This window comes from Microcaecilia unicolor, chromosome 1 (assembly GCF_901765095.1).
Source record: "Microcaecilia unicolor chromosome 1, aMicUni1.1, whole genome shotgun sequence".
NCBI classification, from domain to species: domain Eukaryota; kingdom Metazoa; phylum Chordata; class Amphibia; order Gymnophiona; family Siphonopidae; genus Microcaecilia; species Microcaecilia unicolor.
In genome coordinates, this window is record NC_044031.1 from 211,637,818 (window position 1) to 211,926,175 (window position 288,358).

The 288,358-nt window shown below is 43.7% G+C and overlaps 2 protein-coding genes across 4 annotated transcripts; one reads left to right on the top strand and one right to left on the bottom strand.

The window, feature by feature from the left end:
* Window positions 1-1,202: 1,202 nt before the first annotated feature.
* LOC115473020 (TCR gamma alternate reading frame protein) lies at window positions 1,203-80,778 on the top strand. Its single transcript, XM_030207651.1, has 10 exons — window positions 1,203-1,281; window positions 1,396-1,683; window positions 7,325-7,492; window positions 25,200-25,461; window positions 28,336-28,437; window positions 33,975-34,134; window positions 36,927-37,029; window positions 64,613-64,957; window positions 74,453-74,521; window positions 80,605-80,778. Exons 1-10 carry the CDS (start codon window positions 1,203-1,205, stop codon window positions 80,754-80,756), a joined length of 1,728 nt encoding a protein of 575 aa, XP_030063511.1. The 3' UTR covers window positions 80,757-80,778.
* A 47-nt stretch (window positions 80,779-80,825) lies between these two features.
* On the bottom strand, window positions 80,826-203,834 carry STARD3NL (STARD3 N-terminal like). 3 transcript variants are annotated; one of them, XM_030204002.1, is made up of 9 exons: window positions 203,477-203,555; window positions 154,710-155,006; window positions 140,767-140,844; window positions 137,467-137,544; window positions 130,660-130,713; window positions 129,094-129,211; window positions 124,464-124,562; window positions 102,148-102,219; window positions 80,826-81,357 (listed from the first exon to the last, which is right to left on the bottom strand). In XM_030204002.1, the coding sequence occupies exons 2-8, from the start codon at window positions 154,932-154,934 to the stop codon at window positions 102,167-102,169; spliced, it is 705 nt and encodes a 234-aa protein (XP_030059862.1). In that variant the 5' UTR covers window positions 154,935-155,006; window positions 203,477-203,555; the 3' UTR covers window positions 80,826-81,357; window positions 102,148-102,166. The 3 variants fall into 3 exon arrangements, with proteins under 3 accessions (XP_030059862.1, XP_030059854.1, XP_030059847.1); XM_030203994.1 differs by lacking the exons at window positions 80,826-81,357; window positions 203,477-203,555 and adding exons at window positions 91,529-92,368; window positions 203,757-203,834; XM_030203987.1 differs by lacking the exon at window positions 80,826-81,357 and adding an exon at window positions 91,529-92,368.
* Between the last annotated feature and the right edge of the window lie 84,524 nt (window positions 203,835-288,358).

Genomic DNA, 288,358 nt, shown 5'->3' on the forward strand with positions numbered 1-288,358 from the left:
CGGTCATTTTCAGCAGCACTAACCAGTTAGGTGCCACTTAAAATTATCAGTTAGCCCCAAACAAGCGATTTAACCAGCCAGGAGCCATTTCTAGTCCAATAAATTGCTTTGAAGATCAACCTCTAAGCTTCTAGTGTCCCATAGTATAAGATTCTAATGTTAGTGTTCAAGATCCACTACTCTGGCATCCTCTTGCACTGTCTTTCTATCCTATTCCAAACTCATCTACGAGAACATTGTGCTCCGCCCAACAAAATTTATTAGTGGTATCATCTTTTTACTGGATACATTTAGACACAGTCCAGAATTCAATGATTCCAGTAGTCATAAGGGAGCCAGAGAGGGTGCACATGTTCCAATGTTCAAGGACAGCAGAAAGGCACTGCAGCTGTCCAGAGCTCCAGAGAGTAGGCCAGTGACAGCCATTAGCTGTGGTCTGAAGTCTATGAGTGCTTTCTGGGATCCGTGGGACCACTGAGAGTGTGGCCCCAGTAACCTAGAAATCACTGGGGATACTTTTGAGAGCAGAAGACTCACCCAGAAACAGTTGGGACCCGGTGGGAGGAGGGTGCTAGAGTAGAGCACAAGCGGCAGGCGAAGGACCTGAGCTGGGCTGGGAATAGACTCTCTAAGTGGCCGCGGGGTAACCCGAGGCGGGTGGCTAGGCGTTTTGTAACAGATGGGTATGAGAGAGGTGGGTCCATCCCCCCCCCCCCCCCCCCCCCCCCCCCCCCATTTGGGGCAATTCCATAATTGAGCACAACAAATTTGGCGCTTAGGTGCAATTGAGCATGAATTCTATAAAGACATCTGGGTGCACAGATTCCATTATAAAATTCTAGCATAAATCAGCATTATGCACCTACATTTAGACACTTCCACTGGTATGAAGTTATAGAATTCACTTTTAAGTGATTTCTCCAAGGTCACAAGGAGCCACAGTGGGATTTTAACCAAGCTTCTTGGTTCCCAGCTTGATATTCTACCATTAGGCTACTCTTCCACAGTGAATGTGAGTAGGTGTGAGCAAATCCAAATACATGAAAGAAAGCAGTGAAAGGGCTGCAATATTTATCACAAAAAACTGTAAGTGCACACTGTTTATGATGCTGTACATTAGGAGGCAAGGTGTGTGGAAATGTTATTGGAGCTCAAAACATTCATGTATTTCCCCTCCCCTTGTACACTGCCTCATATACAGGATGACAGTATCTCCCTATGTCAGTCACAGCTTCAGCATGCAGCCACACTCCCTATTTCTGCTGGCTTCAGTTTGGACTTGTAAGTTTGGGGATCGGGAGATAGTTTGGAGGATCCTCATAATAACTTTAAAATGATGAGCTCAAATTCCTCCATGTTTTTTCTCAGAGGGTGGTGTTTCTTTCTTTTCTTCAGGTGTCTGTGAATCAGTAACCTTAAATCAGTCTCCGCTCTCTATCACCAAGGCGGATGCTTCTGGAAAAACTGCTTACCTGGACTGCCTAGTACAGGGTTGCTCGTATGTTCACTGGTACGAACAGAAAGAAGGCAAAGGCCTGAAGAGGATTCTGTATGTGGCGACAGGTACCAGCAATCCTCAGTATGATGAAGGCTTCATCAAAAACAAATTTCAGGTTGACAAGAAAAATTCCCTAATAATGTCCTCTGTAAATAGCAACGATGAGGCCACATATTATTGTGCCTGTTGGGATGATCACAGTGACAAAATGTCAATAAGCCATATGCAGAAAATCTCTCCCACACTTAGAAACCTATTTTTTCAAGTGTTCACTATGTGATGAAACCACTGATGAAACCACCAGCAGTTATTCCACTCCCCTAAACCCAGCTGGGGAAATCCTCAATTGTTTGTTTCATTTAAAAATTAGCAGAAGATCCAGCGATTTCGGGGCGGAGGGAGGAGGATGAAGCCACTACGGAAGGCGTGTTGGACCAAACCTCAGAAGGCGCTAACTCCCCCCCGAACGCTGAGGATATTTCTTTGGAGGGGAATCCTCCGGCGGAGATTGATCTACAGATGATATGGAAGATATTACAAGGTTTAACCCAGACAGTAACAAAATCTGCTCGAGAGACTTCTCTTTTAGTAAGTAAAATTGATTCTTTAACTAATTCCTTTGAAAAAACTAAGCAAGAATCGTTCTTACAAACTGAAGCACTTCAGCAGGAAGTTAAATCTTTAAAATCTGTGACTGAATCTTTAGTAGCAGACAAAATGGTAACCCACAAGAAAATTGAACACTTTGAGAACTTTAACAGAAGATTGAATCTTAGAATATTGAATTTTCCCTGGATTAAGGAAATGAGCCCTACTGAAATGTTTAAGAAATATTTAAAAGAAATTTTGTTATATCCAGATTCAGCTATTCCTCCTTTAAATAGGATATATTACCTTTTAATTCCTCAACAAGCTGAACCTGGTGACAAGAGTAAATCAACTGAAATGGGGAATATAATCTCGGATCCTCATGCACAATTGGATATTTCAGCAATATTAGATTCATCTTTATCCGAAATTGAACAGCGAAGGACTCTTTTGATATCTTTTGTTTTTGAACAGGATTTGAATGCTGTGTTGAAGTTATATTTTAAAAATGCTTTAAAAACTTTTTGTGGTCAAAGACTGTGGATATACCCGGATGTTTGTAAGACAACACAAGATAGGAGAAAATTGTTTCTTTCATATAGAGAAGAGACCCGAGCTCTGGGTGCAACATATTTGCTTGCTTACCCATGTAAATGTTTGGTGAAATATATGGGAGTAAAATATATATTTTTTGAACCGGAACATCTTAAAGCATTTTTGGCGATGAAAAAATTAACCATAGCACCTGTAGAGTAATTGATGTTATCAGATTATCAATAGTAGTAAGTTCAAGATAGGCCGGCCAGGCTATAAACGATATTCTTTTTATTTCCTCTTGAGATCTCCTATAATTTAATTCACGTTCCCCTGGAAGTCATAGTTGTGGTTTAATTAATTGTATAGCCTGCTCTTATTTGGCGAATTTGTGTATCTGCAAATTATTATTAATGTTTTGTTTAGATTAAGGATCAGGTATACAATGTATTTCCAATTACATGTTAATATGTAAAAAATTTTGAAACTTAAATAAATAAATAAATAAAAAATTAGCAGAAGATATAAAAAGATGCATTAGGTTTCAAACACAAAGAATTTATGTTCGGTATATCAGACAGTAGAAGGAAATACCATGTTAGGCTGCCAACAAATTATATATACTAGCCGTTAAGCCCATTAAAACGGGCGAGTATTGGTATGTTCTATTTTGATGTCTAACTCCCTCCCTCCCAGCTCCAAGGCCCCATTCTCTCCCCTCTCCCCTCCCACCTGCAAGGCCCCCTGCCCTCCCTCCTTCCCTGCCAGCTCCAAGGCCCTCTGTCCCTCCCTCCCAGCCAACGTAATGGACATAACACAACTCTTCCGTTGTATGATTCCCTAGTGTGGCTGTACCACATGAACTTTATCTTACCACAACATCACTTTGTATTTGTTTACACCGGAGTCTGTAATGCCTCTCTGGTACTATGTAAGCAACATTAGGCCTACAAATAGGTGGGAAAATGTGGGATATAAATGTAACAAATAAATAAATAAATAGATTTCACACATTTTTACGCTGTTTGCAACTTTGGCTATTTTAAAAAATGTGTTTTCAATACACAATGACTTGTTAACTGCAGAGTCAGCTCACTCACTACCCCACCTCTCAGCTTTTCAGGAAACAAGCAGTAAAATTTAGAATCAAAAACTGTTTATCATGCACGACCCTTTGAATTTTTTAAGTACAGTACATGAGATTCGATGAGCCACCAGACCTTGTGTCTATCTCCTTTTTTGCTGGATAGATATTTTAGTTTGTTCATTCGATCGCACCCTTGGATTGTAATTCATAACTACCTCTTTTAAACTGCAAAAAAAATTTTCACTATTGCATAAAATTATATACACTGTATTATACTCTAAAAGAAAGCTTGATTCCTTTTACACAAGTGTGTAGTTCTCAATATGTTTGTATCTGTTTCAGACTTTGAGACATGTTTATAACCATTTGTATTATACTCGAAAGAAAACATTATTCCTTTTACAAAAAGTGTGTAGTTATCAATATGTTCAGGGGTTTTCAACCCAGTCCTTGGGGCACACCCAGCCAGGGGGAAACCCGTATTATCGAAACAAGATGGGCGTCCATCTTTCGTTTCAATAATACGGTTGGGGACGCCCAAATCTTGACATTTAGCTCATCCCTAGAGATGATTGTCCTTAGCCATGGTCGTTTCTGATTTTCGGCGATAATGGAAACTAAGGACGCCCATCTCAGAAACGACCAAATGCAAGCCCTTTGGTCATGGGAGGAGCCAGCTTTCGTAGTGTACTGGTCCCCCTGACATGCCAGGACACCAACCGGGCACCCTAGGGGGCACTGCAGTGGACTTCAGAAATTGCTCCCAGGTACATAGCTCCCATACCTTGTGTGCTGAGCCCCCCAAACCCTCCCCCAATCCCACTACCCACCACTGTACACCACTACCATAGCCTTAGAGGTGAAGGGGGGCACCTAGATGTGGGTACAGTGGGTTTGTGGTGGGTTTTGGAGGGCTCACATTTACCACCACAAGTGTAACAGGTAGGGGGGATGGGCCTGGGTCCACCTGCCTGAAGTACACTGCACCCACTAAAACTGCTCGAGAGACCTGCATACTGCTGTCATGGAGCAAGGTATGATATTTGAGGTTGGCATAGAGGCTGACAACAAATATTTCAAAAACATTTTTTGAGGGTGGGAGGGGGTTAGTGACCACTGGGGGAGTAAGGGGAGGTCATCCCCAATTCCCTCTGGCAGTCATCTGGTCAGTTCGGGCACCTTTTTGTGGCTTTGTCATAAGAAAAAGAGGACCAAGTAAAGTCGTCCAAGTGCTCATCCAAGTGCTCGTCAGGGAAGCCCTTTTTTTCGATTATGGGTCGAGGACGCCCATGTGTTAGGCACGCCCAAGACCTGCCTTCGCTACACCTCCAACACGCCCCCGGGAACTTTGGTCGTCCCCATGACGGAAAGCAGTTGAGGACACCCAAAATCGGCTTTCGATTATGCCAATTTGGGCGACCCAGGGAGAAGGACGCCCATCTCCCGATTTGTGTTGAATGATGGGCGTCCTTCTCTTTCAAAAATAAGCCTGAATGTGTACAAAAGTGTAGATCATGGTCTGTGCAGGCTACAGTCGTTGAACAGAAGAACATATAAAAAGGCAGTATTAATCGATGTACTATTGCTATTTTTAAAATCAAAACTATGAGTGGGAAAAGCCTGTAAGCTGTATAGAGAGAAAATTATGAAAATAACAGAGAGGGTTGTGGAATTAGACGTAGAAGAAATACCAAGGGGTGGGGTGGTGACTCAAAGGAATTATATAGACTCATTCCAATACATTACACTCATTTTCGTGTGTATGGCCATGTTCAGATTCATGTGTTTAAAACTGAGAAGCATAGTTTTGCCATCAGCTCACGATTATCATCAGCAGACCAAAAGACATTCAACTATTAGTATCCATCGGCTGATGTACATCAGGTACGAAGAACACATACAAATCAGACACACTCTAAGGGGTGGGAAAATGCAGATGGGTGACTACTTTCACTTAACCAGCCAAGCCAATATTTAGAGCTGGCGGTTAAGTTCAAACAGGCCAAAGATATACCAGCTATTCACATGGCCACATTTGGCCACTTAACAGGCACTGAATATTCCCGGCTAGCTGGTTATATAGTGCGTTATTCCCAGCTAGCCGCTATCTGCTGACTGAGGATATTCAGTAGGAGATAGCCTGCTGTCTTCTGCTGAGTATCAGTGGATACCTGGCTAAGTGCCATTTAACCAGCCAGGTGCCATTCCTGGCCGGTCATTTTCAGCAGCACTAACCAGTTAGGTGCCACTTTAAATTATCAGTTAGCCCCAAACAAGCGATTTAACCAGCCAGGAGCCATTTCTAGTCCAATAAATTGCTTTGAAGATCGACCTCTAAGCTTCTAGTGTCCCATAGTATAAGATTCTAATGTTAGTGTTCAAGATCCACTACTCTGGCATCCTCTTGCACTGTCTTTCTATCCTATTCCACTCATCTACGAGAACATTGTGCTCCGCCCAACAAAATTTATTAGTGGTATCATCTTTTTACTGGATACATTTAGACACAGTCCAGCGTTCAATGATTCCAGTAGTCATAAGGGAGCCAGAGAGGGTGCACATGTTCCAATGTTCAAGGACAGCAGAAAGGCACTGCAGCTGTCCAGAGCTCCAGAGAGTAGGCCAGTGACAGCCATTAGCTGTGGTCTGAAGTCTATGAGTGCTTTCTGGGATCCGTGGGACCACTGAGAGTGTGGCCCCAGTAACCTAGAAATCACTGGGGATACTTTTGAGAGCAGGAGACTCACCCAGAAACGGTTGGGACCCAGTCAGTGGGAGGAGGGTGCTAGAGTAGAGCACAAGTGGCAGGCGAAGGACCTGAGCTGTGCTGGGGATAGACTCTCTAAGTGGCCGCGGCGTAACCCCAGGCGGGTGGCTAGGCGTTTTGTAACAGACGTGTATGAGAGAGGTGGGTCCACCCGTCCACCCCCCCCCCCCCCCCCCCCATTTGGGGCAATTCCATAATTGAGCACAACAAATTTGGCGCTTAGTTGCAGAGTATTGAGCATGAATTCTATAAAGACATCTGGGTGCACAGATTCCATTATCAAATTCTAGCAAAAATCAGCATTATGCACCAAATTTAGACACTTCCACTTGTATGAAGTTATAGAATTCACTTTTAAGTAATTTGTCCAAGGTCACAAGGAGCCACAGTGGGATATTAACCAAGCTTCCTGGTCCCCAGCCTGATATTCTACCATTAGGCTACTCTTCCACAGTGACTGGAGGCTAATGTGAGAAGGTGTGAGCAAATCCAAATACATGAAAAAAAGCAGTGAAAGGGCTGCAATATTTATCACAAAAAAATGTAAGTGCACACTGTTTATGATGCTGTACATTAGGAGGCAAGTTGTGTGGAAATGTTATTGGAGCTCAAAACATTCATATATTTCCCCTCCCCTTGTGCACTGCCTCATATACAGGATGACAGTATCTCCCTATGTCAGTCACAGCTTCAGCATGCAGCCACACTCCCTATTTCTGCTGGCTTCAGTTTGGACTTGTAAGTTTGGGGATCGGGAGATAGTTTGGAGGATCCTCATAATAACTTTAAAAAGATGAGCTCAAATTCCTCCATGTTTTCTCAGAGGGTGGTGTTTCTTTCTTTTCTTCAGGTGTCTGTGAATCAGTAACCTTAAATCAGTCTCCGCTCTCTATCACCAAGGCGGATGCTTCTGGAAAAACTGCTTACATGGACTGCATAGTGCAGGGTTGCCAGCATGTTCACTGGTACCAACAGAAAGAAGGCAAAGGCCTGAAGTGGATTCTGTATGTGGCGACAGGTACCAGCAATCCTCAGTATGATGAAGGCTTCAACAAAAACAAATTTCAGGTTGACAAGAAAAATTCCCTAATAATGTACTCTGTAACTAGCAACGATGAGGCCACATATTATTGTGCCTGTTGGGATGATCACAGTGACAAAATGTCAATAAGCTATCTGCAGAAAATCTCTCCCACACTTAGAAACCTATTTTTTCAAGTGTTCACTATGTGATGAAACCACTGATGAAACCACCAGCAGTTATTCCTCTCCCCTAAACCCAGCTGGGGAAATCCTCAATTGTTTGTTTCATTTAAAAATTAGCAGAAGATATAAAAAGATGCATTAGGTTTCAAACACAAAGAATTTATGTTCGGTATATCAGACAGTAGAAGGAAATACCATGTTAGGCTGCCAACAAATTGTATATATTTTTCAACAAAACCTTTATGTGACTAGCAAATGCAAAAATTTGGGGCTTGTAGGAAGTAATTTTATAACGGATTTTATGCATTTGTATGTCAGTATTTGTGTGTTAAATGTCTCATGGTGAAATTTGGTGTTCTTGTAGATGTGTTCAGGGAAGAAGTCTGAGTGGAGCACAGGTGGTGTCATAATGTACTTGTGTAATTTATCAATTATGTGCATGGAAGCATACTCTACACACACATTTATGACCTCTCCTGAGCCATAAATGTAAACGAAATTTTATTTAAATCAGTTTGTATGGTTTTTCAGTCTATTTATGGCCTCTTTTTTTCCCTAGTAATTATTATTTATTATTTATTGCATTTGTACCCCACATTATCCCACCTTTTTGAAGGCTCAATGTGGCTTACAGAATGTTGTTATGATGCAGTCATTACATGATCTTAAATACATAAGCTGAAAGTAGATGAATTAGATGCAAGGTGCTAGAAAGGTGTTGTGAGAGGCGTTTTTGATGCACCTGAGTGATTTGAGGAGTGATTTATTAAGAATGTCTTTCATAGGCTTTGTTGGAGTGGTGTGTCTTCAAAGATTTGCGAAAGCTGGTTAGATTGTCCATATTTTTCAGGGCCATGGGTAATGCGTTCCAGATCTGTGTGCTTTTATACGCAAAAGTAGTGACGTATGATTGTTTACTAATTTAGGGTCCTATTTCCTAAGCAGCGTTATAGGAGCATTAACGTTTTTAACGCACGTTAACCATGTACGTGCCTGCAATATCCCTATAGCCGCTTAAATGGTTAGCATGCGTGCTAAGTGTAGACAAGGTAAAAACACTAACGCACCTTAGTAAATGTCACGGTTGTGGCCGTGCCCTTATGTTCAGACCTACTGTTTCTCTGTATCTAGCTCTGTGACCTCTTCAGTCTGCCTTTTTCATGTTGTTGTTCTTCCTCTCAGTGGCGTACCAAGGGGGGGGCAGTGGGGGCGGTCCGCCCCGGGTGCACGCTGCTGGGGGGGTGCCACGCGCTGGTCAGCGTCGTTCGTTTCCATGCTCCCTCTGCCTCGGAACAGGAAGTAATCTATTCCGGGGCAGAGGGAGCATGGAAACGAACGAAGCTGACCGGCGCGTGGCACCCCCCCAGCGGTGTGCACCCGGGGGTGAGGGGGTTCTTTCGCCGGGGTGGGGGGGTGTCCTTTTGCCAGGGTGGGGGTTGCGCTGCACGGGGGGAGGCGCTGCACCCGGAGGGCGGGGCGCATCGGCGATCCGCCCCTGGTGTCAGCGCCCCTAGGAACACCACTGCTTCCTCTAAGCCAAGCCTCGCTTTGGTCTCCCTGCTTCTGTTTCATTTCCTACTAGTGACATCATCAGCCTACTCCTTTATAAGGACCCAGGGAGCTTTCCTACGTTGCCTTTGCAACAAGTCTATTTTCCTTTTTCTTGTTGTACTGTTGTTTGATTCTGAGGGAACTGTTCTTCTTGTTAGTCTGTGTCTCTGGGCACAGCGTGAGCCCTGTGTGTGTGGTTTTGGTTTGAATCTGTACGGATAACTTCCTTTAGGTTTGCTCTCAAGCAAAGCCCTCTTCTGTTTCTCAGTGTGGGCTGTTCTGCTTAAAGCCCTCTTCTGTTTCTCTGTGTGTGTTGTTCTGCTTTAAACCTGTATGGATTACTAGCCTGTTAACTTTGCTTCCAAGCAAAGTCCTGTTTTCTTTCCTTGTGTGTGGTTTCCCTTGTTACCTTTCACTGTTCAGAGAGCCGGTTGTTGCCAGCCCAGCAACAACTTTGATTACTTTGATTACTTTGCTTCCACAGCTTAGCTGCTTTCCTTGATTACCTTGCTCCCATGCCGCTGGGTTGCACTCTCTCTGCCTGCCTTTCCTTTCCTGGCTGTGTTCTGGTAAGAATATTGTTTGTTTTTCTCTCTGTTTGCTTTAAACCTTTGACTTCAGTGTAAGCCCTGCTTCTTTCTGATGTGTTTTAGAAGCAGCCCTTCCCTTTAGCCTGCTTTAACTCTTTGCTGTGTTTGTCTCCTGATTCATGTGAGCATTGCTCCTTATCTGATCTATGTATGTAAAGGCAGCTTTCCTTGTTTGCTTACTTTTCCCTTTGTCTCTAGTGTCTGCTTTTTGACTCTATGGCACAGCCTTGTGTATTCTTATGAGTGGATTCCCCTTACCCTTGAGTGCTGTATGTTACAGCCTAGAGTGTTCCTATGGGTGGATTCCCTTTACCCTTGAGTGTTGTATGGTACAGCCTAGAGTGTTCCTATGAGTGGATTCCCTTTAAACCTGGGTGCTGTATGGTACAGCCTAGAGTGTATTCCTATAGTTGGCTCCCCTTAACCCTTGAGTGCTGTGTGGTCAGCCTTGAGTATTTTTTAGAGTGGCTTCCCTTTTCCCTTGAATGCTATGTGGCACAGCCTAGTGTATTCCTATGAGTGGCTTCCCTTTTTTCCTTGAGTACCTAGTGGCACACCCTTGAGTATTCCTTTGAGTGGCTTCCCTTTTTCCTGAGTGCTGTATAGTACAGCTTAGTGTTCTCATGAGTGGCTTCCATTATCCTTGAGTTCTGTTTGGCATAGTTATGAGTGTTCCTCTGTGTGGTCTTGTCTTGAGTTTTCCCTATGTGCTTTCTGTTTGAGTTCTCTCTGTGAGGTTTCTGGTTGTGTTTGAGTGGGTTGCTTTTTCATTTAGCTATGACTACTAGCACTGCCTTGAGCGGTCTCTCTGTATGGCACAAGTGGGCCATTCTTCTGTTTAGGTGTGTCTACTAGCACAGTCCTGTGCATCCTCTCTGTTTGTTTCTGTTTGAATGGGTGGTTCTTCTATTTGCTGTGACTACTAGCTCAGCCTTGAGCGCCTCTCTGTGTGGCATGAGTGGACAGCTCTTCCATTTAGCTGGGACTACTAGCTCAGCCTTGAGCTACCTCTCTGTGTGATTTCTATTTGACTTGGTTAAGATTATTCGTTTATAGCTGTGGATCTAGCACAGCCCTGAGTGTCCTCTCTGTTTGGTTCTGTTTGTGCTTGAGTGGGTGGTTCTTCTGTTTAGCTGGGACTACTAGCCCAGCCCTGTGCTGCCTCTCTGTGCGATGTTTGTTTGACTTGGGTAGGACTTTTGATTTATAACTGTGGTTCTAAGCCCAGTCCTGTGCTGCCTTCCTGTGTGGTTTTCTTATCTTTTAATTGTGGTTACTACCATGTGAGTCTAAGTGGGGTTGTCTTTTCACCTTCAGTTTCTTTGTGCCTGTGTGTAGGGTCTTTTGACCTCTTGTTTGTGGCTCTGTTTAGTGCAGTGTGTGCACTGCTTGAGTAGTACTTGCTCAAGAGATTCCGTTCTGTTTCTTTTCCCTTCCCTCTGGTATGATTTGGTTCCAATTCGGCCGTGAGGCCCATACGCTTGGACTCTGTACAAGTGGGTTCCAGTTCGGCTGTGAGGCCCATCTGAGTGGTCTATCTCCCTTTTCTGGTGGTGCTTATTGCTTCTCTGGAGTGTGCTGTCTATTTGCCATGTCTGGTATCCTGTGTGTATTCAGTGCCTGGTTCGCCTCTGGTCTGCGCCTTCCCAGAGGACTTGTCTGCTGCAGCCTGGCTGCAACCCAAGTGCTCACCATCCCGGGTTCCGTGACAGTTAACAGGGCCCATAGGGGTCCTTTTACTAAGCTGTGTAAGCGTCTATGTGTGCCCAATGCACGCCAAAATGAGTTACTGCCTGACTACTGCGTGGTGGGAAGGAGGAACTCGAATTACAGCTATGTTATGCAAGGTTCCGCTTTAGGAGTTACGGACCAAGAAAGGGATCTGGGAGTCATCGTGGATAGGACGTTGAAATCTTCAGCTCAATGTGCTGCGGCGGCTAAGAAGGCGAACAGAATGTTGAGTATTATTAGAAAAGGGATGGAAAACAAACATGAGGATGTTATAATGCCATTATATCGCTCCATGGTGCGACCGTACCTGGAGTATTGTGCTCAGTTCTGGTCGCCTCATCTCAAAAAAGATATAAAGGAATTGGAGAAGATGTAGAGAAGGGCAACAAAAATGATAAAACGAATGGGACGACTACCCTATGAGGAGAGGTTAAGACGGTTAGGACTCTTTAGCCTGGAGAAAAGGCGGCTGAGGGGTGATATGATAGAGGTGTACAAAATAATGAGTGGGGTAGAGAGGACTGATATGAAGCGTTTGTTTACACTTTCTAACAATAATAGAACCAGGGGACACAAGATTAAATTAGAATGTGGTAGGTTTAAAACAAATCGGAGAAAGTTTTTCTTTACTCAGCGGGTAGTTAGACTCTGGAACTCATTGCTGGAGAAGGTAGTGACAGCAGCTGGCCTTGCTGAGTTTAAAGGGGGTTTGGATAGATTCCTGAAGGAAAAGTCCATTGATTGTTATTAAATTTTGGGGTTTTGCCAGGTTCTTGGGGCCTGGATTGGCTGCTGTCGGAGACAGAGTGCTAGGCTTGATGGACCTTTGGTCTTTTCCCAGCGTGGCAGTGGCAGTGCGTATGTGCTTATGTGCTAATTTCATGTTTGGCGTGCCTCCGATACGCGCATCTGAAAAATACTTTTTATTTTCGGGCACATGTAACAGAAGCATGCCAAGTGGCATTTGGTGCACATAGGTCATTACCACCTGGTTACCACATGAGTCTTTACCGCTAGGTCAATAGCTGGCGGTAAGGTCTCAGACTCAAAATGGGTGAGCGGCAATTTTGATTTTGCCACACATCCATTTTCAGCAGAAAAAAGGGCATTTTTTACAGGTGCGCTGAAAAACGATTCTGCGCATAACCAAAACCCACGCCTACACTACCGCAGGCCATTTTTCAACGCACCTTTGTAAAAGGACCCCTTAGTTTGTTATCCAATGGGTAGGTTTTCATCACGGTTATATTGCGGTCTGTGGCTCTGAAGGGATTTCAGTTTCTTAAAATATCTTTGATCAGCTTCTCTGGTTTTATGATTCTTTATTGGAAGTCTCTTCCCACTAACATTAGAACTTATACTAATTACTTATTTTTTTGTTTGTTTAATGTTGACTATTTTGATTATTTTTATTGGATTAATGGGTTATATCTGATTGTATATTTATATGTTGCAAACCGTACTGGACTCTTATTGGAGGAGTGTTGCGATATATAAAAAATGTAATAGATTAGATTAGCGATCTCAGTCTAGGTGCTCTTTCTGCAGGATTTCTGCTAGTATTTCCTAGACTCATAAGTGTCTATACATCTTTATAAACTAAGCTGCAAGTGGTTACTTCACTTCATACCTAGAAGACTTTTTTTTTTATAAAATGTTTCTCCACATGTTCCTTCTCTAGCTGAAACAAATATTCTATACAATTAGATTGGATTTTTTTTGAATTACTGTATCCTCAAGCTTCATGATATTAGTATTTGCAAATATTCATGGTCATAGTCCTGCAGTCTAGTTTTTGCATTGCCCTTAGTACTGTGATTGTCACCATCAGAGGGTTCTGTTTTTTTAGAATCAAAAGGCAGTGTGCTCGCCATTAACGACAGCATAACCGTCGTGAAAGTAGTCACCCACCTGCATTTCTCCACCCCTTAGAGCGTGCCTGATTTGAATGTGTTCTTTGTCCTCAGTGTACATCAGCCGATGGATACTAATAGTTGAATATCTTTTGGTCTGCTGATGATAATCGTGAGCTGATGGCAAAACTATGCTTCTCGGTTTTAAACACATGAATCTGAATATGGCCATACACACGGAAGTGAGTGTAATGTATTGGAATGACTCTATACAATTCCTTTGAGTCACCACCCCACCCCTTGGTATTTCTTCTACGTCTACCTCCAGAACCCTCTCTGTTATTTTCATAATTTTCTCTCTATACAACATACAGGCTTTTCCACCTCATAGTTTTGATTTTTTTTAAATAGCAATGGTACATCGATTAATACTGCCTTTTTATATGTTTTTATTCAATGACTGTAGCCTGCACAGACTGTGATCTACACTTTTGTACGCGTTGTCTCTGTACAACATGCCCTAAAGTCTGAAACAGATACAAACATATTGAGAAATACACACTTTTGTAAAAGGAATCAAGTTTTCTTTTTGAGTATAATACAGTGTATCTAATTTTATGAAACAATCAAAAATAAATTTTTGTAGTCTAAAGGAGATAGCTATGGATTACGATCCAAGGGTGCCACCGAATGAACAAACTAAAATATCCATCCAGCTAAAAAGGTGATAGAAACAAGGCTTGGTGGCTCATTGAATCTCATGTACTTAAAAAAATTCAAAGGGTCATGTATGATAAACGCTTTTTGATTCAAATTTTACAGCTTGCTTGCTGAAAAGCTGAGAGGAGGAGGAGTGAGTGAGCTGGCTCTGCAGTTTACAAGTCAGCATGTATTGAAAAGACTTTTTTTAGAACAGCCAGTTGCAAACAGGGTATAAATGTGTGAAATCTATCTACTACAAGCATCATGAGAGACCCTAACAAGTTGTATATGTACCTGTTTTCCCCCAAATACACCATGTTGTCTTGCGATCTTATAAACTATGAAGCAGCTTGCATAACCTGGAAGCGCACAAAGGAAATTTGTGCACTGCAGGGTAACACTAACATCTTCATAGCCTCTATTACAACAACGCATGCCCGGATAGAGCTGTACAAGGTTCTTGACGCTTTATAAGAATGCTGTCTTTATCAAGACACAGACTCAGTGATTTTTGTAAGGAAGGTGAATGGGATCCTCCTTTGGGTGACTATTTAGGTAAATTAACAAGTGAGATCCCTAAGGGTGAGCATATCACAGAATTTGTCCTTATGGCTATTGATTACGTCCATACTCTTTGCATATGCTTAACTGTTTTTAAACATTGTATGCTTCCTAAATGAAAATATCTTCAGTTCAAAAAAGAACTGAAGACCTACCTTTTCAAGAAATGGTTAATTATACAAATCAGGAGTGCTCTATACTGCTTTGCAACTGTAATGAATCACTGTAATTCTGCCTGTTAACTAGAAGACACTTTGAACCGAAACCTGTTTTTGGCTAATAATGGGATACAAGATCAAATAAATAAATACTGTTAGGGGCTAAGCAATCCCCTGTATAAAGCATTTTCCATAGTTTTGTCACGTGTGCTGTACTTAACTTTTAAAAAAAAACTTGTATGATTCTTAGGGTAACACTGCTATAGCAAAATGAAGCATTTTTAAAAAGGGGGGGAAATGTGTATTCTAGAAGCCACAGTCAGGGATAAAGCTCTGTATGGGGTTTTCTCATTCACTGTCATATCTCATAGGACTGGCTGCAGAAACCAGCTCTACAAAGAGCTTTCCCTGGGAAAAAAGGGAGGGGGTGTCGAGGTAGTGCTTGTGGATTATCTCACATAAAACAGGACATCGCTAAAAAAAAAAAAAAAGATGGCTTTCCTAAATACTACATTGTAGGTTTGTTTTAAATATTCAACATATCTTTTTCTTTTTTCTTTTCAAACTGGGCTACAGAAAACCAACTCTTGCAGACACAGCTCATGGTCTTCTGCCTTTTTTTTCTTTTCAGTCTGGCTGAAGAAAAACCAGCTCTTGCAGACTCAGCTCACAGGCTTCTGCTTGTGTGAAAGGATCTGAAAACCTAATGAGCAGACCCCCTATGGTTTCTTGTGTATGTCAATCTTAAAACAGCTTAGCTTTTGTCTATATGTGTCCTTTAAAGCATAGAGGAGAAGGAGGATGATGGGTCAATCCTTTTGTTTTAAAACCCAAAATGACTGTCAATCAGCAGTCAGTCTGTCTTTCTTAAATACTGATGGACCTGATTCATTCCAGCTTAAAAAATAAGCACAAGAAAAATAAAAAAGAAAATAAATGCTTATTTTCTTTCCTGTAAGAAAAAAGGTTAAGCTGAGCACATTGCTCCACAGCTGTAGGGGGTGGTGTCCAGGTTTTTTGACGTCACTTCCCATCACCTCACCCCATCTAAGATGGCAACCAGTGCTAGAAAAAAGAAGTGATGTAGTGCATCCAATGTTGGCCAGTATCTTGGAAAAGGGGAGTGGCTATGACAGGATGTCCTGTGATATCACCAAAATGGGTGGGGTTTAGGGCATGGTTAAGAAAACATGGGTGGGGTTTGGGGTGGGGCTATGTAAATAAGATGGGGTTAGGGGTGGAGTTATGCAAAAGGAGCAGGGTTATGATGTCACATCTGAAGATGTCATCAAAGGGGGTGCAGTGCAGGCAGGTATTGGTTGGGTGTGGGTGGGGCTTAGAATATAAGTGGGTGGGGCTTATGCATATCCTCACCTGATTGGCTGTCAAGACCAGAAGTGGGTATGGCCACCTGTAAAATATTCAAATAAGCTAAGACAAATGCTGGTGAGATACACTACTCCCATGGATAGGAGAGAAAGGAAAGGGGGACATGCTGCTCATGGATGTTTGCTATTTCAGGTACATTAGCAGACAGCTTGTGAGGGAATCCATGGGATCATTAGATCACAAAGAACAAAAGGGGTGCTCAGGAAAGCAAGGCCATTGCAGAGAGATTGAATGAATACTTTGCTTCTGTCTTTACAGAAAAAGATGTAAGAGATCTACCTGTACCAGAAATGGTTTTCAAGGGTGATGATGCAGAGGAACTGAAAGAAATCTCACTGAACCTGGAAGATGTACTGAGCCAAATCAACAAATTAAAGAGTAGTGAATCATCTGGCTGGATGACATGCACCTAAGGGTACTGAAAGAACTCAAACATGAAATTGCTAATCTGCTAATGATCTGTAACCTGTCGTTCAAATCGTCCATAGTACCTGAAGATTGGAGGGTGGCCAATGTAATACCGTTTTTCAGAAAGAGCTCCAGGGGCGATATGGGAAATTACAAACCAGTAAGCCTGACATCAGTGCTGGGCAAAATAGTGGAAACTATTATAAAGAATAAAATTAAGGAACACATAGAGAAAGTCAGTTTAATGGGACAGATAGAGTCAGCATGGGTTCACCCAAGGGAAGCCACCAATTTGCTTCATTTTTTTGAAGGTGTGAATAAACATGTTGATAAAGGTGAGCCAGTTTTAGTAGTGTATCTAGAATTTAAGAAAGCTTTTGACAAAGTTCCTCATGAGAGACTTCTGAGAAAATTAAAGAGTCATGGGATAGGAGGCAATGTTCTGTTGTGGATCAGGAATTGGTTATTGGACAGAAAACAAAAGGTAGGTTTAAATGGCCGTTGTTCTCAGTGGAGGAGGGTGAATAGTGGAGTGCCACAGGGATCTGTACTGGGACAGGTGCTATTTAACATATTTATAAATGATCTGGAATTCGGTTTGACAAATGAGATGATTAAATTTGCAAATGACACAAAACTATTCAAAGTTGTTAAAACACATGCAGATTATGAAAAATTGCAGGAAGACCTTAGGAAATTAGAAGACTGGGCATCCAAATGGCAGATGAAATTTAATGTGGACAAATGCAAAGTGATTGGGAGAATAATCCGAATCATAATTACATGATGCTAGGGTCCACCATGGGGGGGGGGTCAGCACCCAAGAAATTCATCTAGATTTCATTGTAGACAATACGCTGCAATTTTCTGCCCAGTGTGCTGCAGCAGACAATAAAGGAAACAGGATGCTAGGAAGTATTAGGAAACGGATGGTAAATAAAACCAAGAATACTATAATGTCTTTGTATTGCTCCATGGTGCAACCTCACCTTGAGTATTGCATTCAGTTCTGGTGCTGTATCTCAAAACTGATATAGCAGAATTAGAAAAGGTTCAAAGAACAGCAACCAAAATGACAAAAAGGGATGAAACTCCTCTCATATGAGGAAAGGCTAAGGATGTTAGGGCTCTTCAGGTTGGAAAAGAGAGGGATGAGGAGAGGAATGATTGAGGTCTACAAAATCCTGAATGGTGTAGAATGAGTAGAAATGAATCAGTTTTTTACTCTTCAGTGAGTACAAAGACTAGGGGATACTCAAGGAAGTTACATAGAAATACTTTCAAAATAAACAGGAGGAAATATTTTTCACTCAATGAATAGTTAAGTTCTGGAACTCATTGCTGAAGAATGTGGTAACAGCAGTTAGCATATCTGGTTTAACAAAAGGTTTGGACAAGTTTCTGAAGGAAAAGTCCATAGTCTGCTTTTGAGATAGACATGGGGAAGCCACTGCTTGCTCCAGGATTGGTAGCATGGAATGTTGCTACTAACTGGGTTTCTGCCAGGTACTTGTGACTTGAATTGGCCACTGTTGAAATGACCAATTCAAGATGCTGGGCTAGATGGACCATTAGTCTAACCCAATATGGGAAGAGGGGTTGGTGGTTCGGAGGTGAGAATAGGGGAGGGCAGACTTGTATGGTCTGTGCCAGAGCCGGTGATGGGAGGCGAGACAGGTGGTTCGGAGGCGGGAAAAACTGCTGGGAGAGACAGGTGCAAATCAAGGTAAGGTATACACATGAGTTTGTCTTGGGCAGACTGGATGGACCATGCAGGTCTTTTTCTGCCGTCATCTACTATGTTACTATGTTACTATTATGGAAATCCAATGAGGCAGTGCCAGGAATAAAGGCTTGTATTTTCTGTTTATTATAACTACAATAAAAGATTGTTTTTTGGAAAATGCTGAGAACTGTGGTTATTTTTGGGAAATATGAGGAAAAGTCCATAAACTGCTATTAAAGTAGACATGGGAACATGATTACTTATTCAATGCAGAGATTGCCAAAACCATACTACTTGTGCACTATAAAAATTCTAAATGAATTTACTGCTAAGAGTTCACACTATTGCTACTATGTAAAAGGAAGAAAAAGACCTAAGAAACCATACAAGTAGACTCTGAAAAGTCAGTGCTTAATCAGTTTCACTGTCATTCATTGACCTAGCAATCACAAAGGATCACAAAAGGGAAACACAGAAAAGAATATCAGGTAAGGTTGAGAGAAACAGAGAGAGAGAAATCAGGAAGGCAAAAACACGGGCAGAAGGAAAGATGACCAAAGATGTAAAATGAGATAAAAAGACTTTTCCTCAGGTATGTCTAATCTAATCTAATCTGCTGTTTGTATACCACACAAATCTCAGCTGGAGGTTCAAGGCAGTTTACATAAGAGGGTCAGTTCAAGACTGGGAAAAATGGGGAAAGGAAGAAGTAGAGGGAGGGGAGAGGTAGTTCTAGGTAGTCAGTTCCGTGGGTAGGGGGGAAAAAGGCAGAAGAACTTAATTGAATAGTAGGATCTTCATCTTTTTGTGTAGCCCCAAATAGTTTGATTCTAATCAGATTGTGGTTGGTAAAGAGTTCCATTCCGCAGTGGCTCGGTAGGAGAATATAGAGTTAATCTGCCATTTGTATTTAGAGTTCTTGACAGCCGAGTTCTTCAGGAAAGTGTTGTCTCAAAGTTTGGCAGTTATACAAACAGTGAGAAAATAGTTGAGTCAGTAGTTCTGGGGTATGCCCATACAGTACTTGGAACATTATGCAGATGGCTTTAAAGGTAATGTGGGCACAGATGCGGAGCCAGTGTAGTTCTTTCAGGTGGCCAGAGTCACTTTCAAATTTCCTTGCTCTGAAAATTAATCGCGCTGCTGTGTTTTGTATGAGTTGGAGTTTAGGTAGTTGTTTGTTGTTTAGTCCAATGTACAAGGAGTTGCATTAGTCCAGGTTGGATATGACTAGTGCTTGAACCAGCACGGAAAAATGCGATCTTTGAAAATATGGTCTTATCAGCCTCAGTTGTCGCATGTGAAAGGATTTTTTCCAGACTAGATTTAGCTGGGCATCGAAGGATAGTGAAGAGTCTAGGATGATTCCTAGGACTTTTGATTCTTTGTCTACTGTAGGGTTTATGACATTGCATAGGGTAATCTTGGAAGAAATGCCTATCTGGGAGAGAGAGAACCATAGTACTTTTGTCTTGGTCTGATTCAGTTGGAGCATATGTTCCATGGCCCAGTTGTGGATTTTGCGCATAGTGTTGTGGATTCTGTCAACAGTTTCCTTTAGTGTGGATCCTACAGGGATCAGCATTAGAATGTCATCCGCATAAGAGAGGATGTGCTCGTCTTCGTTTAGGTGGATGCTGGAAAGGGAGGCCATGAATAAGTTAAATAGCAGTGGAGACAGGGGGGAACCCTGAGGCACCCCACTTGTAGTTTCCCAGCTTTTGGATAGCATTCCATTTTTCCAAACTGTGGAAGAGCAATTTAGCAGAAAGTTTCAGAACTTATTCAGTACTGAACTAGTAATTCCCAGGTCACTAAGTTTGGATAGCAACCACCCATGGTCTATGGAGTCGAATGCTGCTGAGATGTCATATTGAAGTAGGATGGTCTGTTCTCATTTGGCAAGATGATCTCTAACTGTGCCAGTAAGGATTTGGTGCTGAGTTGAGGTCTGAATCCGAATTGTGTGGGGTGATAGCAGGAATGCTTTGTGATGTGTTTGCAAAGTTTTTGGTAGATGAGTCTCCATAGCTTAGTTAGCAGGGGGATCCTAGCTATGGGTCTAAAGTTGGATGCAAGGGTTAAGTCTGAGTTGGGAGCTTTGGGAATGGGAGTAAGGGCAATGCGGACCATCTCCTTTTGGAATATACCAATAGCTAGTAGGTTGTTTAGAAATATCATGAGCCACGAGAGTATTGGTGTAAGTGGGTTGGCAAATAAGGTAAATGGACAGGTATCTAGGATGCAGCATTGGGATGAAAGTTTGGGGAGTAGAGCTTGAAGGTCGGTGGCAGCATTGGGTTTGAAGGAGTCCCATAACAGGTCTACTGGAATACTAGCAGTCAGCTGTAGCTCATAAGGAGGAGTATTGTCTATTTCTTGTGTTTTTTTGGTAGTAAAGTTTTGCCGGATCTTCTGGATTTTTGTGTAGAAGTAGTCCGCCAGTTCTTGCGCATTTGGTTGGGCCTTGATTGAAGGTTTGTCTGGATTCAGAGAAGAGACAAGATTGTTTACCAATGAGAAGAGCTTCTTTGGAGCCGGTGGTTCTGAGCCGATTAGTGAGGAATAGTATTTTTTTTTTGCCTCGGCGCAGTGAAATTTGTAGGATCGATAAGATTCTTTCCATCTGGATTTAGTGGAAGAGTTGCGTGTTTTCCTCCATGCTCTTTCTAAGTTTCTGCAGGATCATTTTAGGTCTTTTAGGAGGTCGGTGTACGGGGCTTGGGTTTAGTAGTTCTAACCCTTTGGAGTTTCTCAGCAGCAACAGTGTTCAGGCATTCTTCGGTGACTGAGTCCCATTCTGCTTTCATTGCTTGGAAGTGGTTCAGTTGTATGTGGATTTTCTCTTTGACTAGGTCCCAGAACTTGGTGTTGTCAATTTTTCCTCTCGTTTTTATGAAGGGTCTGTCATGTTTAGTATTGTTTGGAGTCATATAGATGTGAAGAGTGAAGTACATAAGTACATAAGTAATGCCACACTGGGAAAAGACCAAGGGTCCATCGAGCCCAGCATCCCATCCACGACAGCGGCCAATCCAAGCCAAGGGCACCTGCAAAGCTTACCAAACGTACAAACATTCTATACATGTTATTCCCAGAATTGTGGATTTTTCCCAAGTCCATTTAGTAGCAGTTTATGGACTTGTCCTTTAGGAAACCGTCTAACCCCTTTTTAAACTCTGCCAAGCTAACCCCCTTCACCACGTTCTCCGGCTACGAATTCCAGAGTTTAATTACGCGTTGGGGGAAGAAAACTTTTCTCCGATTTGTTTTAAATTTACTACACTATAGTTTCATCGCATGCCCCCTAGTCCTAGTATTTTTGGAAAGCGTGAACAGACGCTTCACATCCACCTGTTCCACTCCACTCATTATTTTATATACCTCTATCATGTCTCCCCTCAGCCATCTCTTCTCCAAGCTGAAAAGCCCTAGCCTCCTTAGTCTTTCTTCATAGGGAAGTTGTCCCATCCCCGCTATCATTTTAGTCGCCCTTCGCTGCACCTTTTCCAATTCCACCATATCTTTCTTGAGATGTGGCGAGCAGAATTGAATACAATACTCAAGGTGCATGTATGACCGGGATAGGTTGGTTAAAGGTATTCTCTAATCCTACCGTCAAACCGACTAAACTCACCAGAAGTAGCAGGAGACCAAGGGGCTTATTTTCGAACGCTAGAAGCGCACAAAAAGTGACACAAACGGCACATGAACGTTCCCATGGACGAAAGACACCCAAAGCCAATAATCGAAAGGGGGCCATAAGGACACGCCTAATGGAAAAACACCCATCTACGGCCGGCGACATAGGGGGCGTGTCATGGGCATGTTATGGGCGGTGTTACGCGTTGGGCGTCCGTACCGTATTACGGCTTGCGAAATGGTTTCGTATGTGCCAGAACATGGGCGTTCCTCGGTAGACCTCATATAAAAGCGACCAGCGGAAGGGGGAAATTGTCTATAGACCAAGTAGCGAGTTTGTGTAGTTGGAGAGTGGTGAGATATTTGTTGAGAGAGAAAGCTGAATCGTTGTTTGGAGAGAAAGCGGAGAACCTGTTACCTTTGCGTGTGTGCCCTAGTCCGAACCTCTTTACCCTCACCTGCCTCTTTTGTGTTTTACCCTATCATCCTTCCCTACCCCTTCTAGCCCCCAAACTCCTTCCCCTCACCCTATCCCTCTCCATTCACTGTTCCCACGTGCATACGTCATTCCCTTACCTGTTTGGAGTCTCTGTATGTCCAGTGTACTGCTGCAGCGTGTGTTTGGCAGTGAGTGGCTAGAGGGTGTGGTCGGAGAGTGCTTGCAAGTGCAATGTGGTTGTGGTGGTGGGAGTGAGCTTATAGGCAATGGACGCACTAAATGCACTGGCGATGCACATGGTGGAGGAAGAGATGCCCCCCCCCCCCCCCCGTAGGAGATACTCACGCCCCAGGGTGTTCAGACCTCGCACCACTTTCCTTGACCTCACTGACCTCCAGTGTATCACTAGGTACAGGTTTGATAAGGCAGCCATTCAGCACCTGTGTGACCAGCTCCAACCACTCCTGCAGGCCCGGACCCATAGGAACAACCCCATCCCTGTGCACCTAAAAGTCACTGTCGCTCTCTCTGTTCTGGCCACTGGGAGTTTCCAGTCTGTGCTTGCTGTCAACACGGGGCTCACCCAGGCTTCCATTTCCAACTGCCTTACCCACTTCCTTGATGCCTTCCTTACCCACACCTCTGACTACATCACCTTCCCCACCACCCCCCAAGGCCCTGCACAACAACATGGCTGCCTTCTATGCTGTAGCTAGATTCCCCTCGGTCATAGGTGTGATTGATTGCACACGTCGCACTCAGACCTCCAGTGCATGGCATGTACACCTGAACAACCTTTCATGGGCCAAGTTTCTACAACGTATATGGATACAGATAAATACATCTCACTTCACAACTTGAATAAAACACCAACAAATTCAATCTGAAAGATCTCACTTTGATTGTTCAGCTGAGCAGTTAAACAGAATCCACAGCAGGCCTCATGACTATATACAGATGAAATACTTCCCTTAGGGGTCCTTTTACTAAGCTGCAGTAAAAGGACCCCTGTGGTGGTGTCAGTGCACGGCAAACCCACATGCTGAGGCACCCTTTTACCGCAGCGGATAAAAGGATGGGTGTTTTTTTTTAATGGAAATGGCCGTGCAGTAAGTTAAGCACTTGCCGCATGGTCATTTACTGGGGGAGCCCTTACTGCCTCCTATTTAGGGGGCAGTAAGAGCTCTCGCACTAACCTGGCAATAACCAGGTTAGTAACATTTTTTTAAGTACTGGGAATGGCATGCAGCACACACCAGTGCTACCGATGGGCTCCTGTGGTAGGACCAATTTGCCATGCACCATTGCCATAGTAACCCTATCATGCCTTAGTAAAAGGGCCTCTTAATAATTTGTCCGTTAGCTATTTTTTCTGCAAACAGTATGTTACCACATTACAGAGATATCTTTGGAGATAAAAATGTTGTCAGCACAGTCTTAATACTTCCACGTAGTAGTACAGTGGTGTGTTTGGTCATATGCAAACTGGTACTATCCTGATTGAATCAGGGGACCATCTCTTCTAGTCTGGGCAGGTTAATTTATTTTGTTTTTTAAGCATTAAACAGCATCACAGAGAAAGTCACTGTTTTTTTAAGAGCTTTGGTCTTGATAGAACTTTTGCCCAGCAATACAAAGAAAACTGATACAGTTCTGAGTTTGCTCCTTGAAGATATTTGGTAACAAAGACCAAAGAACTAAGTGGCCCTTTTACTAAGCTGTATTAAGCATTAATGATCGCCCAGTGCAATTTAAATGGTGTACCGTGGGACACGAGCAGGCATCCTGCATTAAGTGACAAATGTATATGCTAACTGTGCGCTAAAAAGGTTTAAAAACTTTGTTTGAGGGGGTGTATCTGGGGGCAGAGAGTGGGCGTTCCTGTGCTAATCAATTAAAGCAGCTACATTACAGGGCACTAACTGGTTTGTGCAGGAATACAAACGTGAGACCATATCACCTACAAAATAGGTGTTGGTAAGTGCTTGTGCAGTAATTTTTTTAATAACAGTGCACTAAAGTCAACATTAACGCATAGTCAATAATACAAAAGTATGGAAAAATTGTCCATTTTACTGTTGCGGAGAAAATGGCTTTAGCACGTGGAAACAACCCATGTAAGGGCACACTAAGGCCAATTTTTGCTGCAGCTTAGTAAACAGACCCCTAAGTAATTAACAATTTCCCTCTGTCAGAGGAGCTCTTTATATGTAGATCACTTGGGTTTAGGGATCAGCAAATTTTCCAGACTTTCTGAAAAACCATCAACATTGAAAACAAAATTCTTCAGAACTTTCTGTAAGCTGTGTGTTCTCTCATGGACTTGGAAGTTCTTCTCTCTCAGGGCTGTTCAGTGTCAGGCTTAACATTACAATGATCAGAAGCTGCAGTTGAAAGAAAGCCATGAAAGAGCCACAATATTTATCCAAAGAGCTAAGGGCACATTACTTATAATGCTATAGGTTACTATCTAGAGACCTAGCATGTGGAAATGTTATTGGAGCTCAAAACATTCACGTATTTCCCCTCCCCTTGTACACTGCCTCTTATACGGTCTGACAGTATCTCCCTATGTTGGTCGTAGCTTCAGACAGCAGTCAGCATGCAGCCACACTCCCTCGTTCTGCTGGCTTCACTTTGGACTTGTAAGGTTTTATTTGGTTGAGGGGAGGAGAATGCTTAGGGATCCTCAAATATCTTTAAAATGATGAGATCAAATTCTTCTGTGTTTTTTCATAAATGTAATGTTTCATTCTTTCATTCCTTCAGGTGGCTATGGAGCATTAACCTTAATACAGCCTCAAATCTCTATCACCACGCGTGAAAAAGCTGGAACTACAACCACTTACATTGACTGCATAGTGCAGGATTGCACACATGTTCATTGGTATCAGCAGAAAGCAGGTGAAGGTCCAAAGAGGATTCTGTATGTGCAGACAGGATCACAGTCCAGTCCACCTATGCATGATGAAGGCTTTAACAAGGTCAAGTTTCAGATTTACAAGAAAGATAACTCCTATTCCCTAACAGTGTACTCCACAAGCAGCAAGGACAAGGCCACATATTATTGTGCCTGTTGGCATTCTCACAGTGACAGAAAATCAATAAGCCAACTGCACAAATTCTCTCCCATTCTTAGAAATGTAATTTTTGAAGCTGTGCTGTGAAACCACACAGATGAGACCAAGCTGTTATTCCTCTACCCCAGGGGTTCTCAGACCACTCGTCAAGACACACTCAACAGTCTGATTTCAGGATATCCACAATAAATATGCATGAGGTAGATCTGGCAGTGCATACAAATCTCTCACATGTGTATTGATTGTGGATATCTTGAAAACCCAGCTAGCTGGGGATGTCTTGAAGACTAGGTTCAGAAAGCCTCCACTACCCAAACCTCAACCATGGAACTTCCTGATTATTATTATTATTTATTTTTTTAATTTGGTTATTTCAATAATTATCTGAAGACACACAAAGATTATCAATCTTTCAAAATAGAAAAAGAATACTAAGTTAGGATACAAATACATTTAAACAAAACCTTTATAAAGCCAACAAATGCTTCATTGTGCAAGAATTTGGGACTTATAGGGGTACTTCTATTAAGGCGCGCAAACAGATTTAGTGTGCAATAATGATTAGCGTGTGCAAAATGATAAGACGCCCATTATATTTCTATAAGCATCTTATCATTTAACATGCACTAATTGTTAGCATGCGCTAAATCTGTTAGTACACCTTAATAAAAGGACCCCTTAATGTCCCTTCTATAACCTGAGCAAGTATTCACAAAAGTTTGTATTCTGCAGTGTTCATTAACCTTATAAAAATACCCTCTCTATCTAATGATCAGATTAACTTTTTTTAATAATTTTATTTTCAAGCTTTGTGATATTATTATTTGAATATATTCACTGTCATGTTTATTAGCATCATAATTATAAAAAATATATTATCTTAATAAAAAGCCTTGAGAAACCCGTTTAGGAACCATGAGGTGAAGGAATGGTTTGCAGGATGCTTCATGTAGGTCAAGAGCTAATGCAAAAAGCTGAACATCCCTATAAAGGTTTCATTTTATTTACTATAATGCCAGTATGGCTAAAAGTCGATCACAGTGGTTAACAACATATAAAAGTAAAATTATGAAATTCTCAACACATCTATGTACTATAAACCCTCTTACACACATGAAAATTAAAACAGATTGAGCCATGATGAGTACCAACATTAGACCCTCTGAACTTGCTTAAGGAAAAAACATGTTGAAGTGAGACATGAGCAACAGCAGAGTTTCAGGCAAGGATCTTAGGACTGAAATTCATAGTGTGGAAGCCGCGCGTTATTTGAAAAACAGGGAGAGAGGAGGTGAGCCATATTTGAGCCTTCTAGAAGGTTTCCCACAATATCAGTGACATAAATGTGTTATCAAACTCTTGACCCCACAGCTGACTACATTCATGGTTCTACCATTAAAAAAAAAAATCACTGATCTGCCTGAGACAAAAGACCTCGCATTCATCCCAGCCATTAATTTCTGGGGAGACCAATAACTGGGGGGGGGGGGGGAAACAATTGATGATATAAGAATGAAATAAGCAGTTGGAACATTTCACCTACGTAAAGCAAACAATAATAATATGACCATTTCCAGGCATTTTTAGGATTGGCACTCGCAACCTCTCATTCCTCCATATCAAGTGAGGGCTGGACACATCATAGTGAAGGCCCAAAGCCCTGAGTCAGGCCAATTTAATTGATGCAGTGCAGCTACCGGCAGCAAAGGAGAAAAGTCAGAGGGACTGCAAGAGGGAGGGAGAGGGACATTCTCTGGAACCAGGAAGGCACAGGGGCTGGGAGGGAAGGAAAGGGGAGAGATGCTAGAACCAGGATGAAGGATGAAAGAAAGGTGCTGGACCCAGGGAGAGTGATGCAAGCAGGCGGGAGAAGCGGGGATAAGTGGGCAATGAAAAACAGGTGCCGGCACAAAATAAGCCCTTATACAATATGCAAAGCACAGTTTTAAGTTTTGAAAAATCAGCTTCCAATTCAGAGACTTACAGAAATGAGTTCATAGATATTAACTATTTGTACTTGATCAATGTCTTATATTTTTATGGTCTTTCACCTGGCTTGGAATGCAGTTCCAGCATCAAGTCCTAACTGAAAATAATGGGCCACAGAGCAACAATTTATGGTTTGTATTCTGAGAAGTCCTCAGCAGCCATTTTCCAGGAAAGAGAAGATTTCTTTTTACAAGCTGTACTTTTTGCTTTCAACACACCAACTACTTATAGTTTTCTGCTTAACAGTGAGTAAATTTCAGGCGTTCAGCTTGTTCATTTAGGCTGTTTTTGAAACCAGTTTTCAGCAGTGGCATAGAAAGATAGGGAAGAAAATGAGTAAATTAAATTAAAATGATAGCTTCTGTAAAGGGATTGAAAGTGGTTTAAAAAAAAAAAAAAGACCCATGGTCTGGGAGGCTTACCTGAACCCTGGGAGGATGGCTGTGGTCCCAAGTCTCTTTGGGCCATTGTTGGCCCAGTATTCTGTTTCATTGGTGGTCCAGTTTTGAGGGATAGGGAGTCCCTGATGCTGGGCTGGTCTAGCTCAGTCCAGGGGCTGGCCCGGGCCACTTCTTGCTTTGATGGGATCCATCATGGATCCGGGAAGGCTCCAGAGGGGGTCCAGTGCTGAAAGCAGCAAAAATGCTGCAGGTGTGACAAAGCACGCTGCTGTGAATGAGAAAGAACTAAGACAGACCGGCAGAAAAATGGCCAATTTAGGGCCTAGTCTGCCAGAGCTCCTGCGCATCCATGGTGGATCACACATGCAAATTTGTGCAGTAAACAGCTCTGGTAGGTTTAAAAGACGCTGGGCCCTAAAATTTTAATGCTCCCAGCGAGCTGCCACTGGAGATTATGGACAGTCACCGGCAGCAAGTGGAGCTGGTCCGGAGGTTATCTGGAGGTGGGGGCAGCCTAGAAGACCCCAGGAGAGGCAGGTAAGAGGTCACCTGGCCTTGGATTATATTTAAATTTTTATGAACCATTTTTAAAGGTTTATTTTTTGGGCTCCAGGGAACTGTTTTTAAAAATTATTTTTCATGATCTAGGGGTCTAAAGTCCCTTAGAGGTTAAGTGTTAAAAATTCTTGAAAAACAGTTTAAGTGGTTATGATTGCCACTTAGGTGTGGAGGGTCTAGTATTGCTTAGAACATGGATTTTTAAAATCTGGCAGTTGCGTCTGCAAGTGTAAAATTATTTTAACCCTATCTGAAAGTTTAGAGAGGTTCTGTTGAATTTTAGGGTTAGTTTTTAAAGTGAAAATTTGTAACATGATAATGGAAAGTGGTTTTTAAATTTTGAAAAAACATGGTCTGAATTGAAATGGTCTGACACAGACGTCTGGGTTATTTCTTTTGAAATTTTGTGTAATTTTCACTATGTTTTACAAAGAAATGTATTTTTCCCATTGAAGTCAATAGGAAAAAATGGTTTTAAAGATGGAGATTTCCATAAGGTTCCATGAGTGGATAAAAAGAAAAACATTCTATGCGCTAGCGCCTGATTGGCTCAGGAGGGTCAGGTGGTCCCAGCCGAGTTTCCATCACCTAGGCAGCACCAGTTGAAACTGATGCCAGAGGAGCCCTGGACTTGAGTGAGTGTGGAAGCACATTTGTGGAGCTCTGAGGTCTGAGAGCATTGGAAAAATGTAAAAGTGCTGGAGAGAAAGACAAATATGTATTTAAAAGTTTGAATGGCTGGGTCTAAGTGAATAGGCTAAACTTGGAAGGAAAACAGTTCCTTTAAAAAGAACTGCTAGCTGATTTAAATTTATTAAGGCTCTGCTTTAAGCTGGGCTCAGGTCTAGTATGACAGGCAGGAAAAGAAAATGTTCTAAACTGAAGGTAACCTGCCAGAGTGAGATTGCTCTGTGTGTCGGTGACCTAAGATGGCTCTCCTATCCTAGGGAGCCTGTTTAGAAAAAAATAATCTGACTGAACTGTTGGATGAAAGTTTGGAAGAGTCTGTGTTGAGAGAAAAGTGCTTGCTTGGAGCAGAAAGTGAGGGTTTTATACAGTGCTTTTTTGTAGCTAAAAAGGTACCACTACTCATTATGGGCGGGGTCACCATCTATGGCTCCGCCCATATTGTAGCCACATCCCTTATACCAGCCATGGCACATATAAACAGGTATCATTGAAAATACTATACCAGTATAGGAGAAAAAATAACGTGATTTTTTTTCATGATAAATAATTTCTGTAAGCTGTTACAGCTCCAGTATACCCAGTGCAAAATAAGACAGCAGGTATAAATTCTCAAATTGGACATCTTCCAAACACTAAAATGAAAATAAAATTATTTTTTCTACCTTTGTTGTATGGTGACTGTTTTTCTGATGATGTTGGTGCCAGTCTCTGATTCTGCTGCTCTCGATCCGTTTCCAGGGCTTCCTTTCCATTTATTTCTTTACTTTCCTCCTTTCTTCTTCACTTCTTGCCCTACATCCATAGGTAAAAACTGGGTCCTCCTCGGACTTGACTGGAGGAACTATAGAGTGGATCCAGCTTTTGCCTATTTTATCCATCCATGTGCAGTTTTTCTCCTCTTTTCCCTTTCCCTCATCTCGTCAGTGTGCATCTCCTTCCTCTTTCCATCCATGTCCAGCCTTTCTCCTGTCTCCTCCCCACCATCCATGTTCATCTCACTTTCTCTCTCTTCCCTCCCCTTCATCCATGTCCAGCATTTCAACTCTCCCCTAAATCCATGTGCATCTCCTCCTTTGTCTTCCCTCCCCTCCATCCATGTCCAGCATTTCTCCTCTCCCCCTCCACTCTATCCATGTGCATCTACTTCCTCTGTCTTCCCTCCCCTCCACAGGGCTCCCCACTATCACCTACCCTCTTCAACATGATGTTGATCCCTCTGGCAACGGCTCTTTCTAAACTGGGACTTAACCCGTTTATCTATACAGATGATATCACTGTCTTCATCCCTTTTGAGAAAGACCTAACTGAAATTACCTGTAGGATTCAGCAATGCTTTAACACCATGCTCAACTGGGCCAATTCTTTTCGATTTAAACTCAACGCAGAGAAAACACACTGTTTGATCCTCAACTCTCCCTATAACAAACTCAGGCCTCCTACATTAATTACTCCTGCGCTCGTTCTGCCTATCTCGGCATCCCTAAAAATCTTGGAAGTCCTGGTTAACAGATCTTTGACATTGGAGCAGCATGTGAACTCTACAGTCAAGCAAATGTTATACTCTCTTTGGAGGCTTCAGCGTATCAAACCTTACTTCCCTTGAAACGTATTCCACAATCTAGTCCAGTCCCTGGTAATTAGCCGTCTTGATTACTGCAACAGTATCTACGGGGGATGCACAAACATGCTCCTAAAAAAATTGCAAACTGCTCAGAATACAGCAGCTCGACTCATCTTTGGCAAGTCGAGATTTGAAAGTTCGAGACCACTACGTGAGCGGATGCATTGGCTTCCTGTGAAGGACCGCATCGCGTTCAAGATCTGTTCATTGGTGCACAAAATCATCTATGGAGAAGCCCCTTCCTATATGGACACTCTCATTAACCTGCCGCCCAGGAATTCCCGAAGGTCGGCCCGCTCGTACCTCAATCTCCACTACCCGGCTCCTTGTGGCCTCAAATATAAGACCATCTATGGTTCCTCTTTCCCTTATCTCAGCACTCAATTGTGGAACGAGTTGCCTCAAGAGGTCAAATTCACTCCAGATCACCCGACCTGCAACTCAAGACCTTCCTTTTTGGCAGAGCATACGCTGCGAGCCCTTCTGGTGCCACGCTCTTTTAACCCACTGCTTTCTCTGTGACAACTTATCACCTCCCATCTCTTCCTTTTCCTCCTCAGTTATTTCTTTCTCCCTCTTGTGACCTTGCATTTTGTACTATTGTTTGCTTGTTAACTATTGTACGCCACATTGAGCCTGCCCTTGGGCGGGAATACTGTGGGATATAAATGTCATGAATAAATAAATAATGCACTTTTCATGTTTTTAATATGCAGCTATAATTTGTAATCTCACAGCATAGACTGGGTTTTTAAGATATGTTTTTAATTGACTTATTTATTGAAACATCTTTGTGCAATAAAATGTTTTAAGTATCTTACATTATTATCTTTTTCTTGTGAATTCCCTATGTGGTGTTGATTCAAAGGGAAACCCAGAAATGGTGACACAAATTCATTTAAAAGTTGCAATACCATCTCACACCATTAGGGTGTCCAAAAGTGGTGTCAGAGACAGGATTTCTTGCCAGTCCGCCATCTAAAGCAAGAATCCTACTTTGTTAAAACTCTCTGTGTGTAAATTGTGCATTGAATAAGATTCCGAGCTGGAGAGAATAGTGCAAGAATCTTATTTGCAAGAGAAATTTAAGAGGTGGGAAAATGTGGGATACAAATGCAACAAATAAAAATTTGGAATCAAACTTAATAAAAAAAAAAGTCCTGCCTCGAGCTTCTTTGTAACAATCTGTAAGTCTCTGGTCTTGGTAACTCATCATCGTGTCAAAGATGGAACAGCTAGAGTAAAGAAAAGAGATCAACACTCTGAGAAATCTGTATCTCGGATTTTTATGAGGTCTGGGGAGAATCCAAGATGGTGGCGTGACAGACTGGCTGTTAGGAGTGCTCGTGTGTTGTTCTCTTTACTGCCAAATAATATTCTTTTACTTGGTTCTGAGAATGCCGAAGAGGAAGGGAAAGCTAAAGGAACTTCCCCTCTTGAAGGCAGAAACTCCTCTTACTCAGCAGAGCTCCATAACAGCCTTTGTTACATCTTCCCCAATATCGGGCGTTTCTGCTTCCGGAACTGGGAAGAGTCTGGAATTGGAGAGCGTTTTGTCGCTCAGTCAAGCAGGGCCAGCAACCCCTCCTGTCCCGCAACCTTACTGCAGTCTCTCTGCCGATTCTTCACCCAGGCTGAAATGAGGTGTAAGAATTGAAGGGGAAGCATACTGCAGATTCAGAAGAGCTGGGGAAGATTGCTGCTGTTGGTTCAACTTCACAGCCTTTTGCGGAGGGGACCCAGTGTCTCTTGGATATGGCATCAGTGTGCTACAGATGGAATTGCCCTCTGTGCTTCTGCACTTCAGCCATTAGTGAGACCACAAGAGATATCACTGGAATCAATATGGACAGCCCTTGAAACCTTGCATAAGGTTTGTACTTCTTTTGTTTCAGTTTCCTTAAACAATGCTGTGCAAATTAGAGAAGCGAAAAATTGTGTTGAAACTATTGCCAATAGTCTAGCTTGGAGGCTGAGGTGACTAAATTACAGGAGACTCAAGCTCAGTTTGCAGGAGATAGACTTTTGCTTCATCGAAAGGTGGTAAATTTGGAAAATTCAATGAGAAATTTATTTTCCTTATTCAAGATTTATGTTTCAACACTTTTATTAAGATCCAACTGACACAGTGCAAACATTACACCATTCACAAGAAATATAAACATAGGCTTGCAGTAAGTTCACACCCTCCAATACTATTCCATATTCTATGGGATTTTTTTACATGTATAGAACACTCAAGAGTAATTCAATGTAAATTTATGTTTTAGGTGTCATCCCCTTTTTCCCTATCCCCCTCCCCCCACCCCCTCCCAAGAATCCATCCCCCACCCACATAGGGATCTGTTCCACAGATTTTTAAAGGAGAACTTTAAGTATTCGGAGAATTCTCTTCCACCTGTTCAAAAACTTTATTATATATTGACTACTCCATCAAAGTTAGAGAAATAACAGGAAAAGCAACCTTTACAAGATGTATCATTGGACAGTCTGGATGTTTCTACATTGATTGAACCGACGGTGGAGGAAATTAAAACTAGAGCTACACTCCTAGTTTCTTTTGTATTCTTACAAGATATAGAAGCTTTACTGAGGTTATACTTTCAAAAAACTCAACCTACCTTTCTAGGAGGAAAAGTTCAGATTTTCACCGATGTTCCTAAATGGACTCAAGAAAGGAGGAAGACGTTTATAGGAATGAGACAAGAAGTGCTATCATTAAAAGCTCGCTTTCAGCTCCATTTTCCCTGTAAATGTATTCTTACAGATAAGAAATATGTTTTCTTTGAACCTCTCCAATTACGTAGCTTTTTGAATTTACAGGGTAACTTGGGCTACATTCCAGTTGTTCAGCTGACCAAGATTTATTTAAGGGAAAACCATCTGTCTTTCTTTATTTTTTTAAATCCAACTTCCCTTGGAATACTATCATGGATCCCCATATTTGTGGGACTACTTAGCCAAGTTTTTCTTTTGTGCTTTTGTAAACTAGTTCTTTCTGATATTTTTCTTTTATATCTTGGTATTTTTTCTTTCAAAGATGTATTTTGTCTTTGTAAACTTAATTGTATAAATAAAAAATAAAAAAATAAAAGAAATCTGTATCTTGAGCAAGCCACAGTGATAGAGAGAGAGAAAGAAAGAGAGAAAGAGAATGACAGCAAGAATCCTGCAGACTTGCTCATGCTATTATTGAAACATTCAGTGAAATGCCTCAACAGCAGCTTTCCCAACAGACGTTACAGCAAGTCCCAGCCTTGTATATTCCGAAAGACAAGCGTATCCCTGACTTCACTGGACATCAGTTAAAGCCTGGGGATCTGTCCACTGAAGAGTGGCTGGAAAAGGTGAAGTCAGCACTGAAGGTATTAAGTGTCCCACTGGAGGACATTGGGATGTGGTAATAGATCATATGAAGGGATCCACCTATTTGATAGTGAAGTTGTATCAACCACAGGTCAAGAGTGAGGTGGAAGAGTTGTTCTACTGACTAAAAAAAAGAATTTGGGGACATGGTCTGGCTGAACGTATAAAAGAATGAATTTTACGCTAGGAAACAGCTGCCAGATGAGACAGTGCGAACCTTTGTTGCTGTCTGTGTGCAAACATGACGAAGAGGTAACCAATGTTAAGGAGGTTTTACGGGAACAGTTAATAATCGGGCTGAAGGACAATAACCTTTTACATAGGGATGTGTTTTATGAAACTTTCTCTGTTTCCAAAGGGGCCGTGGCTGCTGCTGGATTTGAGGCTGAGGGTGGACCAGATAAGTACAGAATGCTGGACAATGGACCTTTGGTCTGCCCAGTGTGGCAATACTTATGTACTTATCTGGTCCACCCTCAGCCTCAAATCCAGCAGCAACCACATCCCTATGTAAAAGGGTAAATGCCCTTTTTTCATAAGACTAGTAATAGGGAAGAGGTGGAAAATCATAGGCTAAGTGGTAAAGTAATGGGGACTCTTCTAAAGGAAGGTATATCAAGTATCTGGAATCCAAGGGGATACAGAATCCGAGGTGCCATGGTTTAACAAGAGAAAAATCACATCAAACAAACTAGATTAGTTTCTTTGACTTGGGTGACCAGCAAATTAGATCAGGAGCATGCACTGGATGTGGTGAACTTGGCTTTCAACAACATTTTGATACTCTTCTGTATAGTAGGTTTCTATATAAAGTGATCAGGCTGTGGTTAGATCCCAAAGTAGTGGACTGGATTAGAAACTGATCCACATTTGCAGATTGTGAAACATCAAATTGCTAATGTGATTACTATCTTTTGATGCATCAAATTTTTCCACTAGCATTGATGCTACAGTTTCAAGACATCAGAGCTCACACCATGTTAAAGAAGGCTGCAAGGAAGCAGGCATACCTTTCATGAATTTTGGGCAGCTGGCCAGAAGTTATACCTAGGGCAGGGCTTCTTAACACAGTCCTTAGGAGTTAGGACACAACTGGGCAGGTTTTCAGGATATCCACAATGAATGTGCATGAGATAAATTTGCATGTACAGCCTTCATTCTATGCAAATCTTTCTCATGTATATTCATTGTGGGTATCCTAAAAACCTGACTGTCTAGGTGTTTCCTGAAGACTGGTTTGAGAACCCCTATTCTCAGATGTAATGTTAGCGGAATCCAATGTGGAGAGGTAATTAGGAAACTGAAAACTTAGTGCAGAAAGGCAGACAGCTAGCAGAGAGAAGCAGGGGCTAAGATACCACAAGAGAGAAAAGCACCATCAGCCTCTGAGCTAGATAGCCTGAATTCAGATATGTTTCAGATTTATTACAATGTTAATATACCACCCAAGAGTGGAGGCCTTTGGGGCTGTTTACATAGGATAATATAAAAATATTAAAATCAATAGAGATAGGGATGGGAAGAGAAAGGGGAAAGAGTAGTGTTAAGAAGGGCAGTTTCCATTTACAAAGCCAATCAGCATTTAAGGATTTTAAAAAATGTTCCAGTACACAGAAGTAGTGCTTGCAATATGACTGCATGTCTTAATATGGACTGAAGCTTAAACCCTCATGTATTTGCCTAGAATGCCTTGATGACATAATAAAAAAATGGAAAATCATTTGTGTGTAAATACAAATACAACCCATATCTATGGTTTCACACCTAATCTTTAGAAAGGGGGAGCACGGCCTGCTCACCAAACCAAAAAGCTTACTGAGAGACACAGCCCATTACAGAGGCCTTACAAACATGCTCCACTGAGTAGTGGACAGCTAGCCATTGTTCTAAAAATATGGTATGTTTTTTGGACTGGCCTATTCAAAGTAACTAAGAAAGAATTGTAGCCAGGCAGGTGGTTGGATGTCATGTTAATGCAAAGTTTTTATGTATGAGTGTAAGTGAGGTTACAGTTGCACATTTCCCCAAGAAGCATATATCTGTGTTAATTTATGAAAGTTGCATTTCTTCTTTAATCATCTCTAATATCAAGTTAAACCATCAAACCAGAAAGAAGCATTTGTCCAGCTTTCCAAGTCAATATTAGCAGTAACTACAGCTTTCCAGGTGATTGGAGTGTTTCCTCATTTGGACAACTAGAAAAAAAAAGGAAGAAACATTAGAAACTGTGTATTAAAATTTTCTTATGTTTTAAATGTAGCATTCATGAATGTACCATGATATACACTTACAAATCATGCAGTCTCAGAATGTGCCCTGAAATAACAGCCAGAGAGGATGTGAACTGTTGCTTGAAGTTCCCATCGTGCCCCTTGGTTTGCAGAACAGCCATTGAACTTTTTTTCTGAACTGACAGGGTTAGACTTTGATGTTACTATGATATATATTGCAGAGAGACAAACTTTGAGCACAAATGAATTGCATTTACCTATGGAGAAAGGTGAATAAACAAACTGTAGGTGACATCTATTGAAAAAAACAACACATTTGTGACCAGCGTAGGAGGGCCATGCCTCTTTCATCGGTTCTTTCTCTACTAAACAGGTTCTACTACAAGCTTAGGAATTATGGTAGGAATTATGTTGTCCTGGGAACTGGAACAGGCTTGGAAAAAAAAATCAACAAGAAATCTGCATGCAATGATTAGCAGTGAAAGCATCTTGGGGACAACTACAGCTGGCCGTGAATTAAGATGTGTATGGCACAATGAATTATGTTGACACTGATATAGGAATTCAACTCGCACCTAACTTCTTGTATGAGGAAAACTCATTGTGATACTTCAGACTACTGGATCAAGCATTTTGGAGAAGGAACAAAACTATTAGTGTCTAGTAAGTAACTTTCTTCTTTATATTATCACGAATAAACTGCACTACTGTTTTCTTCCAGAACAAAGAGAGTTGAATGGATTTTTCTACTTTGGTGTTTACAACTTTCTCGGTTACAGACTTCATTCAGGGGGAACATACATAGCTTAAAATATTAGTAGCAATAGTTTAATTTGGAATCTTGGAAAGCATCTTGAGCACTAGTAACAGAAGAATACACTGTCTAAAACTTTTTTCATATTTTAGTAGTGCACAAAACCGTGTAAACTCTTAATAAACTTATGGGGATCCCTGCAGCTATTTATCAGTTTTCTAAAGTGCCAATTCTTTATGCTCAGGTTCTGTGAGGTGGAGCTGGGGACTAAGTTTTATTGACTAAAAAGGTGAATTGTGGCACAATAAGTTCAGCTGCATACAAAATAGCAATATTAAAATGAGTGTTCATAAAACACTAAAATGTCAGTAAAATAGAGAGAGAAAGAGAGAGAGAAAATCCTGATGGTGGCTAAGAGAAATATTCCAGACCCAGGAAGTATTACAATATTACAATATCTTGCAATGCTTATGAAACAAAACACATCTACAGTGTCTTAAGAAACCTCTCTCAATCAGGTGCAGTTTATAGTTTTTTCAGGTAGATTACCCCTGCCTGATATATTAAAGTCATTGATTAAAGACTGAAAATGCAATATTCTGACACATAGCCACATGTAAATAGCAGCATTTTGAAATCACTAGATATTCAATGTACATGTGGGTGTGCCATGCAAGTTTTCTAAAATGACCTCCACAGTCTACTGAAGGTCCAGCACAATCACAAATTGAGGCAATTTGCACTTGTTAGTAAAACCTATTCTAACACGAATATGGAGGACTTATTTGTATCTGGTTTTGAGTTAGATTTAAAGATATTATCACGTCTGCTAAAATATCCACTAGCATTTGCTGTCTTGTGCTGATGTTGGATTCAAAAGGCTATTTTAGTTCAGTTTTGTGCCACATGATTGTACTTATGTGATTTAGATCGCTGCGATCAAGGGTCCTAGACTTAGTGGAACGGAAAGGTTCACAAATAAATATAAGGGCAGCCTACAATTGAGGGGAAATTTGATGATTTTAGCTTGGAGAACTCATATCTCTGCCTGCAATCCCTGCCAACTGCAAGTAAAGCAGTCTGGATAGCAATGATCATTTAAACTAGCAACATGGGGATTGCAAGGAACGACAAAGCTTTTGGAGCCACCACAAAATGTATTGCTGCACATGTTTTAATTTGAAATGCTTCATCAGTAGACATAGATCAATGTAACGTAAGTTATTTTTGTCTCATTCTGTGGCTTTCATAGGGGCCCTTTTACAAAGGCACGGTAGGGCTACCACGCAGGTAGTGCATACTTAAGGGTCCTTTTACCAAGCTGTGAGAAAAAGAGCCCTGCACTAGTGGTGTGGGGGGGGGGGACATTTTTCTCGCACGCAAGGGCCATTTTTTCCACAGCCGGTAAAAACCGAAAATAAATGGCCACATGGTGAGAGAACTCTTACCAGGTGGCCATGCGGGGGAGGGGGTGGAGTCCTTACCACCACCCATTGAAGTGGTGATAAGGGCTCCCGCACTAACCCGGCAGTAACCAAGCAGAACGCGGCAATGCCCGATTACCACCAGGTTATCGCCGCCCAAGTCATTTCTGGGGGGGGGGGTTCTTTTTCCCATTGGGCAATGGGCTGGCAGTAGTCCCAGAAGAGTGAGCAGTAAGCCCACGTTGGGCTTTCCGCCACTGTGTAAAAGGGCCCCTTAATCAGCCCTACCACTGGGGTAGTGCGGGAGCCCGGCAGTAGTTCTGAAGTTGGCGCATGCAGCTTCCTGCAGTTGAAAATAATTTTCTATTTTCCACCATGGGGGTGTTGATTACCACTGGGTTAGCGTGTGAGCCCTTACTGCCTTCTAAATAGGCACACTTGGCATTGCGCAACTTTCTCTGTCTTCACTATCCCAGCAGTAGGAAAGTCAGATACAAACATGTGTTTGCTTCGTCTTTCCCATTTACCAGTGCCAAGACTTGGAACGAACTGCCGAAGCAATTAAAAGGGATATTAGACCATCAGTTATTTAAGAAGTTCTTAAAGACATTCCAATTTATGAAAGCCTATTCGTTAGCGAGTCCCACCATTTGACTCTCCCGTTGTGGTTTGAACTGGGACTTTTACCTAATTGCTCTTGTTGAACAGTTTTTCCTTCCCATGTCTTTTCTGTGAATTCTACCTAACTCTGCCATCCTATGTTTCTACCTTTCATTTATTGTAACTTTTCTTGAGCTACTGTACGCCACATTGTGCCTGCGCTTGTGGGAAAATGTGGGATAAAAATGCACTAAAATAAATAAATAAATAGCCATGGGCTAATTTTAATATTAACACATGGCCATTTACTGCCTCATTTTAAAAAGGCCTTTTTCCCGCCATGGTAAGAAGTGGCCCGGCGTGCACCAATTTCATGCGCCAAAACTAGCACGGACCACTTATTACCATGACTCAGTAAAAGGGCCCCAAAGTTTCTATCATAACGCAAGAGCTACTTGACCTTTTGGTTTTTCCTTAGCTACAAACCTAAGAGTGTGTGGGGGAAGGAACCTTTATATGTAAAGTTCTTCTCACATTTACTAAAATCAAATTTCCGCCATTTTAGAGGCCAGCAGCTTTCATCGAGTTGATACTGTAGAAATTCGCTGCCATTTCAAGACTAGTTGTTTCATATTTTCTGTCCTTGTGCACCCATGCAACCAAAGGCTCTCAAATATACACGAAAGCAATAAAAAGGGGAGCATCCTATGCTAATTATTCTAAAGCATCAGACCACAGCAGGAAAGATTTGGCAATGACCCTAAGCTTGTTGTTGCAAGTGAATCCTTTCATCTATAGAAGGACTTCAGAAATGTACAATGTAGTAATCCAAGATTTAGAGACGCTATAGAATAATTAACAGGGATTTTACAGGAAAGTCCTCTAAGATTTTGCTTAATTTATCCTCTATGTGTATCCGATATTTTGATTTGCCAGAGAGTTGATCTGGCTTGGAAGGAACGCGGTATATCTTTAATTCCATATAGTAGTTTTTGTAAAAGATCCCAACACTGTGGGACTGGCGTGAAATATTTTGGTACTGGAACCAAACTCATGGTAACAAGTAAGTTCTTAAATTATAATCAAATCTTCACCTATACTACTAACAATAAGGGGGTTAGTAACTGCCAACATAATAAATCTAGTGTTCTTTCTGTTTGAGCAAAAATAAACATTGCAGCTTACAGCTTCTCTGTCCGTTGCATTTCATCTCTAGCACTGCAGAAATAGCGCTTTTAAACTACTGTTTTTCTCTATGGCGTTTCCCCTTATTACATGGAAAACATGGCTCCAGTGTTGAACACATGCCAAAATAGCATTTTGATGAGGTTGTATTTGGAAAATAAGGGTCCTTCGCTGATATTCTCCAGGTCAGTTATTTCTTTATGGTATTCTCCTTTGCCATTGCTTGGCTCACTGGAAAGACTGCAGGAAAAGTATCTCTTCAAACAAAACATAGACACCATAAGGTCATAAGTATTGCCATACTGGGAAAGACCAAAGGTCCATCAAGCCCAGCATCCTGTTTCCAACAGTGGCCAATCCATATCACAAATACCTGGCAAGATCCCAAAAAGTACAAAACATTTTATACTGCTTATCTTAGAAATAGTGGATTTTCCCCAAGTCCATTCAATAACGGTCTATGGACTTTTCTTTTAGGAAGCCGTTCAAACCTTTTTTAAACTCTGCTAAGCTAACCGCCTTTACCACATTCTCTGGCAATGAATTCCAGAGTTTAATTACACATTGAGTGAAGAAATGTTTTCTCTGATTCGTTTTAAATTTACTACATTGTAGTTTCATTGCATGCCCCCTAGTCCTAGTAATTTTGGAAAGCGTGAACAGACGCTTCACATCTACCCGTTCAACTCCACTCATTATTTTATAGACCTCTATCATATCTCCCCTCAGCCGCCTTTTCTCCAAGCTGAAAAGCCCTAGCTGCTTTAGCCTTTCCTCATAGGGAAGTCATCCCATCCCCTTTATCATTTTCATCGCCCTTCTCTGCACCTTTTCTAATTCCACTATATCTTTTTTGAGATGTGGCGACCAGAATTGAACACAATATTCGAGGTGTGGTCGCACCATGGAGCGATACAAAAGCATTATAACATCCTCATTTTTGTTTTCCATTCCTTTCCTAATAATACCTAAGAAACCAAATAGAATGTTAGGTATTATTAGGAAAGGAAAGGTGTTATCAGATGTGGAGTCAATAAGGCTCCTGTGAGTGATACAGAAGCAGAGTTTGTGTCAGACACTGTAGCACTGTGTTCAGTCTGGGAGAAGATATTTGGAAGTGGGACCAAGCTCTTCGTTACTAGTAAGTTAGCTTTCCAGCTGCTAGAAATACTGATTAGTTAGCAATCCCAAAAGGATTAAGTTACATACCTTTCCTATTTTTTTTAAACACTTAATCATAACCTTATAAAATTCACAGTATGGATCGTGAATTTTAATAACTTATGCGAACGTTATTAATGGAAAAATGACCAATTGCTCTTGGATGTGCTGTTTTAATTAGGATTTGTATGTGAAGAGATACTCTGAAATATAACTTTGCAGTGATACACCGAAAATAGTACAGCCGGGTTATTAAATTTTCTGTGTATGCCTTAGATTTTACTAGCAAGATGTTGGAGAAACCGTTTTATAAAATAATCTTTCCTTAAGAGGGCAATTTTCAAATTAAAATGTCAATAAACCATCAGGGCACATCTGTTGATTAGTCCCAGCGGGGTGTTTTATGTAAAAAATTAAGAAATGTATTTACAGTGATAAAATTTAGAACGAGGGTGGCAGGTTACCATTAATTTCCCCTTGGTCTGTTCTTTAAAATATTTCTGAGTTGCTTAATATACGCTTCCTATCTATGCACCTAATTTTTCTCAAAGTGTTAGTCATACACAGTATCACAGTAATTTGTGTGATAAGCACTATCTCCTGAAATGTCCCCCCCCCCCCCCCCCCCCCCCCCCCGCACCCTTCACGAAAAGTTAAAAGAAAGTTGTGTTGGGGTACTTTCAAACGGGATACAAAGTAAATGATGGCCGATGGGCTGTGTAGGACAGCTAAGTGGGGTTTTTTTGTAAAGGGCTCAGGTAGTGTGAGCTACATCTGGTGTCTATTTTAAAGTATTTGGCTCTGGCACAAAGCTCTTTGTTACAGGTAAGTTGTGTTACAATAATTATGTTATTAGGAAAGATAGCATGGTAAGGCGCTAGGTGAGAATAAAAAGGAGGGCGACCCCCTCTCAAAAACTGGAGAGAACTAGCCCTGAATATCGGTGTAAACTTTTTGTATTTCCTATTTCAACTAAGCTTGCTTTTCTGAAATAGGCTGAGAAAACTGTAAGACTGTTTTAGATTCTTTACACATTGAAAAATTACACAAATATTTTGTAATTCTTATCTTTTCATTACGTTGGATTGTTTAATATTTTTTAGGGCTGCATTGATTAAAAATTGTAATCCGATTAAAGGTATGTTATTGATTTATTTATTTATTTATCTCTCTCCCCCGCCCCCCCCCCCCCCCCCCACTGCAGCTCCTTGTGACGCTGAGCAATGGAGAAGTAACTTGCCCAGAGTCACAAGGAGCTGAAGTTGGAGGGGGGGGACAACATACCCCCAATCGCGATTAAAGTTTGTATCGAAATGCAGCTGTAATTTCAACCAAAATCCCGCTTCCATCTTTCCTGAACTGCTATATCAGGTCTACATTTTGGTCAGTCAGACTAGGCAAGAAAATATGCCAGGCACTGTACTCCCAGTAGAAAAATAGGAATATAAGGTGATGCCTTTTTTTTTTTTGTCTTTTTAAAAATTGGACTGACTGCTGTTTGATTAGCTTTCAGAAGCTTATCAATAGAAATCAAACAAAATAAAACATGGAAAAGAAAAAAAGATGATACCTTTTTTATTGGACATAACTTAATACATTTCTTGATTAGCTTTCGAAGGTTGCCCTTCTTCCTTCGAAAGCTAATCAAGAAATGTATTAAGTTATGTCCAATAAAAAAGGTATCATCTTATTTTCTTTTCCATGTTTTATTTTGTTTGATTTCTATTGATAACCTTAAGAGTGGACTAACACGGCTACCACACTCCTCTACTTTCAGAAGCTAAAACCCCTTTCTTCAGGTCAAGACTATACCTTAATTTCTGTTTTCTCAAGTGAACTAAGTAGAAAGCACTCTACTTACTGCCTGTAACCTCAATGCCGAGTTAGAACTAATTTCCTGTTCTGATGCGGTACCACTCACACCAAGCAGCGTATTCGTTTGCAAAATAGCATTAGCAACTGCAGAAATAAGTAGCAGTATTTCTTATTAAGTGTAATAGAATAAGGGAGAATAAGGACAGTACTTTACTGGAATATTATACATTGGAAAAAGTTTATAGTGCAGACTAAATAATTAAGACTATATAGCTCATCGGGTTTTTTTCCCCATTATTATTAGTTAACTTACTGTTTGTTTTTTTAATCAAAAGAAGAGATGTGTATACAGCTAGATTTTGGTTGATTCACATGTTTCTCTCTTGGGTTCGGAGAAAATGCATACAGACTCCCCAGGAAAGATGCTTTCGGTGAAACACGTCCTCTGCTGTTTTTGAGATCCCTTTGCCACTGCGGAGTGAGGAGAGAATTTTTGGTGCTGGAACCAACCATATAGTCATTGGTGTGTTCCTCCACGTTTTCACCTGTGTTTTGCATTGGGAAACAATGACCAAATAAAGCTTAATGGCGACATTTAGTCGCCTTTTAATTATCGAAGTATCATGTGCATTCGGGTCCCAGTCGGGCGAACCGCAATGAGAGAAATACACAATAGTTCAGAGCTATGTGGCAAAATAATTCCCTTATTACATATATTTGTCATAATCGGGTGAAAAACAGCACTATATGCCACAGAAAACTCTGTTGTAGCGAATCTTGATATCAAGCAAAATGATAAAGGGAACAGCTGTCTGTCGCAAAACATAAAATGAACCATGCAGTTCTGCAATTATCGGTAACTAAAACACTTATCTTGCTGTTTTGTTTTGTTTTTCTTTTATCATACGGCAGCTCTGTACATCATAAACTGTGTAAAATAAATTACAGTCTCAAGAAACTTGCATCTGTCCCTGAAAGTTAAAAGAAAGGCGTGTTGAGGTAGTTTCAAACAGCACAGAAGCTAACTTGATAGCGCCGATTGGTAACTTTTTGTATTGAGCTCAAGCATGGTGTATAAATCGTATACCTTTAAAATATTTGGCTCTGGAACTAAACTCTTTGTTACAGGTAAGTTCTGTTATAGAAGGGAAGGCGAACTAAAAATAAAATTAAGGACAGAGAGCTAGTCCTAAGCATGGACTAAATTCCAGTCTCCATGAGTAGAGAGGTGTGGTAACCGTGTCAGTCCACTTTTAAAGGTAATCAATAGAAATAAAACAAAATAAAACATGGAAAAGAAAATAAAATGATACCTTTTTTAGTGGACAATAAAAAAAGGTATCATCTTATTTTCTTTTCCATGTTTTATTTTGTTTTATTTCTATCGATCTCCACCAGAAATCCTATTCTACCTTTCTCCAGTGCTGTAATGTAGTTTTTGTATGAATCAGTCGAATTTTTTTCTACTCGGCGTAATCACTTCTATAGAGAGTGCATCTCATTTGTCACTGGTCACACAGCACCAGGCTATGCCCGGAATGAAAAAGCGCATACTGTAATGACAAAATTAAAAAAAAAAATTTTCAAAAAAACCGAAAGCAATAAGCAACAAATATTGATTTAAGTTGAATTAATAGTTAATTCAACTTAACTTAAATCAATATTTATAACCCACCTTTTCCAGCCATTATCAATGCAAGTTACTTCATAATAAAATTAGCTACATTAATTACGCTGAGCAGAAGATGGGGGGGGGGGGTTTGCAGTTGAGAGGGAATTGGCTTCTGAGCAGGGTGATTATTTAGTTATTTTTTTTATTTGCTGCATTTGTACCCCACATTTTCCCACCTATTTGCAGGCTCAATGTGGGTTACATTATATTGCAAAAGGTATAATCATAAATAGAGTAAGGGTTTGTTCTAATTTGACATATTACTGTGTAAGAAATTAGGTAAATAGGTCAGTAGAATGATTTATATAACACAAAATAAAACAGGTAAGATATAATGACCAATAGTGATAGTATGATTAACATAATCAAATTAGAAGGGATCAGTATTAGTTGGTTTAGGTATAGACTGGAATCAAGTCATTAAGGAGGATTCTTATTGTAAGTCACGGTATAACAAAAGGCTTTTATGGTGAACCGAAGAAGGTTATCTATTTAGTTAACCTGCTTTATCTTTTGTCCAAAGCGGGAGTACAGAAGATTAGCAGAAGTCAAAACACTAGAACGCGAATGAAGTAACAATAAAGCCGGGTTTTGTAAAACTATTTGCAAATGAGGGGCACTGTGGGCGCTATTTGTGCTGGTGTCTGTGCCGGTACTAACTGCTTTTGCGTGAGTCATTTAATTAGAGCTGGAGCAGTTCTAAAAATGTTTCTGATCCGAGGAAGAGGCATTTTAACTCCTCAAAGTCAAAGAGTGCTTAAAATGGGCCAGCAGACAATTGTAGTACAATTGGTACATTAGCCTGCATAACGTGATAAAGTCGCTTGCAAAGTGCAATGACAGAACGCAAAACGCGTAGGAAAATCTGCCAGAGCCTCTGAGTAACAAACAGGATCAGTTACAGTAATTCCCCCCCCCCCCCCCCCCCCAGGTTATGAGTATCCAGAGAAGACAAGAGTTGAGTAGTCTATTGCCCATAAAATCTCCTGCAATAACTTGTTAAGAACATAAGCCTTAACACAATACAAAACGTTTTTTTGGGAACTACCACTTAACTATTCTTCAAATTACATATTGAGGGGCATAATCGAACAGAAACGCCTATCTCCATGGGCGTTAATCTCCGAGAACGGGTCCGTGAAGGGGCGGAGTGAACCGTATTTTCAAAAAAAAATAGACGCCCATGTTTTATTCGCCAAGGTGTGAGCTGGGCGTTTTTGCTTTTCAGCGATAATGGAAAATGAAATCGCCCAGCTCAAAAACGAATAAATGCAAGGCATTTGTTCGTGGGAGGGGCCAGGATTCATAGTGCACTGGTCCCCCTCACATGCCAGGACACCAACCGGGCACCCTAGGGGGCACTTTTACAAAAATAAAAAAAAGGTAAAAGAGCTCCTAGGTGCATAGCACCCTTCCCTTGGGTGTTGAGCCCCCCAAATCCCCCTCAAAACCCACTGCCCACAAGTCTACACCATTACTATAGCCCTAAGAGGTGAAGGGGGGCACCTACATGTGGGTACAGTGGGTTTGGGGGGTTGGACGACTAGTAGCATTAAGCAGCACAATTGTAACAGGTAGGGGGGGATGGGCCTGGGTCCACCTGCCTGACGTCCACTGCACCCCCTAACAACTGCTCCAGGGACCTGCATACTGCTGCTTCGGAGGAGGGTATGACATTTGAGGGTGAAAGTAAAAAGTTGTGAAACATCATTTTTTTGTGGTGGGAGGGGGTTAGTGACCACTGGGGGAGTCAGGGGAGGTCATCCCCGACTCCCTCTGGGGGTCATCTGGTCATTTAGGGCACTTTTTGGGGCCTTATTCGTGAAAAAACAGGGTCCAGGAAAAGTGCCCTAAATTCTAGCTACAAACGCATCCATTATCGGCGAAAGGCGCCCATCTCTGTTCGGGTGATAACCACGCCCCAGTTCCGCCTTCACCACGCCTCCGACACGCCCCCGTCAACTTTGTCCGCATCCGCGACGGAGTGCAGTTGAAAGCGTCCAAAGTTCGGCTTTCCATTATACCGCTTTATTTGTTTTTGTGAGAAAAACGCCCATTTCCCGATTTAGGTCGGAACTTGGGCGTTTTTCTCGTTCGATTATAAGCTGGATTATATCCTCCAAAAAAGAATAGACTTATACAAACTTGTTTATTACAAACTTAGATAATCCATATTTTCAATTTCAATATAAACCCCCATATAACATTGATAGTTTCCAGAGATATTATTTATCCTATCCCTATACATACACTTCCTAAACTCCTGTACAAACAATATAAATGTTTGTATGTGACTTCTTAAGTTTTCAGAGGAAGATCTTAAACACTTCTGATCAAACCAAACTCTCTGGAAACTCTCTTGAAGTTTAGGAAGTGCATGTACAGTGATAGGATAAGTAACATCTCTGGAAGATACCAATGTTATATTTATTTATTTATTTATTTATTTATAGCATTTATACCCCGCTCTTTCCCGCTCTATAGCAGATTCAGTGCGGCTTACAATGTATTGGTATAAGGTATCACAGAGATAATACAATGTATGGGTACAAGGCATCACAGAGGCAACATAATGTGTGGGTAAAAGTATCACAGAGATAACACAATTGTATAAAGAGGGATAAGAGGAAGAGATGTGGGGGGAAGGATTGAGATATAGTTAATGTAGTTGGTGGATATGTTCTTAATTTAAGTTGGGCCGTTTGGATAGGCTTGTTTGAAGAGCTATGTTTTCAGAAGCTTTCGGAAGGGTAGATGTTCGTTGGTTGTATGGATGTATCTTGGTATGGCTTTCCAGAGTTGGCTGCCTAGAACGGAGAAGTTGGATGTGTAGTAGGTTTTGTATTTGAGACCTTTGCAACTTGGAAGGTGAAGATTGAGATAAGTACGAGAAGATATGGACCTGTTCCTGGCTGGAAGGTCAATTAAATTGGTCATGTAACTTGGAGATTCTCCGTGGAGTATCTTGTAGATCAAAGTGTTGACTTTGAAGTTTATTCGTTCCTTGATAGGGAGCCAATGGAGTTTTTCACGGAGTGGTGTTGCACTTTCGAATCGTGATTTACCAAAAATAAGTCTGGCTGCCGTGCTTTGGGCAGTTTGGAGTTTTTTTAGGATTTGGGCATTTTATATTGAAATTTAAGTATGCATTATCTAAGTTTGTAATAAACACGTTTGTATAAATCTATTCTTTTTTGGAGGATATAATAAGAACATAAGCCTTGCCATACTGGGACAGACCGAAAGTCCATTAAGCCCAGTAGCCTCAGAAGTACCTGCCAAGATCCCAAAACAGTAAGAGATTTTGTGCTGCTTATCCAAGAAATAAGCAGTGGATTTTTCACAAGTCCATTTTAACAATGGCTTACAGACTTTTCTTTTAGGAAAAATTAGCCAAACCTTTTTTTTAAACCCTGCTAAGCTAACTGCTTTTACCATATTCTCTGGCAAAAAATTCCAGAGTTTAATTCCACCTTGAGTGAAGAAATATTTTCTCCTGTTTGTTTTCAATTTACCACTTAGTAGCTTCATTGCGTGTCCCCTAGTTCTAGTATTTTTGGAAAAAGCAAACAAGTGATTCACGTCTTACCCTTCCACTCCACTCAGTATTTTATAGACCTCTATCATATCTCCCCTCAGCCGTCTTTTCTCCAAGCTGAAGAGCCCTAGCCATTTTAGCCTTTCCTCATAGGCAAGTCGTCCTATCCCCTTTATCATTTTCATGGCCCTTCTTTGCACATTTCTAATTCTGATAATTCTGTTCTGTAGGACCTGATAAATCCCATGGGTTCTTTAGCTACTTATCTCGTTTTTGCCCATACCTTGTTTATAGAAGTACTAAACCACATTGCTTGGATTTCAGAAAGATTTACATTTTGGAAGGACTATATATAAATTATATTACCAACCACCACAATGGCAAGTGAGAATCACAGAAAAAAAGGTATTAATTTTGGAAAACATTATCTTCCCTGAGGCTTAGCCTGGAACATTTCACAAATTAACTGGGGGATGCGATGAAACTACAGTGTAGTAAATTTAAAACAAATCGGAGAAAATATTTCTTCAACCAATGCATAAATAAACTCTGGAATTCGTTGCCAGAGAACGTGGTGAAGGCGGTTAGCTTGGCAGAGTTTAAAAAGGGGTTAGACGGTTTCCTAAAGGACAAGTCCATAAACCGCTACTAAATGGACTTGTGGAAAAATCCACAATTCCGGGAATAACATGTACAGAATGTTTGTACGTTTGGGAAGCTTGCCAGGTGCCCTTGGCCTGGATTGGCCGCTGTCGTGGACAGGATGCTGGGCTCGATGGACCCTTGGTCTTTTCCCAGTGTGGCATTACTTATGTACTTATGAATTCTGATGGCAAGGATTAGGTCTCCTGTCCTACTGTAAATGTGATAGTAATACCTGAAGAGGTAATAAGGTGGACGCTGGAATACCGTTAATCGAGGTGGAAATGTATTACCATGTCCTCATTTTTTAAATAATTATTTTATGATAAACTAGTCCCTACAAACAGTGGAAATGAGTGCCAAATTATTCATTTCTGTACCATAAGCATTTCACCGTCCCTATCCTAAACTATATAGTGTTTGGTTATTACTTACTAGGTTTTTATACTCAAATGTCTTTGCAAAAGAAATACAAAGCTAAACGATGTGGCTACATTTTCAGATGACAAAGTATAGGACACTGTTGTGTTACAGCAAAGTGCACGGACTGTAATGCATGTCACACACAATATAATTTAAATCCTAGGTATATGCTAGGGATTCAACTGATTACTCTCATCCTAAAATGCATATTTTTGCTGAAATGTGCAGAATATGATCTGTATGCAAAACAATGCATAAGAGCTTTTTTTTTTCCAAATATTTTTTAATACTTAGATAATGGGAGGAAAATGAGGTTTGTACGATTGCCACTTGATAAAGGACACAACAAATCTAGGAAACAAATTTGGTGCCTGAAAAAAGTTGGTACCACAGGTCAAGGCTAGTATTTTTTTCCCCTTTCCCAGCATTTGAAATGCAAATGCCTACGACTGACAGATCTTGACAGTGAGTGAGCACTGCAGGTTCTTCTGGAATGGCTTGAAAACTGATTTCATAGCAAGATACATTCCATCTTGATAGCGAGGAGATGGAGTTCAAACAGAAGATACTTCTGGCAAAGGGACCCTTTTACCAAGCCATGGTAGATCTACCGCACAGGTAGCACATGCCAAATTGATCCTACGGCTGAGGTAGCCCAGGTGCCCGGCAATAGCTCCGAAGTTGGAGTACGCAGTTTTCTGCAGTAGAACATAATTTTATATTTTCTACTGCGGGACCATCCAGCAGTAATCGGCAGCAGGGCCACATTGTGCTACCTGATTACCGTACAAATAGTAGGTGAGCCCTTACCACCTTCTAAATAGGTGGCAGTAAGGGCTCAGGCAGTAAATAGCCACATACCACTTTTTATATTAGCGCATTGCCATTTACTGCCCTGTTTTTTTAAAAAAAGCCTTTTTCCTGTCATGGTAAAAAAAATGGCCCAGCGCGTGCCAATTTCACACATCAAAACTAGCACAGGCCACTTTTTATCATGGCTTAGTAAGGGGTCCCAAAGTTAATGATTATTTTTCTGTACCTGTGAAAATGTGCTATTATAATTAGATCCAATTTCTAAGAAGTTCTTTTTGTTAAACTGCAGTAGAAAAAAAAAGTGGCCTCAGTGTGCCCCTTACATGGATTTTTCCTATGCACTAAATGCCGACTTTCTATTTTTTGTATTAAATAGCCTTGTGCTAATGTGGACATTTAAAAAATGTACCGAGTGAGCACTTACCACAGTTACTGCACACTAATGTAGATGCACTGGCTGTTTAACGCAGGAATGCCCACTCTCTGCCCCCAACATGCCCCTTCAAAAATAAACTTTTTTATTATTGTGCAGTTAGAGCATGCACATTTGGCAGTTATCACAGGATGCCTAAGCGTGTCCCAAGGTACGCCATTTTAAACTGTGCTAGGCCATTTTAAACTGTGCTAGGCACACATTAGCACCTAATGCAACTTACTGAAAAAAGGTCCCTGAGTGACTGAGGTTGGCAGCCAGGGAGGAAATCAACTTGCTTGCAAGATACTGAAATGTGGGCTGCCGGGTCAGTGCCTGCATTGTACCTCATGAAAAGTTATACAAATAGCTGGTGTAATAGCCAAACATATAATTATCCTACATTTCAGTACATAAGTATTGCCATACTGGGAAAGACCAAAGGTCCATCGAGCCCAGCATCCTGTTTCCAACAGTGACCAATCCAGGTCACAAATACCCGGCAAGATCCCAAAAATGTACAAAACATTTTATACTGCTTATCCCAGAAATAGTGGATTTTCCCCAAGTCCATTTAATAACGGTCTATGGACTTTTCCTTTAAGAAGCCATCCAAGCCTTTTTTAAACTCTGCTAAGCTAACCGCCTTTACCACATTCTCTGGCAACGAATTCCAGAGTTTAATTACATGTTGAAAAATATAGAATCATTAATTAAATAAAGCAACAATCGCAAGTTGTTCCATAACCTCCTGCACATTTAGGGCCCTGTTTACTAAGGTGAGCTAGCATTTTTAACACATGCTAAAAATTAGTGCATACTAACCATGTAGACGCCCATAGGAATATTATGGGCATCTGCATGGTTAGTGCGCACTAAAAATGCTAACATGCTTCTAACGTGACTTAGTAAAAAGGACCCTTAGGCACATTTTGAAGATCCATAAAAGATGCCAAACCATTCCACAAGAACCTGCAGTGCTCACTCACTGTAAAGAATTACTAGTCATAGGTTTTTGCATTTAAAAAAAAACACACCACTAGCAGAGAAAAAAATATTAATCTTGACTTGTGTACCAGCTTTACTTAGATACAAAATTTTTGGGAAAAAAATTTGGCTTCTAAGTAAAGCTGGTACACAAGTAGGAGCCAGTATTACCCAGGAACTGGCCCCAGAACTGGGAGCACCTGTATTAGGGATGGGGTGGTGTTGGGGTGGTTGAAGAGCAAGGAATAATAAGGTATTATCTTTTAAAAATAATTCAAGGATGGAGATTGGAGGGATGGCAGGGAAGGTTGGGAGTGAAGGGATGGGCAGTACAGCAGGTATTGGAATTCTGGGAGGAATCATTTCATTTGCCTTCGTGTTCGCCAGTGTGAGCTGCTCCTGCCATTTTCGTGCTCCATCTCACCCCCCCCCCCCCCTTGGTGACACATTGTGTTTTCTGTGTTTGGATTGGGGGGGGCAATTCACAGAGGTCGGAATGAAGAGCCACAGTTGGGTGGGGCACCAGAGCTAATGGTGCTGTAATGGGACCACACATCTTGTTCCCATCATATATCTGCTCTTGGTCCCTCAGTTGTATGCTAAGCCATATTGTAGAAAATCTTTTAGCTTCATATCTATGTTAGTTGAGGGGCCCTTTTACAGAGCGATGGGAAGCCCAAAGCGGGCTTACTGCTCACTCTTCCAGGTCTACTGTCGGTCCAACGCAGCCGCGAGTGGTAGTCCCACTCGAAGTGCATGGACTTGCACAGCGGTAATTGGGCATCATCGTGCGCTGCCCGGTTACTGCCAGGTTACCATGTGAGCCCTTATCGCCACCTCAACGGGTAAGGGCTCCCTGTTGCATGGCCATGCGGTAAATGGCCATGTGTGCCTGGGGTCTTTTTACCTACTGCGATAAAAAGGGCCCTGGCGCATGAGAAAAACGGCCCCAGCTGCTAGTGCAGGTCCCTCTTTTCCGCAGCTTGGTAAAAGGACCCCTGAATGTTCTAATGCATGCGTCTTACGTGTATCATTAGTATTTTGTTTTTTGTTTTTCGAACGTTGGAACTTTTTAATGCTTGCAAATTGATTGCATGCATAGTTCTTGCTGCTTTCTGGGTGCTGCTGTGTGTTTGAGTTTGCTTGACTGACATTTCAGCCATATTGCTGTGGCCTTCTTCAGGTTGATGATGTGTGGTACTTCCATGTGTTGGTTTTATGTTGTGGTTCTTGATCCGGATTGATAAACATCTGTCCAATCATATCTAAAATCTAGAAGGCAGAAAAAGGTTTTGGTCTCTGTCCAATCAATTTAAATTCTTGAAAGCAGAACAAGTCATTGGTCTGTAATCAATTTTGAAATCTTGAAGGCAGGAAAAGTCATAGAGCTTGGTTGAAGGTTAAGGGGTCCTTTTACTAAGATGCAGGGAAAATGGCCCTGTGGTAGCGGCGGGAGCCTTTTTTTTTATTACTTTTCAATTTTACAAACAAATATATGTTTGTAAGGACAGAGAAGTCAATATGTATCATTAGTATTATACTAACATAGTATCATATCACTTGTATTTGAATTCCAGTGCTGTTAAATGTGTATATTTTTTATACTGTTTCACGGTAGTTTCTTTTATTAGGTTTCAATTTACTTTTTTCAAGTTTACCTCATATTGTATTTAGTTTATTCTTGGTTATTTTACTATTGTTATGCTATTAACATTGTAAGTTTTATGTTAAACTGTACCTGCCGTATATCGCCTTGTGTGAACCTCTTCATAAAGGTGGTTAATAAATCCCAATAAATAAATAAATAAAATTATGATACTGCCCATAAATGGGGGGCCGGGTGAAGTTACAGTTTTGGCAATGGTATGAGGCTTGGTAGGCACCAAACCACAAAGGGTGCTTTGCAGCTTGTAGCATGATATGGATGACTGTTAGGGGATTCTTTAATCCACACAGTGTGATACCGGGTAGATGGGAATTCATAGGGCTGCCTGGCTATTAATATGGTGAGTGGCCATTTTAGCTCGATGACTATTTGTTAGTCAATTGGCTTGGTTTTGTTTGTTTCTAAATAAAGCTGAGGCCAACTTTAAAACTTATCCTGTTTCCTATGTTGTTTATGGCAAGGTGTGGCGGGGGGGGGGGGGGGGGGGGGGGGGGGGAGGCTGTGCAGAAAGGATGGGTGTTAGTTATCTCAGTTACAGGTGTCAGTTGTACAAACTTTCTAGCCAGCCAAGAGCAATTCTACCCAGTTTTCTGATAACACCAGAAGAACACCATTTTCGCCCATTATACACACTGCATTTCAAAGTAACGACCCCTTTTATTTTTCTATGTAACAAATAAATGGTTTGGTGTATGCCCACACTAGCCCACTTCTCAAGTCTCTCCACTGGCTCCCTGTCCACTTCCGTATACAGTTCAAACTTCTCTTACTGACCTTTAAATGCATCCACTCTATGACCCCTCGTTACCTCGCCTCTCTCATTTCTCCCTACATTCCTCCCCTTGAACTCCGCTCTCTGAGCAAGTCTCTCTTGTCGTCCCCCTTCTCCTCCACCTCTAACTCCAGACTTCGTTCCTTTTATCTTGCTGCACCTTATGCCTGGAACTGTCTTCCCGAGCCCATACGTCTAGCTCCATCTCTATCTGTTTTTAAATCTATGCTGAAGGCTCACCTTTTCACTGCTGCCTTTGGCTCCTAGCCGCTACTCATTTACCCTCCTCCCCCCTGTTCCTCTTTACCCTGTAATTCCCTTGCCCATATTGTCTGTCTGTTTTACCTAGATTGTAAGCTCTTTGAGCAGGGACTGTCTCTCTATGTCAAATATTCAGCGCTGCGTGCGTCTGGTAGCACTATATAAATGCTATTAGTAGTAGTAGTAGTAGTGTATAATAACCAAATGTGGTTCACAAATAGGCCCATGATAGAGCTATAAAATGATCATATAGGGGGTCTTTTACTAAGTGCTCACTAGCGTTTTTAGCACACGCTAATGATGTTGCTAATATTTAGCGAATGCTAAAAATGCTAGCATGCCTTAGTAAAAGAGGCCCATAATAAATATGTAGCATGATAAATATTTTTTACAAAGCATGTCTTAATTATGATGTCATAATTTACAATTGTTCAACATGGGTTTCTCACTAGAAGCTAAGAACATAACGTTTCTGACACAAACGAAATGTTATGAAGCGAAAAAGTTCCTTCCAATGTTTCCTGAAAAACAATGGTCACTTGGTGGGCTGAAGAAACTTATTCGCAAATTTGAGCATAATATTCTTAGCACTCACTTTTATTGTTTTCATTTGTTCACATGACATTTCAAAGTACTTTTATTATGTGAAGTTTATAAATAATATTTATCATGTTACATATTGGTTGTGCGATCGTTTTGAAATACACAAAACAAGCATCTATCTATATCAATCTTTAAAATGTGCCTAAATATACAGAAGATTATGAAAGAACTTGTAATTGATTATTTATTTATTTATTTACTTAAATATTTAGTGTTTGACAGTAATGAATCCAGTTACTCTGCAGTTAAACAATTCAGTGCCAACTGCATAGATGTGAATAGTGTATCTTTTATTCACCCACTGTTTCAGTTTACAGTGGACTGGCATATTTATTTATTTACTTATTTAATAAGCTTATAACCCACATATATCTAGGACTCTAGTCAGCTTATAACAATACATATGTAATTCATAAAACAAATCTCAAAGGGCCCCTTTTTCCAAGCTGTGGTAAAAGGAGTCCTGCAGTAGCGTCAGTGCATGGATTTGCCATGCATCAACGTCCCCTTTAACCGCAGCGGGTAAAAAGGCTAATTTTTTAAAAGGAAATGGCCATGTGGCCATTTCCCAGGGGAGCCCTTACCGCCACCTATTTAGAAGGTGATAAGAGCTCCCACATTAACCCAGCAGTAACTGGGCAGCGGGTGGGGGCTGCTCGATTACCACCAGGTAAAAGGTTATTTTTCAGTTCCAGAAATGGGAGCAGGCACTACTACCGAACTTCTGCAGTAGCCCAGCAGTAGTGCTAGATTGGCGTGTGACAAAGAGGGGCATAATCGAAAGGGACGCCCAAGTTTTGCTGAAGACATCCTCGCAAAATGTCCCAGTGGAGGTGTAGGGAAACCCGTATTATCGAAACAAGATGGGCGTCGATCTTTCGTTTTGATAATACAGTCCGGGACTCCCAAATCTTGAAATTTAGGTCTCCTTAGAGATGGTTGTCCGTAGACTAGGTCGTTTCTGATTTTCGGCGATAATGGAAGCCAAGGACGCCCATCTCAGAAACAACCAAATGCAAGCCCTTTGGTCATGGGAGGAGCCAGCATTCATAATGCACTGGTCCCGCTGACATGCCAGGACACCAACCGGGCACCCTAGGGGGCACTGCAGTGGACTTCATAAATTGCTCCCAGGTACATAGCTCCCTTACTTTTGTGTGCTGAGCCCCCTAAAGCCCATTACCCACAACTGTACACAACTACCATAGCCCTTACGGATGAAGGGGGGCACCTAAATGTGGGTACAGTGGGTTTGTGGTGGGTTTTGGAGGGCTCACATTTACCACCACAAGTGTAACAGGAGGGGGGATGGGTCTGGGTCTGCCTGCCTGAAGTGCACTGCACCCACTAAAACTGATCCAGGGACCTGCCTACTGCTGTGCAGTTGGGGACGTCCAAAATCAGCTTTCGATTATACCGATTTAGATGACCCTGTGAGAAGGACGCCCATCTTCCGATTTGTGTCGAAAGATGGGCATCCTTCTCTTTCGAAAATAAGCCTGAAAGCATCCCAAAATCTAAAAATATCAAGATCTCTAAATTCAGTTGCAATACAACTCAACTGATTTTAATTAAATAGATGCAAAATGCACCAGTTGCACACAGGGCTAGATTAACAACATATTGGGAACTAAGCATAAGCACATTTGTGGATTCCCATTTGCTACCCAACTCCCCCCCCCCCCCTCCCATTTTAATTTGTGGGCTTTAAACTCTCCTTCCCCAGATTTCCTCTCTTGAATTAGCTTGGAGAAAACTGCAGAGAGTGGTTCTGGGAATTGCTATATCTTCCAGAATTTACCATTCTCGGCTAAGAATCTTGGCAGGTGGGTTCGTTTTTGATTCTGGCACATACAGATATGTCTAGTTTGCAAATGAATTAATCCTGCCCTGGGTGTGGGGGTGCTGCACAAATATAGAAGTTCTCACATTTGGCATTTCTGATTTTTGCAACAGCTCTCAGAGGGAAGTCTGAAAGCACTGGACAATTAGAGACTTTTAGATTATTTCTGGTTTCTGTGGTTTAATTCTTTTTATTAATAGTATAATATATAATTTACTGCTACAGATCTTTCCAGCATACAGCACAGATATCAATCAATGTTATAGTTTAATTCTACAATAGTTAACATACAGAACAGTTATGTGTTTGAAGTCTGCTGCCATATCCTTCCTGTCTCAATTAGATTCGGTATCAGGTCATTCTAATTTTGTCAGTGTATCTAGAGCTTGTCACCACAAACATATACATTTCCCTCACTCTCCTCTTTATCTTGAAGCAGAAATAATTTTAACTTACTATGCATGTCACAGATATGATTTCTTTAAACATTAATGCGACTAAGATAACATACATATTTGAACTTGCTACTTCCTGATACTTTGATCCTATTGTACAGTATGATTATAGTATAGAGGGAGAAATACATCTGTGCATGAAAGAGGGGGACTGGGGATGATCATATCTGAAGGGTGCATAAGTAAAGGACTGGCCAGCAGGAAAAAGGAAGTAATAGTGCCTCTGTATACATCTTTAGTGAAACCTCATTCAGGGGCCCTTTTACAGAGCATCAGTAAGCCCAATGCAGGCTTACCACACACTAACTCGATAGTTCCGCCTCGAGTGTGTGCTATTTCTGGTGCACCATAACAACATTTTTTTTATAGTGCGGCACTAACCCATCAGTTATTGAGCATTGCTGAGCACTGCCTAGTTACTGCCAGGGGTTACCGGAGGAGCCCTTACTACCACCTCAGTGGGTGGCTTTAAGTGTTTCCCTTGCCTTAAAAACCCCCGTTTAACTTTTTTTATATATATATTTTTTGTTTCTGATTATTGAATTTGTTCTTGCTTCATCTCAAATTATTATCACAGTCTTTTAAGTCAAAGTTTCTATGCACAAATACACTTATCTTTCGGCTTTATACTCCAGCTTGCTAGATGATTCCAACGGTCCCGTTTCGGTAATCTTCCTCAGGGAACCATACAGCAAAACATCTGTTATTGGCTAATGCTTCATGCTGCAGATGTCTGTTTAAGAATTCTCCAGCATGAAGCATTAGCCAATAACAGATGTTTTGCTGTATGGTTCCCTGAGGAAGATTACCGAAACGGGACCGTTGGAATCATCTAGCAAGCTGGAGTATAAAGCCGAAAGATAAGTGTATTTGTGCATAGAAACTTCTCTGAAAAGACTATGATAATAATTTGAGACGAAGCAAGAATAAATTCAATAATCAGAAACAAAAAAAAAATATATATATATATATATATATATAAAAAGTTACACGGGGGTTTTTAAGTTGATGATGACTTTTTTTGTGTACGTGCAACTAATAGCATTGAATTGTTGCCGTAACAGTTGAGACTTTTTCCCTCATAGACACTACGATACTGCTTGTTTTTGTTCTTTCAGAGTATCATTATTATTTATTTATTTATTTATTTATTTATTGCATTTGTATCCCACATTTTCCCACCTATTTGCGGGCTCAGTGTGGCTTACAATACATTGTGAATAATCGAGATACAATTGGTCACAGTACATTTATGGGTACGTTGTGAAGAGTTATAGGAAGACAAATCAAAGTCAATGATATCTGGGAGTAGAACAATAGAATGTAGCATAGGGGACATGATAGGGCAGTAGAACAGTGAGTGGCACCGATCTGTGTGTGGTATTATGTTTAATTGTTTCCCCCACATGGCCATGTGGTAAATGTAATCATACTGCATGGTCATTTTTTTAAGGGCTTTTACCCACTGCAGTAAAAAGGGCCCTGGCACGCAGGAAAAATGGCCCCTGCCACTAGCGCAGGGCCATTATTCCTGCAGCTTGGTAAAAGGACCACACAGTGCATTAAACCATGCATTAACAGCTAATACAGCTTAGTGAAATGGTCCTTTAGTATCATTCTAATCACTCCTGACATTCCCTGCCATCCCTCCCTAATTTGGTCCCAAGATATGCTGTTTTCATGCAAGTCTAATACAATGAATGTAGATGTCTGTCTTATTTAAACACTTTCAGCATTTATTAGAATCTGTTTGCTTTAAATATACATCTTTGCTCTGTGCTTTATTTTAAATTTTATCTGTCTCGGTTGTACATTTTTCATCAGCTTCCTAAATTTCAGTAAAACCTTTTCTAGAGTTCGGGTTGAAATTTTACAATCTACATCAATGAATATAGTTCACAGTAGTTTACAGCAAGATTCTAGAACACAATAGTCTAGGAAGTTACAAAATATAAATACAAAATAATATTTAAACCTTAAAGCAGTATCACATAATAATGATAATAATAATAATGATAAAAAGTAACTATAATCAAATTATTTCTTTGTCACATAAATCTGCAACAATAGTATCTTCAGACCTTTCTTAAACATAGTACAGTTAATAATATTTCTGAGATTATCTGGTAAGAATTTCTACAATTTAGCAGCTTGAAAAGCAAATAAACAATTAAAAAGCTTCTTTGAGGTAATACCTTTAAGACTCGGAAGATCAAATAATGCCAATTTCTAAAACTTATATAAATAACTCACCAATGTATAATGCACAAGAGTGATCATATATAATGGAACTTGTCCAAATGTAATTTTCCATAGCAAACAGCCCAACTTAAAAAATATTCTCGCCTCAACAGTCAACCAATGAGCCCTAATAAAGTAGGAAGTAATTTTGTTTTATGTAGAGAGAATATTAGATGTAAAGCCACATTTTGAACTGTTTTAATTTTTCTTAATAGATATTTTGGTAAACCTAAGTTGATTCACGTTATAATAGTTGAGTTTGCTAAGAATCAATGCCTGCATCATTAATTTGAAACAAATCTACAGATATTTACGAACTGCTCTTAGTTTTCTCATCATTCAAGAGCACTCCTTACTATGGAAGTTATTTGATGCCCCATGGATAATTTATTATCCAGTATAACACCGAAACGTTTTATGGATTTATCAAGCACAAAACAATTCCCATCAATCAGCAGATCTGATTTTAATTCATTATTCTGTTGTGCCCCCCCCCCCCTACTAATAAGAATTTAGTTTTTTCCTTATTCAATTTCAAATGGTGAGATGACATCCAGTTGGTAATAGTAAAAAAGCAAAGAGAGACAGTATCAATTAGGGTCTGAAAAGTGGTGGTAACTGGGAAGATTAAAGTTATGTCATCAGCATACATAAAGGTTTCGAAAATACTGATTTGATTTTTGTGAGAAAAACATCCAAATACTGCTTTATGCCGCTTTTTAGACACTTTTCTCTTTCAAAAATGTGCTCCTTCGTGTCTCATTAGAGCTATGCTATGTTTTCCAATATCTGTCGGACTTGGGGGGGGGGGGTATCACTGTCGGACAGTGATACCCCCGAGTCCGACAGATAAGATAAGTGTAAAAGTTGACACGTTTTCTGTATAAACTATAGTTTAATTAGCCTATAAAAGAATAAATCGGGCCAATGAAGAGGTTGATGTCACTATCGGTCGCCACATAAAGCCTGTAAGGGTGGTGGACGACACACATCATTGAGGCAATCCATAAAAACATATAAATGCTATAAGAAAATATTGACTACTGAAGATTTGTAGAACAATATTTAAGTATATATGTGGTGAAGAAATTGTGGACTGGATTGCTTGATTGTTGAATATAGTTTGACCAGTCCAACTATTAATTGAATCGGCCAATTATTGAGTGTTGTCCTGGATTCTATATAGCATGACCAAAATTGCATGCACAAATCCGGTCATATTCTGGATTTGCACATGCAATTTAATTACTTAACAAGCCAATCAGCGCTGATAATTGTCACTTAACAAGCAATTACTGACACTGACAATAATTTGAATTTATGCGTACTACTTGCTAAGCGTATTCTGTAATGTGATGAGCATAAATTCTAATATGTGCTGCCAAAAAAGGGGCATGGCCATGGACATGGAACGGGCGGGTCATGGACGTTCCAAAAATTTACGCACAGGGTTATGGAATACACCTGCTCTGCGCCTAACTTAGGTGCTGGTATTTATACTAAGTTTTACTTCGCCTAAATGAGCACACCTAGAGCTAGGCACAGGCATGGCCGCTAGGCATATTCTATAAACCACGCCTAAATCTGGATGTGGTTTATAGAATACACCTAGGCAGAAATTTTTTAGCGCTGATTTTTCAGGCGCCATATATAGAATCTAGCCTTTAGCCCCCAAATTTGTGCATACTGTTATGGAATAAGGACAGTTGCGTGTGCAAATTGATATAATAATTGTCTGTTAATGGACTTAACAGCCAATTACTGGCTATAATTGGAGTTAATTGACACCATGTTGTAGTTGCATGCCCAACTGCCCTTAGTTGCTATTCTCTAAACTGTGCATGCTACTTCAAAGGCTCACATCTGCAAAGAGGACATTGAAGTGGGTGGGTCAGGGGCATGCCCAGGATTAGCACACACAGTTTATAGAACACATGTGTGTACGTGCACATCTGGCACATTTCAGCGCCCACATTTACAACAGCCTTTGAGCTGGTGGGGTACCGCAATGTGCACATATATATATACAGATGTAGTCGCTTTTCTTTAATGCCAATTACGCATGTAATTGCTGTTAATGAATTGGAGAGCTGAGTACTTGGGTTTCTGGGCACCTACGTTTGGGTACCCTTTATTATTATTTTTTTGTTACATTTGTACCCCACGCTTTCCAACTCATGGCAGGCTCAATGCGGCTTACATGGGGCAATGGAGGGTTAAGTGACTTGCCCAGAGTCACAAGGAATTGCCTGTACCTGAAGTGGGAATTGAACTCAGTGCCTCAGTTCCCTAGGACCAAAGTCCACCACCCTAACCACTAGGCCACTCCTCCACTACAGAATCTTCCCATTAAGTCAATATGTGTGTTCTCTGGTGCGTGCATATAATTGTACATGTAATGATACCACAGGACACTCGTCCTATTTTCTAATGTTTGGGAGGGAAGCCAGGCTGCCTGTTGACTTGTGTTTTGGAGCTGTAGCAGATGGTTACTTGCCTCATACATTTACCAGGCATGTACAAAAGTTGAAAGAACAGTGAGGAAAGGCTTCCAGGTTAGCTGCAGAGTCTGTATATAAGTTAGGGAAGAGGAATAAACATAGGTATGACTTAAGTGTACAACAAACCAATCTAGATAAAGGTGACAGTGTTACTGGAGAATTGAGGAATATCTGGAAAGCCCAAGCTTGCCAATAGATGGAGATCTACCTCATAGATCATCGAGGAAAAAACTAGAAAAACTTGCCAATGTATCGCATATGACCAGAATGGGGAGAAGGGTCTGTAAAATCAGTGCACAGAAACCATTTACTACACTGGGGGGGAGAAGAGGGTAATCCCACCCGCTAATGCTTTTCTTCCCCAGGTAGAAGCACCGAGCACCACAGTGAGTGAGGGACCGACAAAGACTACCTTCGGGAGGCTCCAGCCAAGTCAGACCCCCAAATCCAGGTGCACCTGGTAAAGGGGTGTTACAGATATATGAACGATATGATAAACACTGGTGTTGAGAAAACATAGATCATCATAAGAGATGCCTTCTAAAATCTGTGAGGCTGTCTGCTTCCTACTTTCTGCAGAAACAGCTGAACTGAATAATCATATTGTTACTTTTGCAAAATACTATTGAAGTTTACAGTTAACATGTTCCCTTTGCTATCATGTTTGGGCTGATGTCCATAGTTTCTTTTAGACTTGTTAAATGACCTCTAAAAAAGTTAATTACCATCAGGGCTTTTTTTTGAGGGGGTACTTGGGGGTACTGAGTACCGGCACCTTTTCCATTGTCTGCTAAAATTGACCCAAGGACCCCAAGTTTTAATGAAAGAGCTCAGGCTCTATACATCAATTCTGCCTTGCCATAGATTCTGTGACTGATTGCAGGAGGCCTGACTATTGTGGGGTGGGTCCCTCAGTAATCACCCCACCCCTGAAGGGTGGCCTGGCATTTGAGTACCAGCACCTTTTTTGCTAGAAAAAACATGCTGATTACCATGGATATAATGGAGTATTCCACACTAATCAACATATCTGTGCTGTTCTATTTGTAATTTTAATGCTATGCTGTTTGTAGGCATTATCCATATAAATAATATGGGAAAATCTCCTTTGCTGGAAGACAGTGAAACTATCAAACTTCAAAAAGACTCACAGCTCAACAAAATCTTTCACATATCTCCACAGTGTTTAAGAATAAATCAGAGAATATCATTAAAGTAACCAAATACTGCTCATATTGAAGTTTGCAGCTGCCAGGGTCTAGAAAGGTCACTGTCATTAATCTCCACATGATATAATCAATGCACTACATATTTGTACTTGTAACATACTTCAACATGAGGTCCTCAAATATGTACTTATCTTAAGACAAGAATGCCAGTGATCTTTTTAGACCCTAGAAGCCTGCAAACTTCAATATGTGCACTATCTGGTTACTTTAATGATATTCTCCAATTTATTCTTAAACATAGTAAATGACGGCAGATAAAGACCTGTATGGTCCATCCAGTCTGCCCAACAAGATAAACTCATTTTACATGGTATGTGATACTTTATATGTATACCCGAGTTTGATTTGTCCCTGCCTTTCTCAGGGCACAGACCGTAGAAGTCTGCCCAGTACTGTTCTTGTACTAAGTTCTGAAGCTAACGTCAAAGCCCCTTAAAATTTACACTCCAGCCCATCCCTATCTATTCAGTCACGATCAGGGCATAGACCGTAGAAGTCTGCCCAGCTCCCGTTTTGTTTCTCAATTACCGGTGTCGCCACCCAATCTCCGCTAAGATTCCATGGAACCATTCCTTCCAAACAGGATTCCTTTGTGTTTACCCCACGGATGTTTGAATTCTATTACCGTTTTCATCTTCACCACCTCCCGCGGGAGGGCATTCCACATATCCACCACCATTGAGCTTGAAGGCTTTTTGATGTTTGTAGGCACAACAATTCAGCTTCCTTGCATGAACCTGGAGGGCATTGCATTATGCTTTCTTCAACATTTACCCTGGGTTCTATATATGGCACCCAAATTAATTTGTTAACAAGCTGCTAACAACCAATTATTGATGTTAATTGGCACCCATTAAAATCTGCATGCTCATATGGCTGTACACTATTCTATAAGGCAAGGCACCCAACTCCCATAGTGTGTATCCCACAAGGAGGCATGGCCTTGGGAAGGGCAGGGGCATGTCAGGGTTGTTCCAAAAAGTTAAACGTGTAGTTATAGAATATAGCCTCAGCATGCCCAACTTGGATGCCAGCATTTACACCAGGTTTCAGCAGGTGTAAGTCTTGTGTCTTAAGGTTTAGGTCCAGAAATCGTTGCTAAGCATGATTCCATAAAGGGCATGCACCCTTTATAGAATTGCACTTAATACCAATTTTTTTCCGGTTCCAAATTTTGAATGCCATTTATCGAACTCTCTCCTTAGTGTGGATTGGTTTGTAACCCATTTCTTTTTTTCTGCTGAATCAGGTAAAAGTACGAAGAAGCCCACAGCAAAGATCTTGCCCCCTTCTCCTACAGAGATTGAGATTCACAAGGAAGGGACATTTCTATGTAATCTGAAGGGGTTTTTCCCAAATGTTATTAAGGTGGAATGGGCAGAGGAAGGCCGGAATACTCATAGCCAGCTGAATGCAGTGACTGGAGAGATCAGTCAAGACGATGAGGCTGGTACTAGTTATTCAATCAACAGCTGGCTGACTGTGAGTGAGAATGACGTACTAAAAAAGCGCTATGTGTGTCAGTACTGGCATGAGGACATCTCACAGAGCAAGAACTACATGGATAAAATCATAACAAGACAACCTGAGACAGGTACTCTTATAATTTGTCTTCTTATTGTGTATATGTGTGGTGTGTGTGAATACATATCTCTATCTATCTATTAATACTAGGTCAATATTGAAAAAGCATTTAGAAATGTGGGGGGGGGGGGCAGTTCTATGAAACATGCACTACCATTTATACCTGCATTGTAGGCAAAAATGTTTAGAATTGCTATTCTGCATATACTCACTTACATAGTAACATAGTAGATGACAGCAGAAAAAGATCTGCACGGTCCATCCAGTCTGCCCAACAAGAAAAACTCATATGTGCTACTTTTTGTGTATACCCTACCTTGATTTGTACCTGTCCTCTTCAGGGCATAGACCGTATAAGTCTGCCCAGCACTATCCCCGCCTCCCAACCACCAGCCCCGCCTCCCACCACCGGCTCTGGCACAGACCGTATAAGTCTGCCCAGCACTAACCCCGCCTCCCAACCACCAGTCCCGCCTCCCACCACCGGCTCTGGCACTTAACTTTGTATGCCCTCCCTTGCATTTGCAAGAGAGGGTGCACAAAGGGGCAGAGCATGGATGGGACATAGGCATGTTATTACAGAATAGGGTGACCGCCACACTTAGGTACACACAATTACCCCACCTTTATGGCTGGCACAGGTGTGCATAAATTATTAATTGCAGCTCTAGCTGTTGCCAAAAAATAAAGGGAGGGACACATACACACACAGGAGGTAAGTTGATAAAGAATTTTTCATACATAAAGCATTTTTATACATATAAAAGCATATTAATAAAATTATCCCAGAGTACAAGAAGACATGCACTTTTATGCAACCCATGTGTAGGCATGTTCTGAGGCTGAGTGTGAGCAGAACACAGGAGGAATCATTATTTATTTATATACTGCCTGCAAGCCATTGAACCAACGTACATTTAGGTACAGTATGTATTTTTCTGTCCCTGGAGGGTTCATAATCTAAGGGCTCCTTTTACTAAGGTGCACTATTGGATTTAACATGTGCTATCGATTAACACATGCTAAATGCTAACAAGAAATTATGTCTTACCTGATAATTTTCTTTCCTTTAGTCACAGCAGATGAATCCAGAGACTTGTGGGTTTCACCAGCAGGTGGAGATAGAGGGTGCTGAATTGCACCCTGTAGTTGTGATCAGCAGGTGGATATAGAGGGTGCTGAATTGCACCTCCTTATAGGATGGAATGCTCCTTGGACAGCCAGTATTTCTCATGACAAAGCAGAAGAAAACAGAAGTAAAACAGTAACATTTCTCCTTCCTCACAAAGCAACATAAGACACCAAAACGTCCAAGATGAAAAACAAGGACAACCATACCTGTAAAGTAGAAACATAGTTCAACTGAAAGAAATAACCGAAAATAACCCCTGACAACAACAAAGGGTGGGACCCTGGATTCATTTGCTGCGATTAAAGAAAAGAAAATTATCAGGTAAGACATAATTTCTCGTTCCTTAGCGTCAGCAGCAGTTGAATCCAGAGACTTGTGGGATGTACCAAAGCAGTCCTGAATTAGGGTGGGAATCTAAAGCATCCACGGATAGCACTACCAGGCCAACAGAAGCCAACGACTGAGCCAAGGTAAACAAAAGGTAATGCCTGCAGAAAGTATGTAAGGAATACAAACCATCTATGTTTTTCCAATACCCAGGAAAAACATAGATGGACTTATGTCCCAAAGATTGCAGCCGGTCGGCCTGAAAACGCCTGGCAACTGACCAGATAAGCTTATTGCGAGTATATTAATGGATGTGGAAGCCTTCTTGAGCCAGTGAGCTAGCCTGGTTGCGGAAGCCGCAGCCCACGCCGAGATGCTAAGGAAGGCAAAAACCAAAGACCTGACCAACGGATCTCGTTGAACACTGTTCAGTCGTGGAAAAGCACACAGTGAACAGCCAACTAGCTGGAATTAAAGGTAAAAGAGATGAAAGATCGAAACTCCCGAGGATATGGGAGAAAGAATCGTAACTGCACACTAGTAGGGAAATCCAGGGAATCTTTACAAGTCTAAGACCTGGATTCCGAACTCCTGTTTGGGTTAATCCCCGGAGCTGTGATTAAAACTAGAGTGCCCTGGCCAATATCACCTGGTATTGACAAAAAAAAGGGTGAGGTGCCCCAAACAGAAAGAACCCATACTCAGAAAGGCATTATGCCTTGGTTGAACAAGAGGTAACCTCAAAAAGTTAAGGCCACCCCAAACACCAGCTTACCCGAAGCAGTGAGCTGAACCAACTACTGTACTATGGTGAACAAGCTACCCGGAGGGGCAAGGCTAGGAAATGACAGGCATGACTGCCAAAGACATCGATTCAGGGTACGTCTGAATCCAGACCCATATGAAACGTGCCAAATATGGGCGATCTGAGTCCACTTCTGACCGTTCAGAAAAATGTGGACTGTTGGACTTCTGGAAGAAACTGAAAACTGCTGCACCCAGCAGAGTCCCGGCACAGGAGCTGCTGAGATCTATCTCCCAAGACAGAGAGAACCTCCAAAACATACGAGGGAAGACATGCTGAAACTATCAGCCATAGTTGAGTGACTCGGAGGATCCAAGAAAGACAGAACAACCAGGAACTCTGAAAGTGCCTGACATAGCACCAGGTACTAGCAAGAATGACCAGGATAGCTGACATAACACCCATAGTATGAATATATGCTAAGGCCCAAGGACTAGGAAGCGAAGACAAACTGGGTATGAATCTGTGTTGATGATCCACAAGAAGAAAAACCTTCTCCAGACTATGGCAAGTATTACCCCACTATTCCCCCAAACTGGGGTGAGGAAGAGCTGATTCTTGGAGAAAGTGTATAGGAGCCGCTGAGGACTGAAGAAGGGAAGCCATAGTGGATGAACTTGCACACCAGCGTGACAGAACAGCCGTAAAGCAGGTACTCGCAAAATATAGATAATAGCCTTCCCAGCATACCAGGACAGAAAACTCCTGTGATAATGTGAAATGGACTTAGAACAGCCCGAGTCCACGAGAGTCAGGCCAGGGCAAAATCTCCCCCTTGCAGGCTGTAAGCAATACAAACTGTACAGGTCCCAATAAGAAAGGAGAACTCTACAAAACTCCATGGATAGGAGGAAGGAATTCTCTTCCAGGGAACCACCAAAGGACTAACATCCTGTGCCCCCTTGTCACCAGGGGCAGGCGCAAATGTGGCACCAAGAACAAATGGCCACCAGGCAGGTAGAACTGCCTAAGGGGTCAGCTGGGGAGTGCAGGGTGAGACCTAAAAACATTCTGCTGAGGAATGGAAGAGGGACAGCTTGCTACCCCGCTGAATCCTGATTCCCATCAGACTGAGACAATGGAGCCACTGTGCAAGCCCCGTGAGGGGTGCCCCACTACTTTGGAGCTCGAGGAGAGACCCGAGATCCCTTCCTCTAGTGGCATGGAAGGCCATGGTAGAAAAGAAGCCTGAAGCAGGATCCTGCTGGGCAGCATGCCCAGTGGCATTCTTAGTAGAAGTGGAAACCCTGAAAGAAAAAATTGGCTGTCCTGTAATACCTGGTCCCACAACACCAAAGAAGGGACCACGGCGTAAACCACCTTATGCAACCTGTTCTCCTAGAAACACAGAGGCCTGGATACCATAGGGTGACAAACCTCATCTCAGAATTTTCACTGAACCAAAAATGTCCCCTGAAAATGAAGCTTGTCAAAGATTACCTAGGCAGAGGACAGTTGCAGAAGTTTCTAAGACCAAGCTGACTGCATACTGAGAGTGGCAAGAAGATATTTATTTATTTATTTATTTATTTATTTAGTTAGTTAGTTAGTTAGTTAGTTAGTTATTAGGATTTAATTACTGTCTTTTTGAAGGAATTCACTCAAAGAGGTGTACAGTAAGAATAGATCAAACATGAGCAATAGGCAATTACAGCAGTAAAAATATTCAAATAACAATACAAAGTATGGCATAGTATACTACTTACAATGTCAACACAAAATGTAATAGAACATTATAATTGATAGTGAAGGGTAAAGCAAAGATGGAACATATAGATAGGTAAGAGAGTAAGAAGAGTTAGAAAGTAAGGTGACTGATTTAAAGAAAGTTGCACATGAGGTCAGAGAGATAGTTAAATATTATCTCAGTTACCTGTAGCAGGTATTCTCCGAGGACAGCAGGCTTCATATTCTCACAATCCTGTCTACCTCCCCCTGAGGACAAGCAGACTTGCATATTCTCACAAGTGGGGAATCCCTAGCACCCAGGCTCACCCAAAACAACAAACATTGGTTAATTGGACTTTGCAACAGTGAGGACTAATACTAAGATGCAGGCAGCAGTCCAGCAGTGAGATGGGGCCATCCAGTCTTTTGCAGTGAGGCCCTCATGATCAAAAGCAAACTCCAGTGCTAGAGGCTGTTAACGCCATACTAGCGCCGGAGTTTGCTGCCAACCCATGATCAGAGCCCTCGAGCGCCTGAAACAACACACTCGAGGGCTCTTAGCGCAAGTAGCATGCAAATGCATGCTAAACAGGGCTACTAGCGCAATTAGCTTGCAAATGCATGCTAATCAGCGCTTAACGCATTCATCCCCAATGATCAGCGTCCAGCGCACCAAAGATTGGGTTGCTGGCCGCGGCAAAATCAACGCCAGCTCCGAGCTGGCGTTAGACTTTGCGGATCATTGGGGAGAAATGGTGAGCCCTGTCCAGCATGCAGTTGCATGCTGGCAGGCCCCCGTTCTCCCCCCAAAGCAAACGCAAACAGGGGGCTGGAGGTCCGGTGGACCTCCGGTCCCCATGACGATCCCACCACCCCCCATGTTCAGGGAGTGCTGGAGATCCGGAGATTCCATTACATGGTCTGTAGCCCCGCCCAGCGCATCCCAGGATGCAATGGGCGGGGCTGGGCGCCGCCATTTTGAAGCGGCGTCGACTGGAAGAGGAGGGAGGCAGGCATGCTGCGTCCCTCCTCCAACGAAAGGTAGGGGGGCCGGGAGGGGGGGTGTCACCACGGACCACCAGGTAGTCAAAGGACAACGCTGGGGGGGAGAATCTTTGGCCGGAGGCGGCCACTCAAGGATTTCTGGGGGTTTGGGGGGCTGGTGACCCACCGGACCTCCAGCCCCCCCCCATTGCTGGGTGGGAGGGTGGGAGAGCCTTTGGCCGGAGGCGGCCACTTCACCATTTCTGGGGGTTTGGGGGGGCTGGAGACCCACCGGATCTCCAGCCCTCCCTGAACATGGAGGGGGTGGGATTGTTGGGGGGACCGGAGGTCCACCGGACCTCCAGCCCCCCCCCCCCCCCCCCCCCGTCGCTGGGTGGGAGGGTGGGAGAGGGTTTGGCCGGCGGCGGCCACAACATTTTCTGGGGGTTTGGGGGTGGGCTGGAGACACACCGGAGCTCCAGCCCTCGTTGTTCGGGCCTCAGCAAGCTGTTTGACAGGTTTGGGCTTTTGACAGCCCAGACTTGTCAAACAAGTGCGGGAGGATTGTGCTGAGCGCATGCTCGGGCGCAATTCTCCCGCACTTCAACATGATAATCAAAGATAATAGCGCTGCTTAGATTTGCATGCATTATCTTTGATCATCGATGCAGAAAAGCCCTGCGCTGTCCCGGCGCTATTTTTAGGGCGCTGTTTGGAACAGCGTGGGGCTTTGGATCATGAGGGCCTGTGTGTCACATGTTTTATTATCTCCCAGTTGGTGAGAAGTCATATGTGTGTACTCAGTGCAAAGAGCTCCTAGCACTCAGGGAATGGGTCCAACCTCTATAGACTAGAATAGCAGACTGGGAGGAGCTGAGGCAGGCAGACAGTGAAATTTATAGAGGAGGTCTACAGGGACATAGTAGAGAAGTCCCACCTCTAGTCTGGCAATCCTGGAGAAGCAAGAAGTGATCCTGTAGCCAGGACCTGCCCTCCAGGGGCTACAATATCCTTTTGCAGACATGCCAAGTCTCCCATATTCAGCAGGAGACTCCTGCTTTGGGGGATCATCTCCTGCAGTCCCGCCAAAGCGGGAAAGTCTCCTGCTGAGACATGGAATCATTTTTTCTCACACTGCCACCATCGCTGCTGCTTCTCCCCCCCCCCCCACCCCAAAAAAAAGCAAGCACAGGGCCCCCGGAACTGGAAGGTGATATCAGTGGGGGCAAAGGACCAGCAGAGCTGACAGCGCATGCCTGGAGGCTGCTGCTGCAGCCCAGCACTTGTTTTTGTTTTGTTTTTTTGTCACGGTCACTGCCAAAGAGGTTGGATGAAAACAGGAGACGGAATGAAGTCAAAAAGTTGAAGCCAATGGGTTAGTCTCTGTTTTCTTTTCCCACTCAAACCAAAGCAAGTAAACCTATATGAACTGCTGCATCCATGTTGTCATTCTTTATTGTTGGTAGCATTATTTATTTAATCTCACGTGTTCAGCATACAGATGTACAAAGAGGAAGTATAACAGAATAACGTTTCATAGGTAGAGTAGTAATTTGTTGTTAATCATAATCAGTGTGTCATTTGGAGGGACTGGTTATAGGGACACCCTAGCACTGTTATATTTGTGCAGATTTTTTTTTTTATCAAGGTAGAGGGCCTCTAAAACAGATATCGTGTTGTGAGAATCAGGTGCTCAACATTCAGAGTTTCTATTTATTTATTTATGTCATTTATACCCCACATTAAACATGAATTAGGTTGAAACCTGAGAGCATTTAACATCTTTTTTTCCTATGGCTACATCAAAAGAAAAAGATGGCATGAGGTAGAGTGGGTGGAGTCAAGGCAGAGTGGGCAGTGCTGGGGTATGTACTAAAATCTCCCCCTTGAAAATCAGGACCCCTTGGCAGCTCTGATCTTGATGTGTCTCCAGGGGCTTCTGCCCAGGAGGGAAGGGTTAGGACAGCCATTTTAGTTGGAGATTTGATCATTAGGCATGTAGATAGCTGAGTGGCTGGTGAAAGTGAAGATTCGTTGGTCACTTCCCTGCCTGGTTTAAAGATGACGGACCTTGCACATCAGCTAGATAAGATTTTAGACAGTCATGGGGAGGAAACTGCTGTCTTGGTATATGTGGGTACCACTGTCATAGGAAAATGTGGGAGAGAGGTTCTGGAAGCAAAATTTAGGCTCTCAGGTAGAAAGCTCAAATCCAGAACCTCCAAAGTAGCATTTTCAGAAGTGCTCCATATTCCACATGCAGGACCCAAGAGACATGCAGAGCTCCAAAGTCTCAATGCATGGATGAGGTGATGGTGCAGGGAGAAGGGTTTTAGATTTGTTAGGAACTGGGCAATATTCTGGGGAAGGGGGAGCATATTCTAGGAAGATGGGTTCCATCTTAACCAGGGTGGAACCAGGCTGCTGGCTTCAACATTTAAACAGGAGATAGAGCAGCTTTTAAACTAGAAACTGGAGGAAGGCTGACAGTCGCTCAAAATTGCATGGTTCAGAATAAGGTATCTTTGAATAATCTCACCAAAACTGGGAAGATAGGGATCTCAATACTTAGGTTGCAATAAAGGCCATAGTACACATGCAGGCTTATTTTCGAAAGAGAAGGGCACCCATCTTTCGACACAAATCGGGAGATGGGCGTCCTTCTCTCAGGGTCGCCCAAATCGGCATAATCGAAAGCCGATTTTGGGCGTCCCCAACTGTTTCCCATCGCGGGGACGACCAAAGTTCCCGGGGGCGTGTCGGAGGCGTAGTGAAGATGGGACTGGAGCGTGCCTAACAGATGGGCGTCCTCAAGCGATAATAGAAAAAAGAAGGGTGTCCCTGATGAGCACTTGGCCGACTTTACTTGGTCCATTTTTTCTTACGACCAAGCCTCAAAAAGGTGCCCAAACTGACCAGATGACCACCGGAGGGAATCGGGGATGACCTCCTCTGACTCCCCCATTGGTGACTAACCCCTTCCCACCCTGAAAAAAAAAACAACTTTAAAAACTTTTTTTGCCAGCCTCAAATATCATACTCAGGTCCATCGCAGCAGTATACAGGTCCCTGGGGGGGGGGGGGGGGGGGGGGAGGTGTGTGTGTGTGTCAGCGGAGGCATAGCGAAGGCATGGATGCCCTTCTTTCAAACATTTTGGACTTCCTGAACTGCTCCCCCCCACAGGGACGGCCAAATTTCAAGAGAGTGGAGTAGAGTGGAGTGGAGGAGTGGCCTAGTGGTTAGAGCACTGGTCTTGTAATCCAGAGGTTTGCAATCCACTTTAAATCCCACTGCTGCTGATCCAAAATCCAAATAAATAAATAAATAAAGGGGGCATCAGAGGCATAGCAAAGGCATGGACATCCTTCTCACAGAAACATCCATATTTTGGACATCCTCAACTGCCGATCAAACACTTGGACATCCCTGACAAGCACTTGGATTTTTTCACCTGGACTTGTGTATTTTTAAGGTTGTAGATGGCAATTTATTTAAGGTTGTAGACGGCTATTATACACGCAGCTTGTCTGCGTATATGAAGCCATCTTTGGCATGCGCAGAGCAGCCACGCATAACACTTGGCTGCTCTGCACTGGCTTCCCCTCCTTAGGAAGGAAATCGTGTGCAAATGAGCTAACAGCGAGCAGCTCATTTGCATGCAATTTCCTTTATGCATGCCTGTTCCTTTCCGAATCGCTAAGGGAGCGGTAAGGGAAGGGCTTTTTCCATTCAGTTAGTGCATCAGTTAGTCCACTGCAGTGCCCCCTAGGGTGCCCGGTTGGTGTCCTGGCATGTCAGGGGGACCAGTGCACTACGAATGCTGGCTCCTCCCATGACCAAATGAGTTGGATTTTGTCGTTTTAGAGATGGGCGTCCTCGGTTTCCATTATCGCCGAAAACTGGGGATGACCATCTCTAAGGTCGACCATCTCAATGCTTATGTTGACCATCTCTAAGGTCAACCTAAATGTTGAAGTTTGGGCATCCCCGACCGTTATTATCGAAACAAAAGATGGACGCCCATCTTGTTTCGATATTACGGGTTTCCCCGCCCCTTTGCAGGGACATCCTGCGAGGACGCCCTCAGGAAAACTTGGGCACCCCGTTCGATTATGCCCCCTCCATGAGTCTCTAAAAAAAGAACAGATAGAGTATAAAGATTGCAAATGATCACTCGCACACACTTGTCTTTCACTGCCAGCGCTGGCACCTGCGTACAAGAGCTCTGCTTACAACAAAACTCTTGTGTGCATGCAACAGGCACATTTTCCCCCTCTTACAGTGTGCAAAAAATTTGTATGGCATTAGTTTCCAGCATTAGAGGGCTATTTTCCAGCATTATTCCTGCGCTGTTTGCTAATAGCACTGGAGTTCTGAGCATCGGCCCATGGGTTGAAAATCATTGGGTTAACCTGGTAAGGCATGTTAATAAATCTAGGCATTAGAATCAGTGGGCTGTAATTCACAATGAGGAGTGAGCCAGAAAAAATGTGTAGGTAAGCTGTTTTTTTGCCAGCAAGACCTAGATTTCTTAACCCTGGTTTAAAGTATAGTTACCCACACATCTAATTTTCAAATATTTTTCCAGTTGCAGATATTGAGAGAGATGTCTGTCCAGATGATTTTGGCAACAGCAACAGTACTGACATATCTGAGGGTAAATATTCTATTTGCAGTTCCTATAGTTTTTTGATTGTTTGTTTGTTTGTTTGTTTGTTTTAAAATCTTTTAGTCTAACGCAATTGTTTGCCTCGTGGCAAATGTGTTAGCCTTTTCCAGCAACTGCTTGAATGATTATTTGCTACGATAACATATATTTAATGAAATAATTAAAATGACTAGTAAGGGGAACAGTAAAAAAAATCTTACAGAGGTAAGCGTGTTTATCGAAAAATGTGATTTAATCATTTAACACCCTCTTTTTAGTAGGGTAAAAGAGGTAGGGGAAAACAGAGTTATAGGTGGTGATCCCATTTCTGGGATGTGGAGAGGGAAAAAATGTGCTTGGACTTTTTTTTCCTGATTTTAGGGGGGGGGGGGTCAGTTCATTTCACACATTCATGCTAGAACATTTAAGCATGTGCAAATTAACTTTAAGTGCATTAATTTGTGCTCCTTACATTGATTTTACACATACAAATTTTTAAGGCAAGTTAACAAAGCAAATGCATGCTAGAGAATGTGCATCCTTACCTTCTGGTGTGTATTTTGGACCCGCTTCCACGTGGGTGCAAAATGCAAATGTACCCTTAGAATGCAAGCTGCCTGAATTTTCAAACTAGTCTGCAATGATTTCCCCTTGAAAGTTTCCTTGCAAGTCTCTGCAGCAGTGGAAACTTTCTCAAAGGAAACGACAATAATAGTTATTACGACCAAGATCAACCAGCTATTGAAATGTGAGGATACTGTGTTTTCTAATCTAATTTTTGTCAAATATGTTTGGTGTTCTGGTTTTCATGATTTTGTGCATGAATATTCCTGAGCTATACATAAGAAAAGCCATACTGGATGACCAATGTCCATCAAGCCCAGCATCTTGTCTCTGAGAGCAGCCAATCCAGATTACAAGTACATGGATCCCTAAAAGTAGATCTATTTCTCATAGCTCATTTCCCAGAATGAACAGTGTCTCTTCCAAATAGAGGCTGACCGAATTTCGGTTTCAGATTCTGCACCAAAACTGGCCTGAAATCTGGGTTTGGGTTTCAACCGAAAATGCCAGTGCATTTTTGGCTGCAACTGAAACTCTCCATCCCACCTAACCACCCATAGGTCTTCCCCATGCCTATCTGAAGAAGTCCTTGTGGTCCAGTAGCCTCTTTGGGGGCAGGAACGAACCCCACTTCTTCTTGCCTGGTGCCTCTGCTCAGTAGAAATGGCTGTTGAGACTGCCGTGTGAGGTCCCAGCAGCCATTTTGAGATTGGAACTAGCACTGGCAGGAACAAGTCTCCTACCCATGCTGGTTCCAATTTCAAAATGGCTGCCAGGACCTCCCGTGACAGTCTTGGCTCATTACCCACCAGCGACAAGGTAGGCTCATGAGGGGACCACTGCCGGGAGGATGGAGGGCTCAGGAGGGTGCTTTTCTGGTCATATGGAAGAAGAGAGTAGGTACTGGTGGGGGGGGGGGGGGGCAGTTTGGTTTTGGTATCAGTTTCTGCTAAAACTAAAAGGCCAATTTCGGTTGCAGATTCATTTTCAATAGGAACCGAAGATCCTGGTTTTTGGTCAAGCTCTACTTCCAAATCTACCTGGCTAATAATTTTTAATGGACTTTTCCTTTTGAAATTTGTCCATATCTCTTTTGAATCTATTTAGCCACATTCACAACATCCTCTGGCAACAGAGTCCACAGATTAATTATGTGTTACATGAAAAAATACTTTCTATGGTTTGTTTTCAATCTGGTGACCATTGGTTTTATGGACTGTCCTTTATTTTTGTGTTTGAAAGGTTAAAACAGCTGTTCCCTATTTAACTTTCCATATGACTCATGATTTTATAAACTTGTATCACAATTCCTCAGTCATATTTTCTCCATTCCAAAGATCCTTAACTTGTTTAGCCTCACTTCGTAAGGGAGAGTTTTATCCCCTATATCATTTTTGTCAGGTACAGTCACACCATGGATTTATATAGAGGCATAATGATATTCTTTCTTAGTTTTGTTCTTCATTGCTTTTCAAATAATCCGTGATGTTCAGTCTGTTTTTTTCAGCAGCTATTGTGCACGGGGCTAAAAAATTGCAATGTATTGCCCACAGTGTTTCCCAAGATATTTTTCTGGCTGGTGACTCCTAACTCAGAATCCAGCAGTTTGTACATGTAGGTGGGAATATTTGTCCCTAAGTGCATGACTTTGCAATCTATATTCAGATTAATCTTCTATTTAGATACCTGATCTCATAGAAGGGAATTTTTAAAAAAACGTCTAACTCTAAAAAATAATTCCTGCTTATAATGTCCAACAAAAAAATGTCCATCTCACAAACATAATCAAACAGGAAAAACGTCCAGATTTCCTGTTCGATTATGGCATGAGATGGACAATTTTGCACTGAAAATATCCAAAATGAATAACCATTTCCCAAAGTGAAACGTCCAACATTTGAACAACAACAAAAAAAAAACAGGGACATGAACGCCTTGTCTGGCATCATTTTCAGAAATATGGCCTTACAGATGCCCTTGCAGAAGAGAGGAGTAGCCTAATGGTTAGTGCAGTGGACTGTAAATCAAGGGACACAGGTTTAAACCCTACTATAACTCTTTTCTTTTTTGTAAATATGATCCTTCCAGGACCTGAAAAATACCTACTGTACCTGAATGTATACCGCTTCAATAGCTTTCAGGCTTGCATGTGTCATATGTATTTAGGTACAGTAAGTATTTTTCTGTTTCTGAAAGGCTTAGAATTATAATTAAAAAAAAAAGTTAAAGTGGGACTTAAACCTGGGTCCCTTGGTTCACAACCCACTGCACTAATCACTAGGCTATTCCTCTGACCCGCTTGCTGGTTGCTTTAGGATGGCTATAATACCTGCAGCTAACCTAAAGCCTGGTTTTACTTTTCAGTTTTGAAGGAAGGGGAGGGGGACAGCAACCCCTGGGAGGTTAAGGAAGAGTCATGCCTTAATCCCTCCAGTGGTCAGCTGCTCAATTAGAGCAACGTTTTGTAACTTGGACATCAGTGAAGCAGGTCACTGGGAGCTGCGTTGGCTCCGCTGGTTCCTTGCTCTCTCTGCCCTGGAACAGGAAGTAACCTGTTCCGGGGCAGAGGGAGCAGGGAACCAGTGGAGCCCCCCCCACACACCCGGGGCGGACCACCCCACCGCCCCCCCTTCCTACACCACTGCCCTGTTCAGTATGCATTTGCATGCTTACAGGCCCCCCACTCCCCATGAACACAAGGACTTGTTGGTCCAGTGGGAATCCTACTGACCACCCAACCCCACCGGCTAGCCTGGTGGTCTCTTGCTCCCCCCAGCCCCCACAAAACCCCAAACCCAAGGAATAAGCACTCCCTCCTCCTGCGACCGCTGCCTCAAAATGGTGGTACCCTGCTTTGCCTGCTGCATCCTGGCATATGGTGGGCAGGGCTTTAGTACCATATAAGGACATGGAGGAGTATCCTAATAGCCTAGTGGTTAGAGCACCAGTCCTGACATCCAAGGGTGCCCCGTTCCAATCCCACTGCTGCTTCTTGTGACCTTCAGCAAGTCACTTAATCCTCTGTTGCCTCAGGTACAAAATTAAATTGTGAGCCCTCCAGGGACAGGGAAATACCTAATGTACCTGCATGTAATTCACCTTGAGCTACTACTGAAAAAGTTGTGTGAAAAAAAAAATCCAAATTAAAAAAACTCTACCAGGGATCTGAAATGAAAATATTCATACATTTTTCACTAACTACCTTGAACGGAAGTGAGTATCTGTGACAATTTGCTTCCAGACTGGATCAAAATCATCTGAATTGGGTCAATATGGACAATGCAATAAAACAGAGGTTCTGAACCCTGGCATGTATTCATGCCTTGGCATATATTCATGCTGATTGGTTTTTAGCTACCCACAAAGAACTAGCATGACTGAGACTTGCATGCATTGCCCTCACTGTATGCAAATTTATCTTTATATTCATTATAGATATCCTGAAAATCCAACTAGCTGGGTGTGTAGTAAGGACTAGGTATAGAACCCTGGAGTAACGAATACCCAGGGTGAGATATAATAATGTGGCTTGATTTATGAAGAATCTCAAGAAGAGGTGTTGGTTGATGTGCCACTGAATATTTTTATTAATACAAGTGTGTCTTGGGTTTCAAAAGATCGGGAGACACTGCTCTAGACTGCCACTTTTTTTTACTCTAATTTGTTACACACAGCACTTATGGAATTTTGTACTGTTTCAGGCTAAAAGCTGAAATTTTATAATTATATATCTTTGGGCAATTTTTAAGTAGCTTGTGTAGTTGTAAAGTACTTTTAATTTGTGGATGTTTAGAGAACTGAGAAAGTATCGTACCTGCGTTGTTCTTTGAGGATTAGCAACTGCAAAATATGTACACTTCAGGAGCAATTTTATAACTGCGTGCTATAACTTAGGCACCAAATTATGCAGGCTGTGAGCCTATTCTTTAAGAGTGCTTACGTATGCTAAGTGCTCTTATAGAACATTAGCATAAGTCAGCCTCAGCGCTGCTAAGTATAGGACCTGCTGGAGAGAGAGCAGCCTTCAGAGCTGCCTCTGCCACAACTCGCTACTGTGTTTGGAGGATGGTGGGGAGCATAGGAGGCAACTTTTCAAAATTATTGGGGGTGCTAAACCCAGTGGAAATAACCCTTCCCTGGACACATAGAAGGAATTTTCTCAATATTGGGGGTGGTCAAGCACCTACAGAGTCGGCTTCTATGGAGGAGGGGTATGGTGATAGGCAGATGCCAGACTCAGGAGGGATGGGAGGAGGGGGTAATGCCAGACCCAAATGCAGGGGGGGGGGGACAGGGAGGAGGGCTCCAATTTCATATGGCTTTTATCACTGGGCTGCTCTGAGCATTTTGTTGGGTTCCCTCAATGGTAACTGCACCCCTGCACACAAACCCAAACAAACAAAAATCTTTTGCTTTAATATGAAGTGGCTGAGCCACTTAACTCTAAGATTTCAGATGTAATTATTTCTGGATGTAAAACAGTTATTTTGCATAGCAGAGCAGAGCAGAGCAGTAAAACTCTGCATTTTGATAGTTCTCAGAACTTTCAACTGAAGTAGATTTGAAGTGTTTCTCATTCTCTAATGGGCCGATGATCAGAAGCAAACGCAGGCACTAGAGACATGCATTTGCTACCGCCCCATGGTCAGAGACCCCCCCCTCCCCAGCGTGTGAAACAACGCACTCGTGGGCTCTGAACGCAACTAGCATGCAAATGCATGCTAAACAGGGCTCTTACCTAGTTCCAGCGTCTGTCCCTTTTCTCCCGCCCTCTCCCTTCTTGCGATCCGTTACTTTATTCCCTTGTTGCTAGTAGCGGCACTGCTTCAGTTGAATCAGACTGTCTTGGGGCTTCGGGCCTTCACTGTAATGGGACCCACCCTCACTGAAGCAAAAAGTTGCATCAGTGAGGACAGGATGTGTTACAGGGAAGGCTCAAAGCCCCCAGGCAAGCTGATTCACCTGAAGCAGTGCCAGTACCAGCAGCAAGAGGAAAAAGTGACAGGGACAGCAGGGAGGGAGGGAGGACAGACAATGAAACTGGAAAGTGGGGGGAAAGAAAGGGGAGAGATACTGGAAGCGAGGTGGAGGGGGAAAGAGAGGTGCTGGTCTGGACACAGGGAGAGTGATGCAGGCACCTGGAGCAGCCCGGTGAAAGTTAGGGATTTGCGGCTGGGGAGACCAAAGTCACCTCCTCTCAATGCATGAGAGGAGGGGGCTTTGGCATGTGAGATGAAGTTGGGGGCCCATTACGTGTGACTTGGTATGTCTGCAGTAGTGTTGGCTTGTATTGTACCATTTAGGTCTTCTAAAGATTCATATGTCTGACAAAACATTCAAACCCCCTCCCTAATTGTTTGTACTTATTATCCCTACCTGCTCCTACCACTGTTGCATGTCAGTAAGAAACCAGAAGTTTACAAAAATTAAGAGGAAAATAATTTTACATATTATCATTTGTTACATATTCAGTGCAGTAGATACACATATTCTCTGCATTAATTGTTTTGTAATGCTTTTCCTCCTAGGTACAGGTGTGGTGCTTAATTTCATCCAAAAAGCAGCATACATCACTTACATTCTCCTACTCCTGAAAAGCATCTGCTACACTTCCATCCTCATCTTCATCTGTAAAATGAAGGCTAGAGCAGCATCCCAGGACAAGACCCTGGCATCATGAGTACTCTCTGGGATTCAGCTTGAAGCTGATCTGCTGAACATTACTTGCTTGTCCACAAAACTTCTATTCTTAGCACTTTAATGTAGTTTGTTGCAACAAGCAAAGACATTTCTTGTTATTACATTTGAAAAGTATATGTAATGTAATGTAATGCTTATACCCCACACTTTCCTACTCAATAGCAGGTTCAATGCGGCTTACATAGTATATCAGGAAACAAAGTAGCACAGGGTGGATACAGCTATAATATAATGAGTAAAGAGGTGGTCAATTAGGTAAGGATAGGTAAGATGGGCAAAAAAGGAGGAGGGGAAAAGTAGGGGAACAAGGAGGAGGGTGTATAATGGAATAGTGTATTGTTAATTATGGGAGAGTGTATAGGGAGGGGTAGGAAGAGGGATGTGATAGAAAGGGTTAAATAGGGAGCATATTCTAGGTTCAGTCTTATATTCAAATCCAGGGAGTACACTTGTACTCAAAGTTTAAGTCAAGTCATTTGTGTAGGCTTGTTTGAAGAGGTAAGTTTTTAGCAGCTTCTGGAAAGGTAGATGGTCATTGACTGCTTGAATGGATCTTGGTAAGGTATTCCATAGTTGGCTCCCTAAGACAGAGAAGTATAGATTTACCACCTGGGAATTTAAATGTATGTTTCTTAAATAGCATGCTCATATGTTATAGCAGCAATAACCTGTGCTTAATGCTTCTTTAGCCATTAGTATTCTGGACTTTATGCTCACTTTTGAAGTGATAAAGTAAACTGATAGTAAAAACTTATCTTTGTACCAAATGAGATAGATCACCGTGCTCTTTGGGGACAGGAATTAACATTGGTGTACTCTGATGGGTGTGAGTTTAACAAGTGTGTAATAAAAGCAGGCAGTTGTTAAAAGGTCGGCTGGTTCACCTCATTGCCTCGCGTTTTGCACAGTCTTTGTACAACAGGGTCCGTGTTGCGCCATAGCCCCCTCCTCCTTGAATTTTGCCTGCAGAGTGCAGCCAGTGCAGAGGGAGGGAGGACGGGAAATGGCGGCAGGTGAGGATGTTACCTGAAAGGCTGTTCCTCAGCCGTGCAGTGAGACTAATGAGCAAAAATATAGAAATACCACACTCCGTTAAATATTAGCAAAGGGGGGCGGGGGTTGCACCCTTTTCAGAGCTGCCAAGTTACCCTTTCCAGAAGGGAGCGTTTTGGCCAGTCCTGGTTGCCAACTTCATCCTGGTGCATTATGGGACCTGCAGCACTGATTTCAATTGGTAGAATCATGGACTTCAAATACTACACTGCTTTGTTCCCCCTCCTGTCTCCATGCATATCTCACCTATCCACCCCCATCCTGTTAGACTGTCACTGGAATGCTTTGATGTTTCACATATATACTGTGATCTACCAACATTTGCTTATTTCCGATCTGACGAAGAAGGGAACCCTCCAAAGCTAATCAAGAAATGTATTAAGTTAGGTCCAATAAAAAAAGGTATCATCTTATTTTCTTTGCCATGTTTTATTTCTACTGATTACCTTTAACAGTGGACTAAGAGGCAGATGCAGCAACCAAACGTAAAAAAATCTAAATCGTTAAAGTCCCTAACGATTTTAAAATAACGAAAAATGCACCAAAAAAAAAAGTCACACATGCTGAGATCGGTATTGAAACGTACAATGTATCAAAGAATCACAATACACATCGTTAATCGGCCCCCAAATCATGCGCAGAGCAGCCAAGCGTTATGTTAGCTGCTCTGCGCATGCCACAAACAGTCAAAACACAGTCAAATCACAAGCACATGGCTCCCAAATCAAAATAAAAATAAAAAAAGGATCGGGAGGGGGCAAGGGCGCTCATCAGGAGCGTCCTGTACGGACGGCCTTGCCCCCCCCCCCGCTGATCCCCACTTTCTGCTGCTCCCCCCACCCCGAAAAAGCAAAATTCAAGCAGCCCCTGCCCCCCTCCCTTCCTCACTACTCTCACCTCAGCTCCGCCTCCCGACATCCTCCGTCCTGTGCCCCGCCCCCTTTTGGGGTCGTCGCCACCATTCCCCTCCTCCATCGGGCCCCCCTCCCTCTTACCGGGCCCGTGCAGCGCCTCTCTCCTCTGTCCGAAGGCGCTGCACGGGCAAGAAGAAAGCCTGATGCCTGCCTTTGCCCAGCTTCGATGGCGCGTCTTTCTCCTGCTGGGCCCACCCCTTTCTGACGTCGGTAACCTACGTAGGTTACTGACGTCAGACAGGGGCGGGCGCAGCAGGAGAAAGACGCGCCATGGCGAAGGCAGGCATCAGCTGATTCAGCTTTCTTCTTGCCCGTACAGCGCCTTCGGACAGAGGAGAGAGGCGCTGCACGGGCCCGGTAAGAGGAAGGGGGGCCCGATGGAGGAGGGGAATGGCGGCGACGACCTCAAAAGGGGGCGGGGCACGGACGGAGGATGTCGGGAGGCGGAGCTGAGGTGAGAGAGTAGTGAGGAAGGGAGGGGGGCAGGGGCTTCTAGAAGTTTGCTTTTTCGGGGTGGGGGGAGCGGCGGAAAGTGGGGAGCAGCGGGGGGGGGGGGCAAGGCCGTCCGTACAGGACGCTCCTGATGAGCGCCCTTGCCCCCTCCCGATCCTTTTTTATTTTTATTTTTTTATGTGTTTTCTGAGGTCCTTTGGACCAATCACAGCGCTTTTAGCTCTGCTAATGCGCTGGGATTGGCTCAAAGTTTGTTTATTTTTTCACTTAACACTTTTTCCTGGCACAGAGCTGTCCTAACGAGAGGTCCAGACCTCTCGTTAGTTTTCCTGCCTTTTTCCTGCGTAAAGGCAATCGGAAAAGGTTAGTGCATGTCGTTTCAATGGGGTTTTCACACTAAGAGGCAGATGCACTAAACGTTTTTCATCGTTAAATGAGCCCTCGGGGAAGAATTTCCGATCCTTTCCATGCACTAAAGCCTATTTTTCGACGGTAGTAGCAGCTAACGAAAACGGAATGGAGATGAGCAATTAGTGTGAAAACCCCATTGAAACGACATGCACTAACCTTTTCCGATTGCCTTTACGCAGGAAAAAGGCAGGAAAACTAACGAGAGGTCTGGACCTCTCGTTAGGACAGCTCCGTGGCAGGAAAAAGTGTTAAGTGAAAAAATAAACAAACTTTGAGCCAATCCCAGCGCATTAGCAGAGCTAAAAGCGCTGTGATTGGTCCAAAGGACCTCAGAAAACACATAAAAAAATAAAAATAAAAAAAGGATCGGGAGGGGGCAAGGGCGCTCATCAGGAGCGTCCTGTACGGACGGCCTTGCCCCCCCCCCCCGCTGCTCCCCACTTTCCGCTGCTCCCCCCACCCCGAAAAAGCAAACTTGTAGAAGCCCCTGCCCCCCTCCCTTCCTCACTACTCTCAGCTCCGCCTCCCGACATCCTCCGTCTGTGCCCCGCCCCCTTTGGGGATCGTCGCCGCCATTCCCCTTCTCCATCGGGCCCCCCTCCCTCTTACCGGGCCCGTGCAGCGCCTCTCTCCTCTGTCCGAAGGCGCTGCACGGGCAAGAAGAACGCAGAATCAGCTGATGCCTGCCTTCGCGATAAAGCGTCTTTCTCCTCCTGGGCCCGCCCCTGTCTGACGTAGGTTACTGACGTAGGTTACTGACGTAGGTTACTGACGTCAGACAGGGGCGGGCCCAGGAGGAGAAAGACGCTCTATCGCGAAGGCAGGCATCAGCTGATTCTGCGTTCTTGCCCGTGCAGCGCCTTCGGACAGAGGAGAGAGGCGCTGCACGGGCCCGGTAAGAGGGAGGGGGGCCCGATGGAGAAGGGGAATGGCGGCGACGATCCCCAAAGGGGGCGGGGCACAGACGGAGGATGTCGGGAGGCGGAGCTGAGAGTAGTGAGGAAGGGAGGGGGGCAGGGGCTTCTACAAGTTTGCTTTTTCGGGGTGGGGGGAGCAGCGGAAAGTGGGGAGCAGCGGGGGGGGGGGGCAAGGCCGTCCGTACAGGACGCTCCTGATGAGCGCCCTTGCCCCCTCCCGATCCTTTTTTTATTTTTATTTTTTTATGTGTTTTCTGAGGTCCTTTGGACCAATCACAGCGCTTTTAGCTCTGCTAATGCGCTGGGATTGGCTCAAAGTTTGTTTATTTTTTCACTTAACACTTTTTCCTGCCACGGAGCTGTCCTAACGAGAGGTCCAGACCGATGTGTATTGTGATTCTTTGATACATTGTACGTTTCACTACCGATCTCAGCATGTGTGACTTTTTTTTTTGGTGCATTTTTCGTTATTTTAAAATCGTTAGGGACTTTAACGATTTAGATTTTTTTACGTTTGGTTGCTGCATCTGCCTCTAATTGCTCATCTCCATTCCGTTTTCGTTAGCTGCTACTGTCGTCGGAAAATAGGCTTAAGTGCATGGAAAGGATAGGAAATTCTTCCCTGAGGGCTCATTTAACGATGAAAAACGTTTAGTGCATCTACCTCTAACACGGCTACCACACCTCTCTACTCAGGATGTAAGTTTAAAATGAGGACGGGCCAAACTGTCTCCCTCCTGGAATGGGTAACTTGGCAGCTCTGTTGACAGTATGTGGAATTCCCTTCCTGCGAGGAGGAAGGGAAAGCAAGCTTTATTTCTTGATTTCTTCCAACCGTTAAAAAAGTGCCTGTGTTGTTGTTTGGCAGGCTCTGCAGTTTAAACGTACAGATAGCGATCGGAAACCAGTCGCCCCCCCCCCCCCCCCCCAGTCTCTGTTGTGGCCAGTGGCCTCCGCATTTTAGCTCTTTCTCTGCAGGCTGCCGCTTTCGTCACCTGTACGCAGTTAAAATGAGCTTTTTTTGTGGTTAATAAAATAGTATATTGTTTTTCTCAAGCACTGAGAGGACAGGAGTTGTGTTTCTTTAATTACCGAGCCCTGCAGCTCCCTCCTGCCTCTTCTCGCTGTTGATGTCAGAAGAACAAACCGCAGCGCGCCACTTTCCCGCCCAATTGCTCCCGCCTGCCGGCGCTCAGCTGCAGACCAGGGCGACAAAATAACGCTTTTCAAAAGCTAGGCAGACGATAAAAAAATAATAATATACATTTTAAAAGGTCTGCACTAGCTGAAACATCAGGTATAAACGAATCTTTGTAATGAAATCTTGTGTGTGTTTTCCTTTTCCTCCCTTTGGTAGCGTAGCAAAAGCTTGCAAATTGCAATGAACTGCAGGGAGGGGGAGGCGAGACTGAAAGTCCGTGTGTTTAACCCTTTAATCATCCTCTCCCGAGCGAGCCAATTCCAAATGCGGCAGCAGAAGTTCAAATAAAAATCCCAGGAGGAGAGGTTGCACCTCGGATCCTTGTGGGTCCCAATTTCCCTTTGGTGGGGCTACTTGGGTGGTAGGATAGGAACCAACTTTAAAAAAAATGATTATGGGTGCTAAACCCACTGAAAATTAACCCTCCCTGGACACAATCAAAGAGTTTGTTCAATTTTGGGGGTACTGATGGCTGATGCACCCATAGCACTGGTTCCTATGGTGGTATCCAGTATCTATACTGGACATAATTATCAGACAGACTAGGTGGTGGACTGTTAAAGCAATAGTTTCTGAGAAGTCAAATTTCCTTAAAGAACTACCAGCATATAGTAGCAGGGAAGATGGGTAATTTTCAAACAGCTCATTGATTAATTTATTAGGATTTATTAACCACCTTTATGAAGAGATTCACCATGTAAATTAATTTTTGGAAATTGCCCTCAGTATGTATATATTAAAAAACATAATTTAATATTTAATGCATGTGTAAATTATACATTTTTATAATCCGGTTCTGGGAGGGGGTGATCATGAACATTTAATTATCAGATTTTGGAGAGGGCAAGGGGGGCCTGAAAATTAATTTGGAGAAGCAAAGCAGAGCATTGGTGCCTAATACCTCGCACCAGCCCTAAACTTTCTGCCGTCATCATCTACTATGTCAGTGGCTACAGGAATTGTTTCTTCCCTGTTGTGTAACCAAGCAAAGCCTGGGCCATTTTCTCCTCTTATTGGGATGTAAAGCTTTCACCGATGCCAACTTCATAAAAGGTTTATTCCCTACCTCATATAGTCATATGAACTGACTCAGACAATTGTGCAGCAAGTATAAAATGGGGAATCAATGCCTATGAAATAACAAATCACAAAGGATGTACAGTTTCTGTTTCACACCAACATTCTATCTATCATCAAACAATTATTTCACTAAGAAAGGAAGAACAGGGCAAAAGATGGCATCTGTCCTCCCTCCATCTCCTTTGTGACCTGAATTTTGGAGCACAACTGTTTGGGTGGCCCTGCACCAGTTCCATCACAAGAGATGCCAAGGATGGTCTAATTCAGAATTTAAAAAATAATAAATTTTTTATTGTGGCACCAGGATATACATTTGAAAAGATCAGAGTGTTTTATTTTGCCAGTGGAAGCAGCAATAATTAATGATTTACTATTCCTCAGTTTTATGAATTGTTTAATTCCATATAAACCACATTAGAAAGGTATAACATAGTAACATAGTAGATGACGGCAGAAAAAGACCTGCACGGTCCATCTAGTCTGCCCACGATAAACTCATATGTGTATACCTTACCTTGATTTGTACCTGTCTTTTTCAGGGCACAGACCGTATAAGTCTGTGCAGCAGTATTTCCCGCCTCCCATCACTGGCTCCGGCACAGACCCCGTATAAGTCTGCCCTCCCCCATCCTAGCCTCTCAACCACCAACCCCTCTTCCCCCCGCCACCCAATTTCAGCTAAGCTTCTGTGGATCTATTCCTACATGGACCCTGGCGTAGCCATTGCAAACATGTTCTTTCCAGTGAGTATGTATAAGAAATAATCATTTCTTCGTCCTCTTATTAATCCCCTCTACACCAGATCTGTTATCCCTATTAGCTTCAGTTCCAGCAACTCTATTTGCCCAATCTGTACCCTGCTTTCAGTCTCTGTCCTCCCATCGGGCATCCAGCACCCCTTTGCTATCTTCCCCTCCCCACTCCAGTAGCCATTGGCATGGAGCCAACTTCTCAAAGTTATTGGGGGTGCTAAACATAACAGAAATTCTCACCTGGATGTAGTCATCCTTGGGGTCATCTTTGACTCTTCTCTCTCCTTCTCTGCTCATATCCCGCAGATCGCCAAGACCTGTCGTTTCTTTCTTTACATCAGTAAAATCTGCCCCTTTCTTTCCGAGCACTCTACCAAAACAACCCTCATCCACACCCTTGTCACCTCTCGTTTAGACTACTGCAATCTGCTTCTTGCTGGCCTCCCATTTAGTCACCTCTCCCCTCTCCAATCGGTTCAAAACTCTGCTGCCCGTCTCGTCTTCCGCCAGGGTCGCTTTACTCATACTACCCCTCTCCTCAAGTCGCTTCACTGGCTCCCTATCCGTTTTCGCATCCTGTTCAAACTTCTTCTACTAACCTATAAATGTACTCACGCTGCTGCTCCCCAGTATCTCTCCACACTCGTCCTTCCCTACACCCCTTCTCGTGCACTCCGCTCCATGGATAAATCCTTCTTATCTGTTCCCTTCTCCACTACTGCCAACTCCAGACTTCGCGCCTTCTGTCTTGCTGTACCCTAGGCCTGGAATAAACTTCCTGAGCCCCTACATCTTGCCCCATCCTTGGCCACCTTTAAATCTAGACTGAAAGCCCACCTCTAACATTGCTTTTGACTCGTAATCACTTGTAACCACTCGCCTCCACCTACCCTCCTCTCCTCCTTCCTGTACACATTAATTGATTTGCTTACTTTATTTTTTGTCTATTAGATTGTAAGTTCTTTGAGCAGGGACTGTCTTTCTTCTATGTTTGTGCAGCACTGCGTACGCCTTGTAGCGCTATAGAAATGCTAAACAGCAGCAGTAGTAGTCAAGGAATTTGTTCAATAGTGGGGGTGCGCAAGCTGGCTCCTATGGCCGTTGCTGTGCCCCTTCCTTAGATCGCAGTTTCTTCTATTTCCAGGTCAACTATTACTCATGCTGCTTTACAGGCCCCAAGTGGGACCAAAAACTTCTCTTCCTAGACAGATGTTTCTTCTTTACTAGGCTCCCACTGCTTTGGACCAAGGAATTCTTCCACTTTTTTTCTACACACATGAGGTTTGGCCTGCCTGCTCTCACTTCTTCTATAGTAGTCAGAATTAGAGAATGACATGGGGACAAATTTTGTCCCCATCCCCACAGATTCTCTCTGTCACATCCCCATGGGCTCTGTCCTCATCTGCAGAAGCCTTGAACTCTTATGATTTTATATTTAAATTTTTATTAAAGTATAAACGGAATATGCTGTGCAAGTATTCTGTATAAATTACAAATAGAAAACAATAATAAGAGCAAGCAGCTATAATAACTCTCCTCACCACCACCCTCTACCCTTCCACAACCCCTACAATAGCTGATTTCTACTACTCCAAGAAATCCTAATCCACCCTGTTAAACGGTCCAGGGGTACAAAATACAACCCGTTCTGTATGCCCTAGAGGGAAGAAATATGCCATATGAAGCACTGTTATGATTTTTTTTTAATCTGTGGATGAATAAGAAATCATCAAGCTCAGGATTCAGACTAGCTTTTCTGTCTTCCACAGTCCTTCCTACATTAGAAGATGTCTGCTTAGAAGATGTGCTGGTAGCAGGATGTACAGGATCCCCCATCCAAATTTTGCTAGTTGTGGCCAGTATGTTTGCTTGTTTTAAAAAAAAAACAAAAAAAACCAAAACATTGTCTACATCGCTCAACCATAAATATCAGTCCAGTTCATTAACAGGCTTCAAAGCACAAAACGACACAGGGGCAAAGTTTGTCCCCATCTTCATGGGCTCTGTCCCCGTCCCAATGTCATTCTCCAGTCAGAATGGAGGGAGTCACAGCTGCCATAGCACCCCCAAAATTATGCCAGTCACCAACCCTTCAAATCCAGCACCTCCCTCCCTCCAGCTCCTCCTGCACGTTTTTCTTAAACAGCCAGCAGGACAAAAAGACACAGTAGGTACAGCAGAACAACCAAAGCAGATGCTACATGGGAATGCACACAACCGGACCTGCCACAGAAACCTCTTCCAGCCTACAAGACCTGTAGAACCCTCTGATGCATCCCACCCTTCTGATGTACATGTCCTCTGGGGGGCGGGATGCATCAGAGGGCTCTACAGCTCTCAGGGCCAAAAGAAGGGGTCTGTGGGAGGCCCAGTCATGCATGTTCCCCTAGAGCATGTTTTGGATGCTCTGATGTACAAACTGTCTGCTTGGTCTATTGCATACATAAAAGTAAAGAAAAACTTGCAAGAGAAGCTGCAGCAAGGAGAGAGACAGTCTGTCGCCTAAGGCGAGGGGACGGCCTGTCGCCCCAGCTCTGCTAGCTCCTCCCTGCCTTCCCTCCCCAAATTTAGCTTTCTTTCTGGCTCTCCAACAGTCAGGGCAGCAGCAACAGTTTCCATATGCTGCCCTGCCACCAGCCCCTTCTCTCTACTGTGGCCCACTCTGCCTATGAGAAAACAGGAAGTACGTCAGACAGGCAGGTCATAAGCGAGAAGAGGTCAGCAGCAGGGCAGCGTATGGGAACCACTGCCACCCTGACTTTTGGAGAGCCAGAAAAGATAAATTTGGGGAAGGGCAGTGGTGATGCCAGAGTGTGGCAGGCGTGAGGTGGATGCCGCTCCAAAAGAGTGCCACCTGAGGTGGCCTAATGGTAGGGCCACCACTGGCTGGACGAGTTGGGGACCGGGAGATCAAATTCAAGCTGGGGAAGGAAAGAGAGGTAATGATGGATGATGTCAAGGGCAAGATGTTGCATGCATAGGAAGGGATGAGGTATGCTGGACATTGGGGGAGGGGGAACAGGTAGAGAGGAGAAATGCTGGACCACCTGGGCAGGGAGGACCAGAGAAACAAATGGGTGCAAAATGCTGGACAGAGAATCAGAAGTCTAAAGAGAAAGAGGATATGCTGGACATAGGCATAAGAAACTAGGGAGCCAGAGAAAAAAAAGGGCTACTGGCCATGGAAAGGAGGAGAAAGGAGAGATATTGGGCAGAGGCAGGAGAGGAGAGAATAGAGGTTGTTAGTGGGGAACATGAGCTCAACAGGGAATGGTAATGTGGGGTTGGAGGGGAAGTCAGAAGTGAGAAACAAAAACCAGTGATATTATCTTCAGTGTTCTGCAACCTCTGACCTCATTCCATTAATCAGCACTGGGCAACCAGAAGGAAAAGCAGTACTAGTAGCCCTCTGCCCAGAGAAGTTCAAGTCCCAACACAAGAAAGCAGCTGAGAATGAGAGATCAGCCATCAAGAACCTTAGGATAGTTTTTTTTTTAACACTTTCTTTGAGATTCATAAACAAAGTTAAGTCCGTACATATTCCAATGGGGGTATAAAAAAAAGTCATTTCTATAAGTTATAATCCATGCATTTTTCATGAGGTATACAATCCAAGGTAACTGTATTTACAGCGAGTGTGTGTGTATGACCCAGACTCACTATTCGCTTTATGACTGAATCTGTGTGTTGTGTGCCGCAGGAACCATTATATGGTGTACATCCATATATTATCCCCATCATTAATGACTGTCTTGACTTTCTATGCCACACATGCAAAATTCCACTCTTCTTTCTGAATAGTCTTACAAAGTCTTGACCACAGGAGAACATGAGTTTTCTAAACTTGAGAAAATGATTTCTCATGAATAACATAACTTTTTGACACATCTTTCACATGTTTAAATCATCACATCAAAAGCAAACAAAATTAATTCTTCCAAATTTTACATGAAAATTTTCAAGAAAATGAATCAAGTGTCATGTGTTATTTATTGTATTCATTTGTTGTGAACAAAGTGCTTAGATACAGTTTTAAAAAGTCAAGACTCATAATTAAAAAAGCTTCAGAAAAATAGCAAAACAAGCATTTTAAGAAATTAGAGATTAAATAGAAATTAAGCAAACATGCTTTTTATATTGAAGACCCCCCTCCATTCACAATTCTCTTGAAATATTGACCATGGTTTTCAAAGTAAGATTCTTCCCAGGGGTCCTGGCCAGATATTCAGTGCATTGTACATTAAATGTTACACCTTGCAGAGGATATGGCATCCATGCTTACATCTCAAAAATGGCTCTCTGAATTCCAGTAACACATACAGTTTCTGTATACACTGCTGGCTATGTAAGCATGATTGATTATTCCTCCTTGGTTTCACAGCATATATGGAGCTGGAGCATATCAAATGCTTCCATCCACCACTCTCTCTGCCTTCGGTCCCAACAGCACATCCCTTGGTTTGCTACCAGTTCAAGAAATGGATTATCCAACTGGAAATGTGGCATAAGGTCACACCAGATTGTCCACATATGCATTGTTTGGCTGATGAATTTGTAAAAGGTATTACTAGATATACCAAACAATCACTGAAGGAGCAATTCTATAAATGTTTTATGCAGGATGAACAAATTCAGGGAAAGTAAAACATTTTGCAAAGAACTGGTGTAAAAGTGATGAGATCATTTCCCCTAGCTCTCTGATCAGTACATGCATCCTCCGGTACAGAATTCCTGCAGAGTGTTAACTTCAGATACCACCAAAGTGGTTACAATTAAAAATCAAATAAAAAGCCTTGATCCAAGTTTTCAACCTGTAAAGAGAGGCAAAATTCAGAGTAGATTATATGGCAGCACACAACAGCAAGTAAAGAGAAAGAGAAAATGGCACCAGATGTACAACAGAATCACTGAGAAAGATGTAAACAATGCACAGAGAAAACCATTTTCAAAAGGCTCCTTACATAAAGGCAACCAGATATTTTTGTGAAAATAAAGACATATGATTATTTGTAAATTAAGTGGCATCTATAGGTAATCTTCAAAACAAAAATCCTCCAAACTTATGTTAAATGACCACACATTATATTAAAAGACAAACCCCAAAATACCCTTATGTGTATATAAGTGTGTATATATAAATACATAATATTTATTGTGACAGATAGGGGATCCCAGTTCAAGGACAAGAAGGTGAGAAGTCCACCTGCCACAAAATCCCCAGAGCCCATAGGGAAGCCAAAACAACAGGTCTAAGAGCTAGAATGCTCTAGAGCAGGGGTTGAGGAGATTCTATAAATGACCTAAAAAAAACAAAAAATTGGTGCGGAAATCAATACTGACTAAGCGTATTCTATAAGCAGCGCCTAGATTTAGGCGCAGTATATAGAATACGCTTAGCTGATATCTCAGCGCCTAAAACTATATGTACCTCCATTTACACCAACAAAAACATGGTGTAAATCCAAGCACATATGTGTATAAATGTTGTACCGCCTATGAAACGCACATTTCTCCGCCTATAACCATGCCCCTTTTTGCTTGCTCATGTTAGAACTTAGGCACACTGCATTACAGAATGCGCTTAGCGAGTTGTGCAAGTAAATTCTAATTATTGCCAATTTGTGCTCATTATTGCTTGTTAAGAGCTGTTATCAACGCTGATTAGCTTGTTAAGCCAATTAAGTTACGTGCATTGTTATAGAATATGCTTCAATTCTGGCGCAGATCTCTAGGTGCGCTATATAGAATCTCGGGTATAATCTCTACGAAGTGGAAAAAGAGAATGAAGTTTTTTCACCCTGGGGGAAGGGCAGGACGAGAAACTTCTTACAGAAGAGACCAAAGGAAAGCATACTGTAGCTCACCCTGAGCTACTACTGCAAAATCCAAATCAATAAACATTGGAAGCCTCATGGAAATCATGGGAGGGGCAGTGCAAAGCATTCCTGGCCAACGGAAGACCCAGAAAGGGGAACTCAATCAGGGAGAGGTAGACTAGGAAGGTAAAATTATGTATCATACCTGAAAATTTTCTTTCCATTAATCATAGCTGATCAATCCATAGACTGGTGGGTTGTGTCCATCTACCAGCAGGTGGAGATAGAGAGCAAACTTTTGCCTCCCTATATGTGGTCATGTGCTGCCGGAAACTCCTCAGTATGTCGATATCAAAGCTCCATCCGCAGGACTCAGCACTTAGAGAATTACACCCACGAAGGGACACTCTGCCCAGCTCACCACCGCCGAAACGGGGGAGGGGAATTAACCCAGCTCATCCCCACACAAGTGGGGGAGGGGAATCCGTCCAGCTCATCCCCGCGGAGCGGGGGAGGGACACCACACCCGCCGATGCGGGGGGATCTGGCTTATCCTGCAACCGCAACCGCGGGAGGAGCTGACTGACCCTAACACCGCCGAAGCGGGAGGGGTACAAAGCTGCCCTACAGCCGCCCGAAGCGGGAGGGAGTGCCGGCAGAATTTAAATCTCAATCCAGCCCCGTAAACGGAGGGGAGAGGAATGCAGCAGCTCACTGTAACACAAACTCGTCTCAACTCTTGAAGAATCCAAGTGAAAAAACTTGAACACGAAGTCTTTCTGAAGTAACTGAAGACTAAACTTGAACCTGAAATGCAACCAGAATAAAAACAGTACAGATATCTGGGAGGGGCTATGGATTGATCAGCTATGATTAATGGAAAGAAAATTATCAGGTATGATACATAATTTTACCTTCCATATCATCAAGCTGATCAATCCATAGACTGGTGGGATGTACCGAAGCAGTACTCACCCAGGGCGGGACATTGAAATCCCTGACCTCAACACTGAAGCTCCAAACCGGGCCTCCGCCCGTGCAGCCACAGTCAAGCGGTAATGCTTGGAGAATGTATGAGCCGAAACCCAAGTTGCATATCTCTTCCAAGGAGACGGACCCGGCCTCTGCCATCGAGGCCGCCTGAGCTCTAGTGAAGTGAGCCTTCAGCTGGATAGGCGGCACCTTCCCCGCGGCCACATAAGCCGCTGCAATGGCTTCCTTGACCCATCTTGCCACTGTAGGCTTAGCAGCCTGCAGACCCTTACGAGGACCTGCAAACAGGACAAACAGATGATCCGATTTCCGGAACTCATTGGTCACTTCCAAGTATCTGATGATGACTCGTCTCACATCCAGATATTTAAGAGCAGAGTACTCCTCTGGGTAGTCCTCCCTACGAAAGGAAGGGAGACAGAGCTGCTGATTCACATGGAAGCGAGAAAACAATCTTGGGCAGGAAGGAAGGCACTGTGCGAATAGTCACTCCTGCCTCAGTGAACTGCAGAAAGGGCTCTCGACAAGAGAGCGCCTGGAGCTCGGAAACTCTTCTGGCTGAAGTGATAGCCACCAAAAAGACTGCTTTCAACGTCAGGTCTTTCAGAGATGCCCTCGACAAGGGTTCAAAAGGCGGCTTCTGCAATGCTCTTAGCACCAGGTTGAGATTCCACGCAGGCACCACTGAGTGCAGAGGAGGGCGCAGGTGATTAACTCCCTTGAGAAAGCGCACCACATCTGGCTGCGAAGCCAGGGAAGCACCCTTCAGGCGGCCCCTGAAGCAAGCCAGAGCCGCTACCTGGACTTTAAGGGAACTGAGCGACAGGCCTTTCTCCAGACCTTCTGGCAGGAACGCCAACACTGAAGAAATTGGAGCAGTGAAGGGAGAAAGTGAGCCTGCTTCACACCACGCTGCAAATATACGCCAAACCCTGGCGTAAGCAGTAGAAGTAGAGCGCTTCCTCGCTCTCAGCATAGTGGCGATGACCTTGTCTGAGAAGCCCTTCTTTCTCAGACGCTGCCGCTCAATAGCCAGGCCGTAAGACCAAAGGGGGAGGGATCCTCCATCACCACGGGACCCTGATGTAACAGGCCCTGCTCCACTGGGATCGTCGACTGAGAGCCTGATCAAGTCCGCATACCAGGGACGTCTGGGCCAATCCGGACCCACCAGGATTACCCTGCCAGGATGCTTTGCCACCCGGTCTAGCACCCTGCCCAACATGGGCCAGGGCGGGAACACATAGAGAAGCTCTTGAGTCGGCCACTGTTGGAGAAGAGCATCTACTCCCAGGGATCGAGGGTCCCGTCCTCTGCTGAAAAAGCGCGGCACTTGGCAATTGGCCGATGACGCCATCAGATCTAGGCTCGGCTGGCCCCAGCGCTTCGTGATGTCCAAGAACGCATGAGCAGATAGCTGCCACTCTCCGGGCTCCAAGGTATGGCGACTGAGAAAGTCCGCCTTGACATTCATGACTCCGGCAATGTGGGCCGCTGACAGCTGCTCCAGGTTCGCTTCTGCCCACTGGCATAGATTCATAGCCTCCTTGGCTAGAGGGGCGCTCTTGGTACCTCCCTGGCGGTTGACATAGGCCACAGCCGTGGCATTGTCCGACAGGACCCGTACCGGCTTCAACACCAGTACCGGGATGAACTCCAAAAGCGCCAACCGAATGGCTCTGAGTTCCAGGAGGTTGATAGACCACTTTGCCTCTGCAGGAGACCAGAGCCCCTGCGCTGTCCTTCCCAAGCAGTGGGCTCCCCAGCCCGACAAAGAGGCGTCCGTCGTGACGACAATCCACTCCGGGGTCACCAGAGGCATTCCCGCAGACAACTTGTCTGTCTGCATCCACCAGCTCAGCGCCTTGCGCACTGCTGGGTCCAAGGGAAGGCGCACAGCATAATCCTCCGACATCGGAGTCCAGCGCTGCAGCAGAGATTGTTGTAGTGGTCTCATATGAGCCCTGGCCCAGGGCACTACTTCCATCGTGGCCGTCATAGAGCCCAACAGCTGCACATAGTCCCAAGCCCGAAGAGGAGAGGCTACTAGGAACTGGTCCACCTGAGCCTGAAGCTTGACAATCCGATTGTCAGGCAGGAACACTCTGCCCACTTGGGTGTCGAATCGAACTCCCAGATACTCCAGGGACTGAGTCGGGCGCAGCTGGCTTTTCTCCCAGTTGATGATCCATCCCAGGGAGCTCAAAAGAGCAACTACCCGGTCCACAGCTTTGCCGCACTCTGCATAAGAGGGGGCTCGGATCAACCAGTCGTCCAGATAAGGATGGACTTGTACTCCTTCCTTTCGCAGGAAGGCCGCGATGACCACCATTACTTTGGAAAAGGTCCGCGGAGCAGTAGCCAACCCGAACAGGAGGGCTCTGAACTGGAAGTGTCGGCCCAGGACTGCAAAACGCAGAAAGCGTTGATGAGGAGGCCAGATGGGAATATGCAAGTACGCTTCCTTGATGTCCAAGGATGCCAGGTACTCCCCTGCCTTCACTGCCGCTATAACAGAGCGGAGAGTCTCCATGCGAAAGTGCCACACTTTCAAGGCCCGATTGACCCCTTTGAGGTCGAGGATAGGCCGGACAGAACCTCCTTTCTTTGGTACCACAAAGTAAATGGAGTAACGCCTCTTGCCAAGCTGACTTTCTGGCACCGGAACGACCTCACCCAGGCGGATCAGATTGTCCAAAGTCTGCTGCACTGCCACAGCTTTGACCGGAGACTTGCAGGGAGAGAGTACAAACCCGTCTCTTAAGGGTCGGCAGAACTCTAGCTTGTAGCCGTCTCTGATGACTTCCAGCACCCAAGCGTCTGAAGTTATTGTGGTCCACTCGCCCAGAAACGAGGACAGCCGTCCTCCAATCTGCACTGGGGCGTGGACCAAGGCCCCGTCATTGGGTACGAGACCCTGGGGGAGGACCGGAGGGAGCACCTCCGGGACGGCGGTCTCTGCGAAAGGAATGCTGCTTGGGGGAGAAATTCCTCTTAAAGAAAGAGGGGGCAGAGGAACCCGACCTGCCCGGGCCGGTACCGACGGGCTTCCTGAAACCGTCCTCTGGAGGGTACCGGGACGAGTACTAGCCCGAGCCCTGACCTCTGGTAACTTCTTGCCCTTAGACGTGCCGAGATCGGTCACGATTTTGTCCAGCTCGACCCCAAAGAGCAGCTTGCCTTTGAAAGGCAATCTAGCCAGGCGGGATTTAGAGGCGTGGTCAGCAGACCAATGTTTCAGCCAAAGCCACCGCCGCGCAGAGATTGTCTGAGCCATGCCTTTAGCTGAGGCCCTCAAGACATCATACAGCAAGTCTGCCAAATAGGCTAAGCCCGATTCCAGGGCCGGCCAATCAGCCCTCAAGGAATGATCCGAGGGGGAAGCCCGCTGCACCATAGTCAGGCACGCCCTGGCCACATAGGAGCCGCAAACTGAGGCCTGCAAACTTAAGGCAGCCGCCTCAAAGGACGACCTTAAGGCCGCCTCCAATCTTCTGTCTTGGGCGTCCTTTAGGGCCGTGCCACCTTCCACCGGCAACGCCGTTTTCTTAGTCACCGCAGTGATTAAAGAATCCACGGTAGGCCACAGATAGGCCTCACGCTCACTTTCAGTCAAAGGATAGAGGCGGGACATAGCCCTAGCCACTTTAAGGCTCGCTTCAGGGACATCCCATTGAGCCGAAATTAAGGTGTGCATGGCATCATGCACGTGGAAGGTTCTAGGCGGGTGCTTCGTCCCCAGCATAATGGCAGAGCAAACAGGGGCTGAGGGAGAGACGTCCTCCGGAGAGGAAATCTTCAAAGTGTCCATGGCCTGTATCAACAGGTTGGGCAAATCCTCTGAGCTAAAAAGCCGCGCTGCAGAGGGGTCATCCGCTCCATCCGAGCGGGGATCCGTCTCCTCCAAGGAATCCGCAAAGGACCGTTGGGAGAACTCAGATACGCTGCCCTCATCTACATCGGAGGAGACAAAGTCCTCCAAGGCCTGGGAATCAACCCGAGGGCGTTTACCTCTGGAAACCTCAACCTCTTTACCAGACGAGGGAGCAGGGGCAGCGTTTTGCATGAGGAAGGCCTGATGCAGCAGCAAAACAAACTCGGGGGAGAAACCCCCCAGACTGTGCACTTCCGCAGCCTGGGCTACAGCCCTAGACGCACCCTCAACCGGCGCTCGCAAGAGCGGGGGAGAGACATGCTGCGCATCCAAAATGGCGTCCGGTGCGACACTCCGCGAAGGAGCCGCGCGGGAAGAACGGCGCTTAACTTTAGCCGCTTTTGTGCCGTCGCCCAAATTAAGGGCGTTCATGGCATTAATGTCTCCAACCTCAAGGGCGGCCCAAGAAGAAGCCGTCCGAGCCGCGTGGCCGGCCAAGATGGCGGAGGCGAGGAGCGGGGATGGGCGTTTATGGCGGGAAAAACCGCCACGCCGGAGGAAGGACCGGGACATTCATCGGTCACAAAACTGTCACCCAACAAGGGCGAATCAGGCTTTAAGACCCCCGCATCCCCTCTAGAAGCGCTCAAGCGATCCGGGGAGCGACTCTTTGCGCCCTCGCCCTCCGACGCCATATGCCACGAGGAGAAGAATCGGGGAACCCCCTGCCCGCTATAAAAAGGTAAAAATTACCTGCTTGCCGCTCCGAGCTGTAACGACCTGGTGTCCCAGTGAGTAGCTGTAATAAACGTTTAAATAAACGTCGAAATAAACGCCTTTAAGGACGTTCAAAATTTTTTTTTTTTAACGGAGCCAGCGGGAGGGGGGAGAAAAGGAGGGACCTGGCACCACCAGGTTTGCACTTGCTCAAAAGAGCCCTCAACCCCAGGCACTCAACAAAACCTAAGAATTAGGCTTGGAGGCCTAGCCAGAGCTGCTGCTGTGTGTGACCACCACCTGCTGAGATAGAGAACATACTGAGGAGTTTCCGGCAGCACATGACCACATATAGGGAGGCAAAAGTTTGCTCTCTATCTCCACCTGCTGGTAGATGGACACAACCCACCAGTCTATGGATTGATCAGCTTGATGATATGGAAGTAGGGCTTTTAAGGATCCTTTCCCCAGGTTAGAGGCAGAAGGGAATGAGAAGGGATATCACTGAGAAGGATAACCCGGAAGAAATGGAGTTGGAGCCTTGTAAAGTATGATGTAATTTTTTTGTGTGTATTTGATGAAAGGTTTGTAGGAAGGCCAGTTTGGGAGGCAACTGGCTTTGACAGCGAGTGGGTGGTGGCCTTCCTCCCTTTTCATTGGCTCATGCTTCCTGGGCAGGAAAGGGTTTTGGCAAAGGGAAACTGACTGTGCCCATTTTGTTTCCATTGGAAAGTTACCATGAGGGGGTTGATTGAGGAAAACTGTAGATTTTTTTGGGGACAAGAAGAGAAGCTCCTCCCAATGAAGAAGTCAATAATGTGGAAGTAAGCAGTTAAGGGACTGGACAGAATACTTTTCAGGTTTTTTGTTTTTTGGGGGGGGGAGGGGGGGGGTATTTTTATTTTTTAAATCCTAAAGAACATGGATTGAGACTGTATGGAGACAGACATTACTGCATTTATATATGCTAGAGTAGGGCCTAACTTGCATGTACCTTTCTTTCTAATGGAACTCTCTTGTGTGTCTCTGAGTGTGTGTGTGTATTCTAAAGAGAACTCCGAGTGACTGGTTTGAATTATAATACATATTTCTCTTTCCACCTCACCCTCCGCCATTTTGTAAAGCGCTGATAGCTGAGAAGCGGCTTTGTTGGAGAGTTGCTCGAGTGGAGTGTTGTTAATTCTTGGAGATTTTGAGTTATTCACCTTTTACCCCTGAAGCAGCCTGTAAAGCTCAAACAGGGAACCCCCTATTGGGATTTGTGAATTACAGTTCAGAAGAAACGCTGGATGCAGTATAGGATGAAAATACTACAATTGTGAAAGTCCAAGATAAGTACTGTACAAATTGTGTGGGCATCATTATTTAGCTTTGCACAGCTTATTCTGTATCTATGGAAGGTATTTGCATTACAAATAGGAGTGACTGATATTCACTGAAGTCTTTTTTCTCCACTTTTCACATATTGTTATTGATACACACTCTCTTGAGAAAATTAATGACATCCCTAAAGATACAGAATATAACTCTCCCATCTTATTAGGCTTCTAGAATTTGTATACAGAAACTTCAAATTGTGTTTTTTCCCTGGATCTACAAGCTACTTAGAAGTTGAAGGGGATGATGTGCATCCTTTATCCTGCTCTCTTATTAAGCACACCTGGCTTACTTTCAGCATTGTTGAAAGCTCTCTACTGGGATTCCCTAAATGTCCTGTTTCAATAGTATCCTTAGAGGATACTCCACATTGAACCATGCTCTTCTGCGTGACTGTCTGCTTCCCCACCCCCCCAATTCTAGTTTAAAAGCTGCTAGTTCTTTTTTAAAACGTTAGCAGCAGCAGCCTAGTTCCATCCCAGTTAAGGTGGAGCCCATCCTTTCAGAACAGTCTCCCCCTTTCCTACTACTACTACTATTTAGCATTTCTATAGCACTAAAAGGCGTACGCAGCGCTGCACAAACATAGAAGAAAGACAGTCCCTGCTCAAAGAGCTTACAATCTAATAGACAAAAAATAAAGTAAGCAAATCAAATCAATTAATGTGTACAGGAAGGAGGAGAGGAGGGTAGGTGGAGGCGAGTGGTTACAAGTGGTTACGAGTCAAAAGCAATGTTAAAGAGGTGGGCTTTCAGTCTAGATTTAAAGGTGGCCAAGGATGGGGCAAGATGTAGGGGCTCAGGAAGTTTATTCCAGGCGTAGGGTGCAGCGAGACAGAAGGCGCGAAGTCTGGAGTTGGCAGAAGTGGAGAAGGGAACAGATAAGAAGGATTTACCCATGCAGCGGAGTGCACGGGAAGGGGTGTAGGGAAGGATGAGTGTGGAGAGATACTGGGGAGCAGCAGAGTGAGTACATTTATAGGTTAGTAGAAGAAGTTTGAACAGGATGCAAAAACGGATAGGGAGCCAGTGAAGCGACTTGAGGAGAGGGGTAGTATGAGTAAAGCGATCCTGGCGGAAGACAAGACGGGCAGCAGAGTTTTGAACCGATTGGAGAGGGGAGAGGTGACTAAGTGGGAGGCCAGCAAGAAGCAGATTGCAGTAGTCTAAACGAGAGGTGACAAGGATGTGGATGAGGGTTTTGGTAGAGTGCTCGGAAAGAAAGAATTTTGCCCAGTTCCTAACAAATCTAAAACTCTCATCCCTGCACCATCGTCTCAACCACACATTGAGACTTTGGAGCTCTGCCTGCCTTTTGGGTCCGGAACATGGACCATTTCTGAAAATTCTACCCTGGAGGATCTGACTTCAGCTTTCTACCTAAGAGCCTAAATTTGACTTCCAGAACCTCAGTCCCACATTTTCCTATGTCAATGGTATCCACATGTACCAAGATAGCCGGTTCCTCCCCAGCACTAACTAAGATCCTGTCTTAGGTGATGCATGAGGTCTGCTACCTTCGCACCAGGCAGGGAAATGACTCGACAATCTTTACCTCCACCAGCCACTCATCTGTCTACATGCCTAATGATCGAATCACCAACTATAACAACTGTCCTAACCCTTCCCTCTTTCTGTTATCAGTGAAAGAATGGGGAAAAAACTTCTTAGTGTCCAAACATTCTGAAAACTGATGAAATACACTGTTTTGGTTAATAGTCACAAAAGGTTTTGTCCATGGAAATTTTCTCCACATTTTTTCACTATTTGTTCCCTCTCAGTTACAATGTTCTTTTGCAGGGTACTGACTTGCCTTCATTTTATCATGCAGACTACTCGACCGACTTTTCACTGTCCTGTTTTTCTTCTGTTTCCTCATCCGATCCTGCAACAAAACAGAGATGAACCCCTCAATAAGTTGATTCAAGGTAAACTGTAAAGGGACTCTCAATGCATTTTCCTTTTAAAAGGATATGGTTAATTGCAGAGGAATTTCATGTTGGAATTCTATTCTTCTGTCTATTTTTAAACAGCTTATCTTAGCTAAAACTGTAGGTATCATTTGTGACCTGCTGAGCAAAATAGGTACAAGAAGTGGGGTATGTGATAAGAGGGATATCAACTACATAATCCTACAAACTTTTATCAGGTATGGGCTAATTACATATTTAAAATGAGCAACATGTATTAATAAAAAAGTAATTAACACCAGAAATAACACACTCTGCTTTAGGTACTTGCAGTTTTTAAGCTGTAGAACATGAAACACATCAAAGCTGTGAAAAAAAGTACATAGTCCCATTCTACTGATCTATAGTTCATACAACTTTCAAAAATGAAATTTGCTCCTCCAAACCTTTATAGCCTTTACCTCTCTTATTTGTAAGCCCAATACTGGTACTTTTGCTCAGTGGGTCACATATATGGAATATACCCAACAACCGCACCCCAAAAGTTTATTAAATGTGATAGGTCACATTCTGCCTACCTGGCAGAATGAGTCTTCTTCATGCAATCTTTATTCTGCTGGTATTAAGAGGAGCACTTGTTGAACTACAGTCTCTGTAACTTGATTCTTAGTTTTCTCTATGTCACCACTGTTTTGGCTTTGATTACTGCTAAACCAAATTACTTTCTCTTATTCACTCTTCCATGAATCAATCATCCCTTCGTCATCCACCTATTACCCTCATACCTGGTTATTTCTCTCTCTCATTCACAATTATTTTGTACAAAAATTGCTGTTTTACATACTTTTATCCCCTCCCTCCCCCACCACCAAATATTCTGTTGCTATTTTCCCTTCACCATCATGTTCTCTTACTTTCAAACTATTTTCTGTGCAGAATGTCCCTGTACTGTTCTAGTTTACAGGTCAACAGTATCTCCCAATAATCCCATTTCTATCTCTATCCTACTTTTGGGAACATCCGCGCCTATTCTGTCCTTCCTCACCTTTTCTCAATGCTCATGGCACTGTCACAGATATTTCCAAGTGCGCTGAGATCCGACAATTCCTGACCCTGGTGATATATTATACAATTGTTCCTCTCCTGTCTTTCTTCATAAATCCTAAAATCAACAGTCTATTAGTAAACTCTGAACTTCCTTCTACCATCGGATATGACTAGTGCCTTTCAATCTGACTTTGGACCCCTCTTGCCCTACCAAATCTCTCCTCTACCTCTTCACAATCATCCTCGTGTAATCATCCACTATTATCCCTCAAGAATACTCTTAATTTAGGTGAGGACCATCAGAAATGCAACTTCTTGCTCAGTGATATGAGTCCCATCCACGAGTCAGTCACTGCGGATCTTCATCAGTCCATCACATATTTCTATTTGTTTTCAAGCAATTTACTGATTAATACAAGAACACATCTTGATACAGAAAAGATAATTATTGCTATTCCAAAAATCACAATTAAAAAGAAATATGAACTTTTTAATGATCTTTAGTCCACAATAAAGGAGGCATCATAATATCTGTGGATATATAAAGATTAACTCTTCCATAACGCCTGTGGTACCATGTAAGCCACATTGAGCCTGCAAATAGGTGGGAAAATGTGGGATACAAAAGTAACAAACACAAGAGGGGGAGATTCGCTTCAGCTCGTAGAATACAATAGTCATATACAAGCGAATCTAATCATATACCATGTGCAGGGTATAAAAATTAGGCAGAAGGGGGGAAGAGACCTCAGATAGGTGACAAACAGCAAGATTGCTGAAATTCCTCATAGAGGGTCACTACTTTCTTTAATCATTGGTCTTAACACCCACCTCCTCCCTTCATGTGGGAGTGTGTCTTTTTTGAAAAAGATTTTTTTAAACAATATGCTTAATCCACTGTTTATCACAAAATTTTAAGGACATCAAAGTGCAAAGAACCACGTACTTTGCACTTTGATGTCCTTAAAATTTTGTGATACACTCTTGGAATACCCACATCTCCACCTTCTACTTCAGCCTTCATTTTTATAATACCTACAAATTCCACTTCTCTTACATTCAAACTTAGTCACTGGTCTTCTCGCATCTAAGCGATTATAACTGTCTGAATGGTGTTCCTAAATTCTGTCCATACATAGGTACTTTTTCAATCAATCAATCACTGTCACTCTTGCTCACTGAGGAAAGTTTATATTTGTATTCACTTTTCTATGTATACAACGTAAATGCTCCATATTAGTTCTGTACTTATCTGTCACTACAGTCTGTCTCACTTTCGCTGCTCTGGGTCACACACTATTCTCTACCTCACATATACTTAAAAGGTAGTTTCTTGTTGTTTAGTGCCTTGTTTCCTAGCATAATTTTATTAAAATAAACTCCCACTAGAGAGAGACTCTCTTTGGTATACTTCAGGCAAAAGTGAAAATGCATCCTTCCAAAACAAGCAGTCTCTTAATACCTGATGCCCACAATTACTTTCCTCATGCTTCACACTCCTGTTCGCTAGATACAGTGGACATTATACCAGCCTGATGCATAATTTAGAATGAAAAAGCCCATCGATGTTACTGAATGCAAGAACTATATGCTCTAAAAAATTACAATCAAGAGCAATACATTTCCCCAAATTTCTCAAACAACTTAATTTTGTATTTCAGAAAAAAACGTGAATAGAAACAGATTAACAAGATGCTTCTTTTACTGTAAGTTTGTCAAAGTCTATGAGGTTTTGCTCTGGCACCTGCAACCTGATGTCATAAAGCCCCAGTGAAATTTGAACAAGACTAGAAAAAGCTATCTTTAACCTATGCTGCTTTTCCTAAAGAACCAGCATTTTTTTGAGGAAGTCCTCCATTTCTTGTAGCATCTGCTGGACTAACGAGAGGTATAGTATAGCTGTATAGTATATGATGGAACAGGGGTGGGAAACCTTCGTCCTCAAAGGGTGCAGCCCAGTCGGGTTTTCAGGATTTCCCCAATATGCATGAGATCTAGCTGCATATAATGAAGAGAGCGGATGCAAACAGATCTTATGTATATTCACTGGAGAAATCTTGAAAACTCAATTGAGTTGCTGCCCACCCCTGTGACAGAATATAAGGAGAACCAGTATATTTAGAGAAATGATTTCTAAACTGTGGGTTGCAAAATCATCCAATGTGGTTGCAAACGTTTTCTAATGAAAATTTTAAGTCACGCATACAGCCAGCTTCTGAGGTGTGGAATAAATCATATTAATTAATGAAGCAGTTAGACCTAAGAAGACAGTTTATACCTGCATCCTTCCCAGTAGTAAGTGGCAGTTCTTTGAGGTATGCATTTCAGTGCCCTGCTTACATAGCTTATGTAGAAGGTTGGGATAGCTGCCTTAGACCCTTCATCCCACATGGAAGCTGCAGAAAACTTGCAGCCCAGCCCCCCTCCCCCCACACAAGAGAAACAGAGGACGCACAGGCCCGGATCCTAGAACAGTGCAGTGGGCTAGGCCTCTTCCTGCACAAGAGGAGTGCAACCATGTGCCTGGATCCTCTTCTCGCATCACCCAGGAATCCAAAGACCCCCAAACAGTGGGATACAAATGAGAAGCCACAGGTTTGGAAAGAGATCAGATTTTGACTGTGCCCTCTCTTCCCCATGACTAGTGCAGTACTGCACCTTTGATGGAATAAAAGTAGAGAAAAAGGTTTTGAGTGGCATATCAGCACAGGACTGCACTAGTGTGACAAGAAGTCCCCAGGGTGCCATAGGGAGATGTAACAGCTGACGAACCCTAGTTGCATTCTGCTTCTTGCAGCTGGTTAGTAATGCTGGATAACAAAGCTCAGGATTCTAAGATAGGGAGTGAGCTGGAGGATGAATGAGGGAGAAGCTGAAAGAGGAGATCAGCTGAAGGTGGGAAAAAGAGCAAGAGAGGTGCACCTCAGATAATAAACACAAATGTATTTCTCTCTCATTACATAATAATAGACATTTAAGAAACATGATGAATGTATTATGACTGTAGAATCTCAGAAATTTGGAGAGGGATGTGGCTCCCTCCCATTCTGCTAATTCATGTAGGGTCATGTGAATTTTCAGGTGCTAAATGGGGTCACATTAGCAGTGCTTTCCAGACTTTGGCTACAAAGGCAATGTGATTGGATAGGAAAGAGAAAGGAAGGACATAATATTTAGTTTTTCACTATCAGAGGCAAACCTGAAAATTAAGGACCCTTTTACAAAAGTGTATTTTTTATTTATTATTTATTCATTTAAACAATTTTTACAAGAAACCATCTTGCTTAAGAGTCAATTAACTGATAATTTTTTTACAGGAAAAAGGAAAAAGAGAAAGAGCAAATAAATCTTTACACTTTCAAAAATAAGACATTCAAGTCCATAATTGGAGATCCAAAATTACAAATTTAGAGAGAACTATAACTCAGGAACAAATACAAGGAAATCCTTCTCTACTAGGAGGCTATACATTATCTTTAATGCTTCTCCATCTTAGCTGAGGCGATTAACGAAGACAAATGTCCAGGTTCAGTAAACACATACTTCTTTCCCCCCAGCCTAACTATGCACATGCAGGGGTATCTCAAAAAGAAGGTACCCCCCAAGTGCAGGACTCCAGGTTTAAGGAGCAAAAATTGTTTCCTCCGTCGTCTCGTCTCCTTAGAGACGTCAGGAAATAACATTACTTTAAAGCCCAAAAAGGGTTTGTCCTTATTACGGAAAAACAGGCGGAAAATCCAATTCTTGTCAGGCACCAATGCAACACTCGCCACCAAAGTAGCGGCTGTCGCCAGTTCGGAATCAGAGGTCTCAAGCAAAAGAGAAACATCAATAGGTTTTTCAGGTTCTGGATTCGTGTTCTTTTCTGGGATATAATAAACTTGAGAAAAAGGTGGAAAATCTTTTTCCAAAATATTCAGCGTTTCAAGGAAATAGCGTTTCAACATCTCAAGAGGAAGAACATTTTGTAACCTGGGAAAGTTAACGAATCTCAAATTGTGATTCTTAGTATAATTATCAAAAACCTCTATTTTTTGCCTAAGATTCGTTAAATCCTTTATCATCATAGTTTGTTGCATTTCCAAGTTCGTAACTTTTTGATCAGTTTTCCCCATTTTTTCATTTAAAACTTTAATCTCTTCCTCTTGTTTTTGCAGACCACTTTCAATATAATTTACCTTAGGTAAGACCTCATTAAATTGTTTAAGGAAAAATTGTCCCAGGTTTGACATCAAATCCCACAAAGAGTCTAAAGTCACATCTTTTGGTTTTTACAAAAGTGTATTAAGCACATGAAGGGCAATTCTGTATTCTGGGTGCCCACATTCCCACAGTTTCTATATGGAGACTACAGTTTGAGCACAACTTAATTAATAAGCCATAATTGGCTGCTAATTATTGGCGTTAATTGGGAGTTACACACACATTGTATTCCATAACACTGTGTGCAGAACTCCTATAGCGTGTAATTTCAAGGGGACGTTTCTATGAGTTAAACACATTTTTACAGAATACGCCCAATCTGTACCTAATTTAGACGCCGGCATTTATACCTAGTTTCAAAAGGCATAAGTGCAGACTAAGTGCTATTAGTGGTTAGGGTGGTGGACTTTGGTCCTGGGGAACTGAGTTCGATTCCCACTTCAGGCACAGGCAGCTCCTTGTGACTCTGGGCAAGTCACTTAACCCTCCATTGCCCCAGGTACAAATAAGTATCTGTAAGCCGCATTGAGCCTGCCATGAGTGGGAAAGCGCGGGGTACAAATGTAACAAAAATAAAATAAATAAAAAAAAATTCTATAAAGTGTGGACACCCTTTACAGAATAGTGCTCTACGCATAATTTTTTCCATGCCAGTCTTTCAGCATTATTTACTGAATCTAGTCCAGCGAGTGTAAATAATGACAAATGTATGTGTATTAGTCACAAATCAAGGAGTAGTCTAATGGTTACTGAAGTGGGGAGAGAATCGGATTTGATTCCCAATACAGCTCCTTGTGACTTTGGGTAAGTCACTTAACCCGTCATTGCCCCAGGTACAAACCTGGTGAGTCCACTAGGAACAGAGAAAATACCTGTATATAATAAATACAAACCACTATGGTTGTACCACAGAAAGGTGGTATATCAAGAATCTAATAATAACAGGCACATAAATGCAGAAATTCTGCCTAGGTCCTATTCTGAAAATAGCAGCTTAACTTATATAGTACATATTTGCAGGGGGTGTGTGCACAGGGGTGAAGTATGGGTAGAACATAGGCAGGCACCTACTTATGTAAAAGACATACTCTGTAAGTTAAGCGCATAAGTGCAGGCGTCTAGATGTTAGGTGAGCCTGTACCAGGTTATTCTAGTATTCTATTAACAGAACCCAGGTGCATGCCCATATTCCATTGTAGAACGGGCTCCTACCATGCACCCTCGCAGCACCTAAATGGAGGACCACAGTTATACAATACTAGTATAACCAAGTAAATACATGTGTATAAGTTTATGTGCATGCACTTATGCCAGCCATAGATCTGGTGTAAATGCTCATGCCTAGATTTGGGAGATATCCACATAACCTATAATATTCTATAAGTTATGCAAAGCTATGAATGCCCACCTGCCAGGGCTGGTTTTAGACATGCCCAGGGCAGAAATTAAGGAGAGGGACCCTGAACTCCTCTCCTCCCAGTCTCCCCACCTGCCATTACTACCACAAATAAGGCAACTTTAAATGACTTCTTCACACACAAAACACAGACAGACCATCACCGAATACAGAACAAGGGATAACAAAGACAGATTGAACTGGGAACCCCAAGAAATTAAACTCAGCAAGTACAACAACAATGGAGAAATAAAAACAGAGATGCACTGTACTGAACACACAGGGGTCCCTGACCTGGGTCCCCCCTCCCCCAAATTAGCCACCTTCATTGCTGTGGCTGCCTCCTCCAGTCTGGCAGCCATAAATCTCCAAGCTCTTCAGCTAGGTGGCACTATCCCCTAGCTGCCATCAGTTGCAGAGTTTGGAGAGTTCTGGCCATGAGACTGGAGGAAGAGGTCTTCAGCTGATTGGGCTTGGGGATCCCTATCAGCTTAGGCATTTATATTTTGCATTAGGCCAGGGGCATGGGAGAGGGCATGGAGAAAATCTGGTGCCCACCCTTCCTCCCACCATCAGCTGTCTGGCTAAGCCACTGAACAAATACAAAGATCTGTGATGCACATATCCCAAAGCTCAGAAACTAGAAAAGGAGACGGTCCCCACAAAGATGACCAAACAACACAAAACAGCGAGGTAATAGACCATGATGAAAAACCAAGGAAATTTTAATTCAACCAGCATTTGTGGAACCTTCGAGGAAACCAGACATGGCCATGTTTCGACTAACAATACCTGTATCAGGGGTCACACAATAAATAAAACAATAAACAAACACATATATGAATGAATAAATAAAACATATTTAAAAAGTAACAAATTCTAAAAACAGATGAACAGCTTAAAATTGATAAACTCTCTCTGCAGCTCCTCAGTACCTCTCCACTCTTATCTCTACCTACACTCCTCCCCAGGAACTCTGTTCACTGGATAAATCTCTCTTATCTGCACCCTTCTCCTCCACTGCTAACTCCAGACTCTGTTCCTTTTATCTTGCCGCATCATAAGCTTGGAATAGACAGTCAGTACATCAAGCGCCATCTCTGGCCATATTCAAACCTAGGCTCAAAGCCCACCTTTTTGAGGTTGCTTTTAACTCCTATTTATTTGTTCAGTACTCATGTCTGTTGTATTATTCCCACCTTAATTCCCTTATTTGTCCTGTTTGTCTGTCCCGATTAGATTGTAAGCTCTGTCGAGCAGGGACTGCCTCTTACATATTCAGTGTACAGCACGTCTATACGTCTTGAAGCGCTATAGAAATGATAAGTAGTAGTAGTAAAGTACTATAAACCAATTGAGGAAAGGTGACAATAAAAACCAAATGAAAGCATGAATAAATACCAAGTACATCCTATATAATAAAACCCACCTCCAACGTTTTGAAGCTGACTGCGTGGCTCATGGCTGAGGCATTCGTGCGCTCTGCTGGGCTACTGAACGTCACGTACTTCTGGGAACGTCAGCCGCAGCACTGACCAACCGCACGAGGCCCCGCCCCTGCCGCCCTCGTCGGCCCCCCAGGTCACCACCAACAGGCGTGCAGGCACGGATCTTCCCTCTCTGTTAGCTCTGGTCCCGCCCTCATTTCCTCTTTCCGCAATGAGGGCAGGACCAGAGCTAACACAGAGAGAAGGACCGAGGCTGCACGCCTTTTAACGATGGTTTCTAAAACTTTGAACGAGTGCGACTGGAACTGGGAGGGAGGGAGGAAGGGACGACAACACTAGAACTAAAAGGGAGGGAGGGAGGGGACCCTGAAACTTGGGGCAGGGGACAGAGGAGAATCGCTGGATGGCTTGAGGGGGGGCAGCGGAGAGAGGAGAATCGCTGGGTGGCTGGAGGGGGGCAGGGGAGACAGGAGAATCGCTGGATGGCTGAAGGGGGGCAGGGGAGAGCATAATCGGTGGGTGGCTGAAGGGGGGGCAGGGGACAGAGGAGAATCGCTGGATGGCTCGAGTGGGGGCAGGGAAGACAGGAGAATCGCTGGGTGGCTGGAGGGGGGAGGGGAGATGACAGTCACTGGGTGGCTGGAGGGGGGGCAGGGGAGATGACAATCGCTGGGTGGCTGCAGGGGGGGGGGCAGGGGACAGAGGAATATCACACACACACTCTCTCTCTCTCACAGACACACTCGCACCCAGTCTCTCTCTCACACACACACTCGCACGGTGCTGCCAACCACACAGAGGAGGGGGGGCAGGGGGTCCCCACACCACAGATGGAGGGGGGGGAGGTATCTCTGTCACACACTATCTCACAGTCAGTGTCTCTCTCTCTCTCTCACACTATGTCTCACACTGTATCACATTCGCTCTCTATGTGTCACTGAGTCACTCTCACACACTCTCTCGGTCTCACAGAGACTCTGTGTATCGCACACATACTCTCTCACACACAGTGTATCTGTGTGAAACACACTCTCTCTCTTACACTCACTGTGTCTCACATACGCACTCGCACACACTCTCATTCAAACACACACACTCTCATTCTGACACACACACTCTCTTTCTCACAGACACACTCGCACCCAGACTCACTCTCTCTCTGTCACACAGACACTCGCACACTCTCTCTCACACACACTCTCTGAAACATACACACTCCGAGGAAAACCTTGCTAGTGCCCGTTTCATTTGTGTCAGAAACGGGCCTTATTTACTAGTATAAAATAAAACAATCTTGTACATCAAAAACAGCTTAATGAGGCAAAATGCATAAACAGATGTGTCTCTTGAAATAAATATTAAGCCAACACCTACTTAAAAACTGGAACATATAAAATCATGATGATTAAAAATAGTAAAACATACCCTATACCTAACTTAATAAGAACTTTAAAATGAAAAAATCCTCATACATGAAAAGTTGATAACTTAATCAAGAAACACTTGGGGCTTCTTTCACAAAGCCAAGCTAAAGATTCCTGCGCAGTAAATGAGAGGAAGCCCATTCAAATCCAATGGGCTTTCTCTCATTTGTTGTTCTCCGGGAATCGCTAGTGTAGCTTTATAAAAGAACCCTTTAATGAGGCAAAGGCATCAACATAGAAGATAGCTCTTGTGATAAATTATATTGCACAATATTGTGATAAGTATGAGGCTGTCCTATCCGAGCTAAGCCACTAGAGGGCGCTAGAAGGAGAATAGGTGGAGGTCGCTAGGACCGGGGAGAGCCCTGGGATGTCCACAGGTATAGGAGGTTATGGGCTGGGTCCGATGTAGCTAATTAACCACTTTATACCCCACCTGAGTTGTGAAAGGGAGAGAAGTGAGCTGGCAGCAGAAGAAGAGAGATCCCCTGGAAGAGACTGGCTAACCCTATGGACTTGTGGTGGACTGTGTGTCCAAAGGAGATCAGCAGGCTGAAAATCCTGGGGTAAGAAGTCCCTAAAGCATTAGTGTTTGACTGTGTGTCCTCAGTACGTATAGGAACTGTGTGTTCAGTGAAAGGACTGTGTGTCCAAAGAAGAAAGGACTGTGTGTCCAGAACTGTGTGTTCAAAGAAGGGGGGCTGTGTGTCCCAGTACTGAGAGAAGCAGGCTGCAAAGCCTGGGGTTAGAAGTCCCCAAAGTATTGAAGCTAGTACTGAGCCCAATTATCTGTGGGGGGAGGCTCAGTGTGAAGATCTATGAAAGCATACAGTATTTAAGCTAGAAGAAGTGTGCCCAGGGGCTGGAATAAAGAGTTGCCTGAGAAATATGCAGTTGGTGAGACCTGTTTAATTTGCATAGTGGGAACCAGGTCTCCCTGAGTGAGAAGGGGGATATCACAATATGTAAAAACATAAATAAGCATATATAAGCCAACAACTACTTACAAATTGAGGACTGTAAGTTCATGATGGATTTGAAAAGGTTGTTAAAACATACCTAAAAGAAGTATCACTGATGATAACAGGTAGGGGATACTGATCATAAACCTTGGTAAGCTGGCACAAAGCAAATCAACACTGCAACAAAAGGATGGTCCTTAAAAAAAGGGGCTTGCAAAACAAGACAAGAGAACGAAAGAGAGGATAAAGAAAGAGGAAAAAAGAAAAAGGGGAAAAATAAGAATAGGAAGAAATGAAAAGAGAAAAAGGAAACAGGGAAGGGAGGAAGAAAAAAAGGAAAGAGGAAATGAAAAGAAAAAGATGGGAAAGGGGGGAAGAGGAAAAAAAGGGGAGAACTGAAGAGATGTAAACCAGAAAAGTGTAACAAACAAACCTTCAGCGAACCATAAAAATGGGTTTTCAGGCTATGTTCTCACCATATCCCTCACTGTCCGCTCTTAGTCAGTGTTCCAGTTCTGTGTTTCTTCGCATATGTTTACTACCCTTCTAGCCGTATTTTATGAGCCTTTCCTCCTCTTTTTCTCTTTCCTTTTTATCCCCCACTCCATTTTGTAGCATTGTCCCCCTTCCTCTTTATCCTCTCCCTCCCGTCTCCTTTTCCCCCTCTTTTCTTTTCCCTTCCTCCCTTCTGTTCCCTTTTTTCTCTTTTCTTCCTGTTCTTCTTTCTCCCCCATTTTCTTTTTTCCTTTCACTTTATTTGTCCTCTCTTCAGTTCTCTTCTTTCCTCTTGTCTTTTTTTGCAAGCCCATTTTTTAAGGACCATCCTTTTGTTGCAATGTTGATTTGCTCTGTACCAGCTTATCAAGGTTTATGATCAGTGTCCCCTTCCTGGTCTTCTTAAAAAAATCAAATTTCCTTCTCAGAGGGACCTCGGCAAGGCAGCCACTCTCACAAGCTGCCTGCTGGTGCCCCAAAGCTTTCCCTCTACCATGATCTGCCTCCTTCTGACGCAACTTCCTGTTTCCACCTAGGCAGATCAAAGCACAGGAAAAGCTTTGGGGCAGCCACAGGCAACTTGTGAGAATAACTACCATGCCGGGGCCCCTCTGAGAAGGGAAACTGATTTTTAAAGGACTGGGAAGGTAACAGGAAGGGAGGAAGAGTCAGATTGTGGTGGGGAGTAGGGGAAAGGAGGAAAAGCCAGATCGTGGTGGGGAGAAGGGGAAGGAAGGAGACTGACCGTGGTGGGGCGAAGGAAAGGAGACTGCCCCTCGTGGTGAAAAGGGGAAGAGATGCCCGGTCTGTGGAGCCCAGGGCAACTGCCCTGTTTGCCCCTCTTAAAGCCTGCCCTGCCACCTGAAAACCATGCGGTACTGAATATACACGTGTATTTACAGAATAGCACATAGCCAGATTAATGTAATGTGTGTACGTATGTGTTCATATATGCATAAAAACAACTAGAATAATGTCATTTATTTGTGCACATGCTACCTAACTTTGGATGGCTCCTTTCAGAATTACTTCCTTACTGCATGAATATGCACAGCCGCACTGTTACTACATTGGCTTGACATTTAAAGGCACAGTTATCAATGTGGGCTACTGTTAAGACATGCTGTTTTACCAAGAACTCATGCTATTTTAGCACAGGTCCCATTTTATATAATGAGACTTAGTTACTAATAACTCGGGTTAACAGTAAAATAGCACGTCAACAGTAGCCCATGCTGATAACTTCCACCCCATCAGTGCTAATTCATGTGATAAGTGCATAGTGTGGCAGGAAATGGGTGAGGATCGAGTCTTGCACTTAGCTAGTGATAATTTACCACAATATTTATTTATTTAAAATACTTATTTAGGTGGTGTAGAAAACATACATAAAACCCAAACAAACAAAACATAAAAAGACAAAAACACTGAATCTGTTACTTACTAAAATAGACAGTAAGGGGTCCTTTTGCCAAGCGGTGGTAAAAGGTGGCCTGCGGTGGCGGCAGTGCGTGGGATTGCCATGCACCAAGGCCACTTTTTACTGTAGTGGGTTAAAGAGTTTTTAAAAGTGGCAGTAAATAGCCGTGTGGTACTTAAATTGCTGCATGGACATTTACTGTTGGAGCCTCTACTGATTCCCTTCTTAGGAGGAAGTGAGAGCTTCAGCGGTAACCGGGTAGCACTGCCAGGAACACCCACCGGCACTAGAAAATAAAAAATTTTCTAGCTCCGGAAATGGCGTATGGCAGACCCAGAACTAACATCGAGTTCCTGGGCGAATGCAACGGTAGGGTCAATTTGTGTTTGTAAACCCAGCGGTAGCCCTACATATATATATATATATATATTTTTTTTTTTTTAACCAGGAAACATGAAGCTCAGTTGTTCACCAAGGTAAATTTGACTTCATTTTACACAAAATTACAACTGCTCATAGATCATAAGCCCAAGAGAACTTATCTACTTTCCCACTACAGATAATTTTTCTGTTCCAAAATTAGAAAATGTGTTCTTAACAAAGCTCACTAGAGAACTAAGCTAGAAGCTAGGTGGTGAACACATCCACATATTTCTAAAAGCCACTGCAAAAAGCACCGTATCACTGGTGCTGCTAACCCACAATGAACGGTTTCTGAAGAATGTGTGAGAATCTTTAAAACCTGGCAGCGTGCCATAGCCTGAAACATTTAAGCATCAAGCACGTTGATCTCTCGTTTCCCATCTGGTGTGTGGTTAAATATAGAATGCATAGAAGTGGCTTCTTTTACACTCCTAAAACAATTCTTATGCTTCGTGATTGTAACAAGTACTGGGGCTTGCCTCCTTTTGAAGTTCAACATAAGAACCCGTTATCTCCAGAGCTTCTTTATCACCTGCTACACATCACAGCAGTTACTCCATAGCTTCAGATGTCTTTGGCTAGGTGCTGGCTAATTAATATAGACTGCCTCAAATGCAGAGCAGAAACCCCAGCAAAAATTATCCCACCTCAAAACCGATACTTTATCTCCTCCTTTGCCTATCCACTTCCCCAGTACCTTTGTTCTGTCTCTTCATAACACTGCATGAAGATTATTTGCTAATTAATTCTTGTTTCTCTACAAACTTATGTCCTATTGCAGTGATTCCCATACTTGGTCCTGGAGGCAACCCAGTCAGTCAGGTTTTCAGGATAAACTTAATGAATATTCATGAGAGATATTTGCATGCTCTGCCTGCACTGCATGCAAATCTCTCTCATGATCATTCATTGTGGATATCCTGAAAACCTGACTAGCTGGGGTGCCTCCAGAACCAGATTTCATAACCAACAACAAACAACCCTGAAATTGTTGAAGCCGAAGAACGGAAAACAAAATAAGTGATGCAAATATTTTTGTAAAATAAAGGAGAAGCTCTCATATTAAACATGAGTCATCCATAAGAACATAGAACATAAGAGTAGCCATACTGGGCCAGACCAATGGTCCATCTAGCCCAGTATCCTGTTTTCCAAACAATGGCCAAGCCAGGTCACAAGTACCTGGCAGAAACCCAAATCGTGGCAACACTCCATACTACAAATCCAAGAGCAAGCAGTTGCTTCCCATGTCTGTCTCAATAGACTATGGACTTTCCTACAGGAATTTGTCCAAACCTTTTTTTAAACCCAGATATGCTAACCGCTGTTACCACCTCCTGTGACAAAGAGATCCAGAGCTTAACTATTTGTTGAGTGAAAAAATATTTCCTCCTATTTGTTTTAAAAGTATTTCCATGTAACTTCCTCGAGTGCCCCTAGTCTTTGTACTTTTGGAATGAGTAAAAAAAAAAAAAAAATCGATTTACTTCTACTCGTTCTACACCACTTAGGATTTTGTATACCTCAATTATATCTCCCCTCATTCGTCTCTTTTCCAAGCTGAAGAGCCCTAACCTCTTTAGCCTTTCCTCATACGAGAGGAGTTCCATCACCTTTATCATTTTAGTCGCTCTTCTTTGAACCTTTTCTAATTCCGCTATATCTTTTTTGAGATACGGCGACCAGAACTGAATGCAATACTCAAGGTTTGGACACACCATGGAGCGATACAAACGCATTATAGTATTTTCGGTCTTATTCACCATCCCTTTCCTAATAATTCCCAGCATCCTGTTTGCTTTTTTAGCCGCTGCCACACAATAAGCAGAAGATTTCAGCGTATTATCTATGACGACATCCAGATCTTTTTCTTGAGTGCTGATCCCCAAGGTGGACCCCTAGCATCAGGTAACTGCTATTTGGATTATTCTTTTCAATGTGCATCACCTTGCATTTGTCCAACATTAAATTTCATCTGCCATTTAGACGCCCACTCTTCCAATTTCCTAAGGTCTTCCTACAATATTTCACAGTCCAAAAGTGTTTTAACAACCTTGAATAGTGTTGTATCATCTGCAAATTTGATCACCTCACTCGTTCCAATTTCCATATCATTTATAAATATGTTAAATAGTACCAGTCCCAGTACAGATCCCTGTGGCACTCCACTGTTCACTCTCCTCTATTGAGAGAAATGACCATTTAACCCTAAAATCTGTTTTCTGTCCAATAGCCAATTCCTAATCCACATCAGAACACTGCCTCCTATCCCACGACTCTTTAATTTTCTCAGGAGTCTCTCATGAGGTACTTTATCAAAAGCTTTCTAAAAATCTAGATACACTATTGGGCTCATTTTCGAAAGAGAAGGACGACCATCTTTCGACACAAATCGGAAGATGGGCGTCCTTCTCACAGGGTCGCCCAAATCGGTATAATCAAGAGCCGATTTTGGAAGTCCCCAACTGCTTTCGGTTGCAGGGACGGCCAAAGTTCAAGGGGGCGTATCAGAGGCGTTGAGAAGGCGGGACTTGGGCATGCCTAACACATGGACGTCTTCAACACATAATGGAAAAAAACAAGGGCGTCCCTGAGGAGCACTTGGACGACTTTACCTAGTCCTGTTTTTCTTACGACCAAGACACAAAAAGGTGGCCAAAAGTGTATCCTAACCGGACTATTTGAAGAACCCACCGGTCTGAGGTTATAAGAGACCACCTTTGGTGAAAAAACATTAACTTCCCCCCAACCGGCAAGTCGCCCGGTGCAGACACTTTTACAGAGGCTATGCTGAACTGGAGCCTGTCAAAAGCTCGTCCCTTGCTTTTGCTGGGGAGCAGCAGGGGCCTTAGGCGCACGCTGTTGTCGAGAACGAGCGTGCTGGGGCTGAGCCTGACTAGGCTGCCAAGAAGCCAGAGTGTACCTACGCCTGGCATAGGAATAGGGAGCACTCCTCTTCCCCCCCCCCCAAAAAACCTCCTAGATGAGGAGGTTGTAGCAAAAGGTGCCCGGCGGGAGAGAGAATCCACAGAATCATTATGCTTCTTGATCTGGTCAACAAGATCCTCTACTTGCTCACCAAAAAGGTTGTCCCCCCAGCAAGGTACATCCGCCATCCGCTGCTGGACCGAATGATCCAGGTCAGAGACACGCAGCCATGAGAGTCTGCGCATCACTATACCTTGAGCAGCGATTCTGGATGCCACATCAAAAAGAGTCGAAAGCGCCCATGGCCAGGAATTTTCGACACTCCTTCTGCTGCTTGACCACCTGGCAAAAAGGCTCGGCCTGCTCCGGAGGGAGGGCATCAACTAAGCTAGACAGTTGCCTCACCGAGTTCCGCAAGTGGACACTCGTGAAGAGCTGGTAAGACTGGATTCGGGCGGCAAGCATAGCGGCCTGATACATCTTCCTCCCAAAAGAGTCCAAGGTCCTAGCTTTTCTGCCTGGGAGCGCCAAGGCATAGTCTCTAGTACTCTTGGCTCTTTTGAGGGCAGAATCCATCACCATGGAATTGTGGGGTAACTGAGACCTCATCAATCCAGGTTCACCGTGGATCCAATACTGGGAATCAGCTTTCTTCAGGATCACGGGACCGGACAGAGGGAATGACCAGTTCCGCATAAGGACTTCCTTCAGTACCTTATGTAGAGAAGCCGTCACAGCCTCCTTAGGTAGAGGAGGATTGTCAGGACATCGAGCATCTCAGCCCTGGGCTCATCCTCAACCTCTATAGGGAACGGAATGGTCGTAGCCATTTTCCGAACAAAAGAAGTAAAGGACTCTTCGGAGGAGATAGTCTCCTTTCAGGTGGATGGGAAGGTTCAAAGTGAATCCCATACAACTCTTCAGAAGAAAAGTATCTGGGATCTCCCTCTGACTCCCACTAACGCTGCTCTTCAGTATCGGATAATACTTCTCTCAGGGAACTCCGAGACTGAGCCTGCCTCGACACCAAGGATTGACATCCTCGATGGCAGTGCCGAGCGGCTGACACCCGCATAGACTGTGTTGAAGCTTCCTCCACAGACGTCGAAGGAGAGTTGGCCTGGGTGGCAGCAAAACCCGATGCCGCAAGTGGCACCAAGGACAGGGACCTCACCACAGGTGAAGGGCCAGACGCCACTGCAGAAGCCGGTACGGAAGGCGCAAGCACCTCCAACACTAAAGCAGAACGACGAACCAGTCCTTCCATAAGTTCTGGAAGTAGGGCCTGGATGCGCGCGTCGAGAGCCGCCATCGGAGAAGGCTATGGGGTCAGTGGAACAGCCGGTGGCAGAATCTGCCGAGGATCAGGAGCAGGTACCGGGCTGCTAGGAGACCGACACATCGGCACCTCCTGTATAGAGGGGGAGCAGTCCTCTCAGCGCCGTCGCTTCTTGGGTGCTGAATCCCTCGATGCCCCAGAGTTCCCGGCACCGCGTGTAGAAGGAGATCGATGACGATGCTTCTTCGCCTTCGTTCGATGCCAGTCATCGAGACTCCTCGGTACCGACAAGGACGACGTGGAATCTACACGTCTACTCGGGGACAGGTCCGACAATGGTCGGTCCTGGGGGGCCTGCATAGCAGGAGGCCTCGAGACAGGTGGAGACCCACTCGATGCCTCACTGCTCTTAGCACGACTTGGTCTCTCAGCAGCCATTACCTCCGCATGGGTGAGTTATATTTCTGGAGGTCTTAAGTGTCTAATTTGAATTTTAAATGATTACACTGTGTATGCACATTATTGTATAAGTTATGTGATTGGCTTCAATTCCCTTGGTTTGTGGATTTGGATACCAGAGGGGTTTTGTGATTTGGTCTGCAGTTACACTGGACATATGTAGCTCTCTGCTGGCTTTCCATATTTACACATAAAAGTATGCATTTAGTTGAGTTAAAAACAGCTGTGTAATTTAAAGAAAAACTCTGGCTTTGCCTCTAAATTTTCTGGTAATTCAAATTTTCGAAAAAGTAATCTTAATATTGCAGTTTTTGGCAAAGAATCAAACTATCATATTTTTTGGTTCAGTTCCAGTTTGACTTCAACAACTGAAGCTGTTCCATTTTAATTCTCTGCTTGTAGATAACTCCGCTTCCCCATAAAAATACTGCTTATGCAATAATCTGTAAGAGACCAATTTACTCCTGTAGAACTCTACTCACAGAGTAAATACCTCTAATCTCCATAAGAGGGCAGGTAACAGTAAAGAATGTTGCTTGGTTCTCCTTCAGACAGACAGTTATGCATGAGAAAAGAGATTCATGTCATCAGCACTTGGAAAACTCTCTAATTCTGTCTAGTATCATCAATAAATTCACAAATTGTTCATGTATGTTCAGCCGCTGACAGTTTTTCAAGAACACAATACAGAAAATATCTGTATTAAAATCAATATGACAGAATCACATCTTCAAACCCTATGCAATAACAAGGCCTTTTCACAATATCTTACAGGGTGCTGGGAATGTACTTACGCATTCAGCAAGTCCTTGAGGTATGTTTATGTGATGTGTGATCACAATGACTCAATATTCAAACAGTTTAGATTCTTTAAGTGTCACCTTTAAATATGGACTATGATGGAATTCCTAAATGTAGGAACCTAATTTCACTAGCTACTTTTAGACCATTATTTTAGAAAAATATTTGTGTGCAAACAGGGGCACTTACATGAGTATAGTGCAATATGTGTAAATATAGATATAAGCCACTAGTTACATAGGGCGATCCACACCACGCAGAGATTTAAAAAGGGTACTCACGGAGGAAAATCCTGGAGAAGGACCGCGGTCAGCTGCCGAGGGAACGTCTGGGAATGGAGTGGATACTGCGCCGTTTACGGAAGAAAGAGTTTATAAACAGCTGGAGAATCTGAAGGCGGACAAAGCTATGGGGCCAGATGGGATACACCAGGATACTGAAGGAGCTCAGAGAGGTCCTGGCAGGACCTCTTAAAGATTTATTTAATAGATCTTTAGAGACGGGAGAGGTTCCACGAGATTGGAGACTAGCAGATGTGGCCCCACTTCACAAAAGTGGAGACGGGGAAGAAGTGGGAAACTACAGACCGGTAAAGTCTCACGTCGGTGGTAGGAAAAATAATGGAGTCGCTGCTGAAAGAAAGGATAGTTAACTTTCTAGAAGCCGACAGATTACAGGACCCGAGGAAACATGGCTTTACCAAAGGAAAATCCTGCTAAACTAATCTTATTGACTTCTTTGACTTTGTGACCAGAGAACTGGATGAAGGACGTGCGCTAGATGTAATTTATTTGGACTTTAGCAAAGCCTTTGATATGGTCCCCCACATAAGACTCGTGACTAAGCTAAAAGGGTTGAACTGGATAAGCAACTGGTTGACCGACTGGTGGCAGAGGGTGGTGGTAAATGGAATCCGCTCGGAGGAAAGAAAGGTGAGCAGTGGAGTTCCTCAGGGGTTGGTGCTGGGGCCTATTCTGTTTAATATATTTGTGGGAGATATTGCTGAAGGGTTGGAAGGAAAGGTGTGCCTTTTTGCGGATGACATGAAAATAGCCAATAGAGTGGATACCCTGGAGGAAGTAGAAACAATGAGAAGGGATCTCCGAAAGTTAGAAGAGTGGTCGAGGATCTGGCAGTTAAAATTTAATATACGAAATATTAGAAACCTACAGTATTTACTTAAATTGGCTATGTGTCATGTGTGCTAAAGTTGTGTACGATATTAAAATTTAATGCCAAGAAGTGTAGAGTGATGCAGTTGGGGTGCAGAAACCCGAAAGAGAGATACCAGATAGGAAGGGAAAGATTAGTAAGCTCGACTCAGGAGAGAGACCTTGGGGTGTTGGTGTCTGAGGATCTAAAGGTGAAGAAACAATGTGACAAGGCGATGGCCATGGCCAGAAGGATGCTAGGCTGCATAGAGAGGGTCATAGAAAACAACAGGGTAACCGATCTGCAAACTCCAAGATGGAAAACAAACAAAGCAGATATGTTGATAAAAAACAGTATTTATTAAAAAAAATTGTAGAAATAAAATTAGAAAGCCTGACATAGGCCGTGTTTCGCCCAACTAGGCTGCATCAGTTGGGCGAAACATGGCCTCTGTCGGGCTTTCTAATTTTATTTCTACAATTTTTTAATAAATACTGTTTATCAATGTATCTGTTTTGTTTGTTTTACATCTTAGAGAGGGGCATAGCCAGCAGAAGAAAAGAGGTGTTGATGCCCCTCTACAAGTCGTTGGTGAGGCCCCACTTGGAGTATTGTGTTCAGTTTTGGAGGCCGTATCTTGCTAAACATGTAAAAAGACTGGAAGCGGTGCAAAGAAAAGCTACAAAAATGGTATGGGATTTGCGTTGCAAACCGTACGAGGAGAGACTTGCTGACCTGAACATGTACACCTTGGAGGAAAGGAGAAACAGGGGTGACATGATACAGACGTTCAAATATTTGAAAGGTATTAATCCGCAAATGAACCTTTTCCGGAGACGGGAAGGCGGTAGAACTAGAGGACATGAATTGAGGTTGAAGGGGGGCAGATTCAGGACTAATGTCAGGAAGTATTTTTTCACGGAAAGGGTGGTGGATATGTGGAATGCCCTCCCGCGGGAGGTGGTGGAGATGAAAACGGTAATGGAATTCAAACATGCGTGGGATAAACACAAATGAATCCTGTTCAGAAGGAATGGTTCCACGGAATCTTAGCAGAGATTGGGTGGCAACGCTGGTAATTGGGAAACAAAACGGGAGCTGGGCAGACTACAGTCTACGCCCTGATCGTGACTGAATAGATAGGGATAGGATGGAGTGTAAATTTTAAGGGGCTTTGACGTTAGCTTCAGAACTTAGTACAAGAACAGTACAGTACTGGGCAGACTTCTACGTCTGTGGCCTGAGAAAGGCAAGGACAAATATATATATATATGTGTGTGTGTGTGTGTGTGTGTGTGTATGTAGATTTTAGACCCACCCATACGGTCTGTCCAGTCTGCCCAACAAGTTAAACTCATTTTACATACATACATATTATATAGATAGATAGATATAGATATATATAGATATAGATAGTATCACATACCATGTAAAATGAGTTTATCTTGTTGGGCAGACTGGACAGACCGTACAGGTCTTTAGGTGCCGTCATTTACTATGTTACTATGGATTGGGTGGGTCTAAAACCTACATGTATATTCCTCATTTTATAAAGAAAATGAATATGTATGGCAGGAAGTTTCCATATCAGGTTTTACATCAGCTCAAAGACATGAGTAGGTTTTAAAAAAACTGTTCTGTCAGCCAAGAGGCATTAAAGGAGTCATTCTTCTTAATCCCATGTAGTTTATTTCCTCCACCAAAATGAAACCAGATTAAAATTGCAGCCTCATTACTCAATTGACAATGCTTACACATGTATGTCTGTAAAATGGGGGCAGCTACATGTAGAGATGGTGCCACTTGAATGTGGAAGTTGTAAAAATAACAAACTTTCCACATTTAAGTACTATCATCTCCACACTAATACCGTTCCATTTTTCCAACATGTATATTTGTAAAATGGCTGCCCCCACTGCATCTGCCAGCATGCACACGTGCACTCTTGCTGCTATTTTAGAAAAGGCAGTCTGGATAAAGTGTGAGCATAAGCACATAGTAACATGTAAAATTATACACTAGTAAAAGTTACATCTGTGTTTTGGTAATCTAGGTGCAAGCACTTACACCAGCTCTATGGCTGGTGTTAAGCAGCTGTACCTAAAATATACTTTCTTTTATAGAATAGGCTCCAAACAATCACACAAAAAATAGCACAAAAAAAATCTTCAGGAGCAGGGCAACGAGAAGTACTTTATTGAAGATACTTGACACGGGCCGCGTTTCGTCGACAAATCATCTGCATCAGGGGTCACATATATCTGTTGATCTTCTTGTTAGGTAAAGCAAGTCTGCTAACATAGCACAATAATGCAAAGCCTTCTCAAAGCGTCGGGAGTATACACGTATAATTGGAATAGCTGTAAGAGTGACGGCAGGACTCTTACAGCTATTCCAATTATACATGTATACTCAGAAGCTTTGAGAAGGCATTACCCAAAGCACAGCCCATGTCGGGTCTGCTCAATACAGTACTTCTCATTGCCCTGCTCCTGAAGGTCCTTTTGTGTGATTGCACCCCTTGGTAGAACCTCCCCCTCCCTAATTATCTAGTCATTGCAAGATAGTGCAGACCTTCTACAAGGCTCAATGTGAACAAATGATACAATACAATATCATTAATATACTCAACACACCAACTCCATTTGAAAAAGCTAATATTAAAAAAAAAAAAAAAGGAAAATAGGCTCCTTCCACCTACACACTAAATCATGTCACCATGACATAAGGTCAGCTGAATCTCTGCTCTACATTGATATTTCAAAAAATGAAGAGAAATTACCAGCTACAGATTCAGGAGGGGAATAGAACTGTCCATCTGAAAGGGGTCTAGGCTGGATAAGTGCTGCTCGTTCAGATACATCCTGTACCATCAGCAGTCCTAGAAAAGAAGGAATTATGAATTACATATTTATTTATTGGGATTACCAATCAATCACAATACACTCATTCCTATAATTATTTGCTTGCATTTAAGCAAATTAGAAAAAAATAGCCCCATTATCTACCGTATAAAAATTTCAACATGAATTAAAAAAACACAACTAGGAGATATGAACACTTCATGATATACAGATGTGTTCTTTAATACAGATATTTTAAAAGGATAATGACAGTTTGTCATGTGGGTTCTGTGTTATTATTACAGCATTAGAGACAGATTTCCCTATAGGAAACTAAGCATGCATTTGAAATCATCTGATTATTACAGGCACTAACCAATGAATAGGCAGCTTAGTGTGTGTGCATGTGTGTACACGTGTATTACATCTGTGCGCGTGTGCGTGCGTGTAGGAGTACAGGGGCAGATCGAATTTTGGGTTCAGTTACGGTGCCAAACCTGACCCAAAATCCTTTTTCTGCCTGATTTCAGTCAAGAAGCTAAGGCCATGGTTTTCGGTTTCAGCCGAAACTGATCGGGTGTTTTTAGTGGAAGCCAAAACTTTGTGCTTTGTCCTGTTTTGTCTCTCCCCCTCCCCTCCAAACAGGAGTTGCCTTTCCCCCCACCCACCTATAGGTGGCCCCTCAGGCCTATCTTACAATCCCTGGTAGACTAGAGGTGTTAGGGCAGGAGTGATCCCCCGTTGCTCCTGCCAATGCTACCTCTGCTCTCAAAATTGCTGCCATGACCTCTAGTGGCAATCACAGACTGCTGCAAGAAGTCATAGCAGCCATTTTGAGAACAGAGCCAACATGGGCATCACTCCTGTCCTGACTACACCACAAGGGATTGTAAGGTAGTCTGGGGGAGGGGGGGAGGTAAGAGCTACTCTTTGCATTCTTTTTTGGTGAGTAGTACAATTGCAAGTAATGTAGTTATGATCTTTCATAGTAGTTTACATGGTAAATAGAGTGCTCCAAATAAATGCTTTTGATGCAAAAGTTTACCAGGAATTTAAATCTCTAAATTTGTGATGAAAAGCTCCTTTGGAATTTGGTTCTCTGTGGAGACATGACATCACCTGTCACTTCAAATATTGTACAGCGCTGCGTAACCCTGGCAGCGCTATAGAAATGCTAAGTAGTAGTAGTAGTAGTAGTACTTCAAACATGGTGCAAAGTCAGTCATTGTAAAAGCACTGACTTAGTTTCAGTTTTCATTATCTGAGCTCCATGTGTGTGAAGGCCATCTTGCTTGGCGGTAAAATATGGAGGGGCATTTTCGAAAGGAACGTCCTCATTTCAATTTGGACATCCTCGAAAAACGTCCCGATCCAGGGGCGGGGAATCCCGTATTTTCGATTCGAAACATCCCATCTTTCGTTTTGATAATACGGTCAGGGACGTCCAAAATCCTGAAATTTGGTCATTCTTAGAGATGGTCATCCCTAAACATGGTCGTTCTGATTTTCAGCAATTTTCGAAACTAAGGACGTCCATCTCAGAAACGACGAAATGCAAACCATTTGATCGTGGGAGGAGCCAGAATTTGTAGTGCACTGGTCCCCCTGACATGCCAGGACACCAACCGGGCACCCCCTAGGGGGCACTGCAGTGGACTTCATAAAATGCTCCCAGGTACATAGCTCCCTTACCTTGTGTGCTGAGCCCCCCCAAACCCCCCCTTAAAACCCACTACCCACAACTGTACACCACTACCATAGTCCTTACAGGTGAAGGGGGGCACCTAGATGTGGGTACAGTGGGTTTGTGGTGGATTTTGGACCGCTCGCTGTTTCCTCCACAAATGTATCAGGTAGATGGGGTATGGGCCTGGGTCCGCCTGCCTGAAGTGCACTGCACCCACTAAAACTGCTCCAGGGATCTGCATACTGCTGTGGGCAATCAATATTTTGAAAGATATTTTTTGAGGGTGGAAGGGGGTTAGTGACCACTGGGGGAGTAAGGGGAGGTCATCCCCAATTCTCTTCAGTGGTCATTTTGGCCACCTTTTTGTGCCTTGGTCGTAAGAAAAACACGACCAGGTAAAGTCGTCCAAGTGTTCGTCAGGGAAGTCCTTGTTTCTTTCGATTATGGGTCAAGGACGTCCAAGTGTTAGGCACGCCCAAGTCCCACCTTCGCTATGCCTCCGATGTGCCCCCTTGAACTTTGGCCGTCCCTGCGACGGAAAGTAGTTGGGGACGTCCAAAATCGGCTTTCGATTATACCGATTTGGACGACCCTGTGAGAAGGACGCCCATCTTCCGATTTATGTCAAAAGATGGGTGTCCTCCTCTTTCAAAAATGAGACCAATGGTCTTTCATTATTAAATCATTACATATATATTCTGGCTTGGTTACCATTGGGGTGATTCTAAAGAAATTCCAGGCTCCGTTGGATATGATGAAGATGCAGAGTTTTAAATCATACTTCTGATGTGCAGAAGCTAGATTCTATGACAAAGGAACCTAAAGATTGTTTTCCAGCACAAGCACTGGTCAGCTTACAATGACAATATGGAAAGGATGTTACAATGAAATGAAGTTTATATATTAGAAAATAATTTGAGAAATGTATTGCTCTTGACTGTATTTTTCAGAGCATATAGTCCTTGCATTCAGTAACATCAATGGGCTTTTTTATTCTAAATTATGCATCAGGCTGGTATAATGTCCACAGCGTAGACCAATGTCTGGACTTCTTTACCCTACTTTAGTAGGGATCTATATCATGCTTGTCCTTAACCAGTTTTATAACTAAATACAAAACGGGAAACATCTCAATGTTACTTTCTTTTGTTACGTGTGAACAGTTTGGGTAAGCATAAAAAACTGGTAATCATGATTTTTTTTTTTTTTTAACACTCTCACAAAGGTCCTGTCTCAGAGGATATTTAACTGTATCTGCATTGGCTTGGGAACCTAAATGTGCCAGACTTGTTGTGAAAGTCCTTGTTAAAATGGCTCTTCCTGTTGTCAGCCTGTGCTTGTAATTCCTGGGAGTGGAGGGTAATCTCCAGCAGGCATCATTGATTCACAACACAAGATCAAACTTCAGTTCTGGCTTCGGACAAAAGTGTTTTGGTAGAATTTTCAGTTTCAATCGAAACTGGGGAAAAACCCCCCAGTTTGTCGGCCTCTATGGAAGTGTGCTTGTGCATGCACATGTGTGCATATGTAGGAATTTGCATACATGCTCTATCCAGACTTAAATGCTGGCCACATGGCATTTATAGCTCAAGCAATATATAGGGTCATTTGCTAAGCATGCTAAGTTGGTGTAAATGTTTGAGCCTAAATGTCAGACATACATGCATAATGTACAGCACTTTATAAGTTAAAAACACACAAGTGTGAACGCCACCCCTGTGCATGTGTATCCATGTGCATTTACTAGGGCTGCACATCGATTAAAATTTGATCGCATGATCTAAATGTAAAAGTTGAAATTCATTTTAGCACATACACATAGATGCATTCACCAAAAACATTATCATTGTCCATTGCCATTTTCTCTCTTCACAGTTGTGAATAAACTAAGGTTCTTGGTGTAGTAGCGCAGGTCGCACTGAGTTGGAAATTCAAAAGGAGCAGCACAAAACTGCCAGCCCAGAATAAAAGCAAAAAGAAAAACTTGAGTTACCATGTCAAGGTCATCGTGATGGAAGGCAGCATTTACTGCCTCCTATTTAGGAGATACTAAGTGCTCCTGTGATAACTCTTTGTTAGCTAGTTAGTACCCAATAAATATTATACACTAGCTGGGTATTGCTTCCACGTCCACTCTCTGCCCATAGCATGCCTCCTCATAGAAAAATTAAAGAAAAATTCAGTAACACACAGTTTAACATGTGGTAAAATGCTTTTAACATGTTCGTATGGTAGCCTGTTTCTGTGCGCTAACCATGCATTAAGGACTTAATGCACTTTAGCCACCTAAACTGGCAGCTTTGAAAACTATGGCTAAGTTCCAATGTTTAGGATTCTATTTTCACTAAATATCTAAATTTAGGTTCTAAAACTAGCAAAGTTAGGGTGGAATCGGATGGAGTCAGTCAGCACTTTGTATGAATTTTTAAGGGAAAGGGGATGGGATTTGATATACTGCCTTTCTATGGTTACAATAAAAGCAGTTTACATATTATATAGATACTTATTTTGTACCTGGAGCAATGTTGGGTTAAATGACTTGCTCAGAGTCACAGGGAGCTGTAGTGGGAATCAAACCCAGTTCCCCAGGTACTCAGGCCACTGTACTAGCTCTTAAATGAGGTGACTAACTACAGGCAAATGAACAAGGGGCCTAAATTTAAGAATCTAAGAGTTAGGCATGGTTTCAGTCTAAAACTTGTGTCTGTAGATCAGGCACTCAGCTGTCTGAATATCGGCCTTATTATGAGGATAGCAAAAGACAAACATTCAAAAAATTTCTCAGGCACTCCCCATTCGTGGGACTGGTAACAGAAACACAGTGATGCACAGCCAAGCTTTCAAACACTACCAAGGTTACATATAACAGAAAATAAACATACTGTTTTCTTCTTCTGCTTCTTGTGGTAACACTTTAAAATCCATGAACCATGTTTCTATCCAGGGAAGTATGAAGGAAATAATGGGGAGTACATAGCCAAATGCACCCTGATAAAATATCTGTGGGGAAAATAAAACACAAGGTAACTTATTTTCTAATTACTCAAAAAGCACCTAAATAAGATTTCTAACGGAATCCCATGACGTGTGTCATAGTGCAAGCATCTCTGCGCACATTCCTGATTAAGATTATACAAGTGACAGACTGCAAGCAAGAAGATGGTGGTGTGTGTGTGGGGGGGAGTCCTCACAGCCTGTTCTCATGAGTACAACTTACAGTTAAAATTCAGAAAATGGTTTTGGACAACCAGAAGTGAGGGAAGCAACCAAAGCATTTGAGCCCAGAACAGCCACCTCTTCCCTCTCTTCCTCCAGCAACCAAGCTCAAAAAAGGAAGTGCCCCCTCCTACCCTGCTCACAGCCTTCTCTTCCTTTCCTCCAACAGCCCAATAATAGGGGGAAAAGAAAGAGGAAGCCTGGTTGCCTCCTCTCTCCCTCCTAAGGCTCCCTAAGAACAAAACGGGAAGACACCTGAGGTTTCTTCTTCCTGCAGTACACATTTTAAAGGGTCATGGATCTGCTATACTGCCTTTCTGTGGTACAATCAACGGTTAAAATTTATTATATTCAAACACTTTCTCTGTCCCTAGTGGGCTCACAATCTAAGTTTTTGTACCTGGGGTAATGGAGGGTTAAGCGACTTGACCAGTGTCAAAAGGAGCCACAGTGGAAATCAAACCCAGTTTCCCAGGTTATCAGCTCACCTTACTAGCAATTAGGCTACTACTCCACTCCTTCTTTGGTGGGGGGGGGTGGATGGTGTCTTCCTCTGAACTCCTTCTGTACTTTCAGGCCCAAAAGTAACAGGTTCCTCGCTTTTCTTGCTATGTCACTTCTTTACCCCCCCCCCCCCCCAAAAAAAGGGAGTGCACCACTGAAAATTCCCTTTCCCTTTTTTAATCAGGTAGGGGGATCCCCAGGGACACCCTCCTTTAATAATGAGAAATGATAGAGGGAGGAATGGGAGGAGTTTATCTTTTTACTTTTGGCCTGAAAATGCATATGGGAGGTGGGAGGGAGAATCCCCAGGATAGTGGACTTTATTTCACATTTAACACTTCAAGAGGGAAAAGGAAGCTGCCATATGGTTTCTTGTTTTCCTTATTAGGCCAGAGGAAGGGAAGAAGGAAGATACTGCACATAGGGGGCTCTTCCTTTTTCTCATATCGGGCATCAGAGGAAAACACACCGACAGCACCCAAACTTCTGTGTGGATCACTACCTTCTACCAGTGGGGTTTGGCATACCTTCTCAGTGCAGGTCCTGACTAATCTTGTCTAATGTGTAGCCATTTCATTACAGGTATATGGCTAGATATGTACACATAAATTCAGTGCATACAGATGGATGGACCAACAGAAAAACAGACATGACAACAAGCAATATTTGGGAGCATTTTGCAAAAAACACTCCCAAAACAAGCCAATTCAATCTGCTCAGAAACATACCTTTGAGAGAATTACTTTCACTAGTAGAAAGGCACTGGTTACTGCCGTTGTAAACTGAAAAAGAAACAAATACAGTTCAATCATTTTTAGATTTTTATTTGTATTACATTGCTTGCCTTTCCAAATCCATGCTCAAGGTTGAATTACACTTCAGGTACAATAAGTAGATCCCTATTTTAGAGGACATATATCTAAGCTGATGACTGGGTAGGAGCTGGTTGAGTGGAAGATGACAAAGGGAAGTGATAAATGAAGTTCACAATGAAGAAAGGAATATTACCAGTGGTATGCCGCAAAGACTCGTCCTTGGTCATTTTTTAAAAACATTTGTGTGATATTGCAGAAGAGCTGCTTAGTGAAGTTTGCCTCTTTATGGTTGGTACCAAAACCTACAATATGGCAGACACTTCTGATAGAGAGAATAACATTAGGAGGGATCTAGTAGTTTGAAGAATGGTCCAGAGTTTGGCAGCTATTATTTAACGCTCAAAAATAAAGGGTCATAAGCATATAATGTTGCCATACTGGGACAGACCGAAGGTCTATCAAATCCAGTATCCTGCTTCCAACAGTGGCAATCTAGGTCACAAGTACCTGGCAAGATCCCAGAACAATAAAACAGATTTTATGCTGCTTATACTAGAAATAAACAGTGGATTTTCTCAAGTCCATCTTTAATAATGGCTTATGATCTTTTCTTTTAGGAAATTATCCAAACCCTGCTTACTGCTTTTACCATATTCTCTGGCAACAAATTCCAGAATTTAGTTTACTGCTTAGTAGCTTATTTCATGTCTCCTAGTCCTAGTATTTTTGGAAAGAGTAAATAAACGATTCATATCTACCCGTTCTACTCCACTCAGTATTTTATATACCTCTATCATTATCTCCCCTCAGCTGTCTTTTCTCCAAGCTGAAGAGCCCTAGCTGCTTTAGCCTTTCCTAATGGGAAGTCGTCCCATCTCCTTTATCATTTTCATCGCCCTTCTCTGTACCTTTTCTAGTTCTACTGTATCTTTTTTGAGATGCGGTGACCAGAACTGCACACAGTACTCAAGGTGTGGTCAACACCATGGAGCAATACAAAGGCATTATAATATTCTCAGTTTTGTTTTCCATTCCTTTCCTAATAATTCCTAACATTCTATTTGTTTTCCAAGCTGCTGCCACTCCATGAGCAGAGGGTTTCAACGTATCAACGATGACACCTACATCCTTTTCCTGTGCGGTGACTCCTAATGTGGAACGTTGAATCACATAGCTATGGTCATGCATTTGGGAAACAAAAATCTGAGGGAATTGTACAGTTTAGGGAATGAAGAACTTCTGTGAATGAAAGAGGAGCAGAACTTAGGGGCAATTGCATCTGATGATCTTAAGGTGACCAAATAGTAGAAAAAGTGATAGCAAAAGTCAGAAGAATGCTTGAATGCATAGGGACAGGAATTATCAGCAGGTAAAAGGAGGCAGGAATGGTGCCAGCACTGGATTTCTGGGATAGGGATGGGGCAGAGCACTTCCTCTCCCTACCCTCCGCATTTCTTACCTTTGCTGGCGGGGATGCCCAATCCCCACCATTTGATGAGGTTCACCGCAAGAACTGTCCCAGCACTACCTGTGCAGGGAAAAAGACATCAGCAGGTTCCCTTCCTGTCACAGACATCAGTATTCAATGTGCATGCTCAGTTCATGCGCGAACTGAGCAAGCACGAGGTGTGCCCATGTAAACGGCAGGAAGGGAGGCTGTTGACATCTTAACCTGCAGAGACACACTGGGGCAGTTCTGGCTGTGAATCTCATTGGCTGATGGGGATTGGGCATCCCCACCAGACAGTAAGGGTACTCCAATTATGGAGGAGGCTCAAGCCAAAAGTGTAGGGGGGAGCAGGCCCCTAAAGCCTCTCCCACCACTGAAAGGTGGTGATGATTCCTCTTTATAAGTTTCTGTTTATTAAAACTTTCTAAGCCGCCCTAGCTGACTGGCAGATCTGGGCAGTTTACAAATCTAAAAATATAAAGTTAAAAAAACGAAAGGAATTACAATGACCCGATAGGAAAGAAAGCAAGAAGTCAAAGAGACAAAGCTGTAAGGGAAAACAGCAAATTGGGGGGGGGGGGGGGGGGGGGAAGGGAAGAAATAACTAGAATGGAGGGCGAGACAAAGCAGTAACGCCAATGTAAAGCCGATTTTTAAAAAAATTTCCAGAGGAGATCCGGGAAATTATAGACCGGTGAGTCTGACGTCGGTGCCGGGCAAAATGGTAGAGACTATTATTAAGAACAAAATTAAAAGCATGGATTAATGAGACAAAGTCAACATGGATTTTCAGCAGAAGGCATTTGACAAAGTACCTCATAAAAGACTCCAGAGAAAATTGGAGAGTCATGGGATAGGAGGTAGAGTTCTATTGTGGATTAAAAACTGGTTAAAAGATAGAAAACAGAGTAGGGTTAAATGGTCAGTATTCTCAATGAAGGGTAGTTAGTAGGGTTCCCCAGGGGTCTGTGCTGGGACCGCTGTTTAACATATTTATAAATGACCTAGAGATGGGAGTAACTAGTGAGGTAATTAAATTTGCTGATGACACAAAGGGAAAGGGAAATGGGACTTGATATACCGCCTTTCTGAGATTTTTGCAACTACATTCAAAGCGGTTTACATACAGTGGGGGAAATAAGTATTTGATCCCTTGCTGATTTTGTAAGTTTGCCCACTGACAAAGACATGAGCAGCCCATAATTGAAGGGTAGGTTATTGGTAACAGTGAGAGATAGCACATCACAAATTAAATCCGGAAAATCACATTGTGGAAAGTATATGAATTTATTTGCATTCTGCAGAGGGAAATAAGTATTTGATCCCCCACCAACCAGTAAGAGATCTGGCCCCTACAGACCAGGTAGATGCTCCAAATCAACTCGTTACCTGCATGACAGACAGCTGTCGGCAATGGTCACCTGTATGAAAGACACCTGTCCACAGACTCAGTGAATCAGTCAGACTCTAACCTCTACAAAATGGCCAAGAGCAAGGAGCTGTCTAAGGATGTCAGGGACAAGATCATACACCTGCACAAGGCTGGAATGGGCTACAAAACCATCAGTAAGACGCTGGGCGAGAAGGAGACAACTGTTGGTGCCATAGTAAGAAAATGGAAGAAGTACAAAATGACTGTCAATCGACAAAGATCTGGGGCTCCACGCAAAATCTCACCTCGTGGGGTATCCTTGATCATGAGGAAGGTTAGAAATCAGCCTACAACTACAAGGGGGGAACTTGTCAATGATCTCAAGGCAGCTGGGACCACTGTCACCACGAAAACCATTGGTAACACATTACGACATAACGGATTGCAATCCTGCAGTGCCCGCAAGGTCTCCCTGCTCCGGAAGGCACATGTGACGGCCCGTCTGAAGTTTGCCAGTGAACACCTGGATGATGCCGAGAGTGATTGGGAGAAGGTGCTGTGGTCAGATGAGACAAAAATTGAGCTCTTTGGCATGAACTCAACTCGCCGTGTTTGGAGGAAGAGAAATGCTGCCTATGACCCAAAGAACACCGTCCCCACTGTCAAGCATGGAGGTGGAAATGTTATGTTTTGGGGGTGTTTCTCTGCTAAGGGCACAGGACTACTTCACCGCATCAATGGGAGAATGGATGGGGCCATGTACCGTACAATTCTGAGTGACAACCTCCTTCCCTCCGCCAGGGCCTTAAAAATGGGTCGTGGCTGGGTCTTCCAGCACGACAATGACCCAAAACATACAGCCAAGGCAACAAAGGAGTGGCTCAGGAAGAAGCACATTAGGGTCATGGAGTGGCCTAGCCAGTCACCAGACCTTAATCCCATTGAAAACTTATGGAGGGAGCTGAAGCTGCGAGTTGCCAAGCGACAGCCCAGAACTCTTAATGATTTAGAGATGATCTGCAAAGAGGAGTGGACCAAAATTCCTCCTGACATGTGTGCAAACCTCATCATCAACTACAGAAGACGTCTGACCGCTGTGCTTGCCAACAAGGGTTTTGCCACCAAGTATTAGGTCTTGTTTGCCAGAGGGATTAAATACTTATTTCCCTCTGCAGAATGCAAATAAATTCATATACTTTCCACAATGTGATTTTCCGGATTTAATTTGTGATGTGCTATCTCTCACTGTTACCAATAACCTACCCTTCAATTATGGGCTGCTCATGTCTTTGTCAGTGGGCAAACTTACAAAATCAGCAAGGGATCAAATACTTATTTCCCCCACTGTATATTCAGGTACTTATTTTGTACCAGGGGCAATGGAGGGTTAAGTGACTTGCCCAGAGTCACAAGGAGGTGCAGTGGGAATCGAACGTTATTCAAAGTCGTTAAATCGCGGGAGGATTGTGAAAAATTACAAGAGGACCTTACGAGACTGGGCGTCTAAATGGCAGATGACGTTTAATGTGAGCAAGTGCAAAGTGATGCATGTGGGAAAGAGGAACCCAAATTATAGCTACGTCATGCAAGGTTCCATGTTAGGAGTCACAGACCAAGAAAGGGATCTAGGTGTTGTCGTTGATGATACATTGAAACCTTCTGCGGCTAAGAAAGCAAATAGAATGTTAGGTATTATTAGGAAAGGAATGAAAATAAAAAATGAGGATGTTATAATGCCTTTGTATCGCTCCATGGTGTGACCACACCTCGAATACTGTGTTCAATTCTGGTTGCCTCATCTCAAAAAAGATATAGTGGAATTAGAAAAGGTACAGAGAAGACGAAAATGATAAAGGGGATGGCTCCTCCATAATTCTTTTTTTTTTTTTTTTTTGGGGGGGGGGGGGGGGGTTGCCTGTGACAACAGAGCTTAGCTTGCCTAGATAACTTCTCCAACATGATCTGTCCTCCGAATGTATGCATTAAGGACGTACATGTAAGACATCCAGACAGGCACTATTTTCAATTTATTTTATGAAGGTAACAGAGGTGCATAGGCACACTGATAGCAGAGGCTCCTACATCCAACCCCAAAGGTGTGCAAAAGCTAATGCACACATACACCTGCTCCTAATCAGCGGTAAACGTTTGCGTGTATTCTCTTCACGCACCTTTAGTGTTCACTCTGGTGGATCCTCTTCTACTTCTATCCCTCTGCCTGTCGGCGTACCTCAGGGTTCTGTTCTTGGTCCCCTCCTCTTTTCTATCTACACTTCTTCCCTTGGCTCATTAATCTCATCCCATGGCTTTTCCTACCATCTCTATGCTGATGACTCCCAAATCTACCTTTCTACCCCTGATATCTCACCTTGCATCCAAACCAAAGTTTCAGCGTGCTTGTCTGACATTGCTGCCTGGATGTCTCAATGCCACCTGAAATTAAATATGACCAAAACCGAGCTTCTCATTTTCCCCCCCAAACCCACCTCCCCGCTCCCCCCGTTTTCTATTTCTGTTGATGGCTCTCTCATTCTCCCTGTCTCCTCAGCTCGAAACCTTGGGGTCATCTTTGACTCTTCTCTCTCCTTCTCTGCTCATAGCCAGCAGACCGCCAAGACCTGTCGTTTCTTTCTTTACAACATCCGTAAAATCCGCCCCTTTCTTTCCGAGCACTCTACCAAAACCCTCATCCACACCCTTGTCACCTCTCGTTTAGACTACTGCAATCTGCTTCTTGCTGGCCTCCCACTTAGTCACCTCTCCCCTCTCCAGTCGGTTCAAAACTCTGCTGCCCGTCTCATCTTCCGCCAGGGTCGCTTTACTCATACTACCCCTCTCCTCAAGACCCTTCACTGGCTCCCTATCCGTTTTCGCATCCTGTTCAAACTTCTTCTACTAACCTATAAATGTATTCACTCTGCTGCTCCCCAGTATCTCTCCACACTCGTCCTTCCCTACACCCCTTCCCGTGCACTCCGCTCCATGGATAAATCCTTCTTATCTGTTCCCTTCTCCACTACTGCCAACTCCAGACTTCGCGCCTTCTGTCTCGCTGCACCCTACGCCTGGAATAAACTTCCTGAGCCCCTACGTCTTGCCCCATCCTTGGCCACCTTTAAATCTAGACTGAAAGCCCACCTCTTTAACATTGCTTTTGACTCGTAACCACTCGCCTCCACCTACCCTCCTCTCTTCCTTCCCGTTCACATTAATTGATTTGATTTGCTTACTTTATTTATTTTTTGTCTATTAGATTGTAAGCTCTTTGAGCAGGGACTGTCTTTCTTCTATGTTTGTGCAGTGCTGCGTATGCCTTGTAGCGCTATAGAAATGCTAAATAGTAGTAGTAGTAGTAGTAATATGCACATACATTGCATCTCTGCCCCTGCTTCACCCAAACTTTACCCCCTGGAATGTGTGCACATGCCGTGCTGGGGGTACATGCACATACTTGTGTGTTCTACTGTACAACTGTATTAAAAGAGACCTTTCCTGTGTATAAAACAGGTTTTACACACAGAAAACCCTTTACAGAAATTACTCCCTGTATCAGTATTCTTAAGGATGTCCTGCTCAGACAGATTTTCAAGCTACAAATATGCATAACATACAACTACATACAGTGGAGGAAGGGAATTCAAACCTTATGCATATTTATTACAGTTAGCCTGAAAACCCAAATAGTTGCAAGATCCCAAAGGACAGGGTTTAGAACTGTGCTATACCAATGGGGGTTCCCTCCTCCCTGTCTTACTAAAAAAACGCTCAGCTTAAAATAGGAATTGTAAGAGTCCTGCAAAACAATTCCTTGTTTGTTTCACTGCTGGCACCCAAATGCTTTCAGCCCTAATCACCAGCATGACTAGCACTGTGCCGATTACAAAGACTCAATACTTACTGCAACTGCCCACCAGTGACGCAGTCTACACACCGCATAGGCAAGTATTAATACTTTAAAACGAAACACTGCCAACAGCTACACAAGGGAGAGAGAGAGAGGAAAAGAAAAAAACACAGAATGAGCAGCCACATAATCTCTGCTGTACAGGCTGAATATCTATCTATACTTTCTTCCTTATCCACACGTTCTCATTCAAAAATACAGTGCCCGTGGCTGTAGCTACTTAAGCATGTGGGCCCGGATCTTGCAGATTTTAAACATTTAGGGGGCAATGATATACATGGGTGCCTCCTTGTAGGTGCCCTGATGCTGTGCAGTGAAAGTCTATTGTATAATGGCATCTGGGCACCTAGATTCCATTATAGAACACTAGCCTAACCATGTATGGAACAGCCTACATTTAGGTGCCTTTATGCACAACAGCCATAGACCTATTATAACTGTAGCCATCCAAATGCTTAACTTACAGTAATTTTGTAAGAGGCACACATAAATGGCAGCCCTGCCCATGCAAACACCCATGTGAACACCCCCTTGCATTTATGCACTATACCACTTACAAGCATCTTTACAGAATAGAGTTTATGAGGTTGATATTTAAAAGGGTTTACCCCAGCAGGACAGGTTCCTGCCCAGTTCATCTCATCCCCGCTGAGCTAGCCAGTCACTGATATTCACTGGCACTTTACAGAATAGAGTTTATGAGGTTGATATTTAAAAGGGTTTAACCAGAAGGACAGGCTCCTGCCCAGTTCATCTCATCCCCGCTGAGCTAGCCAGTCACCGATATTCACTGGCACTTAACTGGCCAATCCCTACCAGAATAGATTAAGGGGTGGGCAAGGGAAGGAGTTAGGGCAGAGTGTCAGTTTAGCTGGTTAGGGGGTGATATTCAATCTGCTAACTGGCCAAGTAACCGTATAAAGTTAGGACAGCAAAACAAAACAACTGTAATTCAGACTGCTGCCGAGTTAATCAGGCAGCGGTCTGAATAACCACCAGTGCCCAGTTAACTTCTAGGTCAAAGGTCATCCTCGGATATTCAATGCTGGGAGCCTTGTATGCCCCAGAATTAAATATCTAGGGTTGGGTCAGACGCACTGATCAATGAAGAAAGGACTTGTGCACAGGTGACATAGAGGGGCATAATCGAACGTCGCTGGTGAAATAGGTCGCCGGCGGTCTATTTTGGCGGCGGCGCAACAGCTGGCCGGAACCGTATTTTCGAAAAAGATGGCCAGCCATCTTTTTTTTTCGATAATACAGTTTAGCCCGGCCAAATGCCAGAGTTTGCCGGGTTTGAGATCGGCGGTTTTGTTTTTCAGCAATAATGGAAAAAAATGCCAGCCATCTCAAACCCGGCGAAATCCAAGGCATTTGGTCATGGGAGGAGCCAGCATTTGTACTGCACTGGTCCCCCTGACATGCCAAGACACCAACCGGGCACCCTAGGGGGCACTTCTAAAAATGTTTAAAAAATACATAAATAGCTCCCAGGTGCATAGCTCCCTTACCTTGGGTGCTGAGCCCCCCAAACCCACTCCCCACAACTCTACACCATTACCATAGCCCTTATGGGTGAAGGGGGGCACCTACATGTGGGTACAGTGGGTTTTGGGGGGGTTTGGAGGGCTCAACACTTAGCACCACAAGTGTAACAGGTAGGGGGGGGATGGACCTGAGTCTTTCTGCCTGAAGTGCACTGCACCCATTAATAACTGCTCCAGGGACTTGCATACTGCTGTCAAGGAGCTGGGTATGACATTTGAGGCTGGCATAGAGGCTGGCAAAAAAGTGTTTTATTTTAATTTTTTTAGTGTGGGAGGGGGTTGGTGACCACTGGGGGAGTATGAGGAGGTCATCTGGTCAATTGGGGCACCTTTTTGAGGCTTGGTCGTGAAAATTAAAAGACCAAGTAAACCCGGCGAAATACTGATGAACGCCGTTTTTTTCCATTATTCCCAAAATCCAGCCATCTGGTAGCCACGCCCTTGTCCCGCCTTCGCTTCGCCACCGACACGCCCCCTTGAACTTTCACCGGCGCGGCGACAGGAAAGCGGCGATGGTGTCAAAAACACCACTTTCGATCATACCGATTTCACCGCTTTTGCGAGATCGCCAGCCATCTCCCGATTTATGTCGGAAGATGGCTGGCGATTACTTTCGAAAATAAGCCTGATAGTCGCAAGTTGTATTAAAATGTATGCTGATGAGCTACTTTAAGTATACCTATGCAGTGTAAGCTGACCACTTCTGATGAATGCACAACGCGAGACATTTTCTGTGAGGGTCCAAGGTGGTGTTGAATATTTGACAAAAAGTCTTCTCTGCCAATCTTCCACGTTTTAAGTGCTGGTTTTGTCTTCTTATGCTAGCCAAAGAACCCCGTGCAAGTTTTAAAAGCAGATAGTAACAAACGTGCGCACGTGTCTGAACAAAAGTGAAAGTACACATTGGCACCTGTTCTTCTATACCTAAACATGAGCCTGTCAAAAATTACAAGTCCAGACAGGTACTGATGGATACCAATACTTTCGGTTTTGGTTCAGACATGTACACAAGAAGTTGCGCGTACCATGCAACCTTGTGCACGTTGATCTGTGATATTTTCCCACAATTGCTGCAGGTTTGCCATATATACAATTTGCCTACAATGAATTTGCTGCATTCCACAGTATTAAGGTGTGATAGAAAGCACACGCTTAGACACGAGTGCACAGCTTTACCACAAACATTTCTGCACCCAGTGGTGTACCAAGTAGGGGACGGTTCGCCCCAAGTGCATGCTGCAAGGGAGTGCAGGGAGCAGTCGTGTGGCTGTTGGCTCTGCCGGTTCCCTGCTCCCTCTGACGTTACTTCCTGTTCCTTGGCAGGGAACTAGCAGAACCAACAGCCAGACGACTGCTCCCTGCACCCCCAGAAGGTGATGCACTGGGGGAGTGGGGGTGCGCAGCGGCGATCCATTCCGGGTGGCAGCCGACCTAGGAATGCCACTGTCTGCACCAGCCGCATTGTAACTATGCTTTACATTTGTTTAAAAAAAATTTTTTTATTAAAGTCTATTTAACAAGAAGAATTTTAAAATTTTATAACAATGCAAGCTGACTGGCTTATCTCTGCTGTTGCACCACACTGCAAACTGTCAGTGAGCTTATAACATTTCTGTTTTGGCAACTCTTAACGAATATAAAAATGCCTCAGATTATATTTTACTGAAAGGGATAAAGCCTCTCTTAGCATGCATGCCTTATGTCTACACTGTGTATGGATTGTAAGGTAAATGAGAAGAATACTTACAAATATATCAAAAAATGAATACAAATAGTCATAATTCACAACTTCTTTGATTAAAGTGGGCCCAATGCCCCCATCCACCTGCAAGAATAACAGACAAGATGATGGCATTAAACAATTTTCAGCTACAACAAATACCTTAGTCTGATTTCACAACAAACCCCATTGAAACATCAGAGTGGTGCCTCCAACAGTAGAGCATTCATCATGCAACTCAAAATGTTTAATAATGTTTATTAAGCAACAGAAAAAAATCATAAACAATTACAATGCAATCATTATCAATGCTACACAACCCCTCCCCCAATCCCAACATAATAATCCTCAGACTTGGTGTATTCTTTTCCAGGTCCAAAGGAAATAATGAAGAAAGCCAGTGCATACCCTTGAGCAAACAATTTAGGATCCAACTACATGTCAGATAAGTACATAAGTACATAAGTAGTGCCATACTGGGAAAGACCAAAGGTCCATCTAGCCCAGCATCCTGTCACCGACAGTGGCCAATCCAGGTCAAGGGCACCTGGCACGCTCCCCAAACGTAAAAACATTCCAGACAAGTTATACCTAAAAATGAGGAATTTTTCCAGTCCATTTAATAGCGGTCTATGGACTTGTCCTTTAGGAATCTATCTAACCCCTTTTTAAACTCCGTCAAGCTAACCGCCCGTACCACGTTCTCCGGCAATGAATTCCAGAGTCTAATTACACGTTGGGTGAAGAAAAATTTTCTCCGATTCGTTTTAAATTTACCACACTGTAGCTTCAACTCATGCCCTCTAGTCCTAGTATTTTTGGATAGCGTGAACAGTCGCTTCACATCCACCCGATCCATTCCACTCATTATTTTATACACTTCTATCATATCTCCCCTCAGCCGTCTCTTCTCCAAGCTGAAAAGCCCTAGCCTTCTCAGCCTCTCTTCATAGGAAAGTCGTCCCATCCCCACTATCATTTTCGTCGCCCTTCGCTGTACCTTTTCCAATTCTACTATATCTTTTTTGAGATACGGAGACCAGTACTGAACACAATACTCCAGGTGCGGTCGCACCATGGAGCGATACAACGGCATTATAACATCCGCACACCTGGACTCCATACCCTTCCTAATAACACCCAACATTCTATTCGCTTTCCTAGCCGCAGCAGCACACTGAGCAGAAGGTTTCAGCGTATCATCGACGACGACACCCAGATCCCTTGATCCGTAACTCCTAACGCGGAACCTTGCAAGACGTAGCTATAATTCGGGTTCCTCTTACCCACATGCATCACTTTGCACTTGTCAACATTGAACTTCATCTGCCACTTGCACGCCCATTCTCCCAGTCTCGCAAGGTCCTCCTGTAATCGTTCACATTCCTCCTGCGACTTGACGACCCTGAATAATTTTGTGTCATCGGCGAATTTAATTACCTCACTAGTTATTCCCATCTCTAGGTCATTTATAAATACATTAAAAAGCAACGGACCCAGCACAGACCCCTGCGGGACCCCACTAACTACCCTCCTCCACTGAGAATACTGGCCACGCAATCCTACTCTCTGCTTCCTATCTTTCAACCAGTTCTTAATCCATAATAATACCCTACCTCCGATTCCATGACTCTGCAATTTCTTCAGGAGTCTTTCGTGCGGCACTTTGTCAAACGCCTTCTGAAAATCCAGATATACAATATCAACCGGCTCCCCATTGTCCACATGTTTGCTTACCCCCTCAAAAAAATGCATTAGATTGGTGAGGCAAGACTTCCCTTCACTAAATCCGTGCTGACTTTGTCTCATCAGTCCATGTTTTTGTATATGCTCTGCAATTTTATTCTTAATAATAGCCTCCACCATCTTGCCCGGCACCGACGTCAGACTCACCGGTCTATAATTTCCCGGATCTCCTCTGGAACCTTTCTTAAAAATCGGAGTAACATTGGCTACCCTCCAGTCTTCCGGTATTACACTCGATTTTAGGGACAGATTGCATATTTCTAACAGTAGCTCCGCAAGTTCATTTTTTAGTTCTATTAATACTCTGGGATGAATACCATCAGGTCCCGGTGATTTACTACTCTTCAGCTTGCTGAACTGACCCATTACATCCTCCAAGGTTACAGAGAATTTGTTTAGTTTCTCCGACTCCCCCGCTTCAAATATTCTTTCCGGCACCGGTGTCCCCCCCAAATCCTCCTCGGTGAAGACCGAAGCAAAGAATTCATTTAATTTCTCCGCTACGGCTTTGTCCTCCTTGATCGCCCCTTTAACACCATTTTCGTCCAGCGGCCCAACCGACTCTTTGGCCGGTTTCCTGCTTTTAATGTATCTAAAAAAGTTTTTACTATGTATTTTTGCTTCCAACGCTAATTTCTTCTCAAAGTCCTTTTTTGCCCTCCTTATCTCCGCTTTGCATTTGGCTTGGCATTCCTTATGATCTATCCTGTTACTTTCAGTTGGTTCTCTTCTCCACTTTCTGAAGGATTGTTTTTTGGCTCTAATGATTTCCTTTATCTTACTGTTTAGCCACGCCGGCTGACGTTTAGTCTTTTTTCCCTTTTTTCTAATACGTGGAATATATTTGTCCTGAACCTCCAGGATGGTGTTTTTAAACAGCATCCACGCCTGATGCAAGTTTTTTACTCTGCGAGCTGCTCCTTTCAGTCTTTTTTTCACCATTTTTCTCATTTTGTCGTAATCACCTTTTCTATAGTTAAACGCTAGCGTACTTGATTTCCTAGTTTCACTTCCTTCAATGCCAATATCAAAACCGATCATATTATGATCACTGTTATCAAGCGGCCCTCGTATCGTTACCCCCTGCACTAGATCATGAGCACCACTAAGGACTAAGTCTAGTATTTTTCCTTCTCTTGTCGGCTCCTGAACTAGCTGTTCCATGAAGCTGTCCTTGATTTCATCAAGAAATCTTATGTCCCTTGCGTGTACAGATGTTACATTAACCCAGTCTATATGCGGGTAATTGAAATCCCCCATTATTATTGTGTTGCCCAGTTTGTTTGCGTCCCTGATTTCCTTTAACATTTCCGCATCCGTCTGTTCGTCCTGGCCAGGCGGACGGTAGTACACTCCTATCACTATCCTTTTCCCCTTTGCACATGGAATTTCAATCCACAGTGATTCCAAGGAGTGTTTTGCTTCCTGCAGAATTTTCAATCTATTTGATTCAAGGCTCTCGTTAATATACAATGCTACCCCTCCACCAATCCGATTCACCCTATCACTACGATATAATTTGTACCCCGGTATGACAGTGTCCCACTGGTTATCCTCCTTCCACCAGGTCTCAGAGATGCCTATTATATCTAATTTTTCATTTAGTGCAATATATTCTAACTCCCCCATCTTATTTCTTAGGCTCCTGGCATTCGCATATAGACATTTCAAACTATGTTTGTTGTTCCTAAGTACATCATGCTTAGTACTTGACAGTATTAATTGGCAATCTTTTGTCTGATTTTTATTGTTATTTAAAGATACCCGATCTACTACAATCTCTTTTGCAACCTCACTATCAGGATACTCTATCTTCCCTGTTATGGTGATATCTTTGAAAGATACCTTATCCCGAACCATGCTCTTTTGAGCGACTGTCGGCCTTCCCCCCATTTCTAGTTTAAAAGCTGCTCTATCTCCTTCTTAAACGCCGATGCCAGCAGCCTGGTCCCACTCTGGTTAAGATGGCACAATACTCCATACTGATTCCAAAATCTGTTGAAAACTTTCTCAAGTGTGCAGGCCGATTCCATCCAGCTTTGTGCCATTCCATAATCATAACTGCATATAATAAATTCAACCACTGAGTCATATTAGGTGCTACATTACTCAACCATTGCAAGAGAATCATCCTTTTTGCCAGCAAAAACATGGAATATAGCAAAGGTTGTTTCAGTTTGGAGGGATTAGAGTCCAGTGTCATAACAGTCAAATAGACAAAATCCAAGAACAGAGGTAGATGTATTTTAAAAACATGAAACACTTTCCTGGCGACATCTCCCTTGAATTGTTATATCAGTGGGCAAGACCAACAAGTGCCCCCTAATGTGACCACCTGCTCTGTACAACTCAAATTATATAACTAATACCTTGATTCTATTGAATTAGGAATTTGTGGTCAAATATCTGCTCTTTAGTGTGCTGGAATTACCTACACTATTTTGTTTCTTGCCAGTACCTTTGCCTAAAAGTTGCAATGATGGCCTAAACCGTGCATTCTATGAACTGCTGCCTAAATATAAGCACCAATAGCGCATCAATTTATAGATTACTAGACCATACATGCATCATTTGTGCCAATAATTGGCCTAGTGGTTAATGCAGCAGACTTTGATCCTGGGGAACTGGGTTTGATTCCCACTGCAGCTCCGTGTGACTCTGGGCAAGTCACTTAATCCTCCATTTATGTAAACCGCTTTGAACGTAGTTGCAAAAACCACAGAAAGGCGGTATATAAAGTTCCATTTCATTCCCTTTCCCTAATGAGACTGTGCTAACAACCAATTATTGATGTTAATTGGCACGGCAGAGCACCTAACCCCCCTTGGCACACATCTCAAAAAGAGGGTGTGGCCATAGGTGGCAAGAGCATTCCAAAAAGTTATGCGCAGAATTATAGAATACTGCTCAAGCGTGCCTAACTTGGGCGTTGGCATTTACACCAGGTTTTGGCAGGTGTAAATCTGGCACCCAAAAGTTAGGTGTGGGATGTGTTAAACACCGTTCTACATAAAGGCACACACCCTTTATAGAACAGTGCTTAGCACTGAACGTTTTTGGCATCTAAGTTGGTGCCATTTATTGAATTCCTTCCATAGTGTGCACCTGCAAGGTACACATAAACTACAAAATACAGTACTATCAGTTGCGCACACTGACTTGTGCATTTAGATGTACCAACTGACACCAGACATCAAACGACATAAGTTGGTGCACCTGGGTTTTAGTGCACCAAAGCAGCTCTGCACTAGTATTCTCTAATGGTTTAGGCGTGCCTTTGAGCCATGATAAAATTGGGGCAAAACATGCCCTTTTGTGGTTCCTAAAATGAGGTATCAATTTATCAAATTGCCACCTATGTCTTACCTTTATCCTGGAATTTTGGCTCTGCCTGTTGGTTTCATCTGAGGCCTTCTATACTGGTTCTATTCCCTCTACCATTATTTACAGCAGTACTTCTCAAACCAGTCCTCGATACATACCCAGCCAGTCAGGTATTCAGGATATTCACAATGCATATGTATGACATGATTTGCATACAAAGAAGGTAGTGCATGCAAATCTTCTCTCATACATATGCATTGTGGATATCCTGAAAACTCAACTGGCTCGGTGCACCCTGAGGACTGGGTTAAGAACCCCTGCTATAGAACACCATCAACAAGTACTAAAAACGAAGAGGTAATGGTAGAGCTCACATAGAAAAATGTAGGCAGATAAAGGGTCATATGTCTTACCCACTCTATCCATGCCATCTACTCTCCCTATCACTTCCTTAGAAATCCTATGTACTTGTCCCAAGTTCTCTTGAATTCAGATACTGTTTTCATCGCCAACACTTCCACTGGCAGGCTGTTCCACGAATTTACCACCCTATCAGTGAAGTATTTTCTCAGGTTACTTCTGAATTTATCCCCTTTTACCTTCATCCTATGCCCCCTCATTCCAGAGCTTCCTTTCAACTGAAAGACTCACCAATTGTGTATTTTATGCCATAAACATATTTAAATATCTTTAACATATCTCCCCTCTCCAGCTTTTCTTCCAAAGTACAGAATGTTGCGGTGACAAAATTTGTCTCTATCCCATCCCAGTGGGGACAAAGTCTGTCCCCGTCCCCATCCACACAAGCCTTGAACAGTTATTATTAATATTATTTGTTACATTTGTATCCCACATTTTCCCACCTTTTTGCAGGCTCAATCTGGCTTACATATAACCGTTAACGGCGTTAGCCGATTCCGGTCTGAACAAATACATAGTATGAATGAGGTACATGTATGGTAGGTACAATTGGGGGGAACTTAGGAAGGGAAAGGGGGAAGAAGAGTCAGGTAATGTCCGTTACGGTCTTTGGTTACATTGTGTCGCAAGTGTCCAGGTATTTTTATGTTGGGTCAGTGGGGTATGCTCTTCTAAACAGGTCTGTCTTTAGTGCTTTCCGGAAATTTAGGTGGTCAAGCGTGGTTTTTACTGCTTTTGGTAATGCGTTCCATAGTTGTGCGCTTAAGTAAGAAAAGCTGGATGCATAGGTGGATTTGTATTTGAGTCCTTTGCCACTTGGGTAGTGTCTGCCGTTCTCCAATCCCATGGAATCTCTCCCGTCTCCAAGGATTTATTAAACAAATCTTTAAGAGGACCTGCCAGAAGCTCTCTGAGCTCCCTCAATATCCTGAGGTAGATCCTGTCCGGTCCCATGGCTTTGTCCACCTTTAGATTTCCTAGTTGTTCATACACACTCTCTTCCGTGAACGGTGTTCTATCCACTCCATTCTCATATGTACTTTTGCCAGTCAATCGCAGTCCTTCTCCAGGATTTTCTTCTGTGAAAACAGAACAAAAGTATCTATTTAGCAAATTTGCCTTTTCTTCATCATTATCTACATAGCAGTTCGCATCATCTTTCAGTCTCACAATTACCTTTTTAGTCATTCTCCTTTCACTAATATACCTGAAGAAATTTTTGTCATCCCTCCTTACCTTTCTAGCCATTTGTTCTTCCGCTTTCACCAGACGTATCTCTCTCCTGGCTTCTTTCAGTTTCATCTGGTATTCCTCTCTTTGTTCCTCTTCTTGAGTTTTTCTTTATTTCTGGAATGCCAACTCTTTAGCCTTTATTTTCTCAGCCACTTGCTTGGAGAACCATATCGGTTTCCTTTTTCTCTTGCTTTTATGTACTCTCCTTACATAAAAGGTTTGTGGCCCTATTTATAGTTTCTTTCAGCCTGGACCACTGCCCTTCTACTTCTCGTATGTTCTCCCAGCCCATCAGCTCCTTCCTCAGTATTCCCCATTTTACCAAAGTCAGCATGCTTGAAATCCAGGACTTTTGAGTAGCCGCCCTCCACTTCAGCTGTCATATCAAACCAAACCGTTTGATGGTCACTGCTGCCCAGGTGGGCACCCACTCGGACATTTGACACACTATCCCCATTTGTGAGCACCAGATCCAGCGTTGCTCCCTCCCTTGTGGGTTCCGTCACCATTTGTCTGAGCATAGCACTTTGGAAAGCATCCACGATCTCTCTACTTCTTTCCGATTCCGCAGATGGAACCTTACAATCTACATCCGGCAGATTGAAATCTCCCAGCAACAGCACCTCTCTCTTCTTTCCCAACTTTTGAATATCCACGATCAGATCTTTATCTAATTCCTCCAATTGTGTCAGAGGGCTGTAGACAACACCCACGTGGACAGAGGTTCCTAGTTTGTGTTTTTAGTTTTTTTCAGTTCTTCGTTGAACCACGGTGTCAATTATGTCTACGTGAAGTTCTTATTTGTAAGGGTGCTATTTCGTCTAGTATGTGTCTGCATCTTTTGTCCCATTCTGAGGGGTAATATATGGATTGTTTGTGTTGTCCAGTCGTTGTTGTATATCTGTTGCCAGAAAGTAAACGGGTCTATTTGGCCTCTCGTGGTATAGGTTGTGTGTTCTCGTGTGTGAGAACCCCTTTTTCGCCATTTTAGGGATAAGTTTAGCTTGTAATGGTCGGTCCATGGTGTTTCTGTCCATCTAGTTTGTTTTATGGTTAGGTTCTCATTAGTGGACAGTTTGTATGAGATGAGGTCGAGTATGTGACCCTTCGAGTGGGTTGTTTGCATATGTGGCCATGTAAGGTTACACAGATGAAGGAAGTCCTTGCAATCTCGTGCGTAGGTAGAGTTTGGGTCTTCAAGGTGAAGGTTAATGTCTCCTAGTACTAGTGTATTGGAGTTAGATATGTATATATTTGAAACAAAGTCCATGAAGTCCGCCTGGCTTTCATTCCAGTTACATGGTGGTCTGTAGAATAGGAAGCAATTTAGGTGGTCGATCAGGGTTTTTTATGGTGGATTCTGATTGAGGCTATTTCGAGGTGGGTTGTTATAGATTCCGCAGTGGTTTCAATCATGAGATGATCAGTACATGAGTGCTATGCTAAATCACTTTTAAAGTAGAGAAACATTATTCTGTACAACTATCATTTTATAAATCACAACTAAATCACCAAAACAACTTCACCAGTCATGTTTCAGTTCTCAGGATCTCTATCTAGGTAGGTAGGTAGGAAAAGCCTCAGATTTACCACAGGTACAATATTTTTTCAACCTGTTCAACATCCATCATAGGCTAAAAAACCTTCTGCCTTCCTGCATTTATTGAAATATATTCAATTTTTTTATTTTTTACTTTAAATTTCCTTCCATTTGTTGCAAATCTGTTTATTGAAAACATTACAAAATACAACACTAAAAGAACAGAACAAGTTTCACAGCCTGCAAGTCCAATCTCCCAACCGAACCCCCCCCCCCCCCCCCCCCCTCTTATGGCCAAATCCATAGACCGCTACTAAATGGACTTGGGAAAAATCCACAATTTCGGGAATAACTTGTATAAAATGTTTGTACGTTTGGGTAGCTTGCCAGGTGCCCTTGACCTGGATTGGCCATTGTCAGGGACAGGATGCTGGGCTCGATGGACCATTGGTCTTTTCCCAGTATGGCCTTACTTATTTACTTATGACACAATAAAAAGGAAGTTACATGTTCAATAATCTACTTCAAGCATCCAGAGAAAATGTGTTCAAAAAGCAAGTCCAAACATTTTGAAAGTGTAAGTCTTCAGAAGTTATATTCCGGAGAGCTAAATGCTCCAGCTGTAGAAGAGAGGACATTTGCATACACCATTGCTGCAACTTTGGAGCTGTAGGAGAAAGCCAACAAAGGAAAATGAGTTTTTTTCACCATAAATATTGACTTAGCTAAAAAAAAACCTCAAGCCACAAGGTACCGGAGAGGCAATGGTAGACTCATGAAAAAGTAGCAGTGGATCGTGATGAATTCTACAGGTCCAACTAATAGAAACTGACGTTAATAGCTTGTGCCAAAAAACATAAATGAAGTGACAACTCCAGAACATGTGTCCTATTGTCATTCATGGTGCTTGGCATTTTGGGCAAACAATCAAAAGTAGCTATGTGCACACAATAAGCTCTGTAAGGAGCAATATGTAGTCTTAATGCAAATTTGTATTGTAATTCCCAATGAGAGACATTGCTGGTTAGATGTCAGATACCCAGCACATATTATTGAAAATGAGAGGCCAAAAGATTTATAGTGAGATCAGTGCTCCAGGCAGTGGACAAGCAACCACAATCTAGTTCAATAACTGAATCTCTGATGGGCCAATGATGGAAAGACAAAGGAACACCTTTGCTCATAGCATATATGCTGAAGACAGCTCTTCTTGTACATCTTCACTCAAGGCTTCCCACGGCAAGCTATTTATGTAATGTCACAGTTGAATATAATATAGAGGTCCATATCTGACAATCCAAATTCCTGTTTTAAAGCAGAGAATGGTTTGATGTGGCCATCATCAGCAAGCACGTGAAACAAATAGGATATGCCTTTCTGCCACCATTGTTGGAAGGGTGAGGGACCATTCCTCGGTGGAAACGCCACGTTATTACAAATAGCCATAAGTGGTGTCACTTTAGCTGAGAAGTGATGAACGTTACAAATCCAGCGCCATACCACCTTAGCTGTAGGTAGTTAGTGAGTCTTGCAAAATGATGGGTACCCAACCTCCCAACATGTGTAGTAAACAGCTGAAATGAGTGTCCTCTGTCAGTTGGTTTTCCAAAGTAGGGACCGGAAAATCTGAGGTATTCCAGAATCAGTCATTTATGTGTCTTATTCCACAAGCTACAGTTAAATGCTGTAGGCCTAGAATGCCCAGACCTCCCCATTGTGATAGAGTTTGAATAATTGCAATGGGAAGACAGGCTCTCTTCTCTTGATACAAATATATCTCTGTAGTAAGCGAGTGAGTTTGTGTTCATCAGATCTTTTAAAACACAAAAGGGAGCATTTGGAATACAGTCAATGAGGTATCAGAATCATATTAGGGGGGAATGGGACTTATATACTGCCTTTCTGTGTTTTTTGCAACTACATTCAAAGCGGTTTACATATTATATACAGGTACTTATTTGTACCTGGGGCAATGAAGGGTTAAGTGACTTGCCCAGAGTCACAAGGAGCTGCAGTAAAAATCAAACCCAGTTCTCCAGGATCATAGTCAGCTGCACTAATCACTACACTACTCCTCCACTATAGGTGAATTTTCCCTAGAAGTGAGAGTGGTTATGCCCACCAGGCGTGCAAGTACTCCATAGTGCTCCTGAGTAGACTGCCCACATTCACTGCATACAGATGTGGTAAACTGACAGGAATTAGAACACTCAGATATTTAAGGGAATCCGTGACCCATGTTAGGGGGAATTCACCGGCCCATGATGTACAGGTATAATCTAACTCAGCACTTGTTCAGTAGGGAATTTTCTTCATTTGTAAGGTGAGTTAATCCTATCTTATCCAGAAAGGTCTGTACGTGTGAAGGATCTAGAGGGGCCCCTTCCGCATATAACCAAGTAAAGTAGTCTGTCAGTATCTTCGTTATCTGAACAGGTTCTGCAAACTTGCCCCTTATCATCTTTCATGGACGTAATTGTGCAAGGTCCTGTTCATGTTTTAACCACTCTACCAAGTAGTTTGCCGGGTTTGCTGCCATGTCTATAAAGACGGAATTTGTGAAAAAGCATAGATTGTGTCGTACGTTCATGGATAAACGTATTTAAGGGCATCTGCACCGCATGCAACCCATCCCTGGTGGTTCGACACAGAGTGTGGATGTAAACTTGTTTTGCCTTACAGCACTAGGATTCTAACTGCAAAATATTGACTGCTATTCTCATGTTGGGTGCAACAAGGATGGCGTATGCAACGCTGTACACATAATATGCAGGTATTTTCTTTGTCCCTAGAGGGCTCACAATCTAAGTTTTGGTACCTAGGGTAATAAAGGGTTAAGTGACTTGCCCAAGGTCACAAGGAGCAGCGGTGGGAATCGAACTCAGGTTGCAAGGATCAAAACCCACTGCACTAACCATTAGGCCACGTCAGACCATTGATCCAACACCTCCTCAGGACCTCTGGCTCACAGATGTCACAGAAGAAAATAAAGAACTAGTTATCAATATATAACCTAAGCGAGAATATGTGCCATGTGCCCTGGAGAGGTGTGTATAATCACGGGTACCTGGATGGAGGGAATGCCATGTGTCCACCAAGCCAAGAATTCTTTTAAAATATATCATATCCTTGTCGCCTGTTATCCCCTCTTTCTTGTGAAATGTGCAAGAGCAATCCAAAGTGGGGTCTAACACCCAGTTGAAGTCTCCCAATATTACTAACAGATGAGATTGATATGGGAGGCAGAGTTTGGTTAAATGATAATAAAATTTAGTGCCCTTATGAAAAGGGCCACAGAGTGCCAATAAGATCAGTTCACAGCCTTGTAGCCACAGTTTGAACAAGATATAGCGTCCCTCTTGGTCTTTGGATACAAGAGTTCTGCTTTACGGAATAATACAGCAACTCCTCCTCTTCTATTCCAAATCATTAAGGAGTGTCTCCTGGAGACACGCAATACCTGCTTTGTGTCTTTCCAAAGAGGTTAAAATTTTACTACATTTTGGTGGGGAGGTTATACCACATACATTCCGGGTAAAAATACGGCTAGTGGGCAGAGTCAATGACTAGAAAACATAACAAGTCTAATATAAGACCTTCAAAGAGAAAGACCCAGGCACCCAGCCTTGCCCAAATCTGAGAAGATTGAAAGTAAACATAAAATTTCTCCACTGCAGGAAATAGCATATAACATAATACAGTTTTGTATCACATTTAGAAATTAGAGGTGATCACCCCAAATATGTATGATGGTAATATCTGAGATTCAACCACTTCCCAACCTATCTCTGCCTAACCCACCCAATGCTACACCCAAAACCAGAAAACCCCAAAATAGAACAAAATATACCTACATTTCCTTCCCCAGTCAAGGAAAATGGAGAATCACATAGAGAATACAGGGAGTAATGCTCCACATGTTATGTAATGCTCTATGAGAGGCAGAATGTTAGCTCTATTATTAATCATCAAAATGATTATGCAAACACAATATTTCCAACCAATGTGGTACCTTAACCAACTCTATGGGACACATAGTAAATATAGAGACCACCTGATAAGCAGTCCTTCAAGAAGTGGAGTCATTGGTATTTAGTTGTTGGATGTATTTCTGTGCTTCAGCAACAGAAGTGTAGGATGTCCAGTGACCCTGTGAAAATATTTTAAGAGTGGCAGGGTAAATTAGCATAAAACAAATATTTTTCATGGCCAGTATAGAGCAGATAGGGTGAAATTTCTTCCTCCTGTGATCTTAAAGTGCCATAGAGAAATCTTGGAAAAGCTTAATAGAGGAGCCCTCATATTGTAACACATCTCGTCACTTTATGGCGATAATTAAGAATTCTTGCCACCACTGAATGAGGGTGAGCGCAATCCTTCGATGGTCTCACGATGCATATGGTCCAGAATTATGAGGCCCCTTTCCCCGGAAAGCACTGAGTTCTTTAGATAACCAGTCTTCCAAAAATGTAGGTAATGATCACTCTGGTACTTGTTCTGGAAGGCCGATAACACAAATGTTATTCCAGTACGAGCAGTTTTCAAGTTCATTTAAACATTCTTCTTGCGCCTGTAATGTTTGGTCAAGCCGCGTCACTCATGGTCTAGGGCGTGGGAGACATCTTTGAGTGCTGACACTCTCTCTTTTAAAGTCTCCAGATTGTGAAGTAAGAGACTCAATAAGTAACTGAATGTGAAGGCATGCACTTTGAATGTAGGTGTACAAATAGGTGGAGACTGGATAAGGCACACAGGCATATAAATTATAAATCTATAATTTACACATGTTCTTTAGAGCTCTAGGATTGAGCATTTACACTAACTTTAAGGTTGGTGTTAAGTGGTTGCACTTTAAAAATGTATGCGTTTGCCCTGCTATGCTGGTATTCTATAAAGAAAAGTAACATAAGTGACCTTTTATTACAATTACCCTTCAAAATGTCCAATCCATATTTCATTCAACCCATCTGGAATAAGTACAAAGATTTTCATAACCCAGACCAAGCAGGGGGATAAGCATTATGAACAAATTTTCCAAAAAATGACATTGATAGATTGAACCTATGATTAATTCTAGAATCAACACAGGACTGATTTTGAACTATATTACATTAAAAATAAAGACAATATTTTACTAGGAACAATACGACCACAGGAGGAGTGGCCTAGTGGTTAGGGTGGTGGACTTTGGTCCTGGGGAACTGAGGAACTGAGTTCAATTCCCACTTCAGGCACAGGCAGCTCCTTGGGACTGCGGGCAAGTCACTTAACCCTCCACTGCCCCATGTAAGCCACATTGAGCCTGCCATGAGTGGGAAAGCACAGGGTACAAATATAACAAAAATAAAAATCTAACCAGAACATAATCTCAACACTGGTATTAAAACTGGCACTTTTAAAGGATGTTAAACAGTAGTATCTGATAGAAGCCTTCGGCAGAATAATCATTGCAGAACTTTCCATATCATTTTTATGCCTTTCATCACAAAGCATCATGGTGATCGGTTGCCCCCAGATCTGTACCTTCTTCACAGCACATGCGGATATGGCTCAGTTGCAAGATATAACTGCAGAACCAATGACACAGCAACAGTAAAATGATAACAGATAAAGACCTGCACAGTTCATCCACTCTGTCACAGACAGCAAGCCCCCCCCCTCCCCCCCCCCAAGAACAAACAGAACTATATTTAGAAAGATGACTCACATTCAATTCTATGATCCATAGCAAGGTTACAAACAAGAGATCAAATGTGACAAACAAACAGAAAGTCCTTCTGACATCAGAGATGTCTTTCTTTTCTCTTCCCTCATAGGACTCAATCCTGGCCATCAGCTCTGCCTGGTTGATGGAATAGGCATCGTGTATGGACACACGAGAGCCCAGACTGCTACTCCGCACAATTCCACTGTCACCTGCCACCTGGTGCATATCGAGCCTTGTCACAGTAGCCCTTTCTCCGTTTCAGCATCACTAGCAGACAGACTCATGCAGGGAGGGTGCCTTAAACAACAGAGAAGAGAAAAATCATACACCAGACCCAGACTTGATATATTTGCAAACTCAAGGTCATCTAAATTATCTTGCGCCTCTTTGCAGGACAATGGTAAATGAAGCCTGTGATATATTTAAAAAAAAAAATTTAAAGATCTTTTTTAAAGTTGAAAAAACTGTTATATGGTTAAAAAAAACAAAGTTACACCAATTGGGAATATGATTTTTTTTCTAATTTGTATCAATTGCCCCATAATCAAACTAGTCAGTTCCTTTTGCATTAACTCAGAAATCACTGAACCCCTACGTTACCAGCTTTCTTTTCACATAGAACGACCAATCAGGAGTGACAAAGTTTGAAGCCCCATCTCTTCTTCCTATTCGGGGGGGGACCTGGGGGGGGGTTAAGGGGACGAGGGATCAGCATGGCTGGGGGGAGCAGGGCGAGAGGGACGGTTGGCAATTCCTGTGTCCGGGATACTATGGCCGCTTACAAGGTGTGAAAGATCCTTCCCTCCGCCCGAGGGTCTTCGGGATCTTGCCTCCACCCTGGCCACTCAGCCTCCCGGCCCACCACAGTCCACAGGGCAGGGCTCAAAGAAAATAAACTCCAAAAGGTAAAAGTCACCAAGCTCCTTTATTGTCAGGGATTCACAGTCCAGTAACTTTCACAAGGAATCCTGCAGCCCTTCAAAACAGTTGCTCCTGTTTTTCTCTCAGGGCCCAGGTACAGCAGAAACAAAAACACATCCCCTTCCAGCTGCTGCACAAATCAGTTGGAGCCCAAATTAACAGTCCCCACAGATAGGTTCCTCTGTAGTCCAACTTCACACCCCAAAAAGAATCCCTGTATCTTGTCCACCCCCACGGGGTTTCTGCAAACAGCTCAACACACACACTTTTGTGGGCCTCAGCCCACAAAAAGAAAAAAAAAAAAACACTGTAGCTTACTTTCCCCTCCCCCACACAAAAGAAGGTTTGTTTTCCCAACAGTTCAAAATCCACAGTGCTTAGTGCCTTAGCACTCCGTTCAGACACACAGTCTCTTCAAGGAACACAGCCTGAACTCTTTTGGGAAAGAGGAAAAGACCCCACCCTTTCTGGGTCACTCTATTACTTCACTGACCCTCCTCCCGCATGACCTTTCCCCTTTCCACTTTCAGCCCAGCTGTGACACCAAGAGTTCACCTGGCTTTTCAGTTTAGCTTTCAAGACATGAGCCCAGGCAGAAAGGTCCATGGGTTCCTCAGAGCCTACCTCCTGCTCTTTCTCTCCCCCAGCTTGCCAGTCCATGGGCTCATTCTCCTCCAATCTGGGCAGCTGTTCCTCTCTTACTCGATTATGTTCCAGGTGCCCCTCCCTTGCCTTGTCAGAGCCTCCTCCCGGGGCATGCTGGGGCCAATAATCCCTATACCAGGGTTTTCCCCAGGGATGCTGGGAAATGTAGTCCCTCTCCCACCTCCATTTTCTAGGGGGCACTACCTTTTCCCTTCTCTCTCTCTCTCCCCGAGGAATGATTAAAGTTAAGGCTCTGCTCTGTCTCCCTCGGCTCTTGAGCCTCCTTCCTTCTCCCCCCCCTCCACTTCCATCTGTTCAAAACCCTTATCCTCCCCTTCACAAAGGGTAGAAAAGCAGTTTCTCTGTGTGTCTTCGGGGGGGGGGGGGGGGGGGGGAGTTGGCTGGGACGCCGCCCCTGGGAGGGTGTTACCTACCTTTACTCTCTCTGTCACTCTTGTGTTTGAATGGAATGATGGGTAGTGTTCGGGTGGCCACTTTAAACATTGACGGCATAAATTCGCCGGTCAAATGTACAAAAATACTTAGCTATAGCAGACGCATGAAGGTAGATGTTTTGCTCCTCCAGGAGACGCATCTCTCCCATTCAGAACATGTGAAACTAAAAAAAGAATTGGGTTGGCGAGTTGGCTTTTGCCTCCTATAATAATAGACAAAGGGGAGTGGCTATTCTCATTCATAAGTCCCTTGACTGCAATAAACAGAGTAATACAAGATCCTGAGGGGAGGTTTGTAATTTGGCTGGGAGCAATTCAAGGAAAAGGGTGGCTCAGTGCTCAATCTACGCCCCAAATGTGTACTCCCACAAATTTTTCTCTGACGTTCTGGCAGCCCTGGCCACGCTGATCGAGTATAAGCTGGTAGTGGGGGGAGACTTTAACATCACTGCAGACTCACTCATTGACTGCAGCCCTCCCAAACCTAGGATGAAAGGGGCTAAAGGAAAAAGGTGTAAATTTTCTGATGCATGAGTTGGGCTTGCTGGATGCCTGGCGTGTCCTCAACCCTGATGTTCATAACTATACATTTTATTCACATGTTCATAAGGTATATGCCCGATTGGATTATGTATTGCTGTCTCCAGTGCGGGCGGCAGGCACAGATGCGGGGGCGACATCAGTTCATAATCTGGTATGGGTGGATGTGGGACTGTTCCAGGGGTCGGGTGCTGCTGGCTGGCAGATGAATCCTACACTATATCAAGATCCTGGCTTTCGTGAGTATTTAGTGGAAGAGTCGCGGAGTTTCCTAACAGATAACTAAGTTGGAGAGGTGGACCCCATAATGTTTTGGGAGGCTGGCAAGGCGGTGATGAGGGGGAAAATCATTGCATACACCAGTCGTACCCATAGGGAGCAAGATGAAGAAGCTTATTAAGTTACTAAGACAGCTTCAGGAGGCTCGAGCCTCGGCGTTGAGAGGAGGCCCCCAGGGCAATAGGGATACATATTGGAAGGTCAAGAGGCAACTCAATGAGGTGTTAAACCAGAGGGCACTACTGGATGTTCAGCTTTATAAATATAACCTGCATCGGTGGGGGAACAAGGCGGGTAAATTGCTGGCAAAAATGGTCAAAAGTAGAGCTGCCAAAAAATTAATAACATGTATTAGGACCCGATCTGGGACTGTGCTCTACAAGGGAAAGGGAAATGGGACTTGATATATTGCCTTTCTGAGGTTTTTGCAACTACATTCAAAGCAGTTTACATATATTCAGGTACTTATTTTGTACCAGGGGCAATGGAGGGTTAAGTGACTTGCCCAGAGTCACAAGGAGCTGCATTGGGAATCAAACTCAGTTCCCCAGGATCAAAGTCCACTGCACTAACCACTAGGTTACTCTTCCACACAAGGGAGAGGATATTCAGAAAGCTTTTGTTGATTTCTACCAGTCACTATACGATTCTGGCCAATGTGATGTGCAGCAGCGGGAGGCCTTTTTTGCGGGCCTCCACATGCCGGCGTTGTCATCGAAGCAGCTGGAAAGCCTAAATGCATCTTTTCAGGGAGCTGAGATCCAACAAGCCATAAAGAAACTAAAGTTGGCAAAGGCACCTGGGCCAGATGGATTGGAGGCTGAATTTTATAAGATTCTGGGGATTCAGTTAATTGGCCCCTTTGCGGATCTGTGCCAGGCACTGTGCAGTCCCAACCAACAGACTGGGTATTTGACACACACCACTATAGTGTGTTGCCGAAATGTGGGCGGAACGAGGAGCAGGGCTCATATTGACCTATATCTCTGTTAAACCAAGACATTAAGATCTTTGCTTGTATACTGGTCGCTAGACTGGGCGGGGTATTACCCTGCTTGGTCCATGGGGATCAAACGAGCTTTGTATCTGGCAGGATACACTTCCACTAACATCTTGCGTGCATTGAGGGCCATATATGTGAAAAAGGGTCAACTAGGAGATGCAATTATCACCAGCCTAGATTCCGAAAAGGCGTTTGACAAAGTTCTGTGGGATTATTTGTTTTGGATTCTACCCAGATTTGGTATTTTTGGGGAGTTTTTATCGGGTGTCAGGGCATTGTATAGAAAGCCCACAGCGCAGATTTTGATTAAAAGAAGCCTCACTGAAAAGTTTAGCCTGGAACGGGGAATGCAGCAGGGGTGTCCCCTTTCTCTTATGTTATTTGTCCTTGCGCTGGAACCGCTGGCCTGCAAGATTCGCCAAGAAACAGAGGTGGAAGGTATTCGGGTAGGGTCACAAGAATACAAGATCAATCTCTTCGCAGATGACATGCTGATTTTTTGGGAACAGGCGTCCCGGGGGATTCCTGTCTTGATGAACTTAATACAAAGGTTTAACAGTTTCTCGGGGCTCATAATCAATTTTAACAAGTCAGAGGCCATGGCACTTTCGATAAATTGTGGTTGCAAACACTGGTCTGACTTTCCTTTTGCCTGGTCTACAGGGCCCTTGAAATATTTAGGGGTTTATCTTCACCCAGAAACGGGTATTATGTATAAGAAAAATGTGCAGGACAAGTTAGAGACTATTAGAGCCCTATGTCACCGCTGGCGAGATCTTCCTCTCTCTTTCCTAGGTCGAGTGGCTTTGGTTAAGATGGTTCTTCTCCCCAAGATATTGTACCCCTTGCAGATGATGCCCCTGTGGGTCCTTCACAGGGATGAACTAGCATACCGGGGGACAAGATCTTCCTTTGTGTAGGGGGCGCGCAGAGCAAGGATAGGTTATAACAAACTTATTAGGGATTGCAGTATAGGGGGGGTGGGTTTACCTGACCTTCGCCTGTACAATGTGGCAGCGGCATTGAGGTGAATGCATGAGCTTCACACAGGACAATTTAAATTCGCATCTGAGGGTGTATGGGAGAGCACGGACATATCTATTTCTGTGTTTAATGCTTTCCATTGCAGGAACAAGAAAGCTTATGTTTCGCCCCTCGTGCGCCCATTGAAGAAGGCATGGGATTGGTGGAGAACCAGAATAGGGGGAGCGAAAGGAGCATCGCCATTTTTGGAGATCTTGCGGAACCCCAATTTTGCTGCTAGCCAGCCTGGGTCTCCTTTTAGGTGTTGGTTGGAAGGGGGCTGCAGGTATATGGGGCAAATGTTGGTACTGGGACAGGGACAGTGCCCTACCTTTTCGCAATGTCTGGCTGCCTGGAACATACCACAAAGATACTTTTATTCTTTCCTACAACTCAGACATTATCTAGCCATCTAGCCTCTCTGAAGGGGCGGGATGGTAGCCTTGCTTCTTTTATGGCTTTAGACAACATGTTTTTGCAAGTGCCTGCCACCCAGAACTTGCTCTCCCTCTGGTATAGAACGGGGAGGGAGCACAGACCTTCCCCTTTTTTCCGGCAACAGGCGATGGAGTGGAGTGCACGTTTGGGGGTGGAGGTCTCAGACCAGGAATTGTCCCGGTGCTTTGGCCTAGCTTTTTGGGTCACGCCTAATGAGATCCAGTATAAAATACTACATAATGCTTACATCACTAAAAGTAGGGGTAAATCCATGGGCCTGTGGATGACTGATGTGTGTGATAGGTGTAGTGCGGGGCGCGGGTCCATAGTCCATCAATTTCTGGAATGTGTCATGCTCAGGGATAATTGGCCCAAAGTTTTGGTGGTTTTGGAGGATGTTTTGGCAGGCTCCTATGAATGGTCTTATGGGACTCTGCTGATGGGCTCTGATATTGAGTTGCAGGGTCAGGGTTTTAACAGAAACCAGTGTAAATATGTTTTGCTAGCGTTACTCTTGGCCAAGAAGGTAATACTGCAGAACTGGATGAGCCAACTCGCCCCGCCCATAGAACAATGGTATGGCCATACGCGCCAGATGGCGGACTGGGAGGACCGGAGGAATGCCACTTTGGCCCGAAGGTCATCCCGAGAATATAGTGGCTTATGGAAGCGGTTTGGAGCGATTAACTGCTGCGCCTGCTGCCACTACTTCTACTTCTATTGTATAATTACCAGACACAGGGAGGGAGGGATCTTTGGGTTTCTGTCTGTAATTTCTTATTAGCTAAAAGACTGGTAGAGCACCGAGCTCGGCTGGGTGATAATGTTTGATGGTGTTAAAGTTTATGATGATGCTCTGTTAATGTTCCACACTTTATAGCTTGCTAAGAATGTGAACGGGCTCTGTAAAAAAAAAAAAATCTGTTTATGAGCTAAACTAAGAAGATGGAAAAACATGGGTCACTACTACACAACTACTCAAGGACTAAGAGCACATGAGACAAACATTACCCAGGCCAAGCTGCCTCGCTGTTAAAGCCTTCTATAAACAAGCTATGTCCTCTAGACTGGTCAATGATTGACAGATTTGTCTCTTACACAAGTGTTGGATAATAAAATAAGAGGGGGAAAAAATTGAGTTTGTGTCCACTACTCCATCCTTTCTACCCTTCCCTGTCCCCTAGTACTCACTTCTTGTCCCTATCACCCTCCCTCACTTTTTCTCTCTCTTCCACCTACCATGCACTCTTCTTTCCCTGGTAACCGATTTTTTTTTTACCCTTCTTCCCTTATTCTTCCTTCTCTAACCCAACCCCTTCTCATATGCTCTGCCTTCTCCTTTCTAGTCCTACCCATTCTCTTATGCCTTAACCCCTCTTTAACCCCACTTCCTTACCCACTCATTTCCTTCCCTGCCGCTACCTCTCTCTCCTTACCATCAGGACCCCAGAGATTCCTACAAGCTCACCTATCCTACTGCTCTGCCCACTCTTTGACAGAAGTAAAGCACTATGCATCTTTTTGTACATGCACATACAAACACATGCCTATGGATGGATGGAAAGACAGACAAACTCTCCCCAAAGGGCACTATTGCTTATGTGAATCTTGCTCAATAAGAGTGTTTATTTTTTCAGACCAATGATAAGAGAAAGTTTTTAAATGGCTGTGAATGGGATATCTGTTCAAGGTCATTTCCCCCTTATTATATTATGCTATATAAAAGTTTGATTTCTTAGTTAAAATGTAAAACAGTTAAACATAAGAATTATTTTTCTACATCAATAAGAGAAACCCTAATGACAATACATTTCTCAATCTTTAAAAGCCAGTATGAAGAGTTTGGAGAAAAAAAACTGCCATCATAGACATCCTCATGGGTCCATCACTGCCACTTGACATGCTGGGGGCCCACCTGACTTTCATCCAACCTGCATGTGTAAACACCTGAGTGTTATGACAGACTGAGAATCCCCTGCTCTATCTGTCCCCCGCTAAGCTTTTCCATCTGATCTTACAAAACTACAATGCTAGAAGGAGAAAAGGCACCAGATATCTTCTAGCCTCAGTGATCAAATGGAAAGAGTTGAAAATGATCCTAATGAGCCTTGGGAGAGATAAATAAGTACATCAAGTAAATAAAAATGAATGAGATGTGTACAGCTGTATTTAAATTTGATCTCTTGATACCACTTTTTCTATTATTCTAGAAATTTTATTTTAAGTGGGCTTTTTTTGACAAGCAATGATTTAAAATTCAGGTGTTTTGTAAACCGATGAAATATTTTAATTGAAAAAATAAAAATATTCAACTCCAGATAATCTGATCCCTTGTTCAACGTGCTAAACAATTATTTCTCTTCGGTGTTCACAGAGAAAAATCCTGGAGAAGGACCGCGTTTGGCTGCCAAGGGAACGTCTGGGAATGGAGTGGATACTGTGCCGTTTACGGAAGAGTTTATAAACAGCTCGAGAATATGAAGGTGGACAAAGCTATGGCACCAGATGGGATACATCCCAGGATACTGAGGGAGCTCAGGGAGGTCCTGGCGGGACCTCTTAAAGATTTATTTAATAGATCTTTAGAGACGGGAGAGGTTCTGCGAGATTGGAGACGAGTGGATGTGGTCTCTCTTCACAAAAGTGGAGACAGGGAAGAAGTGGGAAACTACAGACCGGTAAGTCTCGTATCAGTGGTAGGAAAAATAAATGAGTTGCTGCTGAAAGAAAGGCTAACAAGATATGGCCTCCAAAACTGAACACAATACTCCAAGTGGGGCCTCACCAACGACTTGTAGAGGGGCATCAACACCTCCTTTCTTCTGCTGGTTATGCCCCTCTCTATGCAGCCTTGCATCCTTCTGGCCATGGCCGTCGCCTTGTCGCATTGTTTCTTCACCTTTAGATCCTCAGACACCAACACCCCAAGGTCTCTCTCCCGAGTCGAGCTTACTAATCTCTCCCCTCCTATTTGGTATCTTTCTTTCGGGTTTCTGCACCCCAAGTGCATCACTCTACACTTCTTGGCATTAAATTCTTAGGTGGGTGAAGTATAATAAGATTTGATATTGGTCTGAAAAGCGGCTAGGTACAAACACAGCTCACAAGACATTCCCCTGAGGACGCACAATGCGAAACATACCGAGCATGTAGGGAACCGGGAACCAGAAACATCGGTCAGCATTGGAAGAGTTGAATTCCAGTCCCACACTAATGGGAATAGTGGACTATTGGTTTTAACTTCACTTTGGATGGGGATTCCCACAGGACATCGCTAAACTTGAACATTTTTGTAGCTTTTCTTTGCACCGCTTCCAGTCTTTTTACATCTTTAGCAAGATAGGTCTGCTTGTGTGGATTCAATAATGTACTACAGGAGTTTTTGAAGCTGGCGAGTCTCTCTTACCTGCTGCATACAAAACAATTGTTCTTATTTATAAAAGAGATTGATTATTTTCACCTAAAAAGTGTAATGTTTTTCAGTCTAGGCAGCGTTAACTAGTTTTCCCTTTTCTTTACCCCTACATTTCTCTGCTCCCCACTCCTAGGACATATTCAGTTGGGTATTTGAAATGACTTCTAGGCTGGGGGCCATGTAGTGCTGAGAACCAAGACATTACTATCCTACAATAGCCACAACTCCCTCCTCAACACCCCTCCTAGAAGGCAGGACTACGGGGCACAGGAAACTACCAAGGGGTCAAAAGCCTTCCCTACTCCATTCTCTTAGCCACAGATTCCTCCAGTGCTCTGAACCCTACAGGCATCTGGAGCAATAGGTTTGCAGTATCTTAAGGGAATGCCTACCTGAGCAGCATATCAAAGCCACTCTGGGGCTTCAAATGGGGAGGGGGGAATGTCCTGCCAGAGTCTGCTTCGGCCTCGCTCGAAAAGCCAGATGTCATCCACTTCTGGAGATAAAGCAATACTAAATAGCTTCCCTGCTGCACCAGCATATATATAGGAAAGGCAAGCCATCTTCACCTGCTGGGAGGATGGCATATCCCCAGTGGTCTGCACTGATCTGGCAAGGATGATAGAGAAATCATCCTTTGAAATCTGACAGTGAGAATTCAAGATTCGATATACTATCACACTTGGTTTCATTTTATTGTTCTGTCCAACAGAATGCTTTGGTACTGCTCCACTCTAACCTCTCTGCCTTCTTCCCCTCACAGCAGACGCAACACAGGATATATATACACACACAAATTCTACAAGCCATTCTTCACATGCTTTCCCCACTTTTTAAAATGTGAAATCTACTTGCTCTATACTGTTGCATAACCATCAGATGAATGGCTCCGAGACCCTAAAAGCTCACACACAAATCTAAAATGGACTACACATTCCCGAGCACCAAAACAAAAAGCACTCCTGTCCACATGCCCCTCACCCTGCCAATTTATGCGGTAAATTGTAAATGTGAGATGTTAAAACTGGGCAATAAAACTGGATGACAGTGTGTGTTGCCTCTTTTCATTTTGGACTCATGTCTTCTTCAGCCTGGGTCAGCTGGGGATATAGTGAAGACAGCTTTCAGAGACCTTGCTCAGGGGAAGAAAGTCACAGTGTGACTCCATGACACCATGGCAAAGAGTTCCAGGAAGAACTCTGCTGCATGACATCAGCATCAGAACCCCTGCAGAAATGACTGGGTTAGGAAGAGGTCTATTAAAAAAATAGAGGAAGCAGCCCTGCATAGTAACTTCTCAGTAAAGGCTCAGCGCACCAGGATGCGAATGAACTGCAGGAAAAGGAGACAGTAGAAACAAAAAAAAAAACCATAGTTCCAAACTTAAATTTGTCTTTTCTTTTTTTTCCCTCCCTGTCCTCTGATCAAACACAGGCTAACTGCTGCACTCAACTTGATAAACAATTCTAAAAGGCAGGCCAAAAAATACACATAAGATGATGTATTAGTCCACACTGTTTAAGTAGCACCTCTTACGGGCACGCGCATGCAATTCTTCTCCCTGTGGACAATAACTGGCTTGGGTTTTCAGGCTATCCCTTATGAATATGCATGAGATATTTCACACACAACTGAAGAAGTGTGTATGCAAACCTCTTATGCATATTCATTAGGAAAAAACCCAAGCAAACTGATGTGTATGAGGACTGAAGTTTGCCCGTAAGAGAAAAGATCCACTAGGTCTTCAATGCATTTCCATGCACGCGTTGCTTCTTCACAAGCTCCAGAGTCACATCAAGAATACACATCTCTTTATACAAATACCTAAGATCAAAAAATGCCCAGCCAGCAATATCCTAAACACTCTAAGCCAAACCACCTCTACTCTTCCCCCCCTTCTTCATGACTTGAGTAGAAGGTTCACTGATCATTATTTGCGCTAAGCCAAGCCGTAATTCTCCCCATTTTTTAAATTATTTTATTGAGTATAAGGTCAGCAAGAAAACATTTACACCCATACTTCACAAATGTGTTGAGTCAAAACAATCAGGAGCTCAGACTGTAAAACTTTGTGACACAATACTGAAAGCACAATATGCATTGTGAAGTCAATATAATGGGACAGGTTAGGTTAGAAACAAGACTAGGATGGTATATGTCAGCTAATTCACAATAAGGAAATATTCAAAGGACTACAACACAAAAGAGCTGTCACACAAAACATTAAAACAACACAGGTGCAAATAAAATCACTGATACCTCAGTCAAACATCTCTCCCAGTTTTAGAAAGCAAAGTCACCAGCAAGGCTCTTACGATTCAAAAGGTGAGAACAAGGATAGCTAAAGGAGGCAGTGCGTCACTGAGGACACTCAGGAACCAACACAAAGGGCCAATCAAAAATGTGTATTAAAAAAAAAGACAATTCTTTAATTTATATATAAATACATTCAACATAAATGAAACTGTCACCTCACTTAAAAAAAAAAAAAAAAAAACTGAAATTGTTTCAAAGACCAGTCAAAGAGAGGGTCCAAAAGTACACAAAGTGAAGTAGAATGAAAAAAAAGCACAACAGGGCCTCAATGGTACAATCTTTAATGGAAAAGGGCCAGACACGGGCCTTGTTTCGGCGCCCAACTGCGCCTACCTCAGGGGTCGAACTGCAATAGGTCTTATCAAGCTGCAATTTTCTAGCCAAATGTACCAAAATCCTTTCAATCGTGGCACAGTTCTTCTGAAAAAAAAAAAAACGCCAAACAAAAAAAACAAAATGTTTGGAAAAGTGAGACACACTAAATGTGTGTCCAACATGACCACCATACTGCATAATTAAAACACACACTGACAATTCAATCTGCAACATCAGCTAGCTCAGGGTTTCCAGTCAGTGTGCCATCAGTGCAAATCCACAATTTTGTGACTAACTTTAGGCGCAAAGCACTTATGCCATGGCAAAGGCTGGAGTAAGTGCTCGCTCCTACCTGTTGGCAGTTAGGCGTGTAACTTCTAGTGTTCTATAACCTGCGCACTGAACTGCAACGCCCCTGCCACATGCATGCCCCTCTAGAAGTTGCACGCGATGGTCACTATTCTAGAAGTTGTGCATGCAAATTCTAAGGGGAATTTGGGCGTGCAATTGTTAATTTAATGATTGGCTGTTAACTGGAGTTAAGCTGTGTGCATAACTGACTTTATTCTATAAGCTGCAAGTGCAAATTTACACATTAAGCATAACATTTGAGAGCACTAGTTTACAGAATTAGGGGGGGGGGGGGAGTATGTGCATAAATGTGTGTCCCCAGCCATGCATCAGATAGATTCTGCCCGTGTACGCCTACCTGCAAGCAAACCACACGCTATGAGTGATAGCATAGTTACAGAATAGAAATTAGGCACACTTTGGCATTTACCAACATATGTACATACATACATGCAACTGGTGTGCAACCGTTCACACTTACCTTATAGAAATTACCCCGTTTGTGCTGTAGGTGTAAACCTTGTCCTCACTCTGCTTACTCTCCACCTTTATATTTATTTATGTTTATTAAATTTGATATTGTAACCAGGTCCCCCTTCCAGGTGGGAGCCAGGGTGGACCCTGCTTAGCTTTCACTGGCTTCCGTCTGCTTTCCTAGCCAGCCACCGCACTTTCACTTGCTCTCCCTCTCCACCTTGCCAGCTGCTGAGAAAATCAGTCCCACTCCAGCAGAAAGAGCAATCCAAGTTCTTTATTGTTACAGATGTCAGCCTTGTCTAAACACCTCCAATTATCAGCAAACTTTAATCCATTTTCAATTACAGGCTTTTGTTTTAAATTCTCTCTCCCCAAACCTCCAGCCACACTATCTTCACCGCAGATAGTTTTGGAGATTTAGCTGGAACCACCTCCTCTCTCACCTCTTACAGTTTAAGTTCCCCCAAAATGCACATGCCTTTCTGTCTTAAAGCCCTTCCCCCCCTTCCACAGCACTACCTCTTGGGAACAGCCAATATGGTAGCAAGTTGTGCTTTCCAGTTGCTCCCCCACTGCTTTGCTCCCAGCTTCCCCCAACTCCACAACCGGGGCAATGCTGAGGCCACAAAAGCTCTCACTCTGTCTGCACGGGTTAGAGCCAAACCACCCACCTCCATACATTCCCCCTTACCTTCTCCTTCTACCTCTGCTTTATTCCACTCCATCTCCTCCTCCTCCCCAAGCTCCACCAGCTGTTCCCCATCTCCCGGATCAGACCTCATCTCCCAATCAGTCATTCCACCCTCCCCCTCCTGAGAGTTCAGCTGACCCTGCACTGGCTTCTGGGGAGTGTAGTTTTTCTCCTGCATTACAGCTTTCCCTGGCAGTTTGATCCCTAGAGGGCGCCCTGCTCTCCTAGCTGGGCTGAATGACCGGGGATGATGCCGGCTGAAAGAACCACTATCCCCTCTCCCTCGTACCAGCCCTCCAGAGTGCTCACACACCCCCCGGCTCAAACGATTGCCAGTCTTCTCCTGTCCTGTACTGGCAATTCGAGAAAGAACATCCGCGTTTGTCAGAAATTTGCCTGATCTATGCTCCACCTTGAATTGATAGGGCTGTAAAGCCAGATACCACCTTGTGAGACGACCATTACTATTTTTCATCTGGCCTAACCACCTCAAAGGCGCATGATCAGTAACCAGAGTAAATTTACGCCCATCTAAATAGTAATGGCACATCTGCACTGCCCATTTTATCGCTAAACATTCTCTCTCTATGGTCGAGTACCGGACCTCATGGGGGAGCAGTTTCCGGCTCAGATACATCAGGGGATGTTCCTGTCCCTCGTGTACCTGAGACAACACAGCCCCCAAACCTACCCCCGAGGCATCAGCTTGCAGTACAAAGGGCTTATCAAAATCCACGGCTCTCAGCAGGGGTTCCTGACACAGGGCCAATCTCAATTCATTGAACACCCGAAGCCCTCCCTCCTCCCATCGTAGACTATTGGGGGACCCCTTCTGAAGTTTATTAGTGAGGGGTGTAGCAATGGAGGCAAAGTGGGGTATGAACCTCCTATAGTACCCCACTAGGCCCAAAAAGCTCCTTAACTGTTTCTTATTTTTGGGGCAGGGAAAGTCCCGGATACTCGCTACCTTATCCCAGAGCGGAGTTATCTGACCATTCCCCACCCGGTATCCCAGATATTTAACCTTCTCCTGCCCAAAGCAACACTTTTGAGGGTTCAAAGTCAAACCTGCTTGACGGAAAGCCTCTAATACCGCCCTCACTCTTATCATATGAGAGGGCCAATCCTCACTCTGAATGATAACATCGTCCAGGTAAGCCGCCGCATATTGCTGATGTGGTCTTAAAACCTGATCTAACAACCGCTGGCAGGAAGCTGCTGCGGAATTAAGACCAAACGGCATGCGTTTAAATTGATAGAGCCCCATGGGTGTAGAAAAGGCTGTCTTAGGCTTGGCCTCCTGAGTCAGAGGGATCTGCCAATACCCTTTGGTCAAGTCCAGGGTGGACAGATATTGGGCAGTACCCAACCGATCCAATAGTTCATCGATACGTGGCATCGGATAGGCATCAGAATCTGACAGCGCATTAACTTGTCTAAAGTCGATGCAAAACCGCCACGTACCATCGGACTTGGGCACTAACACCACAGGACTCGACCATGGACTGACAGATTCCTCAATGACCCCAAAATCCAGCATCTCCTGTACCTGTCGGACCACCTCTTGTTTCTTTGGGGGTGAGAGACGGTAAGGTCTCTGTCTGACCACCCGGCCTGGCTCCGAGATGATATCATGCATGATAAGGTGGGTTTCCCCTGGGCAAGGAGTCAGGACATCCCGAAACTCCTCCACAAGTGCCTGAACCTCTTTCTGCTGACTCCCTGGCAATGTAGTCGCAATCTGCGGTTCTCCTGCCTTAAATATCTCCGTGATCTGTGGTCCTAATTCTTCCTCAGCTTCTATCCTAGACTGACCAAATAGTCCCCTTCTCTCCTGCCAAGGTTTAAGCACATTAATATGATAGGTCTGCCCCCGGCCTTGCTCATTCCTTACTAAGTAGGTGACTGGACCTAACTTCTTTTCTATGACAGCAGGACCCCTCCAGCGTCCCGTGAACTTATGAGGTGAGTCTGAAACCATGATCAAGACTTTGTCCCCCACCTCCAATGCCCTCTCCTCCCCTTTCCGGTCATAATAGGCTTTCTGATAATCCTGACTCCTCTCCCAGTGTTGCTGAGCCCCGCGGCTCAATTTATGCAACCGTTCCTTCAGCTTCACTAGATAGTTCACTACATCCCGATCCTCCTCTTCCGGAGGAACCCACTGCTCCCTTAACACATCCAACACTCCCCGGGGTGATCTCCCATACATCAATTCAAATGGTGATACGCCCAGAGAGGCCTGAACATTCTCCCTACACACATACAAAACAAATGGTAACAATAGATCCCATTCCTCATGGGAGGAACCTAACCCTTTCCTCAACAACATTTTCAAGGTTTTATTGAATCTCTCCACCAGGCCATTAGTCTGAGGATGGTAAGCTGCGGTCCGAATATGCTGTATCCCGAAAGCCTCCCACACCTGGGCCAGGGTTCGTGACATGAAATTGGTCCCCCGGTCGGTAATCATTTCCCTAGGAAACCCCACCTCACAAAAGATCCGAATTAGCTGGGCCGCAATAACTTTCGCTGAGGTGGTACGAAGCGGCACGGCCCAGGGATACCTTGTGGCCATATCCATGATCACTAGAATATAGGAATACCCCCTTCGGGACTTATCAATGGGCCCGATCATATCCATTGCCATACGGGTAATAGGAGTCCCTATACGGGGAAGGGGTCGTAGGGGCACTCTGTTCGGTGTTTGCTCTGATACCCTCTGACACTGACTACAGGAGCTGCAAAATTGTTCCACCTCTTTATACACCCCGGGCCAGTAAAATCTGTTTAATACCTGCCGGAGAGTATTCTGAGCCCCCTTGTGACCCCCTAAGATATGATCATGAGATACCCGTAACACCAGGTCCCTAAACCCCCTCGGTACTACTAACTGTTTCTGAGGTTCCTTCCCCCCTGCTAAACAGGACAGCCGATATAGCAACCCCTTGTCACTAACAAACCGAGGGAAGCTGGTTTCTCCCTCTTGATCTACCCGCTCCCACGCATACTGCAATGTCTGGTCATCTTTTTGCTCTTTGGAAAAATCAGGGAATCTCTCTAACACCTGTTCCGTATCCCCTGGGAACCTCCCCTGATGAAGGAGCTCTTGACAATGCTGCCGCCTTTGCTCCTGACCTCGTTTCTTTTGCTGAGAGCCTTTCCTGGTCTTCCCCGGCCGCCCCATAACCTCTCCCTGGAATGGAAATACTTGTGCCAGGGACAGTTCCTGCTCCTTCTCCTGCCTCTCCTGGGCCCGGGTAGATACCAAGGCTTGCTTACCACCAAGGCAGTATGTGAATGGAGCCCAATCCCGTCCTAAAATGAGATCCTGAGGTAGCCTAGGAAGTACAGCCACCCACACCCACTGAAGGCCCTCCTGGTCCTGTATGTCTACTAGCCGGACCGGATACCTTGAGGAGGCCCCGTGTATGCACTGAATAGCCACGGACCGGTCTCTCTTCCTACCCTGCTGACCCCCTTTCCGGGCAATCTGCCCCCACAACTTCTGGGAGCACATTGTCTGGTCCGCTCCTGAGTCTAAAAGTCCTTCCACCGGGACCCCTCCTATCTTAACCCAATGCGTAAACTGGGGTTCCTTAGAGGGGGTTACCTGAGATATGAGCCCCAACTTGGCCCTACAATCCCTCCTCACATGTCCCGACTTCCCACATCGGTAGCACATTCTATCATCCTCCTTAGGACCGTCCTCCCTCCACCCAGATCCTTTGAACATTTTACCCCGACCACCCCGCCAGACCCCCTCTCCCCCCCCTGAGTATTGTGACTCCAGGAAGTATTCAAAGCCTTTGATAGCTTCTTCCAGAGTCTCACATCCCTTCCTGATCAAATTAACCCTGATACTGTCCGGTAGAGCCTCTAAAAACTGCTCCAGCACCAGATCCTGCATCAACTGAGTCACTGCCCTCTTATCAGGCTCTAGCCATTTGGTAGCCAAGTCCATCAGCTTCTGAGCCAAGGTCTTCGGAGTCTCCCCCTCCCTCCACCTCCAACTCCGAAAGCGCCTGCGATAAGTTTGTCTGTTTACCCCATACCGGTCCAAAATAGCCGTTTTCAGCTTCTGATAATCCACCACGTCCCCTGGCAACAGGCTCCGAAAAGCTGCCAGGGCTTCCCCCGACAGGGCAGGAGCCAGTCTAATGGTCCATTGCTCTTGAGGCCAGGCAGCCGCCAATGCTACCCTCTCAAAAGTCCCCAGATAATCCTCAATGTCGTCCTGCTCTGTTAATTTGCCCCAAGGCAACCAATTAACTCGTCCAGGCTCCATGCTTCCAGGCACAGCTCCAGTAGCTGTAGCCTCCAACGAAGTACTCTCCTTCCTCGGTAGGGGTACTGCCCGTAACAATTCCTGCACCACCTCCAGCACCGGTTGTATCTGTGCTCGAGAAGCAGCCAAGGAATCCTCTAGAAGTCTCTGAGCCATTTCCTGCTGCTTTTGGAACTGGTGGGCCATAAAAGACAGCAGCTCCTTCGACTCCATGTCGTCTTAGCCACTGGTACCTGTGAGAAAGGGAAAGACAAAGAACACTCTCCAAGTGCGGTATTACCACCACTCTGGCCCTCTATATCCCCCTCCTCCTGGTTACCCGAGTCCCGTATATGCTTACCGGAACTCGGAGTAATACACGCTTCTTTATCCGGCGGGTTGTTCAGATCATCCCACCACTGCTTCCACTTTGTAACCAGGTCCCCCTTCCAGGTGGGAGCCAGGGTGGACCCTGCTTAGCTTCCACTGGCTTCCGTCTGCTTTCCTAGCCAGCCACCGCACTTTCACTTGCTCTCCCTCTCCACCTTGCCAGCTGCTGAGAAAATCAGTCCCACTCCAGCAGAAAGAGCAATCCAAGTTCTTTATTGTTACAGATGTCAGCCTTGTCTAAACACCTCCAATTATCAGCAAACTTTAATCCATTTTCAATTACAGGCTTTTGTTTTAAATTCTCTCTCCCCAAACCTCCAGCCACACTATCTTCACCGCAGATAGTTTTGGAGATTTAGCTGGAACCACCTCCTCTCTCACCTCTTACAGTTTAAGTTCCCCCAAAATGCACATGCCTTTCTGTCTTAAAGCCCTTCCCCCCCTTCCACAGCACTACCTCTTGGGAACAGCCAATATGGTAGCAAGTTGTGCTTTCCAGTTGCTCCCCCACTGCTTTGCTCCCAGCTTCCCCCAACTCCACAACCGGGGCAATGCTGAGGCCACAAAAGCTCTCACCCTGTCTGCACGGGTTAGAGCCAAACCACCCACCTCCATACATTTCCCCTTACCTTCTCCTTCTACCTCTGCTTTATTCCACTCCATCTCCTCCTCCTCCCCAAGCTCCACCAGCTGTTCCCCATCTCCCGGATCAGACCTCATCTCCCAATCAGTCATTCCACCCTCCCCCTCCTGAGAGTTCAGCTGACCCTGCACTGGCTTCTGGGGAGTGTAGTTTTTCTCCTGCATTACAGCTTTCCCTGGCAGTTTGATCCCTAGAGGGCGCCCTGCTCTCCTAGCTGGGCTGAATGACCGGGGATGATACCGGCTGAAAGAACCACTATCCCCTCTCCCTCGTACCAGCCCTCCAGAGTGCTCACAATATACTGCATATCATCAGAACTATCTATGATGGGAACACCTATGCATATACAAGGCAATTAGCAGGTGAACAGCTGCATGCCGATTACATGTGTATGTCATTAGATAACATACATATGCATTACGTGCGCACATATGCATGCAAACACCAAAATTCCACCTAAGCACTACTCTGTACATTAAATATGCACGTATCTGACATCAGTGTTTCCCAAGTTGGTCCTGAAGTACCCCTTTACCAGTCAGGTATATTCACACTGAATATGCACGAGATTCATTTGCATACACTGCCTCTGTTCTATGCATACTCATTGTGGATATTCTGAAAACCTGACTGGCAAAGGGGTACTCCAGGACCAACTTGAGAAACACCATCTTACATAGTGCATATTTCCTGGTAGGTGTGTCAACTCAGGAACCACACCATCATGTTTCACTGCCAGTACCAAAAAGAGACTCAAAGCCTATATAGCAAACATCATAGTAAATCAGTATTAACAAACTGCAATAACCCTACCCATCAGAAAAGAAAGTACAACAGGCCTTAGAAAACCAATCCATCTCTTACAGAGAAAATGGAATAGACAGCCTGCTGTAAAGATCTCTACATGCTAGGAGAATCCTTCACCTCCGGCACATCTACAGAGCATGGACATACTCTCACCTAATTCACAATACGGGAGCACAAATTACAAACATGCAGACAAAAACTGAAACAGAATCTCCAAGAAGCCATACTGAGAAATATGGCAGTGAAAGAAGAAACAGAAACACTTTTCATTCCGTACTATACCTAAGAACATAAGCATTGCCATACTGAGACAGAATGAAGGACAATCAAGCCCAGTATCCTGTTTCCAACAGTGGCCAATCCAGGTCACAAGTAGCTGGCAAGATCCCAGAATAGTAAAGCAGATTTTATGCTGCTTATCCTAGAAATAAGCAGTGGATTTTCCCAAGTCCATCTTAATAAAGGCTTATGGACTTTTAGGAAAGGGCCAAACCTTTTTTAAACCCTGCTAAGCTAACTTTTATATTCTCTGGTAATGAATTCCAGAGTTTACTTATTTGTTGAGTGAAGAAATATTTTCTCCAGTTTGTTTTAAAATTTACTACTTAGTAGCTTCATTGCATGTCCTCTAGTCTGGAAAGAGTAAACAAGCAATTCACATCTACCCATTCCACTGCACTCAGTATTTTATATACCTCTATCATATCTCCTCTCAGCTGTCTCTTCTCCAAGCTGAAGAGCCCTAGCTGCTTTAGTCTTTCCTCATAGGAAGTCACCCATTCCCTTTATGATTTATCATCATCCTTCTCGGTACCTTTTCTAATTCTGCTGTATCTTTTTTTGAGATGCGGTGACCAGAATTGCACACAGTATTCGAGGTGCAGTCGCACCATGGAGTGATACTAAGGCATAACATTCTGTTTTGTTTTCCAATCCTTTCCTAACAATACCTAACATTCTATTTACTTTCTTAACCACCGCTGCACAATGAGCAGAGGGTTTCAAAGTTTCTTCAACAATGACACCTAGATCCTTTTCCTGGGCAGTGACTCCTAATGTAGAACCTTGCATCATGTACAGTGGGGGAAATAAGTATTTGATCCCTTGCTGATTTTGTAAGTTTGCCCACTGACAAAGACATGAGCAGCCCATAATTGAAGGGTAGGTTATTGGTAACAGTGAGAGATAGCACATCACAAATTAAATCCGGAAAATCACATTGTGGAAAGTATATGAATTTATTTGCATTCTGCAGAGGGAAATAAGTATTTGATCCCCCACCAACCAGTAAGAGATCTGGCCCCTACAGACCAGGTAGATGCTCCAAATCAACTCGTTACCTGCATGACAGACAGCTGTCGGCAATGGTCACCTGTATGAAAGACACCTGTCCACAGACTCAGTGAATCAGTCAGACTCTAACCTCTACAAAATGGCCAAGAGCAAGGAGCTGTCTAAGGATGTCAGGGACAAGATCATACACCTGCACAAGGCTGGAATGGGCTACAAAACCATCAGTAAGACGCTGGGCGAGAAGGAGACAACTGTTGGTGCCATAGTAAGAAAATGGAAGAAGTACAAAATGACTGTCAATCGACAAAGATCTGGGGCTCCACGCAAAATCTCACCTCGTGGGGTATCCTTGATCATGAGGAAGGTTAGAAATCAGCCTACAACTACAAGGGGGGAACTTGTCAATGATCTCAAGGCAGCTGGGACCGCTGTCACCACGAAAACCATTGGTAACACATTACGACATAACGGATTGCAATCCTGCAGTGCCCGCAAGGTCCCCCTGCTCCGGAAGGCACATGTGACGGCCCGTCTGAAGTTTGCCAGTGAACACCTGGATGATGCCGAGAGTGATTGGGAGAAGGTGCTGTGGTCAGATGAGACAAAAATTGAGCTCTTTGGCATGAACTCAACTCGCCGTGTTTGGAGGAAGAGAAATGCTGCCTATGACCCAAAGAACACCGTCCCCACTGTCAAGCATGGAGGTGGAAATGTTATGTTTTGGGGGGTGTTTCTCTGCTAAGGGCACAGGACTACTTCACCGCATCAATGGGAGAATGGATGGGGCCATGTACCGTACAATTCTGAGTGACAACCTCCTTCCCTCCGCCAGGGCCTTAAAAATGGGTCGTGGCTGGGTCTTCCAGCACGACAATGACCCAAAACATACAGCCAAGGCAACAAAGGAGTGGCTCAGGAAGAAGCACATTAGGGTCATGGAGTGGCCTAGCCAGTCACCAGACCTTAATCCCATTGAAAACTTATGGAGGGAGCTGAAGCTGCGAGTTGCCAAGCGACAGCCCAGAACTGTTAATGATTTAGAGATGATCTGCAAAGAGGAGTGGACCAAAATTCCTCCTGACATGTGTGCAAACCTCATCATCAACTACAGAAGACGTCTGACCGCTGTGCTTGCCAACAAGGGTTTTGCCACCAAGTATTAGGTCTTGTTTGCCAGAGGGATTAAATACTTATTTCCCTCTGCAGAATGCAAATAAATTCATATACTTTCCACAATGTGATTTTCCGGATTTAATTTGTGATGTGCTATCTCTCACTGTTACCAATAACCTACCCTTCAATTATGGGCTGCTCATGTCTTTGTCAGTGGGCAAACTTACAAAATCAGCAAGGGATCAAATACTTATTTCCCCCACTGTAGCTATAAGTTTGTGTTCCTGTTTCCCACACGCATCACTTTGCAATTGCTCATGTTAAACGTCATCTGCCATTTGGATGCCCATTCTACCTGTCTCGGAAGATCCCCTTGCAATTTTTCACAATCCTCACTATTATTTCCATCTCTAGATCATTTATAAATATATTAAAAAGCAGCAGTCCCAGCACAGACCTCTGGGGAACCCCTTCTCCATTGAGAATACTGACCATTTAACCCTACTCTCTGTTTTCTATCTTTTAATCAGTTTTTAATCCACAATAGAACACTATTATTATTATTTTCTAATTTCATCAGGAGTCTTTCATAAGGTACTTTGTCAAATGTCTTTTGAAAATCCAGATACAATATCGACCAGCTCACCTTTATTCACCCCTTCATAGAAATGTAGTAAATTGATGATGCAAGATTTCCTTTACTAAATCCATGCTTATGCATATGCTCTGTAATTTTACTCTTTATAATAGTCTCTACCGAAGGGGCGTGTCAAGATGGCGGCCTGACGGTGTGGAGAGTTTGTTCAGAAACGCTGCTACTAGATTCCTGAAATAATGCCTCATACTAAACGAAAAGGGGTGATAAGAAGCCAATTGCCGCTGGCTAGAACATCTTCCCCCTCGCAGCAAACGCTGGATAACTTTCTACATCAAATACCGTTTGATACCGGATTGGTGAGTCCGTTGAAGAGCCTGGGCGAAGGAGCACCCGGGTCCTCTGGACTAGAGATATCGCTCACACCACCGGAGCTGAATCCTCCTCCTTGCCCGGCCGGTGCATTGGATGATGGGAGCGCGACTGACGCGGAAGGCGCTGAAGCGGCGCTACCTGTCGGGCGAGATGTCTGCTGTGAAGGCTGGGGAGGCCGGGAGGCCCGAGAGAGCTCAGGAGGAGGCAACCCTAACGGCTGTTTGGAGAGCAGTTCAAGATTTGACTGTGGCTGTAAAGAATTCTACAATTGAAATCCACCAAATAGTGAGTAAGATTGAGAAAGTAGATGCCTCATTGGAGCAGGTAAAAATGGATTGCGCAAGCCAAGTGAATCAGTTCAATACAGAAATGAAAGAGATTAAGGTTTCAGTAGGAGCCTTGATTGAAGAAAAGGTTAAGATACAACGAAAAATTGAGTAAATGGAAAATCATACTAGAAGATTGAATTTAAGACTATTGAATTTTCCACGTTCTCCATTATTGAATCCAATTGACCTATTTAAAAGTTACTTGCATGAAATATTACAGATTCCTGTTACTAATATTCCTCCGTGCAATAAGGTTTTTTATATACCTGTCAAGAACCAAGATTTTATTTTACAACATTTTTATTAGTGACACTTCAATAAAATACATACTTGACCGTATATATAAGAACCAAGATTTTAAAGGTCAAAAGGAAACAGAACAAAATTTAACTGACTTTCTGGAAAATTCTACCTGTGAGATTAAAGACCGAGGAACTCTGATAGTTCAATTTGTTTTTGAGCAGGATTTGAACCATGTACTGAATCTATACTTTAAAAATATTTCTAAATTATTTTATGGGCAAAAAGTTTGGGTATACCCGGATGTTTCTAGGTCTACTCAAGATAGAAGAAAGATGTTTTTGAGCTTGCGCAATGAGTTAAAAAATTTGGGAGCTACATTTATGTTGGCACATCCCTGTAAATGTAAGATCACATATTTGGGGAATAAGTACATTTTCCTAGAACCATCGCAGCTACAGCTGTTCTTGGACCAGAAAAAACTAAGCAGTTCGTTAGAGAAATAATAACTTTCAGTTAAAAATATACGGTTATCAGGTTAAGCCGAGTTTTGTTGTAGTAGATGCTTATAAATTCTCCTTTGTTACCTATCGCCCCCTCAACTAATGTTGTGGTCTAAGGAAGAGAGAATATTTAATTGCTGTATTAATTCCTGTAATAATGTGGCTCTGTGTTTCTGTACAAGAAAAGATTTTTGTTTTTGCTTGTTATAAAAAAATTCAATAAACAAATTTAAATATAATAGTCTCTACCATTTTACCCGGACCGACGTCAGACTCACCAGCCTATATTTTCCCAGATTACCTCTGGAACGCTTTTTAAAACTGGCATTACATTAGCCACCCTCCAATCTTCCGGTACTATACTTGATTTTAATGATAAATTACATATTACTAACAGCTCTGCAAGTTCACATCTCTCAGTACTCTGGGCTGTATAGCATCCAGTCCAGGCGATATGCTACTCTTCAATTTGGCAAACTATACCATTGCATCTTCCAGGTTTACAGAGATTTGTTTCAGTTTCTCTGACTCATCAGCATTGAATATCATTTCCCAAGCTGATACAATTTACTCCACAAAAAATTATTTTTTTAAAATTAATTTTCCACTTTTGCTGTCTGGCCATTTTATTCTTCTGATTGGGTTAGCCCAGTCTCTTTTCAATCTTCCTTGTGTTGCTCTTCTCCCAAGTTCATTTTCAAGGTATCTCTTCTAGTTCGTTTCTCCTGCCTTCTTCCCTGCCTTTTCTATATCTCTCTCGGACATTGATTTTTTTTTTCATCTCCTTTTACTCCATGCTTCTCTGCCTCTCTGTCCACTTATATTTAGATTTTGCCTTTCACCTTTTATTCTTCCTATCTCCCACCCTTCTTTCCTACTACTTATTTCTATAGTGCTACTAGACGTACGCAGCACTGTACACTTGAACATGAAGAGACAGTCCCTGCTCAACAGGGCTTACTCAGTCCCCTTGTTTCACCTCTCATCTTCCTACCAGCTCTGTTTCCCACTCTCACCCTCTCTTCGGTGTTCCCATTGCCCGGTTTCTCTCCTACATCCCCCTCTATCTTTGACCCATATCCTAGTCCCCTATTTCCTCCATATGATGCACTCACCCCCCTCAACTCTTCTCTAACTTTCACTGTTCTACAAAGCCAGCCTCTCCCTGGCTTTCAGCCTGTTTTTCTCTCTCTTAAAACCATCTTTTCTTTTTCACTATCTTCCCAGCTCCATTTCCATTCACATCATTCCTCCTCCCTTCTCCACACTTCCTCCTTTCTATCCTATACCCTCACTCATATCTACCTAACTGCAAGATCTCCACTGCCCCCCCCCCCATAAATTCCTGTTTGGTTTTCAAGTCCAACCCTCCCCCAACCCCTATCCCTTGCTCTGCCCCATCACTCTCAAGTCCCTAGCTCCTACCAAATTCAAATCTTTGCTTTCTTCCTCAGTCTCCAACTCCTTGTACTATCTCTCCCCCAGCTCTCAAGTTCCCTTTCTTCCCTTGCTTTCCCCCAGTCCTCCTACCAGAGTCCCTGCTGTCCTAGTTCCCAAATACCATCCCTCCTCTGCTATCTTCCCTCTCCCCTCCCAAATTCCTGGTTTCCAAGGCAAAGGATAGAGCTTAAAGTGAGCCTTTACTACTCAGAATCTCACATCCACCTTGGGTAAAATTACTGACTGCCTAGTGAAGCAAAAATGGGTTGTGTCAGTCTAGAAATACTGGCCAAAATGAAATTGTGCCAAATGGATCTCCTGCTTGTGTTCCAGTTTTTTTTAGTACACTCATCATCTATTCAACATCAGAGCGCTATTCTTTCTTGAAGAGTCTAACCATTGAGGAATCTTCCTCCTCGTCATCCCAGGCATCCCTGAGATCCCATTCTTTACTGTCAGCATCTGGCTTCTCCTCATTATTAAGTGAGCAAAGGAAAAAAGGGATCAGAAATGAATGCTGAGCCTCTCCCATCATCCTGGAGTTGCTGACTGTCCTGAAGCTATACCCCAGGAATGATCAGCCTGATAGGTTACCTGCTGCACTGGTATATACAATAAAGAAAGAAGGAATTTGCTCTGACTTCCCCTTCTGGAGGGAGGGAGTTATTTCCACTGATCTACACTGGTCTGGCAGGAATAAAGAGGAAAAGAGTCTTCCTAACAACATGGTAAAATTATGTCTTACCTGATAAATTTTCTTTCCTTTAGCAACAGCAGATGAACCCAGGAACTGGTGGGCTGTGTCCATCTACCAGCAGGTGGAGATAGAGATAAACAGAACTGGTGGGAGTAATACTAGACGGCCAGCCCCTGCATCAGTTAGTATAAGTCTTTCGAAAGCAGTAGAAGTAGGCCAACAAGTACAAACAACTTGAACTCAGTATCCTCACTATAATCAAAGAGAATCAACCATAGAACTACAACTATGGAACTTCTGTTCCAAAAAAAAAAAAAATCACTGCTCAAGTAGCTTTTATGTCTCTGTCTGAATCTGCATTAGAGGAAAAAGAACACAGTAGCGGAAAAATTAGTCGACTAACTCCTGGATTCATCTGCTGTTACTAAAGGAAAGAAAATTATCAGGTAAGACATAATTTTACCTTCCTTGTCACAAACAGCAGATGAATCCAGGAACTGGTGGGATGTATCAAAGCCTACCCTAAGAAGGGCAGTAAGCAGACATCCCCCGCACCAACACCTGAGCCCCGAAACGCGCATCTTCACTCGCTGCGACATCCAACCAATAGTATCTGACAAAAGTATGACAAGAAGCCCAAGTAGCTGGCCGACAAATTTCATCCACACGAAGGATAGAGGTCTCTGCACAAGACGTCGCCTGCACTCAAGTAGAATGAGCTCGAAGAGTAGAAGGGGGGTCTCGACCCTGCTTCACATACGCCAACCCAATGGCCTCCTTAATCCAACAAGCTATGGAGGCCTTGGAGGCTGCCTCACCTCTTTGCGATCCTGAAAGAAGAACAAACAGGTGGTCTAATTGACGAAAATCATTCGTGACCTGCAGGTAACGGAAAAGTACCCTCCACACATCTAAAGGGCGAAGAGACATGAATTCTTCTGGAAAATCCTCTTTCCGAAATGATGGAAGAAAAAGAGCAATTCTGACACCACCTTTGGAAGAAAAGATGGAACTGTTCAAACAGAGATCTCAGTCTCTGAAAACTGTAAAAAGGGATCCCTACAAGACAAAGCCTGATGTTCTGAAATGCTCCGAGCTGAGGTAATGGCTACCAAAAACACCGTCTTAAGAGTAAGATCTTTATCCGTTGCCTTGTGCAAAAGCTCGAATGGGGCTGCTTGAAAAGCACTAAGTACCATGTTTAAACGCCTACTTGACCTCGAAAGGAAGTCACAGCCGCCACTTGTACTTGCAGAGAATTATAGGCGAGAACCTTAGAAAGACCTTCCTGAAGAAAATCTAAGATCACGGAAATCGAAGCCAGGAAGGGTGATTGGGTCCACTGAAAGCACAAGGAAAACATTTTCCAAAGGCAGGCATAAGCATAAGAAGTAGACCGTTTTCGGGCCTGGAGAAGAGTGGTAATAACAGGTTCTGAAAAACCCTTTTTTCTCAAGCAGTGCCTCTCAGTAGCCAGGCCACCATAAGACCAAATCGGGAGGGATTTTCCATCCAGACAGGACCTTAGTGTAGTAGATCCGGAGTCACCGGCAGTCGCAGAGGAGTGTATTGTAGCAACCGAATCAGATCCACCTACCACGGTCTTCGGGCCAGACTGGTGCCACCAGAACCACTAGCCCGAGATGCCAACTTATTTGATGTAGGATTCTTCCTATCAGACAGCATGGAGTAAAAACAGAGTAGCCCCTTCTTTGGCCACAGCTGGAGCAGGGCGTCGATTCCTGCCGATCCGGGTTGCCTTTTTCGGGAGAAGAATTTGGGAACCTTGGCATTCTGGAATGTGGCCATAAGGTCCATCACTGGACTCCCCCAACGATGACAAATCAGACAAAAAGCAGCTGACGACAGAGCCCACTCTGCGGCATCTAACAGAGTTCGACTGAGGAAGTCCGCCTGAATATTGCTCTGGCCCGCAATATAACATAGTAGATGACGGCAGAAAAAGACCTGCACGGTCCATCCAGTCTGCCCAACAAGACAAAACTTGTATGTGTATACCTTACTTTGATTTGTACCTGCCTTATTCAGGGCACAGACCGTACAAGTCTGCCCAGCAGTACTTCCCGCCTCCCAACCACCAGTCCCGCCTCCCATCACTGGCTCTGGACAGACCGTATAAGTCTGCCCTCCGCTATCCTCGCATCCCAACCACCAACCTCTCTTTCACCCACCTGCTCCGCCACCCAATTTCGGCTAAGCTTCTGAGGATCCATTCCTTCTGCACAGGATTCCTTTATGCATATCCCACAAATGTTTGAATTCCGTTACCGTTTTCATCTCCACCACCTCCCGCAGGAGGGCATTCCAAGCATCCACCACCCTCTCTGTGAAAAAATACTTCCTGACATCTTTCCTGAGTCTGCCCCCCTTCAACCTCATTTCATGTCCTCTCGTTCTACCGCCTTCCCATCTCCGGAAAAGATTTGTTTGCGGATTAATACCTTTCAAATATTTGAACATCTGTATCATATCACCCCTATTCCTCCTTTCCGCCAGGGTATACATGTTCAGGTCAGCAAGTCTCTCTTCATACGTCTTGGAACGCAAATCCCGTACCATTCTCGTAGCTTTTCTTTGCACTGCTTCCATTTTTTTTTTTTACATCCTTCGCAAGATACGGCCTCCAAAACTGAACACAATACTCCAGGTGGGGCCTTACCAATGACTTATACAGGGGCATCAACACTTCCTTTCTTCTGCTGGTCACACCTCTCTCTATACAGCCTAGCAACCTTCTCGCTACAGCCACCGCCTTGTCACACTGTTTCGTCGCCTTCAGATCCTCAGATACTATCACCCCAAGATCCCTCTCCCCCTCAGTACCTATCAGACTCTCCCCGCCTAACACATAAGTCTCTCTCTTGGGTTTCTACTCCCTAAGTGCATCACTTTGCATTTCCTGCTGAAAGGCAAAGAACGTGAGCCTCCGCCCACTCCATCAGATGGGATGCTTCCATCGCTAGATGCACACTGCGTGTACCTCCTTGTCGACTGATGTAGGCCTCTGACGTCGAATTGTCCAACAACCCTCAAGCTGCTTTCCCTTGCAGGAGATCCTAAAAAGCTACTAAGACGTTCACTGCTGCTCTTGATTCCAAACGATTTATGGACCAAGTCGCCTCGAGAGGAGTCCAAGTTCCTTGTGTCACTCTGTCCAGACAATGAGCACCCCATCCCGACAGACTTGCATCTGTCACGACTACCACCCAATCCAGGGAGGCTAACGGCATGCCCTTCTTCAAAGTGATCGGAAAGAGCCACCAAGTCATGCTGCCCCTGGCAGCTTCCGTCCAGGGCAGTCGCCGTTGGTAGTCCAGAGAAGCTGGCAACCAACTGCTCAGGAGAAACAACTGTAGAGGACGCATGTGAGCCCTCGCCCATGGCACCACCTCCAGGGTAGCCGCCATGGACCCCCAGGACCTGAATATAGTCCCAAATGCGAGAGTGGGGTATCTGAAGCAAGGAGAGGACCTGAGCAACTAGCTTGATGCGCCGGCCATCGGGAAGAAATACTTTCCCTAAGTTTGTGTCGAAGAGTACCCCTAGGTATTCAAAGGTCTGAGTTGAGACAAGTTGACTCTTTGCTGAATTGATAATCCAGCTCAAAGACTACAGAAGAGAAATTACCCAGGCGGTGGCAGTCCGACTCTCCTGAGGAGAGTTTGTTCGAATCAACCAGTCATCGAGATAGGGATGAACCCGAATCCCTTCTTTCCGCAAGACGTCTGCCACCACTACCATGACCTTTGAGAAGGTGCGTGGAGCTGTGGCCAGTCCAAAGGGAAGAGCTCGAAACTGGAAGTGTTGGCCTAGAATCACAAACCTGAGGAACCTCTGATTCGGTTGCCAAATTGGAATGTGTAAGTAAGCTTCCCGCAGGACGGGAGCCATCAAGAACTCTCTTAGCTGGACTGCCACAATAACGGCTTGCAAGGTTTCCATGCGAAAATGTCAAACTCGTAGAAACTTGTTCCTGACCCTTAGATCGAGAACTGGGCAAAAAGTTCTGCCCTTTTTGGACACTACAAAGTAAATGGAATAGCGGCCCTTGCAAAACTCGGAAGAAGAGACAGGAACAATGGCTCCCAACCGTAGAAGCTCTCGCAAAGTGCTTTGCACTGCTATCCGCTTTGAACACGTGCCGCATCGAGACTCCCGAAAAAATTCTGTGACAGATGCACTGAATTCCCGTTTGTATCCTTCCCGCACCACGTCGAGGACCCATTGGTCTGAGGTTACCTTAACCCACTCTGGGAGAAACAGAGAGAGAGCCGTCACCCTATCTGCTCCTCCACAGAACGGGCCAGCGCCCCTTCATTGGGAGGTGCAAGGAGCGGCTCCCTGACAAGTGGCGGCTCCTGCAGCTCACTTTTCACTGTGAAAGGAAGATCTTTGCTAAAAACGAGGACACTGAAAAGACCCCAAAACCCATCCCAGGCAATATCGGCGTACCTCCCAAAAACGGGATTTAGAGGGTCTCTGTCTTGAAGCAGGCTTAGGCTTATCTTCAGGAAGACGCTGGGATTTGGAATCCCCCAAATCCTTAATTTTCTTTAAGTCTTCCCCAAACAACAGCTTACCTCGAAAAGGCAAACGTATGAGGCGTTGTTTGGAGGCCATGTCAGCTGCCCAAAGACGAAGCCACAACATTCTCGAGAGGAAACAACTAGAGCCATAAACTTGGCTGAAGAACGAACCAAGTCATAAAGGGCGTCTGCTAAATAAGCTAGACCTACTTCCATGTGAGAAAAAGCCAGAGACCCAGCTCCATCTGTCTCCTAAAGAAAATCCTGACCAGAGTGGACCCAACTAAGACAGGCTCTAGCCACATAAGAGCTACATACGGAAGTCTGAAGCGCCAATGAGGCCACTTCAAAAGTGTGCTTTAAGGAAGCTTCCAGACGTCTGCCTTGCATGTCCTTGAGTGCTACTCCACCCTCAACTGGTAAAGTAGTCTTCTTAGTGACTGCTGACACTAGGGCATCCACCTTAGGGAGGGTCAATTGCTCCGACCGAACTGGAGCAACCGGATAAAGACAAGACATGGCCTTGACCACTTTAAGAGCGCCATCTGGGTCTGACCACTGGGCTGAAATTAACTCGTCAATGGCCTCATGCATCGGAAAAGCCCTTGCCGGGCAACTAGTACTGGCCATCTTCGGGTCTGGGTCGTCAATATTTAAAGCTTCTAAGGCCTGCGAAATGAGAGAGGACAATTCATCTTTGTGAAAAAGGCGAACCACAGAAGGATCATCTGCCTGTTCCTGAGGGAGGTCAATGTCCTTTAAATCTTCCATGGCCATCTGTCTCCAAGACCCCTCAGAGGGAGCTATGACAGATGTCGCCGCAGATATGGGAACCAAGGACCCCTCCTCAGGAATAGGAGCGATCCTTTGTCTCTTCAGAGTAGCCCCCTCCTCAGGAGAGGACCCCAAAAGACTTTTCTCACCCCCACAAGCTGCACAAGGCCTGGAGGAGAGGGCTGAGCTAGACAAGGGAAGGGCCCGCTTCAGAACATAGGCCTGATGCATCAAAACAACAAATTCTGGCGAAAAGAAATCCCCTTGAGCCGAAGGTGCTGGACTCTGCCCTTGCGAAGGCGCCACTGTTTCACCCCCCCCCCCCCCCCCGACAACGGCCCGCCAGAAGGGGAAACAGAGAAGGCAAGAACCGCCGCCAGAACTCTGCAAAATGGTGCGCGGCACCTGCGATTCAGCACAGGAAAACACACGCCAACATGGAAGAGCCCTTTGCCCCAGGCACTTCAGCGCTACAGAATCCCACCGCTTCCCACAGCGGGAACAGCGTTTCACTATTTCTGCCACCATCCCACCCTGCTGGGATAAAAATTAACACAATGCCGGCAATTACCAGCTGAGTCTGAAAAAGCGCGGGGTCGCACAGCAGGAGCCGAGGAAAAAACGCTCCGGCTCTAACCGCAGCAGAAACCAGACAGGCACCGAATTGCTCTCAGCTCTCAATTTTTTTTTTTTTTTTTAGTGAGGAGGCAGAGAGAGCAGAAAAAAAAGAGAGACAGGAAGCCTGTCAGGAGAGTATGGGGTGAGGCAAGGACCTAGCAGTAAGTATGCCTCTAAAGCTGACACCTTCAGTCAGTCACCCCCCCAGACTCAACTGGCCAGTGGTCCAGGCGCACCCTCAGTGGCCTTGAATCCAGGAGCTGGAGAGAAGCAGTGTTGCCAGGTGGGCGGTTTTACCGCCCAATTGGGCGGTTTTCCGCACCCCGCCGCGGGAAATTTTTGCCCGCGGCGGGTTGCGGTTTTTTGGGCGGTTTTTTAGGCTTCCGGGCGGCTTTTTGATTTTTTTCGGCCGCGGGGGGCGGGGTTAGTGACGTTTTTGGGCGGGGTTAGTGACTTTTGGGCGGGGCCGATGACGTGGGAGGCGGGGCCGATGACGTGGGAGGCGGGGCCGATGACGGGGAGGCGGGGCTGATGACAGGGAGGCGGGCCCGATGACGTGGGAGGCGGGGCCGATGACGGGGAGGCGGGCCCGATGACGTGGGAGGCGGGGCCGGTGACGGCGGGGGCGGGGCCGGTGACGCGGGGGTGGGGGTGTCAGGGGCGGGGTTTGTGTTTGGGCGGGTTTTGGGCTGGTTTCTGGCCCGGATTGGGCTGGAAAAAAAATTTCTACCTGGCAACCCTGGAGAGAAGCCGTCCACCACCTGCTGCAGATAAAGATATACTAACTGATGTAGAGGTTGGCCGTCTAGTATTACTCCCACCAGTTCTGTTTATCTCTATCTCCACCTCGGGGGTGGGGCCAGAGCCAGAGGTGGGGGGGGGCACATTTTAGTCTGCCGCCCCACCGCTTCCCCCCCCCCCCCCCTGCAAAAACAAATCTTTGCTGGCAGGGTCCCCAACCCCTGCCGGCTGAAGCCTTCTTCAGCGCCGGTCTCCGGCGCAGCCACGTTCGCTGCCCTGCTCTTTCTTCTTGCTGACGTCCTCCTGTGCACGCTCCTTTACATGAAACTCAGCATGCAAAGGTCAGCAAGAAGAAAGAGCAGCGCAGCGAACGTGGCTAGACCGGTGCTGAAGAAGGCTTCGGCTGGCGGGGGTTGGGGACCCCCGCCAGCCAAACCAGGGGCCCGAATGAAATTTGTGGGGGCCCAGGCTCCTGTGGCCCCACCTAGCTATGCCCCTGCTCCACCTGCTGGTAGATGGACACAACCCACCAGTTCCTGGGTTCATCTGCTGTTTGTGACAAGGAACTATCAATTATTCTTTTGTTATTTCTTTGCAGTTTTTTCTTCTCTAAATTTTAATATTGTGGTATTCATTCATTTGGACATAACTGAGGCTGAGCTCACATTATCCCAACAAATCATAAAAAAAAATGTAAAGAAACACAGAAAATGATGAAGTCTACTCATCCATACAATCCTTTCTTCTCTTTCAGAGATCCTCTGTGCTGTACCTGCTGGGAGATGGGTAAAAATTCACCACCCATTCTGAAAATAAATACTTCATTACAATAGTCTACCCTCCTTCATCTTCATTCTATGGCCCTTCATTCCAGAGCTTCCTTTCAAACAGAGGCCTTCTCTCTGCATGTTTATACCACAAAGGTATTTAAATATTCTCATCATGCCTTTCTTCCGAAGTATACAAATTTATACCTTTAAGTGTATCCCCATATGCTTTATTATGAAGACTACTGATCATTTTAGTAGCCACCCTCTGAACTAATTCCATCTCCTATATAATAATTCTCACCTCCAACGTTCTGAGGCTGCCTGGAACAGTGGTCTACTAGGTGCAGTAGATCAGTGACGTCATGCATCCCACTGACTGGCTGTGCCTCGGGTGAAGTCACCAGCCCGACGCACAACAAACCGCGACCCAGACAGCAGCAAACAGCGGCCCAGGCAGGGGGAGGAGCGTGTTTTCCTACTCCTCCCCCTGCCTGAATCGGACGAAGAGGGAGGGCAGCGAGCGAGTGACCCAGCCAGTAGACCCAGCCAGTACCAGTCAGCGACCAAGGCAGGGGGAGGAGTCGCAGCCCTCATCCCCATTCACTCAAAACGAAGCAAGCAAACGAAGACGAAGAGGGAGGGCGGCGAGCGAGTGACCCAGCCAGCAGCAGAAACAGTCAGCGACCCAGGCAGGGGGAGGAGTAGGGAAACACACGGAGCATGTTTCCCTACTCCTCCCCCTGCCTATGAATCAGACGAAGAGGGAGGGCAGCGAGCGAGTGACCCAGCCAGCACCAAACAGTCAGCGACCCAGGCAGGGGGAGGAGGCGCAGCCCTCATCCCCGTTCACTCAAAACAAAGCAAGCAGACGAAGAGGGAGGGCGGAACACCTGAAAATCTTTTCTTTCCAATGTTTCTCTAAGAAAGAAAGATTCAAGGTCCTAGGACGAAAAAAGCACTGCAGGTGAGCAGGAAGCCCTCTTTCATTGGTTTCTGCTAACTGCAAAGCAGGACTTCAGAATCACAACTCTCAGGGGAGCGGAGGGGCTAACGAAAGAGCAACAGAGCCATAAAACCAAGAAATATGTGCTGCACTTGGAGCGTAACGAAAGGAGAACAGCTAAGGGTGAGGGCTGAGGACCCTGCAACTGGGAGACAGACTGCAGTGGGGACCCTGGCACATACTCTCATTCTCACACACACACTCGCACCGAGTCTCACTCTCTCTGTCACACACACACTCGCACATTCACTCTCTCTCACACAGTCACTCTCACACACACACTCTCAAACATACACACTCCGAGGAAAACCTTGCTAGCGCCCGTTTCCTTTAAAACAGACACAGGCCTTTTTTACTAGTTTATATATATATATATATATATATATATATATATATATATATATATATATATATATATCTTTTTCAGGAAAGCAAAGATGCAACTGGAAGAAAAAATAGAACTGAGTGAGGGAACAAGACTTTCTTTTAGATACAATAGTGGGTTCCTCTTGAGTGCAGCCTCCAGAAAAACAGTTGCAAAAACACAGAACCATTAATAATTATAATCTATGTTAAGCAAGTGACTTCCCCTAAAACATACAGCACTACTATAGAAATGCTAAATAGTAGTAGTAGTAGTATACAAAGGTCTTCCCTACACTGTAATTATATCTTCAGCAAATCAGCATGAATTAAGCACCACCTGAGCTTTGCACTGTTACACTATCCCATGCAACAGACATGCAATCCATACAGTACAAATTTAAGATACATCCTTTCCAAAGTGAAGTACAGTCAAAGAATATTGTCTAAGACTGGCTCCCTTGCTCATCTGCATGAAGTATAAGATCTTGCTAATTGCCTATAAATCTCTTCACTCAGGCCAACCAGAGTATTTGGCCAATATGCTTATCCCTTCCTTTCCATTAAGGACATTAAGATCATTAATCAGAGTCATTTATGGGCTCATTTTCGAAAGAGGACGCCCATCTTTCAACATAAATCGGAAGATGGACATCCATCTCACAGGGTCGTCCAAATCGGTATAATCGAAAGCCAATTTTGGACGTCCCCAACTGCTTTCCATCGCAGGGACGGCTAAAGTTCAAGGGGCGTATCGGAGGCATAGCGAAGGCGGGACATGGGCATGCCTAACACTAGGCCGTCCTCGACCCTAATCGAAAGAAACAAGGACGTCCCTGACAAACACTTGGACGACTTTACCTGGTCTTGTTTTTCTTACTACCAAGGCACAAAAATGTGCCCGAAATGACCACATGACCACCAGAAAGAATCAGAGATGATCTCCCCTTACTCCCCCAGTGATCACTATCCCCCTCCCACCCTCAAAAAATCTCTTTCAAAATATTGATTGCCAGCCTCTATGCTATACTCAGGTCCATCACAACAGTATGCAGGTCCCTAGAGCAGTTTAGTGGGTGCAGTGCACTTCAGGCAGGCGGATCCAGGCTCATCCCCCCTTACCGGTTACGTTTGTGGAGGAACAGCGAGCCCTCCAAAACCCACCTTTGCAAGTGAAAATGAAAGAAACCAACACAGAGATCTCTCATGGCCTCTTATCAAACCGCTCTGGCAGTCCCTAGTGCGATAATGCAGAGAAAGCCCATTCACTTGAATGGGCTTTGTCTGCATTGCCGTGCAGGAACTGCTAGCAGATGCCCTTAATCTATGGCTATATCTTCCCCTCTCCTCTGCAACTGCGAGGTACCTCTTCTGCTGGAGGTCCGCACAGTCTTCGGTTACTGGTCAGACACCTGCAATCAGAATTCTCTTTGCTCTCCTTGAACTTACCAAACTAATCCTCAAGGGTAGACTCTGAATTGTTCTGTCACCTCAGACTCCTTCAGCCCTCTTCATAGACCTGTTGGGACTGGGAGACAGACCTCAAATACAACGAACACTTCCTATCCTGTTGCTAGAGCACCTTAACCCTCAAGACGCCCTCATCAGACCCTACTTGTTTCCCTCGAGTTCCAGAAAGGGATACGGAAGATGGGATATGGAAGGATATACTCCTCCTCCAAACACAGGGCTGTACTCACATATTACATCCTCCTTAAAGTGATGTGAATACGCACATCTACTATTACCACTAGTAGAAGGGGAATTTATATTTTATATGGCAGTGTTCATCTTCTGCATGAAGGGTTTACATGATAGGACAAAGCTCAAACTATTTTACCAAATTATTAAGCAGTTACCCAGAAAATTTAACCATTTTCATCTGTGGGCAATAGTGCATTTCATTCGTGCTACAAACGGGCAAGTTTGGGGGGTTGGGGTGGGTGAAGCCAGAAAGCCACATGCTTAGATTTTAATTGGAATCCCTGCATGTACTTTCTAGTGCTGACTGCATGACTGATCTGGATCAGTAGAAGTGGCAAGTGTTTCAAAGGGAGGGTTGGAGAGAGGTCAGACACTGCTTGGAAGGGGACAGACATTGGAAGGAAGGGCCAGGAGAGAAGGGAAAGATGCTGGAAGGGTCAGGCAATGGATGGAAGAGTTAGAGAGAAGGGACAAATACTGAAAGGAAGGTGGGAGAGAAGGGACAGACACTAGAAGACAGGATCAGAGAGAAGGTGGAAAGAGAGGGGCAGACACTGAATGGAAGGGGGCAGAGAAAGAGGGCACATGCAGGATAGAAGGGGGAGAGAGGGCGCAGATGCTGGATGGAAGGAGATACATCTCTAAAGGTGTTAAGTGAGGGCAGATGCTGGCTTTGAAGAGGGGGAAGAGATGATACTAGATCCGGTAGGAAGGAAAAAGGAATGCTGTAGAATGCTGGGCATGGGGTGAGTAGGAAAACGAGGGCAATGGTCAGAGTAAGAAAACAAAGAGGGGTACTGGACATTGGTCAGGGATGAGGACAGAGGTCAGAGTATGCTGGACATGGGAAGAGCAGGGATATAGGAGAGATGCTGGCATGGAAAAGGGTGAGAGACACGGAGGGATGCTGAATACGAGGGAGAGTAGGGTGAATGGGAGAGATGCTGGATGGTGGTGAAAGAAAGAGGACATCCTGAATGGAAGGGAAGCTGAAAGAGCGAGAGATGACACTAGTCAGAGGAGTAAAAATAAAGAGAGGGCACTGTACAGAAGGGAGGAAAGAAAAAGAGAAGGTGCTGAAAGAAAACTAGGGAATAAAAGGTTGAAGAATGGGAGGCTGGGTGAGGGAGATAAAAAAAACTGTAGTTAGATGTGGTGAAAAAGAAAGAAAGTAAGACTGAATAGTAAGAATGAATTAAGTCTGGGTAGTTAGAGAGACAGACAAATAAATTAAAAAAAGGTGAAAGTAAAAGAACAAAGTCAGAGATGGATATAAGAGAGAAGTGAAGAAGACAGGAAGGGAGACAAGTGGCAGATGGACTGGAAATCTTGTAATGAACGTTAAGAAATAAGAGGAAAGCAGAAACTGAAGGTTAGGACAAACAAGATTGGGAAAAAAACAAATAAAACCACCAAACAAAAGTAGAAAGAAGAATTTTATACTTAATTCACTGATTGGAAAAGGATAATTTTACAGTAAGTTTACACTGCTTTCTTTATATTTTGCAGTGAAAGATGCTGTTTTTCTGTCTCTAGTACTGCTCTGCATGCAGAGAGTAGCTTTTTGAGGTTTATGTTTAATTTTTGTCTACACGTTCATGGTGGAGTGGAGGAGTAGCCTAGTGGTTAGTGCAGTGGACTTTGATCCTGGGGAACTGAGTTTGATTCCCACTGCAGCTCCTTGTGACTATGGGCAAGTCACTTAACCCTCCATTGCCCCTGGTACAAAATAAGTACCTGAATATACGTAAACCGCTTTGAATGAGAAAGGAGTGGAGGAGTGGCCTAGTGGTTAGGGTGGTGGACTTTGGTCCTGGGGAACTGAGTTCAATTCCCACTTCAGGCACAGGCAGCTCCTTGTGACTCTGGGCAAGTCACTTAACCCTCCATTACCCCAGGTACAAATTAAGTACCTGTATACAATATGTAAACCACATTGAGCCTGCCATGAGTGGGAAAGCGCGGGGTACAAATGTAACAATAAAAAAAAAAGGCGGTATATCAAGTCCCATTTCCTTTTTAAGGTTGTAGTCACTTATTCTGTACTTGGCAAAGGGTCTCTGTGTTCAATGTTTGTGACCGAGGCCAGGTACTGCATGGAGTTTCTATTTAAGCATGTGTAATAATTCAGCTTCCCAACATATTGATGTTCTAGTTCCCACTGCAGTATTTCCTGTGTTACATTTTTCTAAAGAAGGTCTTTGTTGCGTTACTTCTGTAAATAATGGTGCTACGGTAAAGTAGATTATAAAGGTTCTGAGTAACTTTTGTAGGCTTTGTATTACAGGTACAGTGGAGTCTTGTTAATCCAGCCATCTGGCTTATCCAGTAGAACCCCTATGATGTCAATGTAGCTTTTTCACCTACTTTCCTTGTCTCTCTTTCACTGGAGGGGCAGCACCTACTTCTGTTTGGCTTTGCTTCCGAGACTTGTCTTTCACTGCAGCACTTGAAATGCATATCTTCTATGCATTTTCAATGTATTATGTGTGATCCAACTTTATCTGACAATGAGTCATCTGTTTACATTGGATAATCGAGACTCTACTGTACTTTATAATATGCTTGGAACAACATACCTTGTTCTCTGTGCCTTGGCAGAGTACAGGAGTGTTCCTGGAACATTGCTACTAATTGGGTTTCTGGCAGGTACTTATGACTGGCTGAGCCATTGTTGAAAGCAGGATACTGGGCTAGATGGACCACTGGTCTGACCTAGTATGGCTATTCGTATGTCCTGCTGCTCGTGTCACCAGAATAGTAGCTAAAGAGTGGAGTGCTGGAGCTATTGAAGCACAGAAGGACCAGCTCCAGTAGCATCAGTGCTGTACTCTTCAGTTATGATCCTGACAACACTAGCAATTATAACTATAGTTTATTTGTGTTTGCTATACCGCCATTAACTAACTCGCAGATCACAGCTGTATACAACTCTAAAAACAAAGAAAGCAGAAAAGAACTACAAAAATTGACAGGATAGTGTTCCGTGATATCATTCAAGAAGCAATCACACACACAGTAAAAGGCAGGGGAAAAAAGGGGATATTGCAGGAACCAGGTAGGAAACAGTAAAGCCTTATGCGAAACTAAATGTTTGCTGAACCAGCCAAGTTTTGAGCATTGTTCTGAATTTTATTTAAATGACAGTTCAGAACGATTGAGAGAGAAATAGAATTCCAGAGGAAAGGGGCAACAAAGAAGAAAGCCCTATGCACAGTAGACTCCAATTGTTCAGAACGGGGACTAGGAAGATAAAATCGGTGGTCGTTTATAGAACGAAGAAGACGTGCTGGGGAATAAGGAATAGTAAGGTTAGAGAGATATGGGGGGGGGGGGAGGAGAGGGGTGTCCCAAACAATAAGCTTTAAAATTTGAGTGTGAGAGATTTTTGGGTTTTTTTTTTTTACAATTTACTAGTAAAAAAGGCCCGTTTCCGTAACAAATGAAACGGGCGCTAGCAAGGTTTTCCTCGGAATGTGTATGTTTGAGAGTGTGTGTGTGAGAGTGACTGTGCGAGTGTGTGTGTGACAGTGAGGCTGTGTGAGAGTGTGTGTGTGTGAGATTGAGAGTGTGCAGCAGCAGCAGCAGGGGCCCCCCTCCTTCCCCCGTCATCCCCCTCCCCCCTGTCTTCCCCTCCCCCTCTTCCTCCCCTCCCAGCTTCAGGGTCGTAGTCCCCTCTCCCTCTGCTTTTCAGGGTCGTGGCCCCCCTCCTTCCCTCCCTCCCACGTTCAGGGTCCCTCCCTCCCACTCCCACATTCAGGCTGGTTCCCTCCCTCCCACGTTCAGGCTGGTTGGCTGGCTCGCTCCCTCCCTCCCACCCTCCGATGTTCAGGCTGCCTGTCTGTCTCCCTCCCTCGCAATGAAACAGGCGCTAGGAAAATGATTCTGTAATTGCAATTATGTTGTTAAGGGAACCATTACCAAAAATCGGGGTATATAAGAAGTTATATCTTTTTTTTGGAGATTTATGTATAGTATTTTTAGACAGTGTGTATTTAAGAAACAGTCTGTGTGTTTGTGATACATTAAAAGAGAGAGTGTTTGTGTCTCAAAGAGAGACAAAGAGTGTGTGTGTGAGAGAGAGAAAGTGTATGTGAGAGATGGAGTGTGTGTGTCAGAGAGAGAGGAGAGAGAGAGAGAATGTGTTTGTGTGAGAGAGAAAGAGTGTGTGTGAGAGCCAGATTGCCTTTGTGTCTGAGAGGGTGTTTGAGACAGAGAGACTGTATGTGTGTGTGTGTGTGTGACAGAGAGATGGAGTGTGATAGACAGAGAGTGTGTCAGAGAGAGTGTATGTGAAAGACAGAGTGAGTGTTTGCCCCCTCCCCCAGGATCACCTTCCACCCCCCCCCCCTTTATGGTCTCTTGACCCCCTTCCACCCTATGTCTGCTTAAAAAGTAATTTTAATCACCTATTTGGCAATGTGTAAAATATTGCATTGCATTCCATCTGTATATATATATATATATATATAATCAGATGGAATTGCAAAATCATTTTTTAATATGCTATTGGAACTTACCTAGCCCGAGTTTTAGAGTCTCTGAAGGTGGAAAAGGGAGCGGGTCTTCTCAGCAAGGACTGCCTCATGACAGCCCCCTCCCACTTGGGTCGGGACATGACCAGCTGTGAATTCCTTGTCCTGAACTGTCCCGAACTGTCCCGGGCTTCCAGTAAAGCCTTTCTTAATCGGGCGGATTTCTGCGTGTCGCCATCTTCCTAAGTCGCTGCCTTTTTTTCTTTCCCGGAATTATCAGAGTCACTGGGGGGCAGCAACAGCAGCATCTAGGAAGTGAAAGCGACCGAGGCTCTGACAGCTCCCCGCTGTCGGGATCTCTGGCACTGCCAGGCAGAGCCCGCCCCAATCACTGCCTTCCGCCCTCCTCATTTACCAAGGTGTTCTTTTTAATGAATCATTTGTAAAGACATCGCCTTTTCATTTTCTTGTTTTCCTAACAAATGCAATGATGCAAGTTAGGATTTTTTGTTCCCAAGTGATTGTCAGCAATCCCAGGGTGCACAAACTGCTTAAAATAAGCACCTCTTTCTTGCAGGTCGTTCTCATATTTTCCGTGATGCGTCTGACGTTACGCTTCGTCGCATAGCAACGGGTGAGCGATGCGATTCGTTGAGTGTCAGTGCTCCGCCCTCAACGTCATCACATTGTGACGCGAGGGCGGGGCAGACACTCATGGAGAAACAGCGATCTACACAACTACAAATTTAGAACGTTTGGAGACTTGTGGCTTCATTAGAACGTTGAAGGTGTGTTTTTTTTTTAAATTTATCATTTTACTTAATTACATTCACATTAGCACATAAATGTAAGGAAATACAGAAATTAATATAAAAAGGAAAACATTTTCTCCTCTCTCAACAATATATATTTACATAATTGCCCACAATTGGAAGATCCAAGATCAGGAAAACAATCTTAAAGAAAATAAGAAAAACTCAAAATGGTTAATCTTACACTTCACATTTTCTGAGGGAGGAAGGTTAATCAGTTATTGCAGCCGGTACAGTGATAACTGAAGGAAGTTGCTGCAGAGCATTCTTCATCTGTTTCCACAAACTCTTATAATTTCTTAGGTTCAAACAAATAAGTAATAAGGAAATAAAACAATTACAAGGGAATCACGCTAGGAAGGTCCCACCTAGGGCAATGATTCCTGGCTTAAAAGCCAAGACTTCACACCTCCCAGTCTGCGATTCCCTTGATGTGTCAGGAAATATATGAATCTTTGAACCCAAATAACTATCAACCATGTATCAGAAATACAATTTCAAAACATTGTTCCTATCTAAATCAAAGACAAAAGTCACTAATAATATAACTCTATCTATAACTTCTAAATTTTCCAAAATGTCTGTTAAACTTACATCTCTTTTCTCTGATAAAGAAGATTTATAAAGGAAATATAATTTTAGTCACCAATAGGTGGCTATCAGAAGGTATTAGCAAAGTATCAGAGAAATATTTCTTCAAGAATTCAGTAGCTGATATATAGGATATTATAGGTAAATTTATCATTCTCAAGTTCTTTTCCCTTAATTGGTTCTCCAGAAATTCCAATTTTTACAAAAAAAGATACTATTCTTCATTACCAAATTGTCTGATTTTCATAGAGAAACCATTTCCATAATCAAAGTCTCTATTTTTATATCTTGGACTTCCACTTTGTTAGATAGGTATTAATATAAATTCTTTAACTCACATAGTGAAAAATTTTAAACATCTGAAGAAGAGAGTTATTCACATTCTGCTGCAGTTCCTATAGTACGTCCATTATGACATTATTGGCTTCACCAAGTCCAATTTCTCCACAGAAACCGCTCCAGATATCTTCGGGGGGGGGGGGGGGGGAGAGCTCACTCTCCAATCCCCCAGTTGGTTTATTATCCGAGTCGATGCTGCGCTAGGACCTCCTCGGGTCACATGAAAATCCTAACCCACTTCGGGCGTTTCCATTATTGACCTCCATAGCGAAGCAATACGGTTTCCGGGTCTTGGAGGGGTCGTGCCAACAGGGGGACTCAAAGTCACTCCCTCTCCACTGAGATTCAGCAATAAAGCCTTGCTGTTCCCCGAAGCAGGAACCAATATCCCCGACGTTATGACCCCGAATCTCTCCAAAATAGACTGAGAAGTGGTGGGAACCCCAGCCATGTTCAAGGAGGACAACACCATGGCTTTGCCTTTTCTCTTCCCCATTCTCTGGGGAGCGCGCCTTCTTCTTCAGGCATTCTGGTGTAAAACGGGAACTCAACTAATGTACGTCCTCCCTCAACGCCTTGGATCCTCCAGGTTGGGACACTGTCTGGTTTCTCCTCAGAGGCCTGTCTGATATGGGTAACCCTACAGCATTGCCCTCTGAGTCATTGAAACACGGAAGCCCCTCCACCACTTACAAGGTGGTGTCCCTTCGGAGGGGTGGAGGTGCGTTTTATATAGAGAGATTTCAATTAATTATTTAAAAAGAGTACACTTGTCATGAAATACAGCCAATAAATCATCAATGTTGAAATTCACTTTACAACCAACTTAATACCAAAAGAAGAAAGGAAAAAAAGATAATGGTGGAACTTCCACCCTAAGAGGAAATATTTTCTCTTAAAATAGTTATAATACAATATTAAGTTTAAACATTTCCGCTTTCTCAGACCACTATAACTTGGTTGGGGGGCGATAATGAATAGAGAAGATTGTATATCATATAACATTCCAAACTCAGCTATGTAATTTAACCTCTAGATAATTATCTAAGATGTTTTTTCAATTGTTTCATATCTAGAAAGGATTTGAGCTGATCTGCTGAATAAAAAACATATTTAGTCATATCAAATTTAACTATACACTTACATGGGTAAGCTAAGGAAAAGGACCCTCCCACTTCTATAGTCCTTTTCTTCATAGTTAGGAAAGCTTTCATTTTCTGTTGTGTTTGTTTTGTTACATCTGGAAATATCCACACTTTTTCACCTCCAAAGAGGGTATTAGCATTCTTAGTCTCATAACAGAGTTGAGATCGTGTTCAAACACAAAATGATACAATCAATGTAATCCTTTCTGTAAAATCATCTAATGATTGTTCCAGTAATTCAGATATATTGATCAAGATCTACTTTTGCTGCGTCTCCAGTTTTTCCATCCTCTTTCCTTGGGTCAGTAATATAATTTATTTATAGGAGGCATAGCTTCATAAGGTATTTTTAAAGTTTCATTTAAATATCTCTTAAATAGTTGTAATGGGGAATTCCCAGGAAGTCTGGGGAAATTCAAAAGACGCAAATTCAGACGATGGTTAAAATTCTCTAGCTGCTCAATTTTGACGTAAATCAGTATTATCTTTTACCATTGTAATTTTAAATTCTTGTAGTTGTTCAACATCTTTTTGCATTTTTACAACTTTTGCTGCTAGATCTGATTTAACTGAATCTACTATAGATTTCAATTCTTCAAACTTTTGATTAAGAGTAATAACTTCACCTGATGATTTTTGCAGTGTTTGATCCATGTTATTCAGTTTTAGCCAGCCTCTGGTATTTTCTCCGAGGTTTTAACCTCAGATCTTGGTGTCTTTTGCATCAACTCTAGGCCCTCATTCGGCAACTCTTCCTCCACTCTTCCAGTGGTTTCTTGAGTTGTCTCAAGAGCTGCAGTCGTTGCCGGACATGGAGGAGACAATAAAGTTGGGGGTGATAGAGAAATTTCCTCTCCTCATGGGGATTCGCCTTCTCTGGTCCTCCCCGCTATAGGATCCATTTCTCTCAGCGTTTGGGAGGTGGTGGTGAGGAATCATTCAATACTCGGCTGGATAGGTGAGGAGGTAGTGAGGGGAGAGGACACCGATCTGACCAGCCCATTTCGTTTGGTATGTGGCATAACTTCAAGGAAATATCGAACCCAGCTTAGCAGAAGCGTTTCACAGACCATCCATCTATGCCGCCATCTTGACACTCCCCCCGTGAGTGTGAGAGTTTTAAAAATGATCCGTTGATCAACTGGGAGCCAATGTGACTTGAGAAAGAGAGGAGAGACGTTATCATATTTTTGGGCATGGTGAAGCAACTTGAGCACAGTACATTGGAGAGTCTGGAGTTTAAGTAAACAAAAGCAGCCAAGGTAGATAATATTACAATAATCTAGCTTGGTAATGAGGAGAGAGGATCACAGCATGAAAAGTGTCATTATGAAAGAATCTACGAACCGAGCAAAGTTGGCGAAGAATGAAAAAGCCTGTTTTACATAACCCAGAAATTTGTTAAGAAAAATTTAGTTGATAGTCAAGAGTTACACCAAGATACCTGAAAGAACTAGCAGAAGCACAGTATGAATTGACTGAATTGCAATTATGTGCTAAAGAACTAATGTGGGGTGAGGAGGCTCCAAGTTAAACAGTGTGAATGGTAATTGACTGCAAATTATTTGTTTCATAGTTCAGGAACAATTCTGTGAAAATGTTATGGTAATTCATAAATTTGTGTTACTGAGTCTGCATACTTAGATGGAAGCTGCCACTGTGATTATTAGCTAACTGTGACAAAAAGACAACATCAATATTTCTAACGTGTAATGCCTTACTCCACTACCAGGGAGTATACACATGCTCGTACTATTTCCTGTGGTTTCCAACTTGACTTCCACTTGTGTGATCGCTGCTGGCGCCTATTTTACAAAAGTTTGCTCCCGACCATAAAACCTAGCTACGCCTCTGCTTCGAAGCAGACTGCAGGCAGCATATGTGCAACGCTGCCACTGCTGGGGACCAACTGAAGATCATTTTTAAAGTAGACCGACATGTGGGGGGTGATGTTGAATCCCGGGTGGAAGGAAAGATGCTGGATCGTGCTGAGGACAGGGGTCGGAAGAGAGCAGAAGAGACTTTGGGGGAGACACGAGATGCTACAATGTGATTTAATTTCTTAACTGTGATTTTTTTTTCAATCGCGATTAATAATTAATGCAAGACCAACAAAGAAGTTTGCAATAAATTTTTTTTTTTTATACAAAGAGTCAAGAGACACAAGTTACAATCTTAATCAAGATTATGTTAGCTACAAAACAGGTTAAGACAAATAACATACAGACTAATATTCAGCTATCAGCAGTAAGCGATTTTTTGGCTGCCACTGGCTTATTCCCAGATATTCAATGCCAGACCATCTGCAGGCACTGGCATTAAATATCCACGAAGACATGCAGGCTCACTTTCAAAAGAGAAAAACATCCAAAAAGTGACAAGTCTGCATTTGGATGTTTATCTCACAAAGACAATCAAATCAGTATTTTCAAAACCTATTTTTAGACGTCTTTCTCTGAAGTCCATCAGAAGGACGTCTAAACCTCAAGGGGGCATGCTAGGGGTGTGTTCAAGGCGGGACTTGGGAGTTCCTAAGACTTAGGCATCTTTCAGCCATAATGGAACAAAACAAAAACATCCAAGACTAAAATTTAGATGTTTTGAGCTAGACCTGTTTTTATAACGAATAGCTGCAGTGGGGAATTGAACCCACTTCCCCAGGATCAAAGTCTGCTGCACTAACCACTATGCTACTACTCTACTCCACAAAAGAGGTGCCCCAAATGACCAGATGACCACTGAAGGGAATTGGGGATCACCTCCCCTAACTCCCCCAAATCACAAAACATTTTTCCAAACAGCATTTTCAAAAGGGAGAAAAAAAAAGAGACTTTTTTTTTTGTAGAAAATGACCTTTCCTGTTCTGATTTTGGACATTTTCCAAAAACGTCCAAATTCAGACTTAGACAAGCAGTGGGAATTGAACCCATGCTGCCAGGATCAAAGCCCACTGCACTAACCATTAAGCCACTCCTCCTCTGTTTTGGACGTCTTTTGTTTGAAAATGGACAAAAAAAAAAAAAAGGACGTCCAAATCACAAGACGTCCATAGCATTTTTGAACACAAAAGACGTCTATCTTTTTTGAAAATGACCTTCTAGCCTGTTCAGAATTTGGATGAATTCTGATTTAGACATTCTATCGAAAATGCCCCTCATGGCCAGCTAACATTTATGTAGTTAAGTGCTGAATATTGCACTCAACCGCTTAAACACAGGCCAGCTTTTTATGCAGTGCAATTTATGCCATTACCTTATGTGGTAAAGTGCTGAATATCGGCACTTAACCGCATAAGTGCCAACTCTGCCCCTGGACAACCCACAAAATTAGTCGGTTTCAGCTTAGGTGCTAACTGCAGATATTCAGCAAGACCAGGACTTTTTTTGAGGGGGTACTGAGTACCGGCACCTTTTCCACTGTCTGCTACAATTGACCCATGGTCCCCAAGTTTTAATGAAAGAGCTCAAGTCTCTATACACCAATCCTGCCTTGTCATAGAGTCTGTGACTGGTTGTAGGTGGCCTGGCTATTGTGGGGTGGATCCCTCAGTGATCACCCCACCCCTGAAGGATGGCCTGGCATTTGAGTACCTGCACTTTTTTTTGCTAGAAAAACGCACTTGAGCAAGACTGCTTAAAAAAAAAAAAAAAAGTTTTCAAGACTGATTTGAATGTTTTGTAACTGAACTCCAGTCTAAGATCCTGAACTATTCCAAACGAGTGGCACCAAAAAGAAAAAAAAAGTCACAGAGACGTATGGATTCAAAGCACACTGCTAAGAATTGTTAACCAATTCTCTGACATCAAGCACAGCGAGTGACTTGGGGTATATGGACTAAGTAATTTCCTAGATATGCAGGATGTGCAAAGATCATTAGTTTAAATTTCATTCTGTAGGACATTGGTAACCAGTTTTGGATGATTAATATTGTGCATGACAAAGAAATTTCATGACTATATTCTGCAAAACCTACCAACATTTTAAGGATGCCTCAGGGGACAGCTGTGGATCAAGAACAGCAATTCCTGATTTATTCAGTCTTTTTGGGAATGGGCCTCTCTCTCCTCTCACTATGTACCAGGGGACAGCTCTGGTCTAGTCTGGTATCCCTGTGCTTTTCTCCTTGAGTAGTGAGCTAAAGCTCCTGTGGGCCCCAGAATGGGGTAATCCACCTGCTATAGGTCTACATGTTCATTACCGGCCACTTCCAAGGATGAAAGGACAAGACTCCTCCCTTAACTCAGTGTTATCCCCCCCCAAACACACACCTAAAGCTTCAGTGCTATTGTGCCACTGTCTCAAAACTGACCTCCTATTTAGATTTGATTGTTCTTTCTAAAGCAGGCTCTCAAAAAGCAGCCTGATAGAAGTAGTGTCTGGAAACAGAAAGTTGAACGGGAATGTTTTGAGTATCAGAGGCATTTGGGTGGTTATCAGGAAATCATTCCTTTGTGTGGCAAGGTTGTGCTTTTGTCTGAGTGCCTGCCAAGAAAGATTCAAATTTGTGTGGCTCAAGGTACACAGATCTAAGACTGCATATGGGTGGTGCAAGCAGAAGAACTTGAGTAGCTTTGGGCATAGATGAGAGGGATGGGGTTATCATCTAACAATCCCAGTGAGGTTTGAGACGGTAAACCTATTTTTTGAACACTAAATAATATATGAATATATGCAGAAACCTCGTTCCTGAGATTTTACACGTCAGCTACATGAGGATATAATTAATACCAATTTGACTAACATATTTGTGAAAACTATATATGTTTTTATACTGTAATCCACCTAGAATTTTAAGATAGTGCATAAACTATAAATAAAATTAAATAGAATACTCGAACGTGGGGACTATAAATAAAATATTTAAACATGTCTAAACATGTGCATTGTTCTTCCAGATATTTGTATAAGTCTCTCTTCTGTTCTGGCCATATATATTGTTCTTGTTAAATATACAGAATATAGGCACACTAAAAATCTTATACCAGTAAATCCTTTCTCCACCAGATGAAACTCACCTCGAGCTCAATCGCCCGCTAATAAAACGTTATTCAGTTGCTACTTTGATGTAACAATAAAACTGCATTTTTTTTAAATCAACTTAAGTTTTCTTTTGGAATATTGGTTATTTCTTCGCAGCATGCCTCAAATAAGTTTACAATACGCTAAGGGCCGGACTTACAAAACTACCAAGTCACACGCATTCGGCTGCTCTCCCACTCACACATCATGCCAAGCAGTGCACCCCTCCCCCTACTACACGTCTCTCCTCCCCGTGGTCTGCCATCTCTTCTTCACCTCCACCATATCGTCAAACAAACTCATACCTGAGACTGCCCACCAACAATCCCGCAGCTTTCCTTCTCCCGTGCCCTATCTCTTATCATAGAACTTCTCTTCTCTCTGTATCTGACTAAGCCATCCCCTCCCCGCCTTGCCGGAAACAAGAAGTAGCGTCAAAGGAGGGCGGGACACACCGGAGAACAAGGTTGTTGCCGGGGCTGTCGCGGCCCGGGCGATGTGAAAGAACGGTAGAGACGAGAGCTGCAGCGGGAACGGGGTTCCCGTGGGAGTGTACGAGCCTCGCGGTAAACACCATCTACCTACCCAAAGCTCTCGAAGACGTCCAAGTACCGCTTCCATTCCTCCTGACCAACTTCAATAATTCAGCGCAGCCGCACTTAGGCTCACGCTGTCATAGACACGGGCCAGGCAGCCACAGAGGTTTTATGATAGGGGACGGCATGAACCTATCTGGCCCATTCTGTGGGCTGAAGCCAGTGGGCGGAGCTTGTCGCCATACTGAGTGACTCCAAAGAAACGTTCACAGACGCTATTGAAAACAATAGCAAACTTGTGAGGTTTATAATTGTTTTAGTAAACCTCCTTGATTTTGCATTTTTTCTTTTAGGTGTGGGGGGGGGTGATTTGGGAGTTTTCGAGAGGTCTAGGAAGGGGTGTGGGGGGGAGGGTTATATTCAAAATGTTTTGTGTCAGTGCCCAGAGCTTGCTTTGTTGTTTGCAATGTTGTATTGTGGATTTCAGTGCTGTGCTGTATATATGCCATTAGTTTTGCTTATGATGACAATAAAGATATTTTTAAATAAAAAGAATATCAAGCGCTTATGACTGCCGATATGTAGATGTTTTTTTTTATTTCCACCAGGTACTCACTGTTCCTTAAAAACTCAACTTTACATTTTTACAAATAACTTTTATTTCTCTGATCAATATATATGAACCGTTGTACAATGTAACACAAAGTGCCCACAGTATTCCAAAAGACCCCCCCCCCCCCCCCCCCCCCCCAATTTTTTCACTCACACACCTCCACAACCTATATTATTATTATTGTCATATTACCATACACCTCCTTAGAAAACCCTCACAACAGATATAAATCATTTGAACTCAATTATGATGGAAAACCCATGGGATTCCCCCGTTTAAATGTTCATCACAATGTCCATGACCATATGCCAGATTTATTAAAGGCACATCCCTAGTCCAGAATTGCAAGCTTCATAAACCAACGATGAAACTTTTTTGTTGGTTATTCTTTCAAGTTGTGGACCTCTTCATGTGGTGAGCATCTCGCGGGGTTAGGCCTGGCTGCTGAAGGCACCATCAGCGCGTCTGCATACAAACAATCACAACAGTTCTTGGTTCTCTATGCGAGACCGCATTTCATTACTGTCTTCCTCAGGAGAATCACGTTCCACAACCTGAAAACATACAGACATAACATTTCTATTTGTCCATATCTACCTTTCTCCCACATCACCATATAGACAAATACTACTACTACTTAACATTTCTAAAGCGCTACTAGGGTTACGCAGCGCTGTACAGTTTAACAAAGAAGAATAGTCCAAATCTAACAAAATATATATCTATCATATAATGAACTATCTGGCAGCTTACCCAAAAGGGCTGTTTTCCAACCCTACGCAGTCAGGAAATGACGACACTTATCCATCAGCCCCACTCTATCCCACCTCAAATACCCGTAATGGCCACACCCCCCACTCCACATAATATCCTTACAACCACTCAACCTCCAAATTTAAACCCGCAGGGTTTCCACTGAAATATGAAACGCTGTTCTATTCTGAACAGCTGATCACTCACATTCCCTCCACAGGCGGGCAAAGGAACCTGCACCAAAACCAAACATTTGATATCTTCCACACTGTGCTTCTATTCCAACCAGTGAGCGACTAAAGGATTATCAATCCTCGAGTTCCTCACATTACTAGCATGTTCAGCCAACCTGTTCTTTAACTTCCTCCTAGTGTGCCCGATGTAATATTTATTACACGGGCACAGTATACAATACGCTCCCCAAACACTTCACAATTCATTAAGCAATGTAATCGGTTCTCCTCCTCAATAGATTTCCCTGCCCAAGGCAGAAGAATAGGTGTCTCAATTTTATTTAGCAAAGATTGTAACCCATCTATACTAGATCAACACATAGATCCTGAAGGTAGATGGTTAATTGTTAAAGCCTCTATCAACAACACACCAGTACTGTTAGTTAACATTTATGCTCCCAACATTGACTCTCCAGAATTTTTTTCCAATCTTTCATATTGTTCAATGTCAAGATCCTATTCCCATTATTATGGCTGTAGACTTTAATATACTGTTGGATTATCTCCTTGATATACACTCACAAACCAAGTTGTCTCCCTCCAAATCCTCCATCACTTTACACTCATATATGGAACAATTGCACCTTATAGACCCAAGGAGAATATGTAATCCTACTTCTAAAGAATTTACTTTCTACTCAACCCCGCATAATAGTTTTTCCAGGCTAGACTACTTTTTTATCTCCAACTCATTAGTGGAATCTATCAAATCCTCCTCCATTTCTCCTATAGTAGTTTCAGATCATGCCCCAGTCTTTTTAATATTACATTGGACAGCAATGGCTCCTAGAAAATCACCAATTTGGAGGCTACCTACGAGTCTATTGGGAAATGAGGAAGTTCTTGTGAAAATTAGATCTTTTATTGAGCAATTCTTTCAGATTAATACCCCCTCTTCTACTAATCCTATTTTGGTGTGGGAAGCATTTAAAGCCGCATTAAGCGGCAAAATAATCTCCTTGGCATCTTACAAAGCTAAGCAAGAAAAAATTCAGATTTCTGAACTTGAATCACAAATTAAAGATTCAGAATCTGAGTATATAAGATTAGGTCATGCCTCCTTACTCAATTCTCTGTATAACTTAAAATACAAATTGAATAAATTACTTAGTCTTAAAGCTGGACAACAAATGTTTGATATCCATTCTAAATATTATGCTGAAAAAGATAAGAGGAGTACCTTATTGGCAAACTATTTCAAAAGAAAAAGATTCAAAGTTCAAATCTCTGCTATCAAATTACCCAATCAGGCTATTGCTACGTCTAACTCTGAGGTTTCCAAAGCCTTTCATGACTTCTACTCTAATCTTTATCAATCTGAATCAATGAACACTCAACGAACGGCATTTGAATTCCTATCTACCCTTAACGGTCCCAAATGGTCTCATACTGATATAGAATCACTTAAGAAACAAATTTCAGAACAAGAATTTTATACAGCAATTAAAGAATCCCCTAAAAAAAAACAGGCCCTGATGGTATTCCAATAGAATTCTATAAAATATTCAAGTTGGAATTCTCACCTATAATTCTCTCATTATTTAATGCTCTAACTCCAGATAATGCCTCTGGTTGTCTTTTCTCTGAAGCAATTATTACTGTTATACCAAAACCAAATAAAGATCCCATGCTAGTTTCTAATTATCGTCCTATCTCCCTACTAAATGTTGATTACAAAATATATGCTAAAATTCTTGCCAATAGAATTAAACAAATTATCTCAAAAGTTATAAGTCCCAATCAAGTTGGATTCATGCCAGGTAGACTCATTAGTGATAACACACGCCTCTTTCTTCATATTTCTCATTTGGCAAATTCCCTTGATGAACCCTTAAGTAGCTCTAGCTCTCGATGCAGAAAAAGCTTTTGACCGGGTAGAATGGGACTACCTGTTCCTTACTTTAGAATGGTTTGGTTGTCCCCCGGAATTTATAAATAAAATCAAAATTTTATATACCAATCCCATAGCTAGAATACTTACAAATAATTCATTATCAAAAAACATCCCTCTTAAATAAGGAACTAGACAAGGCTGCCCACTCTCTCCATATCTTTTTAATATAGCGCTGGAGCCTTTCTTGCTGGCAATAAAGGATTGCTGTAATATAAAAGGTGTTACTTATAAGGGTCTTGAAATTAAGTACTCGGCTTATGCTGATGATGTTCTTCTAAATCTTTCTAATCCTTATGACTCAGTCACCTGCACTCTTCAAAACTATCAGTACATTCTCTCATTTTTCAGGATAAAAAGTTAATCAACAAAAAACTGAGCTTCTCCGATTAAACTCATATGCTCTCTCACACATTGCAAGCTCATTTGGATTAGTTTGGGCTAAACCTAAGCTCAGATATCTAGGAACAGGTTTATATACCTCTTTGGCAGACACCATTCATTATAATACAGAAGCAATATTAAAGTTCCTCAAACAGCTTTTACACTCTTGGCACCCTCTCTCTCTATCTTGGTGGGGCTGTCTAGAAACAATTAAGATGATGGTATCTCCTAAGATTAACTACATTCTTAGTATGCTTCCCCTGACCTTTCCTTCTTCATTTTTTTCACAGCTAGATAAGTTGTTAAATGTTTTTTTTTAATGGAAAAATAAAACTCCCAAAATTGCAATTAGAAAATTAAAAGGTACAAAGGACACTGGGGGTGTTTTATTCCCAGACTTCACTAGTTATCACAAATCCTTTATATCTCAGCAGGGTTGTAATTGGATCTTTCAAAAAGATGATTATAAACCAATTTGGTTATTATTTGAAGAAGCTATGGTGCATCCATTCACACTTCCAATGTTATTATTATCATCTTCTTCGTTTCCTTCTCAGAACATAGATCCTATACTCTCAGTCACTGCGAAATAACTTCTTGAGCTAGACAATTTTTTTCCTGTGCCTGTTTCGAAATCTTTATGTCATTGTGGTACAATCCATATGTACGAATTAACAAACTTCCCTTCTTTTGGAAAGAATGGATTGACAAGGGAATAAGGACTGTTTTTGATGTACTTCATGCAGATAAGTCCTTTCTACCATTTACTGATTTTAAGGAAAATTTTTCCTTACCTTCTTCTGCATATTTCAAGTGGTTACAGATAACTCATAGTATTGCTGCTTCTCCATCATTTTCTCTGCTGTCTACACTACAGCCTTCATTATTTGACACTGCACCAGTGGCGTACCAAGGGGGGGGGTGGGGGCGGTCCGCCCCGGGTGCACACCACTGGGGGGTGCCGCGGCACGCGCCTGCTCCTCCGAGTTCGCTGAACTTCGTTCGTTTGCTGCAGCTCCCTCTGCCCCGGAACAGGTTCCTGTTCCGGGGCAGAGGGAGCTGCAGCGACCGAACAAAGTTTAGCGAACTCGGAGGAGCAAGCGCGCGCCGCGGCACCCCCCCCAGCGGCGTGCACCCGGGGGGTTGTCATTTTGCCGGGGGGAGGTGTCATCTAGCGGGGGGCGCGCTGCACCCGGGGGGGCGCAACGGCGCTCTGCCCCGGGTGCCATCCAGGCCAGGAATGCCACTGCACTGCACAATCCTTAATCACTGAAGGTCATACTGCATCATGGATCTACAAGATATTGATAAAATATTCCTTCAATTTCAATACAGTTCTTCAAGCCAACTGGCAAACGGATATAGATCAATCTCTTTTTTTCTTTATATATGATCTGCTTTGCTTGCGTGAAGATTTCTATTTTTTGACGTAGTGAAAAATGCAGTCAGTTGGAGTGAACATAAATTAAATATATGGTTCAAAGTAATGTAACATTATTCTTCAGAGAGAATTAGATTGAACCGTTACTTGTACAAAATATTTTAGAGGCTCTGGCAGAGACCCATTTACAAAGTATGTATTCTTCCCAATTCATATTTCCAAATAAGCAAATGGGTCTCTGCCAGAGCCTCTAACGTATTTCAGTTACATAATTAAATGAAATAACTACTTCTGAAGGTTATGGGTACGGGTGGGGATAGAAGAGATTACTTGTAGGAATGGGCAGGGATGGGTAAGATTCCAGTGGGGATGGGCAGGGAGGGGTGAAATTGGAAGGTGGGATGCAGGGGAGAGTTTGAGAATGAGAGAGAGAGATGCTGGATTGGGGCTGGGAATTTGGGTTCAAGATAGAGAGGGAGAGATACCAAATAGGGACAAAAGGGGAAGGTGGTGTGAGTTGTTGAGTGTCTGCTTCTTCTGGTTTGCCTCTCACCGCACTAGGAGGCCGATGCTCAAAGCAGGGCACTAAAGCCTGCAATGCAAAAGCCCAGAACGCAATAACGCAGAAAAATATCTAAGTGATGCTCAAAAGAAATCATACGCAAATGAATGATATCTGCGGTAATTGACGCACAAAGGGCTTTCAGTAAGCTTTGCTTTTATGCGCATGCCTAGAAAAATCTGGAAGTGCAAGCACACATAGGCGCTGTTAATCTGTGCATTTAAATATGAGCCTTTTATAAAATTGTTTGCACTTTAAATTTTTAAAAGGCTCATATTTAAGCGCAGAAAAACAGGCACCAATGTGCTTTCACGTTTGGTTTTGGTTGAGCTTGTACACATGCTTGGTTCTCATTAGCAGTGCTCAAACTTGCATGGGCTTCCTTCTGCTTGCAAAACATGAAAAATGAACAAAACATTTTCTCTTGAAATCCACTTGTGCTGCCTCTTACCTGGCAGTAAAGTTTCAGCATTATTGGCCATTTTTTCCTTCTGTGCATTACCGCACTTTTGTGTATTGGGAAGGAATACTAACTGACTTCATGTGCATCCATTTAAATGCATTTGCAGCAGTGTTTAGTGCATGTTAACCCCCTGCTCGTGCCCTTTGAGCATTTTATGCACAATAACGTGTTCAAATCAGGTGCTAACTCCTTTTTAAAGCTGGCATTAGTTTTGAGCATTGGCCCCTAGGAGACATGGATACCTCGGACTGGCTTCAACCTCCTTGAATCCCTGTGTTGTGGTTGTCTGGGAGCTGCCCGGAGGAATGGCGTAGGACATATCTTTGAAAATCTCTAAGAAGAGAGCTCCATCCCATCTCTTCCTGAGCTGCAGGCCTTGTGTGTGTCCAGTAAAAGGGTGATTCCTAGACTTCTGTATTGCATTTGTTCATGCATACGTGCACGGACTTGCACATGCACTGTATGTTCTCATACTGCCTTGGAATATGTAAATGCAAGATCTTTTTATGCCCTTTAGCTTTATTTTGCTGTTATTACAATTTTGAAAAAGGATTTTTCCTTTTAACCACTTTGAATGTAGATTCTTAAAGCACTTTCTGTGTGTGAGCCCTGTCCAGGCAAAGGAAGAGCAGAAGGAGCCTCCTTGAGAGGATAAGAGCGATAAGTGGGCTAAGATCCACAAGTGGCCAGTCACTGGGTTGGCAGCGAAGAGCGCCCCAGGGGAGACCCTGAGGGGATGGCAGAAGGGTTGGCTGGCCCAATTGCAGTGGAAGAGGCTTGACATGGAACTGGAAATGAGAGCCTGCGAAGGGCCCATGCCGGGCCAGGTGAGCTGGCAGCACTGGAGCCAACAGAAAGAGACTGGGGGAGCTTGAAGAGGAGACGAGCGATAGTGCCCCTACCACATCTTCCTCATTGTCAGAGAACAGCCTGGAGCCCTCACTAGCATAGATCCAGGGCAGTGAGCGGCTTTGTCAGACGACAGAGACGGAGGTGGGAATTGGTGGGAATTGGTGGCTAGGTACTGTCTGGTGTTAGTTTTGATTGGGTGGGAAGGGATATAAACCACTAGGAGATTAAAGAGATGACCTCCCTAAATGCCTTCAGTGGAGTGTTTCTGAAAAGGAGCACATTTCTGAAACCTAGACATCCCAGTTAGCAGGTGTAAATTCTGATCTTGATCTTTTTGGGAAATAGGCATTCATTCCCCTTCTGAAATGGGGAATACATTTATTTTTTACTTCTACTCTAGCTCAACCCAAATCATGCCCAGACTATGCCCCCTTGCCAGTTGTATATTTTAAGTTCTAGATGTGCTTAACTCAGCTTCCTACAATCAGGATTTAACTGTCTAAATACCAGATGTCGAGTGAAGCTATGTGAGGAGAACACATGCCTTTTTCAAAAGTTGCCTTGTCACTGAGACCCTGAAGCAGCCATAGCGCAAAACGCTGGCCATCATCGGCTTGGGGACATCTATATATATAAAATGAAGGGGGCAAGCTGCTCGACACAGCACGATGAGATTCCAGTGCTGTGAATGAATACTACCAATAAGGTAAGTGTTGGTATTTTTTTCTCAGGTACACAGCATATTGCTGTAGTTGGTTGATTGCAGTATTGGTGGCTTGAATCAGTTCTATAGTAGCTTATTAGCACTATCAGTACATAGAAAATTTTTTGGAATTACAGTACATTTTTTTCGGCCAAACCATTCGAAGCAATCGTGGAAGGTTTTTTGGTATGAAGCGTCGATCATAACGATCCATTTAGCTCTATAGCATTTGCTATATCCTGGAGCCCTTTGAGGCCTTTTGAGGCCTTTTTCCTTCCTAAAGTGTGTTTGTGATAATTACTGCTTTATGCTAAAGATATTCTTTTGCCTTTTTTGATTGTGGAAAATCTTTTTTGAATTTTTTAAATACCAGATTATGCATGTCTAAAACACGAATAGCACTTCTAAAATAAGGGCCACGGACTATAAAAGTCCTTAATTTATAGGAACCCTTTTATCAAGCCATGCTAGCGGCTGCCGGTGTGGTAATGCCGACAAAGCCCATTCACTTTTGATAAAAGAGGGTCTTAATTAGTATAGCAAGTGATGATATGTTTGAGACTGTCCTGACTATTGTAAAAATTATATATTATTATTTATATATATAATAAATATTTAATTATGGGCCCTGTTTCCTAAGCTGTGTTAAGGGCGCACTAGTATTTTTAGCACTTGCTAAATGCTAAAGACACCCATATATTCCTATGGGTGTCTCTAGCATTTAGCATGTCTGAGTAAGCAGGGCCCTAATTTATTTATTTTTTTACTATATTTTTTGTTAACTTCCCCCTAAATCTTTCTGATGGATTTTCTCCCTTCATTTTGGGGGCTTTGTAGAGGACAGGTTGCATAATTAGGGTTTCCTGTTTTATTTATGATTTTGTTTTGCATTTTCATTCTGTCACCCTATTTTTTGTACAAGTCTTTATATCATGCCTTTATATACATTTCAACTAAAAATAAAGGGGGTCTTTTACAGAGGCGTGGTAGCATTTTTAGCAAGCGCTCAACACTAGAGATGCCCATAGGAATATGTATTTATTTATTTTATATCATTTATACCCCACATTTTTCCACCACTGGCAGGCTCAATGTGGCTTACAACATTTAGGAAACAAGCAGTAAAGTACAATAAAGTGAAAGTGATATGGATAGCGTTAAGATAAAGTCATTGAGTTCACAAAATCTTTATAGAATTTGTAGTCCAGGAATCACGGATGCAGGACTGGATCCTTAGGGTAAGCTTGCCCAAATAAGTAGGTCTTGAGAGACTTCCTGAAAGTCAGATGATCTTGAACCGTTTTTACAGATTTAGGCAATGCATTCCACAAATGAGTGCTGATGTAGGAAAAGGTGGAAGCGTATGTGGTTTTATACTTGAGACCAGAACACGCAGGGTAATGGAGGTTTAAGTATGAATGAGAAGATCTAAGTGAATTCCTTGGTGGCAAGTTGACAAGGGCATCCATATGGGTGTCTCTAGCATTTAGCACACACTTATTTTTGCATGCTGTAAAAATGCTAGCAACCTTTGTCAAAGGCCCACAAAGAGAGATTTATGCACATACTTGCACATACTAATATCTACACCAGCCCTCAAGTGGATGTAGGTAGTGGTGCCTGTATGCACACAGCAGCTCTTTCACACCTAGCTAATATTTTATAAAATCAAGGAAGCATGGTCTTGACTTTGTAAAATAGGCATAGAATAAGTGTGTGAAAATGTGCATTACCTAGGCTTGATTTCATATAAAATTACCTTCCACGTGTGTAGCATTTTATTACTGAAAAAGCAGTGCTTGCTGTGAGAGATGGGGAGATAGTCTGTGTTTCAACCTGGGTGGCCCAGCACCGATCAAAATACATCCATTAAAAATGAGTGAAACACTCAGCTAATACAACTTGGAAAAAAAAGTGTGTCTGAGCCTGGTTTCAAAGGCAAAGAAGTCGGTTGCTGCAAATATGCTAGAAGGCATAATAATAATGTGTCCTTTCATGGAGAAAATGTTAGATGGGAATCTTGGTTCTTCTAGGTGAAGGGGGGCACCTAGATGTGGGTACAGTGGGTTTGTGGTGGATTTTGGACCGCTCGCTGTTTCCTCCACAAACGTATCAGGTAGATGGGGTATGGGCCTGGGTCCGCCTGCCTGAAGTGCACTGCACCCACTAAAACTGCTCCAGGGATCTGCATACTGCTGTGATGGACCCAAGTATGACATCTGAGGCTGGCAATCAATATTTTGAAAGATATTTTTTGAGGGTGGAAGGGGGTTAGTGACCACTGGGGGAGTAAGGGGAGGTCATCCCCAATTCTCTCCAGTGGTCATTTTGGCCACCTTTTTGTGCCTTGGTCGTAAGAAAAACACGACCAGGTAAAGTCGTCCAAGTGTTCGTCAGGGAAGTCCTTGTTTCTTTCGATTATGGGTCAAGGACGTCCAAGTGTTAGGCACGCCCAAGTCCCACCTTCGCTATGCCTCCGATGTCCCCCTTGAACTTTGGCCGTCCCTGCGACGGAAAGTAGTTGGGGACGTCCAAAATCGGCTTTCGATTATACCGATTTGGACGACCCTGTGAGAAGGACGCCCATCTTCCGATTTATGTCAAAAGATGGGTGTCCTCCTCTTTCAAAAATGAGACCAATGGTCTTTCATTATTAAATCATTACATATATATTCTGGCTTGGTTACCATTGGGGTGATTCTAAAGAAATTCCAGGCTCCGTTGGATATGATGAAGATGCAGAGTTTTAAATCATACTTCTGATGTGCAGAAGCTAGATTCTATGACAAAGGAACCTAAAGATTGTTTTCCAGCACAAGCACTGGTCAGCTTACAATGACAATATGGAAAGGATGTTACAATGAAATGAAGTTTATATATTAGAAAATAATTTGAGAAATGTATTGCTCTTGACTGTATTTTTCAGAGCATATAGTCCTTGCATTCAGTAACATCAATGGGCTTTTTTATTCTAAATTATGCATCAGGCTGGTATAATGTCCACAGCGTAGACCAATGTCTGGACTTCTTTACCCTACTTTAGTAGGGATCTATATCATGCTTGTCCTTAACCAGTTTTATAACTAAATACAAAACGGGAAACATCTCAATGTTACTTTCTTTTGTTACGTGTGAACAGTTTGGGTAAGCATAAAAAACTGGTAATCATGATTTTTTTTTTTTTAACACTCTCACAAAGGTCCTGTCTCAGAGGATATTTAACTGTATCTGCATTGGCTTGGGAACCTAAATGTGCCAGACTTGTTGTGAAAGTCCTTGTTAAAATGGCTCTTCCTGTTGTCAGCCTGTGCTTGTAATTCCTGGGAGTGGAGGGTAATCTCCAGCAGGCATCATTGATTCACAACACAAGATCAAACTTCAGTTCTGGCTTCGGACAAAAGTGTTTTGGTAGAATTTTCAGTTTCAATCTAAACTGGGGAAAAAACCCCCAGTTTGTCGGCCTCTATGGAAGTGTGCTTGTGCATGCACATGTGTGCATATGTAGGAATTTGCATACATGCTCTATCCAGACTTAAATGCTGGCCACATGGCATTTATAGCTCAAGCAATATATAGGGTCATTTGCTAAGCATGCTAAGTTGGTGTAAATGTTTGAGCCTAAATGTCAGACATACATGCATAATGTACAGCACTTTATAAGTTAAAAACACACAAGTGTGAACGCCACCCCTGTGCATGTGTATCCATGTGCATTTACTAGGGCTGCACATCGATTAAAATTTGATCGCATGATCTAAATGTAAAAGTTGAAATTCATTTTAGCACATACACATAGATGCATTCACCAAAAACATTATCATTGTCCATTGCCATTTTCTCTCTTCACAGTTGTGAATAAACTAAGGTTCTTGGTGTAGTAGCGCAGGTCGCACTGAGTTGGAAATTCAAAAGGAGCAGCACAAAACTGCCAGCCCAGAATAAAAGCAAAAAGAAAAACTTGAGTTACCATGTCAAGGTCATCGTGATGGAAGGCAGCATTTACTGCCTCCTATTTAGGAGATACTAAGTGCTCCTGTGATAACTCTTTGTTAGCTAGTTAGTACCCAATAAATATTATACACTAGCTGGGTATTGCTTCCACGTCCACTCTCTGCCCATAGCATGCCTCCTCATAGAAAAATTAAAGAAAAATTCAGTAACACACAGTTTAACATGTGGTAAAATGCTTTTAACATGTTCGTATGGTAGCCTGTTTCTGTGCGCTAACCATGCATTAAGGACTTAGTACATAAGTACATAAGTACATAAGTAGTGCCATACTGGGAAAGACCAAAGGTCCATCTAGCCCAGCATCCTGTCACCGACAGTGGCCAATCCAGGTCGAGGGCACCTGGCACGCTCCCCAAACGTAAAAACATTCCAGACAAGTTATACCTAAAAATGCGGAATTTTTCCAAGTCCATTTAATAGCGGTCTATGGACTTGTCCTTTAGGAATCTATCTAACCCCTTTTTAAACTCCGTCAAGCTAACCGCCCGTACCACGTTCTCCGGCAACGAATTCCAGAGTCTAATTACACGTTGGGTGAAGAAAAATTTTCTCCGATTCGTTTTAAATTTACCACACTGTAGCTTCAACTCATGCCCTCTAGTCCTAGTATTTTTGGATAGCGTGAACAGTTGCTTCACATCCACCCGATCCATTCCACTCATTATTTTATACACTTCTATCATATCTCCCCTCAGCCGTCTCTTCTCCAAGCTGAAAAGCCCTAGCCTTCTCAGCCTCTCTTCATAGGAAAGTCGTCCCATCCCCACTATCATTTTCGTCGCCCTTCGCTGTACCTTTTCCAATTCTACTATATCTTTTTTGAGATACGGAGACCAGTACTGAACACAATACTCCAGGTGCGGTCGCACCATGGAGCGATACAACGGCATTATAACATCCGCACACCTGGACTCCATACCCTTCCTAATAACACCCAACATTCTATTCGCTTTCCTAGCCGCAGCAGCACACTGAGCAGAAGGTTTCAGCGTATCATCGACGACGACACCCAGATCCCTTTCTTGATCCGTAACTCCTAACGTGGAACCTTGCAAGACGTAGCTATAATTCGGGTTCCTCTTACCCACATGCATCACTTTGCACTTGTCAACATTGAACTTCATCTGCCACTTGCACGCCCATTCTCCCAGTCTCGCAAGGTCCTCCTGTAATCGTTCACATTCCTCCTGCGACTTGACGACCCTGAATAATTTTGTGTCATCGGCGAATTTAATTACCTCACTAGTTATTCCCATCTCTAGGTCATTTATAAATACATTAAAAAGCAACGGACCCAGCACAGACCCCTGCGGGACCCCACTAACTACCCTCCTCCACTGAGAATACTGGCCACGCAATCCTACTCTCTGCTTCCTATCTTTCAACCAGTTCTTAATCCATAATAATACCCTACCTCCGATTCCATGACTCAGCAATTTCTTCAGGAGTCTTTCGTGCGGCACTTTGTCAAACGCCTTCTGAAAATCCAGATATACAATATCAACCGGCTCCCCATTGTCCACATGTTTGCTTACCCCCTCAAAAAAATGCATTAGATTGGTGAGGCAAGACTTCCCTTCACTAAATCCGTGCTGACTTTGTCTCATCAGTCCATGTTTTTGTATATGCTCTGCAATTTTATTCTTAATAATAGCCTCCACCATCTTGCCCGGCACCGACGTCAGACTCACCGGTCTATAATTTCCCGGATCTCCTCTGGAACCCTTCTTAAAAATCGGAGTAACATTGGCTACCCTCCAGTCTTCCGGTACTACACTCGATTTTAGGGACAGATTGCATATTTCTAACAGTAGCTCCGCAAGTTCATTTTTTAGTTCTATTAATACTCTGGGATGAATACCATCAGGTCCCGGTGATTTACTACTCTTCAGCTTGCTGAACTGACCCATTACATCCTCCAAGGTTACAGAGAATTTGTTTAGTTTCTCCGACTCCCCCGCTTCAAATATTCTTTCCGGCACCGGTGTCCCCCCCCAAATCCTCCTCGGTGAAGACCGAAGCAAAGAATTCATTTAATTTCTCCGCTACGGCTTTGTCCTCCTTGATCGCCCCTTTAACACCATTTTCGTCCAGCGGCCCAACCGACTCTTTGGCCGGTTTCCTGCTTTTAATGTATCTAAAAAAATTTTTACTATGTATTTTTGCTTCCAACGCTAATTTCTTCTCAAAGTCCTTTTTTGCCCTCCTTATCTCCGCTTTGCATTTGGCTTGGCATTCCTTATGATCTATCCTGTTACTTTCAGTTGGTTCTCTTCTCCACTTTCTGAAGGATTGTTTTTTGGCTCTAATGATTTCCTTTATCTTACTGTTTAGCCACGCCGGCTGACGTTTAGTCTTTTTTCCCTTTTTTCTAATACGTGGAATATATTTGTCCTGAACCTCCAGGATGGTGTTTTTAAACAGCATCCACGCCTGATGCAAGTTTTTTACTCTGCGAGCTGCTCCTTTCAGTCTTTTTTTTACCATTTTTCTCATTTTGTCGTAATCACCTTTTCTATAGTTAAACGCTAGCGTACTTGATTTCCTAGTTTCACTTCCTTCAATGCCAATATCAAAACCGATCATATTATGATCACTGTTATCAAGCGGCCCTCGTATCGTTACCCCCTGCACTAGATCATGAGCACCACTAAGGACTAAGTCTAGTATTTTTCCTTCTCTTGTCGGCTCCTGAACTAGCTGTTCCATGAAGCTGTCCTTGATTTCTGGGACTTTGGCCCCGGATTCTTGCATTAGGTGGAACTTTCAAGTTGAAATTTGCATGTAGATGTCTCATTTCCTTAACTATGGCCCAATATGTATTCTTTGACCCAGAGAAGTTGAAACAGTTTATAATAGCAAAGGAAAGCGGTGGCGAATCTGCCTCGAAAGCAACCGAAGTTAGCTAAAACCGCTGGCAGAGATCCAGCCCTTATCCTCTCATTGTATTATATTTAGAGGTTTTTTTTCTCTTATTTTTCCACAATTAATTACTTTGTATCTTGATCAAACTTGTGGTCTAAGTAACAATGACATTACTATCCAGCTTATAATTGAAAGAGAAAAACGCCTAGATTTCGACCCAAATCGGGAGATAGACGTTTATCTCACAAAAACGAATAAATCGGTATATTGGAAAGGCGATTTTGGACGTTTTCAACTGCACTCCATCGCGGAAGCGTACAAAGTTGATGGGGCGTGTCGGAGGCGTGGCGAAGGTGGAACTGGGGCGTGGTTATCGGCCGAGGAGAGATGTGCGCCTTTTGCCGATAATGGACAAAAAGTATGCGTTTGTAGCTAGAATTTAGGGCACTTTTCCTGGACCCTGTTTTTTCACGAATAAGGCCCCAAAAAGTGCCCTAAATGACCAGATTACCCCCAGAGGGAATCGGTGATGACCTCCCCTGATTCCCCCAGTGGTCACTAACCCCCTCCCACCACAAAAAATGATGTTTCACAACTTTTTATTTTCACCATCAAATGTCATACCCACCTTCCTGGCAGCAGTATGCAGGTCCCTGGAGCAGTTGTTAGGGGGTGCAGTGGACTTCAGGCAGGTGGACCCAGGCCCATCCCCCCCTACCTGTTACAATTGTGCTGCTTAATGCTTATTAGTCGTCCAACCCCCCAAACCCACTGTACCCACATGTAGGTGCCCCTCTTCACCCCTTAGGGCTATAATAATGGTGTAGACTTGTGGGCAGTGGGTTTTGAGGGGGATTTGGGGGGCTCAACACACAAGGGAAGGGTGCTATGCACCTGGGAGCTCTTTTACCTTTTTTTTTGTTTTTGTAAAAGTGCCCCCTAGGGTGCCCGGTTGGTGTCCTGGCATGTGAGGGGGACCAGTGCACTACGAATCCTGGCCCCTCCCATGAACAAATGCCTTGGATTTATTCGTTTTTGAGCTGGGCGCTTTCATTTTCCATTATCACTGAAAAACAAAAACGCCCAGCTCACAAATTGTCGAATAAAACATGGACGTCTATTTTTTTCGAAAATACGGTTCGGTCCGCCCCTTCACGGACCCGTTCTCGGAGATAAACGCCCATGGAGATAGACGTTTTCGTTCGATTATGCCCCTCTATGTATCCTTGACTATGTAAAGGATGGTGAAGGAATATGTTATTTACTTTTTGTGTATTTCCTGATTTTCTGACATTTATTTTTATGTGAATGTATATTTTGAAATTCATAAATAAATAAATAAATAAATAAATAAATAAATAAATAAAAGATGACTGGACATTTCCAGGAATAACAAAATATAACCTAACAGAGACAAAATATCCCTAAACTACACATTCTATTCAGCATGATTTAGCACAAATTTGTTTTTTAAATAAGTAAGTTTTGATCTGTTTACAAAACAGGTTATAGGAAATTTTGGACACCAAAAGATCTTTAATAGCCTTGTCCAAATGAACCACTTGGTGTGAAAAAAGAGTGTCTATTAATCTGGTTCTTCTCATATTTTTTAGAGAAGGAAAGGTAAAAAGTTTTAATGTTCTTGTAACTCTAGTTTTATTTGTAAAAATAAGATGGTTCAATAAGTAAAGTGGGGATAGACCATATATAATTTTGTACACAAGACAAGAAAATTTAAACAAAACCCTTTCTTGCACAGGGAGCCAATGAAGCTTCACATAACAGCAAGATACACTGTCAGACTTTGTTAAAGAGAAGATTAAATGTAATGCTGCATTCTGTATAGTATGAAGTTTCTTCAATATCTGTTTAGAAGCTCCCAAATAAACAATTTTTATTTTTATTTTTTTTTGTTTTTTTGTTACATTTGTACCCCGCGTTTTCCCACTCATGGCAGGCTCAATGCGGCTTACATATACAGGTACTTATATGTACCTGGGGCAATGGAGGGTTAAGTGACTTGCCCAGAGTCACAAGGAGCTGCCCGTGCCTGAAGTGAGAATCAAACTCAGTTCCCCAGTTCCCCAGGACCATAATCAAGCAAACTCAAAATTAAAGCCTGGACGATAAGCTGGAAATTATCTTGATCAAAATATTGCTGAATATGACGCAACAGAAATTAGGATCTTTGTGTGAGAGTATTAATTTATGCCTCTCTGAAGATAATTTATTATCCAAACATACCCCCAAAATCTTAATACCGAGTCTTATTTATCATAAAACTCTTTTCATCCATTTCAGAACTGTGACTAACATAAATTTAGTTTTGTCCGAATTTAATTTGAGCTTATACTTTAGAATCCAGTGTTCTATTTCATTTAAGATGTTTTGCAGTAACTCTAAGTGTGAGGTGACTGAAAAGATGATGGGGACCATAACTATGATATCATCAGCATAGCTGAAAAGATAGACTCCCAACTTTTCTAAAACATATCCTAATGAATGCATGTAAACATTGAAAAGAACTGGAGACAGCGGTGACCCCTGTGGAACCCCGCATTGATCGTACCAATTCTCTGAACAATTACCATCAAATCTCACTCTATAAAAGTGATCTTTCCAACAAACAAAAGAGAATTTGTATAATCTTACTCCACCAGAAAGAGCGGCCATAAGTACTCTGCAAACTAACCAATACATCACTATCAAACCCGCAGACAAAGGAGGCTCAGTGGTAATTATGGACACAAAAAAAATACATTGAAGAAGGGCACAGACAGCTCTTAGACAATACATACTACAGTAAACTAAGTGAGGATCCCACACAGGATTATACAAAACAGCTGAAAGACCTGATCAGAACATTTCCTAAACAAGTACAGCCACATCTGAAGAAACTCATACCAAACCAGCCTGCTGTGGGCACATTCTACATGCTACCCAAAATCCACAAACCTGGAAACCCTGGCAGACCAATCATATTGTGTATTGGCACGCTCACGGAGGAAATATCCGGACTCATAGAGGGAATTCTGAAACCTCTTGTGCACAAAACAAACAGCTTCATACAAGACACCACAGACTTTCTGAATAAATTGAAAAATATCAAGCAATTATCACCAAACACCTTTCTGGTCACAATGGATGTAGAATCACTATACAGCAACATTCCCCATGCAGATGGCATAGCTGCATGTGAGAAATTCCACACTGGATCATCAATACTCACCAGAAACCATTACAAAACTAATCAAATTTATTTTAACTCACAACTATTTCCGCGTTAACAATGATATCTATCTACAAATAATGGGCACTGCGATGGGCACCAGGACAGCACCCCAATATGCCAACCTTTTTATGGCTGAGCTGGAAGAGACATTTCTGAATACATACCAGACCAAACCCCTAAAATACTACTGGTACATCGATGACATTTTTATGATTTGGACTGGGGGGGGGGGGGTTAGAAACTCTGAAACAATTTTACAATACCTTCAATACATACCATCCTACAATCAGATTCAAAATTGACTACTTCCCAGAAAAAGTCAATTTTTGGACACCACAGTCTTAATCAGCGATGGATATATACAAACATCCATATACAAGAAACCCACAGAAAAACCAGGTGGTAACCAGGCAGCGCACAGCACTGCCTGATTACTGCCAGCTACACTCCGGCGCTACAAAAGTAAATAAAGTTTTGTAGCGCTGGAAATGACGGCACGCTAGGGGTAAGAAATACTGTCGGGCTGCTGCAGTAGTCTGGCGGTACTTCCTGTGTAGCGAGCAGTGGACTTACTGCCACTTAGCAAAAGGAGCCCTAGGCCCCCTTTTACAAAGTTGCACTAGTGGCTGCTGGTGCGGTAATGCCAACCAGGGGCATAGCCAGACCGGCGGGAGGGGGGTCCAGAGCCCCAGGTGAGGGGGCACATTTTAGCCCCCTCCCCCAGTGCCGCAGACCCCCCCCCGCCACTGCCGACCCCCTCCCGCTGAAGTCAGGATAGGAGGACTTTTTTGTGGGGGATTAGCTAATATGTCATGAATGTATTTTATTTTTATTTTGTAGTTGTTTTCTCCTGAGGAAGTCTTATGAAACTCAGCACTGAGTAGAGGAAACAGAGTGTGTGACATTTGAGGAAACAGTTAGTGTGATAATTATTAAGAGGTTGAAACATGGATGTATGGTGATGGATCTGGTCTGAGAGATTATTTTCTCGCACCGCATCATAGTTTAAACTCCAGCAATTAGTCAACATGGCATAATATTAACTCTGTTTGGAGGTCGTTTTCAGTGACTTGCTTTAATTGGATATGTTCACAATATAATATCTTTTGTTTAAATGAACGTATGAAGCATTTCCTGTACTGAGAATATGTAAATCCAAGTTGGAAATGACAGTGTGAATGCAGTTGGGTAATGCAGTGGTTTGCTACTGCTAAGTGTAGAAAAATGAATTGCATTGATGATAAGAAGAACATGAGCAGTGTGATGATGGTTCTTGAATCTGCCAGTTGTAATATTAATTGACTGATTATGAATTGAGCACCCTTAAACATTTTTTGAATAGAATTTCCAAAACAAAAATAATAATTCAGTAATTGATTTTTAGGTGTATGTGAATATGTAAGAAGGGTTTAATATTTTGTTATGATTGATATTATCAGGCTTATTTTCGAAAGGGATCGCCGGCAATCTTCTGATACAAATCGGGAGATCGCCGGCCAAATTGGTATTATCGAAAGCCGATTTTGGCCGGCTTCAACTGCTGTTTCGTCGCGGCGCCGGTCAACCTTCAAGGGGGCGTGTTGATAGGGTAGTGAAGGCGGGATGGGGGCATGGGTACGAGATGGCCGGCTTTGCCTTATAATGGAAAAAAAGAGGCCGGCTCAAACGAGCATTTCGCCGGCCAGACTTGGTCCATTTATTTTTAGGGCCAAGTCTGGAAAAAGTGCCCCAACTGACCAGATGACCACCGGAGGGAAGCGGGGATCACCTCCCCTTACTCCCCCAGTGGTCACCAACCCCCTTCCACAAAAAAAAAAAAAAAACTTTTTTTGTCAGCCTGCATGCCAGCCTGAAATGTCATACCCAGTTCCTTGACAGCAGTATGCAGGTCCCTGGAGCAGTTTTTAGTGGGTGCAGTGCACTTCAGGCAGGTGGACCCAGGCCCATCCCCCCTACCTGTTACACTTGTGGTGGTTAATGTAGAGCCCTCCAAAAACCCCCAAAACCCACTATACCCACATGTAGGTGCCCCCTTCACCCCTTAGGGCTATGGTAATGGTGTAGAGTTGTGGCGAGTGGGTTTTGGGGGGATTTGGGGGGCTAAGCACACAAGGTAAGGGTGCTATGCACCTGGAAGCTATTTTTTATTTTATTTTTATAAGTGCCCCCTAGGGTGCCCGGTTGGTGTCCTGGCATGTCAGGGGGGCCAGTGCACTACAAATGCTGACTCCTCCCACGGCCAAATGCCTTGCATTTCGCCGGGTTTGAGATGGCTGGGCCCGGTTTCCATTATAGCTGAAAAACGAAGCCGGCCATCTCATATAAACCCGGCGATCCGCCAGCGATCCTGTTGGAAACCCGGCGAGCGATTTGGCTGGCACCAAGCGTATTTCGAAAATACGCTTGGCTCGGCCCGCTTACAGTGCTGGCCCCGAAGATGGCCGGCCATCGATTTGACCGGCACCCTTCGATTATGCCCCTCTATGTGATTTATAAACCTTTATGTGTTGTTGATAGTTTATGAGGTATTAGGTTTTTCGTTGATTTCCCCGAAATTGACTTCTCCTTTCAATCTGAGGACAAGTTGCAGGACAACTTCTCTCTTTAGGATCATTGTCCCTCTTTCTGCTGCTTCTCTTCCTCCCATTGTATCCGAGAAAACAGCCAGTCCTCTCTTAACCTCAGTCTTCCCACTTTATACTCACAATGGTGCCATCTACTGGCAGAAGCTGGGCATTTCTCCTTCCCAAAACTAGTTCCTTGTTAACATGAAATTCTAAGGGTGCCTAAAAAGCCTTTTACTAAAGATTAGCTCATGTTATCTGCCACAGGACCCATTTTATTCCTATGGGTACTGCTGTAGATAATGCATGTGAATCTTTAGTAAAATACCCACTAAGACTTGAAGGTTTTTTTCACAGTATACCAAATTACTCCATCTACTGTATTATGATCTGTAGCACTCCAGTATTCAGATAACTTTATTGGCATGACAGTTTTACAGTGGGTAAAATTAAGGGAAAAGTTGCAAAATGGTGATAACATTGTCTTCTCTCTCCTTGTTACTAATAGTTTTTTTAAAATATTTTTTTTAATTCATTTTTGGTACTTTTGTTTTCTTTTGTATTTTAGAATGCAAAATTTCAAAATGGCACAAAAATAAAAGGGAAAAATTACGAAATGGTAACAAAACCAAGATAAAATTACAGAATTGAGGAAGGCCAATGACAAGGGGTAATTTCTAGGCAAGGTTGGCCCTGTCACTAGGTGGACTAGGGGTCCTTCTAGGGTGGCAGTATGCCCTACCTTTCTTACTTTTCTCCTCTCACTCATCTCCTTGATAACCATCCATGGTCTCTCCCACATTGTTCCTCCGTTCCTAGTATCTCCTCTCCATCCATATACCTTTGTAGCCCATCCTCCCTCTCTCTCTCCTCTCTTCCTCCCAGCCCACCCTTGTAGCTTCACATTTCCCTCTTCCATCCCCTCCACCCCCAGCATCTTCTTGAACCAACTCTCTTCCCTCCTTCCCCCACTGATGGTTCAATAACTCTTTCTTTCCTGCTATCCTTCCCTCTCTACACCAGGGGCGTATCTGCTATGGGGCCACAGGGGCCTGGCCCCCGCAGATTTGCCCCTGGACCCCCTTACCAATGACACTCTCAACCCCCCTCCTCCTGCCGTCACTCCGCTGTTGCACCTCACCTCCCTTTGCTGGTGGGGGACCCCAACCCCCGCCAGCCGAAGTCTCCGTCCTTCCTTCCTCCCTTTGTTTGAGATTGATGGTTTCTGACGTCCTGCACGCACGCACGTACAACGTGCAGCGTGCAGGACGTCAGAAACCACCAAACCTAAACGAAGGAAGGACGGAGACTTCAGCTGGCGGGGGTTGGGGTCCCCCACCAGCAAAGGGAAGTGAGGCATGACAGCAGAGTGACGGAAGGAAGGACGGAGACTTCGGCTGGCGGGCCAGCCCCCGCCAGCAAAGGAAGGTGAGGCGCGACGGTGGGAGGAGGGGGGTTTAAAGTAGTCGGGCGGGGGGGAGTGGTGGCGTCGTCGTCGTCTTCGTCTTCAGCGGGGGGGGGGGCTAAAATGTGCCCCCTCTCCTTGGCTCTGGCCCCCCCTACCGTTGAAGTTCAGATACGCCCCTGCTCTACACCCCATCCCATCTCCCTCTCTTCCTTCCTTGGGTGTCTCTGTGGTACAACATCTCTCCCTCTCTTTTCCCTGCCTCTCATTGTCCAGCATTTCTCCCTCCATCCCCTCTACCCTGGGTCCAACATTTCTCCTTCCCTCCAGGTTGCCTCACATTCAGCATCTCTCCCTCTCTTTTTGCTCTATTCCTGGGTCTGTCTTCTCTCCCCTCTGTCTCCGCATCTAAAATCTCTCCTTCTCTTTTTTCTCTCTCCCTCCCCTTTGCCCCATGTCCAATAACTCTCTCTCTCTCTGCCCCATGTCCAAAATCTCTCCCTCTTCCCTCCATTCCATTGTTCAATATCTCTGCCCCCCCCCCTGCCCCCCTAGTTCACTATCTCTGCATTGCTTTCCCTCTCCTCTATGCCAGATTTAACACTTGCCTCTCCCCTGGTCAAGACCTGCAATTTCCCTTCTCTCTGAGAACCCTCTTCCTCCCCAGTCTATCTAGCCCATTATATGGGTTGAAGCCAGTAAGTGGAACTTGCTAGCAGTAGGCGGAGATTGCCACCATACTGGTTCACCCAAAACAATAGCAAACGCTATTGAAAACAATAGCAAATGATTATTAGCCTAAGCATGGTCCGTCCGTTAAAAGTCAAAAGTCAAAAGCTGTTCCAGTTGGATAGGCAGTGCCTTAAAAGGTGGAAGACAATTTTTTATTTTACTTATATGACAGCTTTTTAATTTATTTGAAAGCTTCCCATATGTAGATATAAATATGATGAAATCAAAAATGAATATCACAAAACAACTTCAAAAATTATTGTAGCTGGTGGAAAAAGCACTAATAAAGGCTGTATTTTGTTCTAATTTTCTACACTGTTCTATAGAATACAGTAATACATGGCCAAATTTCAGTGAGGATATCCTGTTTATTGATGGGTTCATCTTAATTGTTGTTCTAATCTGCCTTGGGAGCCTGGTGTTATAAAGCTTGGACTGTGTCGGCACTATCTCCCGGCAGCTGCTAGCATGGCTTAGTAAACCCCCCCGTAAATGGACTATAAGCCCTTAATGCAGTCCATTGGTTTTCTTATATTTTGTCCTTGTGGTGACTTATACTGTGCATAACTGGAAATATAGTGAGACAATTACTGAATATCTCTCTTTTAAATAGTAGTAATAAATAATATTAAGTTACAAAAAGAGCAAGTTCCGACAAACCATCTTTCTCTTTTGTTCTTGGAAAAGGAAAAAAAAAGATTTTAAATGCTCCCAGGTTTCAACCTAATTCATGTTTGATGTGGGATATAAATGTCATAAATAAGTAAATAAATAGATATAAACTCTAAATGTTGAGCACATGGAGGATGTAATGGGGTAAAACCTGGAGGATGTAATTGGGCAGTTCTACAAACTGAAGAGTACCAATCTCCTGGACCGGATGGTATTCATCCCAGAGTACTGATAGAACTGAAAAATGAACTTGCGGAGCTATTGTTAATAATATGTAATTTATCCTTAAAATCGAGCATGGTACCAGAAGATTGGAGGGTGGCCAATGTAACACTGATTTTTAAAAAAGGTTCCAGGGGAGATCCGGGAAATTATAGACCGGTGAGTCTGACGTCGGTGCCGGGCAAAATGGTAGAGACTATTATAAAGAACAAAATTACAGAACATATTCAAAAGCATGGATTAATGAGACAAAGCCAACATAGATTTAGTGAAGGGAAATCTTGCCTCACCAATCTACTACATTTCTTTGAAGGGGTGAACAAACATGTGGTCAAAAGTGAGCTGGTTGATATTGTGTATCTGGATTTTCAGAAGGCGTTTGACAAAGTACCTCATGAAAGACTCCAGAGGAAATTGGAGAGTCATGGGATAGGAGGTAGTGTTCTATTGTGGATTAAAAACTGGTTAAAAGATAGAAAACAGAGAGTAGGGTTAAATGGTCAGTATTCTCAATGGAGAAGGGTAGTTAGTGGGGTTCCCCAGGGGTCTGTGCTGGGACCACTGCTTTTTAAATAGTTCTAAATGATCTAGAGATGGGAGTAACTAGTGAGGTAATTAAATTTGCAGATGACAGAAAGTTATTCAAAGTCATTACATCACGGGAGGATTATGAAAAATTACAAGACCCTACGAGACTGGGAGACTGGACGTCTAAATGGCAGATGACGTTTAATGTGAGCAAGTGCAAAGTGATGCATGTCATAACATATCTGTTTTAGTGGCCCTTTACCAGGAGAAAAAAAAATTTCTCTACACGAATATAACAGGTGCTAGAATGTCCCTATAACTAACCCTTCCAAATGGCACACTGATTATGATTTATAACAAATTACTACTCTACCTATGAAAAGTTATTCCATTATTATAATTACTCTGTGTACATCTATATGCAGCATAAGCTGGCATGTTTGAAAATATAAGTGAGATGAAATAAAAATGCCATCAACAATAAAGGGAATGGGACTTGATATACAGCCTTTTGGTGTTTTTTTTTTCAACTACATTTAAAGCACTTTACATAGTAGTTAGGGCAATGGAGGGTTAAGTGATTTGCCTAGATTCCCAAGGCGCTACAATGGGAATTGAATCCAGTTCCCCAGGATCAAAGTCCACAGCACTAACCACTCTCCTCCACTCCAAAGAACAAGTCTGTTTGCTTTGTTTTGAGTGTAAACAGAACTGCTGTGTGTGTGTGTGGGGGGGGGGGGGGGGGTGACAGACTAACCTAAGTGGCTTCAACGTTTTGACATCATGCCATCTCCTGTTCTCCATCAAACCTCCTTGAGCTTGAATTCTATATTGGCACTTACGCTAACTCAAATTTGGTGTAAATGCTTGTGCCTAACTGCTGATAGTTAGGTAAGTAACTCATAGTATTCTGTTACCTGCACATGTAAGTGCTAGGCATGCCCTTGACCTGCCCATACCCCTCCAAAGTCCACACCCCACTTACAGTTGCATGCTTTGGATTTTCATGTGGGCTCTGAATCTTAAGACCAATTTGCTTTCACATGGCAAGGTCAGCAGTACACATTCCGACTTCCGAGTATTGCCGCAGTTGTATTTGCACTCATCTATCATATGCCATGGTTTTGGTGAACAGAGATTTTCAAGCTTGGCACTCAGTAACAAGAACTGTCTGTACACTTGTTTCATTATAAGAACATAAGAACAAGAACATAAGAATAGCCATACTGGGTCAGATCAATGGTCCAACTAGCCCAGTATCCTGCTTCAGACAGTGGTCAATCCAGGTCACAAGTACCTGGCAGAAACCCAATTAGTAGCACCATTCCATGCTACCAATCCCAGGGCAAGTAGTGGCTTCCCCCATGTCCATCTCAATAACAGACTATAGACTTTTCATCCAGGACCTTGCCCAAATCTTTTTTAAACCCAGATATGCTGACTGCTGTTATCACATCTTCTGGTAGTGAGTTCCAGCGTGTAACTATTCTTTGAGTGAGAAAATATTTCCTCCTATTTGTTATAAAAGTATTTCCATGCAACTTCACTGAGTGTCCCCTAGTCTTTGTACTTTTTAAAAGAGTGAAAAATCAATTCACTTTTACCTGTTCTACATCACTCAGGATTTTGTAGACCTCAATCATATCCTCCCTCATCCCTTTCCTAATAATTCCTAGCATCCTGTTTGCTTTTTTGGCCACCACTGCACACTGGGCAGAAGATTTCAGCGTATTGTCTATAACGACACCTGCATCTTTTTGTTGGGTGCTTACTCCTATGGTGGATCCTAGCCTCAGGCAACTATGATTTGGATTGTTCTTCCCAATGTGCATCACTTTGCATTTTTCCACAATAAATTTTGTGTGCAATTTGAATGCCCAATCTTCCAGTTTCCTAAGGTCTTCCTGCAATTTTTCACAGTCCGCTTGTGTTTTGACAACTTTGAATAGTTTTGTGTCTTTTGCACATTTAATCACATCGTCATTCTGATTGCCAGATCATTTATAAATATGTTAAATAGCATCGACCCCGGTGCAGATCCCTGCAGAACTACACTATTCACCCTCCTCCATTGAGAAAAATGCCCATTTAACCCTACCCTCTGCTTTCTGTCCAATAACCATTTCTTAATCCACACCAGATCATTGCCTCCTATTCCATGACTCTTTAATTTTCTAAATTACTCACTAGTAACTGTTTAACATTTTAAAATATACTTCTTTATTAATAGATCAATACAATTATCCTAAAATAAAATCCATTCCCTTAACCCATAGTTATTAATAACTATGGGTTAAGGGAATGGATTTTATTTTAGGATAATTGTATTGATCTATTAATAAAGAAATATATTTTAAAATGTTAAACAGTTACTAGTGAGTAATTTGTAATATAATGTGTAACTAATTATAGAGTTGAGACCTAGATTGTAATTGTGATTTAATTTTCTAAAGAGTCTCTCATGAGGATCCTTTCTGAAAATACAGATACAATATATCAACTAGCTCACCTGGTCAGACCAATGATCCATCTAGCCCAGTATCCTGCTTCCAACAATGGCCAATTCAGGTCACAAGTACCTGACATAATCCCAAATAGTAGCAAGATTCATGCTACTGATCCCAGGGACAAGCAGTGGCTTCCCCATGTCTATCTAAATAGTAGTCTGTGGACTTTTGCAAACCTTTTTTAAACCCAGATACACTAACCGCTGTGCCAAGGTTATACAGCAGCAACAAGTCCTGTCCCTGGAGCAGTTTTAGTGGGTACTGCAGTGCACTTCAGGCAGGCGGACCCAGGCCCATCCCCCTCCCCCTCCCACCTGTAACACTTGTGCTGGTAAATGGGAGCCCTCCAAAACCCACTGTACCCACATGTAGGTGCCCCCTTCACCCCTAAGAGCTATGGTAGTGTTGTACATTTGTGGGTAGTGGGTTTTGGGGGAGGGGGTTGGGGGCTCTGCACCCGTGGTAAGGGAGCTATGCATGTGGGAGCAGTTTCTGAAGTCCACCGCACTGACCTCTAGGGTGCCCAGTTGGTGTCCTGGCATGTCAGGGGGGCCAGTGTACTACGAATCCTGGCCCCTCCCACGACCAAATGGCTTGGATTAGGACGTTTGTGAGCTGGGCGTTTTTAGTTTCGATTATCGCTAAAAACAAACAAACACCCAGCTCACAAACGACTAAATCCATGGCACATTTGGTCTGTACAAACCGTATTTTCGAACCGAAAGATGGACGCCCATTTTTTTTGAAAATACGGTCTGGTCCGCCCCTTCACGTACCCGTTTTCGGAAATAGTCGCCCATGGAGATGGGCGTTCACATTCGATTATGCCCCTCCACATATATTGTGGGGGGCCTGATCAAGGAAAAGCTTTCAAAGAAGAAAAGGAAGCTATTACGCAGAATCAGACTTTTGGCCCCATGGATCCCACACAGCCTTTCAAACTGGAAGTTACTGAACAGAACAACATTGCAACCTGGAGTTTGTGACAAAAGAAGAACCACAGACGCATTCCACTAGGGTTCTGGTCCACGTAGCTGTCTGGTGCACAGACTAAATATTCACCTCTAGAGAAACAGCTACTAGCTACATACTGGGCCTTCCTCCAAACAAATCATGTAACTGGGAACTGACTCATTCAAGTGAAAATAGGCCTACCCATAGCCGGGTGCTGAAGAAGATAGGCATAGGATCCAGGACAGGAGTTGCCCAGAACCAAATACTAATAAAATGGAAATGGTATCTCCAAGAGAAGGTGCAATTACAAACCAGAGACTTGTCAAAACTGCAAGAAGGAATGGCAGTGACTATTACCTCTGCTGAACTAGAACCTGCTTTGCAAGGGAATGAAACAATAGAAGACTCACCATGTACAGAGACCCCACCTCATGAGGAATTGCCCACAGAACTACAAGCTGTCAGCTGGTTCACTGATGGGTCAGCAACAATCATCAAAGAAGGGTGCATGTGGGTGGTTGCAGCTTTTTGACCGGCAGATGAGACTGTCTTTTACCAGCAGGGATCAAGCCATTATGCTGAACTACAAGCTGTACTGATGGTCATCCAGTACACAGTCCTGGTAGATAAAACCATCATTTACACTGATAGCTGGGCTGAGTACAAAGGCCTAAAATAGTGGTTCCCAGCCTGGAAAGCAAAGAGGTGGGAAATCTATGGTAGACCTCAATGGAGAGCACAAAAGATTTGGGACTCTACATGGTAATTGGGAACTTAAGGGGTCTTTTACAAAGGCACGGTAGTGTTTTTAGCGCACGTTAAACACTAGAGATACCCATAGGAATATATGGATGTCTCTAGTGTTTAGCGCACACTTATTTTTAGCTTGTACTAAAAATGCTAGCATGTCTTTGTAAAAGGCCCACTTAGTGATCCTTTTGCATTGGTCAGATAGATGCCCACACCCCACTAACCACCTTCTCAGCCTGGGCTAATTACCAAGCTGACCATCTATCAGACATACTCCAAGTATTCACTGTATATTCCTTCCTATACTAGACCTGTAATATGGTACTAGGCCTGTAAGATGGCCCTGCTAGCCCTCAGCTTTCCTAGCCTTGCTGTCTTCAGCATATTTTTAGTTTATTCCTGCAGCTGCATGTAAGTTACAATGCTTTCTCAGGAAATGGAAAGTACATGTTACATGTCAAGGTGATACTTGGAAAGGACTGGAGCTATGCAGTCCATATATGGCAGAAACATATTGATATAACCTTGGTGGTGATGAGATACTGAGGACCCTGCGAGCCCAAGATGTTCCAACGGAAATATGTGTACAGAGAGGAAGGACACCAGGTGTTTTATGATATACTAGTAAAAAAGGCCCGTTTCTGACACAAATGAAACGGGCGCTAGCAAGGTTTTCCTCGGAGTGTGTATGTTTGGGAGAGTGTATGTGAGAGTGACTGTTTGAGAGTCAGAGTGAAAGTGTGAGTCCAATCCATGCTCCTCTGTCACCTGGCCCCTCCATTCATCCCTATCCAGCAATTCCCCTCTCTGCCTGAGGCCTGCCCTGCAATCCATATCCATCCATGCCCATCTGTCCCCTCCATTCATCCCTATCCAGCAATTCCCCTCTCCCTGAGTCCTGCCCTTCCAATCCATGCCCATCCATGCTCATCTGTCACCTGGCCCCTCCATTTTTCCCTATCCAGCATTTCCCCTCTCTGCCTGAGGCCTGCCCTGCAATCCATATCCATCCATGCCCATCTGTCCCCTCCATTCATCCCTATCCAGCAATTCCCCTCTCCCTGAGTCCTGCCCTTCCAATCCATGCCCATCCATGCTCATCTGTCACCTGGCCCCTCCATTTTCCCTATCCAGCAATTGCCCTCTCTCCCTGAGGCCTGCCCTGCAATCCATATCCATCCATGCCCATCTGTCCCCTCTATTCATCCCTATCCAGCAATTTCCCTCTCTCCCTGAGTCCTGCCCTCCCAATCCATGGCCATCCATGCTCCTCTGTCCCCTGCCCCCTCCATTCATCCATTTCCAGTAATTTCCCTCTCTCCCTGAGCCCTGCCCTCCCAATCCATGGCCATCCATGCTCCTCTGTCCCCTGCCGCCTCCATTCATCCTTTTCCAGCAAGTCCCCTCTCTCCCTTCCATGACCCCCCCCCTCGCATCCATGCTCCTCTCTCTCCCATGTGCCAGCCTGGGCCGGCCTCTTTCCCCCCCCCCCCCCTCGCATCCATGCTGTGGTTGGGCACCCTCTTCTCTCTCCCCAACATGCGTTTTTTTTTCTTCCACCCCCTCCCGCGAACCTGTCGATCCCCCCCCCCCCCCCGCCGGAACACCGAAAACTGCCGCCACCGTTGTTGTACTACCTTCCCTTCCCGTAGGTTGTTGAATCATCTTAGAAAGTTTAACTCCGTGCGTCTGACGTCAGACGCACAGAGTTAAACTTTCTAAGATGATTCAACAACCTACGGGAAGGGAAGGTAGTACAACAACGGCGGCGGCAGTTTTCGGCGTTCCGGCGGGGGGGGGGGGGGGGAGATCGACAGGTTCGCGGGAGGGGGTGGGTTTCGAGGGGGCCATAGCGCGGGGGGGAGGGGGTGACAGCTGATTCTGAGGCAGTAGGAGGAGTAGGGAAACACGCAGCATGTTTCCCTACTCCTCCCCTTGCCTTGCAATCAGCTGTGTTGACGTCAGTGACGTCCTGCGTGTCTGCCTCGCAGACCACTTGCAGCCAGGGACCCACGGTCCCAAGCATGGAACGTTGGAGGTGAGAATTATTATATAGGATTTGCACGCTGTAAGCCCGCTGTACTGATAAGGAATTGCCACAAAGTGCATGTGCACACAAGAGGAGAGGATGATACAATGTAGGAAATTGCCATATATGTATACATATAAAAAATAACAGAATATTACAGGAAAATCCATATATGATCACAAGTTAGTTTAGGAGAAATCACATGATTTAGGAGAAATGAAACTTACAACAGTATATATGTGATAACTAAGAGACATGGGCTGAGCAGACTTTGTTATTCAGTCTTTGCATCTGGCTTTTTCTGTGTGACAACCTGCTCCAGAGAGAACAATTGTTTTGTATTGGCTTAGTGAGATACCAATAAAGATTTTTACTGGTTGCGCCTATATCTAAGTCTGATTGTCTCTTTTATTTCCAGCCCCTAGGGCTGAAGTGTCCTTTCCTCCCAGGGGGCAGGGGACAGAGGGGAGATTACATCACACCTCCATCAGATGAAGAAGAACAATGTGTAATAGCCAAATGGGCCCATGAGAGAGCTGGACCTCTGGGAATAGAGAAGACCCATCATTGGACCATGCAGAGCGGTATGCCTCTCAACAGATTATAGGCTAGAGAGACAGTGCAAGAATGTAATGTTTGTGCCACAGTGAAGAAATAGTCAATGACTCTTAAGCCATACATAAAACATGGTGCCCAAGTAAATGAAATCTGACAGATTGACAATATTGGGCTCCTACCACAAGACAAAAAAAATAAATATGTCCTAATTGCTGTAGATACCTATTCCGGCCTAGTGGCGATATTTTTTGCAGTCTCATGTGATCAGAAAAATGCAATGGAAGCTCTCTTCAAGTTAATTACCATGTATGGAGTGTCAAGAGAAATACATTCTAACAATGGCGGCCATTGTAAAGGACAAGCTGTATAACAATGGGCTGCTGATCTTGAAATTATATGGATTTTCCACATTGTCTGCCACCCCAGAGTTGCAGGACTGAATGAGTGTGCAAATAGGTTGATCAAATACCTTGAAAGGTCAAAGCGATCCCACAGGTGGTTTTCGATTTAAATAATTGTCTACTTGGGATACACCTTAGATTTATTGTCCTCAGAGCCTGTAACTAAGGCTCTGGAGATAAATGTAATGCCCAGTTGTGGTATCAGACCAACTTTGGGTTTAAAAAAGGAAACCACAATAGATCAGGGACAGGAGGAAATTGTACCACTAGGAATAGTTCTACACATCACAAATGCTTACGTGTTTCTAGTTGAGAAATATGAGCAGGGAGGTACCTACCACATCACTGGGTTGATACAAAATATTGCAGGGTGGGCATGCAAGATAACAACAGGGAACACAGGTATTCACTTTGAGGCTAGTAGAGCCCTCTGTAAATTATGAATTCTGTGTACTGTTACAGTTAAGATCTCTTTTCCAGGAGAAGGTACTGAGGGACGACGAGTAGTAGTCTATACCCCTGAGCAAGGAAAATAGCATTCTCTTGTCTAGTGCTACACTTGTGAAATGATATATCTAAAGATATGCGTGCAGCAATTAACTTTAAAAAGTTTCAGGTTAAGCTTAAAACTTTTAATTTTTTTGTCAGGCCTATAATGTTAGTGGTAAAGAGGAAACAAGAACCTATTAGGATACTAAATACTGATGTTGGTTAGAATGCAGATCAAACGATCATAAATAAAACCAAAAGAGGGGATCTGCTATTAGTAAATGACAAAAACTTCCTCCAACGGAGGCTGTCTTCAGGCTAGCAGGAAAAAGGCCTCAAAGAGCTTCCAGGTCCTCAATTGATCTGTCGAAGCTATAACAGGTCTCTAGACCCTGCTTTCATCCTTGGCCAAGTAGAGGAGTGTGGTAGCCGTGTTAGTCCACTCTTAAGGTTATCAATAGAAATCAAACAAAATAAAACATGGAAAAGAAAATAAGATGATACCTTTTTTATTGGACATAACTTAATACATTTCTTGATTAGCTTTCGAAGGTTGCCCTTCTTCGTCAGATCGGAAATAAGCAAATGTGCTAGCTGACAGTGTATATAAGTGAAAACATTCAAGCATTACTATGACAGTCTGACAGGGTGGGAGGATGGGGGTGGGTCGGAGGTATGCATAGGGACATCAAAGCATATCATTGATATTCTAACAGCTAATAGCTAAAGTTTTGTAGTTTATTGTCTGAGGTGCCCTTGCATTAAAATATACATGGACCAAACCACTAGGATGTTAGCAACACGATTAAGGGAACATAAAAGCTCTATCCAAACAAATAGGATAGATTTGCCGTTAGCTAAGCACTGTAATGAATTTCAACACTTCTTTGAAGAGTTACGATGTGTGGTAATTCAATCCATTCACCGAAGCATTAGAGGTGGTGATTACCAAAGAATATTGCTTCAACAAGAACAGAAATGGATATTTAAACTTCACTCTATGTATCCTATTGGTTTAAACCACAGAGTTGAGTCGAGTCATTTCTTCTAAACCCTCTGATTAGCTATTTGAACTTAGAGCGTCTGATGTCATAAAAGCTATATATCAGTAGACGTGAGCCGGCAGTCAGTTGATAGAACAGCGTGGATATGTAGTGCTGACCTTTCTTTCAGTACGTGTGAGATTGTTTTTTGTTTTTAGAGGTTCATAGCACAGTTGAGATGATTTGTTTTTTCTCTCTCCTCAGAATGTGAGACCGAAGCCCTGAAGCAGCCGTGCGAAACGCTGGCCATTGTCGGCTTAACACATTGAATATAGAAAGAGGAAAACAGCACGTCACGTTGTTCTGAGAGCACTCACTATAAAGATAAGTGTGGTGTTAAATATTGTATAATTAATTGAATTGGCTATGAAGGTATAAGACACATATATAAATTGTGTCTATCAGTAATTAGATTAATTTAATAACGTAACAGCAGGTTTTTTGGCCAAGGATGAAAGCAGGGTCTAGAGACCCGTTATAGCTTCGACAGATCAATTGAGGACCTGGAAGCTCTTTGAGGCCTTTTTCCTGCTAGCCTGAAGACAGCCTCCGTTGGAGGAAGTTTTTGTCATTTACTAATAGCAGATCCCCTATTAGGATACTGTCAATATGAATATAATATTCCTGTGTATACTTTTGTGAATGGATTTCTTGAGAGATTGTGATTAGATCTTTTCTATCATACCGAATGACGTTCCTTTCTCTTAATTGTGTTATTATGTATTGGTTAACTGCCGTGATCTAAACAAGCCAAGTGGTATATAAAAATTTTATAATAAACATAAATATAAACATAAACATGAGGAAATTATTGCTGTGGCAAGAGGGAATACTTATCTGGTAATTTGCCATGGTTCAGATACTCCTATTTGTGTTCCTGCCCACAGGTTATTACAACTCCTGTGAAGAATGAAGACCATCCTCCAGATCTGCCGTACTGGATTCCTGATAACCAATATGATGACAGCATGGATGGACAACATACAAGCTACACTGTGCCACAGCCGAGGTGGTCAACCAATTTAACTGTTGAGTGTGCTCACAAATCCCTCCATATACAGAAGGATCTTATATACAGTGCCCATATCCTGGAATGAATTAAAGACTAGCATTGTAACCTTACATAGTAATGTCAATGTATCCATGCCAAGCAGTATTATCTTAAGCTTGTGGGGACACTGGGGACACCTGAGATTTATATGACAGTCAAAATAGCAGTAAATATGTCTTACCAGTATCAAGACCCATGTATGAAGTGAAGCATTGGTATTGATTAAGCTATAATGTACCAGTGATAAGATCTGATTGCTCTACATCTTTGTAATATCATTTTATACATGTCCAGAGAGACCTTTATAGTGTAAAGCTAATTGGACATTACTAATAACACTATTGCAAATGAGGTGAATATAGTACATTATCCCTATTTTTCAATGCAACTTTTGATTGGATATTATTGGCACCAGGTATTCAATGGCCAAGAGGATCTAAAATATTTATTTATTTATTTATTTATTTATTTATTTATTTATTGCATTTGTATCCCACATTTTCCCACCTCTTTGCAGGCTCAATGTGGTTTACAATACATCATGAATAGTGGAACTACAAAAGAAAATATACATTTAGTATAACAGAAGGATCTTGGGTAACATGATAATGATAAAACCTGATAGTAGTTTTACAAGCAAATATTGTGAGGCAGTTCTGGATATATGTATAGTAGTTCATATTTGTTGATCTTTGTGATATGCCTTGTTAAAGAGATGGGTCTTCAGTAGTTTGCGGAAGTTAGTTAGTTCATAGATCATTTTTAAGTTGTGCGGCAACGCGTTCCAGAATTGTGTGCTCAGGTAGGAAAAGGTTGACGCATGAGTTAGTTTGTATTTTAGACCTTTACAGTTGGGGAAGTGAAGATTAAGGAATGTGCGGGATGATTTTTTAGCATTCCTGGGTGGTAAGTCTATCAGGTCTGACATGTAGGCTGGGGCGTCTCCGTGAATGATTTTGTGAACTAGGGTACATATTTTGAACGTGATGCGTGCTTTGAGTGGGAGCCAGTGTAGCTTTTCTCGCAGGGGTTTAGCACTTTCATATTTTGTTCTACCGAATATGAGTCTAGCTGCAGTGTTCTGAGCTGTCTGAAGTTTCTTGATTATTTGCTCTTTGCATCCAGCGTAGAGTGCATTGCAGTAATCTAGATAACTGAGTACAATTGATTGTACCAGGTTGTGGAAGACGGTCCTTGGGAAGAAAGGTCTTACTCTTTTTAATTTCCACATTGATTGGAACATCTTGGTTGTGTTTTTCGCGTGACTCTCAAGTGTTAGGTGTCGATCAATGGTGACTCCAAGAATTTTTAGGGTGTCCGAAATTGGAAGATTCAGTTTTGGTGTGTTAATGGTGGTGAATTTGTTCGTGTTATGTTGCGAAGTGAGTATTAGGCATTGGGTTTTTTCTGCATTGAGTTTCAGCTGAAATGCGTCCGCCCAAGTGTGCATGATATGTAGGCTTTGGTTGATGTCATTGGAAATTTCCTTTAAATCTTGTTTAAATGGAATGTAGATCGTTACGTCGTCTGCGTATATGTATGGGTTAAGGTTTTGGTTTGATAGTAGTTTCGCCAAGGGTATCATCATTAAGTTGAATAAGGTCGGTGAGAGGGGGGATCCCTGTGGAACTCCGCATTCAGGTATCCATGTAGCTGATGTAGTCGAATTAGATGTCACTTGGTATGATCGTGTGGTAAGGAACCTCTTGAACCAATTCAGAACGTTGCCTCCAATTCCGAAGTGCTTGAGGATATGTAGTAGTATTCCATGATCAACCATGTCGAAGGCGCTAGACATATCAAATTGTAGAAGTAGTATGTTCTTGCCAGTTGCAATCATTTGTTTAAATTTATTCATGAGAGTAACTAGTACCATTTCCGTACTGTGGTTAGACCAGAATCCTGACTGGGAGTCGTGTAGTATTGAGAATTTGTTTAAATAGTTTGTGAGTTGTTTGGTTACCATCCCTTCCGTTAGTTTGGTTATTAAGGGAATGGATGCTACTGGTCTGTAGTTGGTTAGTTCACTAGCACTCTTCTTTGCGTCTTTGGGTATAGGGGTGAGTAGAATGTTTCCTTTTTCCTTCGAGAAGAGTCCAATTTGTAACATATAGTTCACGTGATTCGTGAGGTCTGTTATAAATTGTTGAGGGGCAGATGTCATAAGGTTGTTTGGCATATGTCTAATTTGCAATGAGATTTGGCGAATCTTTTGAGCGTTTGGGAGATAAGATCCTCCTTCCCGACCAATATTATATTTGAGGTAGAAAAGCTTTTAGTTGGATATCGGATTGTGTCAGTGGGGTATGTTTTCTGAGCAAAGTAATCCCGACAATATGTATATCCAAGCAAGCTCCTTCTGGGCAATTCAGGCATACCTGGGCATTAGTGCCATCTAGTGAACAATTTTTGGTTTGCTTTATTTCCAGAAGGAGGGGTAGGAGTACTTATTAATAGAGTGAATGCTTATGCTGATATAATGGATGAGATAATTAACAAAAACTAGAGTTGCTTTAGGTGAATTAAATGCTGAAGTTGCTCAAATGTGTAAAGTATGATTACAAAACCAGTTAGCTTTAGATTGTATACTAGCTAAAGAAGGAGGAGTGTGTGCTCTGATAGGACAAGAATATTCCACCTACATCTTTGATAAGGAAGATGTGATACAAGGACATTCGGATAAGATATAGGAACTCCAGGATAAAGCTAGAAAGACAGAAAAAAAACCAGTTTAGAATCCCTGGAAAAAGGACTATCACACATCCTGACCGGTATTTTGCAATGTGTAGTCCTAGGCCTGATGATTCTACTTATGATATTTCTGCTCATTAGATGCACAATATGCTGCATGGGATGCATCTGTGACCCCGATTTCCAAGAGTTAGAGCGATGCAGAAGAAAACTGACCTGCTTCTATTATTGGAATTGGGCTCACAAGGCTGGGTCTAGGAGGCTCCCTAGGTATTCAAGGTCTTCATTAAGTCCTTTTCTATCTTTGGCCTCACAAAGGGGGACTTTTTACTAAAGATTAGCTCGAGTTATCTGCAGCATGGTCCATAGGAATAAAATGGGACCTACTGCAGATAATGACTGGATACACTGGCCAATACACAGGCAAAAGGTATAATTGTGCTAGGTATGGCAGTTTTGTTAGAGATATCTACCGGCGGGATAGAGAGGGTTCTGCAACTCCCTATCCATGTATCCTCCAGTGTCCACCTTATCTTGAGTCCTGTTATCCCAGCACAGACTTGGCAAGAGTTCCCGTGTAAACTGTAACCTGCGGTTGTACTGCTTCTGAGATCTGCAAAGTGCCTGCACCTGATGATTTTTGCATGCCAATAAAGGTATATTGATTCTAAGTTTTGGGTGTCATTCTGTGTGATGCAGAATGGAACAAACCTGGTTTTGTCAGTGGAAACTGAGCACACAAGGCTGTGAATTGGACTTTCCAGAGGCCTCTCCTCACATTGGCCTCACATCTGTTTTCCTTATTTGACATGCCCATGCCCATGATTGTGCTGCTTTGTCTCTGAATCCCCCCTGACACAGCCAGAGATCTTCACTCTCCCTTGTCAGTTAGTAACTGATGGAGATAAACATTCCTTTTCTTCTGTGTGCATGCATGCATGTTATCCTGGCCAGACTCTGTTTACATATACATATTTGATAGGTTGTCCCATCCAGTCTCCTCCCTGTTTTGGGCTAAGCAGAAGAAGAGTATAACTGCACTATGCAGTATGCACTGGTATTAGTTATGGGAACTTCTTTAGAACTTTCTTTCTATTTCCTGTCATTTGTTTTTGGTTTGTTTGGTTTTTTTTTTTTTGCTCTGATATTCCATCTCTGTGCATTGTGGAGACATAAGTCTCTGTAGGCCAGACCCTTCATGCAGTCTCTCCTTGTACTAGAGGCTAGAAACTGCCATGAATACCAACCGTCCATCTGTAACCAGAACTGTGTGAGCTAATTATTCTGCTGGCATTATATTAATGGTATCTATCGTATCCTATTTCCTCGGTGAATGTGTGAGTTTGTAGTCTATGCACATTTGTCATCCGAAAATATAAAGAAACTCACAAGGTACCAGCAGGAGTCACTGCTGATTTAGATCACGTGTCTGTTTTTGTGGTTTATTCATACATATTGTAAGAAAACTAAAAAGAACCCACTAACAGAGGTGGCCCAAGGCAAGATGCCGCCTTAGGCAGGGCTGAGATGCCTCCCAGACCAAGTTCTGGCATCGTCCCCCTTCCTTCCTCCAGCCTGTTTCCCGATTTTACCTTCTTTTTACATTTTTAAAAAAACCAGCAGTGGCAGCAACTTCCATACACCCAGTAGTGTAGCCAGGTTGAGGGCATGAAGGAAGTGGAGAGTAGACTGCCGACGACTCCGGTGCGTATTTTAAATACAACAGATCGTGTGAAAAATAGGCACCAATGCCATTGGCAGTCCATTTGGGAAAGCGGCCGCTCCCTTGGTGACCCACTTAGCTATGCCTCTGCATATGCCACCCTGCTGCTGGCACTGACCTGGTCTCTACTGCGACTGCCTCTGAGGAAACAGGAAGTTACATCAGAGAGGCAGCCGCAGTAAAGGAAAGAGGCAGGTGCCGGCAGCAGGGCAACATATGAGAGATGGTGCTGTTGCTGGCTTTTAAAAACCATAAAAAGAAGGTAAAATCAGGGAACGGGGTTGAGGAAGGAAGGGGGAGATGCTGCTCCTGAAAGAGTGCCACCTGAAGTCCCCGCTTCAAGTGGCCTAATGCTCGGGCTGCCCCTGCCCACTGAGTATTGCCCGCAGCTGCTGTCTGTGTCATTGGTGTCAGAGGTGGGCATACTTTCAAGTTCAATGTTCCATACCCTAATCCAGAAACTTTCACCTCTGGGTGAAGACTGTGGATGAGGGTGTATGATAGAGAACAGGGAGTTGGGGGGGGAGAAGGGAAAATGAATGCAACGAGAAATATGGAGTCTGATGTCTGTACCAGGCAAAATGGTAGAGGCTATTATTAAGAATAAAATTACAGAGCACATACAAAAACATGGGCTAATGAGACAAAGTCAGCACGGATTTAGTGAAGGAAAGTTTTGCCTCACCAATCTACTGCATTTTTTTGAGGGGGTAAACAAGCATGTGGACAATGGGGAGCCGGTGGATATTGTTTATCTGGATTTTCAGATGGCATTTTGACAAAGTGCTTCATGAAAGACTCCAGAGGAAACTGGAGAGTCATGGGATCAGAGGTAGGGTATTACTATGGATTAAGAGCTGGTTGAAGGCTAGGAAGCAGAGAGTATTTATTTATTTATTTATTTATTTATTTATTTATTTATTTATTTAATTGTTACACTTGTACCCCGCACTTTCCCACTCAAGTAGGTTCAATGCGGCTTACATAGTAATAGGAATACAAAGTATAGTCAGAAAAAAAGGCTAAGCTTAGTAGAGTAGCAGGGAAGTGTAGATAGGTAATATAGTAAGGGAGAGGGATTAGAATAGGATTGAATGGTCAGTATTCTCAATGGAGAAGGGTCCCTCAGGGGTCTGTGCTGGGACCGCTGCTTTTTAACATATTTATAAATGGCCTAGAGATGGGAGTAACTAGTGAGGTAATTAAATTCGCAGATGACACAAAGTTATTCAGGGTCGTCAAGTCGCAGGAGGAATGTGAAAGATTACAGGAGGACCTCGCGAGACTGGGGGATTGGTCATCCAAGTGGCAGATGAAGTTCAATGTTGACAAGTGCAAAGTGGTGCATGTGGGTAAGAGGAACCTGAATTACAGCTATGTCATGCAAGGTTCCGCATTAGGAGTCACGGACCTAGAAAGGGATCTGGGAGTCATCGTTGATAAGATGTTGAAAATTTCTGCTCAGTGTGCTGCGGTGGCTAAGAAAGTGCACAGAATGTTGAATATTATTAAAGGGATGGAAAGCAAACACAAGGATGTTATAATACCGTTGTATCGCTCCATGTGCAACCGCACCTCGAATATTCTAGTTGCCGCATCTCAAAAAAGATAAAGGAATTAGAGAAGGTGCAGAGAAGGGCAACGAAAATGATAAAAGGGATGGAACGACTTCCCTATGAGGAAGGGCTAAGATGGTTAGGGCTCTTCAGCTTGGAGAAAAGGCGGCTGAGGGGTGATATGATAGAAGTCTACAAGATAATGAGCGGAGTAGAGCGGACAGATGTGAAGCGTTTGTTTACACTTTCCTGTTACATGAGGTTTTTGGCAAGGAGTGGCAATGTACATCTCACAATTATGGAAATGGGTTTGGCAGCCCTCCCCTCTTATGCTTTTTGATCAATTAGCCTGCTCACGTCCAGCTCCAAAGGGTTATATGGGTTTTGTCAAATGGTCAATATTGTTAGGTAAGAGGAATATCCTGCTACACTGGATATCATCTGATCCACTGACTCTCCAACAATGACGATCTTTGATGATACTGCAAGCATCACTAGAATGGCGAGACTTTTCTGATCTAGACTCTGTGGCAGGTCAGAGATTTTGCCAAGTGTGGGAACCCTTTTGAACCACAATCACTGGATTAGCCTACAGTCGACTGCTTAATGCCAGACTAACTTTATTTTGGCCATTTCATGCAGAGCTCCGGGGGGGGGGGGGGGGGGGGGGGGTGGATCTTGTCATGTTATGCTTGTACATTTCAGTTATTGGACGTTTGTGGTTGCAAGGGCTGCTTGTTTAAAATCAATAAAGATGATGGAAAAAAATAATAGTCTCTACCATTTTGTCTGGCACCAATGTCAGGCTCACTGGTCTATAATTTCCTAGATTACCTCTGAAACTCTTTTAAAAAATTGGTGTTATAGTGGCCACCCTCCAATCTTCCATGTTACTAACAATAGCTCTGCAAGTTCATTTTTCAATTTTTTTTTGGGGGGGGGATTCTTTTTATTAGCAAATCAAACAGAGTACAAAAGCACAACAACCAAATTATTGACCATATCAATCAACTCAACACTTCATGGATTGCATGTTACAACCGTGCCCATTCTCCCCCTCCTTCCCCCTTCCCCCATATGTGTCTGTAGATCTCTATAAGACAAACTCCTAAAATTGTTTTCAGAGAGTGCAATAAATATTTATTTTCCCCTAGTTCTTTTGAGAGTATTTCATACATTCCCAAATAGTCATTTGAAACATGCTTGAATTCCACTGTTGTACTGTTGGGGAGTCTGCACCCACCTAGTGGTGCAAGATAACTTTCTTCGCTAGAATCAGAGCCAGTAAGAGAAACCTCCACTTGTGTTCCTGTACTCCTTGACCTACCAGATCTGCACTGAGACCCAAAAGGAGGATCTTATAAGACCATTCGTACAACCCTCCCAACACGTTTTCCAAACTATCCAGCACTCTGAACTAGAAATGCTCTAGCTTGGAGCATTCTAGGAAATGATGGACTATGGTACCTGACCTATTTTATACATTCAATATGTCATTCTCCCAAATACCAATAGACTTCCCCTTATGTTTTGTAACATAAGCATTGTGCAGGTGTTTATATTAAGTTTCATGTAATCTCATATTAGGGGTAACTTGGAAAGTGGAGACAAAGTTACGAGACAGTTCCCTTGTCATTACCTCCTCTCCCAACTCTGAGCTCCAGCTCTCATCCAAAAAAGAAAAAACTGAAAATGGCTTCTGCTTTCTACCCAACTGTACCAAATCGCTAGTTTATTTTGGCACTCAGGTATATGCATAAAATTGGTACCCAAAGTACCGAAGGTTGGATACCTAGTGTCTGACCTTTTCAGAGATTGGAAATAGTGTCTGAGCTGAAGATAGGGAGAAAAATATGTATTGGGGAGATTCCACTTTAGTTGGCAATCCCTGAAGGAAAGGTGCCCCCAAAGTCACCACCTGGCCCACATATCTACAGCATCCCAGAGGCCAAAGGGGGATTTGACCTGCCCCAATGGGAAATCTGAGTTATTCACAAATTCCAGGAATGGAGGAGGACCCACTGCTCCACCCAGTTTGGCCCTCCACCACTCCCAAGCTATTCTCAGAGAGCATAGTAAAGGTGACAGATGGATCTTCTGTCCCCTAGAGTGAATGGTATTAAATACTGAGTACTCTGGGATGTATACCATCATGTCTAATTTATCAAATTGCCCCATTACAAATTCCAGGTTTAAAGAGATTTGTTTCAGTTTCTCTGACTCATCATCATTGAATGCCATTTCTGGCACTGGTATTTCCCCCACATATTCCCTTCACTTTGATTGTGCTATGTCGGCATTGCAGTGCTAGAAGGAGCGTCAGCGTGCACAGGAGGAGCAAGAAGAAAGAAGAGCAGGGCAGTGAACGTGGCTGCACCAGAGACCAGCGCTAAAGAAGGCTTCGGCTGGCGGAGGTTGGGGACCCGAACAAAATTTGCGGGGGCCCAGGCCCCCATGGCCCCCCATAGCTACGCCCCTGCCGTGCTGCAACAGCTAGCGCGGTTTGATAAAAGAAGCCCTAAGTGTGGAAATGTCATTTTAGCTTGGCCCTTTTTATAACTCACCTCAAGTAAAGATTTATCCACTATTAGAGCTTTCAATGAACTGTCTAGGAAACTAATATAGTTTATCTCCAATATATCACCATGGGCCCCATCTGAACTGTGTATATATCCTGTAGAGTGTTTTTACTTTTTTTTCTGTTTCTTTAAGCCACTTTTGACTGCCAGCTCTTGCAGCTGTGTGGCCTAGGACAGTACTACAGTCCTTTACTAGTGCTGCAAGGCCAGGGTTAATTTATGTTAGAGACTAATTTGTATGTGTATTTAATGTGTTATAGAATGTTTTTACTTGTTTTCTGTTTCTTTAAGCCTCGTTGACTGCCAGCTCTTGCTGCTATGTAGCCTAGAACAGTACTAGTGATGCAAGGTCAGGGTTCATTTATAAATCTAATGTGTTGTGTGCTTCGTATTTAATGTGTCTGTGTTATTCCTGGAGGATTGTTACTCACTTAGAACTGAAAGGTGGTAGTGAGATTTAAGTCAAGATGTTAGGTTAATGATCAAACTGATTGCTTATAATCTTATAAATACATTTCCATGCTACAGTGAAGTACAGTTAGTAAGTATATATCAGTAAAGCTTTTTGTTGTTGAATACTGTCTGTTCTCTGGTAAATTCTGGGGTGTAAGATGGTTTTTCACAGAAAGGGAGAAATTGTTTGTTTTTTTAATTATTATTTATTATTATTATTATTATTTTTTTATACCAGCCATCCATACTTCAGCAGGCACAAGTCCCAGAACCCTGATTCCAGGTCCTAAACCTCCTACCAACCTTCTTACCCTCCATGCTCTTCCCAACTTCTCCTTTATCGCTCCACCTCCTTACCTATCCCTATCCTTTCTCTCATACCTCTTCTATCCCATTTACTCCTTGTTCATTTGTCCTATCACATACCTCCTTTGTTGATTCTGATACTACAGATTGTTTTCTCTTGTTGCTATGTAAGCCACATTGAGCCTGCGATGAGTGGGAAAGCGCGGGGTACAAATGTAATAAATAAATAATAAATAAAAAGCTCAGCCCCCCCCCCCCCCAAAATAAACTCCAGAAACCTAAAGGTGTACCAGACCTGCCTCCTACAGGGCATAAGCAACTGCAGGGCAGATAGGGCAAGCCTCAGAATTACATATGCACGAAAGAGGTTTGCATACATTGGAAGTACTAAGCTTGCAAATCCCTCTCATGCATATTAATTAAGGATATCCTGAAAACCTGACCCATTGGTATCCCTTGAGGACTGGGAGCAAATATTACTGTGATAGAGATATTCAGATAGCTCAATGGCATAGGTAATGCACATAAAGTAAACTTTCTTCAGTGAAAGGACATTTAGAACTAGGACTGTACCGAATATTTGTATTTGATTTGACTCAGCCCCAAATACATTATTCGTATTCGGCCAAATAGTGATTTCAATTCGAATATGAATAATCCAGGACTCAACTGTTCTAAACCCTACTGAAAAAAAAACACTTGATCTCTGATTTCACATAGCTTCTTTTATTATTTGTTATATTAAAGCTCAATGTCCATCATTCATGGAAAGATTGGTGGATGCATTAATTTGTGTTTCATTGGTGGCAGAGGAGGCAAAGACTTTAACAGAATTCAAGAAAGCATGAGATGAACACAGAGGATCCCTAGTTGTGACCAAGTGAGGAAAAAGCCAGGTTTCAGCTGGGGACTGGTATAATATGAGGAAGTAAACTGTGTGGACCTGAGGGGCTTCAGGGTGCTTATCAGATTAAATAGATATACCAGTGTTTCAACTCATCTCAACAAACTGCACTGGCTCCCCATAGTAGAAAAACTCAGGTTCAAAGCTGCTTGTTTAGTTTTTCAAATCCTACAGGGTTTCACCTCTGAACTGCTAAGACCGCTTTGCTACATCTGGTCCAGTCTAACAGACTGAAAAAATAACTGATGCTAGCGTCACCGTTTCAAAAAACAACTCGGTATCAGGACAATTGCAGCTTTCTGTTCCCTGTACTTGGAGTTAAAATATGGAACACTCTACTTAGAACAGAAAACAACTACCTTAGCTTCAGGAGGAGGCTAAAAGCCTTTCTCTTCCCAAAGACTGCTTTATAATAATCCATTATGACTTCAACATATTTATTAAAGTAGATTACTTGAGCCCTTTCTCTAAATCATTTAGTTGTCAATCTGAACTGTCCTTTAGAAATTACATTTGATGACCTTTATCATAGAGTGGATTGAAACGAAAGGGTACATCTTGGTGTGGGTTAAGCTGGTGTTGTGCTAGTGGGTAGTAGATTATCTAACACAGGAGTCTTCTCTGCTGTGTACAACCTCTTACTGGTTATAGTATGTCTGCACCCCCTTCCAAAATGTTCACCTTTCCTTACTTTTATATCCTGGAAGTGAAATGCATTAAAACAGTGTTTGTATTGTTTGTTCATACATTTATCTCATAATAGCCAAATGAAAAATTTTCCAGTTGAAAAATAAGTAGAAGTGCCTGGTGGAATAATTTTCCACTCCCTTGTACTTCTGCAGCAGTCTTAAACATTGCAAGCCCTTGGTCTTCTCTCCCATTCCTTGAGGGCTGCCAACAGGCCAAGTTTTCAGTCTAGGCTTAAAGCCCACCTCTTTGCTACTGCTTTCGACTCCTAACCATGACTCTCTTACTCAACACCCTCACTTATCACCCCTACCACTGCAATTTCCCCACCCCTAGCTGTCTGTTCGTCTGTCCAATTTAGATTGTAAGCTCTGTTGAGCAGGGACTGTCTTTTCATGTTAATTTGTACAGCGCTGCGTAAGTCTAGTAGCGCTATAGAAATGTTTAATAGTAGTAGTAGTAGTAGTACCACCCACTATCCTTTCTTATAATATTTTTGATCTCATACATTACATCAATGATATCTAATTTTCTCATACAGCACAATAACACTGTCTGCTTTTGTCTCACCTAGATTGTAAACCGCACTCAACTCTGAAAAGGGGATATTAGCGGTATACAAGAATTGATTTGGATTTGAATTTATCTACTGTCCTTTCCTCTGTTTCTATTGTATTCTGTCTTGATTGTATGACCAAATATTCTCTTTGTAAATGTTTATCTTTCAGTTAGTCAGAAATAATTATAGTGTTTGAAAATCAAGGTTACCCACTGAATAAGAAACTCTTCTCTTCCGTGTGTCGTTATTGTAACCAGAGCTCTAACAGACACCATGTCTGTGCTGTGACATTTCGTTTGGGGTTTCTCCACAGGAAGTGCAAAGCACATGCTGAGACACCATGTATGTCAAGAGAGTGAAAGTTTATAAGTGGCAAGTTAATTTGATTTCATGGAATTCAAAGGCATATCATTATTGTATAACCCAGAATCCCACACGTATTGCTTCAATAACCAGTAAAACAGAGAGAACTCTAATGTGGGGAGACTGGAATTCTGTCTGAGCCAGGTTTGTTTTTCCTTGCCATGTAAACTTCATATTGAAATTGTGTGCGATGGTCTTGTGAATGGAATTCAGTTTAAGCTCTTAGAGTGTTAGAGGAATGGAAAACAAAAATGATTTAACCAGTGGGAGAAACTAAAGCGCTCTGTGGTCTCTGCTCTTGTCACTGCGGTAAGTTGATATCTAACTGAGGGGAAAAAGAAATCGCATCAATTCTTTGGCTGCCATAACGTAGGAGAGTCTTTTGTCTCAAAACAGAGTCAGGTCAGTAGAAGGGCAGAAAAGGATCCAGTTTTTACTGTGGTTGACTGCTGGATGAACGGATTGCCGACATCCTCAGAACTGAATACCCTGGTTGAGATGTGCCAATGGCATAAATGAGTCATTTACAAGACGTGTGCCAAGTTCACAAAAGAGTCAGAAACATTTCCTGGCCCCTCGGATTCCTTTCGCTATGCAGAGAATTATCAGAATATTTCTAAGGGAGTCATAAATTTCCCTTGCTAATAGGTGGTCACAGGGTATGATAAAAGTAGGAGATATTAGTTATGTATGGATTGATCACATATGATGGTAGTATACAACCTCTTGAAAGGGTGGAGGTCATTTTCCTTTTTCTTATCCAGCCTTAGGAGAAGCTGGGGCTCTGGAGGATTTTCTGGCTTATGATCTGTGGGCCAAGGTGTCTGAGGTTTAGAAAACCAGAATGCCCTTTTAACCAGGACTGACGTTGCCTCTTTGATGCCCTGTACAAATGATCACTGTACTTCCCCCTCCCCCTGCCCAATGGATTCCAGTGGATCCCTTTAGGACTGGCTAAGCCATGAGCCAGGTGAGGCATTGGCTCAAGGTGCCAAAAGCCTGCCTCACCAACTTACCACTGCAGATAGTTCCCAGCACATATAAATACACACAGCTGCCTTTTCTTCTCCTCCCCACCTCGTGGTACCCCCCCCCCCCCCCCGCTCCCCTCCACAACATCCCTCAGTTTACCCTCCTTTCTTTTTCTCCCCTCCTTCTCCTATGGTTCTCAGTAGAAGCAGGAGAGGGGGAGAGTGGCTGCAGCCTTTTCCTGCACCGGGTCCAACTTGCAAGGTTTGAACCACGGGGCTCTATGGTATCCTGTGTGGTTCAAATTCTACAGTCAGAGTCAGCATGGTAAAGGAAGAAGACATGGCCCAGCATGTGACCAGCTGGCCACTCTCTTCCTCTTCCATTTGTACTGAAAACCATAGGAGAGGGAGGAGAGACCCAAAAGAATGTTGCAGGAAGGAGGTATGTGTGCTGGGGGTACTGTGGGTTTGGGGACAGGGGAAGAGCTGCATGCCTGGGGAAGTACAATGGGGAAGGAGAGAGGAGAAAAGAAGATGATAAATCTTTGGTGGAGTAGAAAAGCTGAAGGGGGCTGACTGGAAGAGAGCTGATATTGGCCCGGGGAAGCTGGCTGGAAGGAAGCTGCTTCAGTGTAGGGAAGATAGCCAGATAGGATCTGGGGAGGAGGTTGGGGGCTGATGAAGGCAGAGAGGACATTGATGCTGGTGGGAGAGCACCAATGGGGGGCTCCAAACCAAAATTTAGTTTAGGGCTTTAAAACCCTTGCCAGCCCTACATAAGAACATAAGCATTGCCATATTGGGACAGACCAAAGGTTCATCAAGCCGAGGTACATCTGGAAAGCTATCCAGAGAGTGGTTTAAATATCACTGCTATCTGAATAATGGCAGCATTTGCCCTTCTTAGCACAGACTTTGTATTGTAAATAATTTTGTATTTATGTATGATGGATATTTGGTGTCACCAGAATCTAGATACCAGTGTTGAATATCCAGATAATTTTTAATTGCTGCAGCCAGCATCAAAGAAAACACTGACTGTGGTGGTTGAATACTGGGTCAATAGGGTTTTTTCCCCCTAGGCAATGTTTAATATTTGCTCATCAGATACTTTGCAGCTGCATGTATACTTTGGAATCTGTTTTGTTATTTTTGACCTATATGAACTACTTCTAAGAGAATATAAGATATTGCACTTATATAAGTTGCACCTTTCAGATAAGAATTTGTAACATTTAGAGCCCATTCACTACCAGTATGGTCGCCAACATTTTGAAATAGAAAATTCTGCTACCTGATGCTCACTGCCCCACCCCTACTGATCCCCCTCCCCTTCTGCATTCAACTTTTCACCCTCCCTTCCTCCCAGTTCCCAAGGATGACAGCATTCTCCTAGTCAACTGTGCAGGTTGAACCAGTTCTAGTTTTGTCACACTGGATTCATGGATTTCTAACTCAATAAGGGATATGAATGGGACAAGTAGAAATACAGCTCCATGTATGCAACAGGCAAAACTAGGCCACGGGTAGGGGTAAAATTCAGGATATGGGGGGTGGAGGAGAAGGAGAAAGATGCAGGACAAAGGAGAAGAGGAAGTTTTGGTAGGACCACCCACCTTAACTGTGAGCCCATTCAAAATGATAGGCCTGGCTATATACCACTACTTCCAAGGTCCCTTGCGCTGATGAGGCCTCATTTGCAGTACTGTGTGCAATTATGGAGACCTCACCTATGTAAAGATATAAGCAGGATGGAGTCGGTCTAGAGGGCAGCTACCAAGCTGGTAAATGGTCTCTGTCATAAAACATATAGGGACAGGCTTATGAACCTCAATATATATATATGCTGCCTGGAAGAGAGGCAGGAAAGAGGGGATATGATAGAGACATTTAAATATCTCAGTGGTGTTAATGTACAGGAGGTGAGCCTTTTTCAAATGAAGGAAAAGTCTAGAATGAGAGGGCATAGGATGAAGTTAAGAGGAAATAGGCTTAGGAGGAATCTGAGAAAATACTATTTCACAGAAAGGGTGGTGGATGCATGGAATGGCCTCCCAGTGGAAGTCATGGAGACAAGAACTGTGTCAGAATTTTAAAAAGCATGGGACAAACATGTGGGATCCCTTAGGAAAAGGAGGACATAGTGGTTACTGAGGAAGGGCAGACTGGTGGGCCATTTGGCCCTTATCTGCCATCATGATTCTATGTTTCTATCATCTCCACTTGTTTCCTCTTGCTGTGGGGTTTCTGCAGTGTGTTGGGGATACATTCACTCTGCAGCCTCTCTTTACTTCTCTCTTATCTTTCCTTACACCCTACCTTGTGTTCCCCATTGACTGAGAAATCTGCTGTTCTCTGTGCTCTTTTGCTGCAGCACCAACTCTCATTCTTTGCTTTCCACTTTGCTGCACCAAATGCCATGAAGAGACTTTCTGCTGCATTATATTTCCTCTCTGGCTATATTCACATTCCAATTATAAAAGGAACCGGTCAATATTCAGTCTGTTATGGTGAGTGTCTCTTTCAACACTGGCTGTCACAGGCTCATTTAAACCCAGATATTCAGTTCCGGGTCATATCCATCTACAGTCCTGGATATCCAGGTCTTCAGCAGCCACCAGAAATTATCCAGGTACCATCGATATCTAGTGCTGGTCATAGGAGCTGGCTCTGTGTGTGGTGTGTGTGCTTGAGCACCCCCAATATTAAGAAAATTCCTTGTATGTGTCCAGGGAGGGGTTATTTCCATTGGGCTTAGCACCCCCAATAATTTTGAAAAGTTGGCTCCTATGGTGCCGGTAACTGATAGCTGTCTGGGCAGGGTAGGATAGATAAGTATACAGTCCAGGTATCAACAGTGGCAGTGCCCAGATAACTTCAGACTCTGCCTTTACTCCATCCCCCAATCTGCCCCAGCAATACCTGGACACTTCCACGGCAGTCTGTGCAAATATTGTTTGGCACTCTCTGGTTATGTAGAAAAAACCACCAAAACCAAAGCAGGGATACGTTATATAGGATAGATTAAAAAAACTGAAAGCGAATGCTACATACCTGTAGAAGGTATTCTCCGAGGACAGCAGGCTGATTGTTCTCACTGATGGGTGACGTCCACGGCAGCCCCTCCAATCGGAAACTTCACTAGCAAAGTCCTTTGCTAGCCCTCGCGCGCCCGCGCGCACCGCGCATGCGCGGCCGTCTTCCCGCCCGAAACCGGCTCGAGCCGGCCAGTCCAGTATGTAGCAAGACAATACACTTCAAGGGAAGACACAACTCCAAAGGGGAGGCGGGCGGGTTTGTGAGAACAATCAGCCTGCTGTCCTCGGAGAATACCTTCTACAGGTATGTAGCATTCGCTTTCTCCGAGGACAAGCAGGCTGCTTGTTCTCACTGATGGGGTATCCCTAGCCCCCAGGCTCACTCAAAACAACAACATTGGTCAATTGGGCCTCGCAACGGCGAGGACATAACTGAGATTGACCTAAAAAATTTACCAACTAACTGAGAGTGTAGCCTGGAACAGAACAAACAGGGCCCTCGGGGGGTGGAGTTGGATCCTAAAGCCCAAACAGGTTCTGAAGAACTGACTGCCCGAACCGACTGTCACGTCGGGTATCCTGCTGCAGGCAGTAATGAGATGTGAATGTGTGGACAGATGACCACGTCGCAGCTTTGCAAATTTCCTCCATGGTGGCTGACTTCAAGTGGGCTACCGACGCTGCCATGGCTCTAACATTATGAGCCGTGACATGACCCTCAAGAGCCAGCCCAGCCTGGGCGTAAGTGAAGGAAATGCAATCTGCTAGCCAATTGGATATGGTGCGTTTCCCTACAGCCACTCCCCTCTTGTTGGGATCAAAAGAAACAAACAATTGGGCGGACTGTCTGTGGGGCTGTGTCCGCTCCAGATAGAAGGCCAATGCTCTCTTGCAGTCCAATGTGTGCAGCTGACGTTCAGCAGGGCAGGAATGAGGACGGGGAAAGAATGTTGGCAAGACAATTGACTGGTTCAGATGGAATTCCGACACAACCTTTGGCAGAAACTTAGGGTGAGTGCGGAGGACTACTCTGTTGTGATGAAATTTGGTGTAAGGGGCCTGGGCTACCAGGGCCTGAAGCTCACTGACTCTACGAGCCGAGGTAACTGCCACCAAGAAAATGACCTTCCAGGTCAAGTACTTCGGATGGCAGGAATTCAGTGGCTCGAAAGGAGGTTTCATCAGCTGGGTGAGAACGACATTGAGATCCCATGACACTGTAGGAGGCTTGACAGGGGGCTTTGACAAAAGCAAACCTCTCATGAAGCGAACAACTAAAGGCTGTCCTGAGATCGGCTTACCTTCCACTTGGTAATGGTATGCACTGATTGCACTAAGGTGAACCCTTACGGAGTTGGTCTTCAGACCAGACTCAGACAAGTGGAGAAGGTATTCAAGCAGGGTCTGTGTAGGACAAGAGCGAGGATCTAGGGCCTTGCTGTCACACCAGACGGCAAACCTCCTCCAATGAAAGAAGTAACTTCTCTTAGTGGAGTCTTTCCTGGAAGCAAGCAAGATGCGGGAGACACCCTCTGGCAGACCCAAAGAGGCAAAGTCTACGCCCTCAACATCCAGGCCGTGAGAGCCAGGGACTGGAGGTTGGGATGCAGCAGAGCCCCTTCGTCCTGCGTGATGAGGGTCGGAAAACACTCCAATCTCCACGGTTCTTCGGAGGATAACTCCAGAAGAAGAGGGAACCAGATCTGACGCGGCCAAAAGGGAGCAATCAGAATCATGGTGCCTCGGTCTTGCTTGAGTTTCAACAAAGTCTTCCCCACCAGAGGAATGGGAGGATAAGCATACAGCAGACCTTCCCCCCAATCCAGGAGGAAGGCATCCGACGCCAGTCTGCCGTGGGCCTGAAGCCTGGAACAGAACTGAGGGACCTTGTGGTTCACTTGAGATGCGAAGAGATCCACCAGGGGGGTGCCCCACGCCTGGAAGATCTGTCGCACCACACGGGAATTGAGCGACCACTCGTGAGGTTGCATAATCCTGCTCAACCTGTCGGCCAGACTGTTGTTTACGCCTGCCAGATATGTGGCTTGGAGCACCATGCCTTGACGGCGAGCCCAGAGCCACATGCTGACGGCTTCCTGACACAGGGGGCGAGATCCGGTGCCCCCCTGCTTGTTGACATAGTACATGGCAACCTGATTGTCTGTCTGAATTTGGATAATTTGGTGGGACAGCCGATCTCTGAAAGCCTTCAGAGCGTTCCAGATCGCTCGCAACTCCAGAAGATTGATCTGTAGATCGCTTTCTTGGAGGGACCACCTTCCTTGGGTGTGAAGCCCATCGACATGAGCTCCCCATCCCAGGAGAGACGCATCCGTGGTCAGCACTTTTTGTGGCTGAGGAATTTGGAAGGGACGTCCCAGAGTCAAATTGGAGCAAATCGTCCACCAATACAGGGATTCGAGAAAACTCGTGGACAGGTGGATCACGTCCTCTAGACCCCCGGCGGCCTGATACCACTGGGAGGCTAGGGTCCATTGAGCAGATCTCATGTGAAGGCGGGCCATGGGAGTCACATGAACTGTGGAGGCCATGTGGCCCAGCAATCTCAACATCTGCCGAGCTGTGATCTGCTGGGACGCTCGCACCCGCGAGACGAGGGACAACAAGTTGTTGGCCCTCGCCTCTGGGAGATAGGCGCGAGCCGTCCGAGAATCCAGCAGGGCTCCGATGAATTCGAGTTTCTGCACTGGGAGAAGATGGGACTTTGGGTAATTTATCACAAACCCCAGTAGCTCCAGGAGGCGAATAGTCATCTGCATGGACTGCAGGGCTCCTGCCTCGGATGTGTTCTTCACCAGCCAATCGTCGAGATATGGGAACACGTGCACCCCCAGCCTGCGAAGCGCCGCTGCTACCACAGCTAGGCACTTTGTGAACACCCTGGGCGCAGAGGCGAGCCCAAAGGGTAGCACACAGTACTGGAAGTGGCGTGCGCCCAGCTGAAATCGCAGATACTGTCTGTGAGCTGGCAGTATCGGGATGTGTGTGTAGGCATCCTTCAAGTCCAGAGAGCATAGCCAATCGTTTTGCTGAATCATGGGGAGAAGGGTGCCCAGGGAAAGCATCCTGAACTTTTCTTTTACGAGATATTTGTTCAGGGCCCTTAGGTCTAGGATGGGACGCATCCCCCCTGTTTTCTTTTCCACAAGGAAGTACCTGGAATAGAACCCCAGCCCTTCTTGCCCGGATGGCACGGGCTCGACCGCATTGGCGCTGAGAAGGGCGGAGAGTTCCTCTGCAAGTACCTGCTTGTGCTGGAAGCTGTAGGACTGAGCTCCCGGTGGACAATTTGGAGGTTGAGAGGCCAAATTGAGGGTGTATCCTTGCCGGACTATTTGGAGAACCCACTGATCGGAGGTTATAAGAGGCCACCTTTGGTGAAAAGCTTTCAACCTCCCTCCGACAGGCAGGTCGCCCGGCACTGACACTTGGATGTCGGCTATGCTCTGCTGGAGCCAGTCAAAAGCTCGCCCCTTGCTTTTGCTGGGGAGCCGCGGGGCCTTGCTGATTCGCACGCTGCTGACGAGAGCGAGCGCGCTGGGGCTTAGCCTGGGCCGCAGGCTGTCGGGAAGGAGGATTGTACCTACGCTTGCCAGAAGTATAGGGAACAGTCTTCCTTCCCCCGAAAAATCGTCTACCTGTAGAGGTAGAAGCTGAAGGCTGCCGGCGGGCGAACTTGTCGAATGCGGTGTCCCGCTGGTGGAGAGACTCTACCACCTGCTCGACTTTTTCGCCAAAAATGTTATCCGCACGGCAAGGCAAGTCCGTAATCCGCTGCTGGATTCTATTCTCCAGGTCGGCGGCACGCAGCCATGAGAGCCTGCGCATCACCACACCTTGAGCAGCGGCCCTGGACGCAACATCAAAAGTGTCATAAACTCCTCTGGCCAGGAATTTTCTGCACGCCTTCAGCTGCCTGACCACCTCCTGAAAAGGCTTGGCTTGCTCAGGGGGAAGAGCATCAACCAAGCCCGCCAACTGCCGCACATTATTCCGCATGTGTATGCTCGTGTAGAGCTGGTAAGACTGGATCTTGGACACGAGCATAGAGGAATGGTAGGCCTTCCTCCCAAAGGAGTCTAAGGTTCTAGCGTCCTTGCCCGGGGGCGCCGAAGCATGTTCCCTAGAACTCTTAGCCTTCTTTAGGGCCAAATCCACAACTCCAGAGTCATGAGGCAACTGAGTGCGCATCAGCTCTGGGTCCCCATGGATCCGGTACTGGGACTCGATCTTCTTGGGAATGTGGGGATTAGTTAATGGTTTGGTCCAGTTCGCAAGCAATGTCTTCTTCAGGACATGGTGCAAGGGAACAGTGGACGCTTCCTTAGGTGGAGAAGGATAGTCCAGGAGCTCAAACATTTCAGCCCTGGGCTCGTCCTCCACAACCACCGGGAAGGGGATGGCCGTAGACATCTCCCGGACAAAGGAGGCAAAAGACAGACTCTCGGGAGGAGAAAGCTGTCTCTCAGGAGAGGGAGTGGGATCAGACGGAAGACCCCCAGACTCCTCGTCAGAGAAATATCTGGGATCTTCCTCTTCCTCCCACGAGGCCTCACCCTCGGTGTCAGACACAAGTTCACGGACCTGTGTCTGCAACCTCGCCCTGCTCGACTCCGTGGAACCCCGTCCACGATGGGGGCGTCGAGAGGTAGACTCCCTCGCCCGCATCGGCGAAGCTCCCTCCGCCGACGTAGTCGGGGAGCCTTCCTGGGAGGTGGCCGCGGTCGGTACCGCACGCGGTACCGACGTCGGGGACCTCAACCTGGGCGATGGGCCAGCCGGCGCCACGCTCGACGGTACCGGTGGCGCAAGCACCGCCGGTACCGGAGGGGTAGGGCGCAACAGCTCTCCCAGAATCTCTGGGAGAACGGCCCGGAGGCTCTCGTTTAGAGCGGCTGCAGAGAAAGGCTGAGAGGTCGATGCAGGCGTCGACGTCAGTACCTGTTCCGGGCGTGGAGGCTGTTCCGGGCTGTCCAGAGCGGAGCGCATCGACACCTCCTGAACAGAGGGTGAGCGGTCCTCTCGGTGCCGATGCCTGCTGGGTGCCGAATCCCTCGGCGACCCAGAGCTCTCGGTGCCGACACGGGGAGGAGACCGGTGTCGATGCTTCTTCGATTTCTTCCGAAGCATGTCACCGGAGCTCCCCGGCACCGACGAGGAGGACGTCGAATCCACTCGTCGCTTCCTCGGGGCCGAGACTGAAGAAGGTCGATCTCGGGGGGGCTGTACCGCAGGAGCCCTCAGGGTAGGCGGAGACCCACCCGAGGGCTCACCGCCACCAGCAGGGGAATGGACAGCCCTCACCTGCACTCCACCCGATGCACCACCGTCCGACGACATCAGCAGACGAGGTCCTGGTACCACCGACGTCGATGCAGCTATCCGATGTCTCGGCGCCGATGCAGAGGCCCGATGCCTCGATGCACTCGATGCAGGGGCGGCCGAGGAAGATGGTCTGGACGCTGACGACGTCGATGCACTCGAAGATCCCGGTGCCGATGCCGACGAAGAGCCCGAGAACAACACGTTCCACTGGGCTAGTCTCGCTACCTGAGTCCGCCTTTGAAGCAGGGAACACAGACTGCAGTTCTGAGGGCGGTGCTCGGCCCCCAGACACTGAAGACACGACGAGTGTCGATCAGTGAGCGAGATAACCCGGGCGCACTGGGTGCACTTCTTGAAGCCGCTGGAAGGCTTCGATGTCATGGGTGGAAAAATCACGCCGGCGAAATCAAAAGCCGAAATGGCGAAATTTGAAGCACCAAATTTAGAGGGAGAAAAAATCTCGACCGAGGCCGAAAAGAGGCCTACCCCGACGACGAAAGAAAACTTACCGGGGCAAAAAAGCTGGAAGTACGGGGAGGATTTACACGAAACCCGGCGGGGGGTTTCCGGAGCACTTCCCGACTAGGACAAAGCTTTCCCGAAGGAAAAAAACACGTTCAAACAAATTGGACGCGCGAGGTCGACTTTCCGGGGCTCGACACGGCGAAAACACGACCGTACCGAGTGCGGACAAAAGAAGACTGGCCGGCTCGAGCCGGTTTCGGGCGGGAAGACGGCCGCGCATGCGCGGTGCGCGCGGGCGCGCGAGGGCTAGCAAAGGACTTTGCTAGTGAAGTTTCCGATTGGAGGGGCTGCCGTGGACGTCACCCATCAGTGAGAACAAGCAGCCTGCTTGTCCTCGGAGAATACACTATACAATACTAAGTTCCCATCAGCTATAAAGATATAACACTCAGCATTAACAAAAACTTTCATAAATCCTTTCAAAAAGGTGTGCTACATATATATAAATTATATGTAGGGACATGCTCATATGTTATCAAGGGACAAACACAGACTCACTGGTCTTCAAAGTTGACCAGGCATTAAATCATAGCACGACTCCACTGTATTAAAGTAAGTCCCACCAAGTGCCAAATAACGTTTTTTTATAACAATTCTATAAACTTTCCACTTAACTTGCTAGATGAAATAAATGAAATGGGTCCCAACATGGTTCATGTTTCACCAGAGCTCTTTCAAAACACCCGCTGTCTAATCTTAAATCCTTTGCATGTGAAAAGTGTCCCTCATGTGCAGTACTTTTAACTGAAAAACAGACTCTCTGGTTATGAAACATAGTAATATAGTAAATGACGACAGATAAAGACCTGTACAGTCCATCCAGTCTGCCCAACAAGATAAACTCATTTTACATGGTATGTAATACTTTATATGTATACCCGAGTTTGATTTGTCCTTGCCATTTTCAGGGCACAGACCGTAGAAGTCTGCCCAGCACTCTTCTTGTACTAAAAGTTCTGAAGCTAACGTCTAAGCCCTTAAAATTTACACTCCAGCCCATCCATATCTACTCAGTCATGATCAGGGCACAGACTGTAGAAGTCTGCCCAGCACCGGTTTTGCTTCCCAATTACCGGCGTCGCCACCCAATCTCCGCTGAGATTCTGTGAATCCATTCCTTCTAAACAGGATTACTTTGTGTTTATCCATAGTTTATGTGCCATTGAGTATCTGTCCTGGACACAGGTAGCATGGATTAGCTGGATTGGAGCTACTCCTATCCAGTTAACTTATGCTAAATATCAACCCCGAAACCTTTCAGGCTACTTTTTAAAATTTTAATCCTTGGCACTCCCTAGCTATTCCCTTGTTGATTCTAACAGGTTGTTTTTGCTTGTTTTTTTATTAATAAATACATTTCTTGAACTTATTTGTCTGTGTGTCGTGACTAGGTTGTAAGCACCATGTGGCAGGAAATGTTTCTTATAATGTATCTGTACAGTGACGTGTGCATTTGGTGGAACTATAGAAAGGATGAAAAGTAGTTATAAGGAAGGTGCTAAAGATTTTATTGAAATGAAGAGCATCATAAATTTTATCTGATACTTATTAATCCTTGTGTTTCTTGCATAATCCTTTCAATAAAATGGTCGTAACTGTACATAAGCACCCGCTGTACATGCATGCAACATTAACCCTCAAATTTGCACTTTTAAGAATCATATACTTGTTATGTAGCTTGGAATACAGGCATACAAATTAAACAAATACTTGGCGGCTCTGGCTTTTCCTGTCTACTGTGGTTGCCTTCCACTTCTTCCTCTGTTGGATCCTCAGAGCTGAGTCAACCACTACAGCCACTCGCTAAACGTCTTTGGCAGTTATTCTGAGCCGCCTGGTCCCAGCCTTAGCAGCATCTGACTTGATTGCTTGGATCACTTCCTGGCTGACTGCACACTCTGGCTCTATTCAGTGCTGTTGCAGGGACTGTGGAGTGATGGGAAGTCACTGCAAGTTCAGCCCTGCATCAAAAAGAAAGCAACAGGGTCTTGAGGCAGCAAATGCATCCTGGGCTTGGTTACAGCATTCTTCTGCTTGATGTTTTCCAGAGTTGCTTCTGATTGGTAGATATTTCTCCCTATCCCATGTTTAAACTTCAGACTTTCAGTCAATTCTCTCTGTACACTGACAATCAATGACTTGGGATGACATGTGATCTCTAATTTTGTTGTCTGTGCCCATCTTACAACATTCACAACATTTGTGTTGAACAATCATACCATGCACTTCTTTTTGAGTATTTCTGAGGTGTATTTTCAAAGCACTTAGACTTACAAAGTTGCATAGTAAGATATAGAACTTTATAAGTGTAAGGGGCCCTTTTACTAAGCTGTGGTAAAAAGGGGCCCTGCGTTAGCGGCAGGAGCTGTTTTTGCCGTATGACGAGGCCCTTTATACTGCAGCAGGTAAAAAGGCTGAAAAGACATATGACCGTGTGGTAAGATTGCTCTTACCACATAGCCATAGTGGGGGGCACTTACTGCCACCCACTGAGATGGTAAGGGCTCCCATGCTAACCCGGTGGTAACCGGGTAGCACATGGCGCTGCCCAATTACCACCGGGTAACACCCTGCAGAAATATTTTTTAAATATTTACACCAGAAATGCTGCATGCTGGTGGTGGAACTACAACCGGTGCCCATGTTGGGCCGGCGGTAGCTCCAGATGAGCACACGATAAGCCCGCAGTGGGATTACCACCGCTTAGTAAAAGGACCCCTAAGAGGCATATTTTCAAAGCACTTAGCCTTCCAAAGTTCCATAGAAACCTATGGAACTTTGGAAGGCTAAGTGCTTTGAAAATATGCCTCTAAGTGTTTTGAAAATGAGCCCCTTTGAGACCTATTCATCAGCAAAACATTTAGGAAAAGCTGCAGCAGGGTTGCTGACTGAGCAGATTTTTATTCCATTTAATTAAATATCTTAGTACCACATGTAACCCTAGTATTGTGTAATCACCTAGGCAGTTACCTAAGTCCCGATGCTCAAAAGTAAATGTAGGCAGTATAGACGGTTAGTGCCGTACTAGCACCCGCATTTACCAGCACAGAATGTTCAGAGGGGTCTAGCGCGGGAAACAAGTGTGCCAGGCCTTAGCGCAGACAGAATGCGAATGTAGTCAAGCTCATGTAAATGAGGTAATTTTGAATTCCTCCCCAATGCTCAGAAAAGAGTACCAGATACAAAAGTGCCTTACACTGTAAAAAATGATGCCAGGTCGGAGCAGGCGTTAAAGAGTGTTGGAAGAGAGAATTTCCCATGATTCCCATGCTTCTCTCATGATTCTTTTTTGCAGAATCTACCGGTTTTGATTTTGAAAGGAGGCCCATGAAAGCCCTTAAGCACAGGTTGTGAGAAACAGCAGACTCGAACATGAAGCACATATTGGCATCTGTTTCCTGCATCTAAATGTAAAGCGGCCATGCTTTAAAAAACAAAATACACCCAGTGAAAGCACACACTGGCGTCTCTTTCCTGTGTATAAATATAAGCGTCCGAGATAAAAAAATAAAAATAAAATATGCTTATATTTAGGCTGCAGAAAACAGACAGGAATGTGTGCTTCATGTTCTGGTTTTACCAGGCCCATGTGCACAGGACTAGAGCTTATCATGGAACTCATGCGCCAAGCACAATCCTCCCGTGTCAAAGCACAATCCTCCTGCCGAACTCCCTAATGCTCAATGCTATGAGCGCACCTATATTTGCCTTTCATTAGCTTTGAGCTTTAGGCCGTTGCTTTTCTGCACTGTTCCGGCAGTATTTCTATGATGCTATTTGGAATAGTGCCAGATGTTTGAGCATTGGGGCCCTAGTGTATGCCCTGAGAGGTAGGAACCAGGTACATAAGTGATTATTTATTTATTGTGGGGCCAGAATAATCTAGGAGGCCAAGAAAGAAGTTCAGACTTTTGAAGTAGCTCCTCTCAATTCCCACTCGACTCTAAATATGTTTATTTATTTTATTTATTAGGATTTATTTACTGCCTTTTTGAAGGAATTCACTCAAGGCAGTATACAGTAAGAATAGATCAAACATGAGCAATAGGCAATTACAGCAGTAAAAATATTCAAATAACAATACAAAGTATGGTATGGTATAGGGTTACCATTAGGCTTATTTTCAAAGCACTTAGCCTCCCAAAGTTCCATAGAAACCTATGGAACTTAGCCTCCCAAAGTGCTTTGAAAATATGCCTCCATATGTCCAGTTTTACCCGGAAATGGCCTCTTTTTGAGGCTGGCAGTGTTGGAGCTTCCCTCTGCGAGTCCCGCCTATGCGGAAACAGGAAGTTGAAGCAAAGTAGGCGGGACTCATAGAGGGAAGCTCCAATGCTGCCAGCCTCTCTCAATCGCTGCCTGCACCGTTCGCGCTGCCGAGTCCTAGAAAAACAGTAAGTAGGGGAGTGAAAGAAAGGGTGCAGGACTCGCCAGGGCGAAAAAGGTGCCCGTACACCTCCAAGCCCCCCTGGTGCATTCTTCCTACCTGCTGGAGTGCAGGGGGCAGCCGCACGGCTGTCGGCTCCGCTGGTTCCCTGCTCCCTGTGTCCCAGAACAGGAAGTAACAGCAGAGGGAGCAGGGAGTAGGGAACCAGCAGAGCTGACAGCTGCGCAGCTGCTCCCAGCACCCCCCCTGCAGCGTGCACTCGAGGCGGCCCCACCACCCCGCCTTCGGTACGCCACTGATCCTGCCTAGTAGAAAAGTACCTGATTTGATAGCATATACTTTGCTAGTGAGCGTGTGCATAGGCAGAGTATGAGTAGAGCAGTGTTTCCCAAGTCCAGTCCTAGAGTATCCTTTGCTACTTGGGTTTTCAGGATATCCACATGAACTTGATTTGCATACAGTGTTTCCATTATATGCAAATCTCTTTCATGCGTATTCATTGTGGATATCCTAAAAATCTGACTGGCAAGGGCTACTCCAAGACTGGACTTGGGAAACACTAGAGCAGAGCATGGATACAGTGCACAGGTGCACACATAAATTAAATAATACTATCCTTTACAAGTGTATGTGCTAACATTTAGGTGTGTGAATTTATGCCAACTACAAGGCTGGTTTAAAGGATTGTGCCTTTGTGCTAGCATTCTATAAACAGTGGTTTTCAACTTATCCTTAGGTCACACCCATCCAGTCAGGTTTTCAGGATATCCACAAGGAATATGAATGAGCTAGAACTGCATGCACTGCGTCTTTTGTGTACTAATGTATCTCATGCATATTCATCGCGGATATTCTGAAAAACTAGCTGGCTAGGTGCGTCACAGGGACTGACTGAAAATAGGCATCAGAACCAGTGCCTGTAATGAGCATCATATCATTGAAAACTCTCCTACTGCTGAAATTCAGTTTTTTAAGGAGTCCTTTTACTAAGCTGTAGTAAACAGTGTCCAGAGTGCACCCTTATGCAGGTCTTTCCTGCAGGCTAAGGCCATTTTTACTGTGGCTGTAAAAATTCCTTTTTTTTTTTTTTTTTTTTGCAATAATGGTCATGCGCTAATGTTGCCATTAGTACACTTTGTAGGTGGTAAGAACTTCTGTTGTATTCATGCACCACCCAGTTAACACACAGTAATGTAGATGCATTGACTGGTTAGTGCAGGAATGCCCGCTCTCCGCTCCTGCCATGCCCTCTCATTAAAAAAAAAGAAAAGGTTTTTAGCATATGGTTAGTATATGTATATAACAAAGTTAATGCAGAATACCTGAGCGTGTCCTGTGGTACTCCATTTTTTGGTGTGTTAGGTGTCCATTAGCCCCTAACGCAGCTTTGTGAAAGGAACCCTACGTTAGGCAGTTAGATCCTGCTAAAAATCCACAAATTTGACTGCACAGATCTCTGTTTTTCCTTTGGTTGCCTGTTTATTTAGCAAGATCAAGCTTCAGTGTATGGTTCTCTGCCTCCAGTTTCCTGTTCTGTCTTAATAAGAATTCATATAAGGAGTACAGTGGTTGCTACCATTATTGGTGATGGGAATGCTGAGATGCTCAAGAAGGTGCTTGCAGCAGTGGTGGCAGATGCAAGAATCTGAGCTGGGAGAGATTGGAAGCTCTGTGATGTCATTTGTACCCCTAATTCCCATATCTTGTGTGCCTGAGGGTGATTTCCTCACTTTCTCTGACAGAACTCAGGAGGAAGAATTAAGACTGTTCATTTGTGATATTACCTGGGATTACTGAAGCTCAGCTTCTTTACCTGGTGCTTGCAACTGATCCATGGAAGATTAGAAGGTCTAATCTTAGACACAGTAACAGTGACATCACTTCTACCCCCAATGCCCATAACTTGTGCACCTGTGCTGGCATACCCATGCTGAGGCACTGCAAAGGGCATGACCCTTTTTGTGCCCTGTTTGGTTATTGCATTCTCATTGGATAACTCTGTATTACACATTGTAGTAAGGCTTTTTTTTATTTAGTATGTTATGTTTCCTTATGTTTTGGTACTCATATGCTTTACGTTTGACTACTTTTTATGGATATTCAGATTGCACACAATTTGATATGATTTATCTGCATGTTGTGATTTTTTGCATGTTAAAACCTATTCCCATGTAGTTTATGCAATGACTTATTGTTTTATTTTAAGTTAACTATTTTGCATGTCTGCCTTAACAGATTAAACCCCTGACGCAGCCTTTGGGCGAAACATGGCCACATCGGGTGTTTGTTAAACAAATGATATTGACAACATGTGGGGGGAACTTGCAAAGTTGTTGCTTGGACACAAGCAATGCAGTTGTTCTTGGTTAACTATTGCACTTGCCTCCGCTTAAGGCATTATTAGTCAAGATCACTCTGGATGATTCAAAACACTGTTGAATGAGACTGTTGCTCAACTGATTTGATAAATGGACTTGTGAGCTGTAGGTGCATCCTCTTGATTCAGCACAAGTTCTTCAACTGCTGCAATGTTTTCTTCAGTGAAAACTCATCCGCTCCTGCTTCCTTACTGGTGATCGGTTCAGCCTGTTTCTCACAAATTATTCAAAACATATTCTATGCTTACCCTCTTCTGCCTCTTTTCTGGAAACTCTTGCCCCAGTCTATGAAAACCATAACCTTTTTCCAGATACAAATTTGAAATAGGGATCAGATCCTCCTGACTGAAAACCATGGTAACTGTTTATGTTTAAAACAAAATGGCATCTGCGCATATCATGATGATAATCGCCAGTGCGTTTTTTCTAGCAAAAAAGGTGCCGATACTCAAATGCTAAGCCACTCTTCAGGGGTGGGGTGATCACTGAGGGACCCACCCCCACAATAGCCAGGCCCCCTGCAACCAGTCACAGAATCTATGACAAGACAGAATTGGTGTGTAGAGCCTGAGTTATTTCATTAAAACTTGATGTCCATGGGTCAGTTTCAGCAGACAATGGAAAAGGTGCCAATATTCAGTACCCCAAGTACCCCCTCAAAAAAAGCCTTGATAATTGCTAGGTGGTGGCAAGTGAGGGGCTGATGTGAGTGTAGGTTTATTGCAAATATATTCAGGATGGTATATCCCAAATGTTATTGAAATTGGTCAAGTTTTGACAGAGTTATGCAGAAAACAAGCTCTGTATAGGTTTTGGGTTTTTTTTGAATCACAGTGTATAAGAGCCTCACTCTGTTGGATTATCTCACATACTTTTCCCCATACTTTTTCCAATAACCCAATAGCAATGTGCAATAAAAAAAAACCCATGTATGTCATATTACCTACACCAGTTGCACAGTGCCAACACTTTGTAGATCTGGTGTCATTTATTTTAGATTTTGTAGAGAAGTGGAAAAATATAATAATTTGACCATGGAGAAGGAGGTGTTGGTCTGGCCCCTTAGTCTCTGGAATTGTCTGTGCTGGTTCGGGGGCGGGGGAACAGGGGTGCTTTACAGGATCCTGGCCAGGTTTGGGTAGCCCCTTGCAGTGGTGTATCCATTCAAGGTGCATGTGTTGCATTGAAACCCCCTGTCAGTCCCTCCCTTCTCCCTTCCACTGTAGCTCTCCCTTCCCTTCCCAGCCCTGCAAAGCTCCCCCCGATTCCCTCCCTCTCCCCACTCCCTCCATGCCTTACAATCATCTCCAGTCTTTGGCCAGGCAGCACCAGTGGCAGCGGCACTCATAGACTGTCAGGGCTTTCTCTCTGAACTGTCCCTCTTCTTCTGATGCCACTTTCTGTTTTCTGAAGCTCAGGATGGTTCAGAGAGAAAGCCCTGGTGCAGGCCACAGACAGTGTATAAATGCTACTGGTGCTGCCCAGACAAAGGCTGGAGGTGATTTTAAGATGGGGGGGAGGGGGACAGCAGCCAGTGGCGTAGCTAGGTGGGGCGCCAGGGGAGCGGCCGCTCCCCCAAACAGATTTCTGCTGGCGCCTATTTTTTTCATTGTGTAGCACTGAAAATGTGCACCAGCGCCAGCAGAAGTCTGCTCTCGCTCCCCCTACGCCGTCAAGCTGGATGAACCTGGCTTCACTTCTGACAGCAGCAGTGTGAGACACCCGCTGTTCAAAGTTCCTGGCTATGCCACTGGTCCCAGGGCAGTAAAAGTACAGCTGCAACATTTCTATATGCATGAAATGTATTTGATGTGTAGAAGTTATGGAGTCAATGAATGCCCAGTCTAGGTGTAGATGTATGCTGGCTCTTTCGTTTTCTTCAGACATATGCACATTGAAGCTACCCTTAACACAGAACCCTTGATTGTATGTGTCCAACAGGCTTTTCTCAGATCACCGTGCAAATTCTGTATGCTTTAAATTTGCATCTCATTAACTTAATGCATCGCAATGGAATATTTTCTTGCCAAACTTGCAGCAGAAGCCAGGCACCAAACTAGTAGTTCCCAAACCTGGTCTTGGAGGTACCTCAGCCAGTCAGGTTTTCAGGATATCCACAATAAATATTCATGAGAGAGATTTGCATACCAAGGAGGAAGTGCATGCAAATCTCTCTCATAAATATATCTTATGGATATCCTGAAAACCTGACTGGCTGGGGTGCCTCCAGGACCAGGTTTGGGAACCTCTGCGCTAAGCCATCAGCATGCAGCTCTACCACATGACTTTCTGCATTGATCCCATAGACAGTAAGCCCTCCAGGGACAGGGAAATACCTAGTGTATCTGAATGTAACTCACCATGAGCTACCAATGAAATAAACCCAAAATAAATAAATACAGCTGAAGTGTCAGTTGCTGCACTGAAAGCAAAAATGTACTAAGTGCCTGCTTAATAAGTTCAAGGAAATTGGTCTCCACCAAAAGTCCAGTGTTAGACTTCCAATAGGAGACTTAGCTAGTTGCAGCCCACACTCCATTTTCATCAATATAAGTGCATGACCAGAGATTATATTATTGCGTGTTTCCTTCTGCACCACCATGAACTGCAAGCTACTAATAATGAGGACAAAATCTATACGCAAGTATGTTGCATGTGATGGGTATAAGGTGTACTGTGCTTCAGTGGGCTAGAGCACCCCCATCAATGATCTACTAGACCCAGATCTGAAAGCATGGTGCTTAGCACTTTCCAGGACCTCATCTTTTGATACAGCATCTTAGAATGTCTGTCTAATATAGAGTCCAGTTGCTACCTAATATCCTCGTGATTTGCAATCAGGTCAGTTATAGTGTTTAAGAAATCAGGTTGATCAATACTTAGAGCAAAGATATTCAACACACAATAAGTGGGTCCTTTGAGTGGAACCTAACCTATAGAGGTTAGGAATCTGATAAATTATTGTCACTTCTGAAAACAGTTGAAGACATTTTTGTATATGAAAGCATTTAGTAGTACTCTGGCAACATAATGTCTATATAATGGAGTAATTAATTGTCTTATGCTCTTACTGGACTAAGATAGATGTGAAATGTGAAGAATGGATTTGATACTGTGCCTGTATTATACCCATATAAATAAAACATATTGTCTTATTTTATGTTTTATCTGTACCCCACCTAGATTTACAGATAGAGTGGTTAATATATTACAAGGCCATTCCCTTTTTTATTTCATTAAGGTACCTCTTGGGGCTCACAATTGGGGGGAAGAAATAACAGAGGAAGAACTGTCATCTAGCTTTATCACTCCCAATGTGGATCTCCATGAAATTCAATTTAAGCTCCTTCATTCAGCTTATATCACCAGGTGCAAGGGGAAAACCATGGTTACATGTGAAAAGTGTGAGAACCATAGAGATACCTCAGTATATCATTTTGTAGAATGCCCACAGCTTCAGGGATTTTGGACTGGGGTACTTCACAAGTTGGATAAGGTTTTTGAATGGTCCTATAGGTTTCTCCTTCTGGGACTTGACACAGATCTTACAACCCAGGGGATTCTGCATTATCAAAAGCAATTTCTCTTATTGGCCATTATTTTAGCAAAAAAAAAAAAAAAAGCCTTACTTCAACACCGGATGGGGAAAGACATTCCTATAGTTCAACAGTGGAATGCACTTACGTTGCAGATGGCTGCTTGGGAACATATCAGGCTTTCCCTACAGAGGCAGGAGAGATCTGTACATTATTGTGCCCTTTGGAGTAGGTTTTGGGAATTAACCTCTGGAGCTACAATGGGCATGAGTGAGGGAAGAGGGGGAAGGAAGGGAGGGGCAGGGTTAGAGGAGTAAATGTAAAAAGAATGGAACACATTTCTATGCTTGGTTTTGGCTCAAAAGTAGACATTTTTAATCTACTTTATTGCTGCATGTTGTGTGTTGATGTATTGTGTTCTATTTTACCAACAGAGTACAGTGCATTCTTGTTTTCTGCACAGTCGGTATTCACGGATTTGCTTATTCATGGAAAATAAAGTGTAACCCATTTTTGCTATTAATAGGCATTTTCGCTTATTCGCAGCCATGCACAGTGTAGTGCAACTGCAAATGAAAGTGTGTTCCTGTGAGGAAGACGATATTGATAGAGCTGTGTGTGAGTACTGTTACACCAAAAACTGTACTTTTATTTTTTTTAAAAACACTGTATAAAATACATTTATGAAATGCACAATATAATAAGCAAGCTGTTCTTTACAAGAAGAGTGCATGAAATGATGAGCTTATGATGTTCACTCTATACTTTTGCTAGCTAACAGGGTCGCACAGGAACCTAATCCCCTTTTTCCCATAGGATTAATGGTTCTGTATTTACGTTTTCAGTATTCACGGGTTTTCTAGGAACCTAACCCTAGTGAATAGTGAGAATGGACTGTAAAAAAACCCAAATATATAAATAAAATATAGCAATATATGAGTGTACGTAATTAATGTGTTCAGGTCTGAGATTTTCTGTAAGCTTTAAGCTATATGTGTGCCAGCTCACAGCTTTCGTGCCACCTCTGGCTTCTCCCATCCTCTCCAGAATCAGCTCTCTGCCTCAGGAATTGTGTATGTACTACACCACCTTTAAATAAAATAAAATAATAGGAGAAATCTATCTCCCTATCTGATTATGTGTGTATGATCTGCCCTTTCAATGAGGTGTGAAAGGCAAGCAGTTTAAACCAGAGTATAGAACATCACCAGGGCCGCCAAGAGCCGGAGCTGGGCCCGGGACAAGGCCGCCCCTGGCCCCCCACCCAAGGTCGCCGCCCACCCAAGGTTGCCGGGCCCCCCTCCGCCCACCCACCCGAGGTCGCCGGGCCCCCTCCACTCACTATCGAGCCAGGCCCTCAGAACTAACCTTAAGCCTCCTTTCACTTCGCAGCAAGCAGTGGCAGGGCAGACCTCTCGTCCTTCCTTCCGTGCCCCGCCCTCGCGGACGTTACATCAGGTGAGGGGGGGACATGGAAGGAAGGAGTGGCCTGACCTGCTGCTGCTTGCTGCAAAGTGAAAGGAGGCTTAAAGTTAGTTCTGGGAGTGACGGAGGGTGGGCCAGGCGGCGGCGCCGGGCCCCCCTGGAGGCCCAGGCCCCGGGACTTTTGTCCCCCCTGTCCCCCCCTCTCGGCAGCCCTGAACATCACTATGATAAGACTCGGAACTCTTGAACCAAAATCTTCTTTAATGCAGTAATCAAACAAGGAAAAAATGACTTACAGTTCAGATGTGCTAGACAAAAGTGCAACAGAGAAGCTGGGATGAATTCAACATGCTGAGAGTAATGCTGTTTATACTTTTACACTGGTGAAATCTTAATAGCGTCACAGTAGCTTGAAAGGGTCATACAACAAGATACAACACAGGTAGATTCAGTTCACAGAGGAGAATACTGCAAACAGGCCCGATCAAGAGAGAAGGGGGGCAACTAGCCCAGCATGCACAGGAGAATAAGCAGGTGGGTGATAGGCATTCCTTGACAGCTTCTAATTCCAATATTTTGCAGCCAGAAAATATGGGTCCTTGTGATGACCTGTTCGTTCATTCCTGCACACTCACACACCAGAGCTCTGTCACACATACACTTATACTCACATCCATGAGTCTGTCTTTATGAGCAGTGCTTGCTGTTATGGCCCAATAACTGTTCAATACATGCACACACTCCAAGTTGTAACCTGTCATACTTGTGTTTATCTCGATTTTTGCTCATTTGTCTGCCCTCAAGCTTATTGTTACACACCAAAGCACTTTACGGTTGTCCTTAACCTGCATACCCCTTGTAGCACCTCAGAAGCCTTCCAGAGCCTGCTATTGCCTTGCCAGGGCCACTGGAACAATAAAATGACCGCCTAACACTTTATGCAGCTTCTCCAATCCCCCTCCCCCTCCTGGCACACTTGCTTCATGATTTGCTGTCAGCTGCTGCCAGGCTACAACTCTCTAGACCTAACACGTCTTGCATATCATGCCCCCAATGCTTCGGGTGCCACCCATCAAGCCATTTGCTGCCTTACTTGGCTTCTTCAGTGCTCTCTTTCCCCACTCATACCATACCAGAGCCCTGGTCTGCAAACATGTACACTCTGTGCTAACATCCAGGTCACCCCTTTCTCTCTCTTCCTCCTGCGCATGGGTGCTAATCAAACATGTATGGCTGACTTGCTTGAGTATGGCACTGATGAGTGCAGTGGTTTTACACTCCCGGGCCACTTTATTCTGATGTCCTACTGCCAGCTCCAAGCAGCCCAGGCCTGCAACAGACCTGTAGTGCCACTGTTCCTACCACTGCAAACACTTCTGGGTTCACAAGTGGGTCTGCCTCCTTTCAGCCCTGGATGTGCCTGGCTCACTTCTACTCTATCCAGGACCCACACAATGGGAAAGAAGCCTGCCAGCACAGCAGCCATAACTACAGATCCAGCAACCCTATCTTCCACTCCAGGGTGAGCACTTCTTATATACCCCTGATTACACATACATTGCCAACTCACCGTATTTATACTTTATGCCATATAAATAATACACAAATACACTATTGACATGAAATTTAGGGCTGGAAGTGTGGAAGGAAAAGGCTTGCAGGTGCTCACTGATCCAGAGTACTAATCCCCCTCCCCCCAAGTCTTGCTAAGGGTACTAAGTACACCCACCCATTAGTAATCTCTTATAAGATTCCTGCAGGAGCCTACCCCTCATTCAAATAGCAATAGTCACCTATCACTGCAGATGTTTTCACCTTTATAGCATCTTTTACACACAGGTACAGACTAGCTATGAGTCGCAGTCAAGAGTCCCAATCCAGTAAAGAGTCCCAACATGGTCAGTTTGTTTTTGTTATCAGCTGGACCTTCCCACACCAGGACTGTGTCAATGTTGTTGAATGTGGTGCAATGCAACCACTGTGCACTCTGTCAGATAGAGACTCAACAGTAGGATAACGTCACTGTGCTACTTGGCACCACTGGGATATCTGAGTGCGTCAATCACACCATGGGTAAACTAAACATGTTAGCATGCTTCAAGCTTGTTGACCAACAATGGACCCTTGTAATCTTACGCACTGCTATATTTCATCTTAGAAAGTTAACGTACATCCTAGCCAACCAGATAATCCATTTCATCCAGGTGAGGAGCCATGGCTCACAAGTTTGAAACTTGGTCAGGCTGTTAACTAGTATCCATCCCAGTTGTGTTACACTTCTAAAACTCCTGTAATTCTGTAGGATCCTTGAAGTCTTTAGTTTGATTACCAAGAGTGAACCGCATTCTTGTGGGGTAATATATTCTATACCATATATTTATTTATTTGCATAGCCAACAGCTGTTGCAGTCTGCATGCTGTATTTTGTTCAGATTGTACAAGAACATAACCATGTTCTCTTCACACTGCACTAGAAAGTGCAATTTTGCCCTTTGCATGATAACGACTATGTGCAGATAGCAGAGAACTTCAATCACAAAAGGCCTCAGGTATTTCATGGACTTTATATAATATAAAGGAGTCTATGCACTCTTTCTATTTTTAATACTTTCTCAAACTGGATATCTAATAATTTCAGGATAAGCAACTCTAAAAAGTCTATCAGGTTGGCTTCTTCTGCTCCTTCCAGGATCCCAAGTTCCTAATATTGTTTCTCCTTATTCTATTGTTTATGTCTTCCAGCTCTAATTCCATGCACAGTACAGTTTTAAACCTGCTTCATGGTCTCTGCAGTTCTTTTGTCGTGGCAACCGCTCTGTTTTCCAAGGCCTCGATAAGCAGTGGCCCCTGAATGCCACTGATCCTTCATGGTTGCGCTCTCCATACAGATTTCATCCGTAGTCTCCTCCATGTCCTTAAGTAGATCTCTCATGGTGAACAGTTCGTTCATGACAATGGCTAATGAATAATTGTCAGTTTTGTTGGCTCCCATCTTATGTGGGGACAGAGGATCAGTTTTGGAATGCTTTCCCCCAACTGAGAAGGTAGCCATCGAGTCCCTTTTGCCAGGCTTCATATTGAGAGCCTAAAAAAGAGGTCAGTAAGCTAATAACAGTACTGATTTTCATCAGAAACTGGGTGAGAACAATTGGGGTTTTTTTTTATTTGGGTCCCTGGGAGCTCTCCCTTTCTGCTGCTATCTCCTTTGATGTTCACGGCTCCCTGTAATATTTATTAATGTTTGTTCTTTGAAATATTCTGTCCATTTTCAAGTCGGGATGTGTCCACCATTGGGTTACCACGCATCCCAAGATTGCAACATTGTTAAAGGCTCACTCACAGGTCTTCCAAAACCAGCACTTGTTTGATTTTTCATGCAACAATATGTCTTTTTCTTTCCTAACATCAAATACTAACCCACCAGAATAATAAAGAAATTAGCCAGCTCTCTGACTCACACCATTCATGTAAACAGAACTGTGGAGATTAAATTGAGTGTTCGTGCAGTGGAGTTCAAACATACATAGCATGTTCTGGAACCATCTGTTTGATAAAAGTTTAAAGTATTGTGCATTTAACACAGCTTTTAAAGTAGTCTTAAGTTTTGCTGTGTTTCAGTGTCTGTTTATTTAAAAACCTATGGAACCATGACAACCAGATGACTAGTACTACATGGACCAGAATCCCCATAAGAAAATGAGAACTTCAGGAGAGGGGAAGATAGAATTTGGATTTCTGGTTTCAAGCTCATATCTATTCAATATAATTGTTATCACACTCTGCTACTGCACAGTGAGTATAAAATATGAAACTCAATGTATTTTCTCGATCTGTTGTCATTGGAAGCCATTGACTAATAGCATCAGTTGACTGGCTGGTATCAATTGCAGAAAAACACATGTACACTTTGCCAAAGTGGTCTTTAGACTAGAGCAGAACCTGGTGTAGCAAAGTAATTTAGTAGTGTTTTATACACTGCGTATAGGGAGCAATTCCATATGGAGTCATGTAGGCTTAGGTGCAAGTATATGTGTAAATACTCGGCTTCTAGTGAAAACCACAGTCAAAGGCTACTTGGATTTTTAGTTATTTAACTTAATATTATGGACCATCATATCTTAAATCCTCCCAAATGACTGTACTTAACCCCCCCCCCCCACCCACACACACACACACACACACACACACTGCCACTCTAATCCACTTGCTAGTCATCTTGACTACTGTAACGCCCTTTATAAAATGTCTTAGGCTCAAAGACCTTCATCGCTTACAGCTTGTACCAAACACAGCCTAAAACGTATTACTGGATATAGAAAATATGATCATATAACTCCACTGCTCAAATCAGCGCACTGGTTACCTCTGTCACACCGTATAACCTTCAAAATACTGCTCTTAGTCTATAAGATTTGCAATTTCAGAGAGCCCCTGTTCCTCTCTAGCCACTTGTTTATTTGTTACATTTGTACCCCGTGCTTTCCCACTCATGGCAGGCTCAATGCAGCTTACATGGGGCAATGGAGGGTTAAGTGACTTGCCCAGAGTCACAAGGAGCTGCCTGTGCCTGAAGTAGGAATCAAACTCAGTTCCTCAGGACCAAAGTCCACCACCCTAACCACTAGGCCACTCCTCCTGATCCCTTACTGTCCTTCCAGTCACTCAGATCATCCCAACTTAATCTGCTTGCTACTCCCTCCTTCTGAATCCTCACTCATGACGCCACTTGACGTTTTTTTCTCAGTATAAGACCTGGAACTTTGCAATAAACTACCCCAACATTTCAGATTATGTTCCTCCCTTCAGCAATTCAGATTCAAACTTAAGACTTACCTGTTCTCTGATGCCTGTGGCTAATTCCTGTCCCATTTTGGGCTCACTGATGGCTGGCCTGGATTACACATTTTCTTACCCATAGTATATTCTCCCTCTTCACTGTCCTCTCAATTATTGTAGTTCCAACCCCTTCTCTCCTCCTCTGTCCACCTGTTTGTTTTTTTTCTACCAGTCTCCTCTTTCTTATTCTTTCTCCTTTCTTCTACATTTAATATGTAAGCCGCTCAGATATTATGCTTGATGGGTGGGGTAGAAGCCTTAAATAAACTTGGAATAGTATAATCATTGGTCAATATTAAACAGTCACTGAAAACCAAATGTTCATATACTTCAAATCCTTAGATGAATTTTCATGTGCCTTGTGCTTATCAAATGAAAAATTAGGTGAAAAAACATCTCCATATAATTTATCAAAAGAAGAGTCAATCTTCTTCTTTGTAATCCATGTTCAGCAGTGCCTCTACTCAATAATTAGCAATGTCCTTATGCCTCTGATCAATATTTAGCAGTGCTGACATGATTGTGTTTTGAGCTTTTGACATTCTGCCTCAGACAAGAGAATTATATTTTTAAAATGTGAAGTCAATATGAAATTATTTCAAACAAATAACTCACTATAAATTGGTGCACTTTGACCATTGAGGGTGCATAGTGGAGCTCTCCTATGGGATTTCATTTTATGGTGAAGTTTAAGATGGACTGTAATTTGACGTATGTAATACATGTCACATTTGCCCATGTGAGAAGGCTTACATTGGACGTACTAAAAGGGCTGTGAAACTTAGATTAAATGAAGACAAAACTTTGAACCACTGTCCTAAAGTTTTATCCAAACAGCATAAGCTTCAACCTACTCAATAAACACAGATGGAAAAAGGAAGACCATACTACCTGAGCAGCCTGATCTTGCATAGTCAATTGAGAATCAAGCAATACTCCTAAAGGTTTCACCACATGCTTTACTGGTAATTCAACTGTTCCTAAAGCTAACCAGAAACTCCAGAATTGGACAACTTCTTACTTTCAAGAAAAACTTTCAAAGGTCCATCAAGCCCAGCATTCTGTTTCCAATCCTGGCCAATCCAGGTCACAAATACCTGGCAAGATCCCGAAAAAGTTCAATACATTTTATGCTGCTTATACCAGAAATAAGCAGTGTATTTTCCCCAAATCAATTTAATAATGGTCTATGGACTTTTCCTTTAGGAAGCCATTCAGCCCTTTTTTAAACCCCGCTAAGTTAACTACCTTTACCACATTCTCTGACAACGAATTCCAGAGTTTAATTACACATTGAGTGAAGAAAATTTTCTCCGATTCGTATTAAATTTACAAATTGGAGAAAATTTTTCTTTGCTCAACATGTAATTAAACTCTGGAATCACAGCTGGATCAAAGAACACAAATCTGGTAATAGCAAACTTAAGTATACATTTACTAGGAAGCAATAAACAAAAGATGCATCAAGAGAATGAGCCTCGTAGTGCAAAGAAATAACTTACTTCTCTGCTGAGTTAGTTTGGTCACATCAGGAAAAACCCAGATCCTCTGACCCAGAAAGCAAACTTGAGATTTACAGAAGTATAGCCTCAAAATCATATCGACATCTTAGGAAAAAACAAAGCATACTAAGAGAGTTCCCTATTTTCACTTCAATAACTGATTGCTGCATTAGGGCTGAAACATCCAAACTATCAAGCGATGCCATTGCTACTGTATCATGCAGTTAACGCCATGATTAATGTGTTATTTATTATTCATGATTAAAAAAATTAATTGCAGCTAATAAAATTAATTGTGCTGTAAGTTACCCCCTAGCTTTCCCTCCCTTCTCCCTCTCATCCCCGATGCATGGCCCAGCATCTCTCTCTCTCTTCTTTGCCTCACCCATGGTTGGATAATTCTCTTAGTTCCCTCCCCTCAACTCGGGTGTACCTTAAAATCAAGTCTTCTCTTCATCCCTGGCAGCAGCAGCAGCAATACTGATATGCTGCCTGGGGTCTGCACCAGGGCTTTCCCTCTAACCCATCTCACCCCTTCTGATGCAACTTCCTATTGCCACAGGAGTGTGGGAAAGGTCAGCGTGTGAATATTGCTATCACTGCCAGGGCCAAAAGAATACCTAATTTTAAGGTCCCCTGAGGTGGGGGGGGAGAGTTGACAGAGCTGCCCAACCGCAGGCTGAGGGAGAGATGCCGGAGTGGGCATGAAGGGAAAAGTAGGAAAGAGGGAGAGATTCCTGAGAGCGAGAGGGAGGGAATTGGAGGGAGATATGCTTGACCACGCATGGGGGAGGGAGAAGAATGGAGAGAGAGATAATAGGGGCCCCCCTCCCCGACCCAGTCCCCACCTGCCTACCAGCTCCGTCGACAGACGACCCTCTTCTCCTGCCACCCGGCGCCCAGCCTTTAAAAAAAAATCTGTGAAGCAACGGCCCAGCGCAGCGCCTCGCGTCTGCTCTGCATGTAAAAGAAACAAATCACCGTGTCACGTCGGCCCTTCCCTCACTGTGTCCCGCCTTCTGATATAACTTCCTATTTCTGTGAGGGTGGGACACAGTGAGGGAAGGGCCGATGCGGTGAGGCGATTTGTTTCTTTTACATGCAGAACAGACATGAAGCGCTGCGCTGGTCCGCCGCTTCACAGATTTTTGTTTTTTAAGGCTGGGTGCCGGGTGGCAGGAGAAGAAGGTCATCTGTCGACGGAGCTGGTAGGCAGGTGGGGACTACAGCACCAGCGGAGCACCCCCCCCACACCTGTTGACACCCGGGGCAGGCCGCCCCACCCTTGGTACGCCACTGCCCACATGGATGATGTTTCCATGTGTAAGTCTAGGTACTTCCATATGGAAGTTGTGAATAAAGTTTTAAAAATAATGACCCATGGTTTCTGAGTGTCTACCTTTATGTACATACAGAGTAGGGCAATATTATAAGTGCACATAAAACATACTCAAGTTAACTATAAAATTATTCTCTAAAGTAGTGAATGATATCATGAATATGCTCACAAAGCCCAAAGTTGGAGTAACCTAGTGGTTACTGTAGTGGGCTTTGATCCTGGAGAACTGGGTTTGATTTCCACTGCAGATCCTTGTGACCTTGAGCAAGTCACTTAACCCTCCATTGCCCCAGGTACAAAAAAAAACAACTTAGATTGTGAGTCCACTATGGATAGAAAAAGTACCTACATATAATGTGTACAGCACGTCACATGCCTAGTAGTGCTATGGAAGTGATTAGTAGTGGTTCATGTCATTAAGCAACTTAATAATATCAGCTTCTGTTATTGTTTCCAGCATCTTATCTAATTTTAGCAGTCAGCTGAGTGATGTGACAGGTTGTACTCTGCCACTTCCCGTACCACCGGTGTGGGCTATAATACATTATGTTCAACTGAGAACTGAAAGCAGTTTGTAAAACGCTTACAATTTCCAGGACAAAAGAGGCTGATTCTGAGGAGAAAATCACAGCACAAATTGTTTTGTGGGCAAGAAGTGCTTTGTTTAAAGATAGATAAATAAATAGGGGATTGGTCTTCTCCTTCTTGGAAAAATGTGGTTTCTGTAATTGAGGGTTCCAGCACAGCCTGCCTTCCCCGAACTTCCCACTTTATGAGTCATCTTGACATTCCTCAGTCTTGTCACATTAGAACCAGAGAGATGCCGCCCAACTTCAAGCACCCTGCTGTGCCACAGCAAGAGCTAAGATATCCAAAAACAAGATCAAGTTACACAAAACTGGAACTAGATCTGATGTCTTTTGGTGTAGGTCTCCTCCATGGAGGGGATTTTTAAACATTTAGAGAAACCCCCTACCAACATTGGCAATAATTGATTTGACTTTTTCTGCTGCATTAGTTCCCTTTATGAGGGAGACAAATATTGGTGAAAAAAAATAAATAAATAAAAAAAAGCTTGCTTCCTGGCCTCTCTGTATCAATCAATCAATATAAAACTATCACTTATTTCATTCTATGCCTGTGTGTATGTTTATGCTATTTATGCTATGCTTTTGTTTGTGTTTGTATTTGTATACCGTAATATGGTTGCCATGTTAGTCCATTTGAATGTAGAGAAGAAATAAAGCTTACCAAATACAAACAAAAAAAGAATACGGTAATATCTTTTATTGGACTAATTTAATATATTTCCTTATGAGCTTTCCTCAGGTCAGAACATAATGAGCAAAATAAATTGGCAGTACTAGAAGATATAAATGCACCACGAAATCATTCCGGTGATAGTCTGTAGAAGAAAGATGATTGAAGGAAGTTGAAGGGTGATCAGAAGACAACAAACAGTATTTTGTGGCTCATGATTTAAGAAACCGTGTCCTTTCCTGTCGTTTCAGCAGTGTTTGGTCATTTTATCTTTAAAAGTCTTATGCTCTTGGGTTGCTTTACTTATGTTCTTATGTTCCTGTAAGTATCCTGATGATAAGGATATTGATGTAGTAGTGTGATCCTCAAAACTGCTCCCTCACAGAGGTGTTTTATTGGTCTGCTTTGTGAGAATGATCTCATGTCGATGTGAGATGATTCTTGTCTTCCTTCTGGGTCAGGGGCATAGCCAGACTACAGATTTTGGGTGGGCCTAGGTAAGAAGTGGGTGGGCACCAAATGCCCCCCCCCCCCAAACAAATATCTCAGCTGGCAGGAAAATGCTTCTTTCCACCTTGGCAGTCTGCAGCAGGCATGCACTGAAAACTGAGCATGCGCAGGTGCCAGTATTGTGGAGAGTAGAATTTTGTTACTATCAGGGGAAAGTCTTCAGCTGGCAGAGCTTGGGATCTCCACCAGCTACCGCTAAGCATGTGCTACTGTTGGGTGGGCCTGAGCCCTAAATGGGTGGGCCCTGGCCCACCCAGGCCCACCTGTGGCTACGCCACTGTTCTGGGTTCCAATAAGTTAGTGACCTTATTCTCATGCAAATTAGTTGTTTAAAAAAGCTTTCCCATAACTTGAGCTTCATTGCTGGCAACAAAAAAAGTAACAATACCTTTTTGAGGGCAGTTATTTATGCAAACCATATGTAATCAAAAAAACATAAAACCTGAGATACTAAAGCAGTTATAAGGTAAACAATGATAAGATGTTGCAATAATAAAAGAACAAATATAAAAATGCAGTTGTCAATGATAAGATGTTACTCAAATATGAAATCCCGAATATACATAAATATTCGATAAAAACATATATCATAGATATGCTGAAACAATTAAAGATAAGTGACAAATAAATATAATAAGGTGTAACAGCAATAAAAACATATATAAAAAGTATATATAAAAATGCAGTGAAGACAGCTAAAATATATATGTATGCATTAGTTGCTTTATGAAAAAAACATGTATTGAACACGTACATTTTTATTGAATATTTATGTATATTCGGGATTTCATATTTGAGTAACATCTTATCATTGACAACTGCATTTTTATATTTGTTCTTTTATTATTGCAACATCTTATCATTGTTTACCTTATAACTGCTTTAGTATCTCAGGTTTTGTGTTTTTTTTTTTATTACATATGGTTTGCATTTTTATTCAATGTTTATGTGTATATATGTGTTTTTTAGACTCCTGATGTAGGTCTCACAGCCGAATCACAACGGTTGTGTTGAGTCTGTTCTCATCAATAAACAGGTTTTTAAGATCCATCTCTCCAGGTTTTTTTTGTCCGTGGTCAAACATCCCACTCTCTTCTATACCTGTGTTCTCCGCTTGCTTGCGGATTTTTTTCATTTAGTTGATCATCAGCTTTTGATTGCCCAGCTGGCTAAACTGGGTGTTGGAGGTAGGGTTCTTGAATGGTTCATCTTCTATCTTAGTTTGAGGTCCTTATGTGTTGTCACTAATTTGACTACCTCCTCATGATGTCCCTTGAGTCAGTTAGCCACAGGTGGGCCTGGGTGGGCACAAGCCCTCCCACTTTGAGTTCAGGCCCAACCAAGCAGCAGCAGCAGCACAGCTGGTTTGTGGCTGGCAGGGATCCTCAAGCCCCACCAGCCGAAGACTACTGGTAACATAGTAACATAGTAGATGACGGCAGAAAAAGACCTGCATGGTCCATCCAGTCTGCCCAACAAGATAAACTCATATGTGCTACTTTTTGTGTATACCCTACTTTGATTTGTACCTGTCCTCTTCAGGGCACAGACCGTATAAGTCTGCCCAGCACTATCCCCACCTCCCAACCACCAGCCCCGCCTCCCACCACCGGCTCTGGCACAGACCATATAATTCTGCCCAGCACTATCCCCGTCTCCCAACCGCCAGCCCCGCCTCCCACCACCGGCTCTAGACAGAGTGGGAGAGGTCTTTAGCCCCCAGGGTTTTTTTTTCCTTCTTCCCTTTATTTCCTCTCCATCCCTATGCATCTCCTTCCTCTCTTCCACCCCTCCATCCATGTCCAGCATTTCTGCTCTCTTCCTTCCCCTCCATCCATGTGCATCTCCTTCCTCTCTCTCACCTCCCCCATCCATGTCTAGCACTTCTCCCCTCCATTCTTGTCCAGCATTTCTCCTCTTTCCCGCATCTGTCCAACATTCTCCTCTCTTCCCTCCCCTCCACATGCATTTCTTTCCTCTTTCTTACTCTCCATCCATGTCTAGCTTTTCTCCTCTCTTCCCTCCTCTCCATTCATGTTCAGAATTTTTCCTCTCCCCCTCCCCTCCATGTCCAGCATTTCTCCTATCTACTCCCCCTGCTCTCCATCCATGTGCAGCATGTCTCCTCTCTCCTCACCTCTCCTCTTCCCTCCAACCATGTCCAGCACTTCTCCTCTTTCCTCTTCCCTCCCCTCCAACCATGCCCAGCATTTCTTCTCTCTCCTCCTCCTGCTCTTCATCCATGTGCAGCATTTCTACTGTCTCCCACCTACCCTTCAACCTCACCCACTTTCTATTTCCTCACCTCCTTCGATCCAACCCTCCCCCCTCCACCCATCTAGTATTTCTCTTCCTGTCTCTCCCGCTGCCTACCTTAGACAATCTGGGCCACCCGGCACCAGCGCTAACTTCAGCAGCGAGGAGCCTCCACACCCACGCGCTCAGGAAGGTCCTGTTGGTTCCACCCTCTTGGACACGTATGCGTCAGAGGAGTGGTACCAATAGGGACTCCAGCAGCAGAAAGGCTTGAAGGCTCTGGTGATCCAGTGTCTCTTAACTTCACTCCCCCAACCCCCCGGTACTTTTTAAATCCTTCAGTACTGGGCCGGCATGAGTTACTGCTCACTGCTAATCCAGCACTGAATGTTTTAAAAGGTACAAGGGGAGAGGGGGAAGGAGTGAAGTTAAAAGATGCCAGATCACCGGGGTGGGGGAGATGCTGGTTGGGGGACGGAGTTCCTGTGCCCACCCACTAGGGGCTCAAGCCCGCCCAAAATTCAGTATCTGGCTACGTCTCTGCCCTGAACTGTGGTGTGCCTCAGGGTTCCATCCTTGCACCAGTACCATTTAATATGTTTCTTAGCTCCTTTGCAACTTTCTTCCAGACAGAGGTACAGGATTAACGGCTTTCATTATGCAGATAATATACAGTTGGCTGCGTATATAAATTTCCATTGTTCTGACCTTAATGACTCTTAATGTCTGTCTGAAAGCAATTGATCAAGGGCTTTTGGATAATAGGTTGAAACTTAACCCAGTTAAGTCACAGGCTAGGTGGATTAATGGCAGAGCAGTTGCACCAGACATTTTGCCTGTCCCTGTTATTTGGTTGCTTTGCAAAATCGTGTTGTCATTTTAGATTGTGTAGTGAAAGTGAATTTTAAAGATTGTTTTTCAACTCTGCCTTGACCGACCAGTGGACTCGGGGTCTGTATTTGTGATTAGAAGTAATTCTGTTTAGAGAGGAAGTGACGTCACGAGGCTGAATGGCCGCTTAATCCCGGAGCTCCGTTCTTACCTCCAGTAAATAGGCACTATTTGCTATAAATTATCCACTCACTACATTCGCACGAATTGCGAACTGTTGCTGACTTAACTGACTCCAGAAAGATGAGTAAACGAAGCGGCGCGCCGCATCGGGAGAGCGAGCGTCTGTCGGCGAAGCAGCCGGAACGAGGCCTAGCGTACCCCGTCTCCCCCAAGGTATGCAGGCTCCCAGAATCGAGCCAGAGTTCGTCCCGTGAAGAGCGCCACGAATCCACTCCCACTCAGGCTCCCTCACAGGACCTGACTAAATGCTTGGAGGCACTCAGGGCTGAAATTGTGGCGTCAAAAGAGGAAATTCTTGAGCACGTGGATGCCCTGAGCGTCGACCTGAGGGAGCTAGGGGGGAGGGTGGAAGCTTTAGAAGAGCGCGCAGACGAGCTGGGGGAGAGACATGATGAGACAGATAAACGCCTGCAAAAATTGACAGACCAGACAGAAGATCTGCGTTTGAAACTAGACGATCTTGAAAACAGGGGACGCAGACAAAACCTTCGCTTTCGGGGAGTTCAGGAGAATGGAGACAAGGAGGATGTCCAGACGGTGGTGCGAGCCATTTGTGCACAATTGATGGGCCCAGAGTTTGATGTCAGTGAGATAGGAATGGACAGAGCACATAGAGCGCTGGGGCCTGCAAGGGACAACAGACCGCGAGATATTGTGGTGCGCTTCACCACCTACGCTTGCAAAGAGCAAATTTGGCAAAAAGCTCGACAATCCCCCAACCTTGAGTTCAACGGGGCTCGCGTTGCGGTCTATCAAGATCTCTCCTTGTACACCTTGACCCTGAGGAGGAATATGAAGCCGGTCATAGAGATCCTAACCAGGGAAAAAATTTTCTACAGATGGGCATTTCCGTTTGCAATCTGCTTCGAGCTTAAGGGGGAGAAGCTCCGCTGTCGCACTGTGGCGGCAGCATGGAAGAGCCTTTATGAGGTGGGCTTAACATCCACAGAAAGTCCGCCGACAGAGCTGGCTCCTTCAACAAAAGCACGGTTGCAGAGATGGAAAAGAGTTGAAAATGGGGCAAAGAAATCACGACCCCAGACCTGAGAAGCAACAGCTGGACAGCGTTGTGAAAAGTCAGTTTTGGAGTTTCAAGCCCCAACGGGGGAAGAGATGACTTTATGATTAAGTGAGAGTGACTTAAATGCTACCATATGAAACTAGATAGTGGACCTTCATGTGTAAGTGAGAAGAGAGGAGGAGGGAGGAACGTGAGAAGGGGGGGATTGGGGGGAACTGTTTATTTTTGGTTAAAAAGTTGTAGTAAAAAAGTTGAGATTTGGCTAGTGGGGTTTCTTCTTCAGAGTCCCAAGCAGTACCGTATGGTGCTGGTTGGTGGGTTGACAAGAGGGGAGGGAAGGGAGGGGAGTTGGAGGAGAGAAGGGGATAGGGGGGGCATGGGTGGGGGGGATGGGGTAGTAAGGGTAGGGAATAGTAGGGGAGGGAGGGAATTAGAGTTAGGGTCAAGTCTTCCCTGGTTCACATCTTATTGTTCTCTTCACCGAAGTATAAATGGTGGACTTTAGGGTTTGCACATACAATATAAAGGGGCTGAACTCGCCATATAAGAGGCATGCCTTGATGCGGGAATTAAATTTGATGAGACCGCAGGTTGTCTTTTTGCAGGAAACTCATTTTCACCGAAAGCATGAGGGGCTCTTGTTTTCTAAACAATACCAACAAGTGTACTGTGCCTCTGATGTGGCTGGTTCTAAAAAACGAGGTGTGGCTATAATGTTTCATAAAGACACCCAGGTGCAAGTCTTACACTCTAGAAAGGACAAGGAGGGCAGATTTCTGCTATTGCACGTGATGTTGGAGCAGGAGGAATGCACACTGGCTAGTGTATATGCCCCGAACGAGAGGCAGGATAAATTTTTCCTGCGCCTGCGGAGGGAATTACAGGCCTTTGTTAAGGGTAAACTGATAGTGGCTGGTGATTTCAATGCCACCATGCAGCCAGGTTTGGATAGGTCAGCTCCTCCTGCTCCGACTGACCGTAAAATCTCTCGCGCTTTAAACTGCTTGGTTGATGAGATGGGTTTATATGATGTTTGGAGAATTGGGAACACCAGGGGGCGGGAATATACCTTCTACTCAACAGTACACCTCTCTTACTCCAGAATTGATTACATTTTTTTGGATAAAACACTGTCGGTTGGGGTGGGGGGGGGGGCCAATATAGGTCACATCACGATTTCCGATCACGCTCCAGTCTGGGTCAATATCCCTTCTTTGAGGGAGGAGCAGCGTGATAGGAGATGGACGATTAATAATTCCTTATTACAAGACCCGGAACTAGTGGTGAGATTCTTCCCAGTACTAAAAGAGTATTTTGATATTAATATGGATTCTGGACCATCACTGGGTACAGTCTGGGATGCTTTTAAAGCAGTAGCGAGAGGGTATTTCCTTAAGCAGGCTGGTCAGAGGTCTCGAGTTCATAAGGAACGCCTGTCCAAATGTATGGACAAATTGGGGGATTTGGAGCTTAAATATAGAGAGACTGGGTCGGTGGCCGATTATCGGAGACTGCAGGCTATGAGACTGGAAATAACTGCCCTACATGAAGATAGTTTGAAATTTGTGCATGCAAGGGTTAACCAGATGTATTATGCAGGTACTAATAAACCAGGAAGATTATTGGCCACTAAATTACGAAAGATGAGATCTGACCGGCACATACTAAGGATGAGGGGTGCTAGAGGTGAGGTGCTGCACAAATCCACACAGATCAGAGATTGTTTTGCACAATACTATGAAAATTTATATCGAGAGGATGCTGCTGTACAGACGGACAAAATAGATGAATATTTGGAGGCGAGGGGCTTGAGGGCTCTTTCTGAGACACAGAGGTTGGACCTAGACCGGCCGGTGGGAGTAGATGAAGTGATTAAGGTTATCAAGGCACTCCCAACAGGGAAAGTGCCGGGGCTAGATGGTTTTACTAACGAATTTTATAAGGCCTTTGCAACCCAACTAGCGCCCTATTTGACTCTGATCATTAATTCGGTACGTGAGGGAGCTTCTTTGCCATCGACGATGTTGGAGGCATGGGTGGCAGTAATACCAAAGCCCGGTAAGGACAGAACTGAATGTGCCTCGTACTGGCCAATATCGATACTCAATACGGATGTCAAAATTTTGGCCAAGGTTCTGGCCAACAGACTGGGGAGGGTGTTGCCTTGTTTAATCCATCCAGACCAGGTAGGCTTCGTGGCTAATAGGCAAGCTATGGACAATATCCGGAGAACAGTGGACCTCTTATATGCAACCCGGGCAAGGGCTAGCCCAGTGGTTCTCTTGGGGCTGGACGCAGAAAAAGCCTTTGACCGGGTCCATTGGGGGTTCCTGGACAAGGTCCTAGCTAGGGTTGGGATAGGAATCCAATACAGGACCTGGATTGGGGCATTGTACACGGGGCCACGAGCGTGTGTGCGGGTGAATGGCGGACACTCGGCGGCGTTTCAGCTAGGTCGAGGTACGAGGCAGGGTTGCCCGCTGTCTCCCTTGCTCTTTGCCCTGGCAATGGAGCCCCTGGTGGAGGCGATTAGAGAGCATCCAGACATTGCCGGGGTGAAGGTGGGAGGACAGGAATATAAAGTAGCGTTGTTTGCGGACGATGTCCTCCTGTCATTGACAAATCCGCTAATCTCCTTACCTAATCTCATGAAAGTGATAGGGGAATACGCGGAAATTTCAGGATATAAACTCAATGCTAGTAAGTCTATAGGAATGGCGGTTGGGATAGCTTTGAATGTAATGGAAACGTTGAAGACATCCTTTCCTTTTAAGTGGGAGGAGAGTGCTTTGAGCTATTTGGGCGTGAAGATTACTAGTAACATATCTGCGCTGTTCGACAATAACTACCTAGCCCTTAAGAGGGAGATACAGAGGGATTTGGACAGGTAGTTGAATATGGGTTTGTCCTGGTTCGGGCGCATTGCAGCAATTAAAATGAACATTTTGCCCAGACTGCTATACTTGTTTCAGGTCTTGCCTTTGAGACTGTCTAGGTCCTTCTTGTCCGGGCTTCAAGATGCTTTGATCCGGTTCATTTGGAACCATAAAAAACCACGATTGCCCCGAACATTGCTATACAAGAGCAAACGGGAAGGAGGTCTGGGAGTTCCCAATCTGACGTGGTACTATTGGGCGGCACAGGCGAGGGGGGCTATTGATTGGTTTAGAGGCGAGGACCATAAAAGATGGGTGGCTATTGAGCAAGCTCTGGTGGGTTCGCGTGCCCTGGGACATTTAATGTGGCTACTCAGTAAGTATAGGGGAAGGATGGATAGATTTCCTCCCACTGTCCAGGCCACGTTTTACTATTGGGATTCTATGTTTCCGGATCGCCAACCGATACTATCAGGTTTAGCCCCAATTGTGGATAACCCCTTCTTTGAGCCAGGTATGGGCAGTAGACCATTTAGTGATTGGGCAGCCGTAGGCCTGGACTTGTTAGGGCAGCTGCATGTGGGTGATAGGGTGGTCCCTTTTGAGAATTTGAGGAATGATTATGGACTTGGTTCCAGTGACCATTTTGCCTACTTGCAGCTTCATCATTTTCTTAAGGGGCCTGTTTATGGTATATGCTTA

What these genes read in the sequence shown, in the direction of transcription:
- LOC115473020 (XM_030207651.1), top strand. Translation starts at nt 1,203, where the DNA reads ATGACAGTATCTCCCTATGTCAGTCACAGCTTCAGCATGCAGCCACAC. An exon ending in GGCCACATATTATTGTGCCT is followed by an intron (nt 1,684 to 7,324) that starts GTTGGGATGATC and finishes TCTTTTCTTCAG; the next exon opens with GTGTCTGTGAATCAGTAACC. An exon ending in GATTCTGTATGTGGCGACAG is followed by an intron (nt 7,493 to 25,199) that starts GTACCAGCAATC and finishes TCATTCCTTCAG; the next exon opens with GTGGCTATGGAGCATTAACC.
- STARD3NL (XM_030204002.1), bottom strand. Translation starts at nt 154,934, where the DNA reads ATGCACCAGGTGGCAGGTGACAGTGGAATTGTGCGGAGTAGCAGTCTG. An exon ending in GTCACTGGTGGGCAGTTGCA is followed by an intron (nt 130,714 to 137,466) that starts GTAAGTATTGAG and finishes TTTCTTTTTCAG; the next exon opens with TTTACAACGGCAGTAACCAG. An exon ending in TGAAAGTAATTCTCTCAAAG is followed by an intron (nt 129,212 to 130,659) that starts GTATGTTTCTGA and finishes TTTTCCCCACAG; the next exon opens with ATATTTTATCAGGGTGCATT.